The 288,358-nt window shown below is 35.7% G+C and overlaps 3 protein-coding genes across 3 annotated transcripts; all 3 read right to left on the reverse strand.

The window, feature by feature from the left end:
• Positions 1 to 7,419: 7,419 nt before the first annotated feature.
• On the reverse strand, positions 7,420 to 8,196 carry LOC145667807 (cytochrome P450 6l1-like). The gene has a single exon (XM_081735239.1). The coding sequence runs from the start codon at positions 8,194 to 8,196 to the stop codon at positions 7,420 to 7,422; it is 777 nt and encodes a 258-aa protein (XP_081591365.1).
• Positions 8,197 to 53,058: 44,862 nt separating this feature from the next.
• LOC145668601 (cytochrome P450 6k1-like) lies at positions 53,059 to 77,482 on the reverse strand. The gene is made up of 5 exons (XM_081736629.1): positions 77,338 to 77,482; positions 65,785 to 66,732; positions 62,000 to 62,230; positions 57,347 to 57,598; positions 53,059 to 53,298 (listed from the first exon to the last, which is right to left on the reverse strand). Exons 2-5 carry the CDS (start codon positions 66,698 to 66,700, stop codon positions 53,129 to 53,131), a joined length of 1,569 nt encoding a protein of 522 aa, XP_081592755.1. The 5' UTR covers positions 66,701 to 66,732; positions 77,338 to 77,482; the 3' UTR covers positions 53,059 to 53,128.
• A 17,671-nt stretch (positions 77,483 to 95,153) lies between these two features.
• LOC145667809 (uncharacterized) lies at positions 95,154 to 215,743 on the reverse strand. The gene is made up of 10 exons (XM_081735240.1): positions 215,583 to 215,743; positions 159,807 to 160,742; positions 156,005 to 156,226; positions 152,706 to 152,957; positions 149,849 to 150,043; positions 128,206 to 128,408; positions 118,346 to 119,306; positions 112,498 to 112,719; positions 103,527 to 103,778; positions 95,154 to 97,558 (listed from the first exon to the last, which is right to left on the reverse strand). Exons 1-10 carry the CDS (start codon positions 215,662 to 215,664, stop codon positions 97,362 to 97,364), a joined length of 3,522 nt encoding a protein of 1,173 aa, XP_081591366.1. The 5' UTR covers positions 215,665 to 215,743; the 3' UTR covers positions 95,154 to 97,361.
• Positions 215,744 to 288,358: the final 72,615 nt, after the last annotated feature.

Below are 288,358 nucleotides of genomic sequence, written 5' to 3' on the forward strand. Positions count from 1 at the left end.
AAAGGAGTTTTTGATCTGGATGCGCCGCATGGGCCCCTTTTTACTTCCAGTGAATCATCCGATGAACGATTTTGGGCTCTATTCAGGTCTGATGCTTGATTTGTTGCTTCAGGGATGTTTCCATCTTCTGAGCTGGCTTCTACATTTAAGTCTATCACATCCACAATAGAGGGAAGAAAATCTCTTTCAGTGAACACATCTGGATTCAGTGGGACAACTCCAGATTCTTGGAGGCTGGATACCAATGGTTGCAGCTTTGTAGTAAGCCTCAGTAAACAAACTCGCAACTTGGAATTAGGCGGGATGGATGATTCCTCATCCATTTATTACACACTGTTGAATACTAGGATTTCAGCGGGTCAAAAAAGGAGCGATCTAATGGTTTCAAATTATGGCTGGTATGGGGTGGTAAACTCAACATCACTATCCCATTTTGCCTGCAGAAATCAATCGGCTCCAATCAAATGTGAGAGGTCTGATTGTCAACAAGTATCAATATCTTTTTCGTAACCGAATTTGATCGCAATGTTGGTGTAAATAATATAACCATTCTGCGAAAAGTTGAGAGTTGATAAACCAGAATCAGATATTCTCACAGAACCCGGTGGCGAGCCATCGAATAATTCTTGTTTCATTCGTTTTCTGGGGAATAAAGGAACTAGATGCACTCACCAGGAAACAGCTGTTATGTTAACTCCAAAATCACTAGATATAGTTTTATTCACAACTGATTTTAGTCGACTTTTGGAACTTTATTAGGAACCGTATTTATGCCCGTTTCGTACATGTTGTAGATATCCCGTGGAGGAAAGCCGTTTTGTCTTACAAGATCTTTTAGACAATTAAAAACGCGTTCAACATGTGGCTTGCTAAAACCACGAGCTCTCCCAAGACCAGTCTTTGAAGGCTGTCGCAAAGCAATTGTTAAATGTCTACGACGGAAAGACTCTGTCCAATCTCTTACTGTCTTTCGATTCACATGGCTAAAGGATATGGGGCAACTAGTTACGTTCAGCAAAATTGTATGCCATTCTTCTTAGATCTTTTAAAGCTAAGTCCTAGAAGAATTGATCCAGTAATGTGATATATTCCACTAATTTGTTCTCCATTTCTTCGGTAAATAGGCCTACTGGCTTTATTGTGCCTAAAGACGTTGCAAATTCTCATTTAAAAAAATAGAAAAGAAAAATCTTTAATTCTCCTTATATCAGTAATGGGATTGCATAGGATACAAAAAAATCAGATAATATTTAGACCCTTTATAAGAATATATTTTCAAATTCACCTTATTCCATCAGTTACAGAATGCTTGTCACCTACGAAAGTAACTTGAAAACTTCTCGACCTATCCTTGATGAAGCTACATATTGCCAAATGTTAGGTTAGGTTAGCTTTATATATCTTTATAGGATCCCATACCAATCATTGGACTGATACCGTCTTATGCAGAGTCGTTTAAACGTATGATTACTAAAGGACTGACTACTACATGAAACTTATGGTAGCCGAACTTTTTAGTATGGCACTAATCACGCGTCAGAACGACTCTGCATAAGGCCTATTGAGATTTATTACAGAAGACGATTTACATTTAAGGTAAAAGAGGACAAAACATAGCATTTCTGAAACCTGAATAAAATAAGCAAGTGTAACATTATTCAATAACTGCAGATTTAACTATCTCACACGTTTACCTGTTTCAAAAACTCAAACACCACCTGAGATACTGTTATGTAAGGAGTGGTATTTAGAATAACAATTTATCCCTCGTACATAAGAAAATATCAGGATTCTTCAGAATTCTTCACGTTAGAGGCTACATATGGAAACCAGTATTCGTAAAGTTTGCCGTCACTCTCTATTACAACGGAATCTACATTCTTTTTTCATTGTTAGATCTAAATCAAATTGGATTCTTTTTCATAGAACGTGTACCCTTGCTCCGTAAGTATCTGCGTACCCTTGCCCCCTCACTACACAATTGACTTTCCTGTGATGTTCTACAGCCAACTGTTGGAAGAAAGGCAATTTACTCCATCCTTTCAAGCAATGGATATGTTAGAAACAAACACTTTATAGTACTTTGAAATCGTTAGAAAATTGTGTAACTTATTCATTAACTACTTATGTCCCAATATTATATCAAACTATTAGAAAAACATAAATAATTACTTAGATAGCTTGTAGTTTGCCGCAGCACACTCAAATTTGTTTAGATTCTAGATGCCATTAACATCAAACTCCACGTGACGCATTATTGCCATACGCGAATATATTCACCTGATTTTAGGGAATCGTATCCTTACCCCCACGTACTGAATGAAATGGTGGAATGATGAAAGTGGGAGGAAACGGGAGAACCCCGAGAAAACCCACGCACACGGTGTTTGTCCACCACAAAGTTCACTTGGCGAGGGCTGGGATCGAACCCGGGACCACAAGCACCAGAGATGAACGCTCTACCACTGAGCCACCGCGGCTCCACCCCCACGTACTGTTGCCTCCCTCTACCCTACCTAAAGCATGAGATTATAAGTCCAAAAAAGACTCATTTAAATAACATGGGGAAATTCTTCATCCCCCCTTTAGATTCTCTAAAAATAATAAATATTAACTTTTGTCAACTTTCTGTTAGTTAGTCCCGAAAAGCTACAATCATGTCAAATTTCAACTTTCCACGTCAACCGGAAGTACCCCTTTAATTTATGTCAGTTCATGTAGTTAGGATATGTTTTTAAAGGTTAATTTTTACAGAAATTTCAATTATCAGAACATGAGAGTTTTTCATTTCTTTCAGTTTTCCCAGTTAATTTTATACTAGTAGAAATCTTAACTGTTACTTCTAATATACACTTTAAATCTATTATTTATTATTATTATTATTATTATTATTTGTTATGCTAGTAGTAGCAGTAGTAATGATCATAGCAATTCTAAGAAATCAATCTCATAATATCGTAATTTTATTATACCTTTTACAAAACTGTTTCAATGATAAAAACACTGAGTTTTATGAAAGAATTTTACATGTAGTAACATAAGGAACGATACGAATAAAATCAGTTTGACTTTATGATGCATGGAAGTTAAAATATTCGCTAGTTCGTGAAAACATCGAAAAATTTTATAATCATATGCACCTATACTTAAACTGTCATTTCTCCGAAAGTGTGCCATATGTTCGATGGGTTTGATTTTGCCTATGAAATGAATCGGCAAGCACATGTGCCAAACTAGATGAATTATCACAGCTAAAACAACAAATTTGTCTTCATTATTTCAACAAAATTATAATAAAACGTTTACCTGATATAACTTTCTCCAATTCAGAAAGATTGTGTACTCCTTCATAGGTAATACAACCGTCACATTCTTCCAGGTAGGCATCGATTTCTCGTCGTAAAGTATCCTGAATATTCTTGTTTTTAGCCAGTTGATAACATGTAAAAGCAAGAGCATTTCCAGTTGTTTCGTATCCAGCCAGGATTATTCCAGCTGCAAATCCTAATAGAACTGGATCTGACAAATCTTCAAATAAAATTTGAAAAGAAGATAAATGAATTATTATTTATTATTGTTGTTGTTGTTGATAACTGTCTTATTGAATTGAATGCACATACTGCTCAAATTATGATAACAGTTCTGTTAAATTCATAGCGCTGTATGAATATGTATTTCTACTATTTTCCTTTTACGTATTCGCATAAACTTATCAATACTTTTTTAACGAAAAATATAACTCAGAAAATTCAAACTTAGTAAACATGTAGTGTACCCTTTAAAAATAAAATTTAATTTAATTACTTTTTAAAAATATGATTTTTAAAAAACAAAACCGTATGTTTCTGTTTCGCAGGAATGGGTTAAAACTGGTTTCTCCCGCTCAGCATTGCCATGTTTCGAAGAGTAGAAAAATAATGCAATATGTGTGTTCCTGTTTCGCAGAATGAGAGATTTTATTTTTCACATAAATTTGTGAGAAGCCCGTACTGCAACAGAAGTATTCCGATATGTGTATTACGTGTTGAGAAACTGATTCCATAGTAATATTGTAATTACATATTTCATAAATTATTGAGAAAGTCAAGATGGCTGGTATATCAGCACACCGTAAAGTGAAAGGGAATTTCCGTAAAGTAAAAGGAACAAAAAGTTAGTGATGGATGAAACATTTAAAAATTGTCCACGTCTATTTTCAGTTATATAAATTGCACGGAAGTATTTGGGACATTTTTCCACCCCTCTTCTGCTTTTGCAATGTAGAAGTCAGCCATTGTACACACCCATGCTTCAGCAAATCAAGAATAAAGCTGAAGATTGTTGTTTCTAGTTTCGTGCGCAAGAATTCATGAGTGACTTTGAACAAGTGGCAATAAATACTACAGGAAAAACATTGCAGCAAGCGATATTACGCATTTCTTTGTTTCATTTTACCCGATCTATATAGAGAAAGATATAAGATGTTCGGTTGGTTCCACTTCACAAAGCTGATAATGATATGAGCAAAAATGTTAAAAAAGCAAATGCACTTCCACTCATTCCTCTTGAAGACATTCCTGACGCGTTTCCATATATACAAAAATATGCACCCGACATCCCGGAGGTATAGGTTTTCCTAGATTACTTGGTTCTCCTAGACACCTATGCTGATGAACTGAATGTAACGTCTACCATCATTCAGCAATATTTGAAAATTTACTTTTTTATTTTTTTGTTATTTGACTCCTTACGTTGTACTAATTATAGTTTTATTAATCTTTCAGGGCAATAAGAAACAAATTTGGCAAGAACAGAGAAAAAAGCACGAACAATGCCGAGATTTAGCATTTCAAGTTTAATATTAAATAGACATAAATCATTCCCATATACGCACATTCAACTACTTGTGAAGCAAGAACAGTCCGAGGATGCGGCTGCTGAAAGTAGGCAATTTAACTTTGCGGGCAAGATTGTGGAAACGTTTAGACAGTCGTACTCTGGTTCTTAAGAGTAGCTTCAGATGTAGTGAAATTGGTCGTATTCCCTACTTTAATTCAGTATCTTATTGCATTGATTTGGATACCTGAAATTGCAATCCAATGAAGACAAAGTGATATTAAGAGTCGCACCTGTGTACTAAGTTTATTAAGGTTCATGTCATATTGTTCAATCCAAATGATTTTTTTATTTATGTGTCTGTGTTTGTAATTTGTCCTGGTTACAGTAAATCACGATTGCACTTGTACGACAAGGCTCAATTGAGAGCCGCGCTTCTTTAGATTCATGCTGGTGTTTTATCCGTTTCGCCAATTATTTATAATATTGAATTGTTACCAAAATTATTCATGTGATTCTACGAAACAGGAATGGGTAAACTTGGTAACTTTACACACTGATAAGGCATTCTGCAAAACAGAATTTTACGAAACAGTAAGTAACCAATAAAACGTACTAAAAAGAAAAAATAATTGTTTTCAAGAAAATTAGTTTTTTAATAAATTCTATTAATGCAAGACTAAAAAGAAAAGAGTGGGGAGTGCTCTCGTACAGTTCTATACGAACATATTAAATACTTCGTATATTTATGTGTGTGTGTGTATGTCTGACATAAGATTTTTCCACAGAAAGGTATATATATATATATATATATATATATATATATATATATATATATATATATATATATAATGTTGCAAGGTTTAATCTCTCGGTTAAAGCGTTGTAAGTTAAAGAAAAACATGTATAAACAATTGAAATTACTTGTACACTGATTCCTATCCCTGGGTGACAAGAAGAAAAAGAAAGTTTCACGTGTACGTTAGCACATCAATTACATCTAGTGAATCAAAAGCGAGAAATTGGTGTCCACAAGACTAATTTAAAGTGAGTTTTGTGTGAGAAAAGGCAACTTCAAGGATATCTAGATATAGCTTGATCTTCACAAATAATTTTAATAAAGATTTACCTATTAAATTGAATTGAACAAATAATTACAAATTCGTTCAGTCCTCTTTTCACAGAAATATTAGTCGGTTCAAAGTTTAAGGATTGGATCGTGCAAGATACAGAAAAGCTAGTTTCTGTAATAATCCAGATATAGTATAATCATAGAACTATAGAAGTGTTTATGAAAGTAAAAGGCAAAACTCAAATTATGGGCAACAGTGTTGTTTAAGGTTTTGTTTTAGGATGGAATGAGGGGAAAGGAAACAGTATCTTCCCATGTAAGCGCAGTTTCAGATATCATTAGAGTTATTAATAGTAGACTCATGAGATTTTACGAAAATGACACATGCCGTGTATGAAGAAAACGAAGAGAAATTGTAAATGATGTTGCGTTATATTTTAGGAGAATGATATCTTTCATTTATATGAGAGATAGTACTTCAGTAAAGAAAGCAATTTAAAAATATGTTACTGTATATGTTATATATTTATTACAAACTGATTGTACAAGGCAAGTCAAAAGTGATGGACTCGATTTCAGAAATGTATTCTGTGAATTATAATAAACATATGTTATTGTGGGACATGAACTTCAAAATGTTACCTTTCAAAGTTTAGTTTCCACGCAGTGTTTCTACTTTCCGTCGCTAAGAGTCAACAACGAGCATGAAATGAATTGTTGATATTAATCGCAACATGCTACAAAAGGTTTGGTAGGAGATAAACTATCGACTTGATGTGTGATGTGTTACGCGAGGTCCTTATATAAAGCACTTGTGATATATTTGAAGCAAACTTTGATAGTTTACATTTCTTAGTACAATGTCTCACAATAAAATAGTTTCATTAGATTCACAGAATAAATTTGTGAAATCAGGTCCATCGTCTCAGTACCGTATATCAAACCCAGAAGGAATTTTGGCCAGATCAAACATATGCTTACATGTACTAATTCAGCTTTCCTACGTATAATGAATAAAAAGAAAATATAGTAACTTATCAACGATGGTAAAGTAAGCAAAACAGTGAAGGATGAAATATAACTGCACACTTTATCAAATGTATTTTCTGTGTCGAATAAGGTTATGAAGACTAAGAGTGATTCACGTCGACTACAAGTGGTTAGATGCAGAATTTTTCTGTCAATAGGGCTTAAGGGATTTTATTGTCTCGTGGCTGATCGAAGCGATTCCAATAAATAAAGTGAGGGATCATTTCCATTAGATAATTTACAAATTCTAATCCAGAACTTATTGCTTCTAGAATTCCCGAAAGCAATTACTGTATATCTTTGGTAGAAATTTGTTGGAAAGAACACACCTGATTAGTAATAAAAATTATATGTTAATTTATATTAATTACGAAAAGGAAATAACTGTAGAACATAATGCTTTCACTATGACTGACGAATTATAGTTACGAGATTTATCAATGCGTAAACCAAAAATTCAATGTAAGAAACTGGCCATTACCCTTAAGATATAATAATTACTGTTAAGAAATAAAATCACACAGAAACTTACCAACTTCAACATCTGCAATTTGTTGAGTTTTATAAGTATTGTTCTTGTAACTAGTACTTTTAGTATCTCTTTCCTGTCTTAACTTAATCACCAAACCAAGGATGTCTTTACCAGATGTATTATTATTTTCTCTTATTCCCAATGTCTCATAAGCAAGCTTTGTGTACCACTTGTATAAATGTGCTTCACCTAACGAAATTCTAAATATTCGCAAAATTTGTGGCAAGACAAACATACAAAAGCATGGTAAAATCCTCCTCCAAGATGGTCTTGTTGAAGATTTGCAAAATTCCACAATCTCAGAACCTTTCAGCATTTTACCATCAACTGCAAAAGCAAACATTGCAATTACGTAAATGGGATAGTTCTCGCACAATTCTTTCACTTCAACTTGATTTTCAGAATTTCTGTTATTCACAATATCATCCATCGTGACTTCGGCACACTCACAAATTGAGGAAAATGAGCCTTTAATTCTAGCCAGAGTAAAACACGTGGTGAAATATTTCCTGAAAAATCTCCATCGATTTCCTCGCATCCAAAACAGTGTGTTTGAAACTATCGGATCAGCCAAGCTATCGGGACGATATGTCCAATCTGTAAAATGCTCAAAATCCTTCACCAAAATATGTTTGATTAATTCGGGATCTCGCACTAAAAGACACGGACGAGAACCCAGGAAGAATCCACCATACCGATGTCCATTTAATTTAGCATGAATTTCAGCAAATTGTTGACCCAAACTCATTTTTAACATCATCAAGTTTTTGAAATTACCGAATATAGGAAGTGGTTTTAAATAAGGAACACCTTTCTTTTTCCAATGGTTAAAATGTCTTGTGGCGCATAAATACAAGACTAATAAAAGTATCACCAACAATATAAATATCAGCATTTCCCGTGCTGGTAGCATTTCCATTGTAGAAGCGATGTTCACATCAGAAATATCTACAATATGTGCCTGAAATGAGAGTAGGAAAACATTAGGAAATGACATATGTTAGTGTTGTTAAATAAAATAATTAAATTATCTGTTTTAATTAATTAAAATCAACCGAATTAACAAGAATTCGATTTGTTAACTTTTCTAGCGAGAAAATACTTTTCTCTTAAATATTCTACTTTGTATGCATCCCGTTAAATGCATTTGACTTTCTAGTTTGTGTTGCCACACTTGGTACAATTGTACCATACAATTGTACCAGATTCAGCCCTTTTTGTCATTCATCGGCTCGTTGATACCGCATTTTCAGCCCCTTTTATGAAAAAGTTGGTACAATTCAACTCAATTCAACACAATTTAACAAATATTGTTTCATTTAGAAAAGTTCACGTTTTTCATATGGGTTGGACTCTTAAGAAATGCTGGTGAACATTCATTCTGTGACGTTGCACCACATTAACGCTACAAACTTCATGTGAAAAATTCGTAATTCGAATTATACCGGGAAACAAATGACATTAGATGGGCGCATCTGCGCCGCGTAAGGAGACGAGAAAGAAACAGTGTGGTGGAAATTTTAGCATGAAATCTTTCTTCCGTTTTTTCTTTTTTTTCCTTTTTTTTTCTTTTTTTTAAGTGCACACATGTTGAATCAAGTGTTGCATATTCTGAAGAAGAGAAGCTGGTGCTGAAGTAAGTTTATAATTTATGTGTTGTTGAAAAGATTATGCAACATCAAAACAATAATAGCACCAGTGCCGTACCGTGGAAAATCAGCGCCTGGGCGAGAGTATACGACGGTGTGCCCGTACATATGACTGAGCTCGATAGACCAGCCGCAAAGCGCCACTATGGTTGGCGCAAAGCGCAAAAAAATATTTAAAAGTAAGCCCTGGTTTTCCTTGATTTTGAGCACTTTTTCTTACTTTTTCCTTCAATTATATATATATATATATAATTTTTACTTCCGAATTTTCCGCCCCCTTACTTTGGCGCCCGGGACCTTACTTTGCCCGCCCCCTTACTTTGCTTAATAAAGAAAATCAAAAGATGCATTTTTCAATGACTGGACTGATAAAACCAGATCTGCAACAATCACAAGTCATATAAGGAGGGGTAACAATGTCCTCCATCAGGGGGGTAAGACTGGGGAAGTTTTCTTATTTTAGTTTGAACTAGTGCTGTTGAATTTTTGTAACATTTGTGGTTTTCGGTTTTTGAGGAAACCGGTTTTCTGAACCGCAAAAGCGGTTTTCAAAACCGAAACAGCAAATACGGTTTTCAAAACAGAAACCACAAAAGCGGTTTTCAAAACCGAAACCGCAAATGCAGTTTTCAAAACCGAAACCGCAAAAGCTCTTTTCGAAAGCGAAAGCCGCCCGAACCCGTGTTTGTGGTTTTATAAGCAAAACCCTGTTTGTCCTTTCCAAAGCAGAAACAATGTTTGATGTTTTTAATTACACCTTTTAACAATTGTGAAAGCATCTATCGATCGAGACAATTGTATTGATTTATGTCTGTGTTTTAACTTTTTTTATTTGCTCCAAGACTATTATGGTAATATATGCAGCACTGTGCGAAAGGGATAGTTCGATGGTTGTACAAGTCACAGCTAAATTAGGGTTGCAATATTTTAAAATCAGAAAAGTGGGGAGTTCTAAACCGTAAGTACTGATGTGGACTTGTGTGTTACAAATACTGACCTGGAATCCTTCGCACTTTTTTTTTAGTTACTTCTTTGATGACACTTAAAATGTACTTTTCGGCTGCACGGAAGCAAACTGGACCCCACCTGATTTTCATATATTTTGTAAATTAGACCCGAGGAACACCTATCTGAAGAAATTTTGACATTTCGAATGTCGGAACTCGAGATATTCGAACATAAAGTGACCATGGAAGCAAACTGGACTCAACCTGATTTTTATATATTTTGTAAAGTAGACCACGAGGAACACGAATCTGAAGGAATTTTGACATTCCGACTTCCCGAACTCGAGATACTAGAACTTATACAGTAGTTTTACATAATATGTATAAAATTAACGAAGAAAGTTCTGTCTCTTTTTGACCTATCGCCTTAGAGCATCGATATGTCACCTAAGACGTACCTGGAAGATCAAAAATAGTACCCATCAGTATCAACGACATTCTGAAAACGTTCGGGATGGGCATGGATTCCTTCGCGGTAGAACATAGTTTGCCATGAAGCGAAGAAGGTATCAAGTGCATTTTGCACCTCTACTACGGAGTTGAACTGGAGTTCTCTAAGGTGAGTGTCCAAGTAATGGAACAGGTGATAATCGGACGGTGCAATGTCCGGGGAGTATGGCGGATGCAATAGTGTTTCCCATCCAAGGCGTAGGATGGTGTCCCGGGTCATTCTAGCCATGTGGGGCTTAGCGTTGTCCCGTAACGGGAGAATCCCTTAGCGATTGAGAAGTACTAGCTCCAGGGTTTTTGAGTTTTTCTTGACCACGGCTCAACTGCTGACAGTACACAGTTGAATTAATGTTCTGCTCTGACCAGCCAGTAGCAGTTCCCGATGCACGATGTCGCGAGCAGTCCACCAAACACCCAGCAGCACGTTCTACTGCATTACTGGTTTCAGCTATTTTGGAACCAGTTCATGGGATTTTAACCAATGATGACGAAGCCGTGGAGCTTCTCATCACATGTCAACATCCTGTTCAGAAATGGCTCCTTCCTCAGACGAGACAGCAAAGAAACACAGGTGTCTGCTCGCGTAGCCTTCTTCCCGGAGTCAAATCATGTGGGACCAATAGACTCAAATTATAGTTCTTCCCAAGTTGATGGAGGTGCTGCCGAATGGTTTCCCCAATCACATTGAGTGTTAGCCGCAGTTCCTCACAGGTCTCTCCATTGTTCGCCTCAATTGCTACCTGAAGATTTTCATTTTGTACATGTATTGGTCTTCCGGCACGTGGTGCGTCTTTCATGGGTGTTTTGTCACCGTCCTTAAACTTTCTAAACCACCCTTGCACTGTCTGCATAATCACGACACCCTCACGAAAGGCCTGAGATACATTCCGCCCCACTGCAGTGGCGTTTGGCCCAAGTTTGAACTCGTACATCATACACGCCCTTATGACGCTCTGTGTAGGTTCCATATTCACTCTGTCCTTACACAAGTTCACGTTGTAACTGAACTGCCACAAGCAGGTAGAATGTTGGATATACCCATACCAACATCTGACCTTCGCCTTTTCTCCATTCGCATTCAACCCACGTTGTGAGGATCAATTGAACACAGACCTCCACAAAAAGCGACAGATTTTTCATGGTTACCTTTATATATCTTCCAGGACATAATATGTTTCGTATAGAGAATATATCTATATTAAACTTAAAGTTTGAATATCTCGAGTTCCGGAAGTCGGAATGTCAAAATTCCTTCAGATTCGTGTTTCTCGTGGTCTAATTTACAAAATGCATAAAAAATCAGGTGGGGTCCAGTTTGCTTCCCTGTAGCCTACTTTTCAAACGAAACTGAGCTTTTCAGAGTGTACATTTTGCTTCAAACTGAGTTCTGCCCTAGCTAACATACTAAATTCACTTCTATAAGAGTCTTTAAAGTTACACTTGAAATTATCGTTCGGAATTCTTGTAGCTTATGAAGGCATGAATAATTCAAGTATGTTTGTCACAACATCTAAAACGAATATTCATTCGTATAGAACCTCCAATACATTACATTAAAAACACATGAACTACACAAAGAAAACTATTGTGCATTAGAGCAGATCTCTTATTAGCAAATGACCCTACACACGCGCACTGCTCAGATAGCTCACAGCCTGAGCCTGAGCGCGAGTCCAAATAACTCAATCGCGACTTTATCCACTAAGTCGTCTTAGATTTTTCTCCAATTCCAAAAAGAGGGTGGTTTTCGTGATTAAGATACGTTTAAGCGAGGAACTAATATATAACCTGAAAATCGGGTGGTACCCGCAAAAATCGGGTAATATGACAACACTAAGCTAAATAGAAAATAAGGTATATCCATAGGCGCCGACTTTTGGGGGGCAGGACACTTTTGCCCCCCCAATATTAAAGGTGGGGTCCTCGCCCCCCCAATATAATTCAGTCGACAAACAAAGAGAAGGAATAGTTTCTGTCGTAAACTTCATGGTGCCTTTAGTTCAATATTAGGAACAGCCTTCTTATTCGATATAAAATACCGTTTTCAAAATAGTGTTTTTAATAGAGGACTGAGGCTTCAACCAACACTCTGGCAGCACTGATATGAAAAATAAAGATCAGTGTGGTGCGCAAAGTTGCAGTGAAGATAGGCGTCTCTGGCATATTAAAATTGGGGGGGACGAGGGCGACTAGATGCTAGTAGACTCCAACTAAAGTTACGTAAAAATTAGGAGTAAACTGGAATCTACTTTACTAATGGCATCCGTTCTTTTTACCTTTAGCAACACGATTCATCATAATTTTCTTCCATCACTGGTAGATTACTTGCCGAAAAGAAATAAGTTTATATATAATATGGTTCTTAGGTAATTTCTTCACCTTGATATTCCTACCGGTGAATTCCTCTGCTCAGTGGTCTTAAACGCATTTGTAGTAGTGTACCTTTATAGTAATCATATATTTCGATTTTTGAGTTAACAAACTGTTAACTCTCTGAAAGAAGTCTTACGATTCTACTTGATTTTAAGGCGAATTTCGAATTTTTGATTATCATTCTTCTTCTGTATTCTTAATAAACTCAAAAGATATATTATCTACCTTTATGTTCTTCATTTCGCTTTATGTTTTTGAATTTGTCCAACGAACCATCCTCGATTACTTCGTTTTCCGTTTTAATGTCTAAAATGTATAGTTTATTCTTGCTGTCACCGGCTCCTCAATGTTATCTCTCCATCTTCCTCAAACTCAATTCGCTCATTAAACACTCATTTCTATCTTTAGTTTCTATATTAACATAGTAGTTGTCCCTTGCTGCCCTTCTACAGAATTCGCATGAAATTTACTCTCATATATTAAATATATGAGGAATATTCAAATGAAGCCTGGTCAGTGCGTCTAACTTTGCCTTACATGTAAGGTGGCACCACGTAACTGCGGGTATGGTTGCGCCATCGATTGGTAGAGATACTGACGCGTGTGCACCGTTTGACGTTGCATAAAGCCAGTGTGGTTTCACGCCGAAGAGAAGGTGGTCACACAAGTTATCGTCCACTACCGAACATGCAGGCGAGTAAGCTGGAACAACGAGGAGTGATTCGATTTTTGGCGGCGGAGGGAGTTGGAAGTCGTGAAATGTATCGACAGATGAAGGCTGTGTACGGTGAGTACAGTCTGAGTCGTGCAAGTGTTGAGTGGCGCAAAAGATTCCTTGAGGGGCGCGAGTCCTGGAAGACGATGTTCGTCCTGGACATGCTCATCGTGTCATCACACCGAAAATTATTGCAGCAGTTTCGGTGGGAAACGCTGGAACATCCACCGTACAGTCCCAACCTTTCACCGTGTGATTTTCATGTGTTTGGACCTCTAAAAAAAAAAGCTATTCGCGGACATCGATTCGGAACGGACGGCGAAGTGTGTGACTGGGTCCAGGCCTGGATCCAACAGCAGCCTGCTAGCTTCTTCAAGGATGCAATCGACCGGCTAAAGTCGCAATGGGATAAATGTGCCAACAGTTTTAGCGACTATTTTTGATTATGTGTACTGTGTATCACTACATGTGTGAGTATGTGTACTGTGTATACAGTGGCTCACAAAACTATTCGGACACATGGAAAAGAAATTAAATTACCTTTAATATATGAAGGAAATAAATTTAATTGCTGCTACTAAATGTGTCAGGTACAGAAGTACATGCCAGAGATTACATAATCAAAGAAAATGTCATTGTAACTAAACAAAGAAAAGATTTTATTAACTCTGAAGATACAGAAATGAAAATATAACACAACAAAACTATTCGGACACTTTGCTCAGGAAATAATAATATTAATAATAAAACAATGAAACCAAAATGTTAGTACGTTGTGGCCTTGCCTTTCTTATGAAGAACTTCCTGTAGTCTAATAGGCATGCTTTGAACCAGTTTTCTGATCTATTCAGGAGAGATTTTTCTCCACTCTTCTCGTAATCTGTCTCTCAGATGTTCCTTAGACTTTATGGATGTCTTTCGTACCTCCTTCTCCAACTTTTATCCCACAGATTTTCTATGACGTTCAAGTGAGGTGATTGGGGCAGTGGATGGAGCACTTTTGGACAGTTGTATAAAAGTCAAAGCTGCACAACATGAGATGTGTGCTTTGGGTTGTTATCTTGGTAGAACATAAAAGTATTGATTAAACCAAGTTTTTCTGCACTTTTCTTCAAATGCAGATGTGAAGATAGACATCTTTATTCATTGTTTCATCAATAAACACTAACTCACCTACACCATTGGCGGACATACAGCTCCACACCATGATATGTCCATCACCGTGCTTCACAGTAGCTTGTATATTCTATTCCAGAAGCTCCTCATTTGGTTTTCGCCACATCATAATTCTCCCATCTGATCCACATATATTGAATTTAAATTCATCAGCAAAAATTACCCGATTCCACCATTCTTCGTCTTTTTCTATACTGTATGTTGTCTAGCAAATGTGTCTCTTTTCCTTTGGTTTGCCTTACTTATATACAGCTTTTTTCTCGCGACGCGGCCATGGAAATTTGCCCTTCTCAATACTCTACGAACAGTTTCTACACTAGCTTGCTTCCCTAACTCTGTTTGCAGTTGTGCAGTTATATTCGGAGCATTTAGACGAGGATTCTTCTTCACTTTTCTCACTATGAATTGTTCTTCTCTGGGGGAAACTTTCTTGGGCGTCCTCCCGCGGGACACAGTTCGAGCCTATCCTCTTTACTGAACTGTTTGACTATATCGTACACCGTACTTTTGTTCATTTGTAGCATTTCCGCAATTTGACGGCAACTCTTGCCCTTTGCGTGGTGGTAGACAATAAGCTGGCGCTGATCGAACGTACTGTTCTTGCCTCTCCGTCCCATTGAGCACGCTGGATGCTGGAATTGCTTTCTTCAATACACATACACAAAGATTAAGTTCTGGATGTTGTTTCTGAAACTTACAGTAACTATTTACGCCCTCTTTATGCATTCCAAAGTACTATTATTGTGTTACCATTAATCGCTGTCCGAATAGTTTTGTGGTGCCATATTTTCCTTTCTTTATGTTTAGTGTTACTATTAACTTTTATTTTTGTGCTAAGTTTACGAGTTATTTTTGTGCTCTGAAGAGTTTTGTGCTTTTCTGTTGCCTAACATATATTTCTTCATATTTCATACTTCAACTCATTAATTGTATTTATGTCTGTCACAGTATCAACGTTTATGTATGAAATTTCTATGTGTCCGAATAGTTTTGTGAGTAACTGTAACTACATTTTTGAGTTAATACATTCGTTACCGTTACTTTTATATTAGTGACCGGGTTTCATTTGAATGCCCCCTATAATAGAATAAGAGATGAATAATTTCTTTATCTTTTAAACTTCTTCTTGTCATCTTTGCCTGTATTTATAGATTTCCCTTGTTAATTCGAAGATAAACTTCCTATATATCCTTTACTTCCATTCTTTAGTCTCCCTTCGTCATGGAAACCACTGTTGCTGGTTAAGTCATAAAAAAATTGTGTGCCTGCAGCCGAGACTACTTAAACTAACCAAGAAAGTAGTAGAAAATGGATAGATCTGGAACATACTAGAACATATGAGGCCATACTTGCTCAACTCAGGAGCCCCTGGGAAATTGAACACCTTACACCGTGAACCCACGGTCTTTTACGACCTCCATTTTAGGGGTGAATTTATTCCCTTTTATGAGCACTTTTAAGGGGGTGTACTCGTTCTCTTTTATGAGCATATTTTAGGGGTGAAATCGTTCCCTTTTATAGGCATATTTTCCAACCCCTATTTTAACATAGCAGAGCAGATAATACATAAGACTACGAACACCTAGCAAGGGTGTACTCGTTCCTTTTATGATCACTTTTTCAACCCCTATTTTAACATAGCAGATAACACATAAGATTAAGAACACATAGAAGAGCATAAGACTACGAAACATAACAGGGGTGTACTCGTTCCCTTTTATGATCACTTTTTCAACCCCTATTTGAACATCACAGATAATACATAAGACTACGTAACATAGCAAGGGTGGATTCGTTCTCTTTTATGAGCACATTTTCCAACCCTTATTTTAACATAGCATAAGTCACGAACACACAACAGATACATAAGACTCGTTCCACCCCTATTTAAACATAGCACAGCTAATAAAAGAGTTTGGCTCATTTCTCAACCCTTATTTTAACATAACAGAAATCACACAGAGACTACGAAACATAGCGAAGGTTAAACATAGTCCATTTTAGGGGGTGTACTCGTTCTCTTATATGAGTACATTTTAGAGGGTGAACTCGTACCCTTTTATGATCACTTTTTCAACCCTTATTTTAACATAGCAGATAATACGTAACACTACGTACTTTTTCCACCCCTTATTTTACCATAGCAGAGAATACATGGAGACTACGAACACATAGTAGAGCAGATAATCTTTTATGAGGTGGACTCGTATGATTACTTTCCACCTCTATTTTTACCATGGCAGATAATACATAAAGCAGGTGTTATCCTCGTTCCAACCCCAATTTTACCATAGACAATGAACACATTATAGCAAAGATTACTGAACCGTCCACCCACGGTCTACAGATAGTCATTTTAAGGGGTGTATTCATTCTCTTTGATGATCACTTTTTCCACCCTTATTTGAACATAGCAAATACATTCCACCCTTAATTGAACATAGCAGAGATGTATTCGTTTAGGGTGTATTCATTCTCTTTTATGAGCATCGTTTCCAACCCCTATTCGAACACAGCAACTAACTAGAGAATAATGGGGATGTTCCTGTTCCCTTTTTAACCCCTATTTCCCATAGAGGCTACGGATATAGGAAATTACATAGCAAAAGAGGTGTACTCGTTCCAACATAGCAAAGAATTCTTTTTACCTGGGTCTTATAGTTTATGTGGGATACGCCCTTTCTATGACAATTTAACCGATTTGGATGAAACTCGGTATATAGGGGTTTTCGGACATGCTGATCACGAATACCATTTCCATTTTTACCTGGGTCTTATTGTTTATGGGGGATACGCCCTTTGTATGACACTTAAAACTCAATCACTCGTAAACGAAGCAACATATTGAGGTGGTGTTTCCACATTTAGTAATTGTCACCAGCAACTACAAGTTCCAAAAATAATGACCATCGAGTTCAAAGGTCGAAATACTTAAAACCTAATAACTCAGAAACGGAGCCAAATATTGAGGTCGTGTTTCCACATGTAGTAATAGTTCATCAACTACTACAAGTTCCAAAAATAATGACCATCGAGGTAAAAGGTTAAAATATTTAAAACCTAATAACTCAGAAACGGAGCCAAATATTGAGGTGGTGTTTTCACATTTAGTAATTGGTCATCAACTACTGCAAGTTCCAAAAATAATGACCATCGAGGTCAAAGGTCAAAATACTTAAAACCTAATAACTCGAAAGCGGAGCCAAATATTGAGGTGGTGTTTCCACATTCATCAACAACTACAAGTTACTAAAATACCAACCATCGAGGTCAAAGGTCACAATACGTAAAACCTAATAATTCGAAAACGGAGCCAAATATTGAGGTGGTGTTTCCACATTTAGTAATTGATCATGAACTACTACAAGTTCCAAAAGTGCTGACTATCGAGGTCAAAGATTAAATATTTAAGCCTGTGTGTGACCTATTCAGTTTTGTACCAAGCAGAGAGAAGTGAAGAATGAATAAATATGACTGGCTTACTTCGAGAAAGAAAGCAAATATATGCCATTTTAAGTAGCTGAGAATTTTAAATCATCTTGTACTATTTAAACAAACGAAAGGATAAATTGGAATGACCTATTCAATTTTGTATCAACGAGAAATACCATTTTAACCAACTCAGACTTTTATACCATTTTGTACTACTCCAATAAACGAAGGAATACCAACCAGAAAAAAAGAAGTGAAGAATGAATAAAATTTAGGTGGATTATTTTCTTTTGTACCAACTGAAAAAGAAAAGAAGAGCTACTTTAACTAGCTTAGAATTTTATATCATTATATACTGTTTAAACAAACAAAAATTGACCATTTTAACTAGCTCAGAATTTATGTAACTTTTGAACTACTGAAATGTTCTATTTTCTGTATCAATCAGAAAAACCGAAGAAGGATCATAATTTCTGTAACGAAAATAATTTCGATATTTTACTTTTTATACCAATGAGAAAAAATGAACTATCTGAATATTTTATACCATCTTGTACTATTCAATTTCGCACCAATGAGAAAACTGGCTCAGAATTTGAGTGGTTTATTTATTTTTGTACCAACCTAAAAAAAAGGCGAAGAAGGACTATTTTATACAATTTTACTACTCAAATTAACAATGGAGTATTCAGTTTTGTACCATCAAAAAAAAACAAAGAAATTTCACCATTTTGGAGTATTGAAATAAACAAAGGACTTATAATTTGTGTCAGCTCTAAAAAGGGCCATTTTAACTAACTGAGTATTTTATACCATTTTGTATTATTTCAACAAACGAAGGAATAAATTTATATTAACCAGAAGAAAGCAAAAAAGGACCATTTTAACTAGCTGCGAATTTTATATCATTTTAAATTAGTCTAATAAACGAAGGCATAAATATGAGTGAGCTATTTAATTTTGTAGAAAAACAACGAAGAAGGACCATTTTAACTAGTTCAATATTTCTGTACAATTTTGTACCACCCCAAATAAACGAAAGAATAAATTTGGATAATCCATTTTATTTTTGTACCAATCAGAAGAAAATCAAAGAACGGCAATTTTATACTTTTTTGTACTATTAAAAAACTGAGGATAACTTGAGTAGTCTAAGTTTTTGTACTGATTCGAAGAAAAGTAAAGAACCATTTTAAGTAGCTCAGCTTTTTCATACCTAGTGTTTCCATGACTATAAGGAAAGGAATAAATAAATATGGCTTAGATTTTTATACCTTTTTTGTATTATTTGTACCAAACAGAAAAAAAGCTACACAAATAAACAAAGGAATAAGTTTGTAATAACCACAAAAAAGCGAAGAAATACCATTTTAACTGGCTCAGCTTGATATACCATTTGAGTGGCCTATTGAATTTTGTACCAACGAGAAATCTCATTTCCAGGCCATGTTTTACTATTTAAACAAACAAAGGGATAAATTCGAGAAAGCGAACATGGACTCAGTATTTTATATCATTTTGTAAAACGCAAATAAACGAAGAAATATATTTGGATGGATTATTTATTTTTTGTACGAACCAGAAAAATTTGAATGGATTATTTCCTTTTGTACCAAAGAGAAGGATCATTTTTAACTGGCTTAGAATTTTATACCTTTTTGAAAAATTTCTACCAAACCGAAAAAGCAAGGAAATACCTTTAACTAACTAATTATTTTTGTGCTAACCAAAAAAAGCGAAGAAAGACGATTTTAACTAGCTCAGCATGTTATAACATTTGAGTGATCTATCCAATTTCTTGACCATGTTGCACTATTTAAACAAACAATGGAATAAATTTGTACTAATCAGACTCAAAATTTGTACTAATCCCTTCGTTTGTTTAAATAGTAAAACATGGCCTGGAAATGAGATTTCTCGTTGGTACAAAATTCAATAGGCCACTCAAATGGTATATCAAGCTGGGACAGTTAAAATGGTCTTTCTTCGCTTTTTTGTGGTTATTACAAATTTATTCCTTTGTTTATTTGTGTAGCTTTCTTATTCTGTTTGGTACAAATAATACAAAAAAGGCATAAAAATCTAAGCCATATTTATTTATTCCTTTCCTTATAGTCATGGAAACATTAGGTATGAAAAAGCTGAGCTACTTAAAATGGTTCTTTACTTTTCTTCGAATCAGTACAAAAACTTAGACTACTCAAGTTATCCTCAGCTTTTTAATGGTACAAAAAGTATAAAATTGCCCTTCTTTGATTTTCTTCTGATTGGTACAAAAATAAAATGGATTATCCAAATTTATTCTTTCGTTTATTTGGGGTGGTACAAAATTGTACAGAAATATTGAACTAGTTAAAATGGTCCTTCTTCGTTTTTTTTCTACAAAATTAAATAACTCACTCATATTTATGCCTTCGCTTATTAGACTAGTTTAAAATGATATAAAATTCGCAGCTAGTTAAAATGGTCCTTTTTTGCTTTTTTCTGGTTAATATAAATTTATTCCTTTGTTTGTTGAAATAATACAAGATGGTATAAAATACTCAGTTTGTTAAAATGGCCCTTTTTAGAGTTGACACAGATTATAAGTCCTTTGTTTATTTCAATACTCCAAAATGGTGAAATTTCTTTGTTTTTCTCGGTGGTACAAAACTAAATACTCTATTGTTAATTTGAGTAGTAAAATTGTATAAAATAGTCCTCCTTCGCCTTTTTTAGGTTGGTACAAAATTGCCCTTCTTTGATTTTCTTCTGATTGGTACAAAAATAAAATAGATTATCCAAATTTATTCTTTCGTTTATTTGGGGTGGTACAAAATTGTACAGAAATATTGAACTAGTTAAAATGGTCCTTCTTCGTTTTTTTTTCTACAAAATTAAATAGCTCAATCATATTTATGCCTTCGTTTATTAGACTAATTTAAAATGATATAAAATTCGCAGCTAGTTAAAATGGTCCTTTTTTGCTTTTTTCTGGTTAATATAAATTTATTCCTTTGTTTGTTGAAATAATACAAGATGGTATAAAATACTCAGCTTGTTAAAATGGCCCTTTTTAGAGTTGACACAAATTATAAGTCCTTTGTTTATTTCAATACTCCAAAATGGTGAAATTTCTTTGTTTTCATCGGTGGTGCAAAACTAAATACTCTATTGTTAATTTGAGTAGTAAAATTGTATAAAATAGTCCTTCTTCGCCTTTTTTAGGTTGGTACAAAAATAAATAGACCACTCAAATTCTGAGCCAGTTTTCTCATTGGCACAAAATTGAATAGCACAAGATGATATAAAATATTCAGATAGTCCATTTTTCTCGTTGGTACAAAAAGTAGAATATTGAAATTATTTTCGTTACAGAAATTATGATCCTTCTTCGGTTTTTCTGATTGATACAGCAAATAGAACATTTCAGTAGTTCAAAATTTACATAAATTCTGAGCTAGCTAAAATGGTCAATTTTTGTTTGTTTAAACAGTATATAATGATATAAAATTCTAAGCTAGTTAAAGTAGCTCTTCTTTTCTTTTTCAGTTGGTACAAAAGAAAATAATCCACCTATATTTTATTCATTCTTCACTTCTTTTTTTCTGGTTGGTATTCCTTCGTTTATTGGAGTAGTACAAAATGGTATAAAAGTCTGAGTTGGTTAAAATGGTATTTCTCGTTGATACAAAATTGAATAGGTCATTCCAATTTATCCTTTCGTTTGTTTAAATAGTACAAGATGATTTAAAATTCTCAGTTACTTAAAATGGCATATATTTGCTTTCTTTCTCGAAGTAAGCCAGTCATATTTATTCATTCTTCACTTCTCTCTGCTTGGTACAAAACTGAATAGGTCACACACAGGCTTAAATATTTAACCTTTGACCTCGATACTCAGCACTTTAGTAAAATTGTAATAGTTCATGATCAATTACTAAATGTGGAAACACCACCTCAATATTTGGCTCCGTTTCTGAGTTATTAGGTTTTAAATATTTTAACCTTTTACCTCGATGGTCATTATTTTTGGAACTTGTAGTAGTTGATGAACTATTACTACATGTGGAAACACGACCTCAATATTTGGCTCCGTTTCTGAGTTATTAGGTTTTAAGTATTTTGACCTTTGACCTCGATGGTCATTATTTTTGGAACTTGCAGTAGTTGATGACCAATTACTAAATGTGAAAACACCACCTCAATATGTGGCTCCGTTTCTGAGTTATTAGGTTTTAAGTATTTTAACCTTTGACCTCGATGGTCATTATTTTTGGAACTTGTAGAAGTTGATGAACTATTACTAAATGTGAAAACACCATTTCAATATGTTGCTCCGTTTCTAAGTTTGACCTTTGACCTCGATGGTCATTTTTTGGAACTAGTAGTAGTTGATGAACTATTACTACATGTGGAAACACCACCTCAATATTTGGCTCCGTTTCTGAGTTATTAGGTTTTAAGTATTTTGACCTTTGATCTCGATGGTCATTATTTTTGTAACTTGTAGTTGCTGGTGACCAATTACTAAATGTGGAAACACCACCTCAATATGTGGCTTCGTTTACGAGTGATTGAGTTTTGTGTCATACAAAGGGCGTATCCCATGTAAACTATAAGACCCAGGTAAAAATAGATATGATATTCGTAATCAGCATGTCCGAAAACTCCTATATACCGAGTTTCATCCAAATCGGTTAAAATTGTCATAGAAAGGGCGTATCCCACATAAACTATAAGACCCAGGTAAAAAGAATTCTTTGCTATGTTGGAACGAGTACACCCCTTTTGCTATGTAATTTCCTATATCCGTAGCCTCTATGGGAAATAAGGGTTAAAAAGGGAACAAGAACATCCCCATTATTCTCTAGTTAGTTGCTGTGTTCGAATAGGGGTTGGAAACGATGCTCATAAAAGAGAATGAATACACCCAAAACAAATGCATCTCTGCTATGTTCAATTAACGGTGGAATGAATTTGCTATGTTCAAATAAGGGTGGAAAAAGTGATCATCAAAGAGAATGAATACACCCCTTAAAATGACTATCTGTAGACCATGGGTGGACGGTTCAGTAATCTTTGCTATAATGTGCTCATTGTCTATGTTAAAATAGGGGTTGGAACGAGTACACACCTGCTTTATGTATTATCTGCCATGGTAAAAATAGAGGTGGAAAGTAATCATACGAGTCCACCTCATAAAAGATTATCTGCTCTACTGTGTGTTCGTAGTCTCCATGTATTCTCTGCTATGGTAAAATAAGGGGTGGAAAAAGTACGTAGTCTTACGTATTATCTGCTATGTTAAAATAGGGGTTGAAAAAGTGTTCATGAAAGGGAACAAGTTCACCCTCTAAAATGTACTCATAAAAGAGAACGAGTACACCCCCTAAAATGGACTATGTTTAACCTTCGCTATGTTTCGTAGTCTCTGTGTGATTTCTGTTATGGTAAAATAAGGGTTGAAAAATGAGCCATACTCTTTTATTAGCTGTGCTATGTTTAAATAGGGGTGGAATGAGTCTTATGTATCTGCTGTGTGTTCGTAATTTCTGCTATGTTAAAATAAGGGTTGGAAAATGTGCTCATAAAAGAGAACGAGTCCACCCTTGCTATGTTACGTAGTCTTATGTATTATCTGTGATGTTCAAATAGGGGTTGAAAAAGTGATCATAAAAGGGAACGAGTACACCCCTGTTATGTTTCGTAGTCTTATGCTCTTCTTTGTGTTCTTATTCTTATGTGTTATCTGCTATGTTAAAATAGGGGTTGAAAAAGAGTTATTTATCCATACTCTTTTATTAGCTGTGCTATGTTTAAATAGGGGTGGAATGAGTCTTATGTATCTGCTGTGTGTTCGTAATTTCTGCTATGTTAAAATAAGGGTTGGAAAATGTGCTCATAAAAGAGAACGAGTCCACCCTTGCTATGTTACGTAGTCTTATGTATTATCTGTGATGTTCAAATAGGGGTTGAAAAAGTGATCATAAAAGGGAACGAGTACACCCCTGTTATGTTTCGTAGTCTTATTCTCTTCTTTGTGTTCTTAATCTTATGTGTTATCTGCTATGTTAAAATAGGGGTTGAAAAAGTGATCATAAAAGGGAACGAGTACACCTTTGCTAGATGCTCGTAGTCTTATGTATTATCTGCTCTGCTATGTTAAAATAGGGGTTGGATAATATGCTCATAAAAGGGAACGATTTCACCCCTAAAATATGCTCATAAAAGAGAACGAGTACACCCCCTAAAAAGTGCTCATAAAAGGGAATAAATTCACCCCTAAAATGGAGGTCGTAAAAGACCGTGGGTTCACGGTGTAAGGTGTTCAATTTCCCAGGGGCTCCTGAGTTGAGCAAGTATGGCCTCATATATTCTAGTATGTTTCAGATCGATCCATTTTCTACTACTCAAGAAGCTTAACGTTATAAAAAATAAATAAATAAATAAATAAGTAAACTTCTTTGAAAATGACACACGTTAGGTGGACATTCTAATCACATTAACCTAATGTTTAAGAACTGTTCTTCCTATGTTTTTACTTCTTCCACACAGATCGAAATAGTTTCAGCATTGATCAATTTATCTCGTACTCAAAATATTTGGGGGGACGCGTGAGACCCTACCAGAGACGCCCGTGAGTGAAGTTCTCAAATTTTGAACTTGAATTTGTTTTAATGCCTTTAAGCGAATTTGACTTAGATCGTAAATTTCCCAGTGGAGTAGCGGACCGAGATCTGGGGGAGGGATGGGGCCTTCATCAAGCAGTTGATAGAAAACAGCTGAATATGATTATATATTTATCCATTGTTTGGGCCTCCCCAATATTTTCTTCAAGTCGGCGCCTATGGGTATATCCCTATTTAAGATCACTACACCTGCAACTCATGAAATTCAATTCGAAATCTCATCCAATTAGACTGAGATCTTTTATGTTATCACTACTCTTTCACCTTGTTTTTAAATAGTACTGCCACTCTTTCTTTTGTTAACAAAAAACACCACCTCCCTTTCTTTAAAAAAAAAAAAGAAAATAAAGAAAATTTAGATCGCAATACACAATTTTATTATTGATTTGTTGCCACTCCGATAAATGTGAATGTTGTGGTTTTGCATGTGTTGACTGGTTTCTTATTGCAAATCCCAGACACCTGCACCAGTTCATACGTGAAGGGAACACCGATCATATTTTATTCTATATCTTTTTACTTCCCAATAACGATAACCGTGCCTCTTTGTGAAAAACTTCAACTTTTTTTCTGCCAATTGTAAACGTATACTAAACAAGAATTTCTCTACACATTAAGACATTTTAAGAAAAATATATTCTTTCCCCTTTGCAAATTTGGAGCATTTTTTCTCTACGCCGAGGGAAATTTCCCTCTATCTGGCAACTGTGAGCCGAAGATCGGAAAGATTCGTTGCTGTTTTCTCGTCGTTACTTGATATTAGTGCTGTCGAATTTTTGTGACTTTTGCAGTTTTCGGTTTTTGAGAAAACCTTTTTTCTTAAAAAACCGAAAACCGCAAATGCGGTTTTTAGAACCGAAACATCAAATGCGGTTTTCAAAACCGAAACCGCAAAAGCGGTTTTCAAAACCGACATTTCGGTTTTATGAAATTCCACTTTTTTTTGAAAAACCGGTTTTCGGTTTTTTCAAAAACCGTTTTCGAGAGCACTAGTTTCAACATTATATTCATTAAATAGGTAATCCTAATTAAATTTGGATCTTATTTTTACGTCCTTTTTTCCAGTTTCCACGTCCTTTTTTAGATATTTTTAGGTCTTTCTGTAGGTCCCTTTTAGGCAATTTCTAGGTCTTCAACTTCCGAGCCCTAGTTATGATATTTCTTCAAATTCAAGAAATGAGATTTAATGAATTTCTTGTTTTTATTGAAATTATTAATTTACGAGATATAGTACGTAGAAACATTAATATACATTTAATAATAATAAAATAATGTGTGTATATGTGTGCGAATAGATTTTCGCATATATAAGAATCATCTAGAGCAACCTATTTGTACACAGATAGGTCTTCACATTTAATTCTATGTGAAGTCCATTTTTAGATTTTCGCTGAGAGAGGGGATTTGGGTGGTGAGACATGTATGCGAAAACTTATGTACGTTCCTGGCCGTTCCCACGACACGTCACCATTGTAGGATTTACAAAACACCATAGGATAAATACCGAAGAATGGAATAATGACCACACGCAAAAAAATAAGGTTACTAGTAAACAAGAAAAAGGTGGACAGTAACCAAATTAGTTTGTCATTATAGGGACAACAAAGCCGTATGTCTCAACAGCCAAGCCAAAATGGTTAATGAGAGAAGGTGATTGCAACCTTGCGTTACAGGTTAATATTGCTAGGTTACAGTGTAATAACTCACAGGGGTACGCTAAACGATCACGTAGTTACCACTGCCGATGATAGCCTGTAACCGGTAACCTATTTAACATGTTACAACAGCCGACTGCTCGGTTAACGAAACAGGGTGTGCCAACTTTCTAACCACATATTTTGGTTAAATAAATTAGTGGTAGATTGAATTAAGTTTCGACTCAAGATCTGCGTCGTGTGATCTCATTGATACGGTAAGGTTTGACGTGGTTTTTGTTGAACAAATGATATTAACTTCATTGTTTTAAGTTTTTTCTGCTAATTTGTGTCTTTCCTATCCATCCTGATGTGAAGGACATAACAGTAGCTTATTTTGTTCTGGCTTGGAAGAAATATGTATATAAGGTGCGGGAAAATTCACTTTTGTCATAGATTGAATGTCATTTAGATTTCAGAAAAATTAAAAAAAAATTCTTAACTAAAGTAAGTTGTGTTTGTATTTCTTAAAATTACACATATTTCTTCCTTGGGTGTCATTTCCAAACCACATAGTGGTGTGTCAATGTCAGGAATGATGCAATCGAATATGTTATATTTTGTAAAAATAATGAATTCGTAATACATATGGTAGACAGAAACTCACTTTCCCGCAAGGATGAGGAATAATGTTTGTATGAAGGATACAGAGAAGGCGTTGCCTTCCAATTTGAGCCCTATTTCGGTAAAAAAAAAAAAAAAAAAAAAAAGTTTGTTACGAAGATATAGACAAATTCTAGAACGTAATAATGCATAACAATTTAATATGTATATAACGACACATGATATATTGTTAAAAGGTTGCCAAACAACATTTCTACACGAAAAAAGAAAATTATAACAAAATTAAAGGAATAAGAAGTAGATTGAATTAATTTTCTACTGAAGATCTGCGTCGTGTGATCTCATTGGTACGGTAAGCATTAACTTTATTTTTTGTTGAACAAATGGTACTATTTCATTATTTTAAGTTTTTTTCTGCAAATTTGTGTCTTTCCTATTCATCCTGATGTGTAGAACATGAGAGTAGCATATTTTGTTATGGCTTGGAGAAAATATATACAGGGTACGGGAAAATTCACTTTTGTAATAGAGTAAATGTCGTTTAATTTCAGAAAAATGAAACAATTACAACAATTAACGTAAGCTCTGTTTGTATTTCTTAAAACTACACATATTTCTTTCTCAGGTGTCATTTCCAAGCCACATAGTGGTGTTTCAATGTCAGGGATGATGCAATCGAACATGTTATATTTGTGGAAACAATGAATTTGTAACATAAGTTATATCATAGACAGAAACTCACTTTCCCGCAAGGACAAGGAACAGGGTTTGCACGACTGATACAGAGAGGATGTTGTCCTCCAATTTGAGCCTCATTTCGTTAAAATATGTTAATTAGTTATGAAGATATAGACTAAAAATGCAAAACAACTATATATATTCAATGCATAACATTTATTTATATAAGTACAATGCATGACAATATTATATAATGACATATGATGTATTGTTAAAAGGTTGCCAAACAACACTTCTACACAAAATAAGAAAATTATGACAAAATTAATATAACATATTTAATTTATTGCAATATTCTTTCAATCAATATTTATTGCAATATTGCAATATTGGCATTATTCTTTCAATCACGTCTCTGATGATGTGAGAACATCCAAAAATGAAATATTAAAATAGATAACATCTGCCTAAGTTTATTTTTCATTTGTACTTTTGTAATCATCATCATAACAAGAATTTCATTCCCATTCGCCGATGGGCGGGTCGTAGAAGGCAACACCTTCTCTGTGGCCAGAGATTTTGTAATTGTATGGAGAGTTGAATTTGTAGAATGGTTACAGGACATATGATACTCTGGGCTGAAGAAGGAACTATGTGGGATCTGTATTAAAGCACTCAGTTAAGTGCAATATATATGCGGATGGTGATGGTAGATGCGGCGGTCTGGATTATATTGGTCTGTGGCTTCGGTGCATTCGTATTTAGCTAACAGATGGTCCAGTAGTGAGTAGTTATAGCGAGGTAAGGCCGGAACTTGATCTACCAGCTCATGGATAATTGGATGTGCCATATCGATTCGTTTTTGGATATACCATTGGCATAGATGGTATAAGTGTGGCAAAAGCGTTGGAAATTGCACACGACCATAGATTTCAGCTGTGGGAGTATCGAGAAGAGAAAAGGCCAGACGTAAGGCGTGTCGTTCGAGAACTTTCAGGCACTCATAGATAGTTGGTGGTGCTGATAACCGGGCGAGATGACCATCACCATATGTAATTGCTGGGTGTACAAAACTTAGGTAAGGAGAAGTTTTGTATTGATACCCCACGTGGTGCCTTTCAGATTGCGTAATAAGTTCAAATTAGGATTCCAAATGTTTTAGATGAGGCTTCCAGGTTAAATTTTTGTCAAAGGTTACGATCAGGTATTTGAGACTGTTTTGAAGTGGTATTATAGAGTCCAAGAGAGTTAAATGTAAGCGGTCTGGATTGCGACTATTACAGTATTTACGGCGTTTGAGCCCAAAGAGAGTCATTTGAGTCTTGCTCGGATTTAGCTTGAGTTTCCATTTCAGACACCATGAAATGAGTTTGTCTAAAGCTGGTTGTAGGAGTAGATTGATGCGGTCAACAGAAGATCCCAACGCCAAGAAAGCGGTATCATCAGCGAATTGTAGTGCGTATAGTGGAGGCTGATGTTGAGGTATGTAGGCTACATAAAGAATATATAATAGAAGTATAATAGAAGGAACTGATTCTTGTGGCACACCAGCGCTGAGTTGAAAGTTATGGGATTTAGCCACATTGATCTGAACGAAAGCCTGCGTTGATGGAGAAAATTGGCAATTAGTCGTACACAGGAGTGTGGAAGCAGACTTGTTAGGTTATAAATGAGGCCTTTATGTCAAACAGTATTAAATGATCGTTCAATGTCAAAAGAAATCAGAACGGAAGACAGACGTTTATTAAAATGGTTGACAAGTAGAGTAGAAAGTTTAAGTAACTGGTCAGTGGTGCTATAGGAAGGACGGAATCCAGCTTGAATAGTTGGCAGTTTGTTTTGAATTTGTAGATAACAATGAAGTCGTTTTACTAAAATGCATTTTAGTGTCTTACTAAACACGTTTGTAAGGCTTATAGGTCGGTAAGATGACACTGGTGTTGGATCTTGTTGGGGTTTTAGAAAGCCCACAATTTTGGCTAGTATACCTGGTGTAGGAAAATAGCCTGTAGACAAAATAGTTGTTAACAAAGTGGCAAGTAAAACTAGAAACGCTATAGGCACATTAATAAGTTGGCGATAAGTAATAGAGTCTGCTCCCAGAGATGTGTTGCGGCGACGTTGAAAAACAGTTTTAATGTAATCTGAAGTGATCGGAGCAGTAAATTGGAACAAGCTGGTAGGCAAAATCAGGTTGAAAGAGAACCCTCATGTAAAATACGGGTTTCTGTAGGACAAGTGAACAACGGGGTGGTGTGTGGAGTGAAGATTTCTTCGAGGTAATTGGCGAAAGTAGTGGCCTTTTCTACATCCGTCGTTGGTGTTTGTCCATCGCTTGCAATGGGATATAGCGCGTCCTTTTTTGAAAGGTGAGGCTGTAACGTTATTTCTGATTCCTTTTGTTACCTTTATGTTACATATATTGTCCACAATTCGAATCACTACATAAGTCAACACGATTCAGCACTTTAATTTTTATATCTAATTGCAAATTCTAATAACTGCATACCTTGAAAATTAGGCACATCAAATGCATAGCACAACTAACTTTTATCCTCAAAATTTCATGAATAATCTTTCTGTTGTCATAGCAACACGAAACAAATAACTATCTCTAGTTACAGCAACTACTATTACATGAATATCAATCTATCTCAATCTATATTCTATATTTTTTCTTCTTATTCATAACATATTGTGCATTTTTAAGCACCGTTGCCCAAAATAGCTACAATTAGAAATGAAAGAATTATTTCATTACACAGCATTCTAATTAGAAGTAAGAATATTTTCGCACTATCCAAATTGGAATACAAAATAAATGGTGTGACATTGACGGTCCACAACGATTCATGCTATGATGGGGACTGTCAGATGAACATCATACTATAGTTAGAAAAAAACTATTCTGTCTATCTGTAAAAATTCAGTTCTTGTGTGGTAAATGGCAGAACCACTGTTATTGATATTAACCCATATATTCCCGAATTATTTTTCGTCACGGATTTTGATGATATTTATAAATATTAATTAGTTAGTGTCAATAATTGCTAAAATGGTGAAAAAATTTGATAGCTGTAATGAGTGCGTCTGTAGAGGGGTGGGTCGAAATCGACCCCCTGGGAATACCGTGGCTAATACTCTGGGACCCCGTGGGAAGATATATGCAGGTTCTGTGTATATATTTGAAATATGTATTTACCTATAATGCGTAATTTTATTTTATATTAAATTGTTTATTTCTTTATTCGCATTTCGTTTTTATTTTCGCATCTTTCTAGCTATTTCTATTCCTCGTAGATGTATACTTGTCTCTGTATTTTCTTTTTGTACAATCTAAACATTATGAAAAATCTCGAAAAGACGCTTGAAATAAATATCTTTAAGGAATTACAAACCACATATTGAAGTGGCGACACTTTTACTTCTTATTGCGATTCTATAATATTGTAAGTTTTGGTCTAGCCTATCCACGCCACCCATATTAGCATTGTATACAGAAACGATATCAGGTAACTGAATTCTGCTTCCAGCTGCTGACGAGCTTACCTTCAATAACGCAACACCATCACAGGAAGTATCCATATACTGTTATAATTTACTCGAATAGCTGTGATCCCTGAATTCTTTCCAATTCTGAAATAGTATGTGACTCTTTGTTGCTTTTGCACTTGTTTTATATATACTAATGGGCAATTTTCAAGTCTTGTCGCTCTAACAGTACCAGTTGCCACATAACTCGTCACTGAAGCTCTTCAACTAACTTGGAGGATACGAAAAACTTGTCAAAAAAGAATGAAAATGATAGATGAGAAAAATTTTGTGCAAATATATCAGCAAATTTTAGTACAATTGAACCACCAATACCGAAGTTTTTGACGTCAGTATGAGTGTTCCTCTCCTTTGCTTGATACACATAAAATCTTATCATGTAACCGAGTCGAGTAGACAAGACCCATACTTTATAGTCCCAACCTATTTTTCTTCCAAAAATGGTTTACCTCCGTGTCTTATATTTAATATTTAATAATTCATTCGTCAGCGGAAACAATATATTCTAAGGGAAATTGTCAACAGTGCGTTTGTTCAATTGCAAAACTAATGAACATATTTTTGAAAGACTGTCATTCATGTCTAGATATTTGGTACGTGAAGTGCTGCCACAATTTCGTCGAACCGGTTACGTCTCATTGAGTTACAAACTAGAATATTGTGGTGTCATGTGCATTTTCCTAGTACATATTTCTAGGATGCAAAGGTACGTAACCACTCAGTATAAAAATAGCAACTAAAATCCGAAATTCCTCACATGACAAACAAGAGAAAAGCTATGTTTTCCTTTCTCTGTTATGTAGATATTTTTTTGAAAGTATATAGATTACTGTGAAATAAAGTAGTCTTCATAATTTCATACTGATAATTTATGTGTATATGAGAAAATGTAGCTTCTAAATCGAGCAGAACGTTGGTTGACAATTCCTTTCTTAGCCATGATATTCCCAAGGCGTCGTTTTCGACCCCGCCATATAAAACTTGCAAATATAACTACTCTTCAAAATATAAAACAATAATTTGAGCATACATAAAAGATGGAGTCACTAATAAGTATTGTATCCAAAAAATTAATTAATTAAACAGGAAACGAAAGACTATTTAACTCTTCTTCCGACACAGCTGTAGCGCAGCTACATATTTTCAAGCACGTAAAACAAAACAAATTTGATTGAATGTTTGACACCCGCTTGATGAAACTCTGCGTATTTCATTGACGTGAAATTTAATATATCAAACAAGTGTGTCGCGATGTCGTAGGTGTACACTAAAGTGTATCGTCGTCCAAAAAGATTGAGAACCACTGCTTTAGAAAACTGAAAATTAAAAACTAAATTCTAAAATTATGTGGTATAGTTCAGGTTAAAGAACGTAAATATTCCAAATAATTAATTTATCTCTTACAGAAGTTACCGTAACAGACAGACGAACAGATAGAAACACCAGTTGTGTCAAATGAGGTACATTATACTAGTGCTAGCTATACCAACTTCGGGACCGCGGTGGCTCAGTGGTAGAGCGTTCACTTCTGGTGCTTGGGGTCCCCCGTTTGATCCCATCTCGCGCCAAGGTAACTTTGTGGTGGGCAAACACCGTGTGTGGGGGTTTCCTCGGGTTCTCCCGTTTTCTCCCACTTTCTTCATTCTACCATTTCATTCATTTTTCATCATCATCGTCTCCTTAAGCCTAGCCGGCATAAATGTGGGATCGTGGGACGTCAAACTTAAAGATTTCATTTCTGTACTAACTTTAATTATGAATTTATGTATGTCAGTTTTATTTTTTCTGTACACTGCTTTCAAAATATTAAACAGGCATTAATTTAATGGCATAGAGACTTTTTAACTTTGAGTTTTGTATTTACCAGTCTGACAGATCTTAATTCGTCGGTAAAAGACCCATAGGGGTGTATCTCGCAAAATTGTGATTTTGAGTTATGAGCACCATAAAACTTTCAGAGCTGAATTCTTTGTATAAATGGAGATATGAGCTTTCCGAAGATGGCGCATCTTGAAATTAAGCGTCTAAAAACATCTGCGAAAAAGCGTAATTAACATAGACCCTATAGCTAATCGCCCGTTGATTAGTTCCTTTGTGGTTTATATTTGTTAATGAGTAAACTGGCATAACGTCTTTGTAGAAAGAAAAGAATAGAAAAGGAAGGAAATGAAAAGAAAAAAGAAATCAAGAAGAAAAAAGTCGAACACATCTCATATTATATTATTAAAGAGATAAAAGAATTTGCTCAAGGTCTTTCTTCAGACATGCTTCGCAATGTGTTGTTCAAGTCCAAGATTAGGTTCTGAGAATAAGAACGGCAGATCATGACCAAAGTTCATTTTGAGTTTGTCATTATCTCTCACATTCAAATGCTCAATTGCACTACGTAATTTTAAAGGTGTAATATGAATGTGTTAGGGATTCTACTTTTCTATTCTTAAGAACCTATGACAGGTGTTGATGTGAATTTAGTTCATGCTATGATCATTATTTTCTATAACATTTAGTTTAGTGAAAATAGTATGCTGCATATAAAATAGTCCATGTTTTGTTAGGAATATAATAAAAATATGATTTAAATGTTGCAAAAAATAATGGACTCTGTATTACACTTGGTACCGTTAGGAATTGCAATGTGTAGGATTAGTTTAAGTTGCATTAAAAACAGTATTTTTCTGTAGGTTTCTTACTTTGTTATACAGTATTCTTATTTTGTAACACCAATTGCTAACTATATAATATATATATTCTCACTGAGTTTAAGATACGTGTGTAATACTACAAAATTCTTTATTTAAAATATAGCGTGCGACAAAAAAACATTCTTACTGATAATTTAAATTGTTCCTTTCAAAAGAAATAGCACATTTATGTATATCAGAGGCCCATTACTACTTCCTAGCCACAATTACAAAAACATTGGAGTGTCATCGGCAGTGATGCATGGCAGTGGTGATTAGGAAAGTACGGGGGCGCAAAACCGCACGTATTATTATTATTATTATTATTATTATTATTATTATTATTATTATTATTATTATTAATAATAATAATAATAATAATAATAATAATAATAATAATAATAATAATAATAATAATAATAATGTGGCAACACACTGTAGCACTTCCATGTAGATCAAACTGCGGAACATGAAAAACCAAATTTTCTCACAAAAGAATGTTCAGAATAGTACACCAGTATCTAAAAACGTACCGGAGCACTGCCCTGGCAGTAAGAAACGTACTAGGGCATCGTCGTGCTTTTCCTTTTCTTAAATTTTATTATCATTATTATTTTAATAACTCAATGTAGCCGCGTTGGCTCAGTGGTAGAGCGTTCAGCTCTGGTGCGTAGGGTCCATGGTTCCATCACAGTTTGCTCCGACTGGGTTTTATGATGGACAAACTGTGTGGAAATACCGCCTGTATTTGAGTTATTACACTTTCAAATTATACTATGCATAAATCTTATAGAACTGCTATGTACGTACGTACGTCTGTCGACAGGAATCAAAACAAAAACGGTATGAGATATTCGAGATGTGGCGTTTCTAATCGATTCAGCGTGCCAATAATAGGTTACATGTACTTTATTAACACTTTACTCAAATGGAAAGTGGTTCAATTTAGCCATTTCCGGTTTGAAGATTATTGTCATAGAACGAACACAGTAACAAATAACGAGAAGCTGCTTTTGGCAAACGATTCAGTGCCTCAAGGCAAAATATAATGGTTATGTGCAACACTACCAAAAACCCAGAAGGGGTTCAAATTTATTACTACTTCCGGTTTCAATATTAATTTTCATAGATGGCAAACGGTAAGAGATATCGAGGTGTGGTTTCTTGCAATCAATTCATCGTTCCATCGTCATGCTCTTGGTTAACCTTTACTCAAACCGGAAGTGGTTCAAATTAACCATTTCCGGATTGAACATTTAACCCCATAGAACACAAACCTTAACGGATAGCGAGAAACTGTTCTCTCTAATCGATTCAGGATCGTTAGAGAACATAACGTCGCAACCTGCAACACTCTACCGAAACCAGAAATGGTTGAAATTTACTAGTATTTCCGGTTTTAATACTAATTTCCATAAAACTGAAACGGTAAGAATCAATCAAGCTTCTCAAGAATAGGTTCCATCCCATCTTACCCTAGGAACAGCAAGGGAAGGGGGGCCTCGGAGGCCCACAAGTTATTTTTGTTACATTTTGTAACATTTCAAATTGCATTAAAAATCTGAAAAAAAAATGATATTGTCAAGCTTGACCCCATTCATCATAAAACGTATTTGCTTAGTTTTTAGTGTTTTATTTTATTTTTTTCCAATTATAAATAAAGAAAATGCTGTGGGCCTCAGAGGTCCCCATTGGTAGTACTAAGGGGCTATTCATCGCATACGCTGTTATATTCTAGTGTTCTGGTTATTTATTTTATCTTCCTTTGGAACAGTTTTGGTATTACAACATGCAGGGGTACTCTGATGTATTATTCCGGTGCAGTGTGGCTAACTGCACGTTACAAAAATTTAGTATATACATTTTATTTTTTGGCACCTATTTTTTTTTTTATTTTCTATTAGTTTATATCTTCAAACCTGCTAACATCTAAATACGTCTGACATTATATATATATATATATATATATATATATATATATATATATATAGAAAGAGAGAGAATCAAGTTTCAATATTGATTGGAAAGAACTATGCTGCTGCACCTCTGGTGTTATCAAGTATTTTTCATCATAGAATCTACAAGCAGCTGCCTGCAACACTGACTGAAGATGCATATTTCATAGAAAATTGTCAGTTCATTATTTTGTAACTGTGACTGTATGTAGGAATCTGCAGCAGCATTGGAACAATGACAAATTGTGTTCTTCGCGAAAATTCAATTGAGAAAGAACTTAAAGAACTTTTAAATTAATCTGACATAGAAGATATTGAGCTCGAATATAGCAAGGTGGAAATAACCCTGTCAGATATTGTTGCAAAAGACAGTGATTCGAACATTTTATTTGATAATGCAAATGGAATAAATGGAAGCAGTGGTACGTTTCTTGCAATGAATCCCTTGTAATATTCACAATGTAGTTATGTTAGTTTACAAAACTGACAGACAAGTCGTAGCTTGTTTGCTTATGTTTTACATGTTCATTCCATAGGTGCAAATACCTGACGTTGTGCTACTAGAAAAATTATAACTTGTGTTGGGAACACTGCTTCTCTGGTGACATCCCCTATACTGTCCAATGAACGTCCCTCAAACTATATATTTTCGCGGAAACAAAATTTGAAAGAATTTCACCATTCCAAGGATAACCCGGGTGGAATTATAAAAGAGTAATCTTGAATTCATTGGAATACTGAAGTATAGCCCACTCTTCCCCATTCTACCCTACTTCACAGCACCACCACCAAAATGCTTTTAGAAGCCGTCTTTGTACACATACTACACTGTACTAAATTGCTATTAATCTGTTTGATAATTTTTCTACACAAATAACTAAAATAAATAGGTTATAGTTACTGACATAAATAAAAAAAATTGTAACTTAATCAATTACACGCATATAGTTGGCAACACTGTACTTAGAAACCTAGAATAAAAATAGATGATATCTTAGACAGACCAAGCTCATATCAGACAAGATAAATTATATTCCGTGAGAAATAATGACCTTTATGCAGTGGATCTCAGAGTTGGTGTTCCACGTAACCCAAAAATACCTTGGTGTTCCTAGGGTTAACTCTCAATGGAAAACGAAAGCAGTTCAAATTAACCATTCCCGATTTTAATGTTAATTGCCATAGAACAGAAACAGTATACATAGCGACAAGTTGTTTTCTGTAACCGATGCAGTATCTCAAAATTCTAAATTATCATAATCTGTAACTACCGAAATCCGATGTGGTTCACATTTACTAGTACTTTTTGTTTTAAAATCTGATTTCCATAGAGTGAAATCTGTAAGAAATGTCGAGTTTGTTTTCTTTCAATTGATTCAGCGTCTTAAGAATAGGTTTTTATCTCCTTCCTTAAACCTCTATTCAAACTGGAAATTATTCAAATTAACTATTTCCAGTTTTAACATTTATCGCTATAGGACAAATACAGTAAGAAGTTGCGAATGGATGCAGCGTCCGAGGAGGAACAGGTTCAATCTTTGATCCTGTTACTCTATTGCAATCGATAGTTATGAGGTTCTACTCCAAGTTTGAATATTGAATTCACATAGTTTGGATGTATACCGTAGTTTAACACTATGAAACGAAACTCAGTTGTTTAAAATCGCAGAGGAGGGATATAGAGAATAGCTTGTCCTTACTGCGCTAATCTTATGTAAAGTCTTTAAAACGATGGTTATACAATAATTTAAAAAATATCACTTTTAATTATTCCTTTTAAAAAAATGTCAATACTAGACTAGCACTTGTACTTACAAAGAAGTCACTTGATCCAATGTAACTAATTTCAGTATAAATATTTTAAACTGTATGAAATATGATAGAATGTTTTAGCTCTTTTATGTTGTATAGAAAATTTTTTTTCCTAAGTAACTGTTTATGGCGTATAATTGTGTGAAATTCATGCGTATTTTTTTGTTTAATTTCATTATACACATCAATATGTCGGTTTTTAAAACCCTGACCTTCCGTTAAGTAACCTTGATAGAGTATAAACATGTAAATCTACATTCTTTGTTCTGGTTGTAAAAGCTGAATTTATGATGTGCGTAAGAGAAAATGAATATGGACAGTACATTTTCCATGTTGAAAAGGTGTCATTTGAGAGAAGTATCATTAATAATGATGATATCAACGTAACGATGAACTAAATACATTTTTTCTTCGTATTAATAAATGTTATTTTACTCTGCGTTAAATTCAATTCCCTGCTAATATCTTAAAACACAGCCACAAGATTATTTACTACCTTTCATGAAAACCACTTTGTTCCTTAAATTATGGTCTTTTATATAACTAGATTTCGTAGTCACTCGTCGAGTACCACAAATTGCGTTCTCGCTCCCCAAATAACAGTAACAATTATGAAAAAACTATTGAATCATCATAGTGATCCCTAAAGTTCAATTTCACTGAAATCATAACTATATAGTTTATAGTGTAGAAAGTTATAATCTTTCTTCTACTTCTCATAGAATATTCGAGTAATTAAGAGTAACTAAGCGAACTCTCCCACACAAAATTAGCGCACGCATACTTATTCGTAATTCTTAACAAAGAGCTCAATGTTAATAACAGGCTGTAGAATTTGGGAACTTACGGTACTTCTTTTTAAAAAAGAAAAGAGTCAAGAACAGCGATTCAATTCTACACAGGTTTCCTCAGTGTATTTGTTTGTCAAAATTGTAACTTTAGACTGCTAATTATGCTGTGCAGAAATATGAGAAGTTTTATAGAATATCTAAAGTTATGTGTCCATCTGTCTCTGTATATGGATTAGATGTTCCAAGATTACTTACCATTTGTGTCCTTAATCCTTTACTGAAACCAATAGACCCGGGAGTTGCAATGTTGGATTTATCGAAGTATGGATGTCTATCATACTGTGACAGCGTAAAGTGAAAATCACTTTTATATATATATATATATATATATATATATATATATATATATATATATATATATATATATATATATATATATATATATATATATATATTAATAGATGTGGAGGTACATGCAAGTAAGAAAGAAAAGTAAAGAAATACAATGTGTATTTGGAAACTGTACAGTAAATTATGTATTACACACAAGTGCATGTATAGGGTGTTGGGAAACAACACTGACTACCTTTGGGAGGTAACAAAATGTAGAGGAGTATCATCCTGGACGTATAAAATCTTCCTTTCGATGCTATTACCAGACGAAAATTTGTAGAAAAAATGTGAAAACGATCATAACTCGAGAACAAAACATCAAGTCAAAGGCAGATGAAAGGGAATATTAATTACTTTTTATCATAGATTCCTTTATTTCATATTGGATATGGCGTAGGAACATCGCAATGGTAACCTCAAAAGAAATTGGAGAGTTCTTGGGGAGTTCTGTCAAAAGTTCAATAAGAAAAATATAAATAATAAAGTATAATATTTCAACAGGTAAACATCATAGTGCAATGTTCAAATTATAGAATATCGGTTAGAGTTGAAAAGAAGAGATAAATACGTTAGATTATTCCATTTTGTATCAGTAACTCTCGGAGAAAGTTTATCCTGTAAGTTCATTCCATGATTTCAATTGACTCTAATTTTCAATACATAGTCATTAATCATACATGTCTCTTGTATTAGTCATTCGTTAATAGTGTTGAACAGGTAGTCACATTTGTTTTATAGCTTATTGATTTACATGGAGAAGCAGACATGCACCTAGAAATTTTGGATGTTCTGAGGAAATCCAAGATTGAAATTCCGGATTTAGTGGGCTCCCTGGTGCAGAGAAACACAAGTCTAAATTATTTAAAAAGAGTTATATTTTTGGGGTGATTCCGTACCAACTAAACATTCTGTTATTGCGCCCTTGCGGACCAATATTCTTCCATCTCCTCTGCAGCATACTAGAACTTCAATGATTTGATTTTACTGACTTAGTTTTCAAATCTATTTAAACTTCTCTTACATTGTAGAAATTAAATTCTGAGGTCTAGAATTCAAATATTTATAAAACATTTTTAAGTAATTAAATTTATAAATAATCTAAATGCATTTTGGCAAAGCATGAGGCTAATTCAAAATCTGCACCAAGGTCAATGAACATAATTCAAAAGAAAATTCAAATTTGCACACGTTTTCGAGCTATAACTACGAATCTGCACACTTTCAAAAAAGATGCAAATTCATAAATAAAATTAAATTGTCGTTGTATGCTGCCTTTCTGAACTCTTTGAAATGAACTTTCTGAACGTAGCACTTAGGTGGAGATAAGTTTTGTCATTTCACTTTGATAATCAACTATATCCTATTGACATGTTTAATCATCAAAATGTCCCAATTTCTCATTGCCTTGCTGTTAGAAGCGTTCTCTTAACCTTGCTGTTAAAATAACATACTAACAGTGATAGACAAATTGAATTGTTTTAACACCATTAGCTGAACCTGCGCACTCTACACAGCTCATCATTCACGTATGAACATGAAACCCCTTGTAATTCCTCACAACATTTGCACCTGACCCTTTACAGACACTGATAAAAATCGGCAAGGCGTACCATAAAGGGAAGATCTTTTCGATTATTTTTTTCAATATCTCGCATCGTTTGCAAGATTGAATCTACTTCCTGTTGGAGTTTCTAATTCATGTACAGTATGATCAGTGTTTTCTTTCGAATTGCATGCAGTATGTAATAAGCAAATACATCCCATACACAATTAATTATAATGTCAGTAATATATGGTCTTCATTGGGCGCAACACTCCAAACAATAAAGATTCATCTTATCCTGGAGAAATTATTACCCTTAGTTTTTCATTATCATTTCGCGAGGAAACAAACGCCTGATATATATGGATGTTTCTTTCGATTTCCTCCCCTCCACTACAACAAACCAGCCCCTCAAAAGTAGGTCACAACTTCTTTGGAAGAAAGCCCCCTGGGGTGACATCTGCCGGGCTATTGAACTGTTTCCTTGGTGTTTGTTAGAGGTAGGAACTGTTGACGACGCTGTGGACTTATTTACATCTGTTGTCCACTCAGCCATAAAGGACTTTGTGCCGGTGAAAGCATCAAAATCGAACAGGTTTCCGGTCTGGTACGACAATGAACTTCGTGAACTTCTTAAAAACAAAAAGCTTGCCTGGTCTCTATGGAAATCACATCCGAGTGACTACACATACAAAAACTTTGCTAGAATTAGAAGTCTTGCCAAGAAGGTACAGCGGCGTAAATATTTTGAATACATGGGCTCAATTGGTGATTTTACTGTTAGTAACCCTAAAGTCTTTTGGTCTGTAATTAAATCTAGAACAAAATCTCTGGGCATACCGGCAACAGTTCAAGATGAAAATACTGTAGCGAGTGATGATCAAAGACCAGACCTCTTCAATAACTACTTCTGCAAAACATTTACTTCCCTTCCCTCTACAACCCATCTCCCCCCTCTCCACCCCATCTGTTCGGACACCTTATCCATTCTCTCTACCACCCCGGGCGAAGTTCTGGCTCTCTTACTATCGTTATCTCCGCATAGATCACTTGGACACGATAAAATTAGTCCTCTCTTTCTCAACAAAACTGCTTCAGTTATTGCGGTTCCTCTATCTATCTTATTCAATAGATGCTTCAAGGAAGGGTATTATCCCACCAGTTGGAAACTAGCTCACGTGACCCCAATATACAAATCAGGACTTAATGATCATGTATCCTCCTATAGGCCAATATCTCTTCTTTCTGTAATATCAATTATCTGCGAAAAAATAATCAAAGACAGGCTACTTAAATTCACCTCACCTTACATCCATAATTCTCAGCACGGCTTTCTACCGAAAAGCTCAAGTCTCTCAAACTTAAGTACTCTTCTTTCCTGTGCAGTCAAATGTATGAATAACAATACTCAATTAGATGTTATCTACTTTGATCTCTCGAAGGCCTTTGATTCTGTCAGTCACATTTATCTTCTTCATAAACTCTCCGATAGATTTAATGTACATGGCAAATTTCTCTCTCTAATCACAAGCTACTTGAAGGACCGTAAACAGAGAGTTGTTCTTTCAGGGGCGACTTCTAACCCCCAACCCGTGATCTCAGGGGTGCCTCAGGGGAGTGTACTTGGGCCTCTGCTGTTTGTCCTGTATATGGATGATCTCTACACGCACTTATCAGCTCAACCTAGTGGCCTTCTGCTTTTTGCTGACGATTGTAAGTTATACAGAGAAATATCGTGTCTCCATGACACAATTGCTCTACAGGAAGACATAAATTACCTTACAGGCTGGTGTGAAGTGTGGCACTTGAAACTCAACAGTAAGAAATGTGACAGTATTACTATTACTTTGAAAAAGTCTCCTGTCCCCTCCACATACCATATCAACGATTCCCCTATCACACATTCTGCTAGTCACAACGATCTTGGTGTCATCTTTGATTCAAAACTCACCTTCTCTGACCACATATCCTCAATACTAAAGAATTCAATGCGCATGTTGGGACTTCTTTATCGATTCACCGAACTACGCACTGTTTCCTCATTAGCAACTTTTTATAAGACTTTAATAGCGCCCAAGATCGAATACTGCTCTCCCATATGGGCCATGGCAGCACCTACACATCTCTCCAGACTTGATTCTGTTCTCAATTTCTTCATCGCTATAGTCCGTTTTCGTGTTCCTGCACTTAGAATATTATCTAAGAAGGAGCTCTTGCGACATCTTAATATTCAGACTCCTGAAGTACGCAGATTTATCTCTGACCTGAAATATCTACGTAAAATAGTTAATGGAAGCTTAAGATCGGAAATATTACTTCAGGAACTATCCTTACGTGTCCCTTCCCGCATCACCCGGAATACCCACCTATTCCATCTTGCCCGTCCTAGGTTGGCTGTTATACAGAGGTCTCTTTTTTATAGAATACCAAACTGTTATAATCAAGTAACAAGTGATGTGGACAATTTTTCGAGCTACCCAGTGTTTGAAAGAGCAATTAAACGAGCTTTGACGGAATAGTTTTACTTTTACACTCTTGTTTCTATGTTGTTGTTATTGTTGTCTTGTTTTTTTTTTCTTTCTTTTGTTAGCATGTCCCTGTGTAAAATGGCAAAGTTATGCTGTATCTGGGAATTTGTTCAATAAATATATATATATATCCCTGTATACAAATATGTTGAGTTCGAATGTATATCTCATAGAATATGATGCTTTACTTTTTTAAAAAAATTCAACAATTCCAGTGTACCACTAAAAGAGGTAATAAAGAAATAATGGACACGTTTTTTAAATATTAAATTTGAACTGAATAATCTACACAAAAATTGAAATCGACTGCCGAAAACGACACGTTCCTAGCACGTGTAGTTTTCGAAATCTCATTGTCGAAAGAATTGGAAACAAACATATAAACCTAGCATTTTAATATATAGATCATTTTTGTCCCACTGTCAGTTACTAGATATTTATGATACCCTAGGAAGGTTATGGATGACTTAGCTGTTAAAATAACGCTCTAACAATGATAGACAAATTGAATTATTTGAACACATTTTTCTGTAGTGTAGTTTGGAAGTCGAGAAATATGCTGGAATTACAATTCCTGTATACACTTTTCTCAACATTTTGTAGCTAATGCTGATAACAACAATTTCTCTTTGTCTCTGCACGTATAACAAGTGTTAGGTAACATTTAGCCTTGAAGGATAATGTGAACTATATAAATGTAATGAACATTCAACTTACACTTAACAGCTTGTAATTGCGTGTTAGAATATCTTTTAGTTTCTTTCCACTGCGGGAGAATAAGTAGATTTAATTCTCTTTAATACATGTAAACGTCCTTCAAACAATATGATATTTGCATTATTTTTCTCTTCACTACTTGAAGAGAGCATTAAGAGAACTTTATCGTTCCATCCATCAGACATTTACGTGTCTGACACGCGTGTCGACTGCCTCTTTGTCTGTTCCAACATAGTTTACGTAATATTTTCACTACTTTTCGCATGTATTTCTACCACTTTCAGTAAATTGGTTTTGTTGGATTGACAAATGATGATTCTTGACAGCGTGTTCAATAATTCGTTAATAATGAGGGGTGTTAAAAGGGGTAAAATCAATTCCATATTATAGGATGCAAATAGACATCAGGTGATAACAAAGCAACTTCACTGTAATTAACAAAAAAGTGTTAGATTTTAACGAAAACAGTAGGACGTCGATAATCCGAACGTTAAAAGTCCGAACGCGGTCTCTTGAAGCTCTTTACATTTTGTCTTAGCGCTAGCGATAATCAAACAATAGGGTTGTCCGTCGGCGTTGTGTAAAGTCAATGTTTTAGACCTATAGAAGTTAAGTTTTAAGTGTGAGTTACAACAACACTGTTATTTAGTGTACGAGAAGGTTCTTCAGAAACATTAAATGTAAGTAGCCTTACGTACGATGTTGTAATTACTGTATGTACTGTACTATAACCACAATATCGATAAAAGAGCATACTGTACAGTATATTTAAGCCTAAATGGCAGTTTCTTAGTCATTTTCGAAAATCTGAACAATTTGAAAATCCGAACTGCCTATGATCCCAATTAGTTCGGATTTTCGACTTCCTATGTATACTGAATATTTTCTTCGAGGCTTTCCAATAATTCCGATCACTTAAATGAGAGCTTGTTAGAAAACGAAACAGTAAATTTACCACTATTACAAAAAAAGAAAGGAAGAAAAAAAAGAAACTTTCATCACAAATTTTGTACGCTTAGCCACGAAGGAGCTCAGGATTTTTATTGAAGGGGACGCGGCAGAAGTCCTAAAAGGCACAAGACCTAAACGGCATTAGACCTAAAATGCACAAGTCCTAAACATCATTTCGCGGCACAAGTCCTAAAAGGCAGAAGTCCTAAAAATCATATCGCGGCACAAGTCCTAAACGGCAGAAGTTCTAAACGGCACAAGTCCTAAGCGGTAGAAGTCCTAAACGGCGGAAGTCCTAAACTGCAGAAGTCCTAAAATTTAGGTCTAGTGCCTATATTTTTAGGACTTCTCCCGTTTAGTACTTCTGGATGTCACCCTCATTGAATACACAGCGTTTGCTTCCCTTTGAGTCTTCACAATGAAGTCTATTGCTTAGAGTAGAAATTAATAAGAGAAAAACAAGGAGGATTCGTGTGATTAAGAAGCAAATTTATGTATAATTTCTCCTACAAAATGACGAAATTTCTATACTTGATTTCATTTCTCATGTCTCTCATTGAATAGCTACGAAAAACTCCCATCAAATGCAGGAATGGATCATGAAAATGAAACATTTAGTTTAACGTCCCACGATTATGCACCGAGGCTAATGGAGACGGTGATGATGAGAAATGAATGGAATGGTGGAATGAGGGAAAGTAGGAGGAAACGGGAGAATCCCGAGAAAACCCACGCGCATGGTGTTTCTCCACTACAAAACTCACTTGACGCGAGCTGGGATCGAAGCAGGCACTCCATGCACTAAAGGTGAACGCTATACCACTTTTTTTTTTTTTTTTTTTTGAAGTTAATTAGTTTGATTCATCGAAACTCCTAAAAAAAAATTCACTCTCTGCTTCTGTTTGATAGACAACAAAACCTCAAGAATTACTTAAGTCCCAATCAATTTGGGCCAGGACATAGAGATCAAAAGTTTTGAATCAGCTTTGTTGATGAAGGTAATATTTAAACCAGGAAAGGTAAAAATTAACCTTTTGCGGTTTTACATTGATCACTATACAGAAAATAAATGGTAATAGATATCGACAATCAGCTTCCTGCAATTAACTGCAAGTCTCAAGAAATATTTCATCCGCCTTATGCTGAGTCGTTCTGACGGGTGATTAGTGCCATACTAGAGAGTTCGATTAACATATGTTTCCTGCAGTAGTCAGGTCTTTAGTATGACGCTAATCATACTTCAAAACGACTCTGCATAAGACCTTATGTCTTTAACTCTCTACTATAACCAGAAGTGATAAAACTCTACTACAACTTCAGGTTTTAATATTGACCTACATAGAGGGAAAACGAAAAGAGGTAGCAAGAAGCATTTTCTTGGAATCAATTTAGTATTCTAAGAGTACCATTTTATCTCTACGCTGTATTAAAACCGGACGTGGCAGAAATCAACCACTACAGATTTTAACGTTGATCCCTATGGGGATAAAAGTTCATATACAAGGTGGCTCAAAAGTAGGTATACAATCCCGTACTGATCAGCTCACTGTATTTCATATCATTTCTTATTGTTATCAAACAGGTAAACCTAGTTTCTTTATTATTTGTTCTTAATGTCTTTTTACTTATACCTTGAGCTCGGAGCAGCAGAATCAAATAAACCCGTAAACTAGAACGTTATACCTGATCAATGCTGGGGTATACTTAGTAGTAATCCACGGATCTGACCTAAAGTTGGTATACAAGAAGGTGATGATAGGTGGTAGTGATCACAACAATCCCCGTGGAACATTTAGAACATGTGCATAAGATGTTTTAAAAAATACAAAGCTCTCATTGTAACAGAACTTATCTTACCCACCCACCACTAGTGATTACAAATAGCAGAAAGTAGTAGATTACAGTTGTTGCACATCTGTTTAGGGTATAATGTCCCACGATCACAGTAGTTATACGTCCCATGTTTTCGATCTTTATAGCTTTAACATTTTTTGCTACTTAAAATTTTGGAAGGATGCATTTTCCGCTCTATCTTTGTTAGAGTCTTTCTACTTTCGAGATTCCTTAAAAATTACTATTGTTAGCATTATTTCTGCACTATATCCATTAATAATAATGCATTACTTGGAACAGCAAATAATAATAAATGCTGAGATATAGAAGCTATTAAAAGAGCTCAAAATGATACTTTAATGTTTTAAAAATAAACACAATTCAGGTTCTTCTAAAGTTCTTATTCGCAACATTTTCTGACTGATGACAAGCACTAATAAACACCCGTGATACCGTAGCATAGGCTTACGTTAAGCTAAAATTGTACTTCCATTTCTTTTATTCGCCTGTTCCGTTACCTTACAAACCGTGAGAAATTTTCATGCAAGCATTGCTATTGTCATTCAAATATATACATACAAAATATTATAAGGTAGCAGAAAGTATAGGTAATATTGCAGTTACGCATTTTATTGAAACATAAAATCATAAAATACGAGATATCAAGTATATAAACATGACCATTTACATGGTAATTAGGAAACCATTTATACCACACTTGGCATGTACTGAGGAGTGAGTACAAGGTGTGACCAACTCTTCATTTAATGAATCGTTTAAATTTTCATTAATATTCTGCATTCTGTCAGAAAATTGATTTTGCTTTTTTTTTTTTTTTTTTTTTTTTAAGACACATCTGTCGTTGTAAATCTAGACTTATAGCCTTTGTGTATGACAAAATTTGAATTTATCCTTGTTTTTTTTTCTAATCGTCAAAAAAAATCTGCACTTGGAGTTAAAAGGGGTGCAAATAACTAAAAGAAACAAATAATTATTGAATATATCCTTTTTATTTACGTTTTACAGCATGTCCATTTCAATGGACATATGAACTCAAGAGGTGTGAACTTTTACTTATGGAAGTTCTTGAAACAATGTTATTCTTCAACAAAAACACAAATGTAAAAATCGTTTTTAGCAATAAATGTGAATATTCTTACTGTATGCTGTCATTTCTCACCGAGAGATTTTTTCCTTTACATCAAATTCTAAAAAAAACTGATTGTAGTTCAGTAACGAGAAATTTGGATAATTCAGAGAATTTGTTACCAAATGAAGTCCTACGAAAGAATTAATTTCTGCTTTATTTGTAGATTAGAATAACTGACCTGATTGTAGGACATAAAAGTTGATCATTTCAACCATATAATCTACACATGAATTCTATATGTGGAAAATAATGAACTGGATTAACCTCGTTTGCTCATAAATTGACATGTCCTATGAACTATTAAATTAATAATGAATTCTCAAAATTTTTCATCCTCTTCACTCGGACACTCTCAAATAAAGCATTGAATAGAGTATTATATTAACATAATAGATGGTTTCAATAAAAATCAGAAATACCTCATGTTATCAATAGGTCTAAGGTGGCTTTTGTATCCTTCTCAGATTCTAAATTACAAAGGAAAAGAAAAAGAAAGGAAAGAAAAAAAGAGACAAAAGGAAAAGAAAAACTAACTGAACTACATAAACTGAACAAACATAAATTATTTATTTGTATAAATTATGATTATACGATAAATAAGTATGAACCTTATTTGCTGTTTATGAAACTTTCAGTAAATACATCCAATAAATATAAACACTATGAACGGAAGACCAGACTTCAGCTACTAACCAAAAAATATTACTATCGAGTCCATTTTTCTATTAAAATGGACAAAGGTTTTCAATAGATAAGTAACTACAACACACTATAATGCTATTTGAAGTAAACTTTTACAGAATGCTATTGTTTGGTTATTGAACAATGTAAAACAATCAAACTTTTTTCGTAATTTGTACAAAGAACACAAGAAATAAGGAAAATTTCAACTCACCGTTTCCTACGTTCCTTCATAGTAGCCACTCTGCTTTATTTCAAGACTCTTAGGGCCTCATGCAGAATTATTCTGACGCGTGATTAGTGCCATACTAAAGAGTTCGACTAGTCAGGTCTTTAGTAAGACGCTAATCATACGTCAAAACAACTTTGCATAAGGCGGTTATAGTTTAGCAATAATACTGTAATATTGCTAATTGTACAATTATCTCACTAACAGTAACGTCTGATATCTAAGGTACTAAATATTCACAAATAAAACCTTTCATTGTAAGCAGGAGAAATAACGGGATAAAACACGTGTCCATTGGAATGGACAAAATGTCTGAAAGAGTTAAATTTTAAAATTTAGTTACAGGCTGGTTGGACAATTTTGTTTAGGTTTAATTTATGTGGAATTGAGAAATTTGGAATATGTTTAGTTCTTCATTTTCTGGATAGTGTTTCTTCCAGACATACTTCCGGGGTAAGAGGCTTTGAGACCCCTGACTTAACCAAACCTTCTCCGGAGCTAAGATAAATTAAGATTTCATCTCACTCTTGAGCACAGAACTTTCTTTAGCGCCGTCACATTTAGATTTCACTCTATTCCGAACAAAAATCTCTGGAAAAATCTTGTCTGATCCAGGCACGTAGCCAGAATTTCGTGAAAGGGAGGTCCGTGATATGAAATAGTGTGGTCATCACACCAGGGGCTCGATCATTCTAAATTATTTTACTGGAACATATATTGATTCGCTTAGCCAGGATTTCGTAACGAGGAGGGGGGGGTGACAAAATTCTGAAGGCCAAGGAGCTAGATCAATCTAAACTACTTTACTATCAACATATATTGGTTTGTTAGGACAATACAATTAGGATGTGTTGGTAAGTATTTTAATAACAAACTATGACGAAATCTCGAGTAAAATAATGAAAAAAGTATCGAAAAAGATTATACAATACTTACGTCCTTTCTCTTTCATTATGACCTCAACTATTATAAAAAGTACATAGTCAATAATGTCTTGTAAAATATTTTATAATATCTGCGTTCTTTTCTCTGTTGAATCAACTGTTAACAGAACTTTCTTTCGACATAAATTTTTGTTTTTGTTATTCCGTCAACTACTATCTGTTCCAAATGACAGGTTAAAGGAGCAATAGAAAATTGTTTTTGAAATAACATTTTTGAAGCTGCAAGGATGCGATGACGAAAAATTATGATTAAAAAATGTCAGCGCTTTGCTTACAACGGCAGTATGCTTTCGGCAGCTTGAAATCTCCCTGACTAGTAGCAGAAATTCTGAGAATTCCGTGACTTTTCTAGAAATTGCAAATTCCCTGACTCTTGCAGAATATCTCGCTCACCTCGCCACCATGTATTGCAAGTAATACAAATTAGGGATGCACACGAGACAAGATTTGTGGCTGTCTCGTCTCGAAAATGTGCTGTAAAAGTGATGTCTCGACTCGAAAAATGTATATATCTCTATTGGAAGAGCCGTGTCTCGACTCGAATTTTGTCAGGAAAATTCTGTCTCGACTCGTCTCGTGCGCATCCCTAATACAAATCTCCTCAAAAGAAAGAGTAAGCAAAAGCTTTCTGTAGTTTATATTTAACGCTGATTCTTCTTTTTCTCATGTCATTTTGTTTCATCCTTCTTTAATTTTCTTTCATTTCTGGTCTCGAAGAGGGAGTCCGGACTCCCCGGATCCCCCCTTGGCTACGTGGCTGGTCTGATCGCCTATTTGAGATCATCTCAAATGTTTTCACTAATAAATATTTTAATTCAAGTTTCTTCTGATAGGGAGTATCAACTGGTGGCACTTATGTACTTTATATAATATTCATTGGTTTATTTCTTTTCCTGGTAAACTTCAGCAATATGTAATTACATCTACTCTGTTGCAAATAAACGCCACCTGTTAACTGCAAACCAAAATGATCCATAAGCATGCAGCGCCAATGGTGATTTGACTCGGAACTACTTGAACATTACGAAGCTCCCAGATTATGAGTTAAAAATTGCGGAAATCTCGTTTTAATCCACTGACTTGTTCCTCTTACTAAACTGTGATCAGATATTCAATTTGAATATATAACACGAGCGTTTGTTGTTTTCCTTTTTGGAATATAAAGCTAAATTCTATAGCCAGATACAGTATAATCTCGATACTATGTTTCTGCATTTAACGAAGATTGATTCGGTTCCTTAAAAAACACGAACTATATATACATAATGCATTTAAATCTGCATTTAAGGAAAACCATATTAGTAATTTCCTGCATTTAATGAAAAAAAAAACATGTGGAAGAAATATAAAAAAATCATAAATATGTTAAGTTTTTCCTCTCTATAAATGTAATGTTTTGTTCATGGAAAAAATGTTTTTTTTTTGTGTGTGTGTGTGTATGTACTTCTTTCAATAATCTTCGTGCTTAAGTGTTGCATTAATAGAATCTCTTTCTGTGATTCTACGCACACGATAGACTAGGTAATTCAGTATTATTCTTTTCAGCTCAAAAATGTTAAAATATTAGCATTTTTTTTCTGCTCAAGTTTTTGTTACTTTTTACTTTCATAATCTTTTCAAATGACTAATCTTTGAAAGGGCTCATTCAGATCTACTATTTTAAAAACACATAATGGGTTAAAATGTAAAATTTCATATTATAATTTTACTACAAATATTTTTTTATGATGTTCACTTCCTTTATACTAAATCTCTATTAGCGATATTCCTATTTAATGAAAAAAAAGTCCACGCCCAATTCTTTAAATACGAGTTATACTGCAAAATTATTTTATATACAAAGTATTTAATAATTTTAGCAATAGGATTATCAGAAAATTATATACTTTTATGTGTTGCAATAATATCTTCCACACAAACTGTTGACCTTGTAGAAGTGAATTAACTGAAACTCGTACTTTTCTTATGTGAATTGAATTTCTGGGTCTCCGGAATTAGTATCGCAATGTTACACCTGTGTGGCTTATTAGGACATATCCAGCTCTACCTGTGGAAATGTACCTGTAACACTGAGTACTTCACAAGGATTAAAATTGAGCTCTAATGCAGTATACTTTTTTTCAAATTGAAATGAACGAAAATGTCTTAATTTGTATAAGTTCAGATGCAAAGTAATTTTATGTTGAGAGATCTATTAGTAGAAAAGGAATTTTCTACTAGTAGATCACTCAGTATTCCCTGTTAAAATTTCTCTACATGAGATTAGATATAGTACATAATTTCGAAGAAAACATAACATATGCATAGGTAAATGCAATTTAAAAGAAAAAAGTGTGTATATATAAATTATATATAGTGAGATTACCATTATCCCGCATAAAACTCTGATTTGTTGTGGAATGGAAGTATATAAATCTTGAGTAGTTTTCAGAGAAATAATGTATCGTACCTCACGCAGTACAATAGTTTTCAGAAAAGTTGTTCCCACTTCTCAGTCAGTACAACCCTCAGATCTCCCAGCTACAGTATAAGATTATATCTTGTCCAGTGTCTAAGCTCCACTACTGTCCAGATTTGTTTGTTCAATAGTGTTGAGTTCTAATGATTTGACCAGCACAAGGGAGATCTTCTAATTCATTCCAATCGTACCAAATCATCCTTCGTAGATTGCGAATTGGAGCATTATCCTGTTGTAATATTGCAAAACTGACCGATAATAACATTTCGATCATGGAATTCATGGGATCACCTAAATACTACTTTCGTTCATGTGACTATCGCAATAGATGACTGTCTTGGTTCTTTTTGAATTTTACTGTTATTTTTACCACGTTCGTTCTATGATCCTATGATTACCACGTTCTAAGCGTTCGTTCTATACGCTTACAATCGTCTTCAATACTCGGCGCTATCATTCCCTGATGCTTTTCTTGCATCGACTATTACTCTTCGTCAATGATAGTTTGTCGTGAGCTCTGCTGATCACCTTAAACATTGTTCCTCGCAACAATGCTAATGCACTTAGATACACTTACATCAACTAACTGTGCACCCACAATTTTGTCTCTGAAGCTTAACAGGGATCTTCCATCTTCATTACCAACGGCTTTGCACTTCAATCCATGTCACCTCCGTATTAGAGAGGATTACTTAACACATCATTAACAAGTGACAAACGATACGCAAATATTTTCAGTGTAGTCATCTCACATATCTTATGAGTAGAAAGTCACCAAATAAGTTGTTTCCATTATTTTGATAACAACGATATTAATTCTATTGTATTTTATTTAAGTACACTATTCTGGTTTGGTCATATCAGCTATCTGGCTAGTTCATCCTCACATCTCTAAAACTTTCCAGTTTTCGAATAAGTTCTTTTGTGATCCCAAATTAGTTAACACATGATGAGCCCCCAGATATGAGAAAATAAGAGAGAAATATGATTTATATATTATTTATTATTAACTTTACACTGTACAAGAAAGTATGTAAATATTGTAATATTTGTTCAAATGCTGACTGGTTTCAATGCTAAATACAACCCTTTCTCTGGTGCCAACAAAAGTGATTTTCTATCCAGAGCAACTGGATTCTGAGTTTTCTCACACATTTCCACTTTGCATCTCGATAATATGCTCACAAGACCTACTTTGGTATTCATCAGGCCAAAACGAGCCCCTGCCAAAAACAAAGAAGTAATTTATATTATACAAGAGAGGAAAAACAGATTAAATAAGACAAGATTTTAATTCAAAAACAATGGCAAAAGTAATGTAGAGGAAATCAATAAATATGGAATTTTTTTGAATATACACTTATTGAGATATTTGTAGGATATATATATATATATATATATATATATATATATATATATATATATATATATATATATATATATATATATATATATATATATATATATTCTTCCGATATTAGGACAAAATAATTAGTTTAACAATTGTTTAAAGAGTTTGTTATTCTTAAACTAAAGAAATGAAATGAAATCTTCAGTTTAGCATCCCACAATTATGTTCTTTAAGCTAGAGAAGAGTGATTTATGAAAGTAAGTCATTATGAAAGAAATTAAGAAGATACTGGAAAATTCCGAGAAAACTCTCGGATACTATGTTGTCTACCAACTAAACGAGTAATTATTCGAGTTAGAAATACTGGAAAATTAGATTTATTAATACAAATATGCGAATAACAAATATTCGATTATTAATTATGTTCGCTGTCAACTAAACATACGGGATTAAAACTACTTAAGCATATGGGATTTAAAGAAATAGAATATTATTCTATATTTCTCATGATTTTGATAAATTAATTTAGATGTTATAAATGAAAATGATTAAACGGTAATAAAAATTCTTCTTTAAAACCACTAACAATTATTCAATTTATAGAAATTCACTAAATTAAACTTAAATTTAGTATATTAACAAAAGCTATTTAATTGAATTGCATTCCAACTCCTCTCCTGCTACGTAAGTAAGTAATGTCATCGTGACGTAATCGCAACTAGAAAACATTATTTGGACTAACACGTAACTAAATATTAAAGAAATGTGTTAGTAAACTAATTATTAAAAACCTGACCTAGACAATGAAACAAGAAGCGAGATATGGAGAATGGAACAACATATGACGTGTGACGTGTGCTTACATATAATGAAACGTCACCGACGGGGGTAGAAAGAGGGTTGTACCCCGAGTCTGTTTCTTTTTTTTTTTTTCCTGGTCTCTGGTACGTTCCAAACTGGCCATCAGTGCTTTATATCATAAAAGTAGCCAGAACTTTTCATATCGAGGAACACAAACGTAATCAAAGCCCACCCATCCTTTCACTATAACACTCGCACAAGCTCATTTCATTGGGTTTTATGTGTATTTAAGATCAGATGAAATACTGTTTCAATAAATTGAAGTGTAAAAGATAACTTAATGCAGGCGCACCCAAACAGTAGTTTCCCGTATTGCAATACAACAAAATAATATATTAAAAATGGGTAGCAAGACTATCCATGGCTTTGAATTGATTATTTTGACAAAAGAAACACTGACCAAAGCTTCAAACCCACTATATTTTAAACTATAATATGTAACGGTTTGGGTTATCTAGTATGTCCTTCCTCAGACGCTATAGAACATATGTGAAAATAGGTATTTTCATTTACGTTGTATAGTGTCTGAGGAAGGATATGTTAGATAACCGAAACCGTTACATATTATAGTTTAAAATACAGTGGGTTTGAAGCTTTAGTCAGTGTTTCTTTTGTTAAAAATGGGTTATCTTTCATTGACCTTGAGCAAGTACTATTAGGATCTGCAACAGATCTGTAGTTACGGAGGATGGAAGTTAAACCTCCTCCTCCCCTTCGTTTGGGACTACTTTAAGTTGTTTAAAATAAATGTAAAAGAAAAAGAAATAATCGAGAATTTAAAGTTAAGTCAGTTCCTCAAATATTTCTCAGGCTCCATGCCTTGGTACTCTGCCTGCGGGTCAGGTGTGCATGCATAGGCACACTCCGTTATCTAAGCTGACGTGTTTAGCAGTGGCGGCGGTTGGATGTTAAAAGTGGGGGGCAAGACATGATCTGAATATTTTATATCAATGTTAGTTTTACTGGTTGCTTGTAACACTGTTTGACGAAAGGTTGTATAACTAATAGGATACTATTTTTTTCAGTTAAAATATCGTATAACGTATTTCATATTTTATTAAGTAAATTGACAAGAGCAACGCAAGTAAATACTAGCCCTTTGTACTCTTAAACAACGAAGATGTAAGAAGAGATTTAATTCCTTGCTCATGAATATGTGCCTGTAAAATTGTGTGATCAGATTAGGTGCCTATTTAATAACAAATTTGCAAAACAAATAAACAAAATGGATAATATTAATCAAATAATCATAGTAATGAATAATGAGGCTTGTTTTGCATAAGTTATATTGAAACTGGAAATTAATGAACAACTTATATTTTAAATTCCACGAATGTTATTATGTGTGACTCTTAGAATGACAGTGAATACTACAAGCATATGCTATGACATTTAAAGAAATACTTTTGCAGCTTCCCGAAACATGTTCTCTGCCATTAAGTACAGTTTTCACTTTCTTGGAATATATCAAAACTCAGCAATACTTAGAGTCACTCCACATTTCAGTTATACAAAATAATCCTAAAACCTAGAATTATGCTGAAATCACTAAATTTAATTGTATTTACAAAACTATATAAGTACACCCTTAAACTCGTATATTACACTGCAAAATTAATATTCCTTACTGAGCTCCTTCGTGGCTAAGCGGTTAGCGTACGCGCCTTTGACGTGGGAGACCCGGGCTCGATTCCCGGATGGAGCTTACGTGGTTCGGACTCCACGTTGATTATTAAGTCCACGTCTCATATAACTTCGCTGCTGAACAGAATGTTAACAAAAAAAAATCAAAATATTCCTCATTGTTAGAAAGAAGAAAATACATTTTAGGAACTGTCGATTTTGTGCAATTAAAGAATAACTTGTGAAGGACTTCTTTTCTTGCGAAATGTTATCTCAGTTCCAGAGCGGCTGACTAACATATCGAGCAATTGCAAGAAGAAATGAAAGTACACTCGAATTGTGGCGCTCCAATAAGTTAATTTTTGGGCCATTTTTGTGGCAGTTCAAACGCAATTCCTGTAGCTTTCCTAATTCCATGGGAAGACAACCAATACGTACTCATGGAACGACAAATATTTTATGGCACCACTTTATTCTATGAACCAATAATACATACAAAACTTTATATTTCCAAATGAAACTATATACATTCATAGGTAATTGCAAAAAAGTGGGGGGCAACTGCCCCCCTTTGCCCCCCCTAATCGCCGCCCATGGTGTTTAGTATCAAACTATGTGACAATTTTCTATTTTTGACTTTCTATTTTCCCCTTCAAATCACAACAATTACTTCAACAATCGTATACAATAGCAAAACAAAACAAGAAATGTAGGACTGATTTTTACAGCTCTTATATTGTGACAATTGTGTAAAACAATGCAGAAAGCTACTCATGTGTTCTCTCCCCTTCAGCCAATAGCACCACGTAAATACAACAGCAGCTACTGTACGAATACATAACAAAGGTAAGACTCATAACACACATAGTAACGTAACACGTATTGTTCATTTGCATAAACAGCTGCCCGCCAAAAACGTTTCGCTTTAGCCCTGGTAAATTAAATCTAATCCGTCTCCTTCGCATCGAATACAGACGACTACGTTGAACTACTAACATGTAAGAGCTCAGAGCTCCCTCGAGCTCGCGTCACCCAGTGTCCTACATCAGGAATCAGAAAAAAATGATGCTTTAATTACGTGTATTCGGGCGGAAAATGAAAACGGGTTATAGCTACTTCATTTAAATGTATTTTTTGCTTTCATTTAGTAGGAAGCAACGAACGTATAGGGTTGTTAAATACCAACTACTCTAAATTTTGAATAATTTGTCCGGATAGTTCTGAACAAATGTTCTGAATGTCTAAATAGTTTTGAATTTACCTTAATTCACGAAAATTTCAAGTCGAAAGATACATAATGTGAGGGAATGAATGAAAATAAAAGAATGCTGAGATAGACTACAATAATGTTGGCACATGATAGACACACATTCAAAATCATATTTATGTTATGGTATAGAAAAAATAATACAATGAGTTCTCAAGATTCAACTTACCAATGCAATTTCTGGGCCCCTCACCGAATGGCATGTAAGTGAAGCTTGGCCTAGTCTTTTTGTTTTCTTCAGTAAATCTCTCAGGATCAAATTTATCAGGATCTGGGAAATATTTTGGATCGTAATGTATTCCCATTATTGGAACGAAAACAGAAAATCCTCTGTATAATACAATATCACTGTCTGGTAATTTATACTCTTTTGTACAGGTACGGTCCAAAAATGGCAGTGGTGGATATTTCCGTAGAGTTTCTGTAACATATTGTTTTAAAAAAATGTTAGTAAATAATAAAATAAAATGTCAACAGAACACAAATATCTACATATATTAAATTATTTGGTGGTAACTACCAGGGGCACACCCAGAGATTTTAATAGGGATCGAAAGTCCCAAAACCTGACAGAGTGACCCTCCACGAATGTGCCCTTGGTGCAGAAAAAGCAAAACTATATTATTTAAAAATATTGGGCGTCCTGGCCCGGTGGACCCCTCTGGGTTCCACCGTGATGAATGCACATACATCTCCAAAAATCGCAGAAGGAGTGGAGCAGTGCTTACGTCATATCAGCTCATTTGGCCAATACTAATGAACCGAATTGTGCTCATTGATTCAATATGATATATTGTATTGCCAATAGTGTTCGATATAGAAAATGTTAACGTGAATTAGTTAATAATGTGAAATACTATGTTGGTACATTGGACGCGTGAACTGTGTCCAGTTGACACCACTTCGTAATTGGGAGTATTTGCTGCGGTCGCTCTCGAGAAAATATCTATATGGGCAGGAAGAATTGGACAGAATTCGTCCATTATTTTCTAGGTTACACAAATTGTATTTCATCGTTGATACAGATTTCATTTTGATTTAGCGTCTTTTTTTTTATTTTTCATGAAATTATGTCGGAGAATGTGTTATTTTGGTGATTATTCCTTCATGGTACATTCGATTTCGAGTGTGACTACCCTATATTCATCCAATCAATGATCATTATGGAGTTGTAAAATATTGGATCATTATGGAGCTATTCAGGATCGATTGAATAGCTTGAATTCTATTGGAGACAGTTGTGCTTGGGTGAGTACTGCTCTATGGCTCAGGTATTTTCGAACCTGACCACCTTATGTCCTTCTCTTCGGTGATAATTTTCATCATACAAAATTTGATCATGATTGATTGTACGGTTTGAACTCTATGAAAAGAAGTAGTTTTTCGGTAATTATTCCTCTGTAGTTCGTGCGCCGTCTCCAATGTGCAAAATTTGGTCAGAATTGATTAGATGCCTACAAATGTGTTGCCTACACAACAAATTTACAAGAGTTGGGAAGAATTAAGCTACACTCTCTCGTTAATACCCGCTGTGCTACAATTAGTGCCCATTTCAATCACTAAATTTTATCTATATCACTATATTTCTCAAAGTCAGTTAATAAACATACAAACAATAATATAATATAGTACTGTATATTATTCAATATTTTACTGTAAATTGTATTTTTCAGTTCTACCTTTTTCTTCAATCAATATGCATAGACCACAAAGAAGTGTCATTCGTATCAAATACACAATATTTCGTTCAAGTAAGTGTCATTCGACCAGCAAGTGGTCGAAATTTCTAATTGCGGTCAGTTAAATTTATTGAATTATAATACTGTCGCCCATTTTTAACCGTCATAGATATACTGTATAATTTAGTAGTTACGAAATAGTAAGTTTCGTTCTAACCAACGTTTTCGTTATCCGACCCGGGTTTGGTTTCGTGGTGGTCGATTAACAAATTGTTTTCTGTACTTCAATCTAACTGCAACCTCTTATTTGTTTTCTTGTGTGCATATGGAAATAAAAGAAAGAATAGGTACTCGAAAATGAACAAACTTACTTCGACTTCCTGGATTTCATTTAAAAAAAAAAAAAACTTTTTTAGCACCTACCAGGGTGTCAACAAAGAAAACATATCAAAAACGTGTCACCAACAAAGAAAGCATATCAAATGTCCCACCTACTTTTCAATATAATTCCTTTTTCATCTATACTCACTATTCTAATCACTAGGGTGTCCCTTATTTTCGAAAATTGGAAAAATTATCGGGCCACCCGTTATTTCTTTTCTTTTTCGTTAGAATAGATTACACATCAAAAATTTCTTTAATATTCAAATATTTACTGGTCGCTCAAGCCTTTTGAAATCAGGTATACAGAATGTTGCTATTCGTATATATTTCGCGAGATGACTAACAGATAGCAGCACTATTGTAACAAAAGAAAAGAGCCATTGACAATAATTTCTTGTGCGATGTGCACAAATTGCCTTGCTGTTTAGCGTCTTGTTAATCTGTGTTCAGGATTTTGTTCCAATTTATATTTAAAGATCAATTTTAAGGTCTTTCTCTTATTAAATAACCAAACTACCGTTGTCGTATAGGTGCAAGCTGGGAATTTAAACTTGGTTAAGGTACTCTTTGCTGTATCTCATGCGTTAGTAAATCGTGGTGTTTGGTGTACCATCAATCAGTAAGACCTTTGAGAGGATCTCGGTGCATTAACTTTGAGTGAGAAATGGAACAGAAAAAGAAAACCTCCTACTCGACTAGGAATAATAGTAAAATTTACTTGCTGGGCAGCACAGACCACGTGATACTAGGTAGCAAACTCCCTTCCAATAAACAGGTCCTGAAATTGTTTCTCCATCATCACAGTATTGAAAAATACTGTACGAGAAGTTCACACTGTGTAATGCAAGAAGTTGAGGAATTTTGGGAAAGAGCACGCATCCCAATTCGTGTGAGGAGGCACACGGTCACCAAAGTTAAACAGTTATTTGAGAAGTGGTGCAAATTAAAGAAAAATGCCAGTAGGAAAACTAATACACAAGTGAATAATGAAAAACAGTTTGTGGGTGAATTAGAAAAAATGTTTGATATCGCTTGTGCTAATGCTTTGGATGTGAGGAAGAATAAAGAAGGCAAAGACTTCCTCATAGCGCAGCGACAACCTGGCCGTCCAGGAACAATGGGTGGTGTGGATAAAACACTTGCCGTGAGAGAGTCGAGATCTAGAGATAGACAGGAAAAATTTAACAAAATGAAACAGAAAGAACTCGAACGTCAAAGCAAGGAAACAGTGGTGACTTTGGATGCAAGTATTTGTTCTGATGAAATCGAAGGTGACGATCAAATGCAATTTCTAATGACACTTTTACTCACAACTTTCAACCAACTCTACAGAAGGTAACACCAAAGAAACGAGCAAGACAGAGTGTGTTTACTTCTGAATTGTTTGCAACATTAGATAGAAATAAAGTGAGCGTAAGAAAGCAACGTATTTAATAACTACTACTGCACAGAGCTTAGGAAATAATACAACTAAACTAGCTATAAACCGCTCAACAGTTTCACGTAGTCGGCAACATCATCGTAAAGCATCAGCGGAAATGTTGAAAGCCAAATTTCAACCTGAGGGGCCACTTCAGGTTCAGTGGGACAGCAAACTAATGGATGACGAGTACAACAATAAGAAAACAGAACGTTTACCTGTGGTTGTTAGGGACTTGTCTGGTAAAACTGAAGACAAAGTGCTAGGAGCCGCAAAATTAGAAAGAACCACTGGTCTTGCACAAGCTACAGCAGTTGTTGAATTGTTAAAGGACTGGAAAATTGCCGACAGAGTAACTGCACTGTGTTTTGACACAACTGCGAGTAATACAGGGAACGTATCGGGTACCTGCACGCACTTACAGCGTCTTTTAAAGAAAAAACTTCTTAACTTACCATGTCGTCATCACATTTTGGAATTAAAGCTTGCTAATGTATTTAAAATTTGCGTTTATGGTAGTGCAACGACTGGGCCCAAAGTCGCATTGTTCGAGACATTACAACAATTTTGGGACAAACTTCCCCAGACACAGACGAAATTTCCCCAACTGCAAGACAGAAACTCTTAGTAAAGAAAATCACTAGGGATGTATGAGTGTGTGTAATTATGTATTGTATATAATGTGTGTATGTGTAAAATGTGGTATTTACACTAAATGTGTTACGAATAAAATGTTTTCTTCCATTCGGTTACGTAGACCTGCGCAGGTAAGGCTCTCTTGTAATTGTATGAATGACTTATAATGGAAAAAAGCTAATAAACTTTGTTGAGCTTGAGCGACCTCTAATTATTATCGTATCAAACTGAAATTTTGCTGAAATTCATTTTATATGGAAAGGAAAAAATATAAGAGGTGGCCCAGTGATTATCTCGAATTTCGTTTTTTGGATATGCATAAGGGACACCCTACTAATCACTTTTGCTGCACTCGGATCCCCGATCTCGTAAAAATGTTTTTTTCCAAATTGTGAAAATATACCACTATTAACGTCGTTATCATGGGTAAGCTGTGTAATACCATTTTCAGGATCAAGAAGACAATACCAGGCGACTATTGCAATATCAGATATATACGTCGTATGTTCCTGAAAATGTAATCCTTATTCATGGATGACGATAATGATAACTTTTAAATTTTTCCTATTTAACTTAAGTTTTATCAGGAGTAAAGTGAACAAACCTGTTCACATTTTTGCGTAACAATATACCAGCTTCTGTTTGTAAAAGGAGTAAAAATATTTCTCAGACTGCCATTTTATGTTTTAAAGCATTTTCTTACCTGATACTACACAATCTAAGTATTTCATTTCCTGGATTCCGTCATAACTAATTTTATTCTCATTCTTCTCCAGTACCGACTTTATTTCTTCTCTAAGACGATCCTGTATGTCTGGATTTCGACTAAGTTCGTACAGTGCAAAACACATCGTTGTTGACGATGTCTCAAAACCTGCGTTGAAAAATATTATCGCTTGAGCCAATATGTCGTCCCCACTCAATTTCATGATGTCTGAAAGTAAAATGGGGAAAAGGCATCAATTTAATTTATTGTAAACAGATTTAATAAAATCAAAAAGTAATACTATTCTGTTCAGTAAAAACAAGCAATGTATGTATCTGAATTGGGATGATTTTATCTTCTTGTCCTTCAATGTCTTTTTAACTCCTCTAATAAGAATATGAGATGTTAAGGTAGAAACAAACCGCATATTTTATGAAAATCGGAACGTTTCCGTATTAGTTGTCATAGAATATGTTTTCAAAAGTTTAAATGCAAATTCACCCCGAACTTTGTTACTACCAAGTAGTAGAAACTATTACCATAGTAGGCTTTTTATTTATTTTATTTTTTTAAAAAAAAATGAACGCTTACAATGTCTACGAAAGTCGTTCTAGAGTTCATTCAATTTGAAAATGAAATGTTTAATAGCTAATTATGTGTAACTGCCAGAAAAATAAAAGCAGGTCGCAATTCATTCCTTCAATAAAACAGAAAAAGCTCGTCAATTCATCCTTTGCAGTAAAATAAGAATAACCATAATTGAAGGGTAAGGGGGGAAAAGCAAGGAATGTCCATGTATGAACTTTTTCGGGTGCTTTGTCTTATCTATTGGTGACTCTTGGTATTATTTGACTGTATATTCCATGCATGCGCACATGTAAAAATGTCCATGTGAAAAGGGACAAAAGATGTAACTAACCCTATTCTTTTTACACGGTTTTCAATATTAAAACGCCGTTTTCTCGAAAATGCAGTTTTGTGACACTCCTTCTTTTTTTCTTATCCTTCAATTCATCTTTCGCAATAAAACAAAAAAGCTGTAATTCATCATTCACAATAAAACAAGAAAGGCCTTAATTCATCTTTCGCAACAAAACAAGAAGATTGCAGTGCATCTTTTGTAATAAAATAAGAAGTCGCAATTCATTCTTCGTGGTACTACTTTGTAGTAAACACGTACTTACATTTGTTGGTTTGTTTACTGGACTTTTCTTTTTTCAACATTTTGCAACATGTGACTTACTACTTGTGGACTTGTGCGTAATGTAATAATATAAATACATACTACTAATACTACACAATTGCATCACTCCAAGAATAATACAAACTAATTCTAATATAAGAAAGCTAATCACGATTAATAAATATGGAAGAGAAGGTAATATGGATTTATGAACGAAAATAACTGCACCATAATGATCTTACAGCCTGTATTATTAACTAAACTGCCGAACTTTCAATGTTTGCTTTCACAGTATAACTAAAATTCTTATAAAACTTTCCTGAACCAAAATTAAAATCTATATTACAAAATTAAAAGTGACTATGTTTGTGACTCTTGAACCGACCGACCGATCTCGATCAAATTTTCAACATAGATGCGATTCTGGCCTGGGAGTGTTTTTAGCTACTTACTTTGACGGTACAATTTAGGAGATGGGGAGGAGGGGCATAGAAAAAATAAATAAAAGTTAATAACTCTTGAACCACCTGACCGATACTGATCAAATTTTAAATGTAGAGGAGATTCGGGACTGGGATGATTATTATCATTTCACTTTGACGAAGCAACGTATAGGAGGGGGTTGAAGGGGGAGATATACAAAAATCAATAAATGTAAAAATAAAAGTGACTATGTTCCTGAATTAATTACTTTTGAACCACCCGATCGATCTCAATCAAATTTTCAACATATATGAAGTTCAAACCTGGGAAGATTTTATCATTTCATTTTGACAGTAGATCTTAGAGGAGGGAGAGGGGAGGAGGGGAAATATATGAAAATGAATAAAACTTAATAACTCTTGAACCACCTGACCAATCTCGATCAAACTTTCAACATAGATAAGGTTTGGGCCTGGGATGTTTTCTTCATTTCACTTTTACAGTGCAACGAAGGGGAGGGGAGAGGGAGATATATGTAAAAAAAAAAAAAAGTAAAACAAAAAGTGACTGTCTTTGTGACTTCTTCACGCTTAAACCACAGGACCGATCTTAATCAGATTTTCAAATGGATGATGGTTTTTATCATGTCACTTTGACGCTAGACCTTAGAGGAGGGGGAGGAAGAGGACAGATATATAAAATGAATAAAACTTAATAACTTTTGAACCATTAAACCGATCTCGATCAAATTTCCAACATAGATGACGTTCGAGCTTCGGATATTTCTTTTCATTTAACTTTGACGGAGGAACGTAGTGGAGGGGGAGGCGGAGATATATATATGTAAAAAGTAAGAATGAAAGTGACTTCTATGAGACTTCATTCTTGAACCACCTGACCGATCTTAACCAAATTTCCAACATAGGTGAGGTTCAAATATCAGGTTTTTTTTTTTTTTTTTAATCATATCACTTTAACTGTAGAACTTAAGGGAGAGGGAGAAATCTATAAAAATAAATAAAACTTAATAACTCTTGAACCACCCGACCGATTTCGATCAAAATTTCAACCTATATGAAGTTCGAACATGAGATAATTTTTGTCATATCACTTTGACGATGTAACTTAAAGGAGGGGAAAGGCCTTTACAAATGATCAAAAATGACCGATAGTAGTGTCGAATCTATAGTTTTTGAGGCCGCTGAGATGAACAGTGACACTTCTGAAGCCATTTAAATCCAAATTCAGGCCCGCAAAAATTGTGGGAGAGGTATATATAACATCAAAATGACGAATATCAATGTCGAATTCGTACTTTTCGGGGTCGCTGAGATGAACAATGATACTTCCGATATCGTGGCCCGCAACATGGGGAGAAGATGAGATATATAAAAATAATCGAAAATGACCAATATCAAGGAGTGCTTTAGTAATAGTAAAAAGTGACTGACTAACGAAACATATTACTATTTTTTCTTAATTTAACCCAGCGAAGCGAGTAATTGATGCTAGTATAATATATTTGGAAGTGCGCTTTAGTTTGATTCATAACTACATCAAGCATACTGGTGAGTTCTCAGTACAGATACTTCCTTCAATATTTCGGTATTCTTCATAAACTCCACAAACAATCGTTTTAAAGAGTTTCAACACATTTTCAACGGAAGAGTTTCAACATAGAGATTTGTTCCACATCTCATTGTCTCCTTCCTAATCTGGAAATATACTTTCTAAGACAGAGCATTAATAGATACAGCTAGTATGAAATAAGAACTCCCAAGTAAAAGCTTTTCGTTATATATATATATATATATATATATATATATATATATATATATATATATATATATATATATATCGGGTCTATGTCAGGATACTCGGGATGGTCATACTTGCTTGTGTTCTAAATAACACATGCTGAAATATATTTTCTCCACGCTTTTGATCAGCCCTAACTCTGAAACTACACACTTTTTTCCAGAGCTGCATCTGACCTTTTCTTCCTCATTTCGATGTGAAGAATCACCTGTTACAGATTGTCACTATAGTTCATTAGCACTCTATATAACGAAAAATGTTTATAATCCAAGTTCTTAATCCGTACAAGCTGTATCCCACCTTCATTCTCCAAATTGTTAAACTTAATTAGTCGTGACCTACAGAAGTAAGCACTTACCTTTGTCAGCAAAAGTTTTGGAACTATCAGTAGATTCTGTTTCTTCTTCTTCTTCTTCATTTCCTTCATACTCCACTCTGCCCTTATTCTTGAGTTCTAGAAGCAATTGAAGAAAATCTGGTCGATAGATATTGTTCTTCTCACGGAAGTCCATTGTATCGTTGAAAGCAGATCTCAAGAACGGTTGCACGGATGGTGGCATAAAAGTCAATCGAAGCTTCTTAATCACATATGGGTAAAGAAATAGCCCAGCTTGAGCAAATTGGTTCCTAATAGTAGGTTCAAAGATCTTTCGACCAATTTCTCTAAATTTAGCATTGGGATTATTCAGACTATGGCACTGGATTCCGAACGCTGTCGTTGCAATGACATCAGTTGTAAATCTTGCTGCAGTTTCTTTTATCTCTATGATTTCACCCTTTTTAGCATAGCTTAGAGCTAGTTCACTTAGTTCTTCGCCACACTCAGCTACTAACTGAAACATCTTTTTCATTTTACCTGAAGTAAATGTTGGAGTGAGCTTCGATCGTAGCCATTTCCATTTCATGTCTCTAATACTGAATAAATTTCTCCCAATCAATGGATCTATTTCTTCGTCAGATATAAAGTTCCGGTTGAAGAATGATTCAAAGTCTTTCACAAGAACGGACTTCATCAACTCTGGATCCCTAATTAATAAGGCTGGTTGTCGTAATATAAAGAACCCTGCATAACGTTCTCCTTCAAACTGTCTGTACAAATGTTTTAAATGTACTCCAAGATTTCTTTTCACAAATATAACATCATTTAAGCTTCCAGTAAAAACTACAGGTTTATGATAAGGTACCCCAAGTTTTGCCCAAAAATCAAAATTCCATGTCAAGTATAAATAAATTCCAGTGATGACCGTTATAAGTGCTATAATAATGTCAATCATACTTTGTGGAAATTAGTGTAACTGGAAAACACCTGTAAGAATAAAAAAAACACAAAATTTAAATCGGGAAATTATTACACAATTAAACACAGATACGAATTTATATTTACATATCTCTTGACAGAAATATTTCAATGTTGATTTGATTTGATTTTGAGTTTAACGTCCTTTTCAGCAGCGAGGCTATATGAGACGGGACCTAATGATTAACGTGGAATCCTAACCACATGAGCTCCCGCCGGGAATCGAACCCGGATCTCCCACGCCAAAGGCGCGTACGCTAACCGCTTAGCAAATATTTCAATGCGGAGAAAGTACTTGCTTCGTAGAAGAAATTAGTTATTTAAACTTTAATTAAGTCAATTAATAGTTTAGAGAGTGAAATAAACTTAATACCTATCTAGAATTGGTGTAGTTATGTTATTGTAGCAGGAAGTATGGCATCATCTGTTGTTTCAACGATATTTACACAAAAATTGATATTGTTGTTTTGTATGATTGAGTGTGAGGTTACACCTACGTAGCAAAAGTGGTTGAGACAAATACTATGATAAACAGTAGAGATAGAACTTTAATCCTATTTCCATATAGTTGGTAAATTGATTACTAAGAGTCTTATGGTGACTGCATTATCTCGCAAAATCTGATTAAGATTGTTTAGATAGTCCTAAACTTTCCCTGTGCTCTGAGTATTCTGGACATACAAGAATTTGCCAAATACTCAGTGGGGCAGTATAGTCTCCAAAATATGGAGATTAACGCCACGCATTACATAAGAGTGAGAGAGAAAAGAATGTCTGATACGCTAGCATGTAAAAATAAAGTCTTCTCGGCAACTAATACGCGATGACGTCTGCCAATTGCTCATAATATGGTTTACTAAATAGAGATTGGAATCGGGATCAGAGCACAGAAGAGTGCTCGTGGTATTCTTGAATGTCAGCACATTCATTTCCCAGTATGCCGATATGTCCCGGCACAAAGCAGACAACGACTCTAGAATGACCTTTGACTTAAGTAAGACTCGACTTTAGGTTGTCATCACCTATCAAACAGCACATAAGTACTTTGGAATTCTAACAAGAGTTCGAAGCTTTGTTTGAATGAACAGTACCCAGATATTTAGTGTATTGAATACGGACAGTTCGAAAAGTAAAAATTGCTTTGGCTATGCCTTCCTCACGAACGAGGACAGCTCGGAGTTCAGTATTCAATACTCACTGCTAACTTAACAGCAGTTAAGCTTCCCCTCGATCATGTGCTTCAACTTTCAATGCGTCGTATGCTTACCTGCTTTGAATCCCAAAGAGGTAGTATACGCCCGTAAACGTCTTAAATAAACACGCCGCAGTGCTAGACATTCTAGCAAGATGTGCTGAGAAAAATCCGTTATCCGGAGAGAGTTATATTGTACAAATATACAGAATCCTTAAGTTTACTACAGAAATCAGTACGAACTGTACGTTATCCATATTCTGCATACTTTTCCCACTTAGATGTTGCAGGATGTCGGACATCTTACAGTTTTCCGTATATTACATACGTATACATAAGTTACATATGCCAGCTATATGTTTCATACGTCAATCTCTATGTGAGATCCTGACCACCAACATACAGTTCCTTCGTTGGTACAGAAAGTACATTTATTGGGAACATTGTCGGAAAGTACGTATAAACTATACTCTTTCAGTTATACGTTTCCTGTACGCTAAGTGCAAAAACTATAGGATTTATACATGTAACCTACGTTTTTACGTTCGACACATACGTCTTTTTCTCAGTATGATATCAGCTACAGCAACAGGATATATTGGCACTCGGAGAGCACACAGACGAAGCAGGCAAGAACACTGCATTGACAAGGACTGTACTAAAACACTCGCTCTGCTGATCTAAACTCATAGCTATTTCCTCAAATGAAGGCATTCACACTGACAAGCGATTGAAATCAATCCAATGAATGCAAGTTTCACTCAGCAAAATATATTATTGGCAATTAGTAGACGTCTTCGCGTACTAATCGTGGGGATGACGTGATCCTGACTCGTTTGCGCATGGAATACTCTCATCTCGCTCGTTCTAATCTAGTATGTAACGCTAACCTTCGTTCCCACTGAGTAATCGGCGCATTCTTCTAGAATGTTCGGAATACTCGGACCTCAGAGAGAGTATAGGATTGTTTTAAAATCTTTATCAGGTTATGAGAGATAATGCGGTCTTCATTAACCATATTTGCACTCTTATTCGTGAGATTGAAGTTGTTAACGTGTTCTAAGGATTTTCGTTTTAGAATTTTCTTTTCATGTGTTACTAATATTGCTACATTGTTTGAGTTCTTTTTATCATGTATTTTATTTTTTGTTGTCTGTTCTCTTAGCCTTTTCTCGATCTCCGTTTTAATTTATTATAATTTTTTTAAATCTCTGAATTTGTAGAACTAAATATAAACTACATTTTAAAAAGATTTAGTTTAAATTTTAAACGTACGTGCACGAGTGAAAGTGCATTTTCACTTCCATTTTTCATATCCTGCAATGTTAGACAACCAACAATACTGTTAAGGTTGGTTCGTTGAGAAAACAACAAGGCGTTCTACGGGGGTCACTACGAAAGTTTTGAGATACGGATTGTTGTGGCACAGTATTTGAATTCCAACAATTGTGTTTGGTAATGGTATCCAGAGCGAAGAAGCAAAGCAAGATTTAACTCGCCTCGCTTATCGGCGTAGCCGTATCGCCTTCACTAGTTTATTGATGTGAGCAGTATTCGGCTGTCTAGAATGGAACTCGAAAGGGAACATTTTCAGGCAATGATACTTTACTATTTCAACAGTGGTTTGAACGAGACACAAAGCCTTGACCGTTTGCAGGGGGCATTTGGGGACCTTGCTCCAGGGGCGGACTGGCCCACCCTGCTACCCTGCAAATGCAGGGTGGGCCCCCCAAACAGGTGGGCCCCTTCCACCAATTTTAAAAAAATGTGCTCAATTAAACCTACCAGCATCAAAAATATGGCAGGGTAACTCCCGCAAAGTTGTATTTTGCATAAAAAATACGTAAAGTTAAACTTTCATGAATAGACCTTATTCTTCTTCACGTTTGTCGACTTGAAAAGGTTCCGTCTATGAGACAACCAGGCCCTAAAACATTGCGGGGTTTGTGATACAGCAGCTGTTAAAAACGAGCACGTTAACTACTACTTTTTTAAATATAAGAAACACAGTAGATTTCAGGCTGTTATTGGATTTGGATACCATTGCCTACTCCGGTCCTTTTACAAGCCGGCGAGTGGCGATGTTTGAAAGAAATAATAGTTTCGTAGATATTGTTATTGTGGAAAGTGGGGGTGGCGCCGGAACGCTTTTGAACCTCATTGTCCTCAGACCAAGCTTCGAAGAAAGAAATCGGATCAGGCATCGTTTTCTTTTTCAGTGCGGTAAAGCGAAAAGAAATTAGTCGCCACTATCAACGATTGTTTTATACAAACCTCAAACAATTACTATGAAGTTGCTGCCCTCGGCTCGTGTTTCGTTTGTATATTACATCGAAGAGCAAATCCGATAGCAGCAATTCAATTATTGGAACACCAGTTACGTGTCGTTTGTCGTGGAAGACAGATGTGGTTTTGTCAGTATGGATGGTAGGAGTGATTGTAAGATTACTGTAAAGAAAAATATAAAAGTGGTGCTAAAAAGCTACAACACAATTGATGATGTGATTTACAAAACGCTGCATCTGACCCAAGACAACGTATGCTATTTGAATCTGTGAAGCCCCAAGAAACAAATGAGCGTGATGGGACTCATTCGAGTACTGCAGGACAGTTGCCAGGTATTTTTTTGTTTGTTTTTTTGTTTTTCTGTCTAAGGTGTTTATAAATTGTAATGTATACACCACGTCTTTGGATGATTTCAGTCAATTGTAGCTTATCTTTTATGGCTATTTTTACTTGAAATTACACAACTTTAACAGGCTAATACGAAATTAACTGAACTGTTTGCTGCTGCGTAGTGCTTTCAAACGGGTCAGATCAGGCTTTCATGGGTCAGGGGTCGAGTCAAGCCTGCTTGAGACACGGGTCGGGTCAGGTCACCTACGCTAGGGTCAGGGCTGCTGTTGCCGTGGGTCGGCTCGGGTCAACTTTCTTATGCGCCTTTTCGTCCAAATCCTTCTCGGGTCGAGAGAGTCGGGTCGAGTTGAATGTCGACCCGACCCGACTCATGACCCGAATAGGTTTTAGCCGAAACAACGCATAAGAAAGTTAACCCGAGCCGACTCGTGGCTAGAGCAGCCCAGACACGACCTGTGACCCAAGGAGGTTCGACTCGAGCCCTGACCCGATGAAGCCTGACCTGACCCGTTTCAGAGCACTGCCTGCCGGCACTGAACTCAGTAAGCGTTGGTGTAACTTCTAAAAATGCTGAACACTTATGCTGTCAGTCAAATCAGTGTGTATATCATGTAAATGTTAACTTCCCTTTAGTTATTTAAAGTTAATTTAACATAAAAGTGTAGTAAAATGTAAAAATTATTTGTGATATGCAAAGTAGGTAATTAGGTATTCATATGAAAAGAGAAGTTGGAGCCAGCCGAGGAATGGGCGGACTACACTAGACGATAGACGATATCTAATCTTTCTGCGACAGGAAGATATGATATTATGACTTACTTATGTCAAGGAAAATCTTGCGTTTCGAAATCTACCTCCAATCGCATTCTTTGTGTTGCATTGAGACCACAAAGTTACAGCTTTTTCAAGTTTCCAACACTGACGCCATTTCTGTTGTCTCACCTGACACGCTTGGGGGGGAAGGGGGAGGAAGTTGTCTGCTAAGAACGGGCGTACTTCCTCGAGATTATACAGCAATATTTAGACCAGTTTGTGTATGCGGGTTACAACATTTTCTTCTTGCCAAATTTTATCGGTTCAAATATGGACTTTTATATGTAATATATATGAAGAATGCCAAGTACATTTTTTTTTTACATTTTTATACAGTGGGCCCTCATTTCAGTTAAGCAGGGTGGGCCCTATGGTTGCCAGTCCGCCCCTGCCTTGCTCCTTCCCGTGCTACCATTTTTCGGTGGTTTGGTGAATTCAGAAGAGGCCGAACATCGCTTAAAGATGAAGAGAGAGCTGGACGTCCGGCAACAGCTGTGTCAGATGAAAACATTGCCGCTGTGGAACAAATGATTCGAGAAAATCCTCGAACAACTTTCAAGGACATTGAAGCTACAGTGAACATTAGATCGCCAGCAGTAACAAAAATTCTTCATGATCATCTTCGGTTCAGGAAGGTTTCATCTCGTTGGGTGCCTCACACTTTAATTACACAGCAGAAGCGCATGCGTGTGAAATGGTGTGAAGAAATGCTTGCAAGATTTGATGGAGGCAATTCTCGACGCGTGTCTGACATTGTTACTGGTGATGAGACTTGGATCTAACAATTTGACCCTGAAAATAAACGCCAGTCTACAGTTTGCATCTTTCCAGACGAAAATCCACCCACGAAAGTGAAGCGACCGCGAAGTGTGGGGAAGATGGTCGCAAGTTCCTTCTCCAAATCTGGCCATGTTGAAACTGTTCCACGTGAAGAACAAAGGACTGTTACTGCTCAGTGGTACACTACTGTTTGCCTAACAAAAGTGTTCCAGATGCTTCGGGAACGGCGTCCAAGAACTGGATTGGTGGGATCCTCCTTCATCATGACAACGCGTCCGCACACACAGCCAACATCACAATTCAGTTTTTAGAATCTACGGAGGTCAAACTTATGACTCATCCGCGTTGGAGCCCTGACCTGGCCCCGTGTGATTTTTTTCTGTTCCCCAGGATCAAAGATCGCACGCGTGGGAAGAGATTTTGCAGCCCTGAAGAAGCTGTAGTGGTTTACGAGAATGAACTTTCAACACTTGAAGAAAAAGACTGGCAACACTGCTTCCAAAAGTGGTTTTAGAGGATGCAAAGTGTGTACAGAGTAATGGTGAATACTTTGAGATAATGTAAGTGTTAAATTGATTTTAAGTATGTAAGTTATTTCACACCTCAAAACTTTCGTAATGACCCTCGTACAAGTGCAATAGTTTTTTTTCGAAACATGTCAGTGTAGCAAACAGCAAATAATAGAAAAATACCCATGCCTCTCCAATGATGCCTCTCCACATCATATGCTACACCTACAGTGCCCCTAAGGCGCTGTCTTACTAAAAGAACAATCCAGACTTCAAAAACGCATTCCTTTTATACTACAAGAACGCCAATTTTCACATTAATTGACCAAAAAATGTTTCTTCCCATATGTCCCTCCTAAGGATATTTATACTGAATTATTATGTGAATTTTGGATGGGAGCTGTAGCCCCATACCAGTCACTGACACGTGCAAGAAGCATTGGAATATTAATTCCTTGAAATTTATGATTAATCTGACGCTCATTGGCATTTCCACAATAAAATTTAAAATCTATATAAATATTAAGAATCACATGTTTCCCGTAAGGCGGTGCGTGATCAAAATAACATCGTATATTAAAATATGAATACATTTCTACTACAATAACAATGAATTTCATATTAATTGATCAAAAAAAAAAAAAAAACCTTCTGATAGTCCCTACTAAGGATATTTATGGTGATTTTGTATGTTGAGTTTTAGAAGTTGGAATATAGCCCAACATCAGTCACTGACACATGCAAGGAGCATCAAAGCATTAATTCTGTGACATTTGTGATTAAGCTGACGCTTACTGGCGTTCCCAAATATAATTTGGGATTTTGCTGACTCTCCACCGGCCACCGCTTGATGACCCTTGCCACCCAAAAGAGAAGCCTTGCGAAAATAATGTTCGAGACAACTATATTATCATTTCAGATTAACGTTATTGCATTTTGTAACAAATAATACTGATGTGCCCCAAAACATTGGCTAAACAATGAATTTCTGTCGTTCACTGTTAAAATTTAAGAAATTCATTGCAATAAAAATGCCGAATTTCACATTAATAATGTGAATCTTCTTCCAGTGTCGTAGAAAATAACACGAATTCTGAAACATGCTATATATATATATATATATATATATATATATATATATATATATATATATATATATATATATATATATATATATATATATATATATATATATATATATACATGATCGTAAATAGCGATTATAGGGGCTTTATCTCCAAATTTACACTATATAATGGCAGTGAATTCACGAGATAATAGAAACATCAACTACAGTCTAGCTACTAGACGCGTTCCAAAACACCATTAACTGGTTTCGGTTCCGTTTAAGGTTCAAACAGAATGTGCTGAACTGTAATATGGTTCAGTTTTGTTTGAAAACATACATTATAATGAAGCTTTTTAGAATATCCATACATATCTTCGAAAAGTTCCAAAATATATGTAATGCTTTTCTTTTAAGTTAAGCTATTATGAATCTGCTGTTTCAATTTTGAATGGAATTACGATTTCACAAGTTTTTTTCTCTATATATTTTATGAGAGCACGTTAATGAGCAATGGAAAATACAACTGCTTTTCAGTTCGGCTTGGTTTCGGTTAACCGTTTGAAAATGAAATGAAATATTTTTTCAGCGTTCAATGTCCCATAATTATGCCTGTTAAGTTAAGCGAGACCATTATTAAAACAAGTGAATTATGAAGAACGAATTTCTGGAATGAGAAAGTGGGAGGAAACAGGAGTATGAGAGTGTAACAAGAAAACCCACGAGCACGATGTTGTCCACCTCAAGCTTACTTGCCTTGGAAACGAACCAGGTACCCCACTCATCAGATAGTCGGGGTCCCGGGATGGATTCCCTGTGGGAGAGGTTTTGAAATTTTAAATGTTCTCGATGTCTGTGTTCGTGTCCCTGTTGTCCAAAGTTAATGGAACTATAAAACAAATGTAATCTAGCAGAAAATATAGACAAGTTACAGAGATATTTTCGGTGAATCAAAAACAAAAGAAGAAAGTGGTCTGAAGCACCAGGTTCCAGTTAAAGGTTCGAATGACTCTAAAGACCACTTTCTCCTTAATGTCCTTGCGTGTTTGTATGTCTTCTTTTATTTTGTAATTTAAATTAGAATGTTCTGCACTACAGTATTTTATCATGACCGAAATCACAGTGTTACATCCTTATTAAAACCTTTGAATCGTAAAGTGGGAGGAAACAGAACCCCAAGAAACCCCCCGCAAACTGCGTTTGTTCAAAGCATTACACACTGGAGGGAGCTGGGATAGATCGAGGGACACAAGCTCCAGAGCAGAATGGGCTACGCCGAAAACAATCATAAAGATTCAATAATAATAATAATAATAATAATAATAATAATAATAATAATAATAATAATAATAATAATAATAATAATAATAATAATAATAATAATAATAATAATAATATAGGACTACCAATGGGCAACTAGTAACGTTTGGCCTAAAATTGGCGGCCTCGCAGCGACTCTATGCGGTTTCCCCACTTCCGTTTTGAAAATTATACCAGCATTGACCCAACAGTGGCAGAAACGCGACGGAACGCCAATGAATCACAAATTATTCCCCTTAAATACGTTAAATTGCCAATATGTGTGATTTGTTAACATTAAGGTTTGCCCAAGAAAACTCTTTAAAAAAAAGTTATAAAAATGTTGTCCGGGTTGAGCGCGAACCACCAACCTTGTGATTACTAGTCGCGTTCGCTTCCGACTTCGCTACGGAGGAGATAAAGAAAACAATCCTTCTGGAGGGATAAATCTTCGAAGTCTTTTTAATTTGGATAATCAGAGTGCTCCTTTGACCGAGTATATTCGACAAAAACCGTTTGGGATCAGATATTATGCATTTGCATTGTTTTTTATATATATATATATATATATATATATATATATATATAACAAATAATACGCGTCTCTACTTCATTTCATAGTTCTCCCATACTCACTTTGAAATGGTCGGCGACAGTTGCCATCTAAATTCATATAAGCATACGCATTCATCTCAAGGCATTTCATTCATGATGAAGAGGCAGGGGTTACACCCGGAGCTCACTTTAGGAACAATTTGTCATGAAAAAATAACACAACTGTGTTTGCTGCTTAAAAGGTGTTAAGTCCGAAGTTTTCTATACGTTTGAACTTAAAAAACTTTTTTATAATATTTTGTGGGGAACTATTTACGCAGAGATTTAAAACTCTACTACCCAAATTTTAAACGAAAGCGTTCCACTAAAGTTTCATGTAGAAAGTATTCTACCGTACATTTTAAGGAATATAACTGTAATAAAAAAAAACTGAATATTAATGAACAATAAGGCTAATAATAAGCTAACTTTTAGGATATGAAGAAGTAATTATAAAAGCTTTGCTACAAAAATACCTACACAGACCATAATTCGATTAGCTCAGAAATACAAAGTAACAAAATAGCGTACAAGATTCAGTATACCGAACTATTATTACTTAAACAGTGGAAACACACTATTTCGGGAATCAAGATAAGGCGAGAAATGTTTACGATACTTTTCGCCTCGACTCGATTCTCCTCTCGACAGCTATACAATAATTTGAGTTACCCTTATCCCGTCTCAAATGTAAAATGTACCTTTCTCGTCTCGATTTTGTTTGTTTTGTTTTAGTAACGAGATGAGAAATTCCTCTTCTCGTGGGCAACACTAAACAAAACCGCAAGATTCTTGCGAAATGTCGCGTTTCTGCTTGTAATGGTATGACCTCAGCGATAAGCTCCTAGTTTGTAATATTCTACTAGATAATAATAATAATGATAATAATAATAATAATAATAATAATAATAATAATAATAATAATAATAATAATAATAATAATAATAATAATAATAATATTTATTATTATTATTATTATTATTATTATTATTATTATTATTATCATTATCATTATTATTATTATCTAGTAGAATATTACAAACTAGGAGCTTATCGCTGAGGTCATACCATTACAAGCAGAAACGCGACATTTCGCAAGAATCTTGCGGTTTTATTATTATTATTATTATTATTATTACTTTTAGTGAAATTTTGATAGTTCAAGTATTGAAACATCCGAGTATTTAAATATCTGAAGGTAATAAAACGTAATTCATCGCCGATCAATCGCCACCAATAATTTTAAATTAGAAACAAATGCTTGTCCTTCGCGGATCCGATTCGAGGACCTTCAGATTACTGAAAGAGCGCATTGACCACTGAACCACGATCAATACACGGTAAAAAGATTCGTCCTTAGTGTGTTTACGTTAGGTTTCTTTGCCTCCACTTTCTGCGTGATTTTTATTCGATTCAAAACGTCTTTCGTATCTATTGTATGATGTAAGTTAAAAATCTTTGGCATAGTTTATATTAATAACTTGAGTTGTTCTTATAACTTTGGTCCTCTATTTTGTTTCTTCTCCACATCAAATTACAGATATAACAGATTAAAGATAGAAGCAGTTGCATTTGGTTTCAAAGCAGTCGCCATTACCTGGTCAACGACTTATGACCGCCATTAGAAAAATGTTTGTTCGACGTAATATTAAAGCACAAGGATAACACTTCAATAACAAGCATAAAACGTAATTATATCCTAAATATCTTATTGTAAATCTTACCTGAGTAGAAAGTAAAATCTTGCTGTTGGAGCTTCAAGAGCAAACAAGAGTATAGCTTAACTGTTACGCTTAAAGATAAGATAAATGTGTCTGGACTACTTTTCTATCACGTGTAATAATATGCTTTAATGTTTTCTTTGTCATAATTAATACATCTCCAAATAAAATCATACGTTTTTTCTAATGATAAGAAGATCAAAAGAAACAAAACAGACATTTAAATGAAGGCAAGGGCAACGAAGTTATCGCTGTAGAAACGTTTATTTCCTCAGAGTTTCCTTTAATACGATGGGTTATTGATACTATTAATATCTAGAGTTAGAACCGCAAGATACTGATATTTCTTGTAAAAATTTTTGTCTCATTTCATTTTAAAAGGATAACTATTTAAAGCAAGCACTGTAACTTTCAAAAACTATCACCTCGTTCATAAGTTATAAAGAAATACATTTAAAGAGTTTAGAACTACAAATGATATTTCGATGTTTGTAACAGATTTTCTAAAAATGAATTACGAATGGCTACAGTAATCTTTTAATCTCTTTACTGACAATATATAGGGTGGCCCAAAAGTAGGTATACAGTCGCGTACCGGTACTGATCGGTTATGACATTTTATATCATTTACTTATTGTTATCTATACAGGTATTGACTTAGTTTCTTCCTTATTTGTTCTCAATCTCTTTTCACTTATTCTTAAGCTCGGAACAAACCAAAGGAAATAAATTCATTATCTTAATAAATTAAAATGTCATGCTTGATCGATGCTAGAGTCTGTATACCTACTTTCGGACTACCCTGTACAATTACTTCTTCCTTTAATAACATAAGGTGGAAGTGTGGAACGTAAAACTCAAAATATAATACATTAAAAGTAATAGAATCCGACAGATATAAATAACTATAAATAGCGCCTTTTAGGGTCACATGGATCAGTGGATGAGCGCTTACCTCTGATGCATGAGGTCCCAGGTTCGATTCCCGGAAAAGTAAGTTTCTGGTAGATAACATCGTATTCGTTTGTTTTCTCGGGGTATTTTCGTTTAATCCTTCATTCTCATTCCAAAAATTCTTCCATAGCCATTCACTTCCCTTAATTATCTGTCTCCCTTAGCCTAAAAAGCATAATCGTGGAACATTAAACTGAAAGATTTCATTCATTGAGGCCGCGGTGGCTCAGTGGCAGGAGTTCGTGGCTGGTAGCCGAGTGAGCTGGTTCTCGGCGTGGTTCGCTCGAGGTCACTGGTGTTTCTTTCGAGCAGCTACTACTGCTAGTGTAGTGTGTCGATTCCTCTTTCTTGTGTGTGTGTTATCTGACTGAATTTAATTGTACTTTTCACCTGTTCTTATTATTATCACATAGCATTTTTTTGTTTTGTTTTGTTCTTTTGGAATCCAGTTTTCTGACTTAAGTTCGATATGAACACGATTCGCCTCAATACACTTCGTATCAGTTTTCAAAGTGTGGTAAATGTGCCGACTTCTATTATTTTACATGAGTGGATTAGGGATACCTTTGGGTTACCGTTGGAAACTGTGCTCAGCATAGAAATGGATTTTCCACGTAAGCTATTATATATTAAATTAAAAACTCAGGAAGATTGTGAACGCATTTTAAATGAATTTACAGATACTGTTAAGTATTCTGATGCGGTAGGTTCGTATAACCTACCTATTGATTCGGCTTCATATTTGATTAAATTGGTCCCCGTTCATGCGGTTCCAATGGAACTTTCCGATTTACACCTTAAGCAAGTTTTTCTCTCCTATGGGGAAATTCTAAGTCTTACCGATGAACTCTACTCTACTGGACATTTTTACCCGGTGCGTACCGGGCGGAAATTACTTAAGATCGTCCTCAAAAAGAACATTCCGTCATATGTCACAGTCCATGGTCTTCGTTTATGGGTGACATATCCTGGACAAATTAAAACTTGTGCGCGATGTGATAGTGATCAGCATTTGATTTCGCAATGTGATAAACGACTGCCTAAACGTGCTCCTGTGACTGTTCCGGTTTCTGGAGGTTCTCGACTACCTTCCGAGTCAAATTCACGCTTGGCTCCGCCTCCAGTGCAACTTAAAGCTGTTCCAGATGTTACTAACTTCAGTGTTTTTCCTGTACTTTCTACTTCTTCCCTAGTCAAGACTATTAGTGCTGATGGTGATGTGGAAAATACCCCTCCCTCACTTAGTAACCCTGGAGCTCCTTCTTTAGAGAAATCTTCTGTAACTATTTCGCCTGCTGATGTTTCCAGCAAAGGTGTGATACTACCTTCTATTACTTCTGGATTGAATCAGGTAAGTTCGGATAATACTTTAGAGGCTGCTGCTGCGATGTCGTTAGTAGTGGACTCGTCTCTTTCAACGCCCTCAGTGAACGTTTCAAGTGACCACTCAGTACATGAACAACACGCTGCAGTATCTAGTCCGGAACTTGTTACCTCTCCTAGTGTTTCTGTTATTCCCACCACAAATTTGCCTAGTGTGATGAATGTTGAGATGGTACCTTTGGATACGTCGAAGAAAAAGAAACGCCCTCTTCTTGACAGTAAAGCTCCTAAAGTTCAGAAAGTGCTTGACTCATCTCTGTCTAATGACCTAGTATTGCTCTCCGCACGCGATCTAAACAACTTTCGCAACCACAGGTGCCCCCTGCATCTAATGAACATTCCTTTTCGTCCAACCAAAATGCTGAAACGCCGTCTTAATTTTTGGTTAATTTTTTTTGGAGTTTAAATTTTTGCGGTGTGGTAATTTATCTGCTTCGTGCATAGGCTTTGCATTTTGTATATTACTCCCGTATACATTTTTAAATTTTTACTTTTCTATTTTCCATATTATGTATGGTGTTAGGATTGGTACTATAAACTTTAACGGACTTTCTTCCGCTACGAAACAGGATGCAGTTGCTGCCTTTATTAATACTAGAATGATTGATATTTTGTTTGCCTAAGAGGTTAAAATTACTGATTTACACGGTTTATATAATTATACTTTTATTAGTAATGAAACTGTAGCAGGCACAGGTACTGCACTTATTTATCGCAGTGATTTACACCTCGATCAGGTTTATAATTATCCTGATGGTCGTATTATTACTGGCAATTTGGAAACTATACACCTTTGTAATTCTTATAGTCCATCTGGCTCGCAAAACCGTATTCAACGTAATAATTTTTTCAGCGATGACGTTGCTACTGCATTGCATGCTGGTACTCGATCTATTATTTGGGGAGGTGATCACAATGAAGTTCCCGGTTCTCAAGATTCCTTACAGAACCGTACCCCTTCCACTAATTTGCTTCATGTTCTTACTCAATTTGGTCTCGTGGATGTTTGGAGTCATTTTCACCCTCACGACCCGGGTTATACGTATGTTCATTCTCAAGGAGCATCTCGCATCGATGCTTTTTTCATCTCTGCATCCTTGCTTCCTCATGTTCAAAGCATAGAACTGGTCCCAGTCTGTTTTTCTGATCATTATTCTGTTATTTTAACTGTTAATTTACCTGTAACACAATATCTACGATTTTTTTTTTTTTTTGCATCTTAATACTAGTATTTTGTCTGATCCATCCTTTCAAAAACTTCTTCGACAAAAATGGAATGAAATAAGTAAGCAATCTTTACGTAAGCGTAACATTATGCAGTGGTGGGACTCTCGGGGTAAACCTACCCTTAGACTTCTCTGTCGAGAATATTGTCGTGAGCGAAGTAAAAACTTTCATGAGCAGTATAATTATTATTACCGACTTTTGCATGAGTACCATCTTGCTTATCAACAAGGGGCTCCTGTTTTATCACAAATTAAACAGGTGAAAGCTTTTCTGTTATCATTACATCGCATCAAGTTATCCGGTATTAATGTGAGGAATAAACTTATTTCGAGTCAGCCCACTGAATCTCCCGGTCTGGTTCAAGTAACTGCTGAAAGACGTCGGGGCAAACAACGGCTAATCGGTAAGATTCAAGATGAGGAGGGTCGTTTATGGTTGGCAACCAATGTTGCTCCTTGTTTTACCCGTTATTATACCCGTCTCTATAGCCGACATCCTTCTTCTCCGTGCCCTGATGATTTGTTTTCTGAGTTGACTCCCTTAGAACCTGCAGCTCAAGATGTTTTGAATGCCCCTTTTACTGAAAATGAAATCAAGCATGTTATAATGACCACGCCAAAACATATATCTAGTGGTGTGGATGGATTTCCTTATGAATTTTATCAAACTTTTGCTGATATTTTTATTCCTTTTTTTACCGAACTTTTTAATGATTTTCGTGTCAACTTACGTTTAGGGACCTCTCTTACGCATAGTATTATCGTTTTACTTCCGAAGCAGTCTCAGTCCCCTTGTGTCACTCAGTACCGGCCTATAAGTCTTACTTGCTGTGATTATAAACTTTTAACCAAGGTTCTTGCCTTTCGTTTACGTAATTTCCTCCCAAATATTTTACATTTTGCCAAATTTGGTCATGATGTCCAACACCTCCTATATTTGGCACTAGCAAATATTCGTGACACCATCGCTTTTTTTGAGCGTTATCCCACTCGCGCCACAGCAATATTAAGTACTGACTTTTCCCAGGCCTTTGATAAAATTGATCATGACTATCTTTTTCGTGTTTTGGAAGCATTACATTTGGGCACCAGTTATTTTAATATGCTCCGTGCTCTTTATCGAGATCGTACGGCACAATTGAAACTTAATGGAGCGCTTACTTCTTCATTTCGGCTTGAACGTGGTCTAATCCAAGGGTGTCCTTTATCCACCCTTTTGTATAGCATTGCAGTTATGCCTTTTATTAGTAAAATTTATCGTGAAATTGATGGCATTTGTCTTAATAAGGCGGTTCTCAAACTACAAACGTACGTTGATGATTTTAGCTTTTTTTTTATTCTCAAAGTGACCTTGATACGATTCAATATAATTTGCACTTATTTAGTTAAGCCTCAGGTGCGACCCTCTATGTTGAGAAAACCAAATTGTTATGCCTTTCCGACCAAGCACATACGTCTTTTGTTTCCCCCTTCACATCTGTTTCTTGTCATAAAATTCTTGGTATTACCTGGTATCCATCCGTTAAACATACCATCTCGGTAAATTATAATCTTGTTGTTTCTAAGTTGGTTACTTTATTCTATCAACATAAAACAAGAAATCTTACCCTTTTTGAACGTGCCACTTTTATTCAGGTTTATGCTCTTAGTCTTTTATATTTTATTATGCAACTTTTCCTGCCCTCGGTTGCTATTCTTAACAAAGTAAACAAACATATGTTATATTTTCTTTGGTATCAACATACTCTTCGGGTAAATCGCCAGGTAGTTTGCAGTCGACCTTCTGTTGGAGGCCTTGGTATCAAGGACATTGCTTTACAGGCCAGATGTCTTTTTCTTCATAGAACCTGTAAACTGCTTTGTGTTTTTAGCAATTCCTTTTCGTCACAATACATCATGCGCTGCCTGAGTCACGTGACGCTTACTGCTCCTGTCTCCGTTCATGGATGGTCACAGACCTATCCTTATTTAAAAACGGTAGTTCTCGATATTGCATATGGCCTTATCGCACGGGCTCGGCTTGAAGATATGACCGTTTCACAATTATATCAATATTATGCTACGCCCTCTTGCGTCCCGCTTATAGTACGTAAATTTCCTAATAATAACTGGCCTCAAATTTGGCGTAACATTGGTTCCCCAGTTTTATCTTCCCCCTTACGTTCGCTTTGGTATTTATTGGTGCATAACTTATTTTTAACAAATGCACGAGCTTATACCCTGGGCATCTCTCCTGCTTCCCTCTGTCATATTTGTGGACAAACTGATACCCTCTCATATCGTCTTCATACCTGTACTAGGATATACCCTCTTTGGCAAAAATATACTCAGATTCTTGCCAGAATCCTTCGCACTAGTACCGACTATATAACTTGTGACAATATGATTTTGCGCCCCGATTTTGTTTTCTTCCCTCCAGTTAAACATAATTTTGTTGTGTGGTTGACAATTACAACGGCTGATCTCTTTGTTCATCTTTCTACGGATTTCTCCCCGGATTTATACATTTCTTGGTTATCTTATTCTCTTTTGCGTATACCTGCTCCCCAACGTCATCGCTGGTTTGCTCAGTATTATCAGGCGATCTATTAATTTTTTTTTTTTTTTTTGCTTTAACTACTGGTATGTTTATTTTTTGTACGAGGGTCATTCGGAAAGTAAAGAACGTTTTGCGCTAGCGCGTGCGCGTGTTCCCCCACCCCCGCTGCCGCTGGGTTATTGACCTGGGCATGCTTTAGCCTCAGTCTGGTACCAGCTGCGATCCGCTACGGTCCGTTATTGCTTCGCTGTGCGACTGTAAAATGTGCGATACAATTACTGATCCCGCCAAGTGTGAGGTTCGTAGTGTGATAAGATTTTTGAATGCAAGAAAAGTGCGTCCGATAGAAATTTATAGACAAATCACTGAGGTGTATGGAAATGTAATGAATGAAGCATCAGTTCGTAAGTGGTGCATTATGTTTAATGACGGACGGACGAATGTGCACGATGAGGAACGCTCGGGCCGGCCTTCTGTTGTGACTGACGATCTCAAAGGAAGAATTGAGCGGAAAATTCAAGAGGATAGGCGATTCACTATTGATGGGCTGCACGAATTCTTTCCTGAAATTTCAAGAACTGTGTTGTACGAAATTGTCAGTGGTGAACTTGGTTACAAAAAAATTAGTGCAAGGTGGGTGCCTCGACTGTTATCGGAGAAACACAAAACCAAGCGAATGGGAGCCGCATTGACTTTTCTCAGCCGTTACCATAAGGATGGCGATGAACTTTTAAATCGTATTGTTACTGGAGATGAGACTTGGATTTCGCACATCACTCCAGAAACAAAGCGCCAATCCATGGAATGGCACCATTCAAATTCTCCGAAAAAGCCGAAAAAAGCCAAACAAATTTTGAGCACCAGAAAGGTTATGGCTACGGTCTTTTGGGATCGTAAGGGTGTTTTGCTCGTTGACTACATGCAGAGAGGTGAGACCATAAATGCAGCTGCCTACTGTCATACGTTACGTCGACTTCGCCGCGCGATTCAAAACAAAAGGCGCGGATTGCTGACCAGCGGCGTCATCCTCCTCCACGACAATGCCCGTCCTCACTCCGCGGCATTGACGAGGGACTTGCTTCAGCAGTTTAAGTGGGAAGTTTGGGAGCATCCACCCTATAGTCCAGACTTAGCCCCCAGTGACTTCCACCTATTCCCAAAGTTGAAAGACTTTTTGGGTGGAAGCCACTACGGCAGTGATGATGAACTTAAGGAAGCTGTTAGTGATTGGTTCAACAGTTTGGCAGCAACTGTGTATGCCGAAGACATAGAAAAACTTGTACCACGGTATGACAAGTGTTTAAATTTACACGGCGATTATGTCGAAAAGTAACTTAAGTATCACATAGTACGTAACACACATTTCGCCTTTGTATATCAGTTATTAAAGTGTTTATACAAAAACGTTCTTTACTTTCCGAATGACCCTCGTATTTCTTGTTATTAGTTGCATTTTTCTAATTGTTATTACTGTAACTATTATGTAAGTGCTCAATAAATACTATTAAAAAAAAAGTGGTAAAGCGTTCACCTCTGATGCATGGGGTCTCGGGTTCAAACCCTGCTCCCTCCTAGTGAACTTCGTGGTGGACAAACACCGTGTGTGTGGGTTTCCTCAGGGTTCTCCCGTTTCCTCCCACTTTCTTCATTCCACCATTTCTAGCCGGCATAACCGTGGGACGTAAAACTCAAAAATTTCATTTCATTTTCATTCTTGAAAGATTTCATTTCATTTTATAATTACCTCTTAGTCAACCGATTTCCTAATTTTAGACACGATTTTGATTCTCAATTTTCTTTATATACAGTGCTTCACCATAGAGCTCTGCGCGGGCTCGGGCCGAGCCCACGTGCCTAAGTCCGACCAGGAATGCGGGTCGGACTCGGGTCTACAAAGCACATATAACTTTTCGGGCCCGGGTCAGGCTCGGGTAGTAGGGTAGAATGATAATGTGGAAGGAAACGTGAGTAACCCGAGAAAACTCACGGATACGATGTTGTTCACCATAAGCTTACTTGGCCGGGGATTGAACTAGGGATCCCACGCTGCAGAGGTAAGCGCTCTACCAGTGAGCCACCGTGCCCCCCCCTAAAGAAAATTCAAAATCAAAGTCATGTTTATAGATTAGGAAAATCTCTTACCGTTGCCTAAAAGCTTATCATACGAGGTGCTATCCAGAATTTTCGGGACTGGTGCTGCCATCTGGAAAGTAGTACTAGTAGAACTTTGCACCGATAGATGGGAAGACTAGCATATCTGATGAGTGAGAGTGCACAGTTTCATGCAGCTGGGTTGATGTGTTGAGTTTCCACAGTGCTTTTCATGATACTGTGCGTGTGGTGTGTGGCGATTTTACGATGAGTCCGAGAATTGAACAGATATCAAATTGTGTGCGAATCTCGGGAAAAGTGCTACGGAGACCTTTGCAATGATTCAAAGTGTTTGGGGAACACAGTATGTATGAACAGTACACGTGTGTTTGAGTGGCATGCTTGGTTCAGGGCCGACCATACAGACATCGAAGACGATGCCAACACTGGAAGGCCCGTTAGCCGCACAACGCAGACATTGTTGCCAAACTTCAACAATTGGTTCGTGAGGAACGACGTCGAACCATTCACGATCTTGCTGATGAAGTGAGAATTGGTTACTGCCAACGAATTTTGACTATTGACTCGATTTAAATTCGTTGGCATAAGAGATTCCGAGAAGGACGCACATCAGTGCAAGTCGGTTCGCGCCCAATGTCTTATACCACTCCTGCACACTTACCAGTGACATGTAGTAGTAGCCACGCAACGATGAGTTTCGCGTGTTACAACCCTCAGACACCAAGAAACAACACCTCTTTGTTTTTCTTTGCTTGCCTCCATTTTTAATGCTGGAGGAACACACTTTTCACTACGCTCACCTACAGAGTAACAAACAAACAGTGTCTTCCCCGAGGGATGACAGTATCGTTTTTTTAAGAACTGTATTGCCAACTTTTGCGAGGAATGTGTTTTAGAGATGTTGTTCGCTTTTCATTTGTCTGCCCCTCCTATGTTAAAATGAGAAATGGAAATCATCTTGCCCTTCCACTTTGAGTGTCTAGAGAGAATTCTAGTAGGATGTCAGAAAGTGTATGACCACTCTGATGTATCATGTTGACTTACGATAAGTCATAATACGGACAAAATGTTTGACATACTTTCCTATGTCAAAGTGGCATATTAAGCATCACGGTGACATACCAACGTCGTCAATTTATATTCTCGTCATATCATTACATGTGTGTGTGCTCTATTATGGACAGGTTTGACATATATTTTTATACCAAAGCAACATACTTCGGGCTCTTTGTGTATGAAACTAAAATACCAGGTTATTAGGAACATGTTTTTTTTCTTTAGCATAATAAAAAATGTACTCACTTTTCAAAAACCTTTTCTTTCTATAATTGTGCAAACACCATGTATTTATCACACACTAAGTTACAGGAAATTTGGAAAGGGTGAGATCGAAAAATTGTCTTTTTTAAGTTTGACGTGGAATGCTGCTGTTGTTAAATTTTATACATTTCAACGTCGCATACTGACGTCTTCAACCGCAGTACAAATATGTGAAGTAAAAACGAATGAAATGTAAGGATTTCCCCAGGTGAGAAATTATTATTCACAGGTTTTGGTGGAAATTCTTATATTTTGTCCGTGTTTTACCTCACCTATATTACCCTCATATTTGTGTCACCAGGCACGTAGCCAAGGAAGATCCGGACCCTCCCTCCAAAAACAGAAATGAAACAAGTTAAGGAAGAATGACACAGAAAGAAACGAGGAAAAGAAGAATCAGCGTTAAAAATTAAAAGCTACAGCAAGAAAATGATACGTAAACTTGAGCACAGCGTGGTCGGCATCTACCATTCTCATTGTTTTCGCTCCACTCCAGCCTTGCGAGGAACGCATTTGCCGAATTACTTGCAATACGTGGTGGCGAATGAGCGGTATATCCTGGAAGAGTCAGGGTTTTTTAAGTGTCTAGAAAACTTACGGAATTCTCAGAATTTCTGTTACTAGTCAGAGAAATTTCAAGCTTTCAAACACATAGTGAAGTTCTGTAATAGTGTGGACATTTTTTATCATAATTTTTCGTAATCGCTTCAGTGCAGTGTCAAACATGTTATTTCAGAAACAATTTTCTATTGTTCCTTTAACTTGTCATTTGGAACAGTAAGTAGTTGATAGAATAATAAAAACAAAAATTATGTGGAAAGAAAGTTCTGTTAACATTTGATTCAACAGAGAAAAGAACGCAAATATTGTAAAATATTTTACAAGACATTATTAGATATGTACTTTTTATAATAGTTGAGGTCATAATGAAAGGAAAATTGTTATATTTGAATGAAAAGAGGAAGGAACGTAGATATTGTTGTTTTTGAGTGAGTTTAACGTCCCGTTCAGCAGCGAGGCTATATGAGACGTGGACCTACTGATTAACGTGGAATCCGAAATACATGAGCTCCCGCTGGGAATCGATCCCGGCCCTCCCACTCCAAAGGCGCGTATGCTAACTGCTTAGAACGTAGATATTGTAAAATCTTTCTCAATACTCTTTTATATTCTTTTACTCGAGACTTTCTTCATAATTTGGTATTAAAATAGTAACATGTCCTCATTTTATTGTCCAAACCAACCAATATGTTGCCACTAAAATAGATTAGATTGATCGAGCCCCTGCTGTGATAACCACAGTAATTCATGTCACGAACCTCCTCCCCCTTACGAAATCCTGCCTACATGCCTGTGTGTCACTAATGAAGACGGCAGTATGTCACGTTGAAGCGTGTGGAGCATACAATTTAACAAGGTAGAAGCGTACGGTAATTAACCGATCAGTTTTCCTTGATATTTTATGAAGCATTTCTTTTTTTTTAAGATAGTTATTCTACAATGTAATTTCTTTACAAAAAGGGGTCCCCGGTGGATCAGTGGTAGAGCGTTCACCTCTGGTGCTTGGGGTCTCGGGTTCGATCCCAGCTCCCGCCAAGTGAATTTGCTGGTGGACAAAAACCGTGTGCGTGGTTTTCCTCGGGGTTCTCCACTTTCTTCATTCCACCATTTCATTCGTTACTCATCTCCACCGTCTCCTTTAGCCTAACCGGTATAATCGTGGGACGTAAAACTCAAAGATTTCATTTCATTTTTCTTCACAAATAAGTAATTCTAAAACGTAAATTTATACTAAATATGCATGTAGTAAACATTCAGCTAAATGAGAAAAAAATAACTGCAAGGTAAATAGCTGCTTATCTAATTCAACGCTCGACCTGGTAATGGTAGCCTGCTGTCCGGTGATTGCTGTACTGTTTTGCGCCCCTTACATTAAATTTTCTTGTTTGTGTTGGGTGGGCTTGAAGTTGTAGATGTTGAAGAACATAATGTCGAATGAGTTTCTACTTCATTAAGAACTTCACCTTAAAATGAGAATAAGAGCACAATAAGTGGCGTTGTTCAATATTTTGATTAAAGAAAAGACACAGCAACGTTAATTTTACAACGATTTCTACTGAAATACGTGCTGATAAAAATATTAATTTCCTTGTATTATATATTCAAACAATAAAGTATTTTCACCGTAAATAATAAAGAAAGGAGTGTGAACTTTTACAATTTGGAACAGAAAATCACTATTTGCATATAAATACTGCTCCGGATGTGTGTCTAAAAGCAACAGTGTAAAAAAACAAACCTGTGCTACCTACCCATATAACAGCACGAATGCTATCAAACTGAGTTAGGAGAAGGCGAAAACGGTGGTCCTGCACGTTAGCGCGGGAGTGCGCCCGAAGAAAGCAAACGTGTTAGCGACAATGGTTACGCGCGTAAACGAGGGAAGTGAAAACAAATTGCGTTTGGCAACGATACGAGTTTCAATAGCACTTGCCATGGTTTCATACGAGTAACGTTCCACTTGTAATCATAAAGTACAGCTTCTGTACATTGTACACCACCACTATAACAGCCACCTAGTATGTTAGCTTGGCTAAGTTAGATTAGGTTAGGTTATAATTCGATGACACTCAAACACGATATGTCACACAATCACTAAATCATAATAACTGTACCGTACCTCTCCGCCAAGTAGTCCCTTTCGCCTCCACATGCAGTGCCGCTTATAACATCAAAAACAACCAACAACAACAAGCACCTTCAACTATTCCTCTCACTTAAATTTGCTTATTCTTCATCAAAAACCAAAATAAATTATCCCATTTACCAAGTAAATTTCATAAAATTGTGCAAGCGATACGGCACTTAATCACTATTTTCCCCAGACGGTGTATTTCTGCACGGTATAAGAAACTGTAGTTTATGATTACAAGTGGAACGTTACTAGTATGAAACAATGACAAGTGTTATTATAATTCGTATTATTGCTAGTGACCCTGCGTGGCGTAGCTGCTAACATTCTCGCCTTTGGTACGAGCGGTGCTGGGTTCGATTCTCGGTGAGGACACGGCCGAAAAAGTGTTTTTTTAGGCATCCATCCTGAGTGAGGTTTCCTCTCTCACACCTACCAAATGCGGGGATGGTACCTAACATACAAGTCCCGGGTCACTCACTTCCCTTCCCCGTACTTTCTTCCCTTTCCTTGGATAATGTGATTACCGAGGGACATCATCTCTCATACATGACGGGCTAGTATGGCCTTAGATGCTGAAAGCCCACAAATCAAATTCCTAATTCATATAATTGCCAAAACCGACAATTGCTTTCACTACTCTCACGCACCGTCACTGATGCGACTGCTCCTTCGGATGCAACCCTTCACTATCACACAACCCCACCATCTTCTCTCTGTCCTTACTCTCTTAGATATAACACCTGCTTTTAGTTACCATTTAGCACAAGTTGGTTTGTGTTTTTGCACTGTAGTTCTTATTCCATATATCCGGATGCCGTATTTATACGCAAATAATACCTTAAAAAAATTGAAGTTGTTCCTTCATGGGCGCTCAAAGGTAGGGGCATGGTGGTGTCCGCCCTCCGTAGCTTACGAAAATGTATACGTAATATAGCAAACCACATATATAAAATACCAAATATAATATAGCAACCATGGGACCCCTAGAAACTTTTCTTGGTACACCCCTGGGTCCCCTTGAAGTTTATTTATGCTAAATGGGGTGATATGATGTCGTCCAGCGCAAATCTTTTGGAGGACAATAATAAGGGAATCATCCTACCCCTATAAACCGAACACATACCTCTGAATTGAATTTTCTCCTTCTTCTTTGGCGAATTTTTTGCCAGTTTTCTGAAATACGATTTTTTCCTCTATTAGAAGGGATGCGCACGAGACAAGATTTGTGGCTGTCTCGTCTCGAAAATATGCTGCAAAAGTGATGTCTCGACTCGAAAAATGTGTATATTTCTATTGGAAGAGCCGTGTCTCGACTCGAATTTTGTCAGGAAAATCCTGTCTCGACTCATCTCGTGCGCATCCCTATCTATTAGCGACATAATCTTCCACGTTTCCTATCGCCTTCGTTTCTGCTTTGTTTTTCCTACAATTGAAGAGATCGAGGGGAAACAATGACAACTCTCATTTTATAACCAAGTGAGTTACAGAGAAACAATAACAACACTCATGTGAGCTAAATTGTCGAAAGAGCTCAAGTTTGAAACAGCATATTTAGTATGCTATTTTTTTTCAGTTGTTTCCGCAATTCAGCTCACATGAGTGTTATTATTGTTTTTCTGTAACCAACTCACGCAATTTTAAAATGAGGGTTATCATTGTTTTCCCCCGAAGTCTTCAATTCCATTCCTAGTCGTAATTAACGTCTAAGGTAGAAATCATCTCTCAACCTTCTTTCCATGCTTTAATACTTACCCTTTCTAACTAAATATTGAGACAACTAAAGAGTTTTCAAGTTTATCTGATTCATGTCCTGTAGGTTTATTGGTGCACTTTTACTTCTATTTACTTATTTCCAACATGAAACATTCTAGGATAAAATCAAGATTGCTCAATAAAATCAGAGTGTTTGTAACTCTTAAGCTCCTCTGGTTACGCCCTGGCTAGCTGAGTCCTTATCTTCACTGGTCTACTCAATATGAGTTAATTTTCACCTTTGTTGTTGATTTTACACCATGCAATATACTGTATTATACAATAATGCTCTATTAAGAATCTGAAAAATAAAGGTAACAAGTATATCCCCTACGGATCTATTTTAATCGCTGTGACGAAAAGGGAAATTCATTGAGTTTAATTACATGCGGATATAACTACGTACAACAGCGTGTTTACTGAAGACCTTAAGACGACCTACCGGTAACCAAGGCTTTCTTACACTGCTCTTGGAATTAATCTTTATGTAGCAGACACCCAAGGTCATCCGAAAGAGAAGGTCGGATGCGTGTATTGACCAGCGAGGTTAACCAGTGTCATTACTAAGGCCCGGATTTTTATGTTTTTACATATTTTTTCCTTTGTATGTACGCTGGTGAAAATATGAAATGTTCGCAAATTACGAAGTAAGAAGCCATATAAACCAAAATCACGTTACATATTTTTACATATTTTGAAGTCTGTTACATATTTTCCGTCTACTGTACATATTTTTACATAAATTCAGTTTTCTGGCTCCTTTTCGCTAATTTTCTTTAAATAATACGCAAATAAAAATAGGCCTATATATGTAATAATAACACAAAAAGTTCTTTATTTAAATATGTGTATTTTTTTCTCTCACTTTGTTCAACCGATTTGCATTGAGGGAAAGCTAGGTTAAACCAAATCGTACACTCTACAATATGCAAAAAAAAAAAAAAAAAAAAAAAAAAACCGTCGTCAGTTACCGCTTCCAATCCTGAAAAAAAAATCTGTTTTCTTATATATAAATAAAGAAAACAATATAAGGATTTTTGTGCTTATCGCCTTTGCAAGCAGACGCCACTCGGGTGTGCCGACAAAACAAACTAAAACGCATACAGTTGGCTGGCTTTCTCACCTTTTTTGTATGTGCAACCTCTACGGAAACACAAGAAACTCAACATTGTGCAGGGAGAAACAGGTGCGAAAATTGCCCGAAAGTTCCAGTCAGTTTTGAAGAGGAATCCAGGATACCTAACATTGAGGACTGCATGCAGGATATTGGATGGAGAAGAAACGGAGGCACCTGAGGAAATCAGTCCTGGGAAATGTCATTTGCTGAAGTTCGCGCCTGTCACTTCCTGCGACGTGGAAAGGTCTTTCTCAGCCTATAAAAGGATCCTGACTGACCAACGACTCTCTTTAGCTCCTGAACAATTGGAAAAGTATGTAGTGGTTCATTGAGCATCAGCAAAGTAAGCGCTTTTTTTTTCTAAGATTTTTTCATCATATACAATAATGTTGTTTTCATTTTTTCTGAGACAATTTCATTTGTTACTAGTAAAAGCTTGAAGTATCTGTGGCAAGTTAGAGATTTTTTCGAATACCATCATATAAAATACTTAGTGGTTCATGGTGTGCTCCGAAAGTAAGCGCTCGTTATTTTAAATATTTTTTTTCTCTTTTGATATTCAATCATGTGATTTTCATTTCTCCACGAGACAATTTTATTTGTTCTTAGTGAAAATTTGAACGTATCAGTGACAAGTTAGTGACAAAGTTTTTCCATTGCGTAAAATTATTTAGTGGTTCATTGTTCGTCCCAAAAGTAAGTGCCTTTTGTTTAAATAAATATTTTTTTTGTGTTTATATGTTCAATAATGTGATTTTTTAACTTCTTTATACATATTTTCATTTGTTTCTTCTGAAAATTTGTACGTATCTGTAGGAAGTTATTTACACTTGTTAAGCTTTTATTACATAAATATGTTACAGTATATTAATTAGCTAAGAAAATAGCACAGACACAAAATAAACACGAAAAAATATTTTTACATATTTTCATATTTTAAACATATTTCTTACATATTTCATTGATTTTTGCTACATATTTATGTACATATTTCGGTAGTTTGGACTACATAAAAATCCGGGCCTTAGTCATTACAAATGCATTTTCTATGTGACTGGACGATGTATGCATATTACTTGTATTACATTTTACACGATTGCATGACTTCCTAAGCATTATGTTGCAATAATGTTCATGATCTATTTATTATTCGGAAGTAGGTAAAAGTGATTTATAACATGGTTTCCCTTCATAACGAAGTGACTAATGCGTGTGCTGTCTCTGCGCATGGTTCCCGACTCGATTTCCGATAGATATGCTTCCACAGAATACAAACAAAACTTTACTTAATCTTGGAGCTGAAGAGAGATGTTAAAACTCCAATCAATTAATTAATCAATCGTAATTGAGGTTATATAATGATATTCATATTTAGTAAATATAACTAATAAATTTGAATACAGATTAACATTATGCTTAACTCTATTCTTGGCACCAAGCAGAACGAAAATAAATTCTAGTAATTGTATACAAGTAACGAAAAAGTCAGGAAATATTTTTGAAAAGTGGTCACCTCTGAAGCTGTTTATCTTTTCCTTCTCTCTCTCTCTCTCCCTCCCTCTCTCTCTCTCTCTCTCTCTCTCTCTCTCTCTCTCTCTCTCTCTCTCTCTCTCTCTCTCTCTCTCTCTCTCTTTCAAGCTGTTATTTGACGTCAAATTACTTCAAATCATTAAAGAATTTAGGCGAGATAAAAGTTAGGTCCATTGTAACAGTATTTTAGGCGGGATTTAATACTTTTTTACTTACTTAGTTCCCAATTACTTCATGCCACCACTGAAAACAAACTTGGAAATACGCATCACATAGAAGTGTCCTAACCTTTCAGTAACATGGGAATACTTTAGCAAACACTATATAGATGATTTTGCGCGTGAAAGTAAACAATGCTAAAGATTGGCTCCAGGCCATGTAAGTTTGTGAATAAAAACATCGTGTTTGTGGGTTTTCTCGGAGTTCTCCCGTTTCTTCTTATATCACCATTTCAGTTTTACTAATCCACCACTTTGGTTTACCCAAAGAATATAATCTTAAGACATTTGAGCTTTATAATTGGTGACATATTGTTTTAGCAAGACTGTTATAATTAGCATCTCTTTCTGCATTGAGGCTATATGAGACGTGTGTCTACAGAAGAAAGTGGAATCCAAACCATTATTACGTTTATGTTGTTTAAGGCTCTCGTACCGGGAGTCAAAACCAGAACACCCTGAAAGACGCAAGGACTAGTCATCTTGTGAGAAGAACGCCCTACTAACATTTATTTTATTGCCGATCATTTAACTTTAAAAAAAAATAAAACCTTCAATACTTTACAGAATTGTTGATTAAAAAGACATTAACCATAAGAAATTAACTATCAGGCCTTGTGTCCATACTATCAAACTAAATATAACAACACACTGAGCGAGGCTATGTGATAAAAATATATAAAAGCACATTTACATAACAGTTTCACCAAAGACACTGTGTCTTCATCAGAGAATGAGTAGAAGTCTGATGAGGACATAATGAGTATGTTGAAACTGTTAAGTGATTGTGTTTTCATATATTTTCTATCACAAAGCCTTGCTCAGTGTGTTGTTGTGTTTAGTTCAACAATAATAAATTAATTTTGGCTAATGCCGCTAATTAGACTAAACGGATTTAGTTAGAAGGAGACAAGTTCAGACTATGGTATTAAAGGAAATTAATACAATAATTACTATTAGTTACCACACTTAAATTATTTTGAATAATCAGGTTTATTTATTGATTTATGTAAGGATGAATATTATATAAAAACAATACACATATATGTACAGAGTTTCTCATAATATATGGCATTTGAAAGTGTTAAATACTGAAACAAGATTGACGTAAAGCCAGATGAAAAAATAATATAGTAACAGCGCAAACAGTCACTCACATATTTAAATATAAGCACACATGTATATATATATGCATATACGATATACATAATAAATACTTGCTTGTTAATGATAATTTAATACATAAAAAATATCAAAGTATACTACATTTAATTTAATTTAGAGTAATAAATTAAATTATAATCAGTAATTAGGTTGACAATGGGTACAGTGTTTTAATATAAATTATAGTGTTGTAAGTAAAAGCTTAAACAAGAAAACAAAGACATTTCTTATCTTACTGGATAAGAGAAAAATCCTAATTATGTAATAGTTAAGCAGTTAAGCAATAATTTATATTTAATTACTCTGAGAAGATACAGTCACTAACATAATTAAGAGATTTAGAGAATCGAAAGAATAACTGAACCAAATCTAAAGAAAATCACTTCTGAATAGAAGAAACCATTTCTGAACCATAAGTTATACATGATCTTATATTTTTCAAATGTTGAAGGTCGACATGCTACTTAAATCTTTTTATCTTTTGTACGCAGAGACCGTCTTCTTGTTGAAAACAAATTAATGAGTTTGAGGTTGTTGTATATTATGCTATTACTTTCACGTGAATGAGACATCTACAGGTCTATTAAATAATGCTAACACCTACTTTACAAAATATATGTTACTATCGTTAAAAGATTATAACGTACACTCTACAATACTTATTTATTTAAAGCAGATTTATTAGTTAAAGATATGGTTCTGTTAATACTGTAAGAGAGTGCTTTTCACACGATTTGCTCTTACAGAAGACAATGTTCTTGTTGCAATAACTTTTAAATAATTAAAGCCATATACTTGTAATTGGTCAAAAATCTAAGATAAATACGGTTCTCATCGTATACCTATTGGTGACTGTATTCTTCAGCATTTAAACAGAGTTAAAAATAAATACAACTAAGAATCGATTCAATGGTTTTAGATGTTAAAATGTTCATCGCCGCAGAAACGAAACTTCTCCATTGGATTCTTTATGTGCCGAGCAAATACAGTCTAGATTCTTATCACTCATCTTCTTAAGATCCTGCTATATATGACGTAAGTGAGTAAGTACGCGCAATTTTGTTCCGGTCGTTTATAGATTGGCTGTACTGCTTTGTGCACTGGCAAGCTCATAGATGGCATCATTGGCTTAGCTTGTGGCAGGTTTCAGCAATATCACTTCAGTTCCAACAGTACTACGCAGCGCTGTTACGAACTAAATACGGCTGTGCCACCGTCCGTTTGCACCACAGAAGAAGATCAGTGACGATTCGTCCTTTTTGTTTTAAGGATCACCTCCCTTCGTATGATTGTCCAACAGATACTGCCAGATTGTCACACGTTTGTGCTCTTCAACCAGTTACTTTGGGACCCATCCCGCACAGGCCTTATGAAAGTCGAGCCTGTTACGAATAATTTTAAATGAAGAACCATAACCAATGTGCATAATTGACTGGTTTGCCAATAAAACATGGCAACCGTATTATGCACAAAGTTTTCTACGCATATCAGTTCCTGGTACACCTTCAGACCACACAAAACGGATAACAAACGCAAATGGATAGTAGTGTAGCCATGTTTAATTCGCAACAGTGCAAAACAGACTGCAGTGATAACGCTGAAAAATGCCGCGAGCGAAGGTAATACTGCCGTCTATTGACTTGGGAGCGCAGAAAGCCGTTCACCTAACCTACAGATGATTGGAACAAAAGAACACATAGTTATTGACTTACCCTCGTATTACACTTCAATCTTTTATTTGTCTGCCCAGGGGACACTTACCCTAATGTTCCGACTGCGACTTAATGCACACTCCATATTATGTATATACGCATTCACAAATACTTAAACCAAAATTGATATATAATAATACAGTTACATGATATGGAAGTACAATTCAATTAGCGTTAAAGTTACAATGTTGCGATATGCAATGAATACTGATTTTCCTTTTGTACACACACTAAAGCTAACGCCTCATACACAAACTCACACATAGAAGCGAACAAAACCGAAAAGGTGTGGAAGTAGAGCTAAGCTAATCTTCCTTTGCTCTTGGCTTTAGGTTCCCCGTTCTGTTGATAAGCCTCAACCAGAGAGGTTTGTCTGGAGCAGCGAACAGACATTTAGGGTGAAGACCCACATCTTCCGGAGTCCGTTTACATGTGTGTAACTCAAAGTGGCTCAACATGTAAATAATGCCAACTTTTAACTCCAAGAGTGAAAGCTGTTGCCCTGAAACATATCAAAATATAGTTTAAGTGGAAATTCTTTAGGTAAATTTGGACGAACGTATATCAAAATGCAAATTAGGTAAAAATTTTACTAAATACATGTTCATTCAATAGCTAAGAAAGAATTTGAAATGAAACTATGTATTGTGCAACAAATATTATGAAGTTGAGAACACTTTCCGCTAGTTTAGTGGCTAGCGTCTATAGCTTTGGTCCTGGTGGCCCCACACTTGATTTCTGGTGAATGAGCGCGAAAGTTTAGTTTCATCGTCATTGACTTTCATTAATCAATGATCTTCTTTAGCCTGGAAAGGTCATATACGTCGGATGTTAAACAAAAAAATAAATAAATAAATAAAATAAAATAAAATCATTTTTCCCAAAAATAACTCTTGTGATAAGGCTATAGCTAAGACAAGATTTTAGTAGTGTAAGGGCAGAAAAACCATTTTTCATTGCCCACTATGTCTAAAGTTCTAGACTAAGGTTTGTAATTCAAGTAGCTTTCCCACTTTTCAGTGCTGTTGGGCCAAAATGGAAAATTACGTGCTCGCACCATGCAACAAACCCGGAACAATAGACACTCAATGTGGGTTATCTCTACGAAGAATTCGGGTAAGATAACATAAAATTAAATACCTACATACGTAAAATAGAAAAAATACATTTTAAAATATGTCCAAGGCGTGTCTTTAAACGACAACAGCTGTGTATGCTATTTTGATTTTCATAGCAAGAAAGGTCCTTACTGAAATTTATATGTATGTACAAAATACCTAAAAAGCAAGGCATATGTTGAGTACCTATGTTTCAGCTTCTTGTAATTTACACAAATAAATTTTACCACTTAACATATTTGTTAAAATAAGACACTTTATTACGTATTTCTGTAGGAAACTATTGTAGCCGATGCTTCGCATTTAAAATTAGTACCAAAATTTGCAAAGTTTCCTTTAAATGATGAAATCGGTACTAATTTTTCACAATATCGTAGAATAATACAATATTATTTTCAATTTAATTAAGGTGTCTTCTAAAAGAGGAAGTTCTGTGTACAAACCGTTTAAAAATTAAGTGTGGTATTCATACTAGACAGCTCCTAAACATCTGGTAACTACTTCAATGTAGCTTGGATTATTACTGATGACTATCAACTTTATTCCTAATTTTTCTCTTTTCCATGACATTGCAGGAATCAAATAAAAAAAATAATTATTAAAATTTCTCTACGTAATTTTGTAATAAACACGAAATACGATTATTGAGTAAACAAGTCAACGTTTACGAAATTGTCTTCATTTTTACTCAATTCGTTGTATAAACTTGTGACGTCATAATTGATTTAAAACTATATTATTTTACCGTTGCATAGGGTTTTGCCCATAGTTGTTTTTGCTCTTAATTGTTTTCTACTGGTGATTATTTCCCGAAAATGATGAGTCAGAATTTAAAGGTGAAAAGAAAAACGTAGTCTCTATCTGAATCGGGAACATAAATAAACAAAACCAGACTAGATGGCAAGCTATTTAAATAAGTACATTACTTCTTCTTAATTTACAAAGTAATATTCCATAATTGAAAAAATGGTACTTCTATTAAATTTTAGATGGAGAGTTATATTTTAGAAATTATATTAGAGATGAGGGAAAAAAATTTTTTTTCACTCATGTTGGTAATATGTAGTTTCAATTCTTGTGTTTATAACATCTTTACCTGTTTTCTTGCTTGATTTTAAATGTGACTATAATTGCTATTGGACGCCACATGTACCACCGATGGTACACGAGGCTTCCACTTTGGACGGCATGCTATTCGTAGTGATTTGCACCATTCTATTTTATTCAACCAGTGTCCACTGGTGGAACACGAGGCGTCAAACAGTAGCTACTGTGTGTACCATGGGTGGTACACGTGGCATGGAGCCTCGTGTACCATCAGTGGTACATATGGCGTTCAAAGTGAAATCACTATGAATAGCTTGGTGTCCAAAGTGTTAAAAAAAAAAAAAAAAATCTGAATATTGTGGGATGATAGTGTTGGCTAGTATGCTAAAGGAAACAGATTTTGTGTGGAGTATGAACGATAATATTTTTTCCTTTTCGTTTGTGTTTCTTTCCTGGTTGCATAAGTTCTTTTCTGACGATTTTTGCTAATCTTTTAGTGTTCATTTCAGTTCAGTATATTTTCCTCTGTTTTATGTGTTATAAATGCTTCTGTTGGTATAATTGTATTTCATGTGAAATTTGCGTACATTCTGAGTTAGAGCTGCCCAAAAAAATCCCTAAATTTCCTCATGTCCATGCACAAATGTGACCGAAATGAACGGATAATTTTCTGTTAAATTGCTCACACCTAGCTAGTTGTTCGAATTTGGGTAATTCCAATCAATACGTTACTAGCAAAGGAAGAATAATGTTGTATTTTATCTTTGAATAATCACTGTGGGAATTAATTATGGAAAGCGAATTGCAACGCAAAAGACAAAATCTGAAAGTAGAAAACGCTGATACATATACTACAAACACTTCAAATTGAAATATGTATTTCTCCCTTCTTTGAAGTCAGTTAAAAAATGAAAACATTTAACAAAATAATAATAATAATAATAATAATAATAATAATAATAATAATAATAATAATAATAATAATAATAATAATAATAATAATAATAATAATAATAATAATAATAACAGATGAAAGCTAAAAGGAAGGGATTCAGGGAACGTTAAATATTTGATATCACAAATGAAAGTAAGAATACAATCACTAAAAGCAGGCCAACACACTAACACCCAAGAACATTACTAACGTTTTTAGACGATTCTAAATGTTGTCTGAAGTCTGACTTTTCCAGACATACTATAAGAATCTATCTAAGTGGGGCACAAAACTTCTTCACATTACAGACGGTTAATACTACACACTAAATAGAAATGTGTAAGATGAGAGAGTTAGATATCCAAGCGCGCCAATTTCATTTCATGAAGCCGGCTAATGCGCACTGTCGTCTGCTAATTGTCTCAAGATAACGAAGACTGTGACAGTTTGAGTCTGGCTGGATACATTCATATTTTCACTATTTCAGCCATACCTACACATATAAAACGCAAGAGTTATAGGTCCTGTCATCGACTGAAGCACTACATAACTTTGAACTTCTATGATATTGTCAGGAAAATCTTTGACTTTTGATCTTCGTTGTCCTGCTTCAAATCCATTTGTAACTGAGAGGCGAAACAGCTACAGGTATTGGAATATCAAAGAGTGTCCTCTAGTGCAACAACAGCCAACTAGATAGAGGTGCTTGAGGAAATTTAGAACTTTCGTTCTATAATCTCTCAGATATTCCCAGGGTTGGCAAGGTAATTTACTTGTTACGTATTTTACATAAATTACGCGTAATTTACTAGTAATATACGTCATGTAGAAAACCAGTTTTTTACGCAGACGTAGGAAACTATATTTCTTTTATTAAAACTAAGATCATTTTGAATAGTCGGTTATATTGTAAGCTTAGTTTTCTTACTTAAGCATTAAAACATTATTATCTTCTAAACATTATATTTAAAAGTAATGATTTCATGCCAAATCATAGTAGTAAAAGATAATTTTGGATTGCCCCTCGCCGGCCCACTACTACTACGCCCGACCACGTACTTTCTACCTATAAGCACACACACAAGCACAACCACTCAACATATAAGCATACACATTAAAAATATGTGTTGGTTCTGATATGTTTGAAAGTATCAAGTAACCTTTTGACTATAACAATTTATTGTTATACCTTTGCAGCTTTTAATATAAAGCTCGAAACATTTCAGTATACTTTGAAACTTCTATTAGAAAAGAAAAGGAGATTGACTGTTAGGCTCATTTCACCTTCATATTACACACTAACACACACACATAAATGATACGAAAAATACTGAACAGAATATTGAAATAATGAAATTTTAGAATAAACTGATTTGTTTTTCTTCCACGTCTGAACGATACTATATATACCACTTCACTTAGCACTGGGACATTTTGAATTTTCGATGTAAAAGTTATTAAGAGCACCCAACAGAACATTACACTACATTTTTCGGAATGAACTCATTTATTTTGCTCTTTTCTTCCAAGTCCAACAACAACACTAAATATATTACTTAGCACTTGACTAACATTTGAATTTTAATGTAGAGATTTTCCATGTTCATAATAAGCAGACAAAATTGAAAAAAATACTCAACAATATTGAACTACTTGTTTCTTCGTTGTTTTTGGAAAGAAACAATTTGTCTTTCTTCCTAGTTCGAATACTGAATATATTTCACTTGGTTCCAATAACACTGAGTATATCATTTCATTTAAAACTTTGCCATTATTTTAATTCTAAAAAAAATGTTACATATCATTTCCATTATAGTTTAGTACAATTCGAACACAATACTCTTAATCACACTAATATTCATAACTTGAGTGATCTTGTAATTTGAGGGTGTAGTATATTTGAAGTAGTTTCTTCGAACGTTCGAAGTTGAGCCGGTTCCTTGTGACGTTATGGACAAAGGACCAATTTGAGAAAAGTCTTTCAATTTGCGCTGAAGATGCTAGAATGTTCAGTAACTTCATAGCAAATTCCGACAACTCCTTATGTTGCCGAGTAGCGAAATACCAGAATGTGCGTAGTGTTGTAATTCCCTTCTTCATAAGTTCTTCAAATTTTCCACATTTTCCCCGATATTGCTGGTAGCTAGTTATTCCTGAAGGGCCGAGGTTTTCCAACAGAAACTCCTCTACTTGTTCGTGATGCTTTTCTCAGACATTGCAGAAAGTCGTCACAAATGAAGACCACGAAGGCTTACCATTGTTGTTGTATTGCACAATAGTTTCTCCCACGGCTTCTCTGGCATAAAACTTTTCTCGATTACAGATGGTTTAAAACATGAATCATGATGAAATGGGTTTTGAACAGTCACGCGTGCAAACCGTATTATACAATGCTACTTTACAAAGCCAATACAAAATTCCCAGTTTATACTTACGGATTAAGTTTTGCAAAATCCAGCTAGATTCCATACAATTTTAGGAAGAATTTTTTTAAAGCTCAGCGCGTAGAACGTTTTCTTTTAATTTATAGACTTGTTTCTAATTTTTACGTACTTTACGTATTTTACGTAAATTACGCGTTTTTACGCGTAATTTACGCGTCATGTAGAAAACTTTTTTTTACGCGTAATTACCCGACCCTGGATATTCCTCTCTAGTTCAGACATCTGAGCATGAGTCTTACCAGGGATGGGCAGCTTATCAGGTGATTGTTTTAACTATGAAACTTTAGTACATAATTTCACCGCATGGTCAAATAATTACTCTATAACATCAGCTATCCATAAAAAAAAATGACAGTATTAAAGCCTGTGACAAACATCTTGGCATTTCAGCTAAACGAATAAAACGCAAGCTCTGGCGCGACATTGCCAAGTGGTAAAGGGATGTGGGTATGGCTAAGCAGACAAACTACAGCGCGATCAAGTGACAGGGGATAGACGTGGATGTGTACAAAATAAATGTGGCAATACCGCTAGCCTCTCATTTGCTAGCAGCAGTTAAAGGGAACTTGGGGTGTCGCCTTCAAATGCCAAGATGTTTGTCATGCCGTTTAATAATTCAAAGAAGCTAGAGAGACCACCAGGGGTGTATCCAGGGGGAGGGGGCGATCGGGGCGATTGCCCCCCGAAAAGAGGAAACTTTCTTATTTTATATGTAAATAATAAAAAAAACCATCCCAGAGTTTGGAGCTCTAAGTAGCAGTATTACAACCCTTGCCCCGCTACCGTCCGTCCTGGATCCGCCCCTGGAGATCACAGTAGTTAGAATGGGACAAAAGTATTTAAAACATACTCACAGAAGTAATTTACTTAATTTAAGTATACATTTGTTTTAAATATACTAAAATTCTGATTTCGTATCGTACTTACCGATACACATCCTGGGTCCTGCTCCAAATGGCAAGTATGTAAAATTCTGTCTATCTTTCTTATTATTTTCGTTGAATCGTTCAGGATCAAACTTCTCAGGTTCTGGGTAATATTCAGGATCTCTGTGAATTCCATGCAGTGCAATATATACATGTGATCCCTTTTCAATAGTTACATTTTCTCCAGGAATTTTATATTCCTTGGTGCAAGTTCTTGATATAAAATTCACGGATGGATACATTCGAACGACCTCTGGAAGAAACGAAATGTATATATATCAGCAGACCTACGTGGAAAATATGGAACACATAACACTTCCCTCATTTCTAAGTATCAATTAAGCATATATAAAAGAAAATAAGTCATTTAGTACGAAAATAAGTAAAGGTGAATATTTTAACTTTCTAAAACTATGAATTATCTATTTTATTAAACAATAGTTTTTCATGTGCCGTATTAAAGAAAATTGTTGTTACTCTGTGCTTGAAAAAATTCTATCCAGATCTGTCCTTAATTCCGAATTTATTGAGTTATGAAGGGATGCTTAAAGCTCGTTTCTTTCCACTTGTCCTGTTCACATGCATCCTTGAATGTACGTTATTACGTGAAAGCTTAGTATCTTCCTACGTAATGGTACAAATATAGGTTTCTTTTGATTATTTTCAGTGGTAGTGTGTGTGTGCTCTGGTGCGTGGGGTCCTTGGTTCCATCCCCAAAGAGGTAAGTTTGTGTTAGACAATATCGTCTCCGTGGGTTTTCTTAAGATACTTCCGTTTCACTATTTTCTTCATAAACCATCCCTCTCCTTTATACTACAGCATTTACAGACGCTGAATTTTTGTAATGTAAGTGCAAGTTGGAGACAGATTACACAGAGTAAAACAAAAATATTAACATCTAAGTAATAAACACGTTGATGCATATATTTAAGAAAAAACTGCATACATGGATACATGTATCTATAAACTAAGGATGTACTCAAGAAAATATCTGAGAAAATCTAAATGTGTAAGACGTTTCATACAGTAAACTACTTAAATGTAACGGGTACAAAGATTTTTTTCTGTCAAATGGAACCATTTGTTTAAATTCTTCAGTGATATCTTCAAAATTTATCTTCATAGAAATTGACTTTCCAACAGAAAGCAACATGATGGAAGGAACATAAGCCAAACACAGAAAGTAATAGATACTGAAAACTAAATGAACTGTTATAGGGAAAATGAAGACCGGAGTTTATGTTACTGCAGTTGCACTCAGTTTGCGGCCATTGGGACGGAAGGATTTCATTTTTACTGAATTCGTGCAAACTGTGAAAACATCAATTGAAACATTTTAAAACTAAACTTTAACAGCTAATTGTATTTTTAGATTATTACATCTTATTAACCACTGTGAAAAGTAGCATCTTGTTTGCTAGTATCATAATAAAACGAAACATTGATGAACCATGTTTAGTTTCACCTTAATGGGGAGCATGTAATTTAACACTGTTATTCTTGGCTGCAAATGTCATACTTTTATTCATAAAAAATTATTTTGTCGATTTACTCGAAAACTACACATAAGGATTTACCTTCATGAATGTCATTTTATTCAGCTCAACAATAAGATTTGTTGATTGACTTGTCTTTGGAACAATAATGTCATTTCAGGTTTTGCCAGGAGAAGGGGTCAAGATTGTCCACCACCGACATAAGACTTTCACGTTTTTTATTATTATTATATTAGTACACAATTAATTACAAAGCATGTGTTTCCCAAACTCAGGTGGGCAATTGCCCCTTTGCCTCCCCAAATGATGCCCTTGCTTTGGAAAAAGGTTCATTCTAAGTTACTATCAGAATGCGTCTGACTTAGGCCAGTAACTTTCTATCACTTAAAAATACACATACTTCGGAAATAATTGAAGTAGCACAGAAAATATATTTTAAATAGTTTGGTTAACCCTTTAACGCTCCATTTTTTTTTCGATCAGACTGACTTTTTTAAAAATTTGGAGTGGTTTCATTGTAGGAAACACGGGATTTTTAAAAGAAAAACAGTAATGCAAATAATGTGGTGTCTATGAGATATTTTATGATATTTGTGAGAAAAATACTGTGAACTGAGAAACCATAACCTTTTCCATATTATACAGGGGTATTTTCCTGCGAATAAAAGTTTCTTGTGGAATGCGTTCAGAAATTAACACTTGCAAGAATACTCTCTTAGTACAAGTATATTTTAGGCTCACACTAATTTCCCCCCACCTCGAACTGTTTCAATTTCCTCACTGACAAACACTTTACCATATTATATCGTAAAGGTCAGATCCACCGTTATTGTAACAGAGTGGTGCTTGAGCGATTGACTAGAAATTCAAACTCCGATTAGTGACAATTTCACAGTCTTGTTTTATTACAACTGTAAACTCTTTAGTCATTTCAGAAGAGGCCGTGGATCGTGTTCAGAGTTGATGACGATGGATTTTGATGAGTCAGAGTAGGTCAAAGTGGATGAGAGTGGTTCATGGTGGGTGGTGGGTCAGTGGGTCGTGGGACACAGAGTGGGTCATGGTGGGTGGTGGGTCAGTGGGTCGTGGGTCACGATGGGTGGTGGGTCAAGTTTTCATTGACCCACGCCAACTCTGGTGCTTTCCAGGGGAATATTGTATAATGCTTAAAATGTAAAGAAGTGTTATATTCTAATTTACTTTCTTCCATTAGAGAGTGTTGTTCAAATATTACGTAATCATTTTTATTCATTTTAGTAGAACTTCTCCCTAGTTAGGCAAACGTAAGCAGATAATTTACCCCCTCCTCCTGCTAAGCATTCTTTTTATTATTATTATTTCTCAGAATTTGTTATGTTTCGTGGCTTTTAGTGTTTTGCTTTTCAAGTTATGATGTTTCCTTTCACACATTTTGTTTGTTCGTGTTGTATCATTTTTTAAGAACGGTTAATTCATTGGCAATATGTTCCACTCCAACATTTTCCCCATTGTTGTCTGTTCAGTTTCATTAATTGAAAACAATATATTTTTTCTTCTTGAATTGTCAGCTGAAAATTACCAAAAATATCGGTCAGAGATTTTTTATTAAAATATTTCAGAAGCAAGATACAATTGAAACCGGGGGTAAAAGTGAGGTGAGACGCGGGGGGACGCCGTTACCGCACTTCCAAAACATATGTATGTAAGGGTTCTGTCCTGGTTCGTATTTAGTAATCTTCAAAATAATTCAAACGTTTTAACACTTTCTTAGCTGGTTTTTAATACTTAACCATGAAAAGCGTACATAATCAACTTTCTGCATATACAACAAGATGTCTACACCTTTTTACATACATTTATTTTCTCGACAAGATGTCTACGTACATGTACCTTTATTTACGACGTTGCTATAGTAACAACTTTCTTATTTTAGTTACCGATTACAAAAAATAATGTCTCGAAATCTCTATATGTCTTTCTTTTCTTTATACACAATACTGCTCAAATAATTCGCCTCTGATCCCTTTACAACGTTATCGTTGTATGAATCTATGGCATCCAACGATTTCGTGAAAATTTACAATGGGCAAAGATTGGCATGGGGGGACGGCGTGACGTTATGCGTCCCTCTAAATACTCAGATCCACTTTTACCGCTGATTGAAACAGAGCACTAAAGATAGGAATAAGATTTAGCAGTAAAACCTTTTGTCCCTGATCAAATGAAAGGAATACTTTGTTTTTAAATCGTAATTAAATCCGTTTTTATGTATTCAATTTTTTTTTTTCAACTTTTGAATTGCCATATCGTCGCTGCGCCTCGAAGAACCGCTATGTGTTAAAACTACAACTTCTCAGGAGAAGCAAAAAAGCATCTGAACTCTTAAAATTTTGTCATATACACGGAAACACTTGATAAATATCATAAAATTGGTTCTGCGTATATTATGCACTGGACATTGTTGTAGTTAGCTTCAACAGTATTATATTACAATTTTTGTGTTTATCTAGCACCTTTTGCGCCTTTATAAGCACATAGAGGATTTGTATACATTAATCAATGCGTACTTGATGAGAACCAGAAGCCTTTAATTTCAATCTATAATTTTTCATTGTTGTAGCAAAACAATTGAAAATTAACTTATGACATTATAATTCCCGTCAGCTTCCTGACAACTTTCTGGTTTATTTGCACAACATAACTCATTTTCGACAAAAATGTCACATAGCGGTTCTTCGAGGCGCAGCGACGATATTCAGAAGTTGAAGTGAATAATTATGTACCTAATCCTGTCAGAAAAAAAAGCAAACTATATTATTCCCTTCCTTTCTTCTTCACTTAAATCCGGGACATTTGAGCGTCCCGACACATTTTCGGGACGCCGGGACTCAGATCTCGATTCTGTGACACTTCCGGATTTTCCGGGATGAATGGCAACCCTAAAGTAATCCCAAACCTTGTCAAGCAAATTCTCAATTTGCATGAAATAAAATCATTAAACAATCTTCTTATACAAAATGTACAGTCGTTTAAGTCGCAATATAAAATAAAATAATTAATTTTAAAAAGTATGCGGTACGTGTACTCTAATATAAGATACACGCCAAAATTATGGAAGAGTCATAAAAAGCACCGACGCAACATTACTTTCATAACATATCGTATTTTACTACAACTGCATAAATCCCATTGTTGTAGCTTCAAACAGAATAAGCGCTGAGTGTGTATTGTTGGAAGTGTTCTTGCCGAATTAGTCCCAGAAGCGACAGTCCTATTAGCGACAGGAACTGTTATCTGTCCTATGAGCGACCGATTCATTTATATTGAGATGGTGGAAGATGATACGATTCCCTCTCGTAAAATATGTTTGCCTCTGGCGTTATTAGCGCCCGAACAACCTTGGTATGAAATATGTACGTGCCAGTGATACTATTCGTCAAATATATTTTTCCTCTACTATGAGTATAAATAAACCTTATTTTAATTTTGAGTTAGATTTGACATAAAATATATCAAATAACTTAACGAGACAACAGGGATATTTCCATGAAAAGTTTTTTCCTATGTTATTATTGAAAATCCAGTTGTAATATCCCCTTTCTTCAAAAGCTCTGTCTTCTGTACTTAATTTGATTCAAATCTAATTACTCACTAAGCACAGTAATATATTTTATTTTGGAAAACTTAAACGTGTAACAGTTTCGCCAACTATCTACTTTTTTGACTTCCTAAGACACTGAATAAAATGGGAAGAAATGTCAATGATAAAAGTAGCTTTTGAGATCCCTTACATTTGATTGGCTATTCTCAACCAATCCCACCAATTACAATGCAGTTCACTCTAAACAATCTAAAAGGTAAACAAACTCTTTAAACTATCTTCCCCCTATTGTAAGCTACTAAAACGTAAACTAATTGCTTAATTTGCCTTCCTTCCTTGTTTAGACGTATACATAAAAGCTTGTCGTTTAGCAATCTGAAATAATCCCTTATAACTAGACGAACTGTTAAGTCCTGTGAGAGATTTGTAACTTGTGTAATAATTTCTTCGAATACACCGTGGTTTTAGATTTCTTTGATATCCTTACGTGGTGAACACCCTCTTTCCATGGGCGTCCGATGGGAAGGCAGGGATCGCCCCCTGACTCACAACAATGTATACGTAATATAGCAAACCACGTATATTAAATACCAGATATACCAGACGTAATATAACAACTATCGAGATGCCTCTCTCTAGAAAATTTTCTTCGGGCGCCCCTACCTCTTTCTGATCTCTTTCTTATGCCATAAACATATTCAATCTAAACTTATGCTCCCTTTATTTTAACATTAAATTTAAAGGCTAATGTACTCTAAATATTTAGTTAGTTTTCCCCATGATATAGTCAGTGTATTCATAAAAATTAATTCAAAAATATAATATTAGAAAAACGTATAAAAGATTGTTATTGTAATGAGAGCATTCTCATATTAAATTCAGGTAGAGCGAAATTTTTCATAATACATTTTGTTAGGTTCTAAATCACATTTAGCATGAAACAAATTAAAGAACCTTATGTTCTTCCATCATCTTATTGTGAACGAATCGGTGACTCATAGAGCAGTTAACAGATCGAATCGGTCACTCATAGGACAGTTAACAGTTCCTGTCGCTAATAAGACTGTCGCAAGTGGGACGACACCTTCTTGCCAGTGTCCGAGACTAAAAATGGAAACTCACATAAACGGTTTGTGTGTGTGTGTGTGTGTGTGTGTGTGTGTGTGTGTGTGTGTGTGTGTGTGTGTGTTTATATTTTTCAGCAGTTGTAAATAAGTACAATCAAGAAGTATACCATAATATTCTCATACACGAATTTCAGTCATATCTCGAATTTCAACTGTGATTTTTCTATAAACTTGAAAGTGCACCGTATATTCAGGAATAAATGTAAATTTGTATTGATTTTCTTAGACAATGTAATGTACCATTACAGTTTAGGTAATATCATTTTTTTCTCGGGACCAATACTTTCCGAACATACCGTGTACTGTAAATTTTAACACATAATTTTCGTTTCATGTATTAAATCCATTTGTTCTTTATTTAAACCAAAATTAATGTGTGAGCTTCGGAATCATCTAGGAAAAATTATATTTTGGGGAATAATTTCTTTATTTATAAAGTATTTCATAGTGAATTTCTGTATATGGGCATTTCAAATGGATGATTATGGAAATTATACATCTTATTGCTAATATAAAAACATAGGTCAGTAATTGGACAGAATTTTCGGAAATTATCCAGCAATCTGATATTTGTTAGAATAATTTAGACCCCCTTCGCCCCTCTGAGATGCCCATATCCTGCTAAAAATCTGGTTTCATCCAGATTTTGCTATTTTTCATTATCTTTGTATTTTCCGCAGCCAAAATTCCTTTGCTCTGATTCGGAACTATATTTCCGCGTTAATATTAAGGGGCACCTTCACCTGGTTCTGTTTTTCACCACACTTGGAGTCAGACCACGTTAGTTCCATTCTCGAAAAAAAATGTATTTTCGACGGGAGAAGCAGTAGAATTCAGGTAACAATGTGCATAATAGTTAAATAAATAACTCAGGAAGCTGTTTGGGAGTATCAAATTATTGAAACTTCATTTTAAAACAAACAGAAAAGCTAAAATATGAATATGGAATTTCTAGCCACGATCGCCATGTTGGACAGTACCCACATCCTAGGATAGGAGTGAAGTGATTTATAGTATATTAATTTTTAGGTGTTGTGAATCCTCAAAACTATGATTCAGTGATCTAATTAGGATAATGAATTATAACATATATATATATATAATTTCTGTGTTTGCGTGCCTAATCTCAAAAACTTCTATTTGTGGAAAATGTGTAAACCACTTTCATTTTTTTTCTTCTTTCCTTGGTTTACTCAACTGTGTGTTCGATCTCCGCTATGGAAATTAAGATACTGGGTAAAGGTTATTCAACATTTGGAAATAACTGATAAACGATTAAATTAATACTTCTCATCACCTGGACTGGTTCAGGTTAACTCCCACTTGTGCAGTTACCTGGATCCAGGTCAGGGTAGTATGAAGGAACTTATGTCTCTTCAGAATCAATTCAGAATTGATTCTCAAATAGTAAAATTCAGGTATGAATCACCTTTTTAATAACTATTTAAGCTTCTTTACCACATTTCCATCATTATCCAGTAATTTTCCATCTCTGGTTCCTTTCTTCTTTTCCTTCTTTTTTCTCCTACCTTTTTCTTCTTTCTCACTCTTCCTTTTCCTATTTCTAATAAAACTGAAGAGGGGTCGTAATTGGGAGTCGCCGCTATAGACACGGTCATTAAATCCTTTTGATGTTTCTCTTCGGAAGTCCGATACTAAATTAACTACATCAGATTAAATTTAAAATCTAGCGACATCCCAATCACGGTTCCTGTTCTTTTTACAACAATAATCCATTTCCTTCCTTCTTTTTCTTTTCTAAGTTCGGTTTTGCCCAAGAAACGAATCAGCAAATGTCTAAGCAAAATTAGATGGTTACCACTGCAGGGTTGCCAACCATGCCGATTCTGTCGGGACTGTACTGATTTTTGACTTATTTGTCCCGCGTCCCGACCGGACACTCGTCGGGACGCATATTGTCCCGATTTATCGATTTTCAAAGTTAATTAATATTTTACTGGGCCATTTTAACAATATGCGTCCACAACAACTTATTCTTTTAAACGCACAGTTTTACATATAGAATCAATTTAACAAATTTGTGTTTTAATTTGATTCATGAAATAATATTTAGGAGCTCGTCTTTAATTTATAGTTATTCCCTAATTGTTTTGAGTTGATAGTCCAGCCAATTATGATGATAGTGTATTCCAAGAGCGTAAAAAATAATGTTTTTGCAACCTCTACATAAAAGCAACTGCTAACACTAGCGCTTACTTCAGCGGGTGGCCGCCACGCTAACTATAACTTATTTGTTGTGATAAATACCAAAAATTCTATGTAGTTTTCTTTTTATATGTTGTTTCTGTTAAATAAATTACAATTTTTTGGTTTGAGTTTATGGTATAATGATAGCCAAAGAATAAGACTACATTTTAGTAATTCTTTTTGTCAGTAATTCCTTAACAATGTTATGCACTCATTTGAGATTTAAAAAATTTATGCAGTTTTCTCTCTAAACTTTGTTTATATTAATTAAAGTGCAGTTGTTTTGGTTTGAATTAGTTGCATATATTGCCTAAACATAGTCATGAGCATTGGATGGGATAATTTAAAAAAAAAAGTGTGGCATTCATTCAGGTTCGTGTTATTCAGCTGATTATTTACATTGTTTTCAACGACTCGCCGTACATTTAGTCGTCTCCGCGTGGAGGTGTGAACTCCAACACAAATTGTCCTGTCCCGATTTTTTCTTAAGAAAAGTTGGCAGCCCTGTACCGCACCAGACATTAATGCTTTATCTACTTTAGCAAAAAATAAAATGTTTACCTGATATAACTTTCTCCAATTCAGGAAGATTGTGTACTCCTTCATAGGTAATACTACCATCACATTCTTCCAGGTAGGCATCGATTTCTCTTCGTAAAGTATCCTGAATATTCTTGTTTTTAGCCAGTTGATAACATGAAAAAGCAAGAGCATTTCCAGTTGTTTCGTATCCAGCCAGGAGTATTCCAGCTGCAAATCCAAATAGAACTGGATCCGACAAATCTTCAAATAAAAATTGAAAATAAAGGAAGGGAATTATTATTATTATTCATCAATGTTCTTGCTAGTAATTTTACATTTATTATATTCACTGTTCAAACCATGACAACAGTTTTCTAAAATTCATGTCTACCATGTTCAACCTACCTCTGCTTCTACATAGTGTATCCGTATAACGTAATCAATCTATTTTTCTTATTGAAAATTTTAACTAAGCGACCAACGCCATATTTTTTTAACCCATTGATTTTTAAGAAAAATTATTTTTTCTGTTTTCTCTTAAGTTACCTGGAATTTTAATAAGTAGTTTTACTATTTTGCCTGTGACACTGATTACTACCTGGTAGTAGCGATAATAGGAGAGAGGTTATCATTGAATAAAGGAAATAATCAGCGTCTGATGATGGAGAGGTTCAATTTAAAGAAACTAGAGGAGGGTCAGGTGAGAGAGAAATAAGGAAAATACCAGATTGAAGTGCGGAATAGATTCTCTATTCTAGAAGAATCATAATATACTAATGTTGAGGATACTTGAGATTAAAATTAAGGATAGCAACAAAATTTCGGCAAATCAAAAACTGGGGCACTCGAAAGTATATAGAAACAAACTATTTTTCGACCAGGAATAAATTAAACCGCCAGAGAAGAGCAAAAGTGCAAAATCTGAACAATAGAACTTTACAAAATTTCGCTGTCATCAGCTGGGAAAAACCCACAAACTTTTAGAACGAAAAAAAAAACATATTCTGAAAGTTTAAGTTATTGAACTTCAAGATAAATCTAGAAACAAAAATATTCGAAAAATATGTAAGGGCATAAACGATTTTGAGAAAAATCAGCCTCGCACTTATTTATACTATAGTAAAGGAAAGAGATGAAATAATCCTCATGGATACTGATAGTATTTTCAATAGACGGAAAAATTTTGATAATTTGCAAAACACACAGCAAAGAAATAATGTTCGTGCAGAAAGTGAAATGCAGACCCAGACCCGTATATTCCAGAGCTTAACCGAACAGAAAAAGAAATTGCTATAAAGAAATTTAAGAAACCAATATCTCCTGGAGTAGATAAAATTCCTGCTGAGTTAATTTCAGCTAGAAGGGGGAATTCAGAAAGGATAATTAAAGATAGAAGTCAGGGACTATAACTGAATGGTACTTACTAGGGAATGATATGTGAACAATAAAGAGAATAGATAAGGTTGATAATTAAATAATAACAACTATTTGAGATTCTCTTTGAACAAATTATATACAGGTAGCTAGATATGTAAGTGGTTAGTTCTATTATCTCTTCCTAAAAAATGAAATACTTTTTTTTTAGTTTAATTCCCCATAGTTATGCCTTTTAGGCTCTACGAGAAGGATGATTAATGGAAGAGAATGGTGGTGAAATCAAATTTTGTACTTTCTCACCGGGAATAGAACCTGGGACCACGTGCACCAAAGGAACATGCGCCGAAGAATTAATAGACTAGCGGGGAAGACATACCTGTTCGTCTTTCATTTCAATTTAATTCAACTCATTCCCTCTCATTATGAGAGGTTCTTTGTGTGGGTAAGAAACCCAATACACCTGCTTTACTACTCTTCGTATTTTCTCCTTTCATTTAAGGTCTAGAGCAGCGTTTCCCAACCGGTGTGCCGCGGCATACTGGTGTGCCGCGAGGAAATCGAAACATAATTATTAATTCTATTGCAATCAAATTGCAAGACATTGTGTCTCACATTATATTTGTGAGGAAAAATGTATACGGTATTTGTGTTTCACATTACTTTGAGCGTCTACTATGAATCTATAATTTTAAGTTCCATACTGTGTTACTATTATGTACATTTTTAATGTTAAAAAGGTATTTGTTATAATTGTTATCACCATTATTGCTTCTTTATCGTTGCAGACTATTTCGTAACTTGAAATTTTAAAATATTATTCAATCATTTCGAGAAAGCAAACCTGCATACAAATTACCTACATTTGTGTTTTAAAAGTACAAGAGATTTGTTTGTTCGTTCGTTATTTAGTAATCTTCCTTATTAGTGAAAGGTTGGATACAATTTTCGAAAGAGAAAGTGTATTTTTATAAAGCTGAGTCATATTTCATTGTAATTGTTTTCTATTTTTAAATTAGAATGAAAAATAAGCATAATTATTACTACGGATGGAAACCAGTGATCGAACCTTCTTGTCTGTGAAAAAGATATCAGAAATCACAGAAAAAATTACCAAGGTGTTTTATGTTTACAAATAATAATAATAATAATAATAATAATAATAATAATAATAATAATAATAATAATAATAATAATAATAATAATAATATCTTAATGAGTGTGCTGCGAGAATTCAAGTTACACCCGTAATGTGCCGCAAGTTGAAAAGGGTTGGGAAACGCTGGTCTAGAGTAACGGTATTGCGATATATCCGTTTGCAAAAGTCCTTTTTGCCTAACTAAATAGACATCAGTTGTTTGCAGTACCATAGAAAGATATAATTATGCCATTTCGCACACTATCTATGTTGGACAATGGTAGAAGTTGTCTGCAGGGACATCAATAATATGGACCAATACAATCGTGTTTTCCCGCTGAGAATTCGGATGGTGTTTCGTTCCTTATATCTCCAAATGTTAAAAAAGTGTTCAAAGAAATACGCTATTTAAAGGACATTTTTATATCAATATTTTAACTTTATTTTTGTACTTAAATTTTAAGTCCAGATTTTGGTGGAAATCCCCATTCTTCAGATTATGCGTTCGTTAAAATATCAAATAAAACTATCTCAAGAACGTGGAGACTTTCAGATATCTAGGATGAACAATAACATACTAAAATCACATTCATGAAAAGGAATTAAATGTCGGCAGAGATTTCGTGTTAATATTCAGTCCAATGAAGCTGAAAATATGCATGTTGTATCGTATGCTCGCGAAACATAGTCGCTTACTTTGAGGAAAAAACGCAGACTGAAAGTATTTGAAAATAAAATCCTGAAGCGAATATTTGGACCCCAAGAAGAACCGAATGAGGAATGACTTACATTACGGTCATTAAGTCTAGGAAGCTCAGGCAGATAGGTCATGTAGCCAGAATGGAAGAAAGTAGGAACGCTTTCAAAAGTTTAGCTGGAACTCAATCGAAAAAAGAATATTAGGAAGATCTAGGTGCAGATGGGAGGACAATATTAAGATAGATCAGCAGAAATAGGAATACAAAGTAAAACTATATCCAGTTATCTAACAAAGGAAGGTCACGAACTGGCTCCGCTGAGATCCGAACAAAACCATTGTGTTTGCATTTGATATGTTATAACTAGACGAATCCCGAACTTATACGTGCTACTCCAGAGATATCGTGAGTTAGAACATATTTTGTAATGTACGAGCGAGCAATCGTAAAAGCTATTAGCTGGCAGAATAGTTTGAACCGGGTCATTTGTTCGGAAACGGTTGGGTATATGGAAAACTAGACGAACACGTATCCCATCATTTTAAGGGCACACTTTTTCGGGTAAAATGTAAGTTTTCCCCAGGGTCCCCCGCAGGGTTCCAAACGGGGTCCAACTCAAAAGTTTCAAGTGGCAAGGGGGGTTAAGTAGCATATCAATTGAAAGCTATTGTGAAACGAAAGAAGATGGAGCAAGTCTGGACTCTCTACGACAGCCCTATGCAAAATGGCAGCGGGTCAAAATGTAAACAAATGCTTAATTGAAAAGTCCATGGCCATCCCTATAAATCAGAAATAGTGAGACAAATGTGAAAACAGGAGAGCATGTGTGGCGTTGTTTTCCAAGTACCACGATTTAAAGTAAAAACTTCTTGTCCCAGGGTCTCGTAAGAACAGAAGTCAATGGAGAATTTGCATTGCATTTTCTGATTCTATAAGCCATAGATCTAGTTTTAGTGTTTGTGAAGGTATAAGACAAGGTTCCAAGTTCATTTTACAATTAAACTTTTGTATTAATGCAAGTTTGTCTGAATCTGGCCTAAAATTGGTCTGAATATAAATATATTATAGGCAAGACGGAGTGATTATAATATGTTTTGTATGGCATTCACCAATGGCTTGCTATGCATTAAGACCATTGGTAATTGCCCCACTTCTATGAAGAAATACATATTACATTTGGTTAGCGAAAGAGTTATATAATGTGTCAGAGTAAAATTTCAGTCAGACAGAAGTAATCCAAGTACAATTTAATTGGCCACTTCCTATTCCCAGTAATCTATGTGCTTGTTTTCACCAGTCCCACACTGTTATCAGCTTCCCTATCATAATCCCGGCTGGATACTGGACATAAAGATGTGATAGCCAATGAATGTCAACAGGATAAGCAGGACTATTGAGCATAAAATGATATATGATACGGATGAAGTCTAATGCCACACTTTATCAAATGCCCTTTCTATGTCGAATAAGATAAAACAGGAATAATTAATAAAATTCTAGTGATTGATTACAAGATTTTCAGGCAAAGAAATTAATTATGAATCGATTATGCAGGTGTGAAGCCATTTGACAAGAATGCGTTCAAACATTTTAGAGACAGAAGCAGTTCCTTATATCTGCTTATAAGAAAATATTCTAGACGTTGATATTATGAATTTAGGGGGTATTTTCAATATACTGGGACGGAAGCTGCTCTGAGCGGTAAAATACAAACACAAATGCCTACCGGAAGAGTGTAGTCCAAAAGAGGTGATGGTGATCTCATCAAAACCTAGAGCTGTATTCTGTCTGCTTCATACTGGCTACGTTATTTATTGCCTGCTTGGTGATGGGAACTGATAGTGATTGGTATTAACTACAAGTGGTTAGATTCAACATTTTTTTTTCTAAAAAGGATGTTAAGGAGTGTTGTTAATGTGAATCGAGTATAGTATTTTTGTGTACTTGAATTGCAGTTAATTGGAGTGTTTCTAATATGCAAAATGACGAATCGTTTTCATTAGATGATTACAAATTATAATCCAGAACTTGTTTAGAATTTCCCTGAACAATTACGGTATATCTCTGTTAGGAATATGTTAGGACAATGGTTCTACCTTTTTGACTGACGATACACTTTACCGACCACTCATGACATGTTGAAACACGTACCTGATTTTTCATTAATAATAACATAAATGATATTAATGTAAGTCTATAAGTTTCCATGAAGTAGTGACTATGCACTTGAGTATAATTGCTCCCGTTAGAGATCTTGGCTGGTTCACTCTGTCTCAAAATTCATTTTAACTAATTATAATATAATAATATTATAATTACACTTATAAATAATTATTAAATGATTAGTAATTTTTAAATTCTAAAATTTCGCGACGTATCGAACGGGATTATGTGAACCACTGTGTTAGGGAGTGAACATTTTATATGGGTTATTAGAAAGATATCTCCGACATAGTGTAGTAGTAACCTTGGTGGAAATTTGATTAGTATTAGAAAGATACATATTTTCATCTATATTTATTACTTTAAAAAAGTTGGTAGTAGAACATTATAGTAATAGAGTTACGAGATTTATGAATGTATAAACTGAAAATTACTTTCGTTTAAATCGCCCGTTAGTCTAAAAAATATTCTAATTACTTTTGATGTTTTTCTTTAAAAGAAAACAGCAACTTACCAACTTCATCATCTGCCATTTCTTGGGTTTCACAATTGTTGTTCTTGTAATCACTATATTTACTATCTCTTTCCTTTCTTAACTTAATCGCCAAACCAGCAATGTCTTTACGAGATATGTTATTGTTTTCAAACATTCCGATTGTCTTGTGAGCAAGCATTGTATACAAATTGTACAAATATGCTTCACCCAACGTAATTCTAAATATTCGTAAAATTTGTGGGACGAAAAACATACAAAAACATGGTAAAATCCTCCTCCAAGATGGTCTTGTTGCAGATTTGCAAAATTCCACAATATCAGAATTTTTCAACATTTTGCCATCAACTGCAAAAGCAAACATTGCAATTACATAGATTGGGTAATTCTCACAGAGCTCTTTCATTTCAACTTGGTTGTCAGAATTTCTGTTATTGACAATATCATCCATCATGACTTCAGCACACTCACAAATTGAGGAAAATGAACCTTTAATTCTAGCCAAAGTAAAACATGTGGTGAAACATTTCCTGAAAAATCTCCATCGGTTTCCTCGCATCCAGAAAAGTGTGTTTGAAATCATAGGATCAGCTAGGCTATCCGGACGATAAGTCCAATCTGTAAAATGTTCGAAATCTTTCACCAAAATATGTTTAATTAATTCAGGATCTCGCACTAAAAGACATGGCCGTGAACCAAGGAAGAACCCACCATACCGATATCCATTTAATTTAGCATGAATTTCAGCAAATTGCTGACCCAAGCTCATTTTTAACATCATCAAGTTTTTGAAATTACCAAATATTGGAAGTGGTTTTAAATAATGGACACCTTTCTTTTTCCAATGGTTAAATTGTCTTGTGACGTATAAATACAACACTATTAGAAGTATCACTAACAATATAAATGTCACCATTGCACTTGCTGCTAATATCTTCATTGTGGAATTGATGTTCCATCCAGAAATATTCACTGCATCGGCCTGAAATTAGAAAGAAAGTAAATATGAAATTTTATATGTATGTATGTTCTTAGTTAAATTACTTCAATTTAATTTTGAAAATAATTCGCTCAGCCAATATATACTTTTGAACTATTCTAGCCAGAAAATATTTTTCTTAAATTTTATATTCTACTTCATATGTATTTCATATTTTATGTAGTTGCTTTTCCTATAGCTTTGATTTATAGTAGGGATGGCCACATTTTCCGGAAAAATGGAAACGGAAAATTTCCGGAAAATCGGAAGACGGAAAATTTTCCGGAAAACGGAAGACGGAAAATTTTCCGGAAAAACGGAAACAGAAAATTTTCCGGAAAATCGGAAACGGAAATTTTCCGGAAAACGGAAGACGGAAAATTTTCCGGAAAATGAAAATGTTCATTGGAATAGTGACATTGGTCGTCTTACATTAAGAAATATAACGAAAAATGCTACGCGAAAACAAGTAAATGAGGCAATGCTCTTCACCATCTAATGCTATAGAAACGCAACTCAAACTTAACAGTGGATAGGAGAGAAAAGGTCGAGTAAATCAGCGACGAAACATTCCTTCCTCCTACATCTATTTGTACACTTGCTTTATCATGTACTTTTTTTGTTTGCGTGTGGGCTTGCAGATCATTCGTTTCCACCGGGAAATTCCCATCATGCGTGTGTTTCGGGGAATCCCCGATTATGCGTGTACCTGAGGGCAGAACTCTGGCAGTAAAGAGAGCTGGCAGTGTGTTATTAATACAACTGGTATGTTTATATTCCAACCATTGCTTATCGTGACCACGGTGATCTGTCAAGGTCACAGATCCTGGGGGGCCGGGGGCAGCCCCCTCAAAGTTCATGTGGACCCCGCATCCTATTTATAAATATACAATATTTTGCACAATTCGAATTCAGTTTGTCTTAAAACCCTCATATATACCTTCTGCATATGAATGGATCCCCAAAGTTACAGAGAAATCGGCGCCCTAGATTCTATAGAATCCACACGCAGTAGTATTGGCGGGAGTACACTACGTATTCCAACTGAGCTCAGGCGTTAGAACATCGGATTAACATTCAGAAGGCCGATGTTCGATTCGAGCGCCCTATCGTCCCGACTGTTTTTTTTTTCTGTAAGTTTATTACTCAGTTACATCCGACCTGAGCCATAGACTTTTTAACCCTAAGTCAAATTCAATTCTACTGATGTAATTCAATTTTACACTTTATCCTAGTGTTACCATCTTGCAACTATAAGCGTCACGAATTCCAAATACCGGTACTATTGACTATAAATACCATAGTATGTAACACTACTTGAAACTAGCGCCAGCTATTCATATAATGATCTATTCCACATAATTCTCTTCGTAACTTTTTCCGCTAATTTCTCTTAAACTGAAGGACGATTACACCTAGTCATCGATACATCAATTCAGTTCTCAATGCTGACTTATTATCTATGTTTCTGTATGCATTTGAAAGTTTTACTTATTATTAGAGCAACCCAAAAGCATACAAGGCATAAAAAGCATAATAGCTATTTACACCAAGGTGACCAGACGTCCCGTTTTAGTCGGGACAGTCCCTTTTTTGCAACCGTTGTCCCGGTTTTTTCTGATTCTCAAACGGGACGCCTAAATGTCCCGTTTTTAAGCAAAAATGACCCAAGTGTCCCATAATTATTATTCTAAATATAAATAGTCAATGCGAATTCTACACTCTTCAATACCAACACTCATTGGGAAGGTTCAGCCGTGTCTGGAACTTCTGAATGTTCAAGTGGGAATTGAGTGTTCTGTGGTTCAATTAGGAATTGAGTCGAAATTCTGAGTGTTCAAGTAGTTAAAAGTATTGTTAGGTAGTACTTCAGTTAGAAACGCTGTGTTATTTCTTTTACCTGTGTATTTTGTAAATTAAAAACTCTACTCAGTCCCAAAATGCAATCTGAAAGTCAGATATTTAGCCCCCCTCCCCCGCCTCCGATTCGTATGCGTCCCGTTTTTGCAAGTAAAAATTCTGGTCACCTTGATTTACACATATGGTTGGTACCTTGAACATGGTTGTGGCTGTCTAAGGGTCCAGAAAAAACTAATTTTAAAAGCATAATTTTAGAAAATAAAGCATAATTTAAAAGATATAGCACAATTCTTTAAAAAATCTCTTTAACTTCAAGTTTAACATACTGTATTAATATTTTTAAGAAACAATATTTACAATGCAAAATCATTGAGAACATAACAATGCAACAATGAAAAGCTTATTTTTATTTCTGTAAACTTTTTGGTCTAATCTTTTGGCGTGGAGAGAAGAATAAAGGACAAAAAGAAGAAAACTTCCACCAACAATGAATAGTACACAAGAACTCCACACTATACTGTTATGTGTACCTCTTGAAGTTGAGCACTTTCTGTACTTTTTGGTGGCATCTTTTACTTTCCCTTTCTGTATATATGCACCTCTAAGGCGCACACAAGTGATTTAAAAAAAAAAACTGACTCGAGTAAAGCCTCTCTTTACAGTGCATTAGGTAAAAAGTTCATTAAATATGAAAGAAACTGGTTGCATAAAATATTAATAAATAGATCAAGATATTTAGAACATTTAATGTATAGTAAAATTATACTTTATACACGATTAATGTAAAACAATGATTGAAATTAATAATAAAGCATAATAAAGCATAATCTGGAAAAAAATAAAGCATAATGTGGGTTGCTCTACTTGTTATTCTACATTCATGTTTTGTTACTAAATTGTGAACTCCTAATGCAATCAAAGTGTTTATTATTATTATTATTATTATTATTATTATTATTATTATTATTATTATTATTATTATTATTATTACATAAACGTAGATGATAATCTAGGTACTGCTACCTTTATATCTCAGATTATCGCTTCACCTGGCGCACGCTCAAATGCATCTAAAGTAACAGAAAGATCCCAGAAAAAATGTTTTACAAATAAGGGAACATAGTAGTGCGTAAGAAACAGAAAAGAATTCTGTCTTATCTCATAGACCCTAAACCTTGTTCTTCCGCAAGAGCAGAGGTGCTTCATAGTAAAATAAGTAATATGGTACCAAAGGATCTTCTTCCCTTACCTTTCGTTGAAGCAATTCGGTTTCTTGAATTTTTGAATGAAGTAGAACCAAGTTACCACTCACCATCCAGGTTAACTGTGACTCGCCGTATTGAGGCTTTGTTTTCTAAGGAGAAGTGTGGCTGCGGAATCGATTGATTTGACAACAGATAGCTGGGCTTCGCAGGTTACGGAAAGTTATATTACAATCACAGCCCACTATATGCTTCCATCTAAGTTCAATAAGTTCAGTCCTTCAAATAATTGAAATAGAAGTGAGGCACACAAGGGTAAACCTAACTCAGCACTTAGTACATGTTGCAGAGTAGTGGAACATTTTAGATAAAATACATGCAATTGTCTATGACAATGCTAGTAATATCACAAGTGCGGTACGAGAATTTCCGTATGCAAGCATATGTTGTTTTGCTCAGACCCTACAACTCTCTATAAATAAGGGACTTGCAATAGAGAAAATCGAGAAAAAGTTAAGTGTTGTTAGTCGGATTGTTTCCCACTTTAAATATAGTACGTTGGCAACGTCAGAACTGGAAAAACAGTAAAGGTTATTAGGATTGGAAGTACATTTCCTTATACAGCAAGTTAAAACTCGGTGGAACAGCATACATGAAAGATTACTAGAACAAAGAAGAGCTCTTAACAATGAATTATCAGATAGAAATAACAAAGACGTCAGATTGCAAGAAGTTTAACCCTTTAAGGATATCCAAAATTTTAGACTTTCACTCAAACAGCTACTGCTTCCTTACTATTTATCATAGGATCATGGTTCATACCTCGTTTTTCTCACGATAGAGCATACTTACCAACGGTACCACATGTCGGTATCATAAACCTTAACCGGAAAAATCGAATAAAAACGGAATTTTTCTGAAAAAAAAACACCCCTTCGTAACACTTGCGACCCTCGGGCCCGTCCCCGGTTTCACGTAGGGATCTAAAAAAATTGATGAATACCCAAAGGTACACACAATCCTTATGCAAGTTTCAATCTGATATCTTGAAAACTAAAGGCGTGAAAAAGTTTTGAAATTTGCCTTAAGAAAAAAAGTCACGTCCCTTCGCACCACTTGGCGCCGCCAAGTTGACCATTCGGTTCCAAAACGCATCTGCGGTATTCTTTGGTCCATCCTTGACTTGAAAAATAAAAAAAATCCCGCCTTAAATACCTATTATAGAACCTAAATAAGCGGTCAAAGACGATAGTACGCCATAGTATATGAATATACCATAACTCTTAAAAAGATTAAACTTCCTACAGACTAGGGATGACCACGTTTTCAGGAAAAACGGAAAACGGAATATAATTCTTCCGGAAACTGGAAAATTAGAAAGGAAAGACGGAAAATTTTCCGGAAAAACGGAAACGGAAAATATTCCGGAAAATCCGAAGACGGAAAATTTTCCGGAAAAACGGAAACGGAAAATTTTCCGGAAAACGGAAGACGGAAAATTTTCCGGAAAATCGGAAAACGGAAAATTTTCCGGAAAAACGGAAGACGGAAAATTTTTCGGAAAAACGGAAAACGGAAAATGTGATTTCCGGAAACCGGAAAACTCTTTTTCCAGAAATGGCCATCCCTAATTTATAGTACCCCATTCCAGCACCGAAAATATACGTATGAAACTTGAATCTGTAATTTATTATAGGATACAATCAACATATCTTCCATGTCGATAAGATAGCTACAATATAATCACACATTTCAAAGTACCAATATGCCACATGATAAAAATAAGAAAAGCTAGTGCAGACTGTAGATCGAAAGCACACAAACAACAGGCTGTGCGCTATTAAAGTATAAAATAATATACCACGAGTTCACAAAATCCTTTGTGTTGTGTCATATCGTGTCAAATAGGTTTTGGTTTTAGTGAACTGATTTTTTGTTACAAAAATATTGTTCACTACATAAAAGTGTTGGATTGTCTATGAACAGGCTTTCGTTGCAAATTGCAAATAGATTAAATAATTGTCTTATTATGCAACTGTACTCATCTGTACTTGTCAAAACTCAATACAGCATTAGATGTTACGTATTCGTGATATATATTTGAGATACCAAAGCGCATATATTTAATTCTTGGCAGTGTGCTAGTAGTTTGCCCCTGTGTCTGCAATACGAAAGGTGTTTTGCAAATGAGGCACATACTCTTTTGTATTAAGTTGTTTGATATTCTGTATGCTCTGGGTTAGTTTATGATTTTGAGGATCGGCGAAGATTGGAATATCTTACCGAAAATGAGTTATTGGTATTGGCGAATGTTGCCGGGTTGTGATTAAACCCATGTAGAAGAGTGAATGTTGTCGGGTTACAATAAAACCCAAGTTAAAGGGAGAATATTGTAAGATTGCACTTAAACATACATTGAAGAATGAATTTATTTATTTAACAATCACCAAATACAGCTCAGAGGCCATTTTACACTGGATATCTAACAATAACAATAACAATGGAAAAGATTGGGAAGGTATTGGTCAGAGAATTTTTATTAGGTACCATCCCGGCATTTGCCTGGTAGGACTGAGGAAATTCCTGGTAAACCCGTCAGGATGGTCGGCAGCGGAAATCGAACCCACGACTTCCCAAATAAGAAGCCAATCCTCTACCACTTGAGCTACTTCGCTCTGTCGGGGTTGCAATGTTATCGGGTTGTAATTAAACCTACGTTCAAGAGTGAAATGGTCCGATAGTGATTAAACACACGTAGAATATTAGTTCCTTAGTAAAGAGTAATCCAGACGAATATGTTAGTTATTTCGGAATATGAGTAAAATATCTCTTGATTCTTAAAAGCTTACCTCTAAGTCGCCATTGTTCCCTAAGTAGCTTAATAGATTTGTAACGAAATTGCAACTAGTAACTTATAATAAATATATTGAAAGTCTAATTGCAGGAAGTTTCATATTACCTTATCTCGAGCATAGCATATTTAAGAATATTTTTTAAAGGAAATACATTTTGTTGAATGAATTGGTTAACTTATTTCCTTCTTGGGGCCGCGATGGTAGCTGGCATAACCGTTGGACTTAAAAACTTAAAGATTTCATTTTCATTCTTTTATAATACGTAATGAAACACCTATAAAGTATGTATAGTACTTTTAGATTACTCTTATCGAACAATTTTACCTAACATCCATTAAAGTAAGTTTGAAATTATCAGTTTGAATACCATTCATTAGTTGTAGTTTCATTCTTCTCTACCTCTTTATCCTTTCGCCGTACGCCTTGCACTAGCATTTGATTTTTTAAATTTTAATAAATGTGACACTGCGTCAACCATATTGAATGTTAAATACTCTTGTTATCCTAGTATTAATTCTTTGATTACAATGAATCTATGGTGCCGGAATAAATAATATATTATATAACTGTCACCTCCTGATCCTTAACGATATTATTTTATCGTTGTTTGAGCCACACAATGAGTAAATTAAATTGACATAATACAAAATGTCGTTTATTGTTCACCTTCCTTTCTTTTTATAAACGTTTTGATTCTTCGAAGGTAATTTACATTATATCCTTACTTCTGTTACCATAGCAATAACTAAATATATCGTCTTGGCAGGGGCGGATCCAGGGGGGACGATCGGGGCGATCGCCCCCCCCCCCAGAAGAGCAAACTTTCTTATTTTTATGTATAAATAAAACCCATCCCAAAGTTTGGAGCCCTTAAAAGTAGCAGTATGACAACCCACCGCCCCCCCAGAAGTCGGTCCTGGATCCGCCCCTGCGTCTTGGCGATGACAACAACAACACATTCATTTATTTGTTACATTGATTTTATAATATATATTTTCTTTTCTTCTTCTTCTTAATTCCTCATGGCTAGCGCATATTTTATATACAAGATCGGACATTTTGCCCAAAGAATACAAGAGTACAATTTATAATACAACATATCGTTGTACTTGTGATGCCTATTTGAAGCACCGTACCTTCCTACAGTTCAGTGCTAGGTAGTTTCGACGGTGTGTGAAAGAAGAAAAAACAGGAAAGTTCATGCACGTTTTTTGACCTGATGTAACTTTTTAGTGGAATATGTTAAGGTTTCACACAGAAGTGGTTATCAGCAAATGGTTAAGTAAGACATATATCGAAGCGAAGACCCTACTTTACTCGTCGCATATTAGAAGAATTATATTACTTTGCGAGTGCCTGCTCAGCGCGTGCACAAGTTTACAGTGCTCAAAATGGTCGAATTCGGACGTTTAGGGAAGGGTGAATTCGGACAGGTTTATTACGTTAAGCTGAATCCGGACAATGTGAGTAATGAACTAAGAGGATTCAGAACACTCTCTCCTCTCTCGCTTTTCACGTTTATGATTGTGAAATAGTACGTGAGGTCTATTGCTTATATCTGGCTAGCGTCTATTCATTTTTGCCGTAAATGGACTCCGAGGAATCATCAGAAAAAGCTATAAAATTATCTTAGGATCTACAAACACAACTAAATTACAAAATGCTAATCATAAAGTGCTCAAAAATGTTACACTACTGAATGGCTACATCATCTGGTATATTCCCATTTGATCAGCAACAAGTTCGGGAACATGAATTTCTTTTGTCGAATGAACATGATCCACCAGTGGCTGGAAACAATTCCTCTTTTGTGTCATCAGACTCATCCCCAAACACGTCTCAATTGCCTTCAGAGTCCTCAGTTAAACAGTTTATATCTTTTCCTGCTGTTGCTTCTTCCAACCCCACATCCCGAAGGTCGGCGTTGCTGAAAGATTAAGTATCACAAATTGCAGTTTGTTTCAATCTGTCTCCTCAAACACAATCGAAGGTATGGATGAAAACAACTGTGGATTTTATGGGAAGAACTATTTTGCACCATCATCAAGCAAATACGATTCCTGGGTGTCCTGTATTGTGTGTAAGACCTGGTTTCATGAAAGATGTGTGGGAGGTGATAAGGAACTGTATTTTATCTGTGGACGATGTGTCTGAATTATGACTAGTGCTTCACGAAACTGGCAGACGTCATTAACGCACAAAAGAAAAAATAAATAAGTGCTAGTGTCAGTGCACACATATTATACATTTTACTAATAATTTAGCTGTTACTAACAAAAAATAGTAGTACAATGTAGTTCTAATGGAAACAAATGCTTTACTATGTTTAATGATTAAACATTATAGTGGTAGTTACACTACTGTACATTTAGCTTACAATTTCAACAGTAATTAATATAGAAATTGCTATGTTAGTAATTTGTATGTATTTATCATGTATTTGTACTTATATCCTGTACTTATCATGTTAGAATGTTAGTATAGTAAGATAGTAATCTAAAATATACCTATCATGTATATATCTTCCTTCAAAATTCAGTGTCCGGAATCGCCAGCCTACTGTCCGGATTCACCCTTCCAAATTTGCAAATCAAAGATTTTGTCAACTTTCAGAAAATTATTTTTTTACTTCTTAACATGCCATTCCAGAAAAACTATTTCAGCTGTACATGCATACCAACATATCATTAAATACTATGACGAAGTATTGGATATTTTCGTTTAGCGGGGTAGCAGTAAAAGAAAGAAACATCAGAAGTGTCCGGATACACCCAAACTTACCCTAATTTATTTGTTATATAAATGAAATGAAATCTTGAACGTAACATCTTACTATTAGTCTATATCCTTTATATTGAAAAAAGACAGATGACTAATGAAAGTAAATAATTATGAAAGTCAATAATTGGTCGAGTGATAATGTAGGAGGGAACGGAAAAACTCCGAGAAAACTTACAAAAACAATATTGTTCACTACGTACTCACTTGGCCTGGGACCGAACGAGTGATTCCTCGTACCAAAATTAAGCGTGCTTTACCACTTTTTGCACAATTCTTTAGTATTCTTATTTTCTTGTCCTTTCTCGATTGATTACTACTAGATTCAAGACAAGCACAAACACGGAAACATCGAGACAATTCAAAACGTCCATGTTCTCCAGAGAGACTCGAATCTCCAAGGGTTTCGCCTCACAATCATGAACCTTCGGCGTGTTCTTCTAACTGTGCTGTGATTAATGCTTCTGGCTTCAACGACCAATACTGATAGTTTTTCCACTGCGACATTTCCTGTCCCAGATTCATGAATTAATTACAGAAGATGATGATGCTATTATAGAAAAATGTTTCGTTTAACCTCGGAGAATTCACCTTGAAACCTTGTAGGTGAAGGTAGTTCTCCAAAATTTCTGAGTCGTTTCCGTTTATTTTCCTCACCTTGAGACTGTTATAAAAGCCAATATTGTAGTAAAATATCTATATTGTACTAGAACCATAAAATGTTTACCTTCACTTTGATCGACTAATTTTATTGAACTTCCATTTCTCTCAATATAGACGGGATACGCTTAAGTTCTCCAAGACAAATGAACTAAGGATAACAAGGAGCATAAAGAGAAAACACTTTGTTATATAAAACGATAATCGTGCCTGTTGTGCTGTATGGTTGCGAAACACGGTCACTGAGTCTGAGAGAAAATCGCAGACTGAAAGTATTTGAAAACAAGATTCTTAAACCAATATTCGAACTCCAAAAGGAACGGGAATGGGGAATGGCGGAAACTTAATAACGAGGAACTCCATAATTTTATACCGTTTATAAAACCATTGTTAGGGTCATCAAGTCTAGAAGGCTCAAATGGGCAGGTTATGTAGCCAGCATGGAAGAAATTAGAAACGCTTTCAAAGTTCTAACTGGAAATCCAAATAGGAAAACGAAAATTAGGAAGACCGAGGCGCAGATGGCAGAACAATATTAAAATGGTTCCCATAGAGATTGAAATATGAAGTAGAAACTGTGTCCAGGAGGCTAAGGACAGAAATCAAAGGAGAGCTTTTGTAAACGCGGCACTGAACCTCTTGTGTTCATAGGCCATAGAGCTTATATTATGTTGTTGAAACATTTAGCTTCTTTTTATTTGACAGAAATGTTGTTATAGGAACTAAAAAGTTTTTCTCTAGTAAAGAGGAATTCGATTCAAGGTTCCTACAAATTAGCTATTTACGTTAATACTTTCTTTCTTTCAAAGTCTATATATATATATATTCCTGTTTGTATAGGTGCCCTTTTAGTAGACTTGTCCACCGCCCTCATTAGTATCCCAGCACGGCCCTGATCACAGGCTGTATCTATTATTAGTTCTATAACTGCATTTCCACCCTGCATATACTTTATTAATTAGGGAAATGATTTGCGTAACTGAAAGTCTGAAATGAAAAGTTAACCGTTGATTTTTATTAAGTGTCAAGGCAATCTAGTTATGCTAATGTTACCTTCCTTCATAATAAGTTTCCGCCTTTCTTAGCTTGGCGCAAGGATGTTCAAGAGATACCTGCAGCAGTAAGTGCGCCAGAAATTTTTACTTGGGGGGTGTTCAAAATAAAAGGGAGGGGTGCTCTCAGAATAGTGATCTACATTTTTAAACAAACTCAAAGAAAACAGTATGTTTTGTTACGCAACTATTGCAATACTACTACTACTACTACAAATAATAATAATAATAATAATAATAATAATAATAATAATAATAATAATAATATAAGCTCTTAGCAGTAGTACGTTCAATAAAGGAAGTTCACACATTTGAACATTTATTATTAAACTAAGTAACACAGTGAAACCTCTCGAAACGGACGTAGGTGGAACACGATTATTTGTCCGTAAATGAGAGTGTCCCTAAAAGAAAGGGTTCTCTCTCATAACACCACACCACACATATTTATGGCATGGAAGAATAAGAAATTTTCTCCTCTTATGAAGCTGTCCACTATTGAGAGATGCCCGTTAAGAGAGGTTTCACTGTATAAGGAATTAACCACCACTATTTTACCCAGTATTTACATATGAATTGATTGTATACGAATCATTGTAATCATGTTGCAAAATTCTGTCATTATTTCAATTTATTCACTCCCAGCAAGTTTTAGTGGGTGATTTTTTAAAAATATTAATTGGGAAAAAATTCCCTCGTCCCATGCTGAAATCATTCGTTTAGTAATTAATACTGTACATAGTTGCAATTTCATTATTTTAATGTTCTAACCCTGTTGTTAACGTTAATTGTTGTGATATTATTTGATCTCTTAATCTTCGCTCTTGACCCTTCCTTGCTACGTTATTGGCTCTAATTATCTTTCATAAGGAAATTATTCATTGATTTAATTGTTTTCCAGAAATCCAGTTTTTCGATTTACAAATTTTTGAATCTTTCTGTTTTGTCTTATTTTAATGCAGCGTAATTTTAACAATCCGCTCAATGAATTTACGTGAATAAAAATTCACTTTACAAAAAATTAAGCTAGCGACAAATGCGTTCCTGCATAACACTAGACTCAGTCTAACATATATATAATTCTTACTTCGATCGATCTCTTCATTTCTAAAAACGTTTTGACTACACCCTTCTAACTTCCGTCCGTTGATACACCACTTGCAGAGTAGCACTTATCAACTTATTCTGATACAGGCTAATTACTATATTGTCACATTTTTTTCTTTTTGAGGAGGAGGTAGGTGAATGACCGCTCAAGACGTTGCCAATTTCAGTCATTTGCATCTGTCCATCAATCTCTTTTCTCGGCAACGACCGCGGAGCCCAGGAGGGTAGGTATGAGCGGGTCTGTTTTGCCAATTGTTTTGATCGAAAGACCGTCCGGAACAATGAGATCATATGATTCTCGAAGCCGTACATGAGAACGAGGTCGCTTCGTATTTTGAAGTGAAATAAATAAATAAGAATATTGCCTTTTTGCCTAAACGTTAAACGTTTTTCAAGTTGATGTAATAAATAACCTTTGATACCGATTGATACAATTGGATTTGGGGGAGTATTCCTTTTCCATCCAGAGGTGTGTGTAAAGAAATTTGGGGGTGTTAGGGGGGTGTTGGGGGTATAGATTACTCCCTGACCTGCAGCGACCTGAAGTAAAACATTTCGAAAAGTGTAGGAATATTGAGCTATTTTCCGCAACTTGGAAGGTCGTTCTTTTGACAAATATATTGAGGAATAAATTTGTTCCAATAACGTGACAGTATATGCGAGGTATGCATTTTATGTGATTGTTACAGTGTCTTTTAGTAAAGCCGTGGCCCACAATTCTTAAAATGGATAGTCAACAACAAATATTGAACATTCTGACCTAATTAACAAAAAAGCAGTATCGTAACAACCTTCTTCGGGTCACAACCCAGTACAGGAGGATATTTATGGAGTTCCCAATCAGCGAGTTGTTTTGAAAATATAAGAGACCTACTGTTAATGCGGAATTTGAATCATTACTTTTTGAACAAATCGATGACTTTGTGTTCCCATCGAGAAATGGAACCTCGGAACACAGTTACTTGTTCAGGAAGGGATACCAAACTCGTTGTGAAGTATAATACTATTCGTTTTCTATATTTTGCATTAAAAACAACAATGATTGCGGTAATTAAGATACTTTTTGTACTAGAAATAAACAGTAGCAAATCTTCGTTCAGTTTTTAGGTGGACATTTTCTAACTAGTCTATGTTTCACTTCCCAATTGTTAGAGTGAGAGTAATGAATTTTGCTCTCAGAAATTGGCTGTCTCTAATGTGACAATGTTGCCTACGGGACGAGACAGAGCTCTTCTAATAGAAATGTATATGCTTTCCGAGACATCCAAACTTCCACAACATCTTTTTTTGAGACGAGACCGACAACTTTTGTCTCGAAAAGAGACGAGAGTCAATACGACCAGAACTTTCTAAATTCGAGAGGAGAAACTTCTTGTCTGTCATTGGCAGCGCTAGTTTGTCGAAGTCTTAGATATCGAATTGTTCTCTTGTTTTATAAAAGCTATAAATAGATAAAGTGATTGTACGAACACAATACAAAAAAAGAAACATTTATCAACAATTAAAGACAAACAAGTCATTACACAATACGTACTCCACTGGCTCCGCGTAGCGTAGTCGCTAACTCTCTCGCCTTTGGTGCTAGCGGTCCCAGGTTCGATTCCCAGTGGGTCAGTCGGTCGAAAAAGTGTAAACAGCTTTCTCAGACCATTCATCATGAATAGGGTTGCCATATTTTTTTCATTCAAGATACGGACAAACTTTAAAAATGACGACCCATCAAAGATACAGTGCCCAAACACAGAACATATATTTTTAAATTTCTTACCTATAAGTCACCTTTTTATGTTATCACACAATTGTTTACTGTAATACTTAAAACACTATTGGAAACTAACATATTTTATATTTTTTCATTAACACAAAAATAATAATTCGTGACGTTAAATTACGTATATTAAATCTAACTAAAAGAACCCTGGACTGGAAAAATGAGACACACTTTAAAATCATAACCTACTTTATTAACGGTAACTATAAGTTTTAAGCTCTAAGATGAAAACACAATTTCTTTCACCCGAAGTTTTAGCGATTCCGGACTCGGAAATTTTTGGGCAGCACCAAAAACTGTCAAATACGGACATTTTCCTGTTTCATGCATTGTACGATACGGACACGGACACGGACCCAAAAATACAAACAGTCCGTACAAAATACAGACATATAGCAACCCTAATCATGAGTGGAGGTTTTCCTCACGTTTCCTCATTCACACCAGGCAAATGCCGGGATGGTACCTAACATACAGGTCCCAGGCTGCTTTCTTTTTCCACGGATAGTGTTATCACCGAGAGACATCATCGCTGATACCTAACGGGCTAACATGGCCATAGATGCCGAAAGCTCAGAAATCTATTTCCTAATCCTAATATTTACTTCAATACTAAATATGGCTTAAATGTCGTTATGATCACAACCTTCGTGGATCTCTAGTTACGCGGAAGTATTTTGGTAAATTCTAGTCGAAATTAAGAAAAGAATAAGATATGAATTTTGTACGTAAATTTACGATCGAGACTCGATAAGCCCTTTGAGATAGGAAAGAATTATTCTAAAAAACGAAACAAAATAAGACGAAAAACAAAGGTTTTCTCGTCTCGTCTCATGGGGAACACCATGTTTTCTATATTTTGCACTGAAAGGAATAATGATTTGGTAAAATTAAGCCATATTGTACTAGAAATAAAAAAAATAAATAAAGTAGTAAATCCTCGTTCGATTTCTGGATGGAGACTTCCTACAGTAACTGGTCTATGGTTCTGTTTTCCTTGTTAAAATGAGCGTAATGCACTTTTCTCCCAGAAGTTGGTTATAGTATCGTGAGCAATGTTAATGACAATACGAAGTTAACGAGATGCTCAATGAACTGTCTTACTGTGTACCAGGATCTAACCATTAATATGAATAAGCGTATGCAATTTACAATGTAATCTCTATTATAAAGTTTAAAAATATTATTCTATATAATTTACCTGTATTATGCTCGTCCAACAATTACGACTGTATTTGTAAATATTTTAAATGCTCTGAGAGTCCGCAGTATATAATCCCTGTTCACTTAACAAAAACAACGAAGACAAGAGGGCAAAACTACAGAAAGCGAAACTGGCCAGTAAGTGACACAAACTGAATTTTTCTTGTTAAGGTCTTCAAAAAAAGTTATTACGCAAAACTTAGACGAGGTCATTTACGTATAAATCCCTGATTCAAAGCTAGTAGCTTCCAGATAATACGAAACAAGATTTCCTCTTCCAAGGTAGTCGAGAACGGATAACACTTACGTTCACCATTGATTATATTTTTGTTTTAGCTTTTGTTTAGGGGTGGGATGTAAATGTGAAAGTCTTGTTTCTTTTCCGATTAGTGTTTTGTCCAGTGTTTTATTACCATGACCTTTCACAATTTGTGTCATATAGAGGAAGCACACGTGACTGAAGACATGCATTTCTATCCAGAAGTTGGTCCTACAAAGCTCACTATGACCTTCGTGATCTCTCCTTTTGAACTTGTAAATCTTGTGGTTCCAGAAGCCATTGTAGCCAATGAGATGGTTTCGTGAAGACATGATTAATAGCGTTTTGAGTAACATTAGATCACTTGTAATGTCCTATAATCATCTACAGGATATTCTGGAACACCTCAATAATTTTAATTTGGTACTCTAATAGTATTCTAGAGCTCCTTCGTGGCTAAGCGGTTCGATTCCCAGCAAGAGCTCATGTGGTTCGGATTCCACGTTAATCAGTAGGTCCATGCCTCATATAGCCTCGCTGCTGAACGGGATGTTAAACTCAAAATCAACTGAACTGTATTCTAACTACATGTTTTGGTATAGCTTCCCATTTATTCTGAATTTTCCCTACACCTGACATTGAACTCTTTAGTCTAGAGAAGGGAAAGCTGTTTCTCGGAACTCACTGTAACTGCGAGGCAAGAGAGACTTTTTTTTTTTCGTATAGCACACTGGAATTACTGCTGTAACAATAACCAATATGTTCACTTACCCAAATATGAATCCAAGAATTTTATATAATCTGGGTTTTACCACTGACTGATCCGTTTGCTTGCCTCTTCGAGGACATTTGATCCTTGATCTTACGATCAAGAGTGTCTAGAAAGAGGAAGAAGGTCTAGCACCAATCGCTAACGCTCTCGGCTTCGGTGCGAGCGATCCCGAGTACGATTCCCTGTGAGGTCACTCGTTCGAAAAAGTGTAAAAAGCTTTTTCAGGCCAGGCATCCTGAATGAGATTTCCCTGAATTGCCCTCATTCACAACAGGCAAATCCCGGAGTGGTATCTACCATGTAGGTCCCATGCCGCTTTTTTCCTTCCCTTTCCACGAATAGTGTGCTCGCAGAGGGATGTCATCCCTCATACATGACGAGCTAACATGCCCATAGATGGTGAAAGCCCAGAAATCTGAATCCTAAATCTAAGTGTAACTCTGAAGACCCCCGAGAGAAAGAGAGTTGAGTTGATTTTGAGTTTAACGTCCCGTTCAGCAGCGAGGCTATATGAGACGTGGACCTGCTGATTAACGTGGAATCCGAACCACTTGAGCTCGCGCCGGGAATCGAACCCGGGTTTACCGCGCCAAAGACGCGTACGCTAACCGCTTAGCCACGAAGCCGAGAGAAAGAGACTCAGAAGGGGTTGAAAACCTGATTGAGCCGTCTCTATGAAAACAGAAAGGTAACAGTCGCATTGAAAAGGGATTAGACTCTATTAGAGCGAGTAGGGGAAGGTAGTCGAATTCTGCGCGGTGGATAATTCTGCGCACACGTGTTTCTTCAACTTGGAGATTCTTTACGACACATTGGTTGCTGCTGCCATGAAGCGACCGTTACTAGTAACTAATATTAAAGAAGGGAAGCCAATATGTCAAATGTTTAGGCTGAAAGTGGCAGTTGAATTATTTCTTCCCTGTTGATGTTAAATTGTCTTCAAGAGAATTAAGAGGTACGTTCTATATTTTATATATTTCTAGATCGTTACTTTTATATTCCATTTATATTGTAAATGGACATTATAATTACGGCAATTCGTAGTTCTAATCAATTTTTAATAGCTCGTAGTTTTGTGTTTTTTGTTAAATTGCGGAGTGGGGCTATTCTGCGCAAAATCGATGGGTTATTCAGCGCAGTGCGCAGAATTGCACCTCAAGAAGTTTTATGTTAATAACAAGCATACGTAATAGATCTGCAAAATATCGTCACACTCTGATTAAAGATACAGGGAAGAATAGAAAGAGAAACTACGAGAGGTAGTTATGCAGAGGAACAACTAAGAGAAGCTATCAGTGCTGTTAAAAGTGAGTGTGCGATTCGAGAAGTTGGAAGATTGTACGAAATAGCAGAATCTACTATTCGTCTACGGATAAAAACTGGAAATATGGAACATGCTACTCTCGTAAGTGTTCTCGCGAGAACAAAACACGAATTGGTGGACTATGTGATAAGCGTTGCAAGCGTTTGGTATCACACCTATAGACCATCGGCGTTTGGCATACGAATTTGCTGAAGCAAGTCGAATCGCGCATAATTTTGATGGAACTACCTAACTTGCTGGAAAGGACTGGTTGAGACTATTTCTTTAAAGAAATCCAAGAATAAGCCTAAGGAAACCTGAAGAAGTAAGTTTGAATAGGATAAATTGATTCAATGAAGAAGCGGTAACACTATTCTTCAATAACTTGGAAACAGTGATGAAAAAGCACCATTTTCCCCTAAGTAGAATTTTCAACGTGGACAAAAGGGGTATTTCGAATGCAAAAAAACTTGTGAGAATTTTAGCGCCTAAAGGTCAGAAACAGGTAGGAAGTGCTATGGTGTGCGAGCGTGGAAAGACAGTCACTGTTGTGTATGCTTGTAGTGCATTTGTAATCTTCGTCCCTCCCATGTTTATATTCTCACGGCGTCGCATGTACGATCTCGCCAGTATTTTCGATGAAGCATACGTCAAAGTTCCAACTATGGACAAAGTCATAGGTGGATTTAGGGCTGTGGGAATAATACCATTAAACCCTGACAAATTTTCAAAATCAGACTTTCACGATGTCACTTATGGAGGAACCTAACATAGTCATTACTGCTGGAGATGATGAGGACAGGTTGGTATAAAACGTCGAGGAAACTAGTCGTGATTGTGGAATTCATACTTCAACAGAACATAGTTTTAGTGTCACATCTCAGAATGACATTGTTCTCCCTTATCATAGCACGCTTATGATTTCAATACACTCAAAAATATGTAATATTTTGTTCAGTTATAAAACAAGTAGAGAATAAAGTATATAGTAAAACCTGTAGCCCACCTTGTCGTTCTTTTTCTGAACCCATGCCATCTACATATCTAAGTATATGTTATTAAAATGTTTCCTTGCTTTAAACATATATATTTGCTTTGCGCAGAATTACCCCATATTACGCGCAGAATTACCCACCTAGTTGGGTAATTCTGCGCAAATGTATAGTTCAGGTTTTTTGTCTATTGTCGAGCACTGGTATGAGCTTTTACTCAAACTACGTCTTTAGCTTGTCTACTACACAGCAAACAATGGCTGTGCAAAGTTATGTCGTGATACTTACAAAAACAGCGGAGAAATAACGATTTTTCCTTAAGTGCGCAGAATTCGACCACTTTCCCCTAAATTTAAACATTAGAGCGAGTAAATTTTCTCACAACCCAGTGGAAATCGATCCTAGTCTACTCATAAAAACAGGTAGACAGCTTGGTGACTAAGTTACCGCGGTTCTAAAGTAGACATGATAAAAGTATGGTACTATGGAAACAATTACAAAACAAAACTTCAGAATTTTTGGAATTATAGTTAGTTAGGGTAGAAAAAGACAAAGAACATCCAATGGTGCTCACGCTTGGTAAAAATTTTAATTGCACTTTTTTATACTAATTTGAAGACAACGAGACCAAATAAACTACTTTTTTTAAAAATTTATCTGTCCATGGGGCACGAGAAAAATAGGCTCAATGTTGAGTCTTTTAAAGTACCGCTTATGCTAATAGTAAAAGTGTCCATGATTTGATAGAATTCTAATTGCAACTTTTATACTAGTTTTTTATATATATATATATATATTTTATTTAGAAAAAACATCTTATATACTTAGGTAATTATACGATATGTGTATTAAGTATGTTTATGATTTGTAGTACGATATGTTCCATAAATTTACTCTTTACGGTCAATAAAACAAAGACGAATATCGAAACTTTGAAGTCCCCTTTGGCCCCATGGATAGACAAGTTTTAAAATTATTCCATTGGATTCAGTGTTCTCAAGTTAATATTTTTAAAACATGCGATTAAAACTGTATGGATGAGCACTTTTATCATTAGCATAAGCGTTGGTTCAAATGTCCCGAATTTGAAGTCGTTTCTTCAGCGTCATTCAATGGACGAATAAGCTTTAAAATATTTCAATTAGATTTTGCGTTCTCAAATTAATAGAGAAACGCAATTAGAAATGTATCTAAGCTTGGACACTTTCTTACTAGTGACTTGATGGAATATTTTTTAAATACTTAGAGGTCCAAGTACAGTTATTATGAAGAAACATGAAATATTATGAAGAAACTAGCAGTAGAGTCGTTTCGCGAAATGCATTAAACTATGAATAATAAACTACTTGACATAACAGCCCTTGTTGTAAGCCTGAACCGCTCCAACGCCATCTGTTAGCGAGTGGTTGAACTACATCTAGCCTAGTGATGAACACACGTTTAGCGTGTTGCGTCATTCTGTCTCTAACAGGCGTACCAGGAGTTTTCTTGACCTAGTGGTCATCATGTCTTTTATCCACGTGACTCCCCAGTTTTTCTCCTTGACCCTGGGTGGACGCCGAAAATTGGGAAGCGCCACCGGGGGATCGAACTCGAGTCCAATGTTCTACTAGACTACGGTGTCCCCAAGCTATAAATAATACTCGCACCAATCAGAGATAGCTAAGATTTCAATATGTGGTAAGTGAATAATATTGCCCATGGAACACTATGGATGCGAAAAATGGTCATTAACACAATGAAGTGAACACAAACTGAGGATATTCAAGAAGAAAATCTGGAGAAAATTTTCTTTTCGAGGCAAGAGAGACGAACGAAAAAAGATAAAAATAAAAGCAACAACATAGCACTTTGTAATACATAGGATGAACCGTTAAAGTGACTCATCCTTGTAACTTCTAAGCTATTTTATAAAAAATATGAACTTTTTACGAAGCAAATATCAAGTGAGTGAAATCATTTCACATATTCTGCAACACCACCACATTAACAGTAATGTCAACTCAAAATGAAGTTGAGCCCCTTCGTGGCTAAGAGGTTAGCATACGAGCCTTTGGCGTGGAGAATCCGGGTCCGATTCATGGCGGGAGCTCATGTCGAACTCCACGTTAATCGGATTCCACTTTAATCAGTAGGTTCCGTCTCATTTAGCCTCGTTGCTGAAAGGGACGTTAAACTCAAATCTCAACTCAACTCAACATGAAGTTTCTTTATGCGCTGTGGATGTTCCGGTTTGACATATCGAGTTATTGTGAAGAGTACTTTGATGTTTTCGTTTAGTAAAGCCATAGTTATAAGTTCTTAGATATGATGGCACTTCTTCGAAAAAAATTCTTTAAAAATGTCAAAATTTTCAATCCCTTGTAATTTTACTACTATTTATTCGAAATACTTTATAGCATGGTCATAATATATGATACTAAGGGACCTTGAATGTACATAATTCAGTCCGTCTACCTTACGCTATTACTGTTGTAAAAACATCAAACGTTGGATGTTTGCGACATTGTATGGTTTGCAACATAATGAATGTAATATTGCGAATTTTCAGTACCATGTAGATTTGAAATATGCAATAATCTGACGTAGTGCTGTTTGAAAAATACTTCAATAAGTTAGGTTGGCAATACTGCTAACCTGTTGGTATTGCAGAGTATCAAACGACTCCGCTCTCTTGATACATGCTTCGTACAATATTTCAGTGTTGTTTATCGAGTAATTTACAAGTTACAAGAAGGGATTAGTTTAGGCAGTTCACCCTGCGCATAGAGAGCACAATGGCTCAGAGCAGCCAATGTGGTGTAGTTGAGTGCGATTGGACGAATTAGGATGGCGATTGTGAGACGAAACCCATCGGGAGCTCGAGTCCCTCTGAAGAGCATGGGCATTTTTTAAACCATCTTTCATATGAATAAATCAATTTAAGAATAGATTATCAATCCACAATTCATAAATGATTCACCACCGTCATCATTTTACCTAGGTATAGATGCTATATCATGCTATGCGTAAGTGCCGGAAGTCTTATAAAACGGACATGTCCGTCTGTCTGTCTGTTGACAGGCATCAGAGTAAAAAAACAGTGAGTGATAGCAAGAAACGGTTCTTTGCAATGGATTTAGCGCCCCGAGAATGAATTCTTCCTATTCCGTTAACCATCTAATCAAACTGGAAATGGTAGAAATCATCCGTTTCCGGTTTCAACCTTTATCACCATAGAACAAAATCGGTAACAAATAGCTACAAACTGTTTTTTTTTTTGAAGGGGGGGGGTATATATAATGATTCATCGTGTTGAGGAAGTATACCATCTCGGAAGTGATAGAAATGTGTTTGTTAACAGGTTTCATGTCTCTTTATCCTTCTACTGCAGACCGAAGTTATAAAGATTTGTTTCAATATCGAATTCACATAGTTCCACAACTGTGAACCGAAATTCAGTTTTCTTTTTCGATAGATAGATAGACAGATACAGGCGCGGATCAAAGGGGAGGGCTATAGAGGCTCTAGTCCCCCCCCCCCCTTGACGCTCAGGTATACACAGGATAAAATGGGCTTCAATTCTACTTTACACTGGTTAAAAAGGCAAAGTATGGTTTAGCCTCTCCCTTGATCATATCCTGGATCCACCACTGGACAGATAGATAGATAGATAGAGAGAGAGAGAGAGAGAAATTAGGGAAATTTTATCTTAAAGAGAATTTTTGAGCATTCCTGAGGGAAATTCTATCTTAAGGTCTTACATCACTGCTTGCATTTTTAAATACAAAATTTCGTGGGTAAACGATAAAATTGTGTTGTTTTTAAGTTGTGAATTATAGTTTAAAAATACTGTGGTTAAGTAATGTTATTAGCCAAAGAAATAGTATATCACGATTCAGTCGATGTAAAGCACGTAAAGAAATATTCAACAGTGACTTGTGTTGCGGGAAACAGCCACTTTTGTTACGAGAAATACTCACCCGACTAACTAACCAACAAACCGGTCCAACTAACAGAAGTTGTTCATTGAAGTCTAAGCGCCCCTTTTCAGCTTCATGAGATGGGGATTTACAGTTCGAGCTGGGGTCTGAATAAGACGTTAGAGGAGGAGTTCAATGTTAGACGCTAGATGAGGACAATCGCCTTCCCCCTCCACGGCAGCCACGCCTGCTTCTAACCGACAATCAACCAGACATATATTGTATTGTATTATATGTGAAGTAATATGAAACAATTATATTCGGTATACAAATAAATAGTTGTACTCCCAAAATTATTTGTTCCTCCGCTTACCTCCCCCTCAAGAAATGAAAAATGGGATCGTAATTGTCCCTTACCGGAGATAGAACCTAGGACTCGAACGCAAAACACACGTTCTATCCACTAAACCAGCGGGAGGGGATAACAAGTTGGTGACTACCAATGAGCTAGCATGGCTATTTAATTCAATTAACTCGTGATAGTTAGCTCTAGGGGCGCACCCAGGGGGGGGGTCCACCGGGTCCGGATTCCCTCCAAAACTTGTTATCTCAACGTACATACATACATTTGTACAGTCTCAATAAAACTATACTTGTTTCACAAGAGAATGATTGATGTAGCATGAGAATTTGATCTTATACTTCACCTGTTCTCTTTTTCTTACAAAAACAATCTAGTTCTATCATTTAAACATATAAGGTAAACGCGCCTGAACTCGACAGGAACCCGAATTCGACATTCCTGTGCTTAAATGTTGTGAAATAAGCGTAAGATGTCATCCCTGCGATCGTGAATAGAAGTGGCAACATTATGGGAGTGTCTTTTCTCGTGTCAAAAGTGCGGTTACAGTAGATGAGTCATACGCATGGAGAAAAGAAGTACATTGTTGTGTGTGTGATACACTCTTCGAGAAAAAACACATAATCTTAAGAAAATCATAAGACAGCAGGTTATTTTCGTAAGACTTTTATTAAAGTTAGGTTTACTTCAAGCAAATAATGGTACTTTAATGTTGTAAAGGAGTTTCAATCAGTGCGTTTTGTTTTCTTCTGTGAGGACAAAGGTTGTGGTGTAACATGAACGGGGGGTTGTCGGAAACACGAGCCTTTATTTGTAACGTGAACCGGATTTCGACAAGGTTGTCGAATTCATGCTCAGTGGTGCACATATAATTTTAACTGAATATCTAAACGTACAAGTATGTTCAAAGTCTTTCATAAAGCTATTTGTTGCATAATTCTCCGATAGTTGTAACGTCAGTTAGACATGGCATGTCGAATTGAGGATCATCGAAGTAACTACTCAGTTCAGAAAATTTAAGTTGTGTTCTTTTGCCCGTCTGATAATTTCTGCATAATAATAAAACAATATTTGAAGCTGAGAAGAGATTACTACTACTAATAATGCCGACTTAATGTTTTACATGAGTATAATTGAAGGTGTCGAATTCAGATACCGCAACTGTCGAAACCAGGTGAAGTGTGTCGAATTCGGGTTCCATTGGCGAGTTCCAGTTTCATAAAAAATGTTAACATTAGCATTTGAGCCTTGAAGTGACTTTTAGTATTAGTAGAGACTGTACATTTCAAGGAAAAAAATGGGCCAACACCGACCAATATTATGGCCACAATAGGCTTATGACTTTGAAAAAGGTCCTTAACCTGTCGAAATCCGGTGCGTTTACCTTATATACAGGGTGGTAGGTAACTCCACTGAAAAACTTTGGGAGGTGATTCCTTATATGAAATGAAAGAAAAAAGTTATGATACACAAAGGTCGAAAAACGTCTCCTTTTGGAGTTATGAACCGCCGAAAATTCGAAAAATCATGTTTCGAAACGCCCTGCCTTAGAAACTATAGGACCTATCCCAAGTGGTTTAAGGAATTACAAAGGAACTAGTATATGATCTATCTAAATATCTATGTTTTACCATCCTCCGTTATCGGCAAAATGAACGCGACATTAGTACTTAAAGGAGTATCCATATACCCCAACTTCGTTTTTACAGTTCGTTTCGCCGATAACGGAGGATGGTAAAACATAGATATTTAGATAAAGCGCATAATAGTTGCTTTGTAATTCCTTAAACCGCTTGGGATCGGTCTTGTAGTTTCTAAGGCAGAGCGTTTCGAAATGTGAATTTTCGAATTTTCGGCGGTTCATATCTGAAAGGAGACGTTTATATATACGTAAAATATTTTACAATTACTTATCGTGTTTTTGGGTGCAGAATAATACCCGTTCCATACTACATACACGTTGTACCTTGCAGTATTGACCCCCTCCCCCAAAGATTGCAACCTTCCCAACAAAAGTTTCTGAACGTGCGCCTGGTTAGCTCACTCCGGGAATTTAAGTCCTTATACAAAAGACAACCAGTCTATTGGGAGTCAAATTACGTCAACTGCCAAGTAAGACATATTAATTCTAACGACAGTGAGCAGTCAAATTAAATGGATGAAGCAAATTGAGAATGATAAATCAATCAATCTACGTAATGAAAGTAATTATATCTTTGTCAACAAGTATGGGAAACACGCTAGAATTAACAGTTATGGTATAGTAGATAAAAGCTGCTAATTAAAATTCCAGAAGCGTACTTAGCTTGAGCAAATGGATTTACTCTAAGCTATATAATTAATATAGCGGTCAATTGCTAACACTACTACTACTACCAATCCCACAGCACGTAGGAAAGAAATTGAAAGCATTTCAAGTTCAGTAAAGCCCCTGGGTCAAGTTCTTCTACGTGAGTGACGTAATAAACTATATTTTTTTCCCTCAGTAAAGCTTCTCTTTTTACTTACCAAGGACCAGGAATAATGAAATTCACTTCATACATTGCGTAACATGTATGTATATAGCTATTGCTTCTGAAGCTAAAACAAACAAACAAGCAAACGGAAAACAAGAAAATAAAAAGTACGAGGAAAAACATTTTGTAGTCAAATAAAAGGAGAATACCTCTATAACACAAGACTTTAATATATAAAAAGAGAGAAATGGAGGTCAGAAGGTTATAGCTACGAGATTTCTTTAAAAAGAAAAAAGTGAAGAAGAAGAATACGTTCGCGCAGATAGCTTACAAATGTGTCTGCCTCATCCATAAAGAAACCACGTAAAACTGTGGACATTTCAAACATCAAAAACCTTATTCTATAATATACTACATAACATGTAAAGAATTCAGAAAACTATATCTCCCTTGATTTTAAATGAATATACTGCCTGATTTAAAAATTGCCTGGTATCTATAGCACGGCCAACAAGAGATGGTCTCTGACGTTTCTTAGCACATGCGGTGGGACATTGCAGCCCCTACTTTGATACCAGTGTTACTAACCACGATCACTCTGTCTTATACCATTAATTAAATTGCCACTACAGTTGCACCGAAAGAAACCTTGACACGCGAGTAGTAGCAATGTCACTGCGAGCTGTCAGAGACGTTCTCTTACTGGACGCACTTTAATCTTCTTAAATTCACATACAATGTACGAGAGTGCAGTAATTTTTGGTTCGAACTTAATGTTTCCTTTCAATACAGAAAAATGGAATGAAATTTGTGAGTTTTACGTCCCACGGTTATGCCGGCTAGACTAAAGGAGACGATGAAGATGAGAAATGAATGAAATGGTGGAATGAAGAAAGTGAGAGGAAACGGGAGTACCCCGAGGAAACCCACGCATACGGTGCTTGTCCACCACAGAGTTTACTTGGCGAGAGCAGGGTTTGAACCCTGAACCCCATGCACCAGAAGTGAATGCTCTACCACTGAGCCACCGCGGCCCTCCCCTTTTAATTCAGTGTCTGTGTGATAAGTGGATTACACCTTAGCGTGGGATCCGAACCAAGTTTGCTTCCATAGATTATCGAAGTAAATCATATTTCACCAAAGCCCAAATGCTACTTCTAAAGGATAATCTTCTGGAGTTAGTGTTGGCACAAGACGAGAAGTATTTCTTGAAATTCGAGACAACTATCGCCTTCGGCGTTAGTGGTCCCGGGTTCGATTCCCGATAAGGGCACTCGATCAAAAAAATGTAAAACGATTTTTCAGGCCAGATACCCAGAGTGAGGTTTACCTGGGTTTTCCTCATTCGCACCAGGCAAGTGCCGGGTCGGTACCTATAATATAGGTCCCAGGCCGCTTCCTTCCTTCCCCAGTCCCTTCTTCCTTCCCTTTCTCCGTGTAGTGTGGTCGCTGAGAAACATCATCTCTCAAACGTGACGAGCTAAATAGCCAAAGATGCCGAAACCCCAGAAGTGTAAATTCTAAAACCTAAATCGAGACGAGAAACAAAGCAATTCTCGTCTCGCTTTCGAGACAAGACAAAGAATTTCTTGAGTCTCGTGGGCAAAACTAATTCATCCTAAATCTTACATCTAAAATACTGTATTAGTGTTACGTGATTCATAGTATAAAAACTAAAAGTTGATGATTGTATACAAACACAATGAACAGCATTTATCAACCGTTTAAAGACTTGCAACTTATTGCACAATATACTCCAATCTAATATAAATAAAATAAAGAGTTTGTTTGTCCGTCTGTGCGCCTGTCTGGTTGTGTGCGGCCTGGAGATCAGACGAGTGGACGAGAGTTACCAAATTTTGGTCACGGGTACCTTGGTCCAGACCCCAGACCAAGAGGAATTTTTTTTTTTTTTTTTTTTTTGGAAAATTCTATCCAAGGGGGTCTCAGAAAGGAGAGGACAAGACATGTAAAAATAATTCAAAATGACCCCTATTAGTGTCAAATCCATACTTTTCGCTGTCGCTGAGATGAATGGTGATACTCGCACAGGCGCTGACTTCCAAATACAGCTCTCATGCCAAGAATGGGTATTTCAACTAGTAATAAATATGGTTTGAATGTTGTTAGAACACATCCTTCGTGGATCTCTCGTGTCGCGCAAGAATCTTGGTAACTTCTAGATGAAATTAAGAGATAATCACGGCATAAAATTGATACATAAATTTAGAAAACGAGACGGAAAAATATCGAGTCGTAACGAGAAAAGCTCTTCGATAATCGAGACAAAACGAGAAATAATTGGTAAATGAAATGAAATCTTTCAGTTTCACTTCCTACAGTAGTGTCGTGTAGGCAAAAGGAGATGGTGATTATGGTAATTAATGAAATAGTGGAAGGAAGAAAGTGTGAGCAAACAGGAAAACCCTAAGAAACATCCACGTACACGGTGTATATCCATCACAAAGCCAACGGTAAAAGCTGAGATCGAACCAGGGACCCCATGCAGCAGAGGTGAACACCCTACCACCGATCCACCATGGGCTAAAAAAAAATAATTCTTGAAAAATCGAAATGAGACTTCTAATAAAATGTATTTGATTTAGAGACGAGACGTGAAAAGAAAAACTCATTTTTCGTCTTGTAGACTACACTATCTGCAAAAGATCCTTAAACTTGCGAGCCTGAATAGTACATGTCTTCTCTCTCACACACATACACACATACCACACACTCACACACACACACAGCGTCCCTGCATTTTATTCCACTCTACATTCACAGTCTTTCTTCTTCCTTCAGCTTTCCGCAGAATTCTGTCGTCTCTTTGTCAGATAGAGACTTGGACTTCTGATATTAAACATTTTACTATATACCGAACAATCTTAACGGATTTCTCATTTACTTTACTTGAGCGAGATATGATCCATTAACATAAATATTTATTAATTACAAACAGTAAGCAAGTTTAGTTATGGTAAAGTGCCATGACGTCTCATGGCAAAACCTATCCTCATAAAAATGTTATAAAATTCTTACCGACACGTACTTCGCAAACAGATGATAATTACTCTCACCTGATGTGCAAGAAACCCCGTGCATGCAAGCAGATATAGTGGGCGGATCTAGAAGCGAAAATATAACTATTTTTCTTTCTGTTATTTCAAAGAAACGAGAGACGAAGGTTCTTTTGTCAACATATTAGAACAATCTGCTTATTTCAATTTATTCTTAGTACAAATTAGGTAATATTCTCAACTATTACAGCGGGTAATATCCTCTCGATTCAAGAACTCAGCAACCTGCGCTGTTCGATACAATCATGCATTATCATCCATAAAAATGATGCTGGGTGCGCCTATGGAAAAATGTATGGGAGAAGGAGTACAATGTCACAATAACGCTGACCTTTGAGTGTATCGCATTCAAAAATTGGAACGTCGGTACGGCATGCCTAAGCAGCATTATTCGTCCCCTCACAAGAACATTAGATCATCAAAATGATCGCGCTTGACAATGTTTCTAGGTTCCTGCGTGTTCTCACCTCTCCCGTCAGATGAGTGTACGTCTAGAATCATTATTCGGACTGAATCTGCTCTCATTGGAGAAGAAAACGCGACCCTATTATTATGTATGTTCTTGGCACAACCGCAAATCCTGCTGTTAATATGCCGTCAACGGAATACAACGTAGTGAACATCTGGAGAAAGACCATCCCCATGTAGTCGACGTGCTACAGTAGAGCATAAGATTGGAGGCCTTGCAGTCCTCTCAAATGTTCTTGCAACTGCACCCGCTGTTTTATGTCGGTCCCTTCTTGGCTGTTGCACAATGTAGCAATGGCTCGCTGCTATAGTTGACTGTCGTTGAACACACCACGTAAATTAGGAAAAGGCGTATTTTAAAAAATGTATGAAAGCAGTAGCCTAAAATATAATAATTTTAAAAAAGCAAATTTTAAGAATCTGAAATTAAACTTAGCTTCCTAGTGCTTCGACCTAGGTGTTTCCTTCGTAGTGTATAATTAGTTGATCGTATTCCCACACAATTGTTTCTTGCTTACAGTGGCATATGCAATGTTGGAAGGGGTCCGAGACTTAACAACCTTTCAAAAATATTTTATTAAAAAAGTAAACATTCACCATAGTAAAATATGTACACAAAAGACACTTCCATCCTGAAATGATATTTACATGCAAGCTTGAATCTTCTCACGATGATATTGTTTGTGCGCCACTGCTGCCTTAATATTTCTTAATTTATGATACTTCCAGTAGCCTCATGATAGTGCATCAAAATATTTAGAGCTATGTGGTCTCTTCAGAATTGAAACCAGAACTGTGAGTACAAATCTGCAAAATTTATATTTGGTCTAGGAATTAATTCGTGCGGGTGGACAAGAGATGGCGCAACGAACGGATGTCCCACAGTTCCGTGTATCCACACTTGTGTTGCAAACCCCTGTCATCGCGTATCGTTCGTAGTATAGGGCAGTGGATTAAAGCGTCAACAACACCAGTTTGTAGTTAAGTGAACATGGCGCAATTTGTGCCTGATAAAGTGTTTTTGCGGGGTGTCCTGCTGCATTACTTTAACATGCAGAAAAGTGCGACTGAAAGTCATCGTATTTTGGTGGAAGTGTATGGTGACCATGCTCTAGCTGAGCGAACGTGTCAGAAGTGGTTTGCACTGTTTAGAAGTGGTGATTTCGGCTTGGCAGACCAAGAGCGAGCTGGACAGCCCAAAAAATTTCAAGACGAAGAATTGACAGCATTGCTCGAGCAGGATTCGTGTCAAACGCAGGAACAACTTGCAGCAGCATTAGGCGTTGATCAAACAACAGTCTCCAAACGCTTGAAAGCCATGGGAATGATTCAAAAGATGTCACATTGGGTTCCACATGAATTGAAAGACAGAGACGTTGAAAGACGAAAAACCATTTGCGAATTGCTGCTTCAACGACAGAGCAGAAAGGGGTTTCTGCATCGAATTATTACGGGTGATGAGAAGTGGATCCATTACGAGAACCCTAAACGAAAAAAGGCCTGGGTGAAACCAGGTGAACCAGATCCATCACAACCAAAACGAGATATTCACTGTGCAAAGGTTATGCTGTGCATATGGTGGGATATGAAAGGTGTGGTGTACTATGAGCTGCTGCAACCGGGTGAAACTATGAATGGAAAACGTTATCGACGACAATTAATGCGTTTGAAGCAAGCTCTGGCCAGAACACGACCAGAATGGGAGAACAGACATGATAAACTTATTGTTCAACATGATAACGCTCGCCCACATGTCGCAAAACCGGTCAAAACCTATTTAGAAAATGTTGGATGGGAAGTTTTACCCCACCCGCCGTATTCACCAGACGTTGCTCCTTCGGACTACTACTTGTTCGATTGCATGAACAACGATTTGATTGGACAGCGGTTTACTTCTTCAGAAGATATCGAAACATGGGTCTCTGACTGGATCGCTTCCAAGGATGAGGACTTCTTTCGCCACGGAATCCGTACAATGCCTGACAGATGGGCGAAAGTGGTGGCTAGCGATGGACAATATTTTTCTTAAGGTATTTATGTATTTTGTGTTTGTACTACAGCTTCAATGTGTGCGTACCAACCGCACGAATTAATTCCTACACCAAATAATTATGTTTAAATTAAGATTTAAGAAAAACATATTTTAAGAAATAAATATTTATTTTTCTGTTATAATCATCATTTTATAAAATATAAGGTACATGTTTTGTTTCCCTAGGGAACGAGTTTTCCAAACTTAGATAATTTCTTACTTTAATTTTCCTCATCTCTTATATGAGCAGATCTCCTTTCTCCTTTTTTTCCTTTATTTCATTCTTTCTGCCTGATTCATTCACATATTCACATACATACATAAATCGGACTTCATCTTCTCACAATGTATTTTTTGCACTCATACAATTACACAAGCATACACGCGTATATTGAAAATAATTCGCTATATATATATTTGAATTTAGATCGGATTAAACGTTCTTTGCACTGAGTTTTATGTTGTTATTTCGTTCGACCAATGACAACCATAAAGGCTTATCGGAAACTGCAAATAGTCCCTTGGGGTGAAGTCCAACCTTCTTTGGAGTTTTTGGACAAGTGTGAAGTTCAAAATTGGTCAACACGTAAATAAGTCCTACTTTCAACTCCAACATTGACAAGTGTCTCCCTGAAAGAAAGAAGAATTAAGTAAGTAATTAGCCTGTAACAGTATAATTAACAGTAATTAGCCTATTATTCTATAATTAAATAAGAGACTATTCGTGAAAAGAATCACACAACATAAAATGTAGATTTCAAGATAAATTTTAATAATAATAATAATAATAATAATAATAATAATAATAATAATAATAATAATAATAATAATAATAATAATAATAATAATAATAATATTTTAAAAACTTTACAATTGTAAGGGGAGAAGAGATTTTTCAAAGTGTATTTCTTGAAGACACTGATAGTATTGTTGTTCTCTAAAATGATTATATTTTTGGGATGTAATTGAATTTACTTTTAGTATAATGTGACGCTAAATGAGTAAGCAAATGTTCAAATATTTTATAGTAAAAATTTTAGTTTTTCCTGTATTTCCTAAAACGAAGTTAGTTATATTTGTTATATTTCTGTGATGTTCAGTTTCTTCTTTTTTTAAAACAAAGGTTATCAAGAAATCTGCTCTTAAAATTGGAGAAAATTTGATCTTTTATCTTGATTGATGTCAACTAAAAGCAATAGGATCCATTGGAAAGTCTGCAACAAAGAATACGGAAAGTAATGGCTGGGTAATTTTTTAAAATGGTTTTCATAAGATTTGTAAGTATTGTAAAGAAATTTTCGGTGAAGTCATTCTCTAGTCTTTAACTTAAATATACCGAACAATCCGAGTAAGTCTCTAATCATTATATCAATGGTACAGTGCTCACCTCTGTTCCGTGGGGATTCCGGTTTAATACCAGCTCCCGCCAAATGGATTTTGTAGTGAACAAACACCGTGTGGATGGGTTTTCTCGGGATTGTCCAGTTTTCACCCACTTTTATGAATCCATCATTATTATCCATGTCATCATCACCGTCTCCTTTAACCTCGGTACATAATCGTGGGACAATTAACTAAAAACAAATCTTTTTGTATTAGTATATAATAAGACTAAAGAAGTTCTGACTGACTACTTAATCAATAAGTAGGTTCATGTTGTCAACGAGTTTTTGTTTTCTAATTTGAAGTTGAGCATTACATTCAGCACCGAGCTATATAAGATGTTGACCTCCACCCTAAAGTGAGATTCAAACCATATGAGCTCCGAATCGAATCGAACCCATCGCGTACATTATGTTGACGAGTTTTGTGTTGGTTTTAGTAAGTAAACCTGGATGGTATGTATACTTTTAATGACTAGTGGTAGGTCAACAGTTATCCATATAGGGGTCGCTGTGGCTCAGTGGTAGAGGGTTCACCTCTGGTGCGTGGGGATCCTTGGTTCGATCCCAGCTCGCGCGAAGTGAGCTTTGTGGTGGACAAACATCGTTTGCGTGGGTTTTCTTGGCATTCTTCCGTCTCCTCTAACTTTCTTCATTCTACCATTTTTTTCATTTCTAATCATCACTGTCTCCTTTAGCCTAACCGACATAACCGTGAGACATAAAGCTTGAAGATTTCATTTTTCGTTTTATATATATATATATATATATATATATATATATATATATATATATATATATATATATATATATATATATATATATATATATAATTTTACTAAATTTCATTAAAAGTAATACGTATTCTACCAAGACTGCTGTTTGCACTACGTCCAAAAGTCAACTATAATATATATATATATATTTAGGAGACGAAACGAGACAAGAAACTGTCGAAATGAAGGAAGGTTAGTCGAAAATCGAAACGAGAATTAAGTTATTCGAGAATCAAGACAAGACGAAACGAAGCTTCCAAAATTTATGAGATCTAACAAGAAAAACCATATTTCTTCTCTCATCTCGTCCCGCGGACAACACTTATTTCTAATGATACATGCATCGAAAAGTAGAAAGTTATGAGAACATCTCGTGGAAACGCGCCCTTACGGGTCAGAGTAGAACAAAGAGAAATTGAAGCGGTCGATCATTTCGAGTATCTGGGAAGTGTTTTGACGATAGATGCTTACTGCACCAGAGATCAGGTCAAGAATTGCCATAGCCAAAGAAGCATTCAACAACATAGATCACTCTTTACTAGTAGGCTCAACATCGAACTTTAAGTTGGTAAAATGCTATATATGGAGCATTGAAGTGTACGATTCAGAGACAAACATTACGGAAGTTAGAGAAGAAATATTTAGAGAGATTTGAAAAGTAGTGTTGGAGAAAATGCAGAAGATAAAATGGACTGAGAGAGACAGTAACAAACGAAGACGTTTTAAAACGGATAGGAGAGAAGAAGACACTTCTAGCCAGCAATTCAATTGGCAGTGGGAAGGTCAATTGACTTGGACACATTTTGCAAAGAATTTGTCTTCTTCATACCGCCGTAGAAGGAAAGATGAGAGGAAAGTGAGGAATAGGAAGAAGAACACAACTGATCGATGAATTGAAATAGAGAAGAAAATATTGGAAGAGGAACTGAAGATTGAAAAACATGGAGAAAACATTTCCAGGTCCGAATCTAAAATTGAAAAGAAAAAAAGCTCCTTAAACCCAGGACCTGCCGAAAGACAAAATATTTATTATTATTAATAATAATAATAATAATAATTATATATATATATATATATATATATATATATATATATATATATATATATATATTAAAAGTAGCCCTGTAAACTTACCAATACACATTCTTGGTCCAGCTCCAAATGGCATGTAAGTGAAACTTGATAAATTCTTCTTGTTTTCTTCGTTAAATCTTTCGGGATCAAATTTGTCTGGGTTCGGGTAGTATTCATAATCTCTGTGTAGTCCGTGCAAAGCTATATACACATGGGTACCTTCTTCTATGTGCACATTAGTGCCAGGGATAACGTAATCTTTGGTACACATTCTTGCGATGAAATTCACCGATGGATACATACGAACCACCTCTGTAAACAAAAGAGAAATTATTATTATTATTATTATTATTAACATAACTTTAGAAATGTAAATTAAACTAATTACGACAAAAAATAAACTTACTATTGAATCATATCCTGTGTCAAATTAATCTACACAAGATTGATATTGTCAACTTGCCGGAGATCCAAATTTTAATTATCCACGTATTTTCTTTCCAACCATTTAGTGTCGACCAGTTTCCCTAAATATGTTTAAAATAACAATGTATGTAAATCTCTTATATTTGCGCGTCTGCGATTGGGGTTCACTGTTTTATCTTCAGGCAAATCTCTCATTATGGAATAATTTATACAGAAATATTTAGAAGAATAAAATTTCTCATGCGTCTTAAGAGGTCTAATCACTGCGAAATTAAAATACTGCTAATTTTACAGTAATTATGTGATATCTTTAAATAGATAAAAGATAATCGAAATGTGGAACAAGAGTGCCATGGACAATACTATTTTGCATGATGTACCGTTATCACGAGTCACCTAGCAGCTTTCCGTGCCATTTAGAAACGCGAAAATAAATTCCGATTTTCAAAATGGCTGGAAATCGAAAGCAGATAAGTGAGTCGTGATAACGTTATCTCATGTAAAATAGCTCGAGTTCTTGTTCCACTTTTCGATTGTATTTTATCTATTTCAATATACTACATAATTACTGTAAAATTAGCAGTATTTTAATTTTCGCCGTGATGGGGCCTCTTAATGCTCCTCTGCGTTATCATTATACTTTGTATTAAACACTAGTTGAAATGCCTGTTCTCCACAAGGAAACAATACGTTTACAGAATTGTTATTTGCGAAAAATTTGAATCCCTTTCTATCATTGTCCAGCTATTTGTTTATCCTAATCTTCTATTAGAAAGGAAAATGAACGAATTCTGTCTATGGTGTAAAATTGACTTAATTTACTAGAACATTCTAGAGAATTGTATTAGTTTTTAAAATTTTCGGAAGGTTGTACGAGGCGCATCCAGAAAGTAAGTTTCCCACGCTCCCATAGGTAGGAAACGGTATGTTGCGCGAAGCGACTATGTGTAAGTGAGAGAGTAAGGTAATAGCATGGCACATGCACTAGCGGAACTTCCCTAGTGCTCTCAGTAGTGTCGTGGCAGTGGTTGAAGATGGATGTTCCTATTCCAGCTCCCGCTGCGTGTGAAGTGCGGGTAAAGTTTTTGAATGCACATGGCATACCACCAATCGAAATCCATCGTTAGCTGTGCCAGGTCCATGGGCCTAACGGCATGAGCAAGCAGTTCCTTCAGATTTTCCACTCCTTATTGCACACAACTGTCACGGAGTGCCTGTTGATCAAGAAGTTTTATTTTGAAGCAATTGACCCTAGAGCACAAAGCTAGACGCACAGGGTCAGTATTGACATTTTTGCAACGATACAGCTGACGATGGATTTCAATCGGTGCTATGCCCTGTGCATTCAAAAACTTTATCACTGCTCTCAGTTCACACGCGGCGGAGCTGGAATAGGAACGCCAATCTTCAATCACTGCCACGACGCTACTGAGAGAATTAGGGAAGTTCTGCCGGCGCATGCGCCTTGTTAGGATCTTACTTCTCACATACATGCAATCTCTTCGCGCAACATGCGGTTTTCTACCTATGGGACGCGTGGGAAACTTACTTTCTGTATGTGCCTCGTACATAGGTCGATATATTTTATTCGACTCAACTTGGCTGAACATGGATTTAAACGGTATCAGTAATTAATTGTTCACGTCAGTGACCCCGAAAATTATGGATTCGACACTAATATTGGCCGTTTTCGATTATTATTTTTAATTTCTTCCATTTCCAGCACCACTGTAGGAGTGCTAGGAGAGTCTTACTTCCACAGTACTTATTCCAGATTGTGTCATGTCAAATGTTTCACTTACTATCATTCAAGACTTTGATGATTCCATTTAATGTCACATCAGAGCTGTTTTGACGTTGAATCATGGTCCAACACTATATTAATCTGGTAAGCTGCGCTTTTTTCCAGGTATTTCCATTTTATATACCAATCTTTCTCATATTCCAAATTTATTCAGGAAACTGTTGAAGACTTATAAAGTACATAAGTATTCCCTTTGCATTGAGTGTTATTATTCAGTCTAAAATCTATTGTCTGCGCAAATTCTGTCGAAGAATTTGAAGTTTAAAAAAAATATATAAAAAACTATAATTATGTATGTGTGTTGTATGGTTGCGAAATATTTCTTCTTACTTTGAAGGAAAAAAGCAAACTGGGTCATTTGAAAATAAAATCCTGAAGCGAATATTCGCACCCAAGAGGAACGGAAATGGAAATGATGGAAGCTTCAAACGAGGAATTTGATAATTTGTATGTTTATCTAAGGATCATGCAGATCAGATTGGCAGATCATGCAGCCAGAATGTAAAAAAGTAGGAAGGTGTTCAAAATTTTATCTGGAAAAGCAATTGAAAAAACACCATTATGAAGACCTAGGTACAGATGGGAGGACAATATTAAGATGAATCTTACGGAAATAGGAATACAAAGTAATAACTGGATTCCGTAGCTAATCATTACAGCTATCGGGCTGTCATTTAAGAAAATAAATTCTTGGAAATTGTGAAGTGTCAGTAACAAGTTGGAAACATCAACCATTTACGACAGACGCCGGTTCATTAAAAAAAAAAAAAAAAAAAGACTGCAACAAAATGGCCGAATTGGCTTTTGACCTTAAGCGTTGCTTTCACTTCGATCAATTTGCTTGCAGTGTCGTTCCGCCAATGTATGATGTGGGCATTTTATTCGGATAATAATACAAGAACCTTATCAACACGTTTCAATACTAGCCTATTGAAAGCAAACTTCTTACCGGGAATTTGTCAACAGCGCGTGACAAGCTCATACGCCAAATGCAAGGCGGCTGCAGCGTATTACAGCTATGGAATACACAATTTTACATGGACTAAGTATGGGTTTGATTTAAGTCATACGTATATCTAACAAACCAAGCTATCATTATTTGCATAAAGGATTCACTAAATTGAAATACCTGACAGTACTTTGTCCAGCTCTTGTAGTTTCTGCACACCTTCGTATGTTATCTCGCCTTTGCAATTCTTGATATAGTCATCAATTTCATTTCTAAGTATATCTTGAGCGTCTTTGTTCATAGCCAGTTCGTAACATGCGAAAGCCAAAGCATTACCAGTTGTTTCATAACCAGCGGCGAATAGGCCAGCCAAAAATCCGTATAATGTAGGCTCAGAGAAATCTTCATAAAGGAAAAAAAACAACAACATTAGAACACATTACACAATTAATACACGTCCTTTCTTACATTGTTCTTAAAATAAACAAATATCCAGGATATGAAGTAATTATTAAGCATTTTCTGAGTTTAAGAATTACGAGTATTATTTTACAAAGTTTACTGCTTTACAATTGGCTAAGGATGCTAAGTTAGAGGGGCGGTTAGGCAGGGTAAAAGTGGATCTGAAAAGGTAAGGGGATGACGTCCCCTTGCATATCTTTGCTAATTGTATTTTTTGTAGGAAGTGGAGGAACACCATAAATATTTTTTAAAGTGGGGAAACCGCGTCCCCTCAAGTTCGCCCTCACTTTTACCCATGCCGTTAGGAAGAAGACTGAAGAGATATTTTTCTATGTCTAACTGATTAAAAAATTTTACATTATCTTTATCATATATCATTATAAGTTGTAATTCCTGAAATTCTTTATTGTGTTTGTTTTCATCCAAACGTTCAAACTGCTTATTGAAAGAAATAAATATAATTTACAATTTTAATACTGAACCTTTAAAATAATAATTATCTTAATATGCATAATCTTAATATGCAGTAATTGTATTTGTATCATCCTTTACGCTAGAGTTAAGTTTAGGATTGTTGTCACGTATCAAGTTCCATTAAGTACTTTAAAAAATTAAATTACTTTTACATCGAAAGCATAAGCTCCATAATCATAAAACTGAAATAGGGAAATGAAACAAGGGTCATTTGTGAGTAAGATACTTTAACATAACCATAAGTAATTAGGAAAATAACATTTAAATCTGCTTTATGCTCCTGTGTTCCTCTGATTAGGGAGGTCATCAGCAGAACATTACACAAAAATAGAAACCATATTTGGAATATGAAATTGATGATTTTTTTTTTAAAACAGTGCAGCAGACAGTGCATTTTAGGAATTTTGATAGCATTCTAGTTGCCTTCACTTTGTATTTAAAAAAAATTTAAAAATAGAAATATTTTACTTTAGTTTTTTTCTTTCAAATTGCAGAACATTATACTGTGATGTGGCACTCAAATACTAAGTATTATTACGTTCTCCATATCTTTCTCTACAATTCATATCCAAAAACATGGTGTCATTCTACTATGGGCGAAAGAACCATACCTCTACATGATTGTACGTGTATGGTATGCCTGAGTCTACGGTTTGACAAAAAAAAAAAAAAAAAAAAAAAGAGTTAAAACATGCTGCTTTAATAATGAATAAGAGATGGTACAAGGAAGAAAGCTCTTTACTGAAGAAGAAAAAAACAAAAACATAAGTAATTACTACTATAAATATAGGTGATACGACAATCAGCTCACACATACGGTATTTACCTGAGTCCTTCGTCTTTACAGTTGAAATTCCTCATACAGTAGGTTCGAAAGCTAACTATATATCTGTTATGCATTAGTAAAACAATATGTAATATCGATTTACTTGTTTGGACTCCCTGTTTTTTTTTTTTTTTTTTTTTTTTTTCGAGTGCTGCTGATCTACCACTTCGCCCAGTGTTTTGCGGTGTTTGTAGATTTCTCGACTAGAATGTCAATTAGGAACCGGTATACCTGTTGTCATTCACTGTACGCGAGTGCTAATCACTTACTCACGGAAGACATATTTAACGAGAAATATTTGCTTTTCTAAAGTTAACACCATTCTGAGAGCACATGGAAACACAAAGTCTCGGTCACTCAAAAATAATGAACATACAAGTATCTTCCAATATTTAGCCGTCGCGTTCGTTTCGATCTCTTCTTTGACGGATACCTTTTGAAGCCTAATTTTAGCTTTGAAAAGAGCCAAACATTCCTTGGTGCTAAATTATTTATCAGGGCTATCAGTCTCTGAAGCCGATTTTTCCCATTTGCATATGACCTTGCTGGTTGAGCGTTGCTCAATCTGTGAAATTGAGCCAACTGATCACTACACACCAGTGTTTCCACAGTCCTAGCTCTAGAGTGGGCTGAAAAATGGTACCAAATTAAAACAAAAAGGGCTGAATTCATTATTTTATACCAGTGTAATACATGGCTCTATATAACACGAAACTAAAAGAGATAAAGTTCCAGAACACTCCCTCTCTTCTTCAAGAAAGTGCTCTTTTTAAAAATTACTTTCTAAAAGTATCCAAATAGGAGGAATCTGAACAACCGTGGAAGTAGATGAAACTTTTCTCCCACGTTGGAAGTATAACAGACAAATTGAAAGAGAAAACCGTTATCGTCTTCAGTAAAGAAATCAAACACGCCTCTATTTCAAAGTGACCAATAAACAGAATGGTATTATAGCCGTACAAGTATATGAAAAAATATACAAAACGAGGAACAAATCAATCATCTCCGAGTTCCTGTGTAAACAGTACGTTGTAATAAGATATTAAAATATAAATTATTGCACCTTATTCTCGCTTATTTCACGACCGAAGGAGGATAATAGACTGTAAGAGGAATATTAGTAAACTGACATTTGTAAAAAATGTAAAACTGGTCCAAGGTTCTTGAACCTTTCCTGAAAAACATCATAACATATTATTAATAATTTCAAGCTATAATTTCCACCACACTGCTTCTTTCTCGTCCCCTTCATGCGCAGCTAGGATGCGCCTATCAAACGTCATTTGTTTCCCGGTTCAGTTCAAGTTATGAATTTTCCTCACGAAGTTCCTAGCGTTTGCGGTGCAATGTCACAGAATGAATGTTCAACAACATTTTTAACGAATTCAACACACAATATGTGTAACATGACATGTAGAAAAGTCTTTTTGACACTTATGAAAATGTGACAAGTATTTGTTAAGTGGTGCTAAATTCGGTAGAATTATACCAACTTTTTCACAAAAGGGGCTGAAAATGCCAGCGTGGTATCAACGAGTCGATGAATGACTAAAAGGGCTGAATTTGATACAATTGCACCAAGTGTGGCAACATTGCTACAAACTCCTCGGTTCATCTACGCCGTATTCATACACTGCCTGTTAAGACGTGTTGACACTTGTTAGATTCATAATTAGGCAACCTAAGGACTGTAACTGCAAGATTCATTGTGGCTGCATCAGCCTGTGACAAACATCTTGGCATTTCAGCTAAACGAATAAAACTCAAGCTCTGACGCGACGTTGCCAAGTGGTAAAGGGGTGTGGCTATGATTTGGCTAAGCAGACGCACTACAGCGCGATCAGGTGGCAGGGAATAGACTGAAGTGAATGTGTACACAATAAACGTAGCAATACCGCAGGTCTCTCATTTGCTAGCAGCATTTAAAAGGAACTTGGAGCGCCGCCTTCAAATGCCAAGATGTTTGTCACGCCGTTTAAGTTTACAATGACATTCCGGGAACTTTCTAACTGCTCCTCGCACGTTCAGGTTAAAATCACTCCTATCGTACTAAAAGGCACGCTGCACAATTAGAACTATGAAGTAGAGACCAATATTTAAGTAGGTAGAGATTATACGAATATATTAGTTAAAATGTTACTATTCGGGTGTGTAACGTTACTTTTACCTGATCGTGGTAAATGAATTTAAGCAATAAAAATGAAAGTAAAAATGACTTACCGACATCAGATTCTGATATTTCTTTCTTTTTATCATTATTGTTGTTTGACATTTCTCTCTCTTGTCTTAATTTCAAAACCAGGTCCACAGCATCCTTCCTGTTTATCCCACTTTCCAATCTGGTTCTCAATGTCATATCTGTTATCTCTACAAAAGTCCTCTTCAGATAGTCTTCAAGTATTGACAGTTTGAATGTTCTAAGAACTTTTGGTAAATAGAAAATAAAAAAGCAGGCTAAGACCCTTTTGAAAGTGGGCCGAGTTAAATCCATGCACATATCTAAAAGACCAGTCCCTTTGAACAAACTGCGATCTACTCCGAAAGCATGTTCACAAATAACGTGTATGGGATAAGATTCAGAAATTTCTTTAATATCAATTTTTCCTGCAGAATCTGCATGTTTTCTTAGGTCTTCGATCATGTGATTGGCACAACTACAAATAGAAGCAAATGAAGATCTGATTTTCGACACTGTAAAAGACGGAGTAATTCTCTCACGGTAAAATTTCCAACGTTCTCCTCTCATAAAGAAGAGTGTATTTGAGATCATTGGGTCTCCAACGGCGTCTGGCCTATAAGACCAATCCGTAAAATGCTCAAAATCCTTCACCAGAATATGTTTCATTAATTCTGGGTCTCGAACCAAGAGGCATGGCCTAGTTCCCAGGAAAAAGCCTGCAAATTTGTGACCTCTTAACTTCTCGTGTAAATATGCAAATTGCTGGCCAATGCTCATTCTCAAGAATATCATATGCTGGACGTTTCCAAACAAAGGAAGAGGTTTCAAGTAAGGCACACCTTTCTTTTTCCAGTAGTTTGAATGTCTAGTGATGTATAAATAGTATACTAGTAGTGCAAATCCCAGCAAAATAAGTGATAATGTGCCAGCTGTCATCTTTGTGGATACAAACGCCCAGTCAGAAATTCCCACACGTTCTGAAAAATTAAAAACAAAAACATTATTTTAGTTTCAAATCTTACTTCTTAATCTATAGAAGTGATACTTTATTTCCGAATCAAAAAGTTTCTTTTACGAATACAGGTTGTTTCGAAACAACACTGACAACGTTTGGGAGGTGATTCCTGACACCAAAATAAGACAAAAAGTATAGACCAACCTGGGAGCACAAACGCTTCCTTTCGGAGTTATAGGCTGCCGAAAACATGAAAAATTGAAATTTAAATGTTCATAGCTGCAAGACTATGGGATCTACCGTAGTCGGGTCAAGACTTCACCTAGGAACTAATATGTGCTCTATTCAAATATCCATGTTTCAGAATCCTAAGGTACTTCCGCAACAATTTTTATAGAGGTAGTTTGTGAGTACTTCAATTTATATGCCCGTAGCAAAACTCCCTCTATAAAAATTGTTGCGTGAGTACCTTAGGATTCGGAAACATGGAGTTTTGGACATTTCCCGATTATACACATAGTAACAGTATTAAAAGTACCCTGCAAAATCATTATCAAATTATATTCTTACAAGAAAACACTTATAGACATGCGACAATCATTTTGGACATGAGTGTACCTTATTTTGGGATTTACTCTTGTTAACTCCTAAAAACCAAACAATAGACAGGGGACACTACGGATGAGTGGTAGAGCATTCATCTCTGATGCATGAGGTCCCTGTCTCAACTCGCGCCAAGTAGGATTTGCAGTGGATAATCACCGTGTTCGTTAGTTTTCTCGGGGTTCTCTCGTTTCCTCCCACTTCATTGATTCCATCATTCTTTAGCCTAGCCGCATAACCGTTGGATGTAAAACTTACAGATTCCGAAATCCATCTAGCTCCATGCTAATCCTATGGACTACAAATGACGATCGATAAATCGATTCTATCAGAGAGACTCTCAGATATAACTTAAGAAATGCCCACAATCACCAATAATATGAACCTGGCAACATAGATTCTAGTTACACTTAGTAAAGAGATTTTCAATTTCGCGCCAACACTAATCTTTTTTATAGAATATCTTTACTGCCCAAAGAGATTTCGTTGTTATCCTTAACGGCATTAAACAAAGCTAAGAGAAAGAAGTGAAGGTTTGGTAACAGATGAACGAGCAGCCAGCAGAGGAGTGTTTGATGTGGACAATCTGCATGAGCTCCTGCTTGCTTCTAGTGATTATCCAGCGTTACTGGTTGAAGGTTTGGTAACAAATGAATGAGAACGTGGAACCGGCAGAAGAGTGTTTGAAGTGAACAGTCTGCATGAGCTCTTGCTTGCTTCTAGTGAGGATCTGTTACTGCTTGAAGGTTTGGTAACAGATGAATGAGAACGAGCAACCGGCAGAAGAATGTTTGAAGTGGACAGTCCGCATGAGCTCTTGCTTGTTTCTAGTGAGAATCTAGCGTTACTGTTTGAAGGTTTAATAACCGATGGAGGAGGACGAGCAACTAGCAAAGGAGTGCTTGATCTGGATGCGCCGCAGGGCCCCTTTTTACTTCCAGTGAATCATCCGATTAACGATTTTGGGCTCTATTCAGGTCTGATGCTTGAATTGTTGCTTCAGGAATGCTTCCATCTTCAGAGCTGGCTTCTACATTTAAGTCTACCACATCTACAATAGAGGGAAGAAAATCTTCTTCAGTGAACACATCTGGATCCAGTGGGACAACTCCAGATTCTTGAAGGCTGGATACCAATGGTTGCAGCTTTGTAGTAAGCCTCAGTAAACAAACTCGCAACTTGGAATTAGGCGGGATGGATGATTCCTCATCCATTTATCACACACTGTTGAATACCAGGATTTCAGCGGGCAAAAACAGGAGCGATCTAATGGTTTCAATTTATGGCTGGTATGGGGTGGTAAACTCAACATCACTATCCCATTTTGCCTGCAGAAATCAATCGCCTCGATTGAAATGTGAGAGGTCTGATTGTCAACAAGTAACAATATCGTTTTCGTAACCGAATTTGATCGCACATATTGGTGTAAATAATATAACCATTCTACGAAAATTTGTGAGTTGATGAACCAGAATCAGATATCATTCCCACAGAACCCGGATACGAGCCATCGATTAATTCTTGTTTCATTCGTTTTCTGGGAAATATCTGGGGAATAAAGGAACCAAATGCACTCGCCAGGAAACAGCTGTTATGTTAAGTCCAAAATCACTAGATACAGTTTTACTCACAACTGATTTTTAGTCGACTTTTGGAACTTTATGAGGAACCGTATTTATGCCAATTTCGTACATGTTGTAGATATCCCGTAGAGAAAACCCATTTTCTCTTACAAGATCTTTTAGACAATTAAAAAAGAGTTCGACTTGTGGCTTGCTAAAACCACGAGCTCTCCCCAGACCAGTCTTTGAAGGCTGTCGCAAAACAATTGTCATATGTCTACGACGGAAAGACTCTGTCGAATCTCTTCCTGCCATTCGATTCGCATGGTTAAAGGATATGGGGCAACTAGTTACGTTCAGCAAAATTGTATGCCATTCTTCTTAGATCTTTTAAAGTTAAGTCATAGAAGAATTGATCCAGTAATGTGATATATTCCACTAATTCGTTCTCCATTTCTTCGGTAAATAGGCCTACTGGCTTTATTGTGCCTAAAGACGTTGCAGATTCTCATTTAAAAAAAGAAAAAAGCCTTAATTCTCCTTATATCAGTAATGGGAATGCATAGGATACAAAAAAAAATCAGATATTATTTAGACCTTTTATAAAAATATATTTCCAAATTTGGCTTATTCCATCAGTTACAGAGTGCTTGTCACCTACGAGGGTAACTTGAAAACTTCTCGACCTATCTTTGATGAAGCTACATATTGTCAAATGTTAGGTTAGGTTAGCTTCATATATCTTTATAGGATCCCATACCAATCATTGGACTGATACCGTCTTATGCAGAGTCATTTTAATGTATGATTACTAAAGGACTGACTACTACAGGAAACATATGGTAGTCGAATTTTTTAGTATGGCACTAATCACGCGTCAGAAAGACTCTGCATAAGGCCCATTGAAATTTATTACTGAAAACTACTGACATTTAAGATAAAAGAGGACAAAGCGTAGCATTTCTGAAACCTGAATAAAATAAGCAAGCGTAATGTTATTCAATAACTGCATATTTAACTATCTCACACGTTTATCTGTTTCGAAAATTCAAACACCACCTTAGATATTTTATGTAAGGAGTGGTATTTAGAATAACAATTTATCCCTCGTACATAAGAAAATATCAGGATTCTTTAGAACTCTTAACGTTAGAGGCTACATATGGGAACCAGTATTCGTAAAGTTTGCCGTCACTCTCTATTAAACGAAATCTACATTCTTTTTTGATTGTTAGATCTAAATCAAATTGGATTATTTTTTCATAGAACAGAAGGGGCAAGAGTACGCACGCGTACCCTTGGTCCGTCGGTATCTGCGTACCCTTGCCCTCTCACTAAACAATTGACTTACCCGTGATGTTGTAAAGCCAACTGTTGGAAGAAAGTCAATTTACTCCATCCTGTCAAACAATGGATATGTTAGAAACTATCGCTTTATAGTACTTTGAAATCGTTAAAAAATTGTGTAATGTAACGCCCCTATCCAGGCCCAATCACTGCAACGCGGGAAATACGTCGAACGATCTAGCCAACAGAAAGGGCTTTGCGCGGACCAGATACATGCTCAAGAATTACTGGTGGAATGAAAATCCAGAGGTTTGGCAATATGGCAAAATCACAAAAAAGCAGTATAAATTCAATAAGAAACACAACAAATCAGATTTATAATTTTATTTACAATTAATAATACAGATTTCAAAAAAAAATTATTCTTCTTCCTGGTAGTCAAAAAAAAAATATTTAATTTTAAAAAAAATAATTGTATTGAAATAATTATGTCAATTCCTTCTTGGATGAAATTTCAATTATCATTGGATACAATGCACACAAAGGCCAATCCAGGACCTCTCTCATTAAAGGTACAAAATTCCAGATTCAGTTTACAGTCGTCGGAGGCCAGTCCCAGACCTCACCTTCTTCAGACCTAATTTTTACCTATTAAAGCTTCCGAACTATCAAGTTTAATTTATTTCTACCATTTTTTAGTAAAGATTTCCTTCCTGTGTTTGTACTCTCTGATCTAGTCAAGAAATTATTAAAGGAGCTAATAATCCAACAAATAAATTAATAACTTCCTTAAATCCAGAAAAAATATCCTTTTCAATAATTATATTACTTATTATTCCGATGCCTGAGACTCTGATATTAATTTCCAAGCAAGTTATTTCCTCTCTAATTATTTTTAATCAAAAAATATTATTTAACTTCACGCGTAATAATTCCAAGAAAATAATTTTTGAAATCGCAGATTCTGGTGACCAAACCTGAAAAAGACAACATTCATTTAACTGAGGTTTTGGGTCCAAACCCTCCACCTCACTTCCCCTGGATTTTCAGTTGGAACAGGGACAACCGTAATGAATCCTTATTCTTTGAGAATTAAGCAAGCCAATTACTCTCTATTTTGGAGGCAATTACACAACCCACACAAGACGTCACAAACATTGGACTTAAACAGGAACTAACTTAGTACAAAGTTTTAACACTCACCTCATTTTTTCCTTAGTAATATATTACCTCTCTGTAATAATTCCTGGCTTCAATTGACTTTGGACCACTCCATGAAAACAAGAATAATTTTCATTTTATGAGGAGAAAATAGCATAAAGAGAAATCACCGGGCCTGGGGACCTCCGGAGTCCGAAATCAGATCCACTTAATATCCCAAGAGGGAAAAGAAATTGATACCTCTCATGCGTACAGTTCCATTACTAATTTTAAAAAATATATTTTTACACATCACTCGCAAAAAAACAAAAAAAAAATTTTTCTTCAAACCACTCTAAGGCAACAGCTGCTATAACAAACCAACAGCAATTAACAGAAGCACACGAAAAATTGCATACTTCTCAGAATTCCAATACGTAATATATTAACTCGAACAACACTTCACTCCTCATAGCACAAATTATTCTTATTTTGCACTGTTCTTCAAATAATAATAATATTTCGTCGAAAAATCCAATAATCTTTATCAACTGACTGGATTCCTATTTCACTGCCACTCCATTTTGACAAGCATGGAAAGCGAGACCACATAGAAACATGCAAGCACACAAAGCGAGGTCACAAGCAATCCAACTAGTACAAATTCGTAACGAACACAGCAATCCCTAGTCATGATCCGATCCACAGGGCAGCTTCCTTCCAAGTTACCACACAAAGGTGGGAGCTTGGAGAAGTCAGCTGCGGTCATGCGCAAAGAAACAAAGGTCACCACTAGTAATCCTAACTCGACCGTAAGGTCGCATGGGAGAAAAAAACTCTCGACCGTAAGGTCGCACGGGAGAAAGGAAATCTTTTTACATTTTATATATTTTTTTTTGTAAGTCTTGATAATGTAAATTAACAGTAGTTAATTTCCTTAGTGTTTTAAATACATAATACAAACAGCAACAAAGAATATTACTTTTTTTTTTGAAAAGAGTAACGGTACGTTACAAACTCGGCGGCCAGGAAAAAGAAAAATTCTGACTCGGGAATTTTTCGTCAAATCACTCCTCCTCTGGCAAGCTACGAAACATAAAAGAGACATTATAATTATACATATTTACATATTAACATACATATCTCAAAATATATAACTGTTTTAAGTTTTAATTATTTACAATTTATTATTCAATTATTTTATCAATTTTAAATTCATATTAAATCTGATTTTTACTATGAATAACTATATCCAACATATGTAATTTAATTAATATGAATTACTTTCACTTCACTAAATAAATAAAATTTTGATTACTATGGCCATAGTAATGAAAATAATTTAATCAAATATATTTACAATTAACACTTAATAACAATAGAATATGACAAAATAACATTTAGCAAACATGGAAAATTTACAAATAACATATCTAATTAAGACTATCAATATCTATTTTCTTCAAAGGATAAGCAAGGAGTCAACCTAGACAATTTAATTCAAAAAACTACTTTAAGATCTTCGAGATCTATAAATCTTAACTTCCGATACGTGAGATCTACGGTAGGTTTCTGCTGCATCTGCTTCATCCGATAACAAAATGGTATTGGGAGTCAAAAATCTTCTAATAACAAAGGGACCTACCCATTTTTCAGCCAGAGATTTTGTAAATTTATCCTTTAGGGATGATTTCGCATGGGACTTCACCAGAACCTTGTCTCCAACATTCAACGTGACCGGATTTCTCCGACGCATCATTAGCATTCGACGTTTTTGCCAACTCTTCTCTAAATTTTCCATTGCCTGTTTCCACATTTCTGCTGAACTTTTACCACCAAAATCAGAATCTACAATGTCCCATCGATTTTCTAACGGTGTTGTGTACGGACGTCCATAAAATATTTCGAATGGCGACATCTTCAATCCTTCATGCTCACTGATGTTAAGGGTGAATTGCAATCGTGGAATGAAATTTGACCAGAGTTTTTGGTTTCCAGATATATAAGAGCGTAACGCAGCCTTCAAGGTTTTGATGAAGCGCTCCGCTACATTTCCCCCAGGGTGATACGGGCTCAAACGAATGTGTTTGATTCCTAGCCCGAATAAAAATCTCTTGAAGGTCTCAGACACAAAAATGGATGCGTTATCAGTCGAAATGGCTTCCGGAACCCCAATTCGGCTGAATATGTCCATCAATTTATTGGCTACCAAATTTGAAGAGATATTTCGTAATTTTTCAATTACAACATATCTACTAGCATTGTCTACACCAATTAATATGTACTTGAAACCATTTGAATTGGGAAGAGCTCCTACTATATCATACATCCAATGTGCATTTACACGATTACTATATTCAGAAACTAAATAACCCATCTTACGCCTGTTTGATTCCTTCATCTTCTGGCAAACGTCACATGTTGAAACAAACTCTTTAACTTCTTCCTTCATCTTCTCCCACGTGAATTTTCGCATCAGTTTTCTTAACGTTCTGTATGTTCCAGAATGTCCACCCACCAGATTATCATTGTGGTGATATTCTATGAGAACTCTTCGTAATCTTTTGGGAATTACTATTTTAAATGGATTAATAGCAGATTTTGTCCTTTTCATAAGAATCTTATTATTCAAATGATACCCTACTACTTGTTCTCCTTTTTCAATCTTCTCAATAATCATCTTCAGTTCTTCATCCTCCCTTTGTAGTTCGTCCAACGAATTCTCCACTATTGGTAATTTCCACTGGTTCGCAGCTCTCATATTTCCTTGGAACACAGCCAGGCCAACAGGTCCATCAATAATATTGAATTCGAATGGATCGTACATCCTCGTTAAGAAATCTGCTACGGTATTGTCGGCTGACCTAACATGTTTGACTTTAAATGAAAATTGGCATAGGGTTTCAACCAAAGGCCCGTATTTCAAAAGTCTCTTACTATTTCCCAGGATCCATGTCAAAGCTTTGTTATCGGTCAGGACTTCAAATTCATTTACAAGATAATGCTTGTACCTGGATATCGTTTTCACAAGACTGATGAACTCGATTTCGTAAATGCTTCTATGCCTGTCAGCCTCTGACAGGCGTTTACTGAAATAGGCGACAGGTACCAAGTTCCCTTTATCGTTTTCTTGTGACACGCATCCAGCTACACTTTTCCCTGATCCGTCGACGTTGACAACAAAGCGCTTGTTTAAGTCCGGAATTTTTAAAACAACATTTTCTATCAAGATGTTCTTCAATTTATCAAGAATTTGCTGATGTTCTTGTTTCCATTCAAATTTTACCTTTGGTGATTTCAGTGCACTTAATGGCCCCATTAACTCCTGGAATTCGGACGCGAATTTTGAATAGTAGTTGAATAAACCTAAAATTTTCATCAACCCTCTTCTATTTCTTGGTGGAGGGATGTTACGAATCGCAGAAACTCTACTGGGGTCGATTTCCATTTGATCTCCCTCAATTAGATAACCCAAATAGTTTATCTTTTTACAAAAGAAATGACATTTATCAGGTGACACCGTAATGTTGAATTCTTTAAATCTTTGTAATACCTTTTCCACTAGAATCATGTGTTCTGATAAACTACGTGACGCTATTAAAACATCATCAAAAAATAATTTTACACCATCATTTATCATGTCACCAAGTACCTTCTCCATAGCCCGAGACAAAATATTACTACCTGTCTTTATCCCGACTGGTAACCGCGTATAACGATAACAGCCTTTAGGAGTAACTATGGTAGTTATATCCCTTGACTCTTTATCCAGTAAGCACTGGAAATATGCTCGGCGCAAGTCAATTTTAGTGTATACGGTCTTATCTGCAAGCCCCGTGAGACATTCCTCTAAATTAGGTGAAGGAAAAACATCATTAACAATAAGTGAATTCGCCCTAATGTAATTTCCTACAATTCTATGCGTATTGTTCTTGTTTCGCACCAAAAAACAACTACTTGCGAAATTTGAATGATCAACCTCCTCAATTATTCCCTCATCTAGTAACTCCTGAATTTGTTCATAGAAAATTCGTTCTTTGCCCTTTGGTATCGGAAAAGGTGTATCTTTAAATGGCTTGTGTTCTTTCAAATATAATCTAGCAACAAAATTCTTAATACACCCAACTTTGTCAGTTATTACATCCTTATACCTCTCCTTCAAAGAATCAATGAAAGCCATAATCTCCGGCTCGGTGAATTTCCAAGAATCTTTTTCAATAATTTGGTTTTTCACCTGTATATGTTTATGGTCTTTCACCTGTACAGGGGTCTGATCCTTTCCTTCACTAGATTGTCTAATATCCTCATCAATGTACTTCTTGTTTCGTTTAATAAGTTTATGAAAGTTCTCAGCTTGATCCAGATCGATATCCGACGCCACTGAATCACTTTCACTCTTGGATGCACAACGTTGTTTTGTTCTAGCGGCTAATCCATCACTCCTCTTAAGATCTTCTGCACAATTTACCAATTTGATTTCCGATACATTAATGACCTTCTTCCGGGAATCACGTGTCTTCCGATGCTTCTTTCTTGATTTAGGTTTATTTGCATCTTCAACAGTCTTTCCATCTTCAATCTTCTCCTTAGAATTTAAGTTGTTGCCGCAACCCAAAGATCCTTCCTTGTTGTCAATAGCTAAACTATTAGATGAAGTCAGTCCAACCACACATGGTAGATTCACTCTGTCTGTCGCACTGGACTCCTTAACCTTGGATGGTTTCATTGTCTTTAATTTGGTTTGTTTCTTGTTGACACCTTCCAAGGACATTTCAATTGCACCACCTCCATAATTTCCTGAATTATCAATTACTGATCCACAATCTATTCTTCGGATTAGTCCATCAGTTTCCGAACATCTTGGTTCTTGAACTCCTAAGTCATCTGTCTTAATAGGTAGCCTTTGATCACCACTACTTCGAAGAGCTCCTTCACATCTCACCTCAATTGAATTCTCAGGTAGATCAGCCTTGACTTCAGAATCAATCAAAGATCTAAGTTCCTTTAACTGCATTACACTCGGTGCACTTATTTCAAGCATCCTTAATTCAATGTCCCGATAGTCCAATTCACATTGAACCGCTGCATGACTATACCTAGAAACAAACCCATCCTCGCATATAAATAATGACGCCATGAATCCAGATAAAACTCCTAAATCCGCCTTTTCAGCAGGTGAATCCCCAAAAGATTTTTGGTCCTCAACGTTTTTCATATCTTTTAACTTACCGTTTGGTTGAACCAATCTCTTGTAGTTTAACTTCAATCTTTTTAGTCCACCACGCAAATTCAAGCAATTCCTAAAGTAGTCAATAACCGAATTCGTCGATCTCAAAAACGGTGTACCCAGTAAACACGAACAGGGTAACTCTTTAACCACCTTAAACCATACCCTCTCAAAATGACCTGAGAGATTTACGTTCACTAGAATTTCCATGTTCGTATAAAAATTAAGTCCTGATGGTGCATTAACCAACTTCTCTGGAGTAGATTTAATAAATCTCTCCAACCCACAAGCTTGAACCAAGTCTAAACGTATTATATTAAAGCTTGAGCCACCATCAATACAAATATCGGACAAGCGTCCATGAATCCTCCCAACTACAAAAGAAGCCACAGTGTCAGACATCTCACATGGAATGGTTACTGCTGAATTTTTAATTTTCTTTGAATAATCAAACTTTTCAAAACGATCCTTGTATATTCCTCGAGCCTGAGACTTAACTTTCATCTGACTCTGAACATCAAATGAATTAGGTTGATCCAAATGTACATTAGTATTATGTTTTCCAAATTTTTCAAAATTTTTGGAATAACTAACATCAGGATTTTGGTTAAACATTACTAAATTCGATTTCCTTCTAGAAATGCCCATCTCCTTATTATATTCCGTCTGATTTCTAAATTCTAAATCATGCCTTTCAGCAATTTCCAATAACTCTAACCTAGACACTGGAACATAATTATTTAACATTTTAAATTTATGATTTGGGTTCATCCCACTAATCATTACATTAACCATGTCGTACTCATTTACCCCGAATTGCAAAATATTCATAGCAATAAATACTGATTTGACATACTGATAAACCGATTCTGACAATCGCTGACGCCTATATATTTTCTCAGAAATAAATTGATGTAAACAAACTGGGGTAATAAACAGACCCACAAGCCTGCCTCTTAATTCACTCCAACTCATTTGATTATTTAAGGCAAATAATATTTCTTTCAAAAAAGCTCCTTGACACTTTCCAATTAACAATGACAGAATCATATTAAGAGAGTAACTAGTGTCTAGTAAAGTCTCTTCAATTTTGGACAAAATGTCAAATACAAGTACGCTATCGCTACCATCGGTTAACTTGACATCCTTAAATTTACATTCAAGAAAGTCGTTCGTTCTCTTAAAGGTATATTTCAACAAAAGATTATGTTCGAAATGCGAGTCTTCATTAATATTACCAAGATTTGGCAACCCTGCATTTACATCACCCCGTAACGGAGGTTCTCTAGTGTAATATAAATGCCTATTATTATGACTTAACCTAGGTGTTAAATTTCTCATCAAAGAAACTCGCTTATAATAATCTCTTAAATTTAGATAACCAGATGGCGATGATAATCTATTAGCCTCTGACGATCTAAATTCAGATGGAACACAACGACCTAATTGTCCTGAATTATCAAAGGGCTCACTAAAATTTACCTGTCTGTGATCACGAGCAGTTTCATTTACACTGCCGACATTAGCTAATCTACTAAAATTATTAGCAAAATTCTGAGGGCTCACTCCAGATTCTAAATCAACATTCAAGGTTGATGAGCGTCTTCTAGCAAAGCTATCAAAAATGGGTGGAGTCAAAGACATATTCACCTGACCACAGTCAGACCTAGTCTCAAGGTCCATAAAACCGGTACGGTCGAGGGTTACAAATTCTGAATTCTGTTCAGGAATGTCAATAGATACATAATCCCTTGGGCTACACATGATATTCAATAATAAATAAATAAATATCACTTCAAACATTTAACAACCAATTATCATCACAAATGTACCCACTAACTACTGACACTACAGTCGAACCAAACATAAGATCAAATGGAATCAACCTAACAAACACCTTCCTTGCTTACCTTTGCTAATAATGAAAATTTATTACAAGCTTCTTTTTTTTTTTTTTTCAACTGATGACGAAAGATACTCAATAACACATTAAAAAATTTTCATATATCGAAAAAAGTTAATATTAAATTCAAAATTTTTTATGACAACGCTATTAACTATATTAACCACAAATTAGACGCGTAGTATAATTAAACTCTATATTCATATTACCAGACTTAAACAACACAAAGTTATTCTTTTTTTTTTTTAAACTTGGAACAACACAAAAGTTGTTTTGGAACTTGGAACAACACAAAAGTTGTTTTGGAACTTGGAACAACACAAAAGTTGTTTTGGAACTTGGAACAACACAAAAGTTGTTTTGGAACTTGGAAGGAAGCCACAGATGTAACGCCCCTATCCAGGCCCAATCACTGCAACGCGGGAAATACGTCGAACGATCTAGCCAACAGAAAGGGCTTTGCGCGGACCAGATACATGCTCAAGAATTACTGGTGGAATGAAAATCCAGAGGTTTGGCAATATGGCAAAATCACAAAAAAGCAGTATAAATTCAATAAGAAACACAACAAATCAGATTTATAATTTTATTTACAATTAATAATACAGATTTCAAAAAAAAATTATTCTTCTTCCTGGTAGTCAAAAAAAAAATATTTAATTTTAAAAAAAATAATTGTATTGAAATAATTATGTCAATTCCTTCTTGGATGAAATTTCAATTATCATTGGATACAATGCACACAAAGGCCAATCCAGGACCTCTCTCATTAAAGGTACAAAATTCCAGATTCAGTTTACAGTCGTCGGAGGCCAGTCCCAGACCTCACCTTCTTCAGACCTAATTTTTACCTATTAAAGCTTCCGAACTATCAAGTTTAATTTATTTCTACCATTTTTTAGTAAAGATTTCCTTCCTGTGTTTGTACTCTCTGATCTAGTCAAGAAATTATTAAAGGAGCTAATAATCCAACAAATAAATTAATAACTTCCTTAAATCCAGAAAAAATATCCTTTTCAATAATTATATTACTTATTATTCCGATGCCTGAGACTCTGATATTAATTTCCAAGCAAGTTATTTCCTCTCTAATTATTTTTAATCAAAAAATATTATTTAACTTCACGCGTAATAATTCCAAGAAAATAATTTTTGAAATCGCAGATTCTGGTGACCAAACCTGAAAAAGACAACATTCATTTAACTGAGGTTTTGGGTCCAAACCCTCCACCTCACTTCCCCTGGATTTTCAGTTGGAACAGGGACAACCGTAATGAATCCTTATTCTTTGAGAATTAAGCAAGCCAATTACTCTCTATTTTGGAGGCAATTACACAACCCACACAAGACGTCACAAACATTGGACTTAAACAGGAACTAACTTAGTACAAAGTTTTAACACTCACCTCATTTTTTCCTTAGTAATATATTACCTCTCTGTAATAATTCCTGGCTTCAATTGACTTTGGACCACTCCATGAAAACAAGAATAATTTTCATTTTATGAGGAGAAAATAGCATAAAGAGAAATCACCGGGCCTGGGGACCTCCGGAGTCCGAAATCAGATCCACTTAATATCCCAAGAGGGAAAAGAAATTGATACCTCTCATGCGTACAGTTCCATTACTAATTTTAAAAAATATATTTTTACACATCACTCGCAAAAAAACAAAAAAAAAATTTTTCTTCAAACCACTCTAAGGCAACAGCTGCTATAACAAACCAACAGCAATTAACAGAAGCACACGAAAAATTGCATACTTCTCAGAATTCCAATACGTAATATATTAACTCGAACAACACTTCACTCCTCATAGCACAAATTATTCTTATTTTGCACTGTTCTTCAAATAATAATAATATTTCGTCGAAAAATCCAATAATCTTTATCAACTGACTGGATTCCTATTTCACTGCCACTCCATTTTGACAAGCATGGAAAGCGAGACCACATAGAAACATGCAAGCACACAAAGCGAGGTCACAAGCAATCCAACTAGTACAAATTCGTAACGAACACAGCAATCCCTAGTCATGATCCGATCCACAGGGCAGCTTCCTTCCAAGTTACCACACAAAGGTGGGAGCTTGGAGAAGTCAGCTGCGGTCATGCGCAAAGAAACAAAGGTCACCACTAGTAATCCTAACTCGACCGTAAGGTCGCATGGGAGAAAAAAACTCTCGACCGTAAGGTCGCACGGGAGAAAGGAAATCTTTTTACATTTTATATATTTTTTTTTGTAAGTCTTGATAATGTAAATTAACAGTAGTTAATTTCCTTAGTGTTTTAAATACATAATACAAACAGCAACAAAGAATATTACTTTTTTTTTTGAAAAGAGTAACGGTACCTTACAGTAAGTTATTCATTAACTACTTATGAACCAGTATTATATCAAACTATTAGAAAAACATAAATAATTACCTAGATAGCTTGTAGTTTTCGACAGCACACTCAAACTTGTTTAGGTTCTAGACACCATTAACATCAGACTCCACGTAACGCATTATTGCCATACGCGAATATATTCACCTGATTTTAGGGAATCGTATCCTTAGCCCCCACGTACTCTTGCCCCCCTCTACTCTACACGTGAAGCTAGCATGTCTCATTGTGACCTCGATGCTGAAACGAACGCGTAAGTCCAATCCAACCAACCAATCAGAAACTACGATTAAATCTCAATGGAAGAATGCGTCATTATTAAGAAACCTACCTTCCAACATTAAAATGGTCAGAGGAAAAGAACAATTTCCATGATTGGCTATTTTAAAACTACCTTTTCTGACATTTCTTTTCATCGTTAAAATTTTATTTTAATAACCTCATTCAAAGCAGTAATCTTAAATACAAAAATGTACTTAAAAAATTTGAGCGTAATGCTTTCTTGTTATGTAAAATAATAATAATAATATTAATATCAGACATATTCGTTTATATCACAGAAATTAAAATAGTTTATGTTTTAACGTCATTTAATAGCTTTCAAACAGTCACAGATGCCTCTACTATTTCTTTCTACGCAAGCAATTAAACGACTGAATTGAAATTTAAAATTTCCTTTAAAATCGTAAGTCAAGTTAGTGATCTTTCCAAATGAAGTTAATTAAATAAAAAAAGGTAATAAGCTCCCACATTGAAATCATGTAGATATTGAAAGTAGATATTGAAATGAAATCTTTGAGATTTACGCCCTACGATTATGCCGGGAAGGCTAAAGGAGACGGTAATGATGAGAAACGAGTGAAATGGTAGAATGAAGAAAATAGGAGGAAACGGGAAAACCCCGAGAAAACCCACGCACACGGTAATTGTCCAGAACAAAGTTTACTTGACGCGAGTTGGGATCGAACCAAGGACCCCATGCACCAGAGAAGAACGGTCTACCACTGAGCCAATGCGGCCCTTGGTTGCAAATATTGAATAAAAACTAAAAGCTAAAAGTAGCCGTGAAAAAAAGTTACAAGAAGAAAAAAAAACTTTTAGAAACAATGCTTTTATGAAATGCACTGAAACGGAATTTTTCGAGGGTGCAGTAAAATATAGAAATGGGACGAAAAATACTCGTAAAAGCATTGGTCGTGTAATCGGATTCCACGTTAATCAGTAGGTCCACGTCTCATATACCTTTGCTGCTGAAAGGAACGCTAAACTTACACTCAACTCAACTAAAAGCATTGGGAGCTCCATCAAATGTTGAGAACAAAAAATTTTTAAATGGATTAATGGATTAAATGGATTTGAGATTTAAAGAAAAATTATATTAACTTTCAATGGGGGATTTGCAAAAATGAGCCATACCAATTGATAGACAAATTGTATAAGTGAATGTAAATTTTTATGCGCAATTTTCGAGAAAATCGTGAAAAAATACTTTTTATGAGCCTAAAAAATATACTGTATGATAACCACCTCGCCTCTTGTTAAAATTATATTGAAATATACTCTCACCAATATTTTGATTGCGATGCTTAGGAAGATGCCAGTATATACAGTGTTTATTTCGGAAAACATGTGTTAGGAAGGTACTCTAAAACTATGTATTAACAAAAGCCTACAGTTTCTTGTCTTACATTTTTCTGAAGTATGCGCAACAAGACGTTCAATTGTCACTTTACTAATGATGTGAAGTGTGAACATGAAATAAAAGCAAGATTAGGAATGGCGAAAGAAGCACTTAGGAGGAAGAAAATACTATTTTGTGGGACCTAGAAAAGAAGAGTTGAGAAAAAGGCTTATAAAATGCTTCGCGTGGAGTATTGTGCTGTATGAGTTGGAGACATGGACATTACTCAAAATCGATGAAAACTGACTGGAAGCTTTCCAAATGTGGGTGTGGAGAAGAATGGAAAGAATTAGCTGGTTCGAGCGGAAAATGAACGAGAGGATGTTAGAAATGGTGGAGGAGAAAAGAACAATTTTAGATATTATTAAGAAGAGGAAGAGAAACTGGTTGGGACGTTGGCTAAGAAGGAACTATATCAAGAATGACGTGCTAGAGGGTATGGTGGGAGAAAAGAGAGGGAGAGGGCGAAGGAGACTACAATTAATGGACGATATCAAAACAGAGAAATCGTACATGAAGATGGAGAAGTTAGCGGAAGTCCGTGGAGCATGGAAGCTTCTCAGTTGCAGCAAGTGATCTACCAATAAGTGCGTTTGCACACGGCAACGATAATATCGGTGGAAGCGCCGATAATGTCGGCGGTGGAATCGACTTCAATATACTCAAATCGTAGCTTGCACACGCCACCGACATTATCGGCCGATCTTCCGACACGGCAGATGCTTTCGTCCAAGCCCCTGATGTTGCCGGCAATATCGACGACATCGGTTTTGTCGGGGGCAATGTTTTCTTATGATTGGATGCACATGCGGGCGATAATGTCGGCCGGCCAGTGGTTTAGGTGAAGAGAGTGAGTGACAATGTGCTGTGTATTCTTGTTTCGTTTCTTGTCTTTGGAATTTTGTTGTTTCCATTTTTGTCTATTACAATTGTATAGTATTATTATCTTGTCCTACAAACTACTTCAGAACAGATTATTATTATTATTATTATTATTATTATTATTATTATTATTATTATTATTATTATTATTATTATTATTATTATTATTATTATTATTATTATTATTTTACAGTCTCTGTTTTGGAGTAGCTAATTCTCTTTATTAAACAAAGTTTAAAATGTGGGAAATCTGATGAGTACTGCTTTCCTTCTAAATAGCTACTATCAAATAGAATATAGGAAATTTAAATAACCAATTTCCATTTATTATTTTATACTCCCTTTTTTTTGTTCTCTCTCTCTGTCTCTCTTTGATTGTATTTTCTTAAATCTACTATTGCATTTAAATTTTATTATAGTCTGGAAATTAATTTAAGCGTAATTTTCAAGTTTGATACACTGTGAACATAAGCATATGGAAAAAATCCTGATTATTATTACTTCCTTTTATTTTCATCAGAATTGTGTGGAGATCACTTTTCCCTGTCCCACTCAATAAGCAATGATGGAATAGAATATTTATTACAAGTTAAAGTAGAATTATTATTACTTTGAAACGAAACCAGCACAATCAAACACTCTTTGCAAAGCTCCCAAGAACAAGTGACTCATTTGGCATTTTCTTGATTGTGATCTTAACAACAACAGGGATGTGACTCCACGCTTCAGTTGTCGTAGTTATTTTCTCTCACTTATAAAACCATACCCCCACTTTTTAAAGGAATTTGTGGAATGGCAATTAAAAATAAAGCTATGTATCCAAGCGTGTCTTCACTGTTGGCCTTTTCTCGTTTTGCCTTATGATTCTTATTCCAGGAAACGTCAATCAAAAATTGGTACTTAGAGATTTGTTATCGTAAGGCAAAACGGGAATTCCCGTTTCACCTTACAATCATTTTCATATATTGGCAGCCTTGCTTCAACAAATATCTATCTATTAAAATGCTAAGCCCGAGCTCAAACCTATAACTTTGGCTTTCAAATCTTTCATTGATGGTTATGTGTGATTTCACGTTTAACAGAGAAACATTTTAAGTGCGAGTACTTTAAACAAATCAGTTAACTAGATCTTTTTCATAAAGTTTATGATATAAAATTATTGTTCAAAGCATTTGTATTTTAATAAGCCTTCTCTAAAATCAATGCACGTGCTTCCATCTTCCGAGTTCTTTTAAACTATATGTTGTGGACGTTTATATGTTTGCGGTCAATCGTTTCGACAACGAGATCTCGGAAACTACAGGCTCTAGAAAGATGACGTTTTCACTGATTGATTACAAATTTTGCGTAGATTGTCCAGTTCTAATTGAGTATTTAAAAAACATGGCCATTATTTCTTTATTACATTTTTTAGGGTACACTGGAAGCGTTGAAATTAAAAAAAAAAAAAACTAAAGCAGCATATCCTACGCTTTATACATTCCATCACCACGCTGTTATATATAGGAGTTGCATATGTCTCAGGCGTTTGTTTCATGGCCAAACAATAATGAAAAAGGAACGATAACCATTTCTCCAGTCTAAGCGGTAAGATGAATCTTTATTTTTGGAGTGTTTTGCCCAATGAACACCATATATAACTGCCATTATAATTAATTGTGTATGTAATGTATTTGCTTATTGCATACTGCATGCAAGAAGAAAGAAAACACTGGTCATGCATGAATTAGAAACTCCAACCGGAAGTAGGCTCAAATCTTGCAAACGGTGCGAGATATTGAGAAAAAAAATCAATAAAATCTCCTCTTTATGATACGCCTTGTCGATATTTTTTTCAAGACTTCTTTCACTTGTGTCTGTAAAGGGACATGTACAGATGTGAGAAATGAGAAGGATATTTATGCTTATGCGAATGATGTGCTGTGTAGGGGGTGCAGGTTCAGCTAGTAAATGTAATTAAAATAACAAACAAAATATTTTCCTAGAAATATATACTTTATCACGTTAGCCATTACCGGGTAGCCAGGTAGGCAAGTCCGTTGTCAGTGGGATAAACTTAAACGGCATAAGAATAAATGTTTATATTCATGTAATTAAATTATTTGTATACATTTGCAAGGATAGGAGAGGGGGAAAAGTGATTTGGGAATTTTTGTGTAACTTTGTTTCCTATAAGATAATTGGTTCTTAGAGGCTAATCAGGAAACTGGTTTCCGATTAGATGCTTCATTTAAAAGTCTGTACGTTGTTCAAGTAGTTTCATATTAAGTCTTATGAATAAAAGTTCCTGATCAGTACTGAGTTCGTCAATGGAAAGTATGTAGGTGCAAGTGTTTTTAAGTGTATAAAATCCTCACCTCAATATGTATAGGCTAATTGAGTTACTGAGACCGGAACAATCAGAAAATGAAGCTTCGATGATCATGCTTTTAGCAGGACATGCTGCAAGACACGGTGGCGACAATTAAACATTCCCCTGCGTACTTTGAAATGTAGACTGAGTAGTAAACAGATTTCTCTAGTGCAATACTTAGATGCTGTTGCTCATTGTATATATATGGAAGAAATAGCATCTTACTTATTTTGTTAAATGAATAAACAAATCAAATTGTATCTATGAATGTATTTGCAAGCCTTCCCACATAAAGTTCATAAGGCGAAACGGGAAAATTCACATCGAGATTTCCCGTTCTGCCTTACATCAAGATGGAAAGTGATAACAGGTTTTACATGAGGTCATGAAGCGAACAGTGCAGGAGTCGTATCCAAGTCTTCCCTCTCCCCTTTGTACCGGGATCGACCACCTGATAGAGTTCTGCAGTTTTACTACAGTGGCTGGGTGACAAGATTGTCTATTATTGCATTCTTATATTTCTGTTTTTGTTTAGAATTTTAGAGATGGCAAGAATTTTTGCATATGATATTTTAACTCTTATTGAACTTGTGGGATGTAGGCCTTGATATGGGATAAAACAACACCCTTTCAAGGGCAGAATTCAAAAGCAAAAAGCATGGCGAGAAGTTTACGCAAGCCTTGCTGAGGATTTTGAGTCCATTGTCAAAAAAGAAACGAGAAACGACAGGTATGTATGGAGCAATGCAAAACAAAATTACTAATTAGAATCTTATCATTTAATGTACTATGACATTAGTGTTCATTGAATGGAAAACAAAATAATACGCATACATACGATATGTAACAGTGTTTCAACAAAAAATAAAACTAATATAATTTACAATGTACCGCAGCATCAATTCTCATCGAAACGAAAATAATGTTTACGAAATCTATTTAAAACGACACTGTTAAATCTAAACACGTTTAAACATATTTTTTCTCAGTTTTATACCGTCCTCTACATCTCTTCAGAACAGATCTTGTAGTCCTTGTTTTAAAAAATAATTTTCCCGATTATTATTACTTTTATTTGTTTTCATATATGGAGAAGATTTTTAAAAACACAGTGCAGAATATGTTGTGTGTGTCGATTACTTCCCTCATCACCGGCAACGATATTGTCGGGGCTTCCACCGACATTGTCGGCAACGTGTGCAAAGTACGCCGGCACCAACACCGATAATAATGGGGATTCCGCCGATTTTGTCGGTATCTGTACAAACACGCTAAGGGAAGAATACCTATGATGATAATGTTCAAGGTTGGCAGTTACAGACACAAGGTACCACTTAATCTAAGTGCCTTCAGCACGAGCTTTGAAATATTTGTAAAGTAGCAATATTGACATATTTATTTGTTTATTGTATTTCTAGTACATATCAACCTTCATGCGCGTGGATTACGTGGGGGCTCTGAGACTCCGACACCCACACAAATAATCTTGTGGGTGCACCGCACCCACAAGATTTTAGTTTGGACCCAGGTTTGAACCCATTTCTCTTGCGTTTAAGTCAGCCGTGTTACCGATGAACTAGGGCAGCCCCAACTTATCCTTATAGATAGGTATATTTTACTTTATTACAGCACAGCCCTTTATGTCAGTGTTCATAAAAGATTTTAACCAAAAGTAAATCAATCAAATATCGAGACTTCACTGAAAACATATAGGCTAATGCGTTCCGCTATTCATGTGCACCTACAAAAATTTTGAAAAGTCGGCGCCGTTGTTAACCTTATTTCTTCCGATAAAAAACATGCCTGAAAGAAACACTGAGTATACACACAATATAATTAATAAGATATAGTTTCAGAATTATATTTTTAATTTTTGTCTCTTTCTTCATCAAAATGAATCTGCTGATGTCTGATATTACTGAAGCTAAATTTGGTTATTGAATCTTAAAATCGAGTATCGCGAAATTTAATGTCTACGTAATAAGGGACATTTAAATAGGTTCGAAGAAGAAAATATTAAAAACAAACCATTAAAATTACAGTACATTTCAAAGGAAATAGAAAAATAAATCCCCATATACAGGGTGGGCACGAAGTCCCGTTAGCCCTTAATAATGCTCATATAAGTTTTCCCGTTATCCCTTGATAAATGCTAATGTAAGGTTTTCCATTGTTTCAGGTTGTGTGAACAATGGCTGATGCTTCCAGTTACACTTGCCTGGCCACCAGCAAGCTCAGACTTCACAACTTGTGATAATGCGCTATGAGGGTTCATAAAGGGCATTGTTGCACAAAACCGTTACCATACCCTGCCGAACTGACAGAAGCTGTGAAACAAGCTTTCACTCAAGTTACACCTGCAATACACCGCAAAATGTGGCACAGAACTTGGCGGCATATTATCCTTTGTCATGAGAATGAAGATCGATAGACTGATCCTTGGATACTTAATGTTTCCTATCTCAATAAAAATTATCGAAAGGATTGTTGTTCATGTCATTGTTCTTACCGTGTAGTTATTTACGTACGTTTAGTGATTTAGGGCTCTATGTTACTTGTTTTCAGGGGTAACGGGACTTTGTACCTACCCTGTAATTCAATGTGCTAAAACAAATAAATATAGCGCTAGTATTTAACACTGTTAATTCTTCTGCAGAAAAATTATATTTTACTTCACAATAAAGACAACTCATTTATCAATTCAAGCAGTTTTTGACGCAAAGGATTTCTGACAGCTAGAAAAAGCTTAGCAAACGTATTATATAATTTTGCACTTGGTGTAATGTAATACCCCTAGTGAATATTTTTTTAAAAAATATATATGTATATGTGTGAATACTGTAGACTTACTTACCAGACGTAGCGTGTATTGTGTTCACCAACTCACAAAGACTTCACTAGTTTTGAACTAGCATTTACATTACAAATTTGTTAAAATTTTGTTTCCGGATAAATATAGATTTTTTTTTTTAATTTTGTCTAACCTTCAGTTTCTACATATATCCTTCTCGCTTTCAAAAACTAACATTAATTCTCACATTTTCATCAAATGGAATGTTTGCATTACTCATTAGACACTTACAGAAGATGTATTTTTCTTTTGTTTCCGTTTCCTTGTATATTATAACACTTGTGACGTTAAGGAAGTCTGTGTGCTCTGCTACATGGTTTAAATTGCTGAATAAAACTATGTCAGCATATTGCATGTTCGATTTCTGATTGTATATTATACAAATTTACTTGTGCACAAACACTTTGACCCATTCCTTTGCTTTTCTTTTTTCTTTTTATTATTCTAATACCGAGATACCCGTTCTTCACACGGGGGAAATGATTTATGCAATATATCATATTTAAAGGTAAAGAAATGAGTGAAATAAATAAGAAAAAGCAACGCCCTCGGCCAGTGTAACGAATAAATATTATAATTTAAATAAAAAATAAGAAATAGCAACGCTTTCGGCATTGTCCCTCTCAATATGGGTAAGATAAATAAATATCGAAAAGTAACATTCAGCGTTGCCCCTGTCACTTTCCGGATGAACTACTATGTCATTTCTTGCCTAAACATAGGCTAAATGTCATTAGGACTATCACCAATCTTCTTAGTGATTCCGAAAACTAAGGATTTCGACACTAATATCAGTCATTTTGAACATGTTATTTGCCACTATCCCAACCTCCATGACATTGGGCCCTATGCTGGACCTGGACGGCGTCGGGAGTATTCCATTCACCACAGCTGTCCCAGAAACTATACATTTGGCATAATATCGGTTGAATTCATTTTATCCTTAGAATATTCATTTCAATGAAAGCGTAATGATCAAAATACAGAAGATACTTTACTTTCGGTCAAAATATTGAAATATTCTACTCCCACGAAATTTGCCTTTAATCAAATTAATATGAATAAAAACACAGCTTGAATTGAGTAGCCTACTAAATATCTTCCAAAAATCATTTCAAAATCTGGTAAGATTCCGTCAGCGTTACGCCAATGCTGTTGCCAATATGCAACACGGACACCTGATGACTGAAAACGTGTGATATGGTTGAATGAGTCATTGTTCACCTTGTTTCAAATCACAGGCCATGTTTGGCATACCCGACCAAGTGTATGATCCTCAGAGTCTCCGTCCAGCATGAAGCATGGAGGCAACTTTGTGATGGTCTGAGTCGAAATATGCTGGTTTCTAATGGGCTCTATGCTGACGCTTATCGATCACTTCAATGCCCATGGTTATGTTGCCAATTTTAGGGTACCACGTACATTCTATGTTCCAGATGTTGTTTCCGGGCAATATACAGAGAGATCAGCTTGAAGCGGTTTGAGAAACATTGAAATTAAGTTGAGTTCCTCCCCTGGCGCACCCAATTCCTGAATCTAAAAATAACTGAACATCTGTGGTCCATTTTGGAGACACAAATCAGGCACAGATTTCCGCATCCATCCTCTCTCCTGGAGCTGAGTGATGTATTGTAAGCAGAATGCTGTAACATTTGAATTGTACCCTTTCAATACTTTTACGTCACGTCAGCACTGTTTACAGAACGAACGATAGGACAACGCCAGATTATTCTAGTAAGTTGCACGTTTTTTGAAGTGTTTCCATTAAGTTAGCCGTATAAGCATAAACGCCCCAATGGAGCAACTGATGAGACTTCAGGTTAATACGATTCTCCACACGTAGACAAGTATTTCAGAGACTAACACTCACACATAACTTCAACTACTGGCCTCACAGGCTTATCACGGAAAGAATTTAAAGAGAAGTACCTTCCGTATCAACTTCCGTGTCAAAATTAATAGTTTTACGAAAGATATTATGGACTATCACTTTCACTCTCATTAGTTTCTATCCCTTCATATCAGATATGTTACTCAACGTTATCAAGAGAAACACTTATTCCTGATGGAAAATATGAAAGTTAACATCCCATGTAAATAATAAATCGGATTCTGCTTAGCATAGTCTCCTCTATCTGCTCTTCCTGTTCAGATTCGCCTTCCCACTAAGCAAGTCTAATCTCTCATAAGCGAACGTTTTGATAGAGACAGTATACTAGTGCTAGCTATACTAACTTCGGGACCGCGGTGGCTCAGTGGTAGACCGCGGTGGCTCTTGTGCTTGGGGTCCCTGTTTTGATCCCAGCTCACGCCGTGTGGACTTTGTGGTGCACAAATACAGTGCTCGTGGGTTTTCTCGGGGTTCTCCCTTTCCTCCCACTTTATTCATTCCACCATTTTATTCATTTCTCATCATCACCGTCTCCTTTAGCCTAACCGGCATAACCGTAGGAATAAAACTTAAATATTTCATTTTTTTGAGGAAGACATATTTTTTCTTCTTCTTCGAATACCCATATTCAGCATAACATAATAAGTGCTCACACACACCGCAACTCAACAGTAATTGGTTCGCAAAAAAATACATTTAATTATCTCCCGTTCTAATTGAAATAAAGGCACGAGCTATATCTCATTTAATTGCAACTAAGTAAGTGGATTTCAAGTACAGGATGGTTACAATAAATTGCTGCTATTCACGGAGGTCCAGAGCGGGCTGTAATCAATGTATTAATTAAAATTTGGTAAATATGCTAATAAGACCATGCAGAAGAGACTTACGCTGAAAAAAAGTATCAGTTCCACTGTCCGCTACCAGGGGAAAATGTGGCGTTCTATAGGTATTACGCGCGTGAAAATGGACCTAAATATTTGGACAAGACGATTATCTAAGTCGAAGAGATCAAATATGTGAGATAAATGTAATGCAAACAAGGTGAAGGGCAGGTGATTGTAACAAATAGTGCAAAGGGAAAAACTTTAGGAACAATGTGAGGGTAACAAAAAGTGAAACTTTATTTCCATTTAATGGTAATAAAATGTGCAATGGGAATTTTATTGTTATTTGCGGTTACTGTGACCAATTTATGTAACATGCTCGGTATGGCCACTAGACACATAGACAACATGTTGCATCGGAAAAATGGCGTGCGCAACCGTTACTCGCAACAGTTCCGGCTGAATTGTTGCGACATGTCCCCTTATGTTGTCCTTGATATCCGCCAGCGAATGCACATTTCAATGGTGGAATCGAGCTTGCAGACATCCCACAGCCAGAAGCCACACGGATTTAGATAAGGGGATCTTGCTGGCCACGCATCTGGAAAACCTCGGGAAGTGAAGGCATCAGTAGTGAAGGTTTCACGAAGTAGATCTTCCATGTGGCGATTGATATGCAGTGTGGCCCCGTATTGCATGGAAACAATCGTCTCCAAACAGTTTCGTGCCTGTAAGACAGAAATGAAATGTCACACAAAAAAGTTTCTATAACATGCTGATGCCACGGTAAAAGTGACAACTCCTTGAAGTGTAATCTCCTAAAAGAGAAACGGGCCAATTACGAACGTTCCAGCTGTTTAGCAAAATGATTAATTAAATATATTTAGTTAGGTATGGAAGATGATTTTAGATTACATTATTTACTGGAAAGCAGTATCCCGCGCTGTTGCATTTGTGCATAAGAGGTAGATTTTATTTATTTCCCCATCAGGAAGTCGCGGTCGGAAAGAGGGATTGCCGCCGTCGACGGTGGCACGACGATCTACTTGTTCAAAGTTGCCGACCTTTTGCCGAGGCGGCAAGCGGTCGAAAATCGTCAAGTAAAATTCCCTTTGCCGACTGTTGCCGACCGTCAGTGCCGGCAAAACAATCGGAAAGGCCTCTTTCCGACCCTCTGCCGACTCCTTATGCCGGCCTCTTTTCGACGGCGGCGCCGGCGCATTTACTGCGCCTTTACGGTTGTTTGCCGACTGCTCGGCAAGACAACTTTCCGACGGCGGTGCCGGCGCATTTAATGCTCATTTCCGGCTGTTTGCCGACCGCTCGCCAAGGCAACTATTCGTCGCGGTCGAAAATCGCGCTGAAAGATGCCGGCGTCCGGCGCCGGCAATCCGACCGCGGCATCTGGTCGGCATGAACAAATTGTCCGACTATAGGTGGCAGAATCCTGATGGGGTTATTTATTTATTTATTTTGTAGAAGTTAAGTAAAAGAACTTGTTTAACCTTGAAATGCTTAATTACAATTTTATTGACACAAAGAGAACATATACAGGATGATATTAATGATGCTATTTACATATTTGAGTTATTTGTTACAAAAACTATTTATGCTAGCAAACCAAAACTAGAAAGCTTAAATTTTTTTTTAGCTAACATTTACAAATGGTAGCAATTGAAACTTACATGAGTAGCTATATAATAACCTTTCACCCAAAGTTTAAGGTTAGTTATTTTGCAAATGTCTAAAAATCAATATTTTTGTTGCCTCCGTTTCTATTCTCCCTTTTGCCAGCCTGAATTTCCATTATATTACAAAACATATTAATCTTTAATTTTAAATTAAGTGCTCAATCTATGATTTTTTGCAATTAAAAAGTTTTATTAATTTTTATCACCGTCGTCCCTTAGGACAAGTTATTATGAAAACATATTAATGGTTCCTTCTAATTATTTTTAAGGCTTTTTTTTTTTTAATAATTACACTTAAGCACTATCACCTTTTTACAAATTAGTATATACATTTATTCTTTTATTTTTTTATTTTTTTTATAAAATCTTTGTTTCCAACACACTGTGAATCCACGCCACAATCACGTACGCAGAGTGTAATGGCTGTTCCTGCACAACACGCGGATTATCCGAGCCTCATATCCGGCAGTTTTGCGTATTTACTTCTCCTTCTAGTGTAAAATACGCTTCATCAATCCACAGCATAAGCCACGGCCTCATGTCATCGACTTCCATTCGTGCCAAAAACCAAAGGGCAAACTCAAGGTGTTGCGGCTGATCTTGGGGTTTCAGTTGTTCTACTGTGTGAATACTAAGAACTTTCCTCACTGTTGATCATGGGATGGCCAATTCCCTTGACAGAGACCGAGCACTGGTACCGGAATATGGAGCACGAGCTGCCTGGTCAACAACAGCCACAGCAACCTATACCCTGGCCGGCGAACGATGATTTCTGACAGCTCAGCTCGCGAGGACGACTGAGGAGTGCGGTATTGCCATGTGTTTCTCGCGCAAGGGGAGAATCGTTTGCTTCCTCGTTGAGGGTGAGAGGGGGTGAATGAAAGTTTGGCAATGTGCAGTGGTTACCATGGAGACGTGACAGGTTCTGAGCCTAAGGTTGGTTGCCCTGTTATATTCTGCTCGGTCGCCGTGGCCTTGTGCAAAGCTGTCAGGAATCATCGTTCACCGGCCAGGGTATAGTCAACAATCTCTGTTGGAATAGGTTGTCTTCCCCTTCCTGGAGCTACACCCAACCCATTTGTTGTCTCGAATTTCAGTACCATCTTCTTTAAGCCATTTCTTGATAGCTGTTTTCTTCTAATTCCTTTCAGGTACTGATATTCCCTCAATGCTGCACTCCCGGGACAACGGTGACTCAGTGGTAGAGCGTTCAACTCTGGTGAATGGATTCCCTGTTTCGATCAACTCTCGCCCGAAGCGAACTTTGTGGTGGACAAACACTATGTGTGGGGGAGGGGTTCTCGAGGTTCTCCCATTTCCTTCCACTTTCTTCATTCCACCAAATCATTCATTTCTCATCATAACCTTTTCCTTTTGTCTAGCCGGCATAATCGTGGCACGTAAAACTGAAATATTGTAATTGTTCCCGTTCTGATAAACAAAATTTACAAACAAACAGTGCACTGTCTCTTTAATCAATTGCCGTGCTGCTTCTCACATCATGGTGTGTATGAAATATGAGCTTGCGTGTTTTACGGCCTTAACAGTGTCACATTTTCCCCTGGTAGCGGAAACTGAAACTAATATTTTTTTTCTAGCATAACTCGCTTCCGCATGGTCTCATTAGCATATTACCAAATTTGAATATAATACTCGTACGTTGAATACAGCCCGCGTTTCACCGCAATAAATAGCGTCACTTTAATTGTAACCACCTTGTATGTGCTAAAATATTACCTTTTCGGAGTGCCAGTTTATATATATATGTTTGTGTGCGTGTGTGTGACACAGAACTATTAATTACGTCGCTGCAAAGGATTAATATTACTATGTTCAAAGGATTGTATAATGTACTTTATCCTTTACCTTCTTTGAAGTAAGGCCAGATAAAAGAAGTAGATATATTTGCAAATTTAAACTTTGAAAGTATTAAATAAGAATGGTTAAAATAATAATCTTTGCAAAGGAAGAGGTCATAAAAAAAAAGTTGAAAAAAGAAGTCTTGCCCTTGAATAACCAATAAAGAAAAAAAGATTTCGTCACTCTGTTGTAGCACTGACCTCTATAGACAATATAAACGTAAGTTTGGAAGTTCGTAGCAATAAATAATGGGTTGGGAAGCATACACGATAATATTCATTATTCATGATTCTCAAAACCAAAAATTTGTAAATTAGACCTTGTAGACCTTCACTGCAACTGCTTCAATCTTGCTTCACTACAAAATATATGAATAAATAAAAGGACAGCTTAGAACACCGAGAATTCAGATAAGGCTATTGATATCATAGGAATATGTGAAAAGACTATATAGATTATTTTAATTTGTATATTGGGATAGTTTTGGAAATATTCCAAAATAATAATAGGTTTGGTAATACTATATATATATATATATATATATATATATATATATATATATATATATGACATTGCTGTTAGTTTTATGCTATAAGGATAGAACTTTTTTCTTGTAAATTTTAAAGCAGAATGTTACAAATATTAACCACAAGAGCGGTAATGAGGTTATGTATTAACATGCACATATAAGCTGAAACGATATTAAAATTACTTTATTGAAAAATAAAATGAAATTTATTTTATAAGTATTACGTTCCACGATTATGCTCTGAGGCTAAAGTAAATGGATGAGTAACGAAAGTGAATGAATATGAATTTTTTTTGGTAATATGAGAATGTGGGAGGAAACGGAAGAACACAAGGATAAACACGACATAACGTTGTCCACCACAAATTCGCATGGCCTAGCTCGAACCAGGGCGTTCTCGCATCATAAGCGAACGCTCTACCACTGAACCAGTTCAAAGTGCCCCCTTAAAATCGGTTTAGTGTTCTTGTACTGAACTGTCTTCAGAAATTTTGTTACATGCAGCTTATTATAGTCGATACTCATTGTGTCTAAAGTGCAAAGTTCCTCGTACTCATAAACAAACACACTAACTTATATAGATAGGAATTTATTCAGTCTTTCCACTGAATATAAGACTTTACACCTTACAAACAAGTAAACATAGATTCTCATTGTGGAACTTGATACTGCAGATCAGGGCCGGATCCAGAATTTTCTGACGGGGGTGCACCAATAACTAAAAGTACATTTCAATCAAATTTGATTCTTTTAAAATGTGCTTAGGTATCTGCAGTGTGAATGAGGAATTGCCCTAGAAATGTTAAATGTCTGCTCTCGGTGAACCCTTTTCCTTCAATCTTAAGAAAATTGACTTAAACTATTGATTTTGCAAAACTTTACTTTCTTTCAAGCTCAAACGAAAACATGAAGGTAGAAAGTTTCGGAGAGTGTTACTATTTTCACTGCTAGTTTTTCATTTTAGGTAGTGTATATTTACAACGAAGATGGGGGGTGCAGTGCATCTTTGCACTCCCCTAAATCCGACTCTGCTGAAGATAACTCTTCTAATTTCGTTAGAGAGATTAGGATGGAGCAGAGCTTATTTATAGGACTCTGAATCCACATTGGCAATGGAAAAAAACTGCTTTTTATATGTATAAAAACTGGAAAGTGGTTTCTGGAAAAAGACAAAAATCGACAAACCAATATTTAGGTTTTTGGTTTTTGTTTTCTCCGTGAATCTGGATCGTTTTTTTTTTTTTTTTCACCGTAACCATTTTCTTTAAAAAGATTTGGGTTTTTACTGAATCAGGGTATTTTTCGGGCAATCCGGTATCTGTTCTTATTCTTGTAGTACCATTCGTGGAACAATACACGGGTCTTCAGATCATATGAGTCGCTTGAGTCACGACTTCTGATTGTGTCTTCCGCGTAGGGGGGTCGCTTCTCAGACCCGATCTAACACGGTGACCCAAATTGACCCAAGGACTCGAAAACAGCCAAGTATCATATCTGCATTATTACTGCAGAGCATTATAGTGGATTAATAGTGTCCACTATTCGAGCTAGAACATTCAATTTTTTTTTTATTTCCGGTGTGGTATTTGTTAATCAAGATACCGTTACTTGAATTGAACATAGACTATACAAAAGAATTTAACAAAACACTGTTTGGGCTCAGCGGTATATTTTGTATTCTAAACGACACGTTTTACAGTCTTGCTCGATTAACTTTGACGATCCCTCGTGAGTAAACCATGTAGTTTATCTTGTCTGTGTATGTGACGTGTTTATACTCTGTTAACTCTTGCAGTTATCTTTCAGTGCAATGCAAAATCATAGATGTATAGTGGGAGGATAGGGAGAGGAGGGAATCGTGTTTGTAAGAATAACATTAGCAGCTGTACATATTTCCCATGTGTTCGGTATATGATGTTTGGGTCATGAGTCTGACCGAGTATGTTGGGTCATGAGCTGATTGCTTCTTCTCTTCCAAGTCACGGGTCACAAACTTCGTGACCTATTCCATCACTGTATGGTATTCATTTCCGAACAACTTAACGAAGAAATAAAAAGTTTTTGATAGAAAACCGAACCGGTTTTGAAAAATACGTTGTTTGAAAGTTTTCAAAAAACTGGTTTCGATTTTTCTAAAATTCCCACCACCAATCCACATTTGTATATGCATAGATATTTCTAGCTACCTCATATTGCGTTTACTCTATAGAGATCTAGTGTTGAATCTGAAACTTTAAACCTACTACTCCTGGTATCAATAGAAGTAGAATCTATTCTTGAGCAGCTGAATTCGCTACCTTTTGGATAGCGCATGTGTGATATCTTTACGACCTCGTGGATCGTCAGTTCTACAATTTCTCTTGTTCGAAATAACACATGTTTCGATGTAGTACTTTTCAACGCGTTTGGATGGTTTTAGCTCCGAAACTATGCACTTTTTCCCACAGTTTCATACGAACATTTGCTCTTATTTTGGTGTAAGGAATCATTTCTTCCTGTTTTTCAGTAATTACAAAAAGTTATTAAGTTCAACAAAGAATAGACCCTACTTGCTCTTGGCGCAGGAGACCTGGGTTCGGTATTCCCAGGAAGCTCGTGTGGTTCGGACTATACGATAAACTGTAAGACCTCGTATTATGTAGCCTTGCTCCACAAAGAGGCGTTAAACATCAGACCCACCAACTAATCAACAAGTATTTTTTAAAAAACTATTGTTAACTAAAAGTAAGAATTATAATCCTTATATATTACGGTAAGAAAACAAATAAATAAAATACGAGAATCAAGCTCACATACAAGCATTTGCTTATAAGCCATTTTCTGTCTTTTCTCTATTCTTTGCATAAGAAATACAAAAATTTTTGCAATATAAAATAAGTGCATTGAGTTAATCTGCCCGAGACCGGAAGTTAGACATGACTACTGGAAGTCCAAAGTCATGTCATTTATGAATGCCGGGTACGTTAAGCTCTATTAATACAGGGAATCTAGGAATACCGATTTCCTTTAGAGAAGTAATAGCACATAAAGTACAAGTATTAAATTTGATTTGTTAATTTCTGTACCGGTTTACTTTTCCTTATTCTTTTATTTTATTCCATTAATATTTTGTATATTGTTATTTTATAGTTTAATATGTTTTAATTTTTTATGTACATGTTTTCATATATCGGATACACCCAATATATTAAAATTTCTCCTTTCTTTAAATCTAATATAAATAAAGAGTTTGTTTGTCTGTCTGTCTGTGTGCGACCTGAGGACCAGACGAGTGGACCCAGAGTTACCAATTTTTGGTCACAGGTACCTTGGTCCAGGCTCCAGACCAAGACGAAGCGTTTTTTTTTTTTCAAAATTTGAACCAGAGGGTCTCAGGGGGGCACATATCGGGACATGTAAAAGTAGTAGAAAATGACCGATATTAGTGTCGAATTCATAGTTTTCGCGGTCTCTGAAATCAATGGTGAAACTCTGATCGCATTAACTTCCAAATTCACCCCATTCGGCTGCGGGCCGGGGATCACCGGAGGGGTACCGAAACATGTAAAATAATAATAATAATAATAATAATAATAATAATAATAATAATAATAATAATAATAATCCAAAATGACTGATATTAGTGTCAAATCCATAGTTTTCACAGTCGCTGAAATCAATAGTGACAATTCCATTAGCGATGATTTTCAAATTCAGCTAACCATTGTATGCGGGCCCGGGAACCATCTGCGGGGGGAGGGGTACCGAGACATGTAAAAATAATTCAAAATGACCGATATTAGTGTCAAATCCATAGTTTTCGTGGTCGCTAAGGTGAATGATGATGCTCCCAAAGACGTTGACTTCCAAACCAGGAAGTCTCACGGGGCGGATATGTAAATGTAGTAGAAAATGACCGATATTTTTTTTTTCTTTCGTTGTTCAGTCTGTTTACATAGATATTTTATCTGACCCATGCGAAGAATGGATATTTCAATTAGTAAATAAATAAAATAAAATCGAGCGTGCTGAAACAGCAAACTGGAAGAATATTTTATTTAGCGCCAATCAAGCGGATAGATTTATTTCTATTTTCAATAGCACAGCACAGAAAGTATGAGCTCCTAGAATCTAACTGAGCTCCCTGATTTGATTTCCTATCAGGAAAATAAGTATGAAAAATAAATAAATAAATAAATAAATAAATAAATAAATAAATAAATTAGCATGAGTTTCTGATAGAGTTCTATATAATTGCGTAATACTCATTGAAGACAATTAATTCCAGATAGGGCATAAAATCCAGACAAGTCTAGACGTGAAAATGCAATAAAAACAATACTATTAAAGGATGTTAAGTACTTGTTGTAAACAAATTAGGGTCTATGTGTTTATATGTGTAATTAATTAGTCTAAGTTAAATCACTTAGTGATAGCACTTTATCGAACCTGAGGACGTTCAAGTGCAAGGTCGCTTAATTATCTCCTTGTTTTTCACAGTACAAGTGGTTTGTGAAATTCCGTTCTTCATGAACCTACAACAAAATGTAAGGAGGACGGTCATGTATCACATGTGGAGATAAGATGAAACATAGATACCATACGCGTGCGACTTGGGAGGTTTAGAATATAAAGTATGTGATACCCAGAACAGTCCATTCTGAGAAACTGTCGGCAAATACTCATTTAACTAATAAACACCTGTTAGCATCTAGTGAGACATGACGATACGGATTTGATTGTTATTTAGAAGTCTCTTTAATATTATATAATATCATAGAGCTTCTCTCGTGACTTACGAGAGATATAATTTTGAAATAAACAATATTTCAACACATTCAAACTATACTGGGATTCCCTAGTGACCGAATGGTTTACACATCGCTGTTGGTGTACTAGTGTTGAATTCTATATGCAGTGAGAACTCATTCATAGTTAAAGATCGCGAAATTCAATCTCCAGTTACTACAAGCTTTATTTAACAAACTTCTGTCCGGGCGTGCAAAGCAAAATATGATGAAACTGATCTGAAGTACCTTATTGCTAAAAGGACGTGTTTTGGACAAAAGTGATTTGTAATCGCAATTTGATTTATCTAAGCTCCGGTAGGACGAATGACAAACTTGAAGGGATGGGGGATCTCTCTGGAAGTATGGCTGTAAAAATAATATATGAGTGGAACATCCAGAGAGAAATTTATTGATTAAGTTTTCCTGAAATGTAATGCTTCTTTTCAGGACCAAGACTTTATACAACTCAGCCTACGGCTAAAATTCAGATTCGAACCAGTACTAGGGTTTAAATAGAAGTCAAGAAAAATAAAAAGTTTTATGTCCCGTGGCTATGTCTGCTAGGCTAGAGAAGACTGTGATGATGAGAAATGAACGAAATTGATGAATGAAGAAAGTGGCAGGAAACGGGAGAATCTCTTGAAAACCTCGGAACACGGTGCTTATACACCACAAAGCTCACTAGGTGCGAGCTGGGATTGAACCAAGAACCCCGTGCACCCAAGATGAACGCTCTACCACTGAACCACCGTGACCTCTATTGAAGGCAAGAAACCATACCGGAAATTACATGTGGAATCACACGCACAGAAAGCAAGAGCTTTATCCTCTCTGCTACAAAGGGTTACACACACGTAGAGGTGCCAGTACTTATAAGGCAGGGGTACACCCACGTAGAGATGCCAGTACTTACGAACAATTACTTATTGTCTTTTCGGGTGCAGAATAGCACCAGTTCAATATACGTACACAGATGTAATGTCTTGTACTATTGGACCTTGCGCGCCCCCAAAGAATAATGTCGAACCTCTCCTAACAAAACTTTCTGGGTGCGTACCTGCCATAGGGGAGGCATATTTCGGTACAAGGTAGGAAGAAACGATTTATGGGATGACATGTCATTTGTGTGTGTGAGTGTGTGTGTAATCTTAATCCAACTGGATATTCACATGATATTAGAAAGCACGAGATAAATCTAAAAATAATGTGAAATGGGAATAATGCTTCTTTTTTTTAAAAAAAAAAAAGAGAGAGAGAAACAGTGATAATATAATGAAGAAAATTATCAACTTTAGAAGTAAAAAGGACAGAAGCGGAGTAAATGACCTGTTTTCTTAGCTACATAATATAATTAGAGAAGACACGAAGTGTGAACGTGAAATAAAAGAAAGAATAGAATGGCTAAAGAAATATTTAGGAAGAATAAATGCGTATTTTGTGGATTTTAAAAAAGTAAAAATAGAAATCAATATCTTAAATCACGATTACTGCTATAGGATTTAGGTAAGTGGCTATTACGCTGAGAAACAACAAGAAGCTTTCCAAATGTGGTTAGGGAATAGAATAAATAATTATCTGGATGGAACAGGAGGAAGCACTTGAAAACATAACACAGAAAAGAAAAATATTGAAAAATAATTGAAAACAGAAAGGAGGAGTGGGTAGAACATTGTTTAGAAAGAACCTGAGATATTTTTTAAAGAAACATACTAAAAGTACGATGGAAAGTAAAAGAGGAAAAAGAAAACAACTGCAAATTATAGATGAGACGAGGGGGCACTTCTTACTTTGACCTGCCATCAATGGCAAATTATGATACTGGCAGTGTTGATTATTATGATGGTAACAAATATGCTGAATGTAAGAAACTGCATATATTTTTATTTATTTATTTATTTTATTATTTTTTATTTTTTATTTTTTATTATTATTATTATTATTATTATTATTATTATTATTATTATTATTATTATTATTATTATTATTATTATTATTTTGATATCATGAATTTTGCTTTGCGATCCTATTATATTTATGAACCTTGAACCTTCCACTTTAAAAAAAAAAGTATTTTCTATGTGAAGAACTCATACGTTTTTTTATGTGCTGATGGTCATTTTTTTATCCTTTCCTTCCTCAGACTAGGTTTGGACTGTCTTTGACCATGACTCCAAAAAGAAATGAAAAATAGCTTTATATCAATATTTTGTTGAAAGGCTAGAGAGATGAAAATTACTATCTAGTATTAAAGCTTAAAGTTGAAGGCAATCGTTATGCAAATGCTGCAATATTAAATTTGGTTAACAAATGCATATGATGATAATGATGATTAGAGAGGTTAAGGCCTCAATTATAACATTTTCTACATTTATTCTTTCATCTATGGTGCAAAGTTTGATCTGTTAAGGGTTCCCAGAAGCTGTAAAATTTTTCGAACTTTTCCATTTAGATGAGCATCACACTACACCATAAATGACAGTAATTCTTGATAGAAAACTCGAACTCGAAAACTCGAAGAACTTTTTTTAGTTCAAATAATTAATATTATAAACAGCATGTCATTTATTTTTAAATACAAGAATTATACATTACTTTTAGGTGAATTAAGTCACAGAAAGCAACAAGCAGCAAACAGCAAGCAAACAACTAGCAAACAGTGCTAGTTAACTGTAATTTTACATTTACAGTATATAAGTAAATAAATAAATAGAAACTTTAAAAAATACATATACAGGGTGACCCAAAAGTAGGTATACAGACCCGTACTGATCAGCAGTATTTTATATTATTTCTTATTGTTATCAAACAGGTAGATCTGGTTTCTTTATTATTTGTTCTTAACGTTTTTTCACTCATAACTTAAGCCGCCGAAGCAAATAAATCCATAAACTAGAATGTTATACTTGATCAATGCAGGGGTGTATACCTCGTTTTGGACCATCCTGTATGTAAGTTCTTATGGCAACGAGCGACATAATGTTTTGCATCATAAAATTTACTTCTCGATTTGTCGAAAACTACACATGAGAACTTTCTCATCAAAAGTATCTCATTTTGTTTAGTGCAATGTGATCTATCGACAACCGATTACCGATTATTGATTTACCGTATAGACCGATCAATGTGATCTATCGATTATCGATTATCTGATCTATTGATACATGCTTTATCTTTGGACAATATTATAGTTATACAAAAATTGAAGTTTAAGTGTTAAATCATGATTTTATGTTATGAACTGTCGTCTTGCTATTGTTGTAATGAAAAGATTGAAAGGGTAATTCAGGGTATTTCATCTTAATAGCATAGTTCACCATCAATTTTTAAATTTACAAGATTTTTTTAAAAAAAAAATGATATCTTTTTATTTTTCAACTTTCGAACGCAGGTCTATTTACACTCTCCTACAAAGAACAGCCTGGCCAAACCGGCCACCCGACAATCGGCGGGTCAGTCAACGCTGTTGGGTATGCCTAAATGATGAACACTAAAATGTTAATTTCTACGTCAAATATTTGTTTGAAAATCAAATAAAATGAAATCTATCAGTTTAACGTCCTACGATTATGTCCTTTAGGCTAAGAGAGACGGATGATTAAGGCAAATGAATGATGATGGAAGAATTGATGGAATGAGATTATGGAAGGACCCCGAGAAAACCCACACGATGTTTCCACCACAAACTTAATTGGGCAAGGATTGAACCAGGGACTCCGCGCACCAGAGGTAAGTACTTTATCATTTAGCCACCATGTCCTCCTGATATTTTGTTTGAAAATTTTAACTTAATCACTGATGTTAGATATTAGTCCAACCCTAAGCCTAGCTAAGCCAAGTGGTCCAAAATGTACTAGTTCGCCTCTTTTCATCTATAACATTTTGATCAGGCTAATGAGCTCTATCAATTGGTTAATGTCTTATCTTTCGTCTTGTTTCTTGTTAAATACTAATACGATTGTATATTTTGAAATTAATACTTTTCATTTCCCTATTTAAAGTATAATGTATTTCGAAACTGATAAACACAAGCTCAGTGCAAAGACTATTTTAAATCTGAGTGTATTTATTTTCAGCTGTTTCGACTAATATATGAATTCTTAATTCGAGAAATACTAACTCCAAAATAAAATAATGTGCTCCGAAAACGTAAATTTGGTTTGTTAGGCTAAGGTGAACTTCCGGTGAAATAATGTAATGGCCTACATGTTCTTGTAGTAGGGTATTGTTAGATGGTTAGCACGTCGAGTCCTCTTGCTGCAATTCTAGAAGCTTCTTAGACTGGAATTTTCTATCTGTTAGTTCAAAAACACAATTACCTGACGAAACTAGGTCAGCATTGGGAATTCTATGGCCCAACTCACGGTCATTGACTATATGGTAGAGGTGTGCACGGGCTCCAACCGAGCCCGCGAGATTAAGCCGGACTCTGGCCATCAAAGCATATATCACTTTGGGCCCAGGCCGGACTTGGGCCGTAAACTTTTAAATATACAACCATATTTCTTGGGCCTTTTCGGACCTAACTTTGTAAATATACTATACAACGATATTTATTAGATCATTCTTTTTGGAGAACTTTTAAACCACAACCGTAAAATTAAACCTCTAGTGGATGTAAATAAAAAATACAATTTTGCGTCAATTATTAAGTTTCTGTAATTCGGGCTTATTTCGAGCTCATTTCATTATCACATGAGCTCGAGCCGGGCTCGGGCCTAAATACTAAAACATATTTCGGACTCGGGTCGGGCCTCACATTATAAATTCAAGTGCAGGGCGTGCAGACCTCTACTACATGGGTACTCCGGGGCTCAAAGCACACACATTGAGATTAATTTCGAAATTATCTTTTCATGGGTGAAAATAATAAATAAGTCATACAATGTAAGTTTTATAAGTAAATGTAATCTAGCAGCTACAATGGCTTTACATCGCACGGAGAGAATAGGTTTGACCAGAGTCATTTCCACCTTAGGATGCGAATTACAATCGAGATCTAATGCCAAAAATCCGTCATGTCACCCCTTTCCCAATCAGCTCCCGCATGACGATGTGGCATGCAGTTGCATTTAAACGGCATCGGAAGTACCACTAGTTATTTCAGCGATCCCGAAAACTATGAATTAGACATTAATAGTGGCCGTTTTCGATTATTTTTACATGTCATCCTTTTCCATCACTTTCTCACCCTCCATAGCGAAAATTGTATATATATTATATTATAAGGTCTTTGAGAGGCCTAAGCTTGACATTTATGCCAAGTATCGTTTGTTGCTTCACATGTTTTTCTTTGAGTCGGTCACATGCAACTCAAACTCGCTTTTATATACCCCTATATAATAGATTTAATTACACGATGCAATCTTAAAACTACATGACAACAGTCAATCGAGCAAGTTCTATTTCGCTTCTGTGCTCTATAAATAATAATAATTTCTATTATTATTATTATTATTATTATTATTATTATTATTATTATTATTATTATTATTATTATTATTATTATTATTATTATTATTATTTAATGTCATTTTGTAGAACTATTTCTCTAAATAGCTTGGAGTATAATGTTGTTATTTTCTATTTTCAGATGATGTTGAAAGTGTTTATTAACCTTATTCGCCTTATACTGGGTGCTCCAAAAGTGTGAAAACACACTAATAAATTATAAACACAGCAAAATAAACCAAAGTAACAATGTAGATGGTAAATAAGGATGAGGGGGAAAACTTTGAGGACAATGACGTCCGCCATCTTGAATTTTAAGCAATAGTCTCAAATAGAAACCATAGCTTGTAATATCTCATTTTAATACTAAATTTTTGTAAAATTTGAACGACACTGTTATTTTTGCTCTGGTGCTATCACGAAGCTATAACTTTCTTTGTATCGTTGCAGGCGACTTACTAGCAGAAGATGGCCTTGATGCATACTGATCTCTGGAGAACCAAGCACAAGGATGATTGCAAACGATTTCAACCGTGGTAATCCGGACGGGATTCCCAACTTCAATTGTACTGTGTTCAAAGTGCTGAAGAAATTCCAACAAGCCAGATCTCTGGCATGTCGGCTCAAGATTGATAGACCACGCAGCGACAGACGAGGCAATAATTGTGGCAGTGTTGGCACAATTCAGTAAAAGTCCCAAGAGAAGCACGTGTAGTATCGCATTGTGTCAGTCAATAAGTGGCACAAGCTGCAACGTCACCAACACATTACAGAAGATGATTACATCGTCGTCTGAAATTTTCCCAATGGGGCACAAAACATCTTCAACTAAACCCACATTTACTTCTAACGTAGACCTACTGTCTTCTGATGAGCGAAACTTTTACGTGTCACGCGAGGTTAACAAACAGAACATGGGGTATTGGTCAGATAGTATCCCGCATTGATTTGACGCATCCGAAAGTGTTTTTTTGTAAGGTGATAGTGTAGCGTGTGAGAGACTCAAATTGTGGGTTCATTCTTCATTATAACTTTTCATGGGTTATCGGCACATATTAGAATACGACATCTTATCATCACTGCTGTCGGAGATAGATAATTTCCTAAGTTTTCCCAGCACGAAGGTGCCCCTCCGCATTACGATGCCTGCGTCCTTGAGTACAACGATCACAATTTCCTAATGATTGGATTCGTCGGTGGAATTGCCTCTCATCCTCCTGACCTGACGCCACTGGACTACTACCTGTGGGGCCATGTGAAGTTTGTTGTGTATGCGATGAAAATTAGATATGTTCAACATCCCAAGGAACGAATTGTGTATGTATGTTCCATCTTTACAGGCGATAGTTTGCGCAAGATTCTGCGTAACTCAGAACTCAGAATGCACCTGACAATGGACCGGAATGGGGAACACATTGAACCCGTTCTGTAAGATTGCATGGTCCATGTCGTATGACTAGCCTCTTTTATCGAGAATACAACAAATATACAGTCACAACTTCGTAATAGTTAGGTCTGGAGCAAGAATAATAATGTCATTGAATTTGTATGAAAATTTGCTATTAAAATGACATATCACATACTATGGTTTCCATTCAAATCAACTGCATAAAGTTCAACATATATTGAGTTTTTAAAACCACAAGACACTTGATGTAATTTCAGTTTTCAGTCAAATTAGTCTCAAATATTTAAGATTGTTGATTGTGTAATCATTATTATTTTAATATTTTGTCCGTCTCTTTCCTTTGATCAATATTGCTCAACACATTTGTAATGGAAAATTTAAAAAGTTTAGAAAAATCATGATAGTAAGAAACCCTGGCTCCTTTGCAGTTTAAAAATAATTTCACAGCCCATTTCAGTAATCTATGCAATTTTGATGATTTCTGAGAACACACAAGGAGAAGTACCCCAATTTGGAAACTACTGGTATTGTATCTGCTAAAATAAATAGAACACGAAATATTGACATTTATCTTATAATAATTATCGAAGTGTAAGCACCCATTGAAGTTAAAAGCCGACGCCTATGGTCACACGACAGGTATGAAGACGTGCTAACTATTCTCATCAATTCTATTTTATTCTCAGCAAAACATTTTATTCAGTAGATTTTTTAAGATAAATATAACCTGAAGAGACTAAAAAAGACACCCCAAGGTGGTGTAATGTACCATTACAGTTGAAAGTAATGGCAATTTTTTTTTACGCACCCTGTACCTAGTATTTTTTTTTTTTAATTCAATTTCGGTTTAGTTACACAATTTATTTACTCTCTCTACTTCGAATTAAATATAATGAACCCAAAGGTTTCGTTAGTAACCATATTCCCACTGTATAATATATTTATTTATATTTTGATTAAGTGTAAATCCCATTTCCGGATATATATCTTGAATAGTTACAAGGTTTACCATTCTGACGTCATACCGAAACATAGTTCCGTTATTGGATATAAATTTCCTTAATTTCAGACCAATGTAGATTTTGGCCAGGTACCTAATCTTTCCCTCACCCCCTCTCACTAGTCCATAGTCGCTTTCAGATCCGGTTATATCTGGATTTGCCAAATTTCTATTTGCTTTGTAATTTCCGCGGCTAAAGTTTTCGTTCTAATTGGAGGAATTCTCCTACCTCTGGCTTTTTCGGCGCAATGTTATCAGAATAATAGAAGACACCTTACGAGACGCAGCTTATATTTTCGCCTACCTATCTGCGTTAAAAGGAATAGGATTTTAATAGAATTCAGGTAAAAATATGATTTAATTTCATAATTGAACACTGAAGGCTGTGTAGGAGCCCCCAAAACAGTGAAAAAGGCTACATTTTCCGTAAAGAAACAATAAGTTAGTGAAGCATCCAGTTCTGTTTTTCTAGGAAGCCATGTTTGCTGCCCAGCTATAATAGCAGAAGTGAAAGAGTGACTTTATTTTTTTTATTTCAAACTCAAGTAGGGATTAGGGAAATTGCGACCTGTTAGTGCATGCTGTTCGTGTGTTAAGTAGAAGTGACTTTTTATTATTTATTTCGTAATTGCATGTATGTAGTAGGTTTGATAGTACTGTAAATAATCATAATGGCAGCTTAAGTTAGTTCAAAAGGGCTCCTATCCCCTTTTCCAAATTGAACCAGTTCTAGCGGGGGAATGGGTTAGTTATTGTTCGTTTTAGGGCCTTTTCCCCTTTCAGGGGAAGGGTCCCTCCATAAACCTCGTTAAGGTGCCCCCAGGGCATCAATTTTTGGTAGTCATTATGTAAACAATTGGTCAGGTCAATTAGACCTAGTGTTACCTTTCTCATTTTTGACCCCCTTTAAATTAAATAGAGCCGACTGTATATATATCGACGAGGGAGTAATGTATTTTAAATCTAATGTGTTAGGTTATTTTCGTCAACGTGCATGTAACTAAATGGTGCATGTTTAGTTTAGTTAGTTGTCTTTATGTATAATACTAACAGTGGTGTATGTAGTTAGTAGGTTTGTGTGAGTGTGTGAATTTTCGATTTGGACAGTGTATAAATATGCTTTAATTTAGTACCATTTTTCTAACATAAATAAACCAGAGTAAATATTAAATTTCTGATTAATGAGTACAAGTATAGATTTCAGTACACGGTAAATTATGCCTCCACTACAGCGCCACAGCGTCCGGTTTCGGTACTCAATTGTTTGTTGACAATACGACATCGCATAACTTAGTGATCTAGGTTGTTGGATTTTAGTCATTTATTCAAAAATTACTTTCATTGGACATGGATTTCGGGTCAGATGAGTATACCTTCGTATAAGATAGCATGAGATCTTACTGTACTGAAAATTTCAGTTTGCTAGGTCCAATAGTAAATGAATAATCCGCTGAAATAAAGAACACCTATTTTCTTAATAGAAGTAAAACCCATATGCTGTTACTGTTTGTTTAAAAATGTAGTATTAAATTCTTTTTCTCTCCCGTGGCTGTCGAAAATTCCATTGTTGCTTCAGTTTTATCAACAAATCAGAAATAGATTAATCGTTGACAATTTAACTTTCCGTAAATACATGTATGATTTTTTTTTTTAAACCTGCAAAGTAAATACAATTTGGGTGCTTCGAAATAAAGAGTACGTGGTTCGATGAATGTGATCGTGTGGTGGTTTGAGCGTGATAGATTGTGATAGTTATATATATATATATTTATTACTGCGTAATGTAAATATGTGTATGGCCTGCGTGAAAATGTACGAAATAGGGTGTTGATAAAATATTACTTCGTGCGAAAATTAGTAGATAATGAATGAACGTAATGATATGTTAATAATATGATATATAATATGAACGAGATGACGACCCCTATATTTAAATGGATAGGCCTAGTGAATTTTATATAGTGAAAATATGAATATGTTTACGAAAAAAAAAAAAAAATCTCTCGCGTTTTGACTTCCACACCAGTGCATTCATCCAACCGAGTTTGCTACTTGAATGTAAATTATAGTTGGGAATTGTGTGTTACTTTGCATTTATGTACCTCATAATAACAGCCCCAGATCTTAAGCCTTTCAATAGATAGAGTAGTATCATGTGGGAATTACTTCTAAAGGTTGACAGAAATGATAATTAAGAAAACCAACTGCTATTTCCTGTGATCATCGAAAAGTACAGGTTTCGGTCAGTTGTACCTTTAACATTCATAGCCTCTCCGAGATTTTTTTTTTTGTTGCTTACCTTATTTATTTATGGTGCAGTGTTCATATAACTCAGTTCGGACTATCCGATTAAATTAACTGCTACTAAATTTAGCGTACCCGGACGTCGACCCCTAGTCCCCTTAAGTATTTTTCATGTCTTTTCTTAGTTTAATTAGATGAGGGAAATTAACGACGTCCCAGACGGTGGCATGTCTGCGCTGGGTAGCCATCGGTGATGTTTCGGTAATTGAAATCACCGATCCAAAATTCAGTTTATTTATTTAATTTTTTTTTAATTTTGGCGAATTACTAATTAGGGATACCTTAGCTATTATTCTAATTTCATTACTATTCTGGAATCTTCTAGTTTCCAAGAGGTCGGATGATTTTTTTTTCTTGAAATTCTAAATTAGCGCCTTCTCTAACCTTCCGGACGATTTCCGGGAACCTGCTGGTTTGGGCCGGATACGGGGATCGGATTTCAATCTTACAACCAAACTCTTGTGGGATTGGGATCTGATGGACACAGAACTTGCATCCTTGGCAGCAGGGCGTTCCTTGAGTCTACGTATTTGAGTAGACCACCCTTTTGGCATGTTAAGAATATTTTGGCTATGGATTTGTCGAGATAGAAATTCGACTTTTGTCTTTGTAGCGTTAGTTATTTCTCACTTAAGTCTTGGGCGCCACTATTCTTCGTCTTCCTTCTTCTCTATCTCTCTCTGTCTTCATTACTTCGAGATTTTTTTTTTTAATTTTTCAACCTTGCCCCCCCCCCCCGATTTCTGAAACTCATGAAAACGTACAATATTCATATAACTTATTTCGATCGTATGTACTAACTGAGACATCGAGGGATGCAATTCGTGGAGGTATTGAGCACAACTCAGGACCATTTCCGCGATATTCAATCCACCACGGGAGAAATTGACGGGAAGGTACACTATGCTTTTAGATTCCTAGAGACCTTTGTTATTCATTGATCATACAACTTATATCAAATGGATTACTGATTTCTGGTTTTTATTTCTATTGATTGGTCATATAGTGTGTATGTATTAATAGTTTGGGCCCACTAGTTTCGAATAACATTGATTTTTTTCTGTTGTATATACATCTATATATATGTACTTACATAGTTTTAAAAGTTACGTGCCTGCTCTATTTGTTGCATTTCCACTTCTTATGTCAACTTATTAAATAACACCAACATTTTTTTTTTCATATACGCGGATCTTTAGTAAATTGAAAATGATTATTGATTATCGGGTTTATACATATAAAATATAATGTTGCAACCTTATGAAGGAAAAAGGTGAATTTTGATAGTCAGGGTTTTGTTTTGTCTTTGAGCCAAATAAATATAAATATTTATAAAATATGAATACTTGTCGAATATGAACGGTTATGTAGAAGTTAAACGTCGACGAAATATTAAGATAGATATTAAAGTGAAATTTATTGTATTGATTAATATGAATACATATATGTATATATATACGAGTATGTATGTAATGGGCTCGGTATTTACCCTGGTTTTGTTTAGGTTGCCATAGGTTTTTGACACCCGACCTTTACCAACTATTTGTGACATATAGTGTTACCGCGTATATTGTAATAAATTACATTTTGTTGAGTGGTTACTGATGTCTGTAACTATTAAAGTTGAATATAATGTTAAATACCGCATGTGAATAAAACAAGTAGCGGGTCGTAAGATAAATAAGAATAACCCTAATCCTTACCCAAACTTACTTTGCGAGTGAAATTAGCAACCTACGAAACAGTGCGCCCCTCCAACGACTTTTTCCATCAGTAAAACATGGAACAAATCCTTCCCCTACGATCGGACACCAAACTATTCAGTATCTAGAATTTTTGACTACAAGATCTATACTAGGGAAAAATTTAGTGATCTTAAATTCAACGAACTAAAATCTGTTTAATAAGTTAATGCGAATACCGGAATATGGAAATATGTTCCCAATATCTGTGACTGGATTTGATAAGTTTTCCTTAATATTGACAAACTTTGAAATTTTAGATAAAGTGCGTCGAGTGACGAAATGAGAAATATAGATATACATATATGTGATATGAAGCAATTAGTTGTCTATAGTTAAGACAAAAACAATTGAATACTCTCACGGACACAAACCACAGTGCATAAAGAGAGTTGAAAAAAAAGAAAAAAAAAAGGAGCTATTATCGACGTGAGAACAAAGACTCATAAAACTGTCGATATGTCTCCTATTGAGACAAAGACTCAATAAAATATTACTAAAGTGTTTTTTTTTTTTTGAATGATTAACCAATTATTTTTTCTCTTTTGCCTGCAACGATATGTATTCATTGCACTGAATTTTAAATATATATTGACCCTTGAATTTTTTTTCTTGTCTCGTCTTTGGTTTAATTCTTTTTCATGTAATCCAACTTTTAAAATATATATAGGAAGAGAAATGTGTTATTTGGTCTTGATAAAATTAGCGAATTTCTATGCATGTTAATGAAACATTCTTTCCATGTATTAAATTTTTTCCCTGTTATGTCCAACTAATTTTGCTTTTATTGAAATGTAATAAATGTATATAGTAATGTAGTTAGGTTAGTTTAATTTAACTAAATACAACCCGAAGTATACATTGTCCTGTATGAATGTGTGTGTGAGTGAAATGTAGGTTTAGTATTAAGTGCATCCATTATTTTGACATATATGTGTGATTTAATATAATTAATGGTAGTTATCAATTAAACTCATTGAATGTTAATACTAACTTAAGTTGGCTCTATGAAGGAGGTAAAAAGGACTGAAGTAGCCTGAACGAATGATCATCATGAGAGAACTGTGAGAGTCAAAATCTTCTACGAATATGTAATACTCTGACTTTTTTTTTTTCTTTGTGGTCGATTCTAACATGCCATCAACTTCGTCGTTTATTTTTCAAATATTGGATATTAGTGGAAATATTGAATAAACTGTAGAATTAAACTTTCTCATCTATCTCAGATCTAGATCGGGATAATTTGGTAGTTAGGGTTAAATGGATCTAGATCGGGGATGTATGGGTTAACATGTGTCTACCGTTGATCACGTTAATACCAGATATTCAACTAATAGCTATTGGAAATGATCACAATTAGATAATTATTCGCTTTCCTTTACCATATTCCTTAAAATATCTAGTAACAGTTTTCCCTTTATCACCTTCTTACTTTACATCTTTCCTCTTCTATCTTCTTTCTTTTCTTCATCTTCTTCTTCTATTTTTTTTAATAAAACTGGAAGGGGGGTCGTGACTGGGAATTCTATATGTAATAAACACGGTCATGTATTTATTTATTTTACTTTATTTTCTTTAGAAGTCCGAAAAAAAGTTTTCTCGTTTCGATCGAACCTAGTATGTTCGAAATTAAGAAATGGAAATTATATTCCAATGTAATTAGGCATAAGCTGATAGCTTCATGAACATCCCCACCAGGGGTGAAGGGTTCCCATTCACGACTTATTTCTGTGCATCACCTTTGTTGCAGATTTTTTTTTTCTCAATCAGTTGTAGATTGACGCGCAGCGACAGGATTCGTTGTTATGGCAACAGTGGTTGCTATGGCAACGACGACGGCCCCATAAGCCAGTTTTAGTGGAGTTAGGTCAACTGATTCCTCAACTATCCAAGAAAGTTAAAAGGATTAAACAAGATTCTCCCATTGGATCTGAAATTCACTAATCAAAACTGAGCAGAAAATTCAGTTACTCAAAATCCACTTTTGATAACATCAAGTTTATTTTCTCCATTCTAATGGAAAGGATAAGTATGTTCTCTGTGATTTCCAGTGTAAATAAAAATCAAAATTGATTATGTATTTTTTTTCTGATACTTGAGGTTGACAATACAAAACAAACTTGAAAATATTTGAAAATCTCATTTTTAGAGCCTTCCCAACTTTTTTAATAGTTGTCCTAGTCCAGACAAATTATTTCGAAATTACTGTAATCTAATGTAAGAATGGAATCTCCCTTTTATCTTATTTTTGAATTGAGTTAGATAAATTACATCATTTCTAACCTTGACATTTGACTGTTCTGGAGATTAGAAAAAGTCACCCATATAACTAAGAATTACAATCACGTGAATTTTTGTGTATAGACTTGCCCAAGTCTTCGTTCCTCGTAGAGAGGATAAGATTTAATGGATATTATATTTATATTTCATGTTTATGGCGTTCTTTGTGCATTATCGGTAAACTTCTTCCGGGCCGAGTGATTAAAGATGGCGCGGCCTGAACTTGACTCATCCTCTAGCAAGAAACGCAAGGACATGTGTTTAATTATTTTAAATGAAAAGTCTAAAAAAAAAATGGTTGATTTCTATCACTTCTGGTTTGAATAGAGAGTTAATGGAAGACATGTATCTATCCTTGGGACGTTGAATCGATTCCAACTAACCAGTACTCCTTACTTCTTACGGTAGTTGCTCAATGTAAATCAATATTAAAATCGGAAATACTAATAAATGTTTACCACTTCCGGTTTTAGTTGAGTAATGCGGGTGAAGATATTATCATCTTTTCTTGACAAGCCAAACCGATTAGTAAAAGATGCTTATCCCTATTAATTGCTGTTCTTGTTGTATGGCAGTCAAACTTGAAGCCAGAAGTGATAGTAAAATTTTACAATTTCGAGTTTAGTAGAGTGAGATGCTAGGAGACGCAGAATCGATCTATTTGTCACTATCCATTATCGTTTTTGTTCGATAGGTAAAGTTGAAATCGGAAATGGTTTATGTGTACCAGTTCTAGTTTTAATAGAGTATTTATAAAAGAGATGGAATCTATTCTTGGGACGCCAAATCGATTACGAGAAACTGCATCTCGATATTCGTTATCATTTTTGCTCTGATATCTGTCGACAGACAGACGGACGGACGAATATACCCGTTCTATAAGACATCCGACACTTATGGCAGCCTAATAGTGTTTAATTATTTTAAATGAAAAGTGTAAAAACGAAATTTCCTGTCTGTTACTTTAATAGGGGATTCCTACATTATGAACATCTTATTTCCCCCTACTCCTAATAATTGCAGTCCCTCTTTCTCCCAATGCTGCCAAATTTGCAAAAATCCTTAATTGTATACTGTTCAAATTTTAAGCATGTTGCTTAAGCAATTTGACGTAGCAATTATCACTCAATTAGGATACATAAAAAACATATTGCTTATAAATATGTTAATTTCGTGTTAATTTTATTTTCAAGCATTTTAATATATTCCTGAATAATGTATTTTTGATAGATGTTGAAGTACCGGGTGAGCCAGGTGAATTAAATATACTGTTACTATATTTGCAATAAAGATTTGATAACATAATCATATGTCAGAAGTTGTAATGGTACTCCTTTTATGATAGTGACTATGTTGTCAAATTCTCATTGCAATAATAGTAATAATATAATTGCTTTAGTCTCATGCTACTTTTTCGAGATCCATCATGTACCGTATAGTATACTCCTAGGTTGCAAAATTCAATCATTCATTTTCTCTTAGACCGTCTTTTGCCAGATTACAATAAACCGCTCTTACAACATAATCGCATTTTAATGTGTTATTCTATAAGAATTGATAACTCAATTTGCTTTGTAAAATACTAAATATTTGTAGTTTAGCTTCACATCTAGATAAAATCATGAAGTAACGCATGCAAACAGATATAAACATGATACTCACAAGGAACCCGGTCATGAACGTGTTATCCGGATTGTATTGGTATTCAACTTTTCCTCTCATATTTATTCCGTCTATTAAAACAATACTTGGTACACACATTTGTTATTCCCTATAGTATTTTTCGAGATACATTTGGATTGTGTACTTTTACCCGGGACCACTCTGGAAGTATTTTTCCTGACATTCTCCCAATTTTCCCTATTCAAATATGTTATGAGCCTCAATACATAGCACCTCTGGAAAGCTTGTTTCATGCTGAAGAGAATGAACTATAAACCACGACTTTCCGGTGAACAATGTTGATGCAACAAGTATTTAACTGCAAGTCTACGATTTTATTTATACTGGGTGCTGGGAAGTCCTTAGCTTTGCTCCCTTCCCCCTTGGATATTTATAATGTTTGTTTTTATTTGAAAACTATATGTGTCTATATGTTTGTGACGAAATATTAAAACATTGGTACTAAGGAAAGTTATTTTCTTTTTTATGTGAGTGCTTGAGATGTCAGGGCAGCCCAACAAGTTCAACGATGTTGAGAGTCGAGCGGTGGTGAAGTTCCTCTTCCTCCAGGGGAAATCTGCAAAGACGATCCATGGTGAGATGCAGCAAACATTGGGGGTCCATGCACCTTGTTATTCCACAGTGAAGAATTGGGTTGTGAAATTTAAGACAGGCCATTTTGGCACTGAAGATGACCCCCGCCCTGGGAGATCATCCATAGTGATTGTGCCAGAAACCATTGAACAGGTTCATGAAATGATTCTCACAGACAGACGAATTTCTGCTAAAAGTATAGCAGAGGACCTACGAATATCCCGTGAACGTGTTGGTGTCATTATTCGCGATCATTTGCACATGAACAAACTTTCTGCCAAATGGGTGCCGAAATGTTTGCAAGCCGATCAAAAGCGTGCAAGAGTGTTTGCTTCCAAAGAGGTTTTCAGCCGTTTTGAGCAGGAAGGGACTAATTTTGTGCAACGTTTGATCACGGAGGATGAAACATGGATCTATTTATATGATCCAGAGACAAAGGAACAATCAAAAGAGTGACGTCACAGTGGTTCACCGAGGCCAAAAAAGTTTCGTGTGCAAAAATCAAGTTCAAAGGTTCTTGCCAGTGTTTTTTGGGATAAGGATGGGGTAATCTTTGTTGATTATCTAGAACAAGGTAACACCATAACAAGAGCTTATTATGCATCATTACTGGAAAGGATTTACTCAGAGCTGAAGCAAAAACGCCGTGGAAAGTTGTAACGAAAAGTTGTCTACTTTCAAGACAACGCATCTCCTCACAAGAGCAATGTTGCGATGCAAAAATTGGCTAGCTTAGGGTTTGAAAACTTGCACCACCCACCATATTCACCTGACCCGGCCCCATCAGACTACCACTTATTCCCAAATTTAAAGAAACACTTGAAGGGGCAAAAATTCGCCACCATTTCTGAAGCAATTACAGCAGTAAATTCATGGTTTGACACCCAACCAAAAGAGTTTTATTTAGAGGGCCTAAATAAATTGCAGGCCCGAAGCAAAAAATGCATCGAATTGAAGGGAATTAATGTTGAATAAATCAATCAAAAAAAATTAATTTTGTCTTATTTTTCTTAGTAAAGCTAAGAACTTATCAGCACCCCCTCGTAACAGGGTTAATGGACCCCAGGGACTTACTCCGTTTAGAGGTCTGTGCGGGTTCAGGCTGTAAAGTTTTGAATATACAACCATATTTCTCGGAAATTTTCGGTCCTAACTTTGTAAATATACTTTACAACGATATTCATCGGACCGTTGTTTCTGGAGAACTTTTAAAGCATATCTAAATTTGTAACTTGAGACACCCACACTATAAATCTTATCATCATTGTGCAAATTGAGAATAAAGGTAACTGTGTAGTGGAGATAAAAACTAAAAGTAGCAAAAATAAACATGGCTTATCTGTGAGTGAAAGTTTGACCAGCGAGAGTGTAGATTCCATTCTTTTTCTTCACAACAATCGACAATGACTGCTTTGAGGACTATCTGGGTGAGTTAATTGAAATGAAATGAAATCTTTGAGTTTTACGTCCCACGATTATGACGGTTAGGCTAAAGGAGACGGTGATGATGAGTAATGAATGAAATGGTGGAATGAAGAAAGTGAGAGGAAACGGGAGAACCCCGAGAAAACCCACTCACACGGTGTTTGTCCACCACAAACTGAGTGAGTTAAGTACACATCCATTTACCCAAGAATTTGCACATTGACATTTTGTTGTAAATATTTCTAGAATGCATATTTCCATTTTATGAGAATTTATATAAATGAAATGAAATGAAATATTTAGATTTTTGTCGCACGATTATGCACCGAATCTAAGGGAGACGGAATTTATATAAATAATAATTTTCTTTAAAGAATTCATATAGTTAGTAAGTGTAAACGATAACATCTATTTCGTTATTCTCTCTGAATCATAAAGCTTTTAAACTGCAAAATTAAACCTCTAATTGTTGTAAATAAAAGTACAATTTTTAATTATTAAGTTTCTGTAATTCAGACTTATTTCGGGCTCATTTGATTATCACACAAGCTCGGACCGGGCTTGAATCAAAAGGCTAAAACATACAGAGTCTCCCAAAAGTCCTGCAAAAAAGTAAAAAGCTGTAACTTTGAAAGTACTACTTTCAATTTTGTATTTTGTTCGTAATGTTTTAGTGGAAATGTTAAAAATTTTGTTGGCAACAATGAGTGGATGTAAACGTTGACGTCATAACCGCAATTCACGTGACAAAGATGGCATCTACTCAAGAGAAAGCGCAGTGTGTGGCGTGGTTTTGTGAGTTAAAATCTAGTGTTTTGGTAAGAAGAAAATTCCGACGAAAATATCAGAAACAACCACCTGCAGGTTCAAGTATCAAGAGATGGTACGATAAGTTCCTAGCTACCGGAAGTGTCTTGGACTTGCCTCGTAGCAGAAGGCCAACAACCAGTGTTGATGTGATTCAGTCCGTACAGGAAAGCGTGTTGCGAAGTCAAAGAAATCATTGAAACGCAGATCCTTGGAGCTGCGAGTGCCAATGACAACGCTACACAATATCGTTCGTAAGAAAATAAAGGCAAAGCCTTACACGTTGAAATTTGTACAGGAATTGACGGAAGAAGACTGTGACATAAGAAGTGAGTTTTGTGAAATGCCATTCTTGGATTTCCGGAAAGACTTCAGCAATGTTTGGACAGGAGGTTTGGGGTTTAAAAAATGCTTGGAAACAAAATTTCAGACTTTCTTACAAGTCCACTAAAAGTTTTGTACAAATACAATAAATGGTTACAAAGTTACAGCTTTTTACTTTTTTGCAGGACTTTTGGAAGACCCTGTATTTCGGACTCAGGTCGGGCCACACATAAATTCACGGACCGGGCGGGTCCGGGCTAAAAATAGCAGCCCATGCAGACCTCTAACTCCTTTGTCTATAGCATCTAACTTTTTAAGTATGAACATATCTTTGTTACGTTTATCGAATGGACTAGGTTTGATTCGGATGTCCGGATGACACGTTCAAGTCCGTTCCTTGTCAGTAATATTCACAAATGAAACGAAGTACTTTTACCGAATAAATGACCAAATGAAAGAGCAGCATAAAAAGTCGCTTGTCAACCCGATTATACTAACTAATGATTAGTTGGTTTTGTGATTTAGCATATCTTTTTTATGTGTTACATACCACTGAATCACGTTTTAGAATTTAACACTTCATTTCACTACCGGAGCTGTGTGTATCATATCACTAGGTAAAGTATATAATAAAGGGTCAATATTGTACTTTGTACAGCTTCTCTAAATATAATGCAACGAGTTTAAAAGTAATTTATAAAGTAAATTAGTCGTCTTGACCTTTTAATTTTCTTTTGTTTAATTTCATTAATTTCTAGTAATTACACGTGATTTTGAAATTAATATTACTTAACTTTATAGTCTATGATGATTGCTTGATCATAGATTACATTAATCGAAATAAAACCCAGCTAAGAATGCTCCAAGGGCATTGCCAGAATAAACTTAATTTTTTTTCTTATTAACTTCTACAGGCTTTATACTAATTGTTTTTTGTACTTTGTTATTTATACTCATTAAACATTTTTTGTAATATATCTATCCATTTAAAATTTTCTTGAGTACTAAATTTTTAAGTTTTGTTTTAGAATTCTGTGAAAACGTTCTACGATACGTTGTTTTACGAAGACACATGCTCAAAATTGGAAACTTCGCAAAATATCAACTCTGTATGAGTTAATTCCCGAGATATGGCTCCTTAAACTTCCCGAAATCCGAACAATTTTGGCCAATATCTAAGGAACGGTGGCCAGGTGGCCAGTGGCCACCAGTAACTGTTTGATACAAAAATGTTCACAAACTGATTAGGTATTGATCAACACCAATATCATCTCTCTATGACTTACGGTTCCCGAGATATGGCTCCTTAAAATCTCCCGAAATCGGAAATTTTGGGGCCAATATCTCGGGAACGGTAAGAGTGACGCGAAAAATTCAAGAGAGTTTTTAATGCTCTATTGAATGGAGGGCTCAAAATTGAAAAATTTGCAAATAACAGCCACACACATACAAAAACAATTCAGTAACGAACTTTTTTTAGTTCGCTGATAAGAAACTCTACTCTTTCCGAAGTATACAAAGACACTTCCAAAGTGAAATGAAATGTAGTTTTTCAATTTTACCTCCCATGATTATGTCCTGTGAGCTAAGAAGGACAGATAAGTACTGCAAGTAAATGATTGTGAAAGCATTGATGGAATAAGAATGTTGCAGGAAATTAAAAAACCCTAACACAACCCACGGACACCATGTTGTCCTACCAGAAATTAACATGGTCTGGGGAAAATTGCTTTCCAGTTTTTTTGAAAGATCTAATTACGAATTGGAAACAATTACCTTATCTGCACTGTAAAAAATAAAAAAAAACATCATTTAAACACTTTTAAAACAGTTTTTGAGGAGAAAAATTGATAAAATAGTGTTCAAAAAGTGTGCATCGCGTGTTTAAAAAGCGTTAATTCTTAAAAACAGTGTCTAGTGTGACATATTTAAAACACTCCTTCTCAGCAAGCATTTCGAAAACAAAGTTATGTCACATTCTGCAAACATATTTGGGACACATTTGGGAAAACAGTATCTAAAAGGGGGTGAATATGTGTTACTCAAGGGTGTTCAAAAAGAGTCGGTAATATGTAAAATGTCCCAACTGTGTCTAAAAGTCGTTTCGAAATATTTTGTAGTATGTGTGGGAACTCGTTGTGATAGGGTTATTGGTGCTAATAAAATTGTATTCCAATAAATCTTTTTGTATATATATATATATATATATATATATATATATATATATATATATAGGGAGAGAGAGAGGGAGAGAGAGAGAGAGAGAGAGAGAGAGTGCAAATTTTTCAATGAGAGTAATTTCTGTGCGAATTTTATTGGACAACTGTACATCCAATATTTAAAATATTCTTTCTTACTGTACAAAATACCTATCTTAGTCTGGAAAATGCAGTATGGTTTTCCTTAATAGTATAGTAATATTTACCTCTGTCATACTTGAGAAGATGCATTCCTCCATCCTCTATGTTTGACCTAAAAACGTTTACTTCTTCCTTAATGTCAACCATTTCGACCGCCTCGGTGGTCCTACACCCGTCTAAAGAGAATCAACTCTTTGAATGAGCCTAATGAAAACTAGATTATGAACAACTACTTACAATACTTTTAAGAAATAATCACAGACCATCTTTTCGTAATAGGTCAAGGTCAATTTTGCGATTTGCTATGTGCTTAGTGTTTGCTCACTCATGACCTTTTGTTGTGCACGTGAGTTTTGACCTATTTATATTTTCTATTATTTTTATTGGTAGCTAATATATCACATTTTGCACTTTGGTGTCGCTCTTATTTGTTAAGTTTCTAAGCGTTATACACTGTCTTGTTACACACAAAAATATCATATTACGTTATTTATGATAATTATTGATCAGATATACAAAAAAACACAGTGTCTCATCTTTCTTATCTTATAGTCAATATTCCAAGGACTAATTGAGTTTGAAGTTCCGCAGCCGCTATCGTGCCAACCACGTCCATTCATAAAAATAGTTCACACTTTCCTACTCCAATATGTGGCAATTGGCAGCATATACTACTGTAAATTAAGTGGTTTACATTCTATAGCTAACGTTGAACAATACGGGTGGACTGGTCTGTCCGGTGACCTTAACTTTTATGGCACCGCAACAAAATAATAATAACGAAAATAAACTGAATACATTTCCCTGAAATATTTACACTATTTTTCAATAATAATGCACAAAATATTGAGCATGCCTTGTAAGTCTTCGTACTTTTCTAAGTGTTGTGTGTAAGATAACTTTAAGTTACAGCTAAGTTGCCGGGGCTGTCTTCTCTTATGAAATATCAAATCACAATATCACTTTTGTTCAAACTACTTTTATGTCTTATGTAGTTAAAATCGTATGTAGTTGTGGAAATAATATCGATGTGTCTACGTAACAAGAGACACATGTAAATGACACAATACCTCCTCCTCTCCGACCAACTGGTAATTCAGCCTTCAATATCTGTACCACCGTTCTTTTTACGGAACCTGTCCCCCTTGATGGTTTCCCTATGCAAAAAGTGTACTTGTGTCCCTGTGAATTAAATACTTGAAAATAAAGATACTTATCGATACTTATATATATTATCAGCACCAAAACTATGTTAATAATAATAATGTGTCCGTCTAATTCAGATTCCCTCTGATGCTGTGATGGAGTAGGATTGTGCTGTATATTTCGATATATCGACCGATTTCGAATTATCGAAATATTAATATCAAAAAATTGTATTGGTCGATGTATCCATACATTTTGATATTTCAATATTTTGATGTTCAGTATATTGATATTTTTAATATTTCGATATTTTGATCGTCATGGTAGTTTATCGATATCAATTTTGATATTAACCCTTATACGGGCAAGACATTTTTCTAACGTAAACGGGCAACCGGGACTTGTGAGACCCAGTATATATTTTAAGTTCAGAATACACAAAATCAATGCCTATTGTCACTTACTGTTTAGACTAGTCTAGAATGTACAGGTATATATTTTTGTCAAGTAGCGAAACTTCGTGTCACGCTTTTGTAAGCCGCCAAGCAGAATAGCAAATCCGGTCCAGACATTTTTGTAACGTAAACGGGCAACCGGGGCCTGTCAGGCCCAGTATATATTTTAAGTGCAGAACACTCAAAATTCAATGTCTGTTGCCGCATACTGTTCCGACTAAAGGTTACAATAGTCACGTGTTCAATATATAATTATGTGACAATTTGATCTAATATTTGTCAGGAATTTCACTAAAGTTATACGGAGCCTCCTAGGCCCCGGTTGCCCGGTTACGTCAAGAAAAGATTTTCAAATTAGAAAAAAAAAAACATTAGCTTTACCAACTCGATATGTTCATGATTTTAACTTCGACGAAAGATAGAAGAATTCAGTATTTTATGTCTTCGAAATATGTATGGTTATTGAGAAATTTTAGAAAAATGAAGCTACTGGGCCTGCGAGACCCCGGTTGCCCGGATAAGGGTTAAAATATATACTGGGCCTGACAGGCCCCGGTTGCCCGTTTACGTTACAAAAATGTCTGGACCGGATTTGCTATTCTGCTTGGCGGCTTACAAAAGCGTGACACGAAGTTTCGCTACTTGACAAAAATATATACCGGTACATTCTAGACTAGTCTAAACAGTAAGTGACAATAGGCATTGATTTTGTGTATTCTGCACTTAAAATATATACTGGGCCTCACAGGCCCCGGTTGCTCGTTTACGTTACAAAAATGTCTTGCCCGGATAAGGGTTAAAACTTAACAGCGGCGCAAATCTCTCTTCAACATTGGGGGGAGACAAGTAAGACCGTTTGCTTCTCTCTTTTTTTTTTCTTTCTTGTTAAGCGATGCTCAAAATACTTGTGAAATTGAGAAACAATCCTGTGGAGAATCAGGGAGCAGAGTTGTTTTCAACAGTGGGAGGCAGGTAGATTTGAAGCTTATTCTGGGGGGACATCAATTTCATCTCTCTTTCTTTTGTGACAATCGGACACAAATCATCACATTTTTTCCCAAAAAACACATTTCAAAACGGATTATTGGGGGACAGTCTCCCCCCAGTTCCAAGATTAAAAAGTACATGTTCCCCTCATTACCCCGGGATTTGTGCCAATGAACATTAAAACATGTCTTCAAAATGAAGACTTTAATACCTTGTAGTATTTAGTGTGCCATGTTTTTTAGTTTTACGTGTTTCCTGTAGCTATAGGCCAAACATGCTGACTCGACCGCAAATAGAGTTAGAAACTGTGAGCTTTAGTTGGTCAAATACAGAAGCCACTCACTAGAAATCATTTTTCTATTTAATGTGTTCCATGAGTTTCCATAAATAGGGAACATAAAAATTGATTGTTTTACGAAAACCATTTCTGCTTACATAAGATGACTACCATCGTTTGAAAACACATTTTGATGATTGCCCTCTACTGCTGCAGAACACGTATAAACACAGCTGGAGTTACGTATGCTTGTAATGGCGTTGATGATCCGTTTCTTTAGATGATTTATGTTTTATAAAAAATAAAGTGGGGTGGAATTGGGGACCTTTGAGACCACTGCACAGAACAAGGCTCACTTGACCAAGCAACGGAAATTGCTGATCTAACCACTGACCTACATGAATTCTAAATTACTTATTTTTCCTATGTATGGAAACTTTGCTGATGTACTATAAAAATGTATTTATATAATGTTGGGTCAACTTGTAAATTTCTGTTATTAAAATGTCTCAAACATCAAGTCACTGTAGACAAAATATAAGTATATAGTTACCCGAGATCGACCCCCCGATGGGAGCTTATGTGTGTTGGATCTAACGTTAAGGTGTAAGTCCACATCTCATATAGCCTCGAAACCTACCTGGAAACTAGAATACACCAAACAACCAATAACCTTTAGTTTTTAAAGCTTCCCAAGCATATTTTGTTTAAAAGTTGGGGTCCACGAGAACTCAAAATTTTAAAGAAGATCGGAAACCTAAGTTTGTGTTAGAAACTAATATTATATCCACAGAAAATGTTATTCTAAATAAATTAGACAATTACAATGTAAATAAACGAGTCATGACGAAATATCACAAGAGGGCCAATGTTATCTTAATGTAGTACGTCCCAGCTGGACATGACTTGTTTAGAACCACAACTCTTCAATTTCCTATGAGTGAAACAAATATAGTAATACTTACGTTTAGAATGTTCTGTTTGTCAGTTGTGCTCACGAGGCATTACAGTAAAGGAAGTTCTTTATAAGTTATATTTTTGTAGTTCTTGCATGTGCTATATTATTATTCATTTTGCAACTTTGACTTTACAAAAAAGCCATTAAATATCTGACCGGATGCAGCTTTACTGATTACTTCCGGAATTATTGGAAGAGTAATATCCATATTTTTTTAAATGCAGACAAATTGCTTTCTTTTTTTTTCTTTCTTTGTTTTTTGTAAAATAGTGAACCAGAGTAAAGTACCAGATGAAGTGACCAATGCATATTCTTTTAAGTACGGGCACTTACTTGGGGTTATATTTTGGTAATTTCAATTCCTAGCTAGAACAGTTGTTCTTAAGCCTTTAAGTATGCATACGCTATTTTTCATACTTTAGATGATAATTATGATTATAGTTACGATTATTATTATTATTATTATTATTATTATTATTATTATTATTATTATTATTATTATTATTATTATTATTATTACCCAAATTTGCTCACAAACAATCTCAAAGTCCATACGATGTTTATGAAATTATTCAAGGACCAACATCCCTTCCTCCTTCCATCCCTCTTTCGACCGCATTTGCGGGGTTGCAACGTCTTATTAGCCACTGTGTCTATTTTTCTTTCCAATACTATAGGTAATATGAAACAGATGTCACGTAACGTAAGAACAAGGAAACTGGTCTTGAGGACAGGTATTTCATTAAAGAGGGAAAACAATGCAAATCTCTAGTATTTGTGTATTGTGTATAACGTGTGAAGAACAATTTCTCTTCTGATATGGATATCAGCAGTGGTTAATTGTAATGCTCGCCCCTGGTTATACAGGTGTCTCGTTCCATCACTTCCTTCGTCATTATTCAGTTTAATAATCACTAACTTAAAGGACAGCCACGTGGAGTTGTCAAGCGACTGTCGATTGTTTGAAATGAAGGTTCTCGTTGGCCATTTAGCTATCGGAAGCGTTTCTCGCAAGATCCCTTGGATGATGAGTTATTGTGGAATGAGCCATCATACGTACAAGGTGACATTCTTTATATACGAACTCCAGTTTGGTTTAAGAAACGAACTATAACTCTAGACTATTTACGTGTAGTATACAACATAGGAACGTCATGCTGCGCATCTCTGAATTCTTTACGTTTACTACCAAAAACAGGGATACCATGCTACGCAGCTGTAAAATTGTTGCTTCCACCGCAGTTGTTGCCTACGTTTTCATTGCTTCCCAATTTCTATATAGATAACTATATGAATATTTCCTACCTAATGTACAGTATTTTCTTGTAGTAATCAAAAACAAAATGAAATCTAATCTTTAGTTTTACGTCCCACGTTTATGCCGGTTAAGCTAAAGGAGACGATAATGATGAGAAATGAATGAAATCGTGGAATGAAGAAAGTGGGAGGAAACGGGAGAACCCCGAGAAAACCGACGAGCACGGTGTTTGTCCACCACAAAGTTCACACGGCGCGAGCTGAGATCGAATCAGGGACCCGGAGGCGAACGCTCTACCAGTGAGCCACCGCGCCCCTTGTAGTAATCAAATATTACTACAAGTAATGTATTATTTTAAACATAATTTTTGAGAGCGAGTATATTGGTTGAATGACTGAGTTAAATAGGACGGGTCAGACACCGTCATGATCATTCGATATTCCCTTAAGGTCTTAAGTTCTTTCTTACAGTAAAACATATAACTACATTTTGAATGAGTGATTTGTAATCACTGTCTTTGTTAGCAGCGAAGCTAAATCTACAGTTTAAATGGGATCTAAACTCTGTAGTGCCTTCAGGAAACAATGGTTGCTCAAAGCCGTTGGCAATATCCGAGTGATATCGGAGGTCTGGCTTCACATCATGAGGTGCAGTACATTGGAAACCCAAGACACCATGAAGAGCATGGTTCTGTGTTTGTGTCTCTCTCGTGTTGGATTTCGTAGAATCATCAAAAGATGACAGTGGAGACAACTGTCACAGATGGAAAGAATTAAAAAAAAAATGGTCGGCTGACCTATGGTGCATGGGGTCCTTGACTTGATTTCAGGCCATGTGAGTTTCTAATGGACAACATCGTACCGGAAGGTTTTTCTCGGTGTTCTCCCATTTCCTCCCACATTCTCATTTCACTAATTATTTTGCAATTATTCATTATCATTTATCACCCATCTCCTTTAACCTACGGGGTATAACTGTGGAACGTAAAACTTAAAGATTTCATTTCATTTTCTTCTGTAGTGTATTTGATGTTCTCTCAATAGGAACTGAACTCGAGATCTCGTTCATCAACGAAGAAACGTTGGCCAAAGTTGAATTTCATGTTTTGTGCTAAACCTCATTGAGGGAGTCCCAACTTCGATTTCCACGTTTTCATTGTCTTCAAATTGTTCAATAAAATCTTAAAATATGGGCAAGTACATCAAGAACTCTTAAGCTGTAGTCATTGCTGTAACTTGTGGGGCAGCAAGGGGCAACTGCCCCTCATTTAATCTCCTCGTCGCTGCAGAGGGGCCTACTTCAAGTTAAAAACTTTCTTACTTTATATGATACAATACGAACATCAATATATAAATTAAGCATGCAATGGGTTCACCATAGTAAAAAGTTATACGAGGCCCAAATCAGTATAATGGCTACTATTAGGGCCTCTACAAATAATACATATTTGTTAACACTTTAAATTGTAACAAATATTGTATCCTTAATTAAAATGAAATGAATTGAAATCTTTAAGTTTTACGTCCCACAGTTATGCCGGTTAGGCTAAAGGAGACGGTGATAATGAGAAATGAGTAGAGATGCAAAAAAGCCGGCTTTTTTGAGTCGATGGTTTTTTTCACATAAAAAGCCGGCTTTTTTGAAAAAAAAAACCGAGAATTTTGGAAATTTTGGCTTTTTTCATTTTCATGATTTTTCTACCTAAATAGCTTTCTTATAGTATATTCTATAGTTAGATAAGAATTTCATGACCTAAATGCGATATTTCGCTCTGAAATTCACCATCAAGATGGATGGAGCACATGTTTTACGAATTAAAACTAACATGAAGAATGTAGTATTTGAGGGCAATTTTAGAGGCTATTTAACTTTATTTTAACTTTTGAGTTATCGACGTCTTTTTTCTTCTCTAGATCATTTTAGTTTGTCATCCGTGTTTCATTTCTAAGAGCTTTTAGTACTCTAGCTTCTAGCGCAAAAGTTAAACTTGCCCGTTTTTTTATTTATCCGTCAAGGCGTACGTTTTTCAATATATCCATCAAACCGTACTTCCATATTTCTGTTATACTGTAGCTGTGAAGTGATTTAGCAATAATTTTCCGGACACTACCTTGAATACCAATTTATACAAATAATCAGTAGCGGATTTAGAAAAGTACTTTAGGAGGGTTTTTTCTGATTGTTTTGTTTCCTAAAAAGTCCTAATTCTATTTGGGAGATGCTTGAAGTTTATGATTACAGGCTTAACTAATATTTCGTTTCGTTTATATGTTTACCAATAATTTTCCGGATAGAACCTTAAAAATCACTTTATACTGAGAATCAGTGGCGGATTTAGAAAAGTATTGTGGGAAGGGTTTTTCTTACTAATGTTTAGTTTTTCTAAACATTCGTAATTTTTATTTGACAGGAGCTTAAAGTTTATGAGTAAAGGCATAACTAATAGATATTTCGTTTGTTGCAGACATTCCGTAACTTTGGGGAACGGGCTTTAGTCCGAAAGACCGCCCCCCTAACCTTCGCAAAACCGTCACTGCTGGTAATTAGTAATAATAACGATTTAAAAACAATAAGAAAGGAAATCGGCCAACTCACAGTACACGCACTATTTCTACATTCACAGATGGAATGAAGAAAAGCTTTGTCAGAATGGTCGAATGCTGGTTGAATCCCGGACTTCCCGATAGAAGTGCAAAAGCTAATCACTCAGTCATGTTGTGCAGTTGTATTTAGCTTAACTTAAATATATTCCGTAGATCTTTTCTTTTTTCTTTTCTTTTTTTTTTTTTTTTGGTGGGGGGAGTTCCGTAATGATATGTTGAACCCCTCTTGTTAAAAATTCAGAAAACTTGAGGATAGGGTAAACCGTGATGGTGGTTATATAAAACTTAACTGTAGAATTTCAAGAACATACAGAACCAAAAGCTCTAGATGTGCAGCCTTTAAGTGTATCATATAAATCTTTCTCTTATGTTTTATTTGATTTTATTTTGTTTCAAAAAGAGGGTACGGAATATTTTGAACTAAAAATACTACATACTATTTTGATAGTTATTTGTGTATTTTTTTAAAAGAAGTGTTTACTTTTAGGGTTGGCTGGTTTACACCAACTTTTTTTTAATAACTTGTTTAATCTTAAAAAAAAAATGAAAAATGCGAATCGTGTGAACTTCATGGTGACGTTTCCAGATATCAAACCACCTGCAATAGTTGTATTTCCCTTTCACCTTTTAATCAAGGTGCCCCAGTGCCGCTGCTACCCTGTTATCTGAACAAAATACTATGTAGCTTAGACCCTACTTCCAACAAAACGTTGGCTGGGGCCTCTGGAAGATATATAAAGTTTTATTAAGGTTTGAAATTGTAAGGGAGAGGGACAAATTTTACATTTCGTATTTCTCTATCGGATGGGGAAGATAATGCGTGCCCCTCCAGTAAAAGTTCCAATTTACAGCGTTGTCTAAAGTCATTGTTTCATCTGGTCATGATTTTCAAAGGAACATTAAACTTCAAATCAACCAATGTATACTTAACCCGTACAAATGAACTTTTAGTAGTTTAACTGCACTTATTTTTAATATGTTCATTAAAAAAAAAAAAAAAAAAAAAAAAAAAACAATGTTCATGCATATAAGTGTTAGGCCTAAGAATAAATAGAAAAGTTTTAAGTACAACAAATGTAAAGATTTACAGAAATGTAGACCGAAAATGAAATTCGTGCTAAGTGCCAAAAATGAAAAACTTTGTTTTAATGTCAAACTGTGGGCTATGTGCCTAATACTGCTCAGTTAAAATCGGGCTATCTAGTATTCACTGTGGAAGATTGCTCGTGAGCCTATGTGTCACCATTTCTGAAGTAAAATCTGGGCTTTTTACTCAACATTTTCATTTTGGCACTTAGCACGGATTTTATATTCAGTCTACAAATATTTTGATTTAAAAATGTAAAAAATTGGAATATACTTACTTTCAGTCTTATAGTTTGGCTTCAGAAATAGATTCTTCATAATTTTCTCCTTTATTTTGTTTCGTTGAATCATAATATAACCACAAAGCACACATTGTCGATGTAGATAAGCTTCTGATCTTCACAATATATTTTTTAGTTGCTCTTCAGTTTCTTTAGTTTCCTGCTCGACGTAAACTAGAGACGAAGATTTGTCTACCACTTACTTTGACCTTGTCCGTATCGAAAATAATGTAGGACTGTATTTAGATCGAACTCCTCACAAATGTGGCTATATATGTATCGGTACATATCCAGACTTCGTACATATGATTTTATTGAGCCCTCTCATGGCTATTTAGTTAGAGTACGCGTCTTCGGCGCAGATATCCGGATGCGATTTCCGGCGGGAGCTTATCTAGTTCCAATCCCAGCTGTTAAGCTGTAGGTCAACGACTCATATAGCCTTGATGTTGAAAGGGGACGCTAAATTAAATCCCCGCCAACAAACTACTTTCCATGATTATGCGACTATGACGATACCACTTTATCAACAATAGCTAGGCCTACCTTCAAACGAGATTTCTTTTTACATAAACAGTAACATCCACAGTATAAGAAGCGGAATTCTAGTGTCAAAACGCTTTTCTTTCACGCGTCTGACCACATACTTCATACGTTTGACGTAGGATTTTCTAGTAGTACATAGAATCATAGGCCTAGTAGTAGTAGTAGTAGTAGTAATAATTTAGTATATTCAAATATGATTAACAATAACGAAGACAGAAAAGCAGGAACTAAATACGTAACTATCTCATTGTTACTTCGAACTGCTTTTACATTGTTCGATTGATCTCTCGTTAAGATTATAGTAACAGATTAAACAACGTAGCTCTAAGATAAAACATATATGCATCAGTTTAATTCAGTTTTTCACACGTTATAATAAGGAGTTAATTCTTTTTTGTAACGTTTTCGCCTCCCTGCACTGTACCCCTACCCAGTGGCGGCGTAAGGGCGGGGCGAGCGGTGCCCCCGCCCCGGGCCCCACTTGGTGGGGGCCCCCGACGGTAGGCAAAAAACAATTACTAAGGAACCTTGTTAGCATGAGCCGCGCAAGGGCTGTCAAGGTTTATAATCGACACCTTTCCTAAAAGTAAACGCAATTAATTGTCTATCAATATTAAACCAAATAACGGATGAAACGACAGAAATATCTGTCTAATATAGCTAATCAGTACCGGACTTTCGTATAAGCTAAACAAGCTATAGCTTCGGGCCTCACTCTCTTGGGGACCCACAAAGAAATTTAAAGAAAGAAGTGAATGTAGATTAAAAATAAATAAAATAAAAGTTTCATTATCTTGGAGGCTCACAAAGAAATTTAAAGGAAAACTTTGAATATAGGTGGAAAATAAAGTAAAATCTTTATATTCCTTAGGATCTCCAAATAAATTTAAAGGAAAAGGCTGAATGCAGTCAAAAAATAAAACAAACGTTTCACTTTCTTGCGGCCCGCAAGAAAATTAAAGAAAAAAGTTAGATGTAGGTGAAAAATACATAAAATAAAAGTTTTACTCTCTTGGGGCTTCAAAAAAAAATTAAAGAAAAAATGTATGTGGATTAAAATATGAATAAAATAAAAGTTTTACTCTGTTCAATAACCTTAGAGAAATTTAAAGGAAAAAGCTGAATGTAGATTAAAATATAATAAAAGAAAGTCAAAGTTTATTGTGTTGTTTACATTCTAAGGTCTTATGATGCAAGTAATGGGGCCCCGTCAGCTAGCCTGCTTCCTAAAATATCACTTTTTATTTATTTATTTGTTTATTTATTTATTTATTTATTTATTCATATATCAGTTCAAGAGAAGAGTAGAAAGAAGGGATCGACGTATATAATGCTTCATTAGGGTACTAGCATTATGTTGCTAACTAAAAGCTCTTCGGTGTAGACGCTATAGTAGCTGATTCAATTGTTGTCCTGTCTGTTTTCTTTTTCCTTTACAAGTCGAATTTTCAGCGAGAGAAACCCTTTTGCTTAGCTGGTTTCCCCATTTCTGCTCTTGTTTTTTGGCGCATGAATTTACATTTCAGTCCACAAATTTAGAGTGAAGAAAATGTTCAATAAGGAAACAAATGTTCAAATATTCAAAATACTTTAGCATTATATTTAATTCAACTCCTGATAGTTCTCATGTGGAACAGTTGTCACAAATCATTCGATTTGTTGACATACAACGTGATTCTGTTCAAGTTCGGGAAGCATTTATTGATTTTATCTCTGTCGAAGGAAAGACTGCTGAGAGTATTTCTGCTGAAATACTGTAGAAACTTCAAAATGATAGGCTTGATATTAAGATTACAATGGCCAGTCTCATGATAATCAGGCTACAATGGTCGGGCAATATTCTGGAGTTCAAACTCTGATACGGAATTTAAGTCATTTGGCCATTTTCGTTCCCTGTAACAGTAATTCGTTGAATCTTGTAGCGTACATGCTGCACACGTTAACGTTCTGACGGTCACTTTGTTTGGCGCAATGGAACTTTTGTTGGTATTCTTCTCTAGATCTACTCACCGATGGAATGTGCTGCAAAATCCCGTAAAGATTGGTCTGAAGCGTGAAAGTGAGACTAGATGGAGTTGAAAAGCAGAAGCTTTGAAGGCACTTTCTAGTCAATTGGATGAAGTAATTGATCTGTTGGAAGATTTGCGTGACACTTGGACTGAAACGCTTGATACTAGAGATGCTGGTCTTCTTCTTGAATGCATCCAGTCATTTAACTTCATCGCTTTACTATATTTCTGGTCTTCAAATCTCTCATATATTGATCAGATCCAAAAATGCCTTCAATCTCAGGATATGAGTTTCAATCAAACTCTTATTCAGTTACAGAGCCTGGTTAACATCATTGATACCTGGAGACTTGAGCTGGGCAAGGAAATCATGTTCGCAGCTGAAGGAAGTTGCAGAGCATGAAACATAACTGTGAGTACACACAATACGAGAAAGAGATGCATGCCTGGAGAAGCAAAGAATGAACCTCTGACTGCACAGGCTGAAGTGAAGCGCTCTATAAAGAGATTCTAGATGACAACAAATATATGATCAGTTTACTCAGAAGCATGACCTGAACAGCAGATTTGGATTCCTGCGTTCTATGGCCAACTTTGCGCAGCAACTAGATGATGAGAGCGGGGAAAGGCTAAAAGCATGTTCCTCTGATCTGGCTTTGTTCTATCCGAATAAACTGGATGGCTTAGAATTATTTCAGGATTGTAAGGATCCGTTCACTAAGGTGTCCTCAGAAAGCTAAGGAACAACTTGACTTTTCCCCACAAGGCATCCTGAAATATGTATCTTCAATGGGGTTTGAATTTTACTAAAGTTTGGCAACCGCTGTTCAGATTTTGGTAGCACTGCCCGTATCTGTCGCATCATGTGAAAGGTCTTTCAGCAAAATGAAATTGATAAAATCGTACTTGCGTTCCACAATGAGTCAAGAAAGATTCACGATTCTGATCATTCTTTCTATCGAAAATGAAATAGCATGCACTTTGGATTTTTATAATATAGTTGAGACTTTCACTGCTACTAAAGCAAGGAAGGTATCATTCTGAATGTTGGTGGAACAGAGGCTAATATGGTAGTGGAACTACTGTCGAAAGTAGTTTCATGTTTGAAGTAAAGGCAATAAAAATACAAAAATACTAAAAGAGTAATAAAAAGCCGTCAAGATTTGTCAGTTGACTGGTGATAGGTGGTAATCAAAAGTAGGATGGTATTACCCGTAGTAAAATTCTGTGCTCACATATTTAATCAATAATATATCCCCAATTATGCCATGTATTCAGGATTTTTTGTTATAATGTATTCTAATACTAAGTATGTTAGTAAGTGATAATGGAAATAGTCATAAGTGACAGAATATAAACATGACTGAATTATTAAATACAAAATAATATAATCATAAAACAAGTGTGAAATCTGGGAACAATAGTTAAAAGACAAGCAGGAGAGAAATATTCTAGTGCTTAACTATTCATTGATACTTCGGCAAAAGTAGTGGGATTAATTAGATCGTCACTAGAGAGAAACCTAGTAAAAGATAAATGAAGAAGATACGCAGGGAAGAAATCTATTCTAGCCATTTTTTTTACTGATAGTTCGGTTAAAAAAAGTGTTTAAGTATTGTGTATGATCACTGGAGATAAACGAAATGTTAAAGTGAATGGGACTAATTGTAGAAGAAAAATCTAGTCAAATAAAACCCATGTAGCGTAAATTCAGACAGGGAGAAACTATGAATAAACTTAACCATATGAGAAATTGCACAGTAGAAACACCAAAGGCGAGAACCGAAAAAAAAAATTCTAGAAAACATAGATCTTACATTTAGAAATCGCATCGGTTATATTATCATTTGCAATTTTATCAATATCAGCTCATTGTGTACGCAAATTTGTTTCTAAATATATTATTAGGAGGATTACTTCCACTATCCATCTAATTACAGTATCTGTTGATATTAGGATAGTATAGGTGTAGGATAAATTCTGGATTCTTTTTTGTTACGTTTTATTTGTTCTTCAGATTATGCTATTTCTGTCGTGGGATATAGTTTCCGTTACACTTGTATCCCTAATCCTTTTTCTATCGTGTCCTTTGAAAATGAATAAAAAAGAAAAAATATGCAATTATAGTCCTGGTCCAGTTTTATTTTTAGATACCAGACTGAAGGCGATTCTAAGCATTAAAAAATAGACAGGGGTGCTGAATGTCATCCCTATTTATTTAATATATCCCAGATTAAAATGATCTGATTACACCAACGGGAAAGGGGGAGGAGGAAACAGAAATAATTATTATGTAAATGAATGTCAAAAATAGAAGTGTATAAATCACGATTGTTAGAAAAGGGGCCCCGATCTACTTCACTGGCCCCGGGCCCCAGTTTACCTTACGCCGCCACTGCCCCTATCTATAAGTTAATAACGTAATGACGTTACAATCGAGGATTCAAATGATATTTTAACAAAAAAGATTTAGATAAAACGAGATTTCATTTGAAGCAACGTATTATATTCTTTCTTTCCACAACAAAGAATAATTCTAGATTCCATTAGTTTATTTGCATAAAATAATGTTTCACCAAACAGATATACAAGAAAACTTAAAATTATTAAGGAAAATTGCTAATATTAAATTAATGAAGAAAAAAAACTATAGAAGCTATGGTGTAACTTTCTTTACTTGGCTCCCAGCAACTGAGGCAATCGACAGGGTGTACGCCCGAACAACTATTCTACCGGTTGGATGCAAATAATAAGGGCAGCTGAGGCAGTAAAATTTCTGGATGGACCAGGGTAAATGACCTGGGGGCCTGGACTTTGAAGGACTTTGAAGAAGCTGAAGAAATATACGAAAAGGAAAGAATAATCTCAAACTCGATAATTTTTATTAACTTTTACGTAATAGATTTGCAGCACGTTGCAGGCTGAAATTCTGAGCCATTCGTACTTTCTTAATGCATAACAATTTGGACATAGACTAGAATTTAGAAAATGTTCACCTTTTATATCATAGAACGTGAATTCAATAGGTTTTATACAATTCTTAACTATGTATTTCTTTCTGATCGTTGGAATGATGTTAAAATCAGTAGCGTCATTTCAGATTTGGCTTTGGGGGGGGGGGCAAGACCCCTTGATATAAGTAAAATTTCGCGTTTTTCACTGATTTACTACTATTCTATTGATAAAATCTACATAAATCTCAAACTCAGGAGGGGCAAATGCCCCTGCCTATTCCCCCTAAATGTCACCCCTGGTTAAAATTGACCAATAAAATTATTTATGTTAAATTTAATCTTGACACAAAATTGCAGCTTAGTAGTCATAAAATTATTTAATTTTCGCGTCATTAACGAGCAAAAGGCTATGGTTTATAAGAGAACATTTTTTTTTCTAATTTAAATAGTATTTGGTATATACAGCACATAAATTACCATTGGAGAAAGTACTTACATTCATGACTTCATACAGTTTCGTGGCCTCTTAAGTCAAGTTGTTTCTCAGTTACCATAAATTGTTTGATCAAAATCTACAAATTCTCCGACCACAATACAGGAATTGAATTTTAGATCAGGCGAACCAAAAATCTACACGACAGCAATTCGATTACATACGAATACTTACAAGCAGAGCCCGGATGTTGTTGACCTAAAATTTTCTAAAACAGTGACCTATAAAATGACACTAAAATTCCTGTAAAATGACCCTAAAAATCACAAAAATTTACCTTAAAACTTGCGTTTTCTTAAACGTTTATTTCGTTAAACATTGACATTTTTTAAAAATATCCATTGGATTTTTAGTTAACATTTCTCACTCATATTCAAAAAGTATTGTTTCACTTAGTTGCAGTCCATTGATCATTTGTTTCTATTGATCAGTTCATTGTACGGCATTGTAAGTATTGTAAGCGTCAATTCACTCCCGAGTTAAAGCTAGGAAGCACTCTTAAACAATAAAAGTTCGCAAGTGTAGACTACATAAAAATAATAGATAGAAACCTGTTTAAAATCCTTGTACGCCTTCTAATCCATTTTTTAGTTATTCACGTGATCGCATCCTTTGTGGTCAATAATTCAAAACTATCTGTTTGTCCACCTACCAACCCCCACCTTTCGTTAACCAGCTACAGCTTAGTTTTCATTAGCTTGTTAAGAATGCAGTTTTTCCACCCCAATAGTCAGGAAGCAAGAAAAGAGATTATTCAACTTCGTCTTTTCCACATTCGTAAACCGTGTTCATTTAAAGATTTCCTTATGTAGAAGAAAAAGAATAAAAAGACCATAAGTGACCTAAAAGTTACCTTAAAATATTTAAAAATGACCTAAAATTTCAAAATGGCAAAAAGTGACCAAAAGTTGACCCTAAAAAACTATATTTTTAGAACCTAGAGTTGATGGATAACGTTTTTTATTTAAACTTGCCTTGTCCTATGCGTAACAGAAAAAAGTTGACTTGTCAACAAGATCCGGGCCCTGCTTATAAGTGTCATGTTTACTATTTCTAAATTCAAACAATAGTGTAACCGCATACCGTGGTATATATTTTAATAAAACCAAACTTCTCTACAAGTTAAATTTTGCCAACAATTAAATAAAGTATACTTTTAGATACATAAATATTTCAAAATAGAACAAAATTTAAGTCTTTAGATTTGCCGAGTAAAAAAAGTCATTTATTTTCATTTTAGCATTGTATTCTAGGAACAGATAAGTGTATTGCATCCTGACCATTATACTAACCCGCTGATTTGTATAGCACTGCGGGTAGTATACCAAACAAGGATGAAATCCATAATTACTTCCACAGGAATATACGGGGAACAGATTTTTGACTGTCGAAAGATAATCTCCAACAACGAACTTAATTACTAACTTGTGATCCTCTACATCCTCACCGAAACTGATGGTGGTCCAGCACTTAGTTCTTGAGATTCTGTGTCTCCCGGACGGACACACAGATAGACAGAACAAATGTATAACAAAGATTTTGGTAACTCAAACTATAAAGGGTGATCAACTGAAACCCGTTCGTTCCATCCCAGACAGCATGTTTGCTTGCCGCAAGCTTGCCTGCCGCTTTTATTTGATTTTATTTCGCTTTGGCTTATACACAAAAGCTTATTTCTGCTTAGCGCAAGCCGTAGTGCGGGCAACCCACGCTTCGCTTGCGAGACGCTTTTCTTTAGATTGAAGTAAAAAGCCAGCGCGCGTTCGATTTTCAGTTGTTCTCAAAATCCACGTGACGCTGACCTCCTTACTTTCGGCGATAAGGTAGTGTTTGCGTTGTTAGTGTCTTGTTAGCATTCAGCTTGAATAAAGGACAAACTTAATTATTTTTTTTAATTGTTCCGTCTAGTACTCTAGTACTCTAGTCCCACGTACCTATAATATCGCTCTTTATTTCCTCATATTTCGGTAACTATGAGGCATAACGAATTGTAGTATTTACGTATAAAGCATAAATGTGAACATAGATGGCAGCAGGTTTGAGCCTACTTATTTCGCGAAAGAATACAGAACTGTTGCAGATATTTTAATATAAACTTCAAGTTTAACTTACAGTTTACTATAAACTTTATCTGAATGCTGTGTTTAAAGTATAAACATTTTTCTGCGTTTTTATATAAAAAGGTAGAAATTTCAAGTACTCGCCACTAATATAGCAACATGTTAGATATTTGTAAAAAGCAACGGCGCGTTGCGTGTCACAACTAAACCGTAACAATTATGCTTATTTTGATGTTTTACAAAAGCGGAGGGGAGACTTGGGTGTTTTCATGGTTGTGCATATGCTCCAATAATTGGGGAGGTGAGGGGACAATATATTGTAGCATAGATTTAGTCAGACGGTTAAATTATACTGATTTCATACTGTTTTATTTAAATTCGCTTAGTGCAAGATTCCATATAACTTCTTTGGATTGTGTTTCGCTTGCAATAAGCTTAATAAAGCTTGCCATTGATGAGAATACGCTTAAATTGGCTTGCGTTTGAGATAATTTGACTTGTGTTTAACTTGTGAAGACAAGCTTGCCCCAAGCCTTGCCCAGATGTAACTAACTAGCTTGCCACAAGCTTAAAGCAAGCTAATTGGCTTGCGTAGTAAAGCTTGCGGCAAGCTAATTTACCTTGCAACAGCAAGTTTGTGGCAACTTGCAGCAAGTTTAAATTGCTGTCTGGGATGTATTAATGGAACAGTGTGATATTGTTTGATTAATAGTGTGTAATGGCTAATGTCCCTGTGTGTTGGGTGTAGGAATGTTGTTGATAATTGTTTCCGTTTTGCAGGTATAACGAATAAAACATGGAGTTCGAGATCCCCAATCCGTGCAAACAGGACCAACGTGTCGTCATCCAGTTTCTGAGTGCCGAAGGTTGTCAACTAGCTAAAGTGTTCCGGCGTATGAAAGACGTGTATGGTGATGCATGCGTCTTCAAAACAGCAATAGTGGACTGGGTCAGAATGTTTCGGAAGGGGCGTGAACAAACCACTGCAGGTTGCAAACCAAGTGCAGGATTTGTTTCAACGACTCAAGTGGGAAATGTTGCGACACCCGCCCTACAGCCCTGACCTTTCACCTTGTGACTTTCACATCTTTGGGCCTCTAAAGAAGGCATTGAAAGGTCAGAGATTTCAGTCTGACCCTGAGGTTCAGGAATCTGTGCGTGATTGGATTGATAGTCAGCCGTCCAAATTTTACTTGGATGGTATTTGTAAGTTAGTGACACAGTGGGACAAGTGTCTCAACGCTCATGGTGACTTCTGAACAATATTTTTACTGCACGTTAACCATAGACGCCTCTAGATAGAGTACAAGTTTCCGCTCGAAATAAAATTTATTTAATGAATTATGACCACTGAACAGGTTTCAGTTGATCGCCCCTTACTCTTATAGACTATAATATTAAAACAATAACAAAAGTATATGTAATCATCAAAAATATTATTTGTAACTAAATTTTCATCGACAGAACGCAAAGTTTTCATACGATAAGAAGTTGCACGTTATAGTATATGGGTTTGGTTAATTTACCTGACGGACGGTTTCAGAAGAAGACATCTGAGTGAACCTCATGTAACACACACAATACGTACTACATCAAAGTATATAGGAATTTGGTCTGCTTGTATATATATCTTAGATTCTTTATGTACATGTGAATAGATAGATAACAAACTGTGAAAAAGTAACAAATTCGTATTATACATAGTTGCAAAATCAACATACTTCGCATAAGAACTGCATGTACGTGACACGGAATAATTCTCTTCAGATACATCTGAAAAGCAAAACTCATAAGTATGCAATGCATTGTTTCAGAATTAGGAAAGGTAACAAAATAATTTATTCATTATGCTCTGTTAATAATATTAGAAAGAGAAAGCAAGAGATTTGTTCGCGACATTTCAAGCAACGAATAATCATTACAAAAGAGGGAGAAAAATCGTAATAAAGTATCATTTATAATTGACGTTAATGTAATTCTAGGCAGACTTTTGCCATTAGCTTGTTGAAAGAAATAGTCAACACATGTAGTTTGTTCAGCTGTTCAACTGTGGTGTGAAGTACTTATTACGAAAATCTATTTCTTCATTCTCTTCTCTTTCTTTCTTTTTCTTTTTATCACGTAAATAAACAAACAAAAAGTACTCCATACTCATAGTCCAGACACGTTGTACGTCAGGAATGTCCATTCTCCTCCAAAAATTTACCATTTTCCCTCCATATGTACTCTTCTTCTCCCTAGATATTCCATTCAACACCCTAAACTTACCTTCCAAATGTATCTCTCTTCCCTCCAATTCATCAATCTAAAGTTCGATTTACCATATTCAATGAAAAACTATGTCCCCTAGATAACCTTAATTACGAGGGGGAATCCGAAACTAAATCTTCCCTCTCGTTTCCCCCCCCCCCAAAGTGAACAACAATGGGGGAAACAAGACAGCGGTTACACGCGCAACATACCCAGACACAAGTGGATATCGTTCGCCCGCGATCCTGCAAATGGCGCCGTCGCAGCGCCTGAGCAAAGCGGAGACGAGTCTCTCAGTCTGAACCTGGTAGCTATGGAGAGAAGGCGGCGTTTTGACGTCATGGTCAAAGGAGGAAGTGCGAGCGGTTGTATGATTTGAATTGGCACGTGTTCTGTTGTTGGATGACAATACGAGGCCACACATAGCGACGACAACGCAAACCATATTGCAACTTTTGGGTAGGAGCGCCAAACAGTCCTGATTTCGCACCCAGTGACTTTCATCTGTTTCCGGCTTTGAAGAAGACTCTCGGTGGCAGGTGCTTTCGAAGCAATGCTGAAGTCACAGAAGCTGTTTTACGCTTCTTCCGTATGCAGAGCCAAGAAATTTTCCTGGAAGAATTTTTGAAGCTTATAGACCTGTATGACAAATGTCCCCATGTACGTGGTACTTATGTGGAAAAATAAAGGAGATCTGATCTTTAATATCACATGGTATTTTTGGTCTTGCATCCCCAGTTCTGTCCACAGTCATCTGGGGAAATTTATTTTTGGATTCCCCTCGTATAATTATCTCAATCTTCTTACCGTTATCTTATCTTAATTATCTTACCAATAATTGTTGAAGTTTAATCAAAAAATCTGTTAGACTCATAAACACTTTAAGCTTTAAAAAAGAAATACCTTGTAACCTGAAGAGAAAAATCTCTAACCTCAGCAATATATTAACGTCTATGGGATATGGACTGCCAACGTTCCCATGAAAATGCTAAAGACTCAACTTTATTAACGAAGTCGGAGGAGATAATTGTTCTAACTGTCTATTGCGAAGAATATAGAATTCAAACAAATGAGTTTCGTTTCACAGTTTGAAACTACAATAGACTTCCAAACTACTAGAATTCAACACTCAAAATTGAAAAAAACACATCTGTAACTGTGACGCCGGATTCAAAATATGGTTACATTGCTCTTTATTGAAGGAATTGAAAAAGGCTATTTTGGATTAATGTGCAATTACAGGACGGTTTCTCTTGTAGCTTATCATGAGCTGGTAACAGAGAACGGAACTACGCAAAACCTCGAAGTTGATTATAGTTGTTTTACTGCGCAAAAATTCATAGGATGTTTACTTATGCTTGGTTACTAACAGGATGAACAATTACGATTTTGTCAACGTGACCCCGCATTTGCGGAAATTTTGGTTAATAGTTAAGAATCTCTGGATAAGTCATAGATAAATGTGGATAATTCTGGAAATCCTGTTATTGAAATCTTCCGGCGGTAACAGTCACGCCATCCACGTGTGTGCTGGATCACACCATAATTTTGGGTGCGGTTACTTGCTAATAGCCAATCAGAATGCAAAGAGCAACAAGTTTCCATATTTGTGAATCTGACGACCAGGATGTGATGACTGATGTGAGGTTTGGGAGTGGCCCTTGCAAAATAATAAAAAGGGACCTCAAGGTCTAGATTGTTGTTATTCGGGCGGCAACGACGTAGTGACGAGGAGTATAAGAACTCGAATGTCTTTTCCTTAGTCCTACCAGACATCATATAGACCACCACGAATAATACATTAGTGATACTGCAGGTGCTCCAGGAATACTATTTTTGAAGGGTGGACTATCCTTGTAAAGATCACAGTCATTCACTTGTCCGTCCAATAGCTGTTCCAAATGTCTGAAGACTTAACCAATTTTAGAAGTATCCCCTTCCAGTGCTGGCCGTTAATTTTGAACGAGGCGCCTCTCCATGCACAGAACAGTTCACTTAAAATGTTGATGTTTATCGATTCACTGATTATTCTCAAATCAGTTGTAATGAATTTTGACAGACATGGAACCTGTTAACTATACTGACCTTCTAGGGCATTAATAGATTGTTGTACTATTCACTTTATGTACTATTCACTATATGATTTTCAATATATGTAGTATTTCAGTTACGTGATTTCTTGCTAGGTTGCGTATTCGACCAATTATTAATCTTATTAACGTATAATGTGGTAATTTCATTCCATAATTTATATGCATGTAGCAAGCAAGTTATAACTGTTTTTTTGTTTTATTTTTTTTAAACTTTCCTGTCATACGTCAGTGCCATTCAGTCACAGTAGCATGTTCAAATTATTATCAACTCTTCATTATCTATGTAGTATTTTTGTTTAGGACCTTAATTGCAGTTGTAGAAATTCCAAATGTTTCAACACAATGTTCCAAAAGTTGTTAACCATTATTCTTAAGATCATACTTCCTTAACTTAACACAGCAGCAATATGTTGTAACAATGTGTCATTTCCATATGTTATATGTTCTGCCAATTTTTATGATTATTCACTTGATGTTTTTCATGCCTAAGTATCCGTCTATTGTGTCATTTTCATGAGAAGACGGACATTTATCATTATATTGCACGTGTACATTATTTTATTGTATAAGTAAGGTGAATTACGACTATGACGACAACAAACTCATATTAGTCAACTCATATTATGTGCATGACATACAATTCACGTATTTTGCAAAATCTTCATTTCATACGAGGGTCATTCGAAAAGTATTGGTTACTTCAGCCTGCTTGAGCGCTCGCTTCTTGATGATTTTCGAGGACGAAAATTATGAAGCAGTGGGAATGTGACGCCGGATTCAAAATATGGTTACATTGCTCTTTATTGAAGGAATTGAAAAAGGCTATTTTGGATTAATGTGCAATTACAGGACGGTTTCTCTTGTAGCTTATCATGAGCTGGTAACAGAGAACGGAACTACGCAAAACCTCGAAGTTGATTATAGTTGTTTTACTGCGCAAAAATTCATAGGATGTTTACTTATGCTTGGTTACTAACAGGATGAACAATTACGATTTTGTCAACGTGACCCCGCATTTGCGGAAATTTTGGTTAATAGTTAAGAATCTCTGGATAAGTCATAGATAAATGTGGATAATTCTGGAAATCCTGTTATTGAAATCTTCCGGCGGTAACAGTCACGCCATCCACGTGTGTGCTGGATCACACCATAATTTTGGGTGCGGTTACTTGCTAATAGCCAATCAGAATGCAAAGAGCAACAAGTTTCCATATTTGTGAATCTGACGACCAGGATGTGATGACTGATGTGAGGTTTGGGAGTGGCCCTTGCAAAATAATAAAAAGGGACCTCAAGGTCTAGATTGTTGTTATTCGGGCGGCAACGACGTAGTGACGAGGAGTATAAGAACTCAGACCTTCGGGACACCAAGTTGCAGGGTGTAACAAGACTTCTATTCAAGGTATGTACATGCACAATTGCTATATTGAATTCAAGTAATAGTATGTCAGTCAGCACTGCAAAATGATTCATCAGTCGATAGTAAAACTCTCACGACTAAGATTAAAAGTCGCATACTCGTAATTCATTTTTTTTATCCTTGCTAACTCAAATACTTGAAGGTCCATTCAGTTATTCAATCTCTGATAATGTAGTCAAATATCAATGAAGAGGCAAATATCAAATTACTTTTGTAAATACCTAAATTAAATGTTGATGTATACTATCATTTTAGTTGTATAATAAGCTAAATAACTTCAATTTATGTTGTCATTACCCCTAGGTTAATCCACTTTTCCCATGAAAGTCATGGTGTAATTTGATTATAATACTTTTGTGACATCCACTAACTTATAGTGCGAGCAGATCTCATATTTGTGTGGAAATTACGAGCTAAATAATTAAAAAGGAGTCTGCACATCGTCACATAACTACTGGTTGCAATATCTTAATAAGAACAAAGATAGAGTCTGTTCCTCTAAAGCTGAATCCATATTTTTAAAAAAAATCCAGTACTCGCTGTGTTTTACTGTTTTTTTTTTTTTTTTTTTTTTTTTGGCGATAAAAGTTGAAACCGAAATGGTTAATTTGAACCTATTCCGGATTGAATACATGGTTAAGAATGGAAATAGATTCTAGTCTTGAGAAACTAAATCGATTGCTATAAAATTCACCTTAATATTTCTTACCGTTTTTTGCACTACATAAATCACTATTAAAACCGGAAGTAGAAGTAAATTGCAATCACTTCCGGTTTTCGTAAAGTGTTCGAGATAGTCATGTTACGTTGCCTTGAGACACAGAATCGTTCGCAAGGAAACCGCTTCTAGCTATCTGTTATTGTTTTCGTATTATTGCGATAAACATTGAAACTGGAAATGGCTAATTTAAATCACTTCCGGTTTGAATAAAAGGTTAATGGAAAAGATACAACCTATTTTTGGGTTGCTGAATCAACTAGGGAAAACCACACCTCGAAATCTCTTATACTTTTTGTTCTGCAAAAATCAGTATTGAAACCGGAAGTAATATTAAATTCAATATTAAAACAACTTCCTGTTTCGGAGTGTTTGGGATAGTCATGGTACGTTGCCTTGAGACAATGAATCGTTTGGATGAAACTGCTTCTCGCTATCAGTATCCGTTTTCGTTTTATGGCGATAAACGTTGAACCGGAAATGGTTAATTTTAACCACTTCTAGTTCGAATAGAAGATTAATGCAGGAGACGGAACCAATTCATGGAACGCTGAATCAATTGCTGATAGCTTTTACTTTTGATTGCTTTATGAAAATCAGTATAGAAACCGGAAGTAATCGTAAATTTCAATCAGCCACTTTCGCCTGAAGCCATGCTAACAGGAAGAGTGAGGACAATTCTTAGTGCAATTGATACATTACGGAAATTTTCAGTCAACTGGCTACTCGCCAAGTATTTTAATACTTCAAGGGGGCTTTCAGCATTTTCATCTAGCAGCAGGGAAAGTAAAACCAAAGTTTCTGTTGAAGTTGGAAACCCTCAATATCACAATGCTCTTCATATGTTAAAACTATCTGAAAGTCAGCATATTTCTTCACCAGGGTATCCTTGTGTTCATTTTTGATTTTGTATAAAAACCCAAATAAGCCATGAAGATGGTTTAGCTGAGAAGACCGTTCTTCTAGTGAGATTATGGCTTGATCCAAAACATGAAAATAAAAGTTACTTTTGAAAGAAATTTTGGGATATGCAATGCGCTCATGAGGAAGAAATTTTGGAACCTCATATTCAAACTGACGTTTGGTTTTCCGTTGTCGTAATTGTAACTCACTTGGAAATAGGGGATCGATTTCGAGAGTCTGCAATTTCTCCTACTTGCACTCACTAGTACCTCTTCAAACCCTTCATTTCAACTGCTTTTGAAATGCCCATTTCTTCGTTTTGAAGCATTTTGCTTACAAGATTGATTCTTAAGAGAGTTGTATAGCTACAAGAGAGCAACGAACTTGAAATTCTTAATCTTGTGTGCTAGACCATTTAGCTTTTGCCTTTTTTTCCAAAGGCATTTCTTCTGGGATCGATACTATGAAACTCTACTCTTCTATGGTGGAATGGAAAAAAAATGATGTAATTGACATTACTTTACAAGAATATAAACAAAAAGTCAGTAGAAAACACGTTATAAAATATACTTTTTGAGGCTCGTTTTGATGCACCCCTGACTGGCGCCCCAGGCAGTTGGCCCGTCCTTGGTCCGCCCCTGCCCCTGCTGCTCAGTATTGCTAAAAAGCTGTATACAAGAATTACACTAGCTAAACTTTTTTTCTCTGTCAGCCTGTAGCGCTGTTTTTTTTTTTTTTTTTTTTTAATATATGTGATTTCACTTAAGAGTCGCTGTCTATCCAGCATCATGAGACAATTGAGGAAAAATTTTCAATTTGATACCATTAAGCAAACGAATTCCATTTATGTGTTAATATTTCACATTGTAATTCTAACTACTATGTTTATTTGATCCACATGTCCTAGTATTTTGTAATTATGATTATTCCATTTTTTTTCTTGCTAACAAACATACTGTAATTATTCTGTTAAGGGAATTAAAGCTTAAAGATTCTGTGAAGTTAATTAAGTAGCTTCCTTTAAACAGAATTATGAAGCCATCTTCCATTCCCATCAGGAAATCATGCAAGAATCAATTAGCTGGCTTAATTCCTAGAAATCAACAAGAAAAGTTAAAAGTGAGATCAGCACTCTTTTAATCTGTAACAAAAATGGAGGAAAAGAAAGTACTTGAAAATGTGATAATTCTTCCAATTGTAAATCTTAATTTATTTAGCTTTGATAATGCCGCTTTTATGTGTTTATGTTATGATTTTTAATATTAAAAGCAAATATTTCATTGAGAATAAGTTTTCCGGTAACCCTTCTTCTCTTCTACTGACAGTTCTGATACACGTGAGTTAGAACGCACTTTCTAGCGGAATACTCAGAAAAGCTAAGTTCAAATACTTTATATATATATTAAATACAATTATCATACTTCCAAAGTATGCTAACTCAGTCACTGGAAGTAGAGGAGGGGCAATCCAGCCGAACTTGGTACCAGTCCCGAGCTTTGGAGAATGAGGAAAGTTGACGACAAGAAGGACGTCCGATAGCAAAAGCTGCACCAAAACCATAATCATCGATTCTCTATAAGTTTTCGAAAATGCAACGACCAGACGCGGAATATGAGGAAAATCACATTCGTAAAAATTAAAGTTTTGTCGCTTCAGACTAAGGGAAGAAAAGTTACCTAATGTTCTAGTTCTTGTATATTAGAACGTTAGGAACTTTTAACAAAACTTTAAAACAAAACAAAACTTAAAACGTAGTTTAAAACAAAACTTTTTTTTACCGATGTGACTTTCCTCACGAGCCGCCTCTGTGGGTGACGGGGAACGACTTATTCTGTGGGTGACGGGGAAAGGCTTCGTCCGACTTCCGTAGGAAATGGGCAAGGGTTCCGAATAGATGATGGGCTCGGATAAATAAGCTAGTTCGTGAGAGGAAGAGTGATAACATTTAATGACGGGGTGAATGGACGAGGAAGAAATATTACAGATGAAAAGAAAATTGGAATCGTGCGCGTACTAGAAACAAGGTAGAAAGGTAGTAAGGTTAAGAACTAGGATGCAACTTGCTATGTAGTGGAGAAAATCGACAAGGAGGAAACAGCATTTTGATTGCTCTTTCTAGTGGTCTGAAAGATAGTGGAAATAGGAGAGACAAAATGATGAGTATCAAGGTATGCTGGAACGAAATGATCAATGTAGTATTTGTATATTTTCCGTAATAGGCTTCGACGGGGAAGAAAGATAGAATTCTGAGAGGACTTGGACCACGAACTTCGTGTCATTCCCGATAGAGAAACTTGTAATTGTGGATAGTGACTTGAATCGGTATGTCGGTAGAAGCAGAGAAGGGATTGAAAGAATACATGTCTGGGACGTGGTAGTAGGAACAAAGAAGTGAAAGAGTGATTGACTTCGCCATGGCTTTCGATTTCCGATGTGTAATACATTCTTCCAAAAGAGGAAGGAGAATCTTTTGACTTAAAAGAGTACTAGAAAACGAAGTTTGGAGAAAGGAGATGAACAGGACTGAAAACTACAGAGGAATTAAACTAAATGTTGCATACATCAATATTTGTGAGAAAATGGTAGAAGGGTGATTACAGGAGGAAATTTAGGAGAAGAACAATTTGGATTTATGCTAGGAAAGAGTGCAATGGATGGAAGTTTTTTTACTTAGACAAACTATTGAAAAACATCAGCAAAAGCAAGAGGATTGTAGGTAGTCTTTATTGATTTGGAAAAGTCACACAACAGAGTACAACTTCATGAAGTTTACTGATGTCTAGAGAGGAAAAGAGTACAAGAGAAATACGTAATGATAATAGAAGTTGCGTATACAGGAGCTACTACTCAAATAAAAGGTTGTGTTGGATTAACGCATCAAATCAATGTTAGAGTTCTGTTACACTAGGGCTCAGCCTTAAGTCCGTGCCTCTTTAGCATTGTCACAAATATTATACTCAAGATGTGAGGGATGAAGCCCCCTGGTGTATGATGTTTGCCGATTATATTGTATTATGCAATATAAATAGGAAAGAAGTTGAAAGGAAAGTGGATTTGGAGGAAGCCTTTGAAATGTAGAAATCTAACAATTACCAAACGGAATATCTCGAGTACAACAGAAAAAGAAATGAGGAAGTAAGGCTGAAAGAGAACAATTGAAAAAAGTGAAAAACTTTAAAGATATTTAGTTTCATCAGTTGCCAAGAATGGTGATTTGGACGTGAAAATAACACATACAGTGCAAGAGGGTTGGCGAAGTTGGAAGAAAGTATGTGGAGTTCTGTGTGATTGCAGTACGAAATTAAAAAAAAATAAAAGGATGATTTACGAAACAGTGGTTAGACCAGCGATGGTTTAAGTAGCAGTAACATGGCCAATATAAAACACACAGGGAAAAAGATTGAATGTTGCCCAAATGAGAATTGTGCTGAATGTGGGATAACAAGACGAAACAGAATTAAGGAATGAGGACTAAAATGAACAATCAAGGTTAAAGAAATATATAAAAAAAATGATCCAAGAAAGCAGGAAATAGTCGGATCCAAGAGAAGTATCGGATCGTGTGACGACAAGTATCAGAGGAGAAACGGTAAGAGGTACCGGCTGCTGGTTTTCTGTAATCGATTCTGTGCCCCAAGAATAGTTTTCGTCTACTCCATTAACCCTCTATTCAACTGGAAGTGGTAGAAATTAACAATTTCCGGTTTTAACGTTGATTGCTATACTGCTAAGCAGTCATGGACAGCGAGATGCAATTTCGTGGAATCGATTAAGTAACTCAAGAATATATTCCATTTTCACCTTATTGCTTCTACTAAAACCAGAAATGATAGAAATTTACTATTTCTTCCAGTTTCAACATTAATTTTCAAAGAGCAAAAAGAATAAGAAATAGTCAGAAGCGTTTTTCTTTTTGGGTGGGGGTTGGGGTGCAATTCATTTTCCCAATAATAATTCCTGTCACCTTCCTTAAGACCGCGTTTCAATTTTCTATGTATCTTGTAGCTATCATTAAAAAAAATCTTGAAACCCTATAATGTTTCTCCATGTAAACATAGTCTTGAAAGGGACATAAAACATTTTTTCTTTCTTGCAAGGAGTAAAACCATGTGCAACTTTCTGGGTCGTCTTGCTTGCTACCGGCTATCACCCTCCCACTGATATGAAGAAAAAAAACATTTTCGCCGCTTCTTAAACAAGGGAATCTTTTTGACAGGGAAGGGAAGCGCGCTAAAATACAAGTTTTTAATGAGGAGATTCACTATTTGTCCACTAGAGTGCAATACTGCATGGGTGGAGATAATTATCTTTCTTGCTTTCACAAAGTTGTAATGTGTAGACAGTAAATAGAAAGATCAGGTTGCAAGATCTTTTTTTTAAGACAGCTACAAGATTTATGTAAAATGGAAACGCGGTCTAACGCTCTATTCAAACCGGAAGTGATAGAAATCAACCATTCCTGGTTTTAACGTTGATCGCCATACAGCATATATGGTCGCAGATAGCGAGACGCAACTTCTTGATATGGATTACCCCGGGTTTGATTCCCGGTGGGGGAAGTCGGTCGAAAAAGTTTAAAACACTATTTCAGGCCAGCCACCCTGAATAAGGTTTTCCTGGGTTTTCCTCATTCAATCTAGGCAAATGCCGGGGTGGTACCTAACTTATGGGTCCCAGGCCGCTTCCTTCATTCACTAAACCTTTCTTCCTTCTCTTCCCCCGGATAGTGTGCTCACCGAGGGACGTCATCCCTCAAACGTGACGGGCTAAATGACCATAGATTCCGAAAGCTCAGAAATCTAAATCCTAAATTCTTCTTGATATAGATTAAATATTATAAGAATATGTTCTATCTATGTTTACTCCTCTAATACAACCTGATAATGTAGATACCTACTACCACTTCCGATTTGAATATTAATTCTTACATGACAAAAACGGTAAGAGACCACTTCTTATATGGTTTCAGAGTCATAAGAATAAATTCTAGTAATAGAGCACTTACCTCTGGTGTATCTGGTCCCTGGTTCGATTCCCGCCAAAATAAGTTTTGGTGGACAACATATGTCCGTGTATTTTCTCGGAGTTCTCCCGTTTCCTCCCACATTCTCATTCCACCAATCTTTCCATCATCATTCACTTGCCTTAATCATCGTCTCCTTTAACCTAGAGGGCATAACGTGGCTTAAGTTATAGATCTAATACGTCTGGTTTGAGAATTAAGTTCGCAGACTTTTGAAGTCCACTGTAGTCTCACAATGTTGAACAAAATTCAATTGTTAAATGGGAGATGATAATTGAATACTTGTTGAATTGATTATAATAAACAATATTACATCTTGAAGAAAATTATCAGTGTAATTTTTGTCAGTTACTAACTTCTATCTGCATATGAAGATTCAAACAGGATCATGCTCCTTAATCTACAAACACCATCCCTACTCTCAATGTATGGCATGAATTTTTAAATCTTTGTTAAGATCATACTTGTGGGTATTGTATGATTGTGATGGTAGTATATCAGTCCGTTACTCCACACGATAATTTCTAAACGAAAACAAGTTCCTTTTTTTGCACTAGGGACAGAGCAAATATGTTCGTTAATGGAGTAAACCCGTCAAGATGTTCCGGGAAACGATGGCTATCCATGTTTCATTTCATATCACACACATGAAATACTGTCCGCTTGAACTACCAGCATAAATACTTCATTCATAAGTGTAAGATTCCTCTTTACTGTCTTCACCATCGTTTATTCATTTCACAATACATTTGATATTAAAAGTGCGTAGGATTTCTTCGTGGTTAAATGGCAATATGACCATTTATGTGCGTAAGATGTGGTTCGTTTCGAGCAACTTTACCTTGCCGATAATTTATTACATTAATAATTATTAAAATTATTGCGTTTGAGTTTGACGTCACTGATTATGGTACGAGGCTAAGGGAAACCCTGAGAAAACCCACCCACATTGTGTTTGTCCAATACAAAGTCCACTTGGTGGGATTTAGGATCAAACTAGAAATCCCACGCACGAGAGGTAAAATCTCTCACTGGGTCATATTATTATTATTATTATTATTATTATTATTATTATTATTATTATTATTATTATTATTATTATTATTATTATTATTATTATTATTATTATTATAAGAAAAAGAATTATGTTCTCCTACATAGAACATAAGAAGAAGATAAGTATTTTGTTTACAATTTTCAATCGAAAGTCGAAGATTACACCTCAAGTCTGTTCGACACTATTATTTATTATTGCTATTTCTAAACAAAACAGTTCTGCTGGTAGAAATATATTAAATCACATTTTCTGTCTTAAATTATATTGTAACACAATATATAGTCTATTTACGGGAGACCCGGGTTCGATATTCGGTGGGAGCTTATGTACTTCCAATCAACATTAACTCTAGGTTCATGCCTCATATAACCTCAATATTGAACGAGAAGCAAAACTGCAAATCAACCAATCAACATAGACCCTATTGTCGAGAAGGCTGAAGTAGAAACTTCGTTCATTTTCGGGTAGAACAAGAACGAGAATATAATTCCATTGCAATTGCTTTATAAATTTGAGTCTAAAATTTTAATGGATTCGATCACATCCGTACTTTTTGATGCACAATATATTGTTGATTGATTGATTGAAGTTTGACCTTTGTTTTCACTGCCAAAGTTGTGTGAGACACATCTATAGTTTAATGGGGATCCAAACTAAGTACACTCCCATCGAAAATTATAACGATAAGTTTCATAAATAGATTGATATGGATAGATTGTTATGGACAATGGTCCGTATCGTATATCATTTTCTTGTATGGCCAGATCTAAACATTTATGTTGTGAAGTTGTGTGGCCAGACATGTATAAACCTGTTTGTTTAAGCAGTAAAGAATATAATATTCAAAGTAGCCATTAATATTTTACTCAAATCAGTTTTTGAAGCGTTATGTTACAGTTCATGAACCTTAAATACATTACTACCACCCAGAAAGCAATGAACAATCAAAGTTTTATATTTTAAGAACGAGAACGTGCTACAAAAGAGGCAAGAAAAGTTTAATCATCTGCTAAAGTCGTGGCAACGATGTTGAGATTCCCAAACCATTATTTTCATTGACTACCTGAGGTTTCCTTACTAGATCGTTCCCACAAAAAACTGATGAAAAAATATTCCTATTTACTGAAACAAAAATTCTCCTTTCACGTTTCTGCAATTGTCGTGGTCGTAACTCCTGAACTATACTTTGAACTGCCAACCCATATACCGTATTGTCCTTATTTGGACCCCTCCGACTTTTTCGTCTTCGGCCTAAAGATATGACCGATCTTGCATCTGATAAAGAGCTTATGCTTGACACAAACCCTTATTTTGCAGCATTTGATAAGACATTGGACAAAGAATATCGAGCTGAAAAGAGACACTGTCGAAAAATAAATCGATTTTTCAATACGAAACAGAATTCTTGCATTTCAAGGTCACAGACTTGTCAAACAGCCCTCGTACATGTCCTTATGAAGAGGAGCGTTTTACACTCGTTTCATGTAAAACCGAACTTTTCTCTTCCAAGAAATAATATCGTACATTACGTATCATTACTTTATTTATTATCTGATCCCAACTCAAATAACACAAATACTGGTATATGTAGTTTACAGGAAGACGACAAAGAATGTAACAATTTGTTCATATTTAATGGATAGATAATTACATGAAAGGATGCCGCAAATGTGCTAACTAGAACAGGAAAGAAACAGAAATTCAAAAAACAAATGGATTCTTGGAATGTAGTTTCACTTAAACGTATATTAGTAAAGTCAACATCGTGTACCTATTGAACAATAGCAAGTTCTCATTCATTTCTTAAAACGTTAAATCTTTTATATATCAGTACTTTCTTACATTGTTTTAATATTTGTCCTTCTAACTAGGAAAAGGATCTGTATAGTCTGTATCTATAATATGATTTCTAATGGACTCTCACTCGTTCAGTAACACTGTTCATAAACCGATTTTTTTTTTACACTGAAATTAGTGTAAATGTAATTAATCCGTTCTGGCTAGAGAAACATAGTATTCTATTTACGTACATTGTACACTTATCCTTTGTTTAAACGGACTAAAAGAGACTAAAAAATATCGGCCTTGATTGACTTGATTGATCATAAGTTCTGACACCAATTCTCCAATTTCTAATGTCTACATAGACCTACATTACGAAAGAAAGAGAAATAATATAGACCTGAACTTTTAATCAAGTACACTATCCAATCTGACAGCATATAATGCCTATGCATTTTAATATACACTATAATACACTAAAGTCAATATTTTAAGTTTAAAATCAGGGCCTTCGGACTGAATGCCCTCTGCTCCAGATTTTGTCTGTTACTTCTGAAATCCGGTAAGTTGGTTCGTAAAATCGAGAGATGAATATATATATAGGTAGTTTTTCAACATAGAAGTCTGACAAACAGTGTTTATGGCAAAGGCACAAAAGCTGTTAGGAGCATGGAATTGTCGGATAGATGTTTTATCATGGGCCACATTCATTATGCATTAGAGAGTAATCTGTCTGTGGAATACAACGGTAAAATGAACTATACCTATAAATAACTTAAAACTCGACAAATTTAAAAATTTAAAGATTTTCTATTTTCAAATATATTCATTCATCTTAATAATGTTTTTGCGCGGGGAATTAGGAGTAAGGAGAAATTCAAAAATTCGAATTTCCAATTTTTACACTGTGACAAACCAAACTTCTCCACGTTGTGTACATTACGACACTGCTGCTTGTTTTCGTAAAATAATAAAACATTAGTAAAAATTAATAAATAAAACTTACTTTTTCTCCGAACATTTTCCCCATCTAGTCTTATGGAAGAACTAGTGATAGCTTCAAGAACTTGTTAAGAACTAAAACATTTGATGAGGAATTTCCATCAGAGTTCTATAATGGTCAATTTTATCTCTTTTTTTTCCATTTAGGATCTTACATTACAATCATCTCATGCAGTCGGTTTACTAGGAAAAGAGGAAAGAAATATTATGCATTAACTTATTATAAAAGTTATTCTAGCATGCAATATCAACGACTTCCTGTGAAATGAAAAAAAGGTTTTACATTTAATTCAATTTACTTTTATTTATAATTTTCATATTCCCATCATTTGGAAATAGTTTATTGTCCTTATTATCTTCTTTGAGAATATCTTTGACAAGTTCTTAGGTAAAGTACGTTAACTTTCGTGGTTTTCCTTCAGTGGAGAGTCACGAATGAAATAAATGTCTAGGTCATTTAGCGACATTGCAAAAGCATTTGGCACGTGCAACTTTAGAAAGTAGATATTTGTTTTCACGTGACAAATATAGAACCTGAATGGAATCCTATAGGGAATTCAGGGATACGCAAATGAGATCCTATAAAATAGTCAAACATTACATAAATAAAAAATTACCATAAATTTTGCACAGTATTTTATAGTTTTGACCAAAAATGTTTCTTCCAAGCATATTTCAGCATAGGTTTAATGGTCCTGGAGTTGGCCAGCCACACTCATCTCCCACCAGAGCAACGTTAAATTAATTGCCAGAGCATCGTATGTTTGAGATTTGTAAATTTCACGTTCAATCCAGGTCGCAAAATACTGATTGTTTATATAATATTATTTTTCGATATCTCACTATGAATTGTCATTTCAAACCATCCTTATCAAAAGTGGAAGAATTTTACTTATATAATGCGACTGGCCTTTTACTTACTACTAGAAGTATGCATAGCCCGGCAATGATACTATATTACTGTTGCAGATGAAATAGCGCATTCTGTTAAATATTTTTTTTCGATATGACGATTACGAATATATTAAAACTGATACTTTAAATGTACGTACTAGACACGCAGTCAATTTTACTCTGGAATATCGCACTCCTCCAGCTGATTACAAGTTTAACAACTTTTAATCTCCAGACCATCCAGCATCCAGCAATTTATAAGTAAAAATCTTGAATTATATTTTTACTTCTAATTGTAATCGGCGTATGTTTGCATTTTCTTTATGAGTGCCTGAAATTCCGCACATTCTTCTTTTCAGAAAGATGACCCCGATCCTGCTTCCAGTTCTTATCTTCAGTTTAATTTCAATTTTAATAATAACGTATTTGTGTCTCATTGTCCGTAAAACTAGTCCTATTAATGAGGCTCCGTCAATTCATAAAGATATATCATTTCATTTGAAAAGGACTGTTTCGCTTATACCTATACCTAATACACAGGACTACGTAACGTACAGGAAACGCTTAAAAATATATTTGTTAAGTACGGTAATGACATTACTACGGGCCTACCTACTTTGAGGCAGATGACGTCTTGTAGATACATCTTGCTTAATTGGGACGAACTTGTTATTATTATCATTTCTTAGTGTTCACCACAAGTTTTCTCAGTGATATTTTTAGTGTTTTTAGTGTATATAGTGTTTGATGTTCAATGTTTATAGCGTTTCATTCATAATACTTATAGTCACATAAGCTTATACCTAAACAAGAGTGCTAACACAGAGGCGAAAAGCTGCACATTGGCAAAGTAATGTCTCCTGTGCTTGATTCTCCGTAGTTACTTCTTTCAACGGATGAGCCACTGGCAAGCTGATTGAAACAAAACCTGACTCCACTCAGTTGGTTAATTGATACTTACATGCCAGTGTAATAGACATTCCCATCTCACACATTTCCATTTAGTGCGTCGTGCTAACTGTCTGTATTGGGAAAACTGTATCATTCCACTGATAAGGAAACCGATTCAAGTGTGACACGAAATTGTGGACGAGCTTATGCACAAACGAAGTGTTTTTGTGTGTATTTAAACGCATTAGAAGGAAAAACCCTCGATCTCAACCGTTTCAGAGATATAGAGGAATAAGGTGAAAGCTGGTGCTCCGATATTTTGCGAATTTTTGAATATGTAGCGATAGTACAAGTAAAAGAGACTTTTAAAAATGAAGAATTACTTCATACACGAAACTCTAGTAATACGTCGCCTTAGACATGAGGGTTACAAAGCCGAAGAGTTCATAAAAATTGAAGGGTAATGTCACAAACATTCATTTTCGAGAAAACGGCGTTTTAATATTGAAAACCGCGTAAAAAAGAACAGGGTTAGTCAAACTTTGGCCCCTTTTTACATGGACATTTCTACATCTACGCATACATGGCATATACAGTCAAATAGTACCAAGAGTCACCAACAGATAGAACAAGGCATCCGATAAAGCACACACATGGGCATTCCTTGTTTTTTCTCCTTACCCTTCAATTATTAACCGATCGGAACTGTATGTGGTATACACTATATGAGGCGTACAGGTTTTCGTTTTTTTAAGTGGAAGATACAATATTTGCTTGTTGATTTATACTTCGTTTTAATATACAGTATGTCACACAACTATACTACACGCTGTCATACTTACGTTTGCTACAATATGTGTTTATGTTTCAAATATCATTTTATTTGTTTTTCTATAGCACTTTTGCTCAGAATATTACCTTGCATTTTTGTTCACATAATGACGTCTCTGTTCCTTTGGCAATGTAATTAACACATTTTCATATCACCTTTTCTCATTTTCTACGAACTAAAGACATAATATATTAGCAACTAATATCATACAATTTCGTTCTTCGTGTCAATGGTGTTTGTTATTCTTTAAGCTCCTTCTTTTTTCCGGCTCCGGATGAAAGCTATGCCCCACTCACCTCAACATTCAACACCACTTTTATTCGCTCTGATGTATCTTTCTTAAAGTTTCAATGCAATTTTCAAACATTTACTTGCAAAATAGCCGTAAATCCACAAAATATCAAAACACCAGCTTTTTCCTTACGCCTCTAAATCTCCGGAATGGTTGAAATCGATGGTTTTTTCCTCTAATGGGTTTAATTGTACACAAAAACACTTCGTTTGCACATAAACTCGTCCACAATTTCGTGTTACACTTGAATCGGTTTCTTCGTGAGTATTTGCCATATTCCAATAGAATGTCCAGAACAATCAGATCACAGGGAACAATTAGGGCTACCAAAAAATCTTAATGACGTTTTAAGGGATAATAAAGTATTTATGGATTGTATTCTCACTTTTATTCGTGAAATTGCAATAGTTAATGCTCTCTGAGGTTTCTTTGTATATTTTCTGGTATGTGGTGATTTTATTGCTATTTTTGACGTATTCCTTAGATTCAAACTTTATATTTTGTTGCTTTTTCTTTTGGTCTTTGCACATTTCGGTGGAATCTTATTTTTATTTTTGTTTTGATATTTTATTTTTTTTATTATTTAACTTCAGTATTTTTAAAATACGTTTTTGGACATTAATGTGGCCTATGTGTTGGACATTATCGTGACGACGAAAACTAACCTTGCTGTTGACGCCTCCATCAGCAAACACCCAGCAATCAATCAATCAATCACCCTGCATATGTATTTTTCTTCTCATATATTTAATGTCCTCAATTTCTGTCTCATCGTTAATTTGAGATATTGTTTATTGTTAAAGATTTAAATGTTCTAAACCTGGATAGTCGTTTGTATGATAGTTCACAAGGAACTATTCCCGTCCAGACAATATTTACTTGAATGACACATTACCAATACACCGATTTTCCTATCCTTTCCTTTATTTCTGATTTGTTGACTGTAGTTCATTACAATTTTAAAATGCCTCACGATGGTGACTGTATTTGTAACACCATCTGTGACTGTGACTGTATCTGTGACACAAACTGTGACTGTGACTGTGGCAAATTAGAATTACACAAATGGAACTAATAAGATCGTAATATTAGTACCACGTCCGTCTGTTTCTCCACACAATGACGAATTAAAATGAATTTTTGATTTTTTTTTTTATTATTTTTGCAATAGACACCTAGAGCGTCCATCTCGGACGAGTTTCGTTAATCCAATCAATCCATTAACATCTTTACGGTTAACAGTGATTTTGATGGTGACTACTCATATTCCATTTTCTACTATTGAAACAAAGATGTATACTTGTAAAATGCTAGAAGTTATACTTTGCGCCGTTAGATGGCAACAAATATACTTCAGCGGTTGACATCTACTGGACAAAATTAAAACTCCTAGGCATGATCCTTTTTACTGTCAAAAGCAGAGTTTATTCCTTATGTAGCCTGCAAATATTTAGGTATTTGAAAATGTTAAGTAAATGTATATGTTCAGTGTTCCTGATATTGTTATTTCGCAATATTGTTTGTTATCATGGCTATTCCGAAGTCCCACATAGTTCTTAAAAGAAAAAAAAATATTTGAAGAAATTTTTGCACAGATAATTGCCAGGTTATCTCTTTGGTCAATAATTATTTTGTAATATAGGATTTTTTTGCGTCTCTTTTAAGTGCGGTGTTAATTTATAAATAAATTTCCTCAAACAAATAGAAAGACTCAATCGTTTTGACCATAAATTTTAAGTGGGAATGTCTCTTCCGTCCTATGTCATCATGTGATTTCCAAAGGTCACTTGAAGATCACAGTTGATTCAATTTCCGTTACGTAATTCCTTGTCTCAAGGAGTAACAAATGACAGATTTAGCAATTTTTTTTTTCATTCATTCATTGATTTACAAAGAAAATAAGTTATGTATGTAGAGGATGTCATGTCTGTTCTTTTGTTTGTCAACTTTCCCACATGATGTAATTGTTAATTTAAGAGGTTTTTTGTTTTTCTTTTAGTACCATTGTACTATACTCATGGGCGCAGCCACTGGTCCGGATCCCCCCCCCCCAAAAAAAACTTACTAAATTTACATATACTTCTGACTTGTACAATTTCTTAATAAAACTATGCTTGTTTGGCAGAGTATGATAAATGTAACATGTAGATTTGATCTTACACTGCATCTGTACTTTTTTCTTTTCTCGTAGAGGGGGGCGCGGTGGCTCAGTGGTAGAGCGTTCACCTCCGGTGCTTGGGGTCCCTGGTTCGATCCCAGCTCCCGCCGTGTAGACTTTGTGTTGTACAAACACTGTGCTCGTGGGTTTTCTTGGGTTTCGCCCGTTTCCTCCCACTTTCTTCATTCCACCATTTCACTCATTTCTCATTATCACCTTCTCCTCTAGCCTAACCGGCATAATCGTGGGACGTTAAAGTTAAAGATTTCATTTTTTTATTTCTTTTCTCATAGAAATAATCTAATTTCATATTTCTTTCTGAGAATAAGGCTGGTAATATTTAACAATCGCTGTCGTCGTTTCGGGCGAAGAATATCACTGGTTCAATACTTTATAGAAGTAGCGTCCTCTAGCATTGAATCCCTCTTAAGTTGAGGTAAAACGTTTTGCTTTATTACCACAAACACATATATAAAATATAATACAATATAGTTTACAAGTGTGACAATTTACAATAAACAATAATCCAAATGTACCAAAAGGTCATGAAAAGACAATCAAAACTATCACAATATATGAAACTTCCATTGGGTTACAAAAACGTACACTACTTCCTTCTTTTGTAAGAAATGTTGCATTCTCTAACAAGACCCCAACAATAGTCCCCCATCATTGAAGGATCCCATCGTCCCTGGTACCTTTTCTCCATTGCCATTATATCTTGGTGGAATCTTTCCCCCTGTTCGTCGCTGAGAGCACCTAGGTTAGCAGGAAAGAAGCTGAGGTGGGAGTGCAAAAAGTGGATTTTTAAAGACATCCTACAACCTAACTCTTTGTATTTCTGTATCATGTCCTGTACGATTTCTGTGTAACTCTCAGCTTTGTTATTGCCCAGAAAGTTGCGCACAACACACTTAAATTCTGTCCAGGTAGCTAGCTCAGCACTGTTTTAACTTGCTGTCAAAGCTATCATCAAGCATTAATTTCCTAATTTGGGGACCAAAAAACACTCCCGCTGAAATCTTAGCATCACTCAGGTTAGGGAACTCATCTCGCAAATACTTGAAACCTTCACCAGATGTGTCCATGGCTTTGACAAAATTTTTCATAAGTCCTAACTTGATATGAAGTGGCGGTAGTAATATCTTATTAGGATCTACCAAAGGAGCGTATTTGACGCATTCTCCAGGTACGTAATTCACTCTAGGTTCCCATTCCTTCACTTCATAATGTTTGTCATCAGCTCGGCTATCCCATAAACATAAAAGACATTGGTACTTCGTGTAACCACACTGCAGTCCTAATAAAATACCAACTACCTTGAGATCACAACATATTTGCCAACAATGGTCCTTGTAATTTATAAGATTTAGCAAAGTTGACATGGTGTCATAGGATTCCTTAATCTTCACTGAGTGCGCAAGTGGTATAGAAGGTTTTTTATTTCCATTATGTAAAAGGACAGCTTTAAGGCTGACCTTTGACGCGTCGATAAATAACCTCCATTCTTCTGGAACGTAAGGAATTCCTAGCTCCGCCATCAACCCATTTATATCCGTACATACGCACACATTATCTTGCATTGAGAAATAGCTTGAAAATTGAACATGCCTTTTCCTGTACACTGATATGTTCGTTTCTGCATCCAATAAGTTCCATTGCTGGAGCCTTGATCCCAGAAGTTCCGCCTCTTGTTTTGTCAGGTGCAAATCACGGACTAGGTCTTTAAGTTCACATTGCCGGATGAAATGTGGCTCGCGAACACAGTCAGGGATGAACGTTGGATCCTTGGATGTACATGTTGATGTCGATGGTTCATCAAGGTCATGATCATCATCAGAGTCTTTTGGCCATATCTCTTCCCAGTTGGTAGGGGGCTCGGAAAGTGGAAGTTCTTTTGCATTCTGTTACATTTGATAACAAATATTGATAACCATTTCATGAAAAAAACGAAAAAACTTGGAGAATTGTATATATATGTATTAAGATATACATATACTGTACGTTTAAAAAAATATACGTTGGAAGTACATTCTATTTTTATACACGTTTCTAATTTACAGAGAGCAATACAAGTGTGTTGTTGACTATTGTAAATATTCATTTTTATGTCTGTGTTTGTAGTAATAAAGCAAATCGTTTTTACCCCAACTCAGGAGATCTGAAAGCATTACTGTCAGGTGCAATAAACAGTGCACACAGTATACATACAAATATATTTATTTCTCTAGAAAGAACAAAGCGATTTTTACGAAACTTTTAGGGTTTGTTAAATATAAATCAAGGTATACTTAGGTATAATTTCTATGTTACTATATGTAAGGGGACAGGAGCTAGGGGAATAAAATATCTGAAAAAGGGAAATTTTTGAGGGAATTTCCCGAAAATCCCTCTGTTACGGGAAAACTGTACGTGATGGAGAGAAACCGAGTGCATATTCGAATTCAGCGCAAAAAGTTCCTTTAAGATCAGGTGATTTTTCTCATGTAACAAACAAAAAGTTTAAATTTGTTAACTAGTGTTATTATTGTCAGCAGGATTGGCACGATTATAGCAAGTTGGCTTAAACGGGGTTATTTTTTACTTTATCCTCCATGGAAAAATCGCCTAATTCGCACTCTGCTCCTAATTTTTAAAAAAGTCTGGGTACGCGTATGACTGTACTATACATAACATTTTAAATTGTCTGATAAATTACCTAGATAATTTTGAAATAAAAGTTTAAGCAACTTTTTAAGTCAAATTTAGTCACGTTGAAACACCGATAGTCGGCACATTCAGCGAAAACTCATGTTCGTTGCTGACCAACTATGGAGATAAAGTTATAACCATTGTATTAATGTTCTTGTTTTTATTTATCTAAACATTATTTCGATCATGTGGCGAGGTCCTGCAATCCAGTTCTCGTCAAAGCAAGATAGTGTGTTGGAAAGCGGGAAGCATTTCTCAATTCTTTTTTCAAGTGGGGATCACTTTTGTTAGCCATGATGTTATACGAACCACCCTATTTTTGTTACCTTTCAATGGAAATTATTTTTAAATATTTCCAGAGCTATACTACTATACTTATATTTGAAAATAAGTTAATAAAGTTGCCGTAATTTTATATTAGTGTTAATAGAACAATAGATATTCGATTGTTTTATATGTATATATAATGGGAGCTAACAATATTATTTTATAAACACATATCTATACTGTATAAACTGTTGTAATTTATGTTACCTTTATTTTATTAAATTGTGTAAATTGTATTATTTGTATTGTCTCTACCTGTTTGAGAGTCTCAAACATACTGTGTGATACGCAATTCCCTTGATTCTCCACCACCCCCTTAATGTTCAATCTAAGAGGACCATGTAGATTACGATTTGAGAAACGATACTGTATAGGTTGATCCTGCATGTTGCTTGCACCGAACCCGCGAACTGCACCGCATTCAAAGCCCCATTCGTGGTTTGGAGTCCACGTTATTAGGCAATTCTTGTCCTTCAGAAACTCACAAGGAACGGACATGAATGTGTCATCCGGGCATCTAAATCAAACCTAGTCCATTCGATAAACATGTTCATGCATAAAAAATTAGATACCATACACAATGGAGTAAGTCCCTGGGGCCCATTAACCCTGTTAGACTCGCAGTGAAATAGCTATTGTATCAACATTGTTCATTTGAAGGTCATGGTTTATAGTTCATTCACTTCAGCATAAAACAAGCTTTGCAGATGTGCTATGTATTGTGGCCCATAACGTACTTCAACAGGGGAAATTGGGAGAATGTCGGGAAAATTCTCCTCCAGAAATCCCTCTCATCAACTTTGGACCCCCTCTGAAGTGGCACCGGGTAAAAGCACACAATCCAAATGTATCTCACAAAATACGATATGAGATAAGAAATGTGTGTACCAAGTTTTGCATTGATAGACAGAATAAATATGAGGGAAAAGCGTGTATTGGTACACAAGCTCTTCACTCACATCCCTTATATCCGTACGCAAGTTTTTCCCTCCGTTGTCCATAGTATCTAATTTTTTGTGCATGAACATTAGGGTGAAGCTGTTTTTTTTTTTTTTTTTTTTTCGAAATTCGAATTTGGATAGGGGGCAAAAGTTGCATCACAACGTAGTACTTTACCACAGAAAATTTCAATTCTCTACAATAATTTTTAGCCGGGGAGCAAGGGCCCTTAAATTTGAAATTTTGCAAATCAATTTCCGTTTACTATGTAACTATTTAGCAAATCTTCGCTGAAAGTAGCCTGTAATTTGTATTGTGAATAGAAAGCAAAAGATGCATCCTTTGTCAATAGCTAACAACATGAATTTTTAATTCTCTAAAATTATTTTTAGCCGGGGCGCAATGATCCTGAAACTTGGGAATATTAAGACGAAAAGTGATCAACTCTAAGCATTTTGCGAGTTTGTCATAAAGAAGCTTTTTGCTATTTAATAAGGCTTCTGATATCCTACAATGAACTTTTGGCAGTATTGTTAATAGCATAATTGTTCGGTTGGTGGTGACAGTGACGTAACTAAGGGGAAGAACGGGGCTTGTGCCCTGGGCGCCGAATTCGGGGGGTGCAAAACTGGGCAAATAATTATTTTCACTATAAGGCAAGAAAAGGAGTTTTAGCAAACTAAAGATCATAAATAAAATACCTTAGAAACTTAAGAGGACAACAACAACTCACCAACCTTAAGATCATATCCATAGAGCATAAGTTGGCTTCAAAACTATGTTTTGACGACATTATAAAAACCTCTGCATCCAAAAGAGCCCGCAAGGTTAACTTTTAGTTCCAGCTTTTTGTGTTTTCATTTAACTTACATCGATTTAAGAGATTTGTAAAAGGGGGCGCGGTGGCTCAGTGCTAGAGCGTTCACCTTCTGTGCTTGGGGTCCCTGGTTCGATCTCAGCTTGCGCCGTGTGGTGGACGAACACCGTGCTCGTGGGTTTTCTCGGGGTTCTTTCGTTTCCTCCCACTTTCTTCATTTTACCATTTCATTCATTTCTCATCTCCACCGTCTCCTTTAGCCTAACCGGCATAACTGTAGGACGTCAAACTTAAATGCATGCAGTTGGGGCCGCGGTGGCTCAGTGGTAGAGCGTTCACTTCTGGTGCTTGGGGTCCCGGGTTCGATCCCAGCCCCCGCCAAGTGAACTTTGTGGTAGACAAACACCGTGCGTGAGTTTTCTCGGGGTTCTCCCGTTTCCTCCCACTTTCTTCATTTCACTCATCATCACCGTCTCCTTTAGCCTAACCGGCATAACCGTGGGACGTAAAACTCAAAGATTTCATTTCATTTTTTTAAATGCATGCATACATTCATAAATGCATGAGATTTGTAAAATGTCCGAGTATACTCGAGACAACAGCTTGATTGTTTGTCATAATTAAATATTCTATTCTAAACCAAAAGACTGTTGATTAATTCTACACATATGCACATCCCCATATAATTAAAAAAAAACATTACGATTTGCAGTTATTTTTTTAAGACTGTAAGAATGTATCAAGCATGCTACTCTCAGATTATGTGACAATCAGTTAGAAAGTAGTTCAGTGTTTTATCTTGTACAAAAAATTAAAATATGTACTGTAATTTTGAAATCAAGCTTTACCACTTGAACAATGAATGGAATAGGAAAACTACTGTCTGATGCCAATAACAGGTTTAGTTGGAGAGCGTTTTGGTTTGGTTAGTCGGTGGGCACTAAAGCGAGTTCTTGTCCCGGGCGACAACTACAGTCTAGTTGTGTCGCTGGGTGGTGAGTAAAAAAAATGATATTCGGTATTATTGATATTACTTGGACAAAGAAATTCAAGAAAAGAGAAGAAAGGAAAGCCAAAAAGCGATTTTACGGTGAAGCTTTCAACCAAAGAGGATTATACTCTACCAGAGATGTTCATTCTCGCGAGGGTGGCCCTCTCGAGGGCATCCTCACCCTCAAATTCGCTCGCCCTCAATGACGCGAGGCCGAGGACAAGCTTCGACAGCGAGGGCGAGGAGAAATTACCAGCACGAGGGCGAGCGAGAGCGATGGACAACTTCCTTCGTGAGGGAGAGGGTGAACGAGGGCTAGGACCAACTGTCACTGCGAGGGCGAGGGTCAACTTCCATTGCGCTGGTGAGGGTGCGCGAGGGCGAGGAATAATTTCCTTCGCGAGAATGAGGGCACGCGAGGGGGAAGGACAACCTTCCTTAACAACAACTATTTTGAATTTGCTGTTTGAATATTTTTGGAGGAATATAATATTTAAAAAACATCTGCCATGTCCCCTAGATGAGAAGTTGATGTCATAGCAAGATTATAGATTGGTCATATTTTTCCTTTCATTTGATTGCAGTAGACAATTGAGGAGTTTGATACAATAAGGGCGTAAGTCTGAAACATGAGTTGGAGAAAAACGATGTTGAAAATTTAAATAGTGTTTTTTAATTACATAAAACAATGTAATGTGCAGCATTTTATTCCGATATTGAATTGAAATATTACCAGGAGACTAAACAAGCATGGCATAAGCCACAAATGCGTTTGATGGAAAAAAGGCGTAAACTCGCTTATGCCCTTATTACATCAAACTCCTCAATTTCTCTTGTGTACTTCTACATAATTATTAAAAATAATAATGCAAATGAATACTCTGTATTTGCATGTTTCTCATGAAAGTTTCCGGATAGAAATAGCGCTACGTTTAGAAGCGAGTATGCCTCATGCTCTGCCTGTGCTAGAGACTTTTTAGATAAACAGTGTCTACACTGTCATGTTTAAAGACTACTGGTAGACAGACAGTCACTCACGTCATTCAGCAGTAAGTGACATAATCTTAAGGGCGCTGATAAACAAACACAATCAGTGAGAGAACCAACAGAATGCAGTAGATCAGATGGAAAAAGACTTGATGGACTGACTTTTATTCATAGATGGCCATTTTGCACTGGGCTCGGGCTCACTTCTCTCAACTGGGCTCGGGCTCACTTCTCTCAACTGGGCTCGCGTTCACTCAGACCCTGGCTCATTTCTTTCAACTGGGCTCGCGCTCGCTCGGACTCAATTCGGCTCGCGCTTCTTTACTTCATTCCGGCTCGCGTTCGCTTGTTCCCGGTCTCGCGCTTAATTATTAAATGAATAGTTTATTAAGTTTCTCAAAACAAGCAATATGTTCTTAAATTCATTGAGCAGTATTTTATTTCTTTACGTTTCCAACTTCTGTTGTAGATATTGATATTAAGTGATATGATACGTCCATAAACACCCGATTGGTATAGCCTCAGTGCGATATCTGTATTTTTTTCTCTTCTCCCACCCAAATCCAAGGTTTATATGCTCAAAGACACACATACACATTTTATATATATATATATATATATATATATATGTACAGAGGCGGATCCAGGATATGATCAAGGGAGGGGCGGAACCTATTTTGCCGTTTTATCCAGTGTAAAGCAGGATTCAAGCCCATTTTATCCAGTGTATATCTGAGCGTCAAGGGGGGGGGGGCTATAGACTCTGTAGCCCCCCCTTGGATCCGCCACTATATATATATATATATATACAGTAGCGTACCCAGGAATTTATTTCGGGGGGGTTCAAACTAAATATGAAGCTATTTTATATTAAAATTGCTAAAATTGCCCCTAAAATTAGGCTAAATTTTTAAAAAGTCGAAATTTCGGGGGGGGGGTCCGGACCCCCGTGTCCCCCCCTTCCGTACGTCCCTGTATATATATATATATATATATATATATATATATATATATATATATATATATATATATATATATATATTTTGTGTGTGTGTGTGTTGAGAATTGAGACGAAACGAGATGATAAACCTTATTTCTCGTCTCGTCTTGTCTCATGGTCAACACTAGTTTTTGCACCGAAAAAATGTAAACGAAACTCTATTCAAATTTAATCTGAACATATTCATGGTAATATTAAGCGTGGAGTAGTCACTGATTTGTTCCATTTTAGGTGATGCGGAGTAAGTTATATGATGGTATGTTTAGTTTTCTTTGTTTAGTATGTATTGTAAGGAAATAATTCAGCAAATACGCTGGAAAATTGAGGATCAGACCCTCGTGAGAGATACCCTCGCGAGGGCTTCCTAGCCCTCAAATAACCTCGCCCTCACTGACATGGGGGCGAGGGCGAGCGAGCGCGATGGACAACTCCCTTTGCGAGGGCGAGGGCCAATTGTCACTGCACGGCTGAGGGTGCGCGAGGGCTAGAAGAAGTTTCCAGTACAAGAACGAGGGCGAGCGAAAGCGATGAACAGCCATTCTTGCGATGGCGAGGGTGCGCGAGGGCGAGGACAAGTTTTAGCACGAGGGAGAGGGCGAGGGATTCGATGGGCAACTCCCATCGCGAGGGCGAAGGTAAACGAGGGCGAGGACCAACTTTCACTGCGAGGGCGAGGGTGCGGGAGGGCGAGGACAAGTTTCCTGCACGAGGGCGAGGTTGAACGAAGGCGAGAGCCAACTGCCACTTTGAGGGTGAGGGTGAGTGAGGTCGGAGTAAAATGAACATCTATGTACTCTACTAGTTACATTATCGAATCTTCAGACTACTTGTCATCTTCGGAAACAAGATAGGAAGGCAATAAGGAACACACTGAAGATGGAGTAGATTACATTTTAGCTGGAAGTATCCTTTGAAGAAGACAAGAGAGCAATCACAGATTGGATGCACGCAAATGAGAAAATTCGTCCCAACATTAGCAAAAGTGAAGGAGAAAACCGGCGTGACTGGAAGAAAAATTTCAGCAATTCCTACTGCGGTTTTGGAAGATTTTAAATATGTGAGTCTAGAGCAGTCACAAAACATAATTGACAGAAGTAAAATTCAAAGAGAGGTTGCGAAAAATGGTATAAGTGTAAGAACTAAAGAGACTATTAATAAAGCGAAATCTCGTACTATCTATTTTGATTGGAAGAAAGACCAAACGCTCATGATGTCCGGAAGTCAGAGATATGAAGATGGAAGAACATTATTGTATCCGTGTAGAAACAGGTCGTTAGTATCATTTGCCGCGAATTACAAGAAAATAATGTGGACTCATCAGATGTGGTAGCTATCGGCTACGATGGCACTAATGTTAATGTTGGGTCAAAAGGAGGAGTAATTAGAGGGCTCGAAAACCATTTAGGGAAGCCCTTGCAGTGGTGCATATGCTTATTGCATTTCATTGAAGTACCACTTAGTCATTTACTAAAGGAAATCGATGGTATAAGTACCCTTACACTTTCTCTGGTTCTATTGGTAGATCATTTGTGAATGTGAAACAAACTCAGTGTACGGCTTCGAAAAGATTTCTTCAGTACCTCCTACACTCCTAAATGTGCGTGATCTCAGCTATGATCAGAGGTACTTGTGTGAAATACTCCAATTTGTCATGAGAGAAGACTGTGATAAAAGCCTAGCAGATTAAGAAACCTGGGAAACTTGGGCATATTCGCTGGTTAACAATGGCTTACAGACTTTTGCGTCTATATATATTAATGCCAAATCCTTCAGAGGAGCTCAAAACTCTATCAAAGTTCGTGGTAAAAGTATATGCACCAGTGTGGTTCATCAAACTGAAACCTCTTGTCAAATACGGAGCTAAACATCTGTTCTTGACTTTCGCGATGTTTGCAAGAACCATACAAGAACCATACAAGACTCCAGTCAATAAAGTAATTTCAAGAAATGCATTCACGTTCTTATTGTCATGATTGGTGTCGACAGATCAACTACAAGAATCCTTGTTGCTGATAAAATATTCTAATCCAGAAAGTAGTATAAACCTTCTGAAATTCGTTCCTTCGAGGTGTCAGTATTAAACTTCGAGGCTAATAATTACACAGAAATGATAAACTAGAATGAGTGTAACATAACAGAACCGCCAATACTGGCTCATGAGACAGATGAAAAATTGCAAGAAATTCGCTCTTCAGTAAACTCATGTGTTGATATCCCAGAGTTGAAATGTCATTCGCAAGTGATGAAAAGATTAGTGAAACTTCTTTCAGTATGTGGGCACGAGAGAGCGATTTCTTTATTCGTTCCAAAATTGACTCGAGAAAATAGATGCCTACTCTTGAGACAAAGTAGCAGTATTTTGCAGGAAGACGTAAACGAAATTTATGAAACATTCAAACTAATATTGGCGGGTGGGTGGGATTGAACTCGACGGCTGCCACCTCTTAGTGGTGAATTCTGGGTTGATGTAACCTGTAACATAGAATATGAACTTCGGTAGCTTTAGAAATTCAACTCGTCACGACAACGAATCTTAACACCCTCAAATTACAGTCTACTTCAATCAAAGAGTTGTCTAATAACGGGTTACAACTAAAAATCTGCACAAAATGTGAGATAAGATAAAAGCAACCAAACGACAAATGGAAACTATGTTTTAACGTTTATTTACAGTATATACATAGGCAGAAAAGAAAATGCTAATGATACGTTGCAAATGGTCCGTGATCAGCTACAGTCCGCAAACGTGTTGGAATAGACGCACAGGCTGTTTGGACGCCAGTTGGGTCAATTTCTTTCAAACATTTGCGTATTTTTCTTTGAAGCTGCTGAACAGTTTTTGCCTTCCAATTATGTTTGTACACCTTGTCACTCAATTGTCCAAAAACAATCTTCGATTGGGCAGCACTAGGGCAAGTTAGTTGGATTTTTGGTTTTGGGCACAAAAGGGATGTTTTGGGGCATGAGGTACTCCTGAGCCTTTCTCGCATAATGAGAGCTGGCTTTGTCAGGCCAGAAAATAAAATTATTGTCAGAATGATATTTTCGTATAAAGGGAACTAAGATCTTTTGAAGACATTGCTTCACGTACACATCTTGATTGATTGCTAACCCACTAGGCTTGAAATAAGGCTGCGACACACCTTTGTCCGATACAACTAAATAAAGCATCACTTTGCTTTCAAATTTCTGCTTGCCTTTATATTTTATATTAGAAGGAGTGTGTTGCTTGTCTGAGGAATAATAAATGTCATTTCCGGGCATTTGGGGTTTAGAAAGGCTAAAGTAACTTTCATCATCCAAAACAAACGATTTTCCTTTGCAATTTCTGACCATCCAACGACAATTTGATTTCACAGTTTTTATTTGCGTGTCTGTGTAAGATGGAGCTTTTTCCTTTTTCCATGCTTTGATTCCCATTGATTTTAATGTTTTAGTTTTGTATTGTTGTGAACACTTAAATGTTTTTGCTGCGTCGTTCTGACTAATGTTGTCTTTCTTGTCAAACATCTTTTTCAGTCTTTGTTTATTTTTATTCGTCATAATTGCTGCCTTTCGACCACTATCAGCTTTTCTTTCTATTGTTCCGGACTTAAGTATCGCATAAATTGTTCTTTTTGGCACACCTTCAGCAGCAAAGTGTTACACACAATATGATTTCCCCAATTCGTGATGTTTTTCGTGGAAATTTACAATGCGTGCACGGAGGGCTTCTTCTTTTGACGCCATTTTCTACCAGTTACTTCGCATCTGAAGGAAAGCAAACATAGTGTGAATTAGACAAAGAGTGTACAATCAACATACCAAAGAATAGCGATGACTGTGTCAATAGCTTTTAATTTATGAATCCGCACATTTTGTGCAGATTTTTAGTTGTAACCCGTTAATTACACAAATATACAACAAACATGAATTTGTTTACAAAATCTACGAAACTTAAGGCCCATTGAGCCCCGGCTAAAAATATTTTAGAGAATTGAAATTTTCCATGATAAAGTACTACGATATGATGCAACTTTTGCTCCCTATCCAAATTCGAATTTAGATTTTTTTTTTAATTGGCCTCTTTTCACTTATTTGCATAATCTGTCAAACTTAAGGCCCATTGAGCTCCGGCTAAAAATTACTTTAGAGACTTGAAATTGTCCATGGTAAAGTACTATAATATGATGCTACTTTTGCCCCCTATCCAAAATCGAATTTCGAAAAAAAAAATTTTTTTGGCCTCTTTTTCACTCCACTATAATGAACATATCTGTTATGTTTATCAAATGGACTAGGTTTAATTCGGATGACAGGTTCATGTCCGTTCCTTGTCAGTGTTGCATAAAGTCTTAGAGCCCAAAAAAGACGCAGTCACAGAGAAACAAATAATTGCAATCCTGCTCCTTTTTCCACGCTTTCTTTTCTTCTCATCTAAATCATATATATATATAACGCTGAAATATGTGTCTAATTATTTTAAATGTGAGGTCCATGTACCAAATTCCATTACTCTAACCCTCAGAGACTTCGAGATAAGGATATTTTAATATAATATTTGACATCCCTATTTCTACTACACCCCCTTCCTTGTCGAAATTCCAAAAATCCTTCCTTAGTGGTTCCCTTACATCACAAATCCTATCCACTGTCTAAATATGAAGTTTTTAGCTTAAGCTTTTCGATATGGATGTTATCAGGACTTTCTTTATAAGTAGATAATCGTTAGCTACGTCCCTTTAGACAACTTCCCCCAACCTCTTCCGAATTTCACCAAAATAGTCTCTTAAATGTTTGTGCACGCAAAACTGACGTTTGCGCACATAACAATTCTAAGGTATTCAAGTATTAATTTGAAAGCTGTCTAAACGGTAGCTCCCATCCTCGCCAATTGACGCCAAAATGTTCTCAATCGTTAGTGCATGGTTTGTTCACAACAGGAAGTGTGAGCTATTGTCATATCTAGTTCATTGCTACGCTTCCTTTTGTCCACAAACGAGAATTTTGTGAGCACAAACGATACACTAACAACTGAAACCATTTTTTGAGGTAATCGACGAAGATGGGGGTCGACTGTTTAGGCAGCCTCCCAAGAGTGATTTTTGAATGCCTTAAAATTATTTTGTGCACAAACGCCACTTTTGCGTGCATAAACGTCAGTAGGTCGTGGGTCAACAGGACAGGACCTCTGCTACCCATCACCCAGCGTGACCCACCGACCTACCATGCCCCATTGACCCACTATGACTCACTCTGGTCCACTGGCCCACTCTGCTCAGTGCATTGTAGACAGCATCTTCTGAACACTGGTGAATTTGTTTACGTTTTACTTTCAAAGCCTCCATTTTTCTTCCTTTTTCATTTCTTTCTATTTATTTGCCTAAGATGAGTAGGTACGTATATATCTAAGTGAAAAAAGAACTTCAGGAAATTTTGGGTATTGATATTTGTAATTGTAATAATAGAAATAGTATTTATTATTTGGCTTTCCATACAGAATCGAATTTTAGAGGTTTTCTTTTTTTTTTTTTTTCACCACTTTGGTCTACTTTACCTTGATTTGAGACTTCCAAATTTCAGCCTATTTTTTCCAATGAGAAGTATCTGCAATTCAAAAAGGAAATAGTTCTACATATGATAATTAAATTGAAACTCATCGTAGTATATAGCCCATGACAAACACTTTATCGTTTTATATCGTAAAGGTCAAATCCATCGATATTGTAACAGAAATTCAAACTCCGATTAGTGATAATTTCACAGCTTGTTTTATTACAAATGTAAACTCTTTAGTCAGTGAGAAAGAGGACGTTGATTATGGGTCAGAGTTGATGACCATGATTTTTGGTGAGTGGTGAGTCACAGTGGGACACAATAGGTGGTGGGTCAGAGTGGGTCACAGTTCGTGGTGGGTCAATTGGTCATGGGTCAACTTTTCATTGACCCACGCCATCTCTGCAAATGTGCACAAACGATGCACAGAAGTTTGAAACTATTTTCGCAAAAATCGGAAGATGTGAGGGTCTGTCTAAACGTAATGTATAGTTCTGTTTAGTCTCCTGCGAAACTATGATACTCTAGGCTCTCTCACTTAATTATGGGTTTTAAATTTGATTTCGATATGTTAAATGATATGGTCTCTGGGTAACTCATTTACGTAGTCTACAAACAGACAAACGACCGAACTGACAAGTTACAGATCTAAATATTATCATTATTATTTGTATGTAGATTAGGGTGGAGCGAAAAAATCAAATTTTCGAGTATCGAATTATAATAAAGCTCCAAAGTTGCGTATTATCATGCTAATCAATGGAAAATTAACGAAAAAAATTCACACTTTGGATTTTCAGTTCGCGCAAACGGCATTAATTTAAAAAAAAAAAAAATACAAAATTTACCTTTAGCCAAGAAATATAGAGATTACTTTTTTTTTTCATTTCTATATAGTCCAAGTACTTTATTTTAGTTGTGTGAGTCATGTTTGATAATAATTCGTTAATGTGATTTTTAATACATTTTATTTCATAATGATTTTGCAGCTCTTCGCCCATTTCTCAACTTTTTTCCTTGAAATGGAAGAGAACTCACCACGACGACGTGGCTGTAATTCGAGTTCCACTCACTCTATTCAACCATCCTATGAATTAGGATATGCTAAATTATGTTGATTTAGTCAAGGACATTGTCTTAAATTCAGTTTTTTTAAATCAAATTTTGGCATTGTGAGTTTTGAGAGCGAAGTTGCTCTAATGTAACCATCTCTGTTTTCTTGCCCACACACTTTTCCTGCAGACTCTGTAACAAATTTGACACATGTTTCAACTTCCTGCGTATGGCATGGAAAACTCAAGAAGTCAAACTCATGAGCAGAATTTTCTTAAGTCAAGTGTTTGGTATGAAATGAGTAAGCAACAAAATGGAAAAAAATACTGGAAGACATTTTATTGTATTTTGAATATAAAGCCCACTTGCCGATGAGTAGCTTTGATTTAAAATACAACACTAATCGCACATTTGGCACTTATACTGACACCGCTATTTCAGGACAGCTATTACACGCTAGGATAGTCTACTTTGACAATTTCCTTTCCCTTTTTCGAGATTCTGATTGTGGTTTCGTGAGAATAACAATGTTACAATGAAATAATAATTTAGAGTTCGTAATAAACGGTATCTGTCATTGTGAGATAAGCGATTTCCACTTAAAAAAAAAAAACTATATGCAAAATTATAATACTTTCTATTAACTATAAAACTATGAGTTGAAATGTTGAAACGTACCGTACCAAGCGAACAGCGATGAACAAAGTATCTTGAAGGAAACGAACAAGAAAGACATGAATGTTTCCAAATTCTTTAAAAAAATTTTCCTGGCACCTATGAGCGTTCCAACTATCCGAACCAAATATCTCGTACTGACAACATGGGTTTTAGGGTGTACACATACAACATACCCACTACATATTGGGCGTTTTCGTAGGTTCAAACTATGCTGAAAACTCAAATACTCAGACGTAAACGTTAGTATTGGTTTAGTAATGGTAAATAATTTAATAGTAGATCCTGTAGTTTTAGGGATTCGAACCACATGAATTTTCACCGAAAAATGAATCTACGTCTCCCTTTTTAAATCAAAATCTGCCTTTGCTTGGTACCACTCTTTATCTTCAATAATTATAGTTATTCTGTTCAGTTGATTTTTTATATTCATTTATTTACAAGTAGTAGGAGCGTAAAGAGTATGTGTGTTATTGTTATTGTTAAAAGACAACAACCACCACCAACAACAACACACACACGCATATATATATATATATATATATATATATATATATATATATATATATATATATATATATATATATATATATATATATATATATATATATCAGGGGGAAAAATTTCGAAATCAGACGTACTCGTCAATCCAAAAATGACGGTCGCTAGTATCTCTCACGTACAAATTATGAAAGATCCGCCCCCCACCCCCACCCCGCGCAACGGCCTTTGGTTTGACGAAGATATTCCATGTCCGTTGTGAAGACTTCATATTCTGTGTTTTCTCTTACTCAATGGCAATTATTTTTGTGCTATACAGAAACTGGGCAGCCCTGTGAGTTTACGCAGAAACTATTCGTACTGAACACTGGTCGCCAGCTCTAAATTTTTAGCCGCCAATGGCGACCGGAAATTTCACCCATTGATATATATCGGGTAGGTTCATATAAGAGTACGCACTTACTGTTAGAAGTCATATTACGGGAACTAAAAAAAAATAAAAACACAAAACAACTACTCCTACCTCTTAAGTAGTATCTTTACTTTCGTATATAACGAAAAATAATATAATTGTAAACACAACATAGGCTATATACTTTTTTTCTAAATTGATACAAAATAGTACTCTTAAGCGACAGGTCCTTAAGGAGTACGCAACGCATCCTTAAAGAGTACGCACTTGAAAGTGTCTATGGAGATGAGGAACAAGCTCCATGCCACCATTGCTCGCACTCGCAACCTCCGCATTTAATCCAATCTTCTGTAATAGGTCCTCGTACATTTCGTAGCATCCTGGGCAGATAACATCTTCTTGAAAGTCTTTACATGTCGAAGGTTCAGCAGCATCAAATTTTAAGTGATTCCTTCCTTTGCAAAGCTTGCTTTCTTTACTTGGTTCCTTGCTTTTGGATGCTGCACATTACCCTGTTGCTTTATATGGTGATGATGTAATCATTTCGAAATTCTTCCCGCGTCTATTGCGCTTCAACTCATGCTTGGCTTTAGCCAGGGAAAACAAATCAGAATTAGATACTTGTATATTGCATTTTGACTGTTCGTTGCTGACATTGTCACTTCGACAGTTTGTATTTTTAGCCACTGCACTTTTATTGGAACTCTTTGGATGCTGAACATCATCCTCATGAAACCGAGATAAAATGTCTCAACATTGACTAGTTTCCTCCTGGTGTATTGCCCTTCTGTAAATAAATAAAAACAAAAACAACTATTGTTACAAAATTGATCTTTTGCATTTATGCGCATTGGAGGATACTGTACTTTCATTTTATTTGTGATTCAAAATATATAAATTCTTATAATTTTACAGAAAATTATTGAACAATTTTTGTGACCTGAGACATCTTGAAAAAATAGATTCAAGGAATTTTACTACATGGAAACTGTTGTTTCTCTAAAAAGTACGCACGCGAACTCTTTGGGTACTGGTCCATGCGTACTCTTTGAGGACAACGCCGCCTTTAATGTTCGGTCACCATATGGCGGAAGCAATCAGACTAGACATTTGAAATGTACACTTTTGTTTTCTCGAGATGTGAAAATATATTTACTATTAAAGTCATTTTTCCAATCATAGCTATAACAAAATACTTTGGTTTGTGTAATATTTACCTGTACCTTGGGCAGAAAGTACTCATACATGTGCACTATACTTAGTAGAATGCTAATTTCATATTAACAAAAGAAGAATGTTTTTAATATAGGTAAGTGATTATTATGGGATAGTTGTTGCTATGGACATGTTTTATGGTTACCTAGTCAGTGAGTTTGTGTACTCAACAGTTTTAAGAAAAGGATATTATAAGTTATATCAAATAATAAAATAGTTTAGCACCGTTTATAGACGTTGTCATTTTTATTAAAAAGGTGAGATTAATGGTATTTAAATATCGAAGCTAATATTTTCATGCCAAAGAAATACTACCACTTCGGATTTTTGTCTCAGCAAACGAACCAGGTTTACGACTATCATTTTGATAAGTCGTTGTAAAAATTTTGGTTTACCTCACCCGGGACTTTGTAAATTCAATTCCCGAAGAAGAGTAAGGTTGAATTTACTTTTATACTACAGTTAATGAATACGAACTTAACCATATTGCGAAGTGGTAAAGTAATCATAAGAAAAATGGACAACGAAACAATGCAGCAGGAATCAAATACTAGTGACAAAGGTGAAACTAGTGTAACACCAGGATTGCCATCGGAGGATCGAATCTTGTTAGCTTTACAGCGACAAATGATGCAGATGTCTACCGAGATAAAGCAGACCATGGAACAGAAGTTCAACGAATCTAACACGACCATGGAACAGAAGTTCAACGAAGCTAACAAACAAAATGAAGAATTAAGTAGACGAATGGAACAGAAGTTTGACGAAGCTAACAAGACCATGGAACAGAAGTTCAACGAATCTAACAAGACCATGGAACAGAAGATAGAACTGAGGTTTGACGAAGCTAACAAGCAATATGAAGAATTAAGTAGACGGATAGAACGGATAGAACAGAAATCAGATGAAACGAAACAGACAATTGTCCAGGTGGTGAACGACATATCCTCACAGTTTGAGGAAAAGTTAAAAAGGATATCCGATGATTGTCAAGAAAAGCACAATCACCAAAACCAAGAAATTAGTGCTGTAAAAAAAGATTTAGAAGTAATAGAATCTTCCATTAAACAGCAAAAGATCCAGGTCAGCAACAATTCTAATAACATACGTGTAAATACACAGTTGTTAGCTACTATTCAGGAAGAGATTAGAACGTTACAGGCTAAAGACAACATTTACCGTAATAACTTGGGTAGTGATCGCTTTGAGTTGCCCCACTCACCAGAGATGAACTCGCCTTCGCCGGGGTCTGATGAGGATATTATACTAGAAGAAAGTTGTCCGAAGAGTACTGATGAGCGAAACGTAGATGGTGCGACGACACAGCACGTCATGGATAGGAACTATCACTCAACAAGAACAAGGAATGAGATAAAGAAGGTAAAATTAAGTGTTAAAATGAGTGAAATTCGAGCTATGAGCAAATTCAGTGGTAAGTGTAATGAGAATGCTACTTCTTTCTTAGAGAAATTCCAAGACGAATGCAATATAATGTGTATCGATCGATCACAATATATGAAATTAATACCCCATGTATTACTCCCACCTTGTTCCTTATGGTTTAAAGCAATACGTGATCACATTAGTACATATGAGGAATTCAAAGCGGCATTGATCGCAAATTATGAAAATGACTTTTTGCTGGCAAATAGAGATGCCACTCTTAGAAATCAACACTTCAATCCTCGATTGCACAAATCTGTTGTAGAGTTTGTTGTAAATGTCTACAACGAATTAAAGGTCGTTAATCCTTTGCAATCGGAATCGAGAATAATAGCATCGATTCGAAATTTGCTTCCATTTAAATTGCAACAGATCTTATTTTCCACACAGTGTATGAGTTTTAGCCATTTATTGATGCTTGTCCAATGCTACGAAACTCAATACCATGCCATGAATCCACAATCAGGAATGGGTAAAAATAAGAATAATTCAGATCATTTGGTGCCAGTTCGGAATTTAGATATCCGAAGTGTGAATGATATGAAACCTAACCTAAGCCGAGTATACTCTAGCAATCAAAATGAGCAAAATAGACAAGGTTATGTAGGGAATCCGCCTAACCTAATTAATCGTAGCAATTCATATGTTAGACCATATAGTCAAAATAGGTTTAAAAATAGACGTAATGTATGGCGAAATTCTAGAAATACAGCGAACTACGTGGATAGCCGTAATGGAAGGACAAGAGATGGCACTTCGCATCAAGATCCAGGCATTGAAGTAATTTCTGTACAGAACAATAATACGGGACATAACCACGATTGTGCTGTACAGTGTACCTTATTGGAACCATACACGAGTATGAATTTAAACTAATCGCGGCTGATGTGGTAGGGGTTAAACCCATGTCAGCTGTAGATTCTCATGAACATTTATCTAAAAATTTAAGTGATAATTCTTACGAACATTTATCTTCCAATTTACATGTTCATGCTAATTAGCTAATTATGAAAATGATCTTTCACATGACGTCACAGTAAATAATTATTCGGAAATAGCAATTAATAGGTGTCAATACCAATTTATACCTGTTGTAAATCGTTGTTGGTTTGAAGATGATACTGTCAATGATGGTTTTAATATTGAAGAAAATTTTGTATTTTTAAAGTCATATAGTACAGCTAAAATACCTATTAAAGTCAATGGGTTAAGTACCGAAGCTTTACTCGATACGGGAGCAAATGCCTCTCTATTATCGTATTCATTGTGGAAAGCAATTACTAGCAATTATTCGAATCCTAAGCTACAAAAGGCTGAGAACCTTATTATAGTTGATTTTACCGGTAAACATAAAAAGAGGATAGCAGGAATTACTCGTGTGACAATATCTATTCAAGATTTTGAAATATCAATTCCTATTCTGGTAATAAAGGATCTTAACGAGAAATTAATTATGGGCTTAGATTTATTATCCCAATTACGTGTCATGCTTGATTTTAAAAACCAAACGTTGACGATACCGGGTATACCTCAGGAAATCGTTCAGAAATTGCTTCCAAAATTAGATAATCTTGCTTGTCAATATAATGACATTCCTCCTGTAGTGAATAATGTTTCTATTAGTGCAGGAAGTGATAAATTAAATGATCCACGATTGGAAGACAAACAAAATTTGGTGAATATAAAGGACGATGTATTATTTTCTGAACATGTTAAATCACTCGAAAGCAGCCTTGATTTTGCTGATAATACAGTAATAGCCGACTTTAAGAATATCTTATATAAACATAGAAATGTCTTTTCAGAACGTCCTGGACGTTGCAAGGATTTTGTTTATTCTTTTAAAGTTAAAACAGACAAACCCATAGTAACCAAGCCCTATATAATTCCATATAGATATAGGGAGAATGTACGTCAGCAAATCGCAGATATGTTAAGAGATGGGATCATTAGGCCTTCAAGGAGCGTCCACCTTAATCCATTACATGTTGTTCCAAAGAAAAATGGTTCTCTACGTGTGGTATTAGATTTGAGACGCACTAACAGTCACATTGATCTGGAACAAGTGAGGTATCCTCCCGTAGAAGAAATACTAGCTTCTTTACAAGGGAACACTGTATTCGGAAATCTAGATCTAGTGATGGCGTATAATCAGGTCGAGTTACATGAAGATTCAAAACCATACACAGCATTTAGTTTTGAAGGTCACTTGTACGAATACAATCGTGTAGTCTTTGGGCTTATCAATGGTAGTGCAGCTTTAGCATCCTGCTTGAACAAAGTTCTAGGTCAAGACTTACGTAGCAACGTGATAACTTATGCTGATGACATCTTAATCATGGGGAAAAATCCACATGAATACCTGAAGTACTTAGATATAGTTTTAGACAGATTGGAAAGTTCGGGCCTTACTATCAATCTACAGAAATCCAAATTTCTGCAGAATTCTATAGAATTTCTTGGGTACCAAATTGATGCCTCTGGTTTACAATTCAGTCAATCTAAAGTTCAAGCCATAGAAGATCTGCCTGCGCCAGTAAATGTGAAACAGACACGACAAATATTAGGACTCTTCAATTGGTTTCGCAAAGCCATCCCGCGATTCGCTGAGATAGCCCAGCCTTTATTTATGATCATAAAGAAAGGGGTACCATGGCAATGGGGTCCTATTCAAGAACACAGTTTTAATAAGTTGAAGGAGTGCGTAAAACGAAACATCCATTTGAACCACCCCAGATACGACGTTCCTTTCTATGTACAGTGTGACGGTTCTCAACTTGGAATCTCTGCAGTACTCTGGCAACCTAACCCAACTATTCAGGAACCAGCTGTTATACATTGCGCTAGCCGTACTCTAAAGAAAGCTGAAAAGGGATACACCACGACAGAAATTGAACTTTTGGCTATACGTTTTGCAATACAAAAATTCGCTCCATATCTTAGCGGATGTCATTTCGTAGTACTTACCGACCATAATTCATTGCGATATCTTAATAGCGTACAAGGATATAATAACAGATTACTTCGCTGGTCGTTAGATCTTCAAGCTTATGATTTCGAAGTACAACACATTAAAGGGGTAGATAATGGACCCGCAGATACCTTATCACGTCTGTTTCCTGGAGAAGAGCAACATATTTTGTCCATTAACGAATTTAAGATCTTACAGGATGAAATAGCTACCATTTCAATAGAAGATTTAAGAGAACATCAAATGAAATATCATGAATACAAACAAATCATGGAACATTTATCTTCATGTGGCGAGGGATGTAGTTGTCCCAAACACTGGAATTCCAGATTTAAATTAAACAACGGGATTTTACTTATTAAAGATTTCAAATTCAAATCTAGGAACAAAATTTGCATTCCACCTACATTAACAACACGCATATTAAAGGCCTACCATGACGATTTCGGACATTTTGGGTATGTGAAGGTATGTGCCTTGGTTAATAAATCTTTTTATTGGAAGGGAATGAGAGCTCAAGTCAAAAATTATATTAATGACTGCATTGAGTGCATGCAAATTAAGCATAATTACCAGGCTATACAAAAACCAATGCTCTCAATAACGCCTGAGAGACCACATTCATTTCTGTCGATCGATTTATATGGACCGTTACCAAGAGCTGCTACTGGAGAAGTTTATTTGTTAACAACTATGGATATCTTTTCACGATATGTGGTAGCCTATCCCTTGCGTAAAGCAACCTCCGCTGCTATCGTGAATAAAATTCTGAATGTATATATTCCACATTGTGGCCCTATCGAACATATATTATGCGATAACGGTTCACAATTCAAAAGTGATGTGTTTCTCAAAGCCATGAACAAGGCCAACATTAAAATTCATTTTGTGACTCCGTACCATCCAAGTAGCTCCGTGGTAGAAAATGTACATCGCAATTTTGGTATGTTGTTTCGGCATTTTTGTAAGGATAAACATGCTGAATGGATTAAGCATGTCAACCAAATTACGTACCTTTTGAACCATTCTATATCAGACACTTTAGGTGTGTCTCCTGCTAATGTGCATAATGGCTCTGATTTGATTTTCCCTGTGGAACAACATTTTGATGTCAAATTAGAAGATTCGACAATTATAGATTCATCCAGTTTAGTGAATATGGTGAAGATCCGAAGACATAACAAGTTTTTGAAACGTAATTCGCAAGTAGAGTCTTTGCAAGAAGGAAAATATCGTATCAAGGTCAATGACTTAGTTTTTGTTAAACAACATCCGCAAAGTAATATGTTGTTAAAGAAGATTTATAAATTTTGTGACATTTTCTCAGGTCCTTATTTATGTTTTAAGGAAATAAATCCTAAAGTTTTCGAATTGTTGAACGCTAAAACGGGGATGTCAATTGGACTTCGCAATATAGATGAGTTAAAGGTTTGGAAACCTACTCCGTATACAAAGGAAAAATGGATGCATCTAGTGAAAGAGTTAGTAGCACCTGACATTCTTGCTCAAATAAATAGGAATGAAAAATAATAATAATAATAATAAAAATGTATTTATATAATAACAAAAGGGTGTCTTTTGTTTCTGTAAAAATAGATTTATTTACTTACATGTGCTTATTCAAACGTAGATTGTGTTTAATTTTTGATTTTTGTTCAATTATATTTTCTTTCATTTTCAATCACCAACGATAATTTTTCAATGACTTGAATTCTTTCTTATTAACGTGAAGGATTGTAATTTAATTCATGATTAATCAAGCACAAAAATTGTTTTCATTATATTAATTTGTGTTAAAACTTTATTGTTAAAAATAAGTATTGGTGAAGTGTAAGATTTGTTTAATGTATATGTGAAATGTAATGAATAGATATACAAGGTGCGATCAAAATATGATGGACATATGTAATGTGAGAACACTAATGTAAACGGACCAGTGGTTCTTGAAGATAAAAGCCAAGCCAACTCATGACTTTTATATTCAGTCCCTTTGTCGAGCGACATTTTTATATAACAAAATACTTTGGTTTGTGTAATATTTACCTGTACCTTGGGCAGAAAGTACTCATACATGTGCACTATACTTAGTAGAATGCTAATTTCATATTAACAAAAGAAGAATGTTTTTAATATAGGTAAGTGATTATTATGGGATAGTTGTTGCTATGGACATGTTTTATGGTTACCTAGTCAGTGAGTTTGTGTACTCAACAGTTTTAAGAAAAGGATATTATAAGTTATATCAAATAATAAAATAGTTTAGCACCGTTTATAGACGTTGTCATTTTTATTAAAAAGGTGAGATTAATGGTATTTAAATATCGAAGCTAATATTTTCATGCCAAAGAAATACTACCACTTCGGATTTTTGTCTCAGCAAACGAACCAGGTTTACGACTATCATTTTGATAAGTCGTTGTATAGCGTTATTGGGGAGACATTATGTTCTACATGTGTAATATTACAGTGAAGTAATATGAAAGTACTTACTTGCTAATTACTCAGTTCTTGTCAGTTGTTTGTTACTTCCTTTATGTTCATACACAACCTTCCGTGCTGCTGCTTGCTAGCGTCTAGGCGTTACCATCCCACAATGGTACCAACTTTGGAAATGGGCACTCTGTACTCTTCCAAGTCCGCGTACTCTTATAAGAACCTACCCTATATATAATTTGTTAGCTAATACCATATTTTACGGACTATAAACCGCACCTTAATTTTTAAGCATTTAAAAAAATACTGTATCATTTTTACCATTTTTGTTATTAGATTAGAGAGTCTCCCAATGACGGGGCAGGAGCGAGACAGTGTTAGCAAGCTTGTGAATTCCCGCAACTCATGTTCATGCCATCGGTGCACTGCTGCTGCCAGTTGAATCCAATGTTGCCAGATAGAGATAGGTTTCCCGGTGCATCGAATAAACGTCCATTTTTAAGACTGGCGGGAATTTTAAACCAAACACTGGATATTTTTATATTAACTTCGAGTATATAAGACCAACCTGAATTTTGGAGGCATTTTTTCGAAGAAAAAAGTGCATCTTATAGTCCGTAAACTACGGTAGTGTTTTTTTTTTTTTTTTTTTTTTGGTTACATATACAGTAAACACCAAATTCTTCCAGCAAAACAAAAACTGTCAGTTATTATTGCCAACAAACGACATATATTTTAGCGCTACAAAATTGAGTTGATTTTGAGTTTAACGTCCCTTTCAGCAGCGAGGCTATATGAGACGGGACCTACTGATTAACGTGGACTCCCAACCACGTGGACTCCGAATTTACACTACAGCCAATTACGTAGTACCATAATTATTGGTGTAATTTAATCCATTAACTTATATCGGAAAGTTTTGAAATTTCTTCAATTGATTTATGGACAAAGAGAAAAAAACGCATGTGGCGTACCTAAAAATGTAGACTCCATGCGGAAATCCCGTGGTTTTTGGACTTAACGTACGACTATATGTAACATAATGCAACACACGTATATCTGAAAGCGTATGTTTTATAACAATTTATTCATAAGTGTTCCGTATGTAGTACTTCCCTATGAAAGAAGGAATTGTATAGGCGGTGAGGCTCTCAACGTACAGATGGACGTATATAATAAGGCTGAATTATGTAACATACGTATACGAATGTAATATACGGAAGACTTCTAGATGTCATACATCCTGCAGCGACACATGTAAGCTAAACATATCTACAAGCCAAGAAAACTAACGGTGAAATTTGATATCCAAGTTGTATATTATTACATTATTATTATCAAATTTCACTGTTGGATATCAAATTTCACTGTTAGTTTTCTTGACTAATCCAAAGTTTCAACGTACGGGTATCAGGCTTCAAGAGTTTAGTGAATAACTATAAAGACAAGGTGATCAGACGTCCCGTTTTAGCCGGGACAGTCCCTTTTTTCAACCGTTGTCCCTCAAACGGGACGCCTAAATGTCCCGTTTTAAAACAAAAGTGACCCAGATGTCCCGTAATTATTATTCAAAATATAAATGGTCAATGGAAATTCTACACTCTTCCGTACCAAAACTCATTGGGAAGGTTCAGTCGTGTCTGGAAATTCTGAATGTTCAAGTGGAAATTGAGTGAGAGTTCGGAGATTCGTGATTTACTCTGCTCATTCTTCTTTTGCCAATATGTGAAACTACCACCGTTTGTGTTGTCTATCTTTAACTATTTTTGCGATTCAACAGTTTATTTGATGTACTTCAATAACAAGGCATAGCCTTTCTCCCACCAACTTTGAACCCCTCCCCTCCGTTTCTTATGGCGCTCAGCCGCTATAACTGTGCACATATACATATTTTCACATCCTCTATCAATCGCACTAAATATGAAAATGAAATGAAATGAAATCTTTAAGTTTAACGTCCCGCGGTTATGCCGGTTAGGCTAAAGGAGACGGTGATAATGAAAAATGAGTGAAATAAAGAAAGTGGAAGGAAACGGGAGAACCCCGAGAAAACCCACGAGCACGGTGTTTGTCCACCACAAAGTTGACACGGCGCGAGCTGGGATCGAACCAGGGACCCCAAGCACCGGAGGTGAACGCTCTAGCACTGAGCCACTGCGCCCCCCGCACTAAATATCATCCCGCAACTTGATTCATCCATTTGGACCCTTTACTTGTAAGCGGGGGAAAGGCAACACTTATATAGCACATGAAGAATGTATGCTCCGTACAGATTTATGTAGTAAACATATGGAATCCTATATTTGTATAATATATTGCTGTCTGAAAAACGGATTTTTCTAAGTTTTGTAGGAAAAGAAGTTTAGTCGGTTATTGATATATAAACAGTTATGAAGGAAAAATTTTAGTACAATTAGAGACTTCATAAGAAAATCCTCATAAAAAGAGGAAAAACTTACATTAAAAAGAAGATAAGACGCAGTTTTTATTACAGTAATTTAAAAATTATCAGAAATATTTTGTTCAATGTAATTTCTTATTTAAGATTTTGTATTTTTAGAAAGAAAGATCAGTCCAATATCCGTCTAGCAGAAACAGGAAAGAAAGGTCAAGGGTGTGATCTGTTCTTACTAGCAAAATCTAGATTGGTTTTGTAGCTCTTTTGTTTCTAATCAATCATCATATAGACCAAGAAAAAGTAAATAGATGTTGAAGGTAAAGATATATCTATATATCTATATCTATCTATCCATATATGGCTATATATAGTAGCGTATTTAGGATTTTGTTTTGGGGACCTATGCACAACATGGGGAAGAAGGGCCGCAATTGGCCATCTGAGTTTGAGCATTAAATATATTTTAATTTATGCATAAATTGAAGTTGTAATGGCAAGAATTGCATACTGGTGAATTTTATGAGATATGGTACATACAGAAATTTAGCAATGAATCTAACCTTTAATTCTATTGATAAAAAAAAAAGGACTCTTGGCCTACCTAATTTCTCGGGCTACTTATTCAACCCCCTTTCTGATTTTCTTTAATTCAAACGTTTACCTTTTTTTATAACTAAATTATGTAAATATTCTTTTGCTACCGTAACTGAAGTCCCGTTATGTGGATATCCGTGCAAGTTGGTTATTAGCTTCTCTTAGGTTTGGTGTTACTGATGACGACGGACTTGAATCACAAATAACAACGGTCGAAAGTATCAAAAGAGAAATGGAAGAACTAACAACTAAGAAAAAGAAACAGAAAAGTAGAATGGACTAAAGAAAGACAAAAAGACCGCAGTTCTTACATAGAATGACATTTGGCAAATACAGTATTAATTTTGAACAAGGAGCATAAGGAAATAGAAAGTCGATTAAATTCTTAGAAATTATTGGTAAGAAGGATTATTTTTGGACGTGGAATGGGAAAATTTAACAAATTTGTTTGGTGGGTGGCTTGAGCCCGATAGCCCTCTAAAAAACTCTGAGCCAGAAGCAATATATTTTCCTCGTACTTGTTGCTGGAGATCTTTTTCATCTTCTGTCAGGCTAATATATTTGGTCGTCTACCAAGAAGCAAAATTATAATTTCTTAACATTGTTTGATCATCTTGCCATATTCACATTTTAGCTCATTAATTTCTATGGAAAAAGTTTTTTCCCTTTGAAACGAATTGTAGTTTATGTTTTGATTTTACTGATCTACATATGTATATTACAACAAGTGATAGTGTCATGTGTACATCACGGGAAGGAGTTTGGATTGCATGGCACGGTATCTTGTCAATTAATATTAAAACCAAAAATAGCAATAGATTTCCATCACTTCCGGTTTTATTAAAGAGATTAGAATGCAAATGAAATATATTTCTTAAGGTGCTTAATTGATTACGGGAAACTTCTTCCCATTATCTATTAACATTTTTACTCTACAGCTATCACCGTTGAAACCAGAAGTAGTTGACTTTTTCCACTTTTGTCACTTCCGGTTTGAATGGAGAGTTAAGACAATGGTGCATATTCTTAGAACGTTACATTGATTCCAAAAAGCTGCTTCTCACTATATCTTATCGATTTTGTTCTATGTAAATAAATACTGAAACCAGAGATCGTAGTAAGTTTCTGTCACTTCTGATTGTCGTAAAGAGTTAAGGGTGGAGATGAATTGTATTCTTTGAATGCTTAATCGATTGCAGAAAGCCGCTTTTCTCTGTCTATTACCATTTGCTCTGTATTGATCAACGTGACAACCGGATTCCTAAGTTTTGACCCTCTAGGCGTAATTTCTGCTCAAATTTGATGGTGGTCTACGTATCAAGTAAATCATGAGAATTTTGCCGAGAGATATATGTACGAGCAAACAAGGAAAAATATATTAAAGATTGTTAATACAAAACTCCTTAAAACCTAAATTAACATTGTATGGCTCATCATCGAGAAAAATCTGTTAAAACGTCTCAAATGCATTTTTCAACATAGAACTACCTGGAACTGAGTTTTGTCAAGTCACTTTGATTCGAATGTGTATCTTAAGTAGGAGGAGGAAACAATAAAATTTATGCTAAAATCAGAGTACCGGTATCTCACGAATACATGGGAAATAAAACTTGGTATTTTTCTCCGTGTTCAAATTGACGTTCTCTGTTTTATCAACAACAAAAAAAAATGTTTAATCATTTGAAATGAATTTTTGAATATAGTTAGTTAATAATGTCCCCGTGTCACTTTTATTAAAATAACGTGAACATGTTTTGACAAAATAAGGCATATTTAACTAGACTTGGTTTCGGCGGAAAAACGGTTCCCTGTATAAATCAATGGACTAAATAAAGAAAGAAAGCGTGGGCACGCAACACTACTATGCTCTTCCCTTTGATCTGATACGAAATTTTAGACAAAACTCAGATATATTTTCTTGAATCTTTCAGCTTTACCTTTTCGCTGCAAGAGGGAGCTCGTCTAGCTGAAGTCCACGCAAAACTGCAGAGCTGCTTGGTATGTAGCCTCAACCATACGTACTGAGGACCATTAAACTTAAAAGAAAGGAACTAAATCTACCAATCTAGAACTATAGGGCTAGAGGTGGTAAGGTTCAGTTTTTTAGGACTCTATAAATGTCAACTATATTTCAGTAGATGAAAATTTATATATCTATAGGTATATACTCAACTGAAACGTTAACATTTTTAAAATGTGAATCTGAATGCAATATGGTGTAACCCACAGTTTTGAAATGAGAAACACAGGCTTCAAAGTGTCGATTCTCTTGTTAAAAAAATTATTTACAGAACTTACACATATCTGGGAAGAATTTTGACAAGACACGCTTAATGCGCCAAAGAGATCAGGTCAATCACGGACATAGCCAAAGAAGCATTCAACAACAAAAGATCCCTCTTAAGAGTAGGATTAATATTTGGAATAGGGTGGCCCCGCGTAGCGTAGTCGCTAACGCTCTCGATTCCCGGTAAGGTCCCGGGTTCGATTCCCGGTAAGGTCACTCGGTGGAAAAAGTGTAACACGCTTTTTCAGGCCAGCCACCCTGAATGAGGTTTTCCTGAGTTTTCCTCATTCACACCAGGCAAATGCCGGGGTGGTACCTAACTTATAGGTCCCAGGCCGCCTCCTTCCCTTTCCCCGGATTGTGTGCTCGCCGAGGGACGTCATCCCTCAAATCGTGACGGGCTCAATTCCCTTAGATGCCGAAAGCCCAGAAATCTAAATCCTAAATCCTAATATTTGGACTAGGAAGAAGTTGGTCAAGTGCTATATAAGTTTATAGTTCAGAGACTTGAACATTATGGAAATTAGAGAATACATATTCAGAGAGCTTCTAAATGTGATAGTGGCGGAAGCTGGAGAAGATAAAATGGACAGAGAGAGAAACAAACGAAGATGTTTTACAACGGATAAGAGAAAAGAGGACACTTCTAGCCAGCATCCTTCGTTGGAAGGCCAATTGGATTGGACATATCTTACAAAGAAATTGTCTTCTTCGTACCGGCATAGAAGGAAAGATGGAAGGAAAACGAACCAAGAATAGGAAGAACAAGAAGACATCTGATCGATGATCTGAAAAATATAAGAAAATATTGGGAGTTAAAAGAGGAAGCTGAAGATCGAAAAACATGGAAGAAACATTTCCAGGCCTGAATCTAAAATTGAAAAAAACTCATTAGTCAAAGGATCTGCCGAAAGGCAGAATATTTAATAATAATAATAATAATAATAATAATAATAATAATAATAATAATAATATATTTGGCAGCTAGTACAACGAAACTCTTAACTCGTATGCCACACTGTAGATTTGTACTAGAAGTTGAGATTTGTTTATTATTATTATTATTACTATTATTATTATTATTATTATTATTATTATTATTATTATTATTATTATTATTATTATTATTATTATTATTATTATTATTATTATTATTATTATTATTATTATTATAGTTATAGTTATGCTGTGGACATAGAAATCTGAAAGTTGGTTACACTACTGTTGGACTTTGGTCGACAATTGAAGTGGAATCAGTTGCATTGCAATTGACAACGAAAGGAGTTGAGATTAAAGTGATGGCGTCATTCACAAAAAAAGTAAGTAGTGGCGTGTTTGTGCCTTCAGATGGGGGAGCAATAACCCCCCTCCCCTAAGTCGTAGATAATATACATTGTAATTATTATTATTATAGATCTAACGAGAAACATGAAAATTCACTTATATTGCCCTTTCCAGGCAAAATCTGTAATGACTCAGGGGATTCACAAAGGAATGTCAAAGTTTCGTAAATAAATGAAAGTAACGGTTAATTACTTTTTACTTGGATGAAATTTGCACTATTAAAACGAGTATTTGTTTATATTTAACCTGCCAACAGTTCACTTATGCCTATTATATGGTCATGAAGATGTATTATCAAAAATGGCGAGAGCTGGAAGCATTGAATTGCTCACGTCATACATGGTGAAAGCAACGCCTTCTTGTTTGCCAGATTTCATGAAGTGTTATGTCTTCTTTCGAGGATCCATGGAAGACATGGAAGTTTCTGTACCATCATTATCCCTGTTCTTGCAACGTATTCGTGAGCAGGTTAACAATTATTATAAATTGCACTAGATACACTGATTCCTTCCTTAACGGATACTTCTCACTAGACAAACTTCCTTTTGTTCTGGCAAAAATATATGTATGATTATGGTTGAGTACCCTCCCTTTTGCGGACACTCTCAGATACGAATGCGGACCATCTTTTATTGCCCTCAACGTTTTAGTAATCTCTTCATAACGGGCAGGAATTATTCTCATGTCATAAGTATTTGGTACAGAAAATACTTTCTGCAATTTGAAAATAATAATCTTCAGTTGATCCCTTGAACTGATCCAGCAGTTACAACCAAATTTTGATCAAAAACTAGTGTTCACTGGAGTAAACGACAGGCAACTATAGCAAGTGTTCGTAGGTTTCCGGAAGAAAATTTCCCACAAATTACTCAAAATTTTCCATTTTCTTATCAAATTTTCCCTAGTTTATTAAATGTCCAATTCCTACGACAGAAGTGACGTGATAAGATTCATTTACCTACTGTTGCATATCCAAATAAGCTGGGTTATTTGGATACCTTTGATTGTCAGAGAGAGAGGATCGATCTCAAGACCAGCTGCCTGGGACACCTACGGTTATTACCCTTACCGAGGACATCGTCTCCCCATAGGACATTGTGCAGAATCTCATCATCATCAGAAAGACATTATTCTTTATAAAAATTGTAGTCTCAAGCATCAGTTGATGCATAATTGTAAAATTCTTTAGAAAACAATAAACTTAGAGCGTCAGCGACTTCTTCCTTTGCCTTTAGTTTCTTGTACTTTCTCATCACTTTTCTGTTAACCTTCCGTCTTGATTTCTTGCTATTTATTTCTGCTATGTTAAGTAGTCCTGTATTTACTTCATGTCATCAGGTTCAATATTCTTGGTTTTCTGCGATATCGTCACAGCGTCGAGGACAGCGTCCTGCCAGTCGATGACCAACTTGGAAGAAGCCGTCGTTAGTGCACTTGCACTAAGCCCACTTTGTGCTGTCATCGAGCTGAATTTGGATTTTCATTAGGAAAATACAACGGAGTGAGGGCAACAACCAGTTGCACTCGAAAGCAATAAAAACTTGTCATTTTGGAAAATCTGGATCAGATCCAGTCAGACGGAGGAGAAGAGAGCGTCGCAGCTCACGTCGAACCTCATTCTGTCGTGAGGATAAGTCTTGACTTATCACTCACAAACAGGACAACTTAACGTTAATATCTTACTTACCTTAGACTCATAACTAGCTCTACTTTCATCCCCATGCTTTATTAGTCGCTCATGTCTCTTAAATTAAAATTGTGTTTGTTTTATTCCAGTTAACCTCATTGGTGGAGAACACATTGGTGTGTTAGATGCTCACTGTGAGCATGAGTAAGGTACAAGTCCGATATTCATCCCGTACTTTAATATAAAAAGCATTCATGCTATTGAGGACTAGAACCCAATGTTCTGTACTGTTACACTACATTAATGGAAGTACCAACCACATGTGCTTTTCGCTTCTAGTTTTTCCTTTAACCGTCACTTTTTCTACAAAAAATACATTCAAATGCACCCTGACAACAATGGGTACCAATTATGGTACTTTAAACACACACACAAACTATTGCTATTGGATTGGTTTATTTCTGAAAAAAAAAACAAAGAAAGAAAAATTTAAATATTTGTGTTCAGTCAGCGCGAGAAATTCCCTGGGTTTTCGACGTTTCACAGAAAAAATTCCTTTTTCCCTTTTTACTAAATTTACCTACGAATTTCCCTAGATTAGGAAATTTCCCTTAAACTACGAACACTAACTGTAGCAGACATCCCCAACCCCACCCAAAAAAAAATTACAAACAGTCATGATTGGTTAGTTTTCTGAACACTCAATACTTGACAATAATGTTGAATGTTGTTATTGGGTTACATTTATTGTTAATACAGTGAATGAAGGGATTTTGATAGAGGCACTTGTACTTAAGAAAAAATAATATCATATAAGTATTATATTTTGCAGTAAATGGTATACAATACATCGTCAGCGATACTATTGCTTCTTTATAGAAGGGAATTTCTCCCTCATTATCCTAGCAATTTCAACACTCAGTGCAGTATTTCCATATTAGCCTATATAGATTTCATTTACGAGTATGTGGTAATTTTGTGCAGTAAACAATAGGTATGATCGTATAACGGATGTACTTTCTGTTTACTGTATAAAATTACCACATACGATACGAGTAACCTAAATTTGGGTCATCTCTCTTTAACGGACACTTCTCGACCACAGACAAATCATAGTGACTCATGGTAGAGCGTTTACCTTTGGTGCGTGGGATTTCTGATTTGATCCACCTCAACTAAGTTTGTGGTGGACATCATTATGTCCGTGGGTTTTCTCGGCGACTCCCATTTCCTTCCACTTTCTCATTCCACTATTTCTTCCATAATCATTCACTTGCTTTAATCATATTTCCTTATGGCCTAAAGGGCATAATCGTGAGACGTTAAACTGAAATATTTCATTTCATGATCATGTCCCATCAATATCCGTTATTGACAAGTTTCACTGTGTACTTCGACAAGTGTGTGGGGACATTGATGCTTTTTTGCTAAACATAAAGTGTAGTTCCTTTAAAGGCCTCTGATAGGATCTGTCGCTTAAGGTTAAAATAACCCAAGATCAAAAATGTGAATTCAGTACCACCCCTAACTTAAAGATGTTTCTAAGGGAAAAGAAATTTATTTCAAGATGTTAAAGTACAAGTGTGCCATCGAAAACAAGTACCACCAATGAAAGTCATGCCCAAGAGCAAAATATATTACACTAAGTATTGATGTGATAAAATATGCACGTCAACTTATTTTTCTTTAAAGATGAGTGTGTAGTAAAATTGTTTGAAGTTAATCCCTATATTATTACGAGTATTACTTATATTTTCTTTATTTTACAGTTTGTTCTTTCACGGGGTCGCGGTGGCTCAGTGGTAGAGCACTCACCTCTGGGGTTCCGGGTTCAATCCCAGCTTCGCCAAGTGAATCTTGTGGTGGACAAATACCGTGTGAGTGGATTTAGCTTGGGATTCTTCCGTTTCCTCCCACTTTCTTCATTCCACAATTTCATTCATTTCTCATCATCACCGTCTTCTTTAGCCTAGCAGGCATAATCGTGGGATGTAAAACTCAAAGATTTCATTTCATTTCATTTTTTTATTCTTTCACATCTTGTATTTTATCCTGGAACTAAATAGAGGTGATTTATTTTACCAGACATAAATATAGACTCCAACCCTACTCAAGGCAAATGCACGATTGAGAAGCCTCTCGTTCTAACATAATATGTAATCTTATTTCCTCA

Source organism: Thermobia domestica, chromosome 13, assembly GCF_964235325.1.
Source record: "Thermobia domestica chromosome 13, izTheDome1.hap1.1, whole genome shotgun sequence".
NCBI lineage: Eukaryota > Metazoa > Arthropoda > Insecta > Zygentoma > Lepismatidae > Thermobia > Thermobia domestica.

Bases quoted from the DNA above. Each gene is read 5' to 3' on its own strand.
- LOC145667807 (XM_081735239.1), bottom strand. From the start codon at position 8,196: ATGAGTTTGGGTCAACAATTTGCTGAAATTCATGCTAAATTAAATGGA.
- LOC145668601 (XM_081736629.1), bottom strand. From the start codon at position 66,700: ATGATTGACATTATTATAGCACTTATAACGGTCATCACTGGAATTTAT. The intron at 57,599-61,999 runs GTAAGAAAATGC...AATATGTTACAG, and splicing joins CTTAGATTGTGTAGTATCAG to AAACTCTACGGAAATATCCA. The intron at 53,299-57,346 runs GTAAGTTGAATC...TGTTTTTGGCAG, and splicing joins GGGGCCCAGAAATTGCATTG to GGGCTCGTTTTGGCCTGATG.
- LOC145667809 (XM_081735240.1), bottom strand. From the start codon at position 215,664: ATGGTTGACATTAAGGAAGAAGTAAACGTTTTTAGGTCAAACATAGAG. The intron at 112,720-118,345 runs GTAAGTTGCTGT...TTTTATTTGAAG, and splicing joins AATGGCAGATGATGAAGTTG to ATTTGTCGGATCCAGTTCTA. The intron at 103,779-112,497 runs GTAAACATTTTA...CGTTTCTTCCAG, and splicing joins ATTGGAGAAAGTTATATCAG to AGGTCGTTCGAATGTATCCA.